This window comes from Populus trichocarpa, chromosome 3 (genome assembly GCF_000002775.5).
Source record: "Populus trichocarpa isolate Nisqually-1 chromosome 3, P.trichocarpa_v4.1, whole genome shotgun sequence".
NCBI lineage: Eukaryota > Viridiplantae > Streptophyta > Magnoliopsida > Malpighiales > Salicaceae > Populus > Populus trichocarpa.
This window is the reverse complement of record NC_037287.2, coordinates 1,677,936-1,936,636: the sequence shown is the minus strand read 5'-3', so window position 1 is coordinate 1,936,636 and position 258,701 is coordinate 1,677,936. Positions and strand designations below refer to the sequence as shown.

At 33.2% G+C, this 258,701-nt stretch overlaps 20 protein-coding genes, 7 long non-coding RNA genes and 1 other non-coding gene across 58 annotated transcripts; 12 read left to right on the top strand and 16 right to left on the bottom strand.

The window, feature by feature from the left end:
• The first annotated feature begins 3,876 nt into the window (after positions 1-3,876).
• LOC18096622 (potassium channel AKT2/3) lies at positions 3,877-10,318 on the top strand. Its single transcript, XM_006385150.3, has 11 exons — positions 3,877-4,266; positions 4,855-5,073; positions 6,122-6,280; positions 6,375-6,432; positions 6,589-6,906; positions 7,169-7,408; positions 8,052-8,369; positions 8,545-8,733; positions 9,149-9,224; positions 9,319-9,900; positions 9,995-10,318. The coding sequence occupies exons 1-11, from the start codon at positions 4,031-4,033 to the stop codon at positions 10,141-10,143; spliced, it is 2,544 nt and encodes an 847-aa protein (XP_006385212.3). The 5' UTR covers positions 3,877-4,030; the 3' UTR covers positions 10,144-10,318.
• Positions 10,319-12,362: 2,044 nt separating this feature from the next.
• On the top strand, positions 12,363-14,003 carry LOC7480763 (uncharacterized). The gene is made up of 2 exons (XM_002304026.3): positions 12,363-13,030; positions 13,152-14,003. The coding sequence occupies exons 1-2, from the start codon at positions 12,662-12,664 to the stop codon at positions 13,791-13,793; spliced, it is 1,011 nt and encodes a 336-aa protein (XP_002304062.2). The 5' UTR covers positions 12,363-12,661; the 3' UTR covers positions 13,794-14,003.
• A 15,244-nt stretch (positions 14,004-29,247) lies between these two features.
• On the top strand, positions 29,248-36,611 carry LOC7480762 (uncharacterized). Of its 2 annotated transcripts, XM_052451212.1 has the most exons (11): positions 29,248-29,712; positions 30,689-30,813; positions 31,207-31,651; positions 31,778-31,893; positions 32,028-32,814; positions 33,155-33,613; positions 33,973-34,161; positions 34,240-34,467; positions 34,928-35,267; positions 35,452-35,641; positions 35,842-36,611. In XM_052451212.1, the coding sequence occupies exons 1-11, from the start codon at positions 29,485-29,487 to the stop codon at positions 36,323-36,325; spliced, it is 3,591 nt and encodes a 1,196-aa protein (XP_052307172.1). In that variant the 5' UTR covers positions 29,248-29,484; the 3' UTR covers positions 36,326-36,611. The 2 variants fall into 2 exon arrangements, with proteins under 2 accessions (XP_052307172.1, XP_052307173.1); XM_052451213.1 differs by lacking the exon at positions 30,689-30,813 and having other exon boundaries at positions 29,564-29,712.
• A 723-nt stretch (positions 36,612-37,334) lies between these two features.
• On the bottom strand, positions 37,335-111,690 carry LOC112326924 (pentatricopeptide repeat-containing protein At2g22410, mitochondrial-like). 11 transcript variants are annotated; one of them, XR_008058774.1, is made up of 4 exons: positions 111,265-111,690; positions 96,252-96,471; positions 48,294-48,331; positions 37,335-37,802 (listed from the first exon to the last, which is right to left on the bottom strand). XR_008058774.1 is itself a non-coding variant. In XM_052451436.1 (3 exons), exons 2-3 carry the CDS (start codon positions 96,438-96,440, stop codon positions 56,901-56,903), a joined length of 498 nt encoding a protein of 165 aa, XP_052307396.1. In that variant the 5' UTR covers positions 96,441-96,471; positions 111,265-111,690; the 3' UTR covers positions 56,729-56,900. The 11 variants fall into 11 exon arrangements, 2 of the variants coding, with proteins under 2 accessions (XP_052307396.1, XP_052307397.1); XR_008058770.1 differs by lacking the exon at positions 96,252-96,471 and having other exon boundaries at positions 48,294-48,551; XR_008058776.1 differs by lacking the exons at positions 96,252-96,471; positions 111,265-111,690 and adding an exon at positions 111,045-111,257.
• On the top strand, positions 37,749-120,802 carry LOC18110600 (uncharacterized). Of its 5 annotated transcripts, XR_008058779.1 has the most exons (13): positions 48,962-49,212; positions 49,332-49,401; positions 52,577-53,263; positions 56,927-57,819; positions 67,450-67,702; positions 67,830-67,898; positions 69,809-70,389; positions 97,148-97,270; positions 112,068-112,137; positions 116,087-117,122; positions 117,238-117,384; positions 117,508-117,577; positions 120,233-120,802. It is a non-coding gene; the product is annotated as an uncharacterized LOC18110600 (long non-coding RNA). The 5 variants fall into 5 exon arrangements; XR_008058782.1 differs by lacking the exons at positions 67,450-67,702; positions 67,830-67,898; positions 97,148-97,270; ... (3 more) ...; positions 117,508-117,577; positions 120,233-120,802 and adding exons at positions 57,946-58,081; positions 58,205-58,274; positions 60,942-61,054; positions 70,513-70,582; positions 73,093-73,880 and having other exon boundaries at positions 48,963-49,212; positions 69,922-70,389; XR_008058780.1 differs by lacking the exons at positions 48,962-49,212; positions 49,332-49,401; positions 52,577-53,263; ... (4 more) ...; positions 117,508-117,577; positions 120,233-120,802 and adding exons at positions 37,806-37,893; positions 70,513-70,582; positions 73,093-73,880 and having other exon boundaries at positions 57,262-57,819.
• LOC7478130 (uncharacterized) lies at positions 38,343-39,151 on the bottom strand. Its single transcript, XM_002303139.4, has one exon. It carries the CDS (start codon positions 38,915-38,917, stop codon positions 38,558-38,560), a length of 360 nt encoding a protein of 119 aa, XP_002303175.2. The 5' UTR covers positions 38,918-39,151; the 3' UTR covers positions 38,343-38,557.
• On the bottom strand, positions 39,595-40,217 carry LOC112326846 (uncharacterized). The gene has a single exon (XR_008058777.1). It is a non-coding gene; the product is annotated as an uncharacterized LOC112326846 (transcript).
• Positions 50,849-51,464, bottom strand: LOC7480761 (uncharacterized). Its single transcript, XM_002303118.4, has one exon. It carries the CDS (start codon positions 51,391-51,393, stop codon positions 51,034-51,036), a length of 360 nt encoding a protein of 119 aa, XP_002303154.4. The 5' UTR covers positions 51,394-51,464; the 3' UTR covers positions 50,849-51,033.
• LOC18096619 (uncharacterized) lies at positions 59,688-60,313 on the bottom strand. The gene has a single exon (XM_024596930.2). It carries the CDS (start codon positions 60,076-60,078, stop codon positions 59,719-59,721), a length of 360 nt encoding a protein of 119 aa, XP_024452698.1. The 5' UTR covers positions 60,079-60,313; the 3' UTR covers positions 59,688-59,718.
• On the bottom strand, positions 62,524-89,998 carry LOC127905098 (uncharacterized). The gene is made up of 2 exons (XR_008058785.1): positions 89,940-89,998; positions 62,524-62,703 (listed from the first exon to the last, which is right to left on the bottom strand). It is a non-coding gene; the product is annotated as an uncharacterized LOC127905098 (long non-coding RNA).
• Positions 68,912-69,317, bottom strand: LOC112326850 (uncharacterized). The gene has a single exon (XM_024596940.2). The coding sequence runs from the start codon at positions 69,269-69,271 to the stop codon at positions 68,912-68,914; it is 360 nt and encodes a 119-aa protein (XP_024452708.1). The 5' UTR covers positions 69,272-69,317.
• On the bottom strand, positions 71,695-72,290 carry LOC18110605 (uncharacterized). Its single transcript, XM_006388858.3, has one exon. The coding sequence runs from the start codon at positions 72,205-72,207 to the stop codon at positions 71,848-71,850; it is 360 nt and encodes a 119-aa protein (XP_006388920.1). The 5' UTR covers positions 72,208-72,290; the 3' UTR covers positions 71,695-71,847.
• On the bottom strand, positions 98,229-114,526 carry LOC112326843 (uncharacterized). Its single transcript, XM_024596932.2, has 2 exons — positions 114,420-114,526; positions 98,229-98,888 (listed from the first exon to the last, which is right to left on the bottom strand). The coding sequence occupies exon 2, from the start codon at positions 98,586-98,588 to the stop codon at positions 98,229-98,231; it is 360 nt and encodes a 119-aa protein (XP_024452700.1). The 5' UTR covers positions 98,589-98,888; positions 114,420-114,526.
• LOC127905097 (uncharacterized) lies at positions 101,812-104,016 on the top strand. The gene is made up of 2 exons (XR_008058784.1): positions 101,812-101,953; positions 103,669-104,016. It is a non-coding gene; the product is annotated as an uncharacterized LOC127905097 (long non-coding RNA).
• Positions 113,668-170,703, bottom strand: LOC112326845 (uncharacterized). Of its 10 annotated transcripts, none has more exons than XM_052451446.1 (4): positions 170,485-170,703; positions 165,099-165,172; positions 153,520-153,606; positions 113,668-113,788 (listed from the first exon to the last, which is right to left on the bottom strand). In XM_052451446.1, the coding sequence occupies exons 1-4, from the start codon at positions 170,651-170,653 to the stop codon at positions 113,759-113,761; spliced, it is 360 nt and encodes a 119-aa protein (XP_052307406.1). In that variant the 5' UTR covers positions 170,654-170,703; the 3' UTR covers positions 113,668-113,758. The 10 variants fall into 10 exon arrangements, with proteins under 10 accessions (XP_052307406.1, XP_052307409.1, XP_052307400.1 ...); XM_052451444.1 differs by lacking the exon at positions 113,668-113,788 and adding an exon at positions 140,311-140,605; XM_052451445.1 differs by lacking the exon at positions 113,668-113,788 and adding an exon at positions 140,612-140,853.
• Positions 115,787-139,126, bottom strand: LOC127905096 (uncharacterized). The gene is made up of 2 exons (XR_008058783.1): positions 138,142-139,126; positions 115,787-116,512 (listed from the first exon to the last, which is right to left on the bottom strand). It is a non-coding gene; the product is annotated as an uncharacterized LOC127905096 (long non-coding RNA).
• Positions 119,010-119,604, bottom strand: LOC112326842 (uncharacterized). The gene has a single exon (XM_052451439.1). It carries the CDS (start codon positions 119,367-119,369, stop codon positions 119,010-119,012), a length of 360 nt encoding a protein of 119 aa, XP_052307399.1. The 5' UTR covers positions 119,370-119,604.
• On the top strand, positions 162,915-166,159 carry LOC112326852 (uncharacterized). Of its 2 annotated transcripts, XM_052451450.1 has the most exons (5): positions 162,915-163,169; positions 163,297-163,366; positions 165,556-165,616; positions 165,704-165,786; positions 165,881-166,159. In XM_052451450.1, the coding sequence occupies exons 2-5, from the start codon at positions 163,313-163,315 to the stop codon at positions 165,983-165,985; spliced, it is 303 nt and encodes a 100-aa protein (XP_052307410.1). In that variant the 5' UTR covers positions 162,915-163,169; positions 163,297-163,312; the 3' UTR covers positions 165,986-166,159. The 2 variants fall into 2 exon arrangements, 1 of the variants encoding a protein (XP_052307410.1); XR_008058778.1 differs by lacking the exons at positions 165,556-165,616; positions 165,704-165,786; positions 165,881-166,159 and adding an exon at positions 163,509-163,574 and having other exon boundaries at positions 162,920-163,169.
• Positions 170,704-171,619: 916 nt separating the features above from the next.
• On the bottom strand, positions 171,620-181,800 carry LOC7480758 (ATP-dependent DNA helicase Q-like 4A). 2 transcript variants are annotated; one of them, XM_002303113.4, is made up of 26 exons: positions 181,612-181,800; positions 181,300-181,369; positions 181,032-181,193; positions 180,657-180,714; positions 179,881-180,303; positions 179,226-179,399; positions 179,011-179,141; positions 178,346-178,709; positions 178,118-178,249; positions 177,753-177,839; positions 177,517-177,644; positions 176,622-176,742; positions 176,383-176,534; positions 176,182-176,317; positions 174,992-175,115; positions 174,848-174,918; positions 174,657-174,725; positions 174,372-174,500; positions 174,110-174,268; positions 173,901-173,981; positions 173,654-173,815; positions 173,473-173,528; positions 172,801-172,933; positions 172,620-172,714; positions 172,417-172,494; positions 171,620-172,327 (listed from the first exon to the last, which is right to left on the bottom strand). In XM_002303113.4, the coding sequence occupies exons 2-26, from the start codon at positions 181,326-181,328 to the stop codon at positions 171,997-171,999; spliced, it is 3,585 nt and encodes a 1,194-aa protein (XP_002303149.3). In that variant the 5' UTR covers positions 181,329-181,369; positions 181,612-181,800; the 3' UTR covers positions 171,620-171,996. The 2 variants fall into 2 exon arrangements, with proteins under 2 accessions (XP_002303149.3, XP_024452695.1); XM_024596927.2 differs by lacking the exons at positions 180,657-180,714; positions 181,032-181,193; positions 181,300-181,369; positions 181,612-181,800 and having other exon boundaries at positions 179,226-179,410; positions 179,881-180,026.
• A 7,552-nt stretch (positions 181,801-189,352) lies between these two features.
• On the top strand, positions 189,353-194,940 carry LOC112326841 (thiamine biosynthetic bifunctional enzyme TH1, chloroplastic). The gene is made up of 8 exons (XM_024596929.2): positions 189,353-189,685; positions 189,753-189,828; positions 189,921-189,996; positions 191,158-191,292; positions 192,384-192,448; positions 192,563-192,690; positions 193,523-193,779; positions 194,210-194,940. The coding sequence occupies exons 1-8, from the start codon at positions 189,368-189,370 to the stop codon at positions 194,748-194,750; spliced, it is 1,596 nt and encodes a 531-aa protein (XP_024452697.2). The 5' UTR covers positions 189,353-189,367; the 3' UTR covers positions 194,751-194,940.
• Positions 194,941-205,785: 10,845 nt separating this feature from the next.
• On the bottom strand, positions 205,786-206,578 carry LOC112326855 (uncharacterized). Its single transcript, XR_002980817.2, has 2 exons — positions 206,498-206,578; positions 205,786-206,149 (listed from the first exon to the last, which is right to left on the bottom strand). It is a non-coding gene; the product is annotated as an uncharacterized LOC112326855 (long non-coding RNA).
• Positions 206,579-211,247: 4,669 nt separating this feature from the next.
• LOC127905087 (putative disease resistance protein RGA1) lies at positions 211,248-217,800 on the top strand. The gene is made up of 3 exons (XM_052451416.1): positions 211,248-211,385; positions 211,934-212,119; positions 214,462-217,800. The coding sequence occupies exons 1-3, from the start codon at positions 211,248-211,250 to the stop codon at positions 217,798-217,800; spliced, it is 3,663 nt and encodes a 1,220-aa protein (XP_052307376.1).
• A 659-nt stretch (positions 217,801-218,459) lies between these two features.
• LOC112326854 (uncharacterized) lies at positions 218,460-222,112 on the bottom strand. Of its 3 annotated transcripts, none has more exons than XR_008058726.1 (4): positions 221,976-222,112; positions 221,289-221,360; positions 220,166-220,712; positions 218,460-219,964 (listed from the first exon to the last, which is right to left on the bottom strand). It is a non-coding gene; the product is annotated as an uncharacterized LOC112326854 (long non-coding RNA). The 3 variants fall into 3 exon arrangements; XR_008058725.1 differs by lacking the exon at positions 221,976-222,112 and adding an exon at positions 221,764-221,941; XR_008058724.1 differs by lacking the exon at positions 221,976-222,112 and having other exon boundaries at positions 221,289-221,752.
• A 185-nt stretch (positions 222,113-222,297) lies between these two features.
• Positions 222,298-224,317, top strand: LOC112326908 (uncharacterized). Of its 2 annotated transcripts, XR_002980921.2 has the most exons (4): positions 222,298-222,646; positions 222,735-222,849; positions 223,401-223,484; positions 223,857-224,317. It is a non-coding gene; the product is annotated as an uncharacterized LOC112326908 (long non-coding RNA). The 2 variants fall into 2 exon arrangements; XR_008058727.1 differs by having other exon boundaries at positions 223,401-224,317.
• A 4,577-nt stretch (positions 224,318-228,894) lies between these two features.
• LOC7461545 (serine/threonine-protein kinase SRK2A) lies at positions 228,895-234,600 on the bottom strand. The gene is made up of 9 exons (XM_002303126.4): positions 234,119-234,600; positions 233,922-233,996; positions 233,745-233,846; positions 233,618-233,671; positions 233,436-233,528; positions 233,243-233,335; positions 231,163-231,267; positions 230,980-231,078; positions 228,895-229,643 (listed from the first exon to the last, which is right to left on the bottom strand). The coding sequence occupies exons 1-9, from the start codon at positions 234,236-234,238 to the stop codon at positions 229,311-229,313; spliced, it is 1,074 nt and encodes a 357-aa protein (XP_002303162.2). The 5' UTR covers positions 234,239-234,600; the 3' UTR covers positions 228,895-229,310.
• A 2,505-nt stretch (positions 234,601-237,105) lies between these two features.
• Positions 237,106-244,326, top strand: LOC7480755 (transmembrane 9 superfamily member 1). The gene is made up of 12 exons (XM_024597335.2): positions 237,106-237,408; positions 238,361-238,556; positions 238,668-238,772; positions 239,103-239,120; positions 239,209-239,306; positions 239,390-239,542; positions 239,714-239,851; positions 240,143-240,309; positions 241,947-242,041; positions 242,124-242,497; positions 243,346-243,619; positions 243,964-244,326. The coding sequence occupies exons 1-12, from the start codon at positions 237,313-237,315 to the stop codon at positions 244,029-244,031; spliced, it is 1,782 nt and encodes a 593-aa protein (XP_024453103.1). The 5' UTR covers positions 237,106-237,312; the 3' UTR covers positions 244,032-244,326.
• A 1,859-nt stretch (positions 244,327-246,185) lies between these two features.
• Positions 246,186-246,969, top strand: LOC7480754 (ferredoxin-A). Its single transcript, XM_002304017.4, has one exon. The coding sequence runs from the start codon at positions 246,316-246,318 to the stop codon at positions 246,763-246,765; it is 450 nt and encodes a 149-aa protein (XP_002304053.1). The 5' UTR covers positions 246,186-246,315; the 3' UTR covers positions 246,766-246,969.
• A 4,779-nt stretch (positions 246,970-251,748) lies between these two features.
• On the top strand, positions 251,749-254,485 carry LOC7480753 (multiple organellar RNA editing factor 1, mitochondrial). Of its 2 annotated transcripts, none has more exons than XM_024598194.2 (5): positions 251,749-252,195; positions 252,275-252,372; positions 252,478-252,543; positions 252,765-253,639; positions 253,772-253,916. In XM_024598194.2, exons 1-5 carry the CDS (start codon positions 251,834-251,836, stop codon positions 253,799-253,801), a joined length of 1,431 nt encoding a protein of 476 aa, XP_024453962.2. In that variant the 5' UTR covers positions 251,749-251,833; the 3' UTR covers positions 253,802-253,916. The 2 variants fall into 2 exon arrangements, with proteins under 2 accessions (XP_024453962.2, XP_006385203.3); XM_006385141.3 differs by lacking the exon at positions 253,772-253,916 and adding an exon at positions 254,023-254,485 and having other exon boundaries at positions 251,750-252,195.
• Positions 254,486-258,701: the final 4,216 nt, after the last annotated feature.

Sequence of the window (258,701 nt, the reverse complement as noted above, 5' to 3'; positions counted from 1 at the left end):
CATATCATTCCAAACAAGCTAATAAGCTATTCTTGGTATATTGCTGTGCCTGCAAAAACAATTGGACAGAGCTAAAAAGGTGAGTTCTTCTTCTAGAATGTTTATATATATATAGAAATGCAATGGTGAATAATGAGAGTTTGAGAATAAAATGTTTGTTTCTTTTATGATTTTAGATTCGAGCCCTATAGTTGCTAGATTCGAGCCCTGTAGTTGCTAATATGATGGTCATTGAAAGCTTACATGGTCATTAACTTCAAGACCTGTAAAATTAATCAAGGTGCACACAAACTGACCCGAACATCTATATTAATATAAAAAAAGTTAATTTGACGAGCTAGAAATATAGTTATGACCTTGCAAAAGATATATTCTAACATAAATAAAACACCAGAAATCTGGAAAAAAATATTTGATTTATCAAACTCAGAACTGAGATGCCAATAATAATTAGAGTCGTCCTCAAAATAATGCAAATTCTATAGTATCCATGACTAAGAGATTGTCGGTGGGTGCTTTTCATTGAAGAAAAACAGGGGAAAGTGGAAAACCGCATTAATTTCAAAGAATAATCATGAAAACCTCGTAGAAATTACCCCAACTGAAATCTCCATCTGGTTTTTAATTCGTGCTCAATTTCCCATTTAGAATCTTAAATTCAAATTCAAGCTTCGTTTCTTTTGCAAAAAACGTTTGGAAAAAAATTATCCACTTTGCTGGATATTTGTGTAAATTATAAGGGATGTTTGAAAATATGATAAGAGTCGTTTTTCAAAGTATTTTTTTATTTGAAAATATATCAAAATAATATTTTTATTATTTTTTATATCAATAAATCAAATCAATCCAATAACATTAAATAAAAAAATTAAATTTTTAGAAACAACCCTTTCAAACGCGTTCTGAAATAGCTCTCTATGTGTTCATTTCCAGGAACCAAGCTTTGTACCCATCATGTAACACAAACTTGCTTGTGGCATTCAAAGCTATGGGGCCAAGCTTCTTTGGCTTTTGTTCTTGGCTGGTTTGCCCTAGATGTGCTTGAAAGTGCATATAATATGACCAAAAGAAAAATCAATGCCTTTTTGTTTGCGTGGATATCATGTTGTTCCCATACATTCTTGTTTTTCACTTGTTGAATTAATTGTACTCGTTATATTATAGTTCATTTTTTAATGAAAAAAACATGGATTTCACTTATATTATATTATTGTTTCTATCATGATTTTCTAAAACACGGCAATTAGATGTAAAATAAACTAAATTATATGATATTAGGTAAGATATCAAGAATAATTTTTTTATTTTTATACGGTAGTTGATTTGAATTTCAATACAAACGGTGATTTCTCAAAACTTGATGGCAATTACAAGTTTAACCTGAATATTACATTAATTTTTATAGGAGTTTATTATCCTTAAAAACAGGTTGTAAGACTTATTTTTACTTCTTGATATTTCAAATTATAATTTTTTTTGGTTTTATTTTGATTATGTGATGTGGGAAATGTTTTTTAAATTTTTTGGAAGGGACTGAAATGAAATTATTGAAACTAAAACTACTGAGTTAAGCTATATTGAAACTACAAGGACCGGAACATAACTTTTGGCTCCCCTCAATGGCTAGCAAATCATCAAACAATTATTCTCACCTCCCAAACAACAGGAAGACATTAAAAAGAATTTTCAAATCCAAATCAAACATAATTTTTTTAGTATTTAATTCTAGAATATATATTCAAGCCTTCGAACATCTAAAATCCATCCATGTTTCGGTCTAAATTTAATACTAATTAATAATAATTTTCTCAACATTGGTGATCAGAAATTAAAGAAATGGGAGTTTCTCTCTTCTTTTTCTTTTTCTTTTTCTTTTTCTTTTTAATTTCTATTTTATATAAAGAAGGGAAAAAAAAGAAGAAAAACTGAAGCCCACAAATCAAATCCTCCAATTTTTTTTTATTAAAGCAGTGTGGTTAAAATTATATTTTATGCTAGTTATAATTTTAAAAATATTCAATTAATCAACATAAATTATAGTTTTATATAAATCTTGTAAAAAAACTCTTTTATAAAAATATATAATTTATAATTTATTTAAAAACAAAATCATGACCGCAAGAATAATTGGGGAATGGAATCCGGGAGTTGTATTGATGAAGAAGAAGAATCCAGATGAAGAGGACGATGAGGTGGGCCATTCATGTGGGCCATCGGAGCAGACAGCACAATAATAGCTTATGTGTCCTTGTTGGGTTGGTGAAAGGAGTTTGTTCCTTGATTGGTTTCCACACGTCATTCACACGGCTTTGTTTGATAATTAACAAATTAATTAGTGTTTTTTTTTTATAAAAAAAAATAAGAGAATAATTCTAGAATTAAACCATATATTCCATAAAGCAAGATAAATATTTCCAATGGTAAGGGTTTGGATGCATGCATGCATGGATGATAACGACAGCATCTTCAACTCAAAAAAGTTATTTTCATGTAATAAAAATTATTAATTATAAAAAATGTATAAATTATTTAGGGTTTTTTTTATAGTTCCGAATCAGTAGATTTAATATAAATTCAAAACTATAAAAAAACCATCATATTCGGATATACACTTTGTATCAATACAACATATTAAAAAGAAATTTATTAACAGAACATTAAATTGTGTATCGCTAAATCACTGCAATTGTGCTAACAAAATAATATTTATTTAAATAATGTTGTTTTTTTATGTTTGTTTTGTTTTAGTTTCGTCCCCTCACAAAATACTCAAATTAATTTAGAGGGTTTAATTTATTAACAAAACATTAAATTGTGTACTGCTAAATCACCAATTGAGCTAACAAAATAATATTTATTTAAATAGTGTTGTTTTTTTTTTATGTTTGTTTTGTTTTTAGTTTTATCCCCTCAATAAAATAAAAAGATTAAATCACAAAATATATATAAATAAATGCTAAAAGATTAGATCACAAAATAGTAACTCAAATTAATTTAGAGGGTTTAATTTATTAACAAAACATTAAATCGTGTATCGCTAAATCACTGCAATCGCACTAACAAAAAAATATTTATTTAAATAGTGTTGGTTTTTTATGTTTGTTTTTATTTTTAATTTCATCCCCTCAATAAATCACTACAATCGTACTAACAAAATAATATTTATTTAAATAGTATTGTTTTTTATGTTTGTTTTTGTTTTTAATTTCATCTCCTTAATAAAATAAAAGATTAAATCACAAAATATATGTAAATAAATGCGAAAAGATTATATTACAAAATAGTGATTCAGATTAATTTAGAGGGTTTAATTTTCCTGTATATTATACCTAGGCTAAAACTAATAAAAAACCATAAGAAATTCCAATTCCAATAATTAAAATAATTATTAATGCTGGACGGACGTCAATGGAAAGTCTTTGTGGCCACAGATTTAATATATTTGCATTAATTCCATGTCACTTGCAAATTAGTAGACAAATTGATGTTGGCGTGCATCATCGAGTTATTAATAATTATCGGAATTAAATTGCAGGGAAAGGCCATAATCATCCTTGCCCACACACGAGGCCAAGTATTTGCACACCCCACAATCTCTACCCATGCTCTTATCTCAAAATGCAATCAATCAATCAATCGATGCATGTGATTCCATTAGGCCTAATTGCCATCCTACACACCCCCATGTTTTCGAGCTGATTGATTGTGTATGTGATAGCGGTTATAATTTAAAATAAATATTTTTTTTAAATATATTAAAATAATATTAAAAAATTAAATTAAAAAAATAATAAAATTTAAACCGCGTTTCCAGACATATCCGTACATTTCCGGAGGCAATACCATGCATATGACAACTACCATTGGACACTAACAATGAGGCAACTCTCATCTCCTTTTAGGCCTACCTTTGCCCTCCCTTGGCTTCAAGCCAACAATGCTTCTCTAATTAATAGTCTCTCTATTCTCCTCTACCTAGACACCATCTTTACATTTATAAGTTAGAGAGGGCTTCATTTGTGGATAGAGAATGGCGGAAACGAAGTTCACTCCATACAATCTTCACCACACCTCTAGCATGAGGAGGAGTTGGAAGCAAGAACATGATTCTGAAACCCCACACCAAGAAGAAGAAGAAGATGACTCTCCTCTATCTCTCTCAAGCTTGTCAAAGATTATTCTTCCTCCTCTGGGTGTTTCCAGCTTTAACCAGAATCCTATAGAGTCCAAGGGGTGGATAATCTCTCCTGTGGACTCAAGATACAGGTAATTATACAAATTACTATATATTTATATATCTCCTATGATGTTGTAGTTTTTTTTATTTTAATCCTGCATGATGATCATACTATATATATATAGAGAGAGAGAGATGAAATGATAAGGTATATATGGTGGTGTCAGAAAAAAAAAAAACAGGGGGAGATGGAGACCTCAGCCAATGTGACAGGACTAGAAAAACATCTCTCGATCGATATTAATTAAAAATAGGTTTATGATATGAACATATATAAACAAAAAATAATCATTTGGCTAACTCCAATTAGTTTGGGATTGAATCATGATGTCATTTGCTTTATTTTATAATATATGCTTCTTGTGATATAAAAGACTTATTAATACGTGGTGGGTAATGAATAATATAGATTATATTTTATAATATTACTTAACTATTTAAGATTTTTGACAGGGTACTGTCGAAACTTTTCTCAAGAAATTCTGTTAATTCAATCTGGGTTTATGTTTTTTATCTTTTTTTTCTAGATTCTGATCCCTTGATCACTCCTCCAGCCTTGTTAGGGCTGCCTAAATGCAGCAAATCTTGATTAATCTCAAGAAATCGTGTGTTTGCAGGTGCTGGGGGACAATTATGGCGGTTTTGGTAGCTTATTCTCTGTGGGTATACCCTTTTGAAGTTGCATTTCTGAACTCCTCGCCGTATAGAGCACTATACATCGCCGACAACGTTGTCGACCTCTTTTTTTCTGTGGACATCGTTCTAACATTCTTCGTTGCTTACATCGACTCAAGAACACAACTACTTGTTCGTGACAGAAGAAAGATTGCTCGGAGGTAATTAATCCTTAATTACCCCGCTGCATGCCAGATTAATCCTTCGTATTTTGAACCCTAAATAAGGAATACTGCATGCATCAAAGGCAAAACTACAAAAACGTTGCGTTTAACACTTGGCTCTTTTCTTTTCCTTTATAATCATACACCACTTTGACTGATCCAAGTTATTAGCCAAAGTTGACAAGGTTTACTCAAGTCAATAAAAATAAAAATAATTAAACATTATTATTTTTTTTTTAAAAAAGAGTCAAGTCGAGTTATCAAATCAATCTATCTAATTTAAATTAAAATCTGATTTAACTCAGTAAATCATCGAATTAATCCATCGAATCAAGCCGAGTGAGATACTGATGTCTTGGTGTCTCTGTTTTGGTATATGGGAAATGAATCAAATGCGAATCAAATGGAGATGAGTCAATAATGGCAGACTCTTCCATGCTTTTGCACCATCACCATAGCCCATAAGGTGCTGCTAGTCCCTTTCTTTAGGCATGGCAGCCTCTTCCACCATCACCAACACCTCTTTAGCTTTTTTTAGTAGACCCCTGGAATGACTCGTGAAAGCGTCCCAACTTTTTTGTTTTTTCTTTCTTCTTTTTCTTGATTTTCTTAATTTTTTAATATATATATATATATATATATATATGACATGCACATTGATATCAATAAGTTTGTTTTTTTTTTAATTTATTAAAAAGTATGATAATGGTGAAACTCAAACTTATAATCGTTTGTTTATTAGCTATATTAAAAAATAAATATAACATATAGTTTTTTTTTGGTTTTTTTTTTATCATGATGTAATTTTTAATTTTTTATAAATTAAAATAAATTAGATTAACCCAAGTGAATTTAGAACAACCAACTTGACCCGAAACTTGTCCGGATTGATATCATGTCTGGCTTAAAAACTTTTACACCCAAAGAATGCTGGCTAGAATTTTCCACCCTTTCTTTTTCTGAATTTAATTTTTTTAAAAAGTGGTTGAATTCTGGAATAGATGTGATGCTAGTGGTGGTGGTGGTGCTTTTGCGTGTGTGACAGGTACCTTTCAACATGGTTTTTGATGGATGTGGCATCCACTGTCCCATTTGAACTACTGGCCTACTTGTTCACAGGCAATGAAAAAGTAGGGCTCTCTTATTCCCTCTTGGGCCTGCTCAGATTTTGGAGACTTCGAAGAGTTAAGCAACTCTTCACTAGGTATAGTATAGGACTCAGCTTCCTTTTTAACTATTGAAGAAAATCCATGTAAATTATCTTTGCATCTAACCTTTTGAATTGGGGGATTTTGCAGACTTGAGAAGGATATCAGATTTAGCTATTTTTGGGTCCGGTGTGCTAGGCTACTATGTGTAAGTGTTATGTATTCCGGATCTTGAATCGGGTCGAACCGAATTTAATAACTATATTAACATAATGTTCCATGTATGAAATGATATAAAATCTGTAATGGGAAAAAATGAAATGTAATAAAGTGTTGTTTTATTTATGTTTTTTTGTTTGTTTAGGTGACACTATTTCTTGTGCACTGTGCTGGTTGCCTCTACTACTTGCTAGCTGACAGATACCCGCACAAAGGGAAGACATGGATAGGTGCTGTGATACCAAATTTCAGAGAGACAAGCCTTCGGATCAGATATATTTCAGCTATGTATTGGTCAATCACCACCATGACTACAGTTGGTTATGGTGATCTCCATGCTCAAAACTCCATGGAAATGATTTTCATCATCTTCTACATGCTCTTCAACCTTGGTCTAACTGCTTATTTGATCGGTAACATGACAAATCTAGTCGTTGAAGGAACTCGACGTACCATGGAATTTGTAAGTGTTCATGTTCACAACTTATTCTTAGTTTTTCTACTCTTCAATTTGTTCTCTAGAATTGTCATTTTACTAGTAAATTTTGCTGCTAAAATCCATGATGACCCATCCTTCAACTACTTCTCAAAACCAAGTTAGTCCCTCGACTCAAAAATTCGATTTTTCACCACCTCTAAAAAAAGATTTCAAGAAAAATATCAATACATGCAGATTTTGCTGTTGTGATGTGCTTAATGAAATTAGTGGCTACGTATTGTTGCAGAGGAACAGCATTGAAGCAGCATCAAATTTTGTGAGCAGAAACCGTTTGCCTCCAAGATTAAAGGATCAGATATTGGCATATATGTGCTTGAGATTCAAGGCTGAGAACTTGAACCAGCATCAATTGATTGAACAGCTACCAAAATCCATCTGCAAAAGCATTTGCCAGCATTTGTTTCTGCCTACAGTGGAGAAGGTCTATCTTTTCAAGGGTATCTCAAGGGAAACACTCTTGCACCTGGTAAGGAACTGTAATCTTTTTTTCCAATGTAATGAGTAGCACTGGATGATTTAGTGCCATGCCTGCATTACTTCACAGTTATCAGATCTTGTCCGGGGTCTGAATAGGGCTGGATTGCAGGTCAGCTATGTCAGTCCATGGATCAATGAGTCAACTCAAATCTATCCAAAAAACAACATAATTTTTATTTACAAAACAAATAGAAGCGAACGTCGTTTAAAAAAGATAAGTAAAAAAAATAAAATGATGTTGTTTTGGTCAAAAACTCTTGGAGTTGACTTTATCAAGTTTCGCTTGGATTTATCCGAGTCAATCATGTCACGTCACGAGTTGATTTATTTATGTCACTTGAATTTGATTGAGTCATCTTTCTAAACGGGTGAATCAAACTCAGCTTGGGTCAGTTTACCAACGGGTCACACGTTTATAACTATGCATTTCTTGTTTGACAACAGCTTCTAGATCTTTAATTCTGTGACCCCTTGATGGCATTTCTTGTTTTCCTAGTCAGAGCTGCATGTGACTTATGTGCCTAACGAGATTGTAGTAATTTCGTCATATAAATATTTAGATTGGTGGGTTTTTTGAGATCAGGACACGATTAGAGATCTAAAATTCCAAACAATGTAACTAAAATAACTAGGTTGCGAAGATCAAAGCTGAGTACATCCCACCAAGAGAAGATGTTGTCATGCAAAATGAAGCTCCAGATGATGTTTACATAATTGTATCAGGAGAGGTTGAGATCATCGAATCCCATCTAGAGAAGGAACGAGTTGTTGGGACTTTGCGCTCTGGGGACATGTTTGGAGAAGTGGGTGCGCTTTGTTGCACACCTCAGAGCCATATATTTCGAACGAGAACACTCTCACAGCTCCTGAGGATCAAAACCACAGCTCTTATAGAAGCAAAGCAGACCAATCAAGACGATTACATAGCTATTATAAAGAACTTTCTTCAGGTTTGTTTTTCATGGATTCGGAGTTAATCGATCCTCTACTCTGATGTTGATTCTTTGAAAGGCTTCATGCTTCGTCTATCTTTTGCCTGACCTGTTATACCATATTTATATCTCTGCTTATGATATCACACGATGGGCTTGGGACTTGATGCTTAAATAATATGTTACACCGCAGCATTGCAAAAGGCTTAAGGATTTGAAGATTGGAGATTTAACTGTTGAGAATGGAGAAGAAGAGGATGATCCAAACATGGCTTTCAACTTGCTACCTACAGCAAGCACAGGCAATGCTGCTTTTCTTGAAGAACTTCTCAAGGCAAAATTGGATCCTGATATTGCAGACTCCAAAGGAAGAACCCCATTGGTATGCTCCTACTTAGCCTAGAAAATTCCCATGTCTTCATTGGTTTTTATCAGAATCTACGTGCTTGTTGAACTCAAATGTCATTATATAATCAGAACATGCATGGGAATTTCCAAACATTTTCTTAAGCATTAACTGGATCTTTCTTCAAGAAGAAATGACATTCCTGGGCCTGTCCATTGGCCTGGTGGATCTTGTTTATTATCATTATCTGAGTATCATCTCCATTTCATTCTTCAACATTGCACTTGTCAAAGGAAATAGATGATGGCCTACTGATTCCCACCTACTGATTCGTCGTCGACTCTCCAAAGATAGTACTGAATGATAATCTAATTTAGAAAAGAAGGGTAGAAGATGCAACAGATGCATGGTTTTTGCTAATTTCTCTGTTCCATGTTTTGTGGTGCAACAGCACATAGCAGCGTCAAAAGGACATGAAGAGTGTGTGGTGGTGCTCCTTAGGCATGGATGCGATATACACCTGAGAGGTAAGTGCACAATTTCATAGCTTCTTGTGGTCCTAGACATCGCTTGATCTTCCTAGGTTTAACGTAGATAACATAACACCGTGATCAATGACAGATATTAATGGTAATACTGCTTTGTGGGAAGCCATATCATCGAAGCATCATTCCATATTTAGGATTCTCTTTCACTATGCTTCCATTTCTGACCCTAACGCCGCGGGTGATCTCTTATGCACCGCTGCAAAACAAAACGATCTGATGGTGATGAAGGAACTACTGAAACAAGGATTAAATGCCGATTCAAAGGATCGCCATGGAAAAACAGCACTCCAGGTAGCCATGGCAGAGAATCATGGGGACATGGTAAACTTGCTAGTAATGAACGGCGCGGAAGTTGCTGAAGCAAACACTCATGACTTCTCTTCCACGAGCCTCAATGAAATGCTTCAAAAGAGAGAGATCGGACACCGAATTACGGTGCCTGATGTCTTGACTGCTAATGAAGTGCTTTTAAAGAGGTGTGAAGGGGAACAAGAATGCACCTCATGCACTGGTAAATCCAAAGGATCATCATCAGATTGTATTAGGGTGAGCATATACAGAGGACATCCCATGGTTAGGAGACAAACTTGCTGTGTGGAAGCTGGGAGATTGATCAAGTTGCCAAATTCCCTAGAGGAGCTAAAGAGCATTGCAGGTATATTGATCTACTCTACACACCCCCAGATCAAGTCCCTTTTGCTAACCTCTTCCTCTTGAGAGTATTTAAAATCGTGTTCTTCCTCCAATAGGTGAAAAGTTTGGATTCGATGCAAGAAATGCCATGGTGACAGATGAAGAAGGTTCAGAGGTTGACTCCATTGAAGTGATTAGAGACAAGGACAAGCTTTACATGGTTGAAGATCCAACTTGCTTAATCCATTTGGATGAAACTAGCTAGTTAAGGTTGCAATCAATACTGATCATCAGGCATACATAATTTTATAGACAAGTGTACTTAGATCGATCTCACATAGTAATTAGCATATATGCAAATGTTTATATATATATATGCTTCGTCTAAGGTCTCTAATGGGTTTAATATTATATCAGATTCAGCCTAACATGTTTTGTAAGTTGTGTTTGCCCTCTTTTCTTCTTAAGAAATAAAATGATAACAAAAACTAGAAAACGTAATCATTTGTTGAGAAAACTCAAGTGATTTTTTTCAAACTAAATAAAAAATAAGAAATACAATAGATATTGTAACTGTTTTTTATTAAAAATAAATAAATCAAAACCATAGTTATTTTAATATTTTATGTTTTTGATAATCTAATTACCATGAAAAAAGTTATATTGTTAACTAATAAAATTTATATTACATGTAAAGTAAAAAATAAATTTACAACATTAGCTAAATATAAAAATATAATCTTAATATTATATATTGTTAAAAAGTGCTTGTATATAAAATAAAAACAAATTATGTTGTTCATGTATTTTTTTATTTGAAAAATAAAAAAGATTGTATTTTTACTTGTATTAAAAAATATTAAAAAAATCTCTAAAAATATGTTTTTCAAACTCGGTAAGTTTTCATTTTTCAACGTGGACCATCCTTGATTCACAAATGACTATTTGTTTTTTTATGGTTGAAACTATATTTGGTGAATTTATTTTTAAAAAAATAGTTTAAAGTTTATGTTTTTAAATTATTTCAATGTACTGATATTAAAAATAATTTAAAAATATATATTATTTTTATGTATTTTTAAATAAAAAATACTTTAAAAAACAATCACTACTACGTTTCTAAATAATACCAAAATCAACCATGCCAATTATAAAAGATATCAATCTTGCATAAATAAATAAAATATTTTAAAAAATAATTACTATGAGCTACAATTACATCTTGGTTTTTGGGAATGGTCCATTCATCATGTCGTGAAGATTGTCTAGGGACATTCAAATATTATATTCCAAGAGGAACATTGATAGCTAAATTTAATGCATAAAATAGAATGCATGTTGGGTCCCAAAGTAAAAGAATCTACGTTGTAGTTCAGCATATATATAAATTTATCCTAAGCTCACCATCCATGGCCGATCTGCTTGTTTAAAATAGTCTATAACTAGAAGAAGACGATGCTCATATATATATATATGTATGGGAACACAAAAGCTTGTAACAAGAGAATTGAAATAGAAAAGCTGAAGAAGACAAAGAGCAGCCACAATCTTAAGAAGAGAAACCAAATCGAAGTAGGAGAATTAATGAGAAAAGGAATTAATCCCAGTCAAAGTTGTAGTCAAACTCTTAATTAGGGCCCATGAAACATAATCTAGCCTCTCATTAATGAGAAAAGGAATTAATCCCAGTCAAAGTAGTAGTCAAACTCTTAATTAGGGCCCATGAAACATAATCTAGCCTCTCATTGAATAAAGAGCTGCAACCTTGTTTATCATACCTTCAATAATACATTAACATGGAGGAGCCTCAATAAAGATTGTTTCATGTTGTTTCATACTTTCATATAAATATATATATTATTTTAATATTTTTTAAAATAAAAATAATTTTAAAAAAATAATCATTATCGAACTTTCAAAAATAATTTTATCAAATCCAAAACTTGACCATTTTAAATCATATCAAACTTGTTATCGTACTTTCAAAAACAATCTTATCAAATCCACAACTTGACCCTTTTAAGTCATATCAAACTATATATATATATATATATCATTTGACTCAAAAGGTCAGGTTACGGGTTTATTAAAAATGTGTTTGGAAGTATAATAATGGTTGCTTTTTAAAATGTTTTTTATTTCAAAACACATCAAAATAATATTTTTTTTATTTTAAAAAAATTATTTTTGACATCAACATATCAAAATAATTTAAAAATAATAATTTTTTTCAAAAAAATTTCCGAAATGTAATGCCAAACATATCCTATTAATTTTAAAATCACAATGTTTAGTGTTTTATATAAAATAATGTTGTTTTCAATAAAAAAAAATTTAATAATATTGTTTTAAATAAAAAAAATTTAAGTTAAGATTCACTTAGGTCTGATGCTACCAACTTTCAAATTAATTCTAAATTAAATTAAATTTTAATTTAATAACTTGTAAAGTTGACCTGTCAAACTACTATTATGAGATATCTATTATTGTATAGCTAGAAATCTCCCCCGGTCATCTCTCTCTCTGTACCTTTTCTGCCAATTAGACAATGATAACAATAGATTCCTAATCATCCCCTCCACTCCATGAGGAAACACACATTATTGCACCCAGCGATAATCCTATTCCAGCTTGTAGAAAGAAGCCTGTACTGTGCTGCTCACAAAAAGCTACTGAAATTCAGTACTTTTATTTCTTTGTTGTCTTCAATCTTGCAATATAAACCAGTTAATCTCCAGCATCTTTTCTTCTCACCACCGTATACCATATATCCTTGAATATTAATGTTTATGGATCCTCCATGCAACCTTGCTCCTGTCAGTGGCTTCTACAGCATGCTTTCAAGAGAACTTGATGACCTCGATCAGAGCTTCCTATCTCACAACTTCATCTCTGTTCAGTTCCTTTCCAAAGTTCTATCCTCTCTCCAATCTTTCCATTCTCAGCTAACCACTCTGGTTCAAGAACTTCACCTTCCCGTAGGAGAAAAGTGGCTTGACGAGTACATGGATGAAAGCTCCAGGCTCTGGGAAGCCTGTCTCGTACTCAAATCAGGTGTTCTAGCTATGGAAAACCATCACTCCTCCGGTGCCAATATAGCTTCCTCTCTCGATGGTTATCGTCACCATTCGAATGCACAAGTTTCACGTCAGGTTAGTCTCTCTGTGTGTGTGTGTGTGTGTGTGTGTCATAAAGGATATATACAAGATGTTTCGAGCTAGCTTGATTAATTACTTACGTATTTAATTATGCATGGTTGTGATAATGGTGTAGGTTATTCGTGCAATCGTAGGTTGTCAAAGGGAAGTTATGGTGCTGGAAGAGGAGAACAAGAGGTTGATGGAAACAAGAGTTGAAGCGTTGTCACTGAAGTTCGAAGGAAATTTTAATACTGTATTAATGATTGAGTCGAGCTGGTTCAATGCATTCAATGGATTTCGAGGTGTTCTACACGCAATGAGGAATGTTAACTCGTTGCTTCTATTGATCTTGCTTGCTGGGCTAGTGTATTGTTGGCCACCTTTTTGGCAAGGGGCAGCTGCGTTTCGGGAGGAGAGGCAGATGACGTTTGGTTCAGCCTTAATGGATTCAATAGCAAGACTGCAGCGAAGAGTGAAAAACGGAATGGATCAAATTGGTGGGCAATCGGCTTCATCAGCTGGTATCATGCTTTATGAGTTCAGGCAGGCAAGAATTGCAATGGAGGAGCTCAAGGCAGAGCTGGAGAGTGGTGGCGCTGTGGAGTGTGAATCAGGCATGGACATCCAAGACAAGGTTGACAGCTTGAAGAGTTGCTTTGGGTTGCTGAGATGTGGGGTAGAGACCATAATTGGACAGCTTGATGATTTCTTTGATGAAATAGTTGAAGGGAGGAAGAAGCTTTTGGGCATGTGCTCTCGTCAGCCCCGCACGTAAGCAAACTACGTCGGTGAAGCAACTTTTAGGTACGAAGGGATTAAAATGATGAAAATCAACAACTGTGTGAATCATTTCTATTGTGGCATTAATTAGGGCAACCTTCTCCTTGCACGTTCCTTTGATTTTCTCTTTTCAAGCCTTTGCTTTATTAATTCGAGTTGTGTTTTTAGTTAAATCAAATAATATAAAATATTATGGTTGGTTCAAGTGGTTTACCTTTTAGTGGATCGTCCCGGTTCGACCGGATTAGTTGGGGTCCGGTAAATTCCTAGATACTGTGGTTTAAATTTGTCAAAAAACCAATTCAACCTAAAAACTTAAATGGTTAGGTGAGGATTTTCTCAAGTGAAAGTCTTTTGGACTTGAAATTCGCACAGATTCACAGCATAGGGATGGTGAGATTTGAACTCGTGACCACTTTGTCATCAAGATTCTGATATCATATCAAAGAATCAATTCAACTTAAAAATTTAAGTTGTTAGGTGAGGTTTCAAGATATAATTTATATTATTTTTTAATAAAATTAAAAAAAAATATATTGATATGATAAAACCTGACAACTAAATTTTGTTTAAATTCAGCTAAATCAACCCTAATAATAAAAAAAAAAATCAAAAACCTTTTCATTTAATACTAAAGTTGGGCTTTCTTCTCTAAGCAGAAACCCGAAACATGATAGTGCCAAGCAAAAACCTCCTCCATCCAGATATGGTCCTTATTCAATCCAACGGTGTAGCTTTGACTTCTATTATCAAATGGCCCAAATTTGACTAGAACTTGGCGTTAAATTTCACACCCTAAATTTTGGTCCTAACTTTAATCAATATGGTCTCATGTGCCGTTTGAAACGAACACGTGTCTCAAAAGGGGAGGTTTCCTTCATTTTTTTTTGTGTTCTTGTCTATAATTGCCGTTTAGATGAGAATGAAACGATAGAAGTGTGTAAAATAAAAATACATAGCAAATACACTAGGCTATTATATATATAAAAAAAAAAACCAAAGAATGTGTTTTACCCCTAGTTTTTAAACCTGGCCCAGTTCAAAGTCCGGGTTCCGGGTTTTGACCGGGTCACCGGGTTTTGACCAGGTCACCGGGTCGGCCGGGTCAATCCATGTTTTAAAAAAAATTCAAAACAACGTCGTTTTAGTAAAAATAAATAAAACAAAAGTCAACGGGTTGCAAACGGGTTTTGCTGGGTCAACCCGTTGGGTGGTCGGGTCACACTGAGTCATGACTTTTTCTATTTTTTCTTCAACTCGGCCCGGTTCCAGTCCCGAGTCGACCGGATCCCGAGTTGACCTGCCGGGACAGGCCAAGTTTCAAAACTATGATTTTACCATAAATTGAAATTGTAAAATAATGTTTTTGTACTCTTTAAAAAATAACTCAATTGCCTGGCTTTGGGTATTATTATTGTTAAGTATAATTACTTAATTGCTCATAAAAGAAAAGAAAAAACTAGGTCTAAAGGCTTTTTTTTTTATTTTACTTTTTCCTACACAGTAAAATAACTTTATTTCTGTTAAAATTAAAATTTTCTTACCTTGCCTCCGGGACTTAGAGCTTGTTTGGCAGTGTGGTAACGGGTGTTTTTCAAATAACTTTTCGTGTCAAAATGCATATCAATGATGTTTTTTCATTTTTAAAAAATTATTTTTGATATCAGCACATCAAAATGATCCAAAATGTATAAATCATATTAAAATTTAGTAAAAAAAAAATTCAAATTTTTTAGAAACACGGGTTGAACCGCGTTCCCAAACACTTCCTTATTCATACTTTCATTTTGGTTTGTTAATGACTATAATGTGGTATGATGGCTTACCTCTCCAGATAGCATGTGTAACATAATTCACAAATTTCACACCGAACCTTTCAAATTTCACAACATCCTTTTATTTTATTTTTCTTTCAAATTTCATCTATGTTTTAGTTTAGTGTTAGTTAGTTTTTTTTTTTAAATTTTCACACCAAACCTTTCAAATTTTACAACATCCCTTTATTATATTTTTCTTTCAAATTTCATCTATATTTTTTTAATTGATATTTTTTATTTGAAATATTTTATAAAATTGAAATTTGTTTTCAATTCCATCCTCCTTAAGTTTTTTAATATGTTAAATTTGATCCTTATTATTTTGATCACTATTTATTTTTATTTGAGATCATTTTTAAAATTGATTATTTTTACGATTTCATCCTCTATTTTCTTAATGCTATTTTTTTTACTTTGATTGATTTTTTAAATTGATATATTTTTTTATTTTACCCTTCAACATTACATCGAGTTTCTTAATTAAGCCTAAGTTTAAAATTTAACGAGTTGCAAATTTGGAAGGTTAGACCAGGTTTAGAAATTCACCTTGGTTTATTTTTTTTAAAAAAAACTCATATTTTTTTAAGTTTTATCATTCATTATTTGATTTAATTGGAGATTGGATTTTTTTTATTATTTTATTTTATTTATATAGGATTTTTTACTAATTCTAAAAATGATTTAGGTTATTTCAGGGTTTTTTTTATTTGTTGTTCTTTATTAAATTTAGATATTTGTAAAAGAAATTTTTTTTAATTGAATATTTCTTTATCATTTTCAGCCTTGAATATTTGGTTGTATAGAATTGAACTCCCTATCTTGTTTTGTTTCGATTTGGATTCCATGAGATAATTACGGTCTCATGTCATGTCATGGATCGCGGATTTTTCAAGTTCACCTAGAAAATCTATAACCCATAAGCCTAATCTAGAGTGGATTTCAATTCAAATAAAAAAAAACGTTAACATGGCTAAACCAGGTGACTCAAGGAGTAGACCTCTCACCGGACCAAATTCAATTCAAATCTGGTTAGGTCAACATTACGGAATTTTTTATTAAAAAAATGAATGAAATAATGTTATTTTGATATAAAAAAACAACAGATTTAAAATTGATTCAATGACATGTTATTAGAAAGCTAGAATAAGAATAACATCTATGATTTTTTTTATTTATTAATTTCAACTTTTTAAAAATAAAATAGATAGTTAACGATTTGCTGAATAGATAACTATTTATGCAAAATTAATACCTAACTATTACCATAGCTGTGATTATAATTATTGATTTTCATAAATTATAGTTGTGACTATAATTATTGATCTCTATTTTGATTATGGTCATGATTAGTGTCTAAAATTGTACGACGGTTAACAATTGTCATCTCTATTTTTGCTCACACGTGGAGGTTAAATATACATTGAGCCAGGTATCTTTTAATGACACTACGCCCCACTTTTCATAAACTGGACGGGCCCACCATCAGCAAAAGCCGCTGCCCACTAGGCCCCACTTTGACTCTGTTTTGGTATGCCTGCATTCCGCGTCTCCTGGCCAGTTAAGCAGGTATGTTTTTTAGGCGGATGGAACCCACAGCTAAACAAATTGGAGCCGTATTTTTCTGTACATATTTCCCACTCTAAATATTTAATTTCACCACTTATATAATATCCGATTATATTTAAGACTGAGTAATTAATTAGTTGGGTAAACTTATACCTCTAGATATCTATTTGAATTTATTCTAAAATAATATTATTTTAAAAAAAATTATTTTTTTTATTAACATGGGTGTCCGGGCGAGCTTGTGCATACCTTGACTAATTTCACGGGCCCTGAAGTTAACGACCATGTAAACCTACAGTGGTCATCATATTAGCAACCACAATATTCGAACTTGAGACCATAGAGGGAGCAAACTCCTTAGTCTCAACTCTTATCACTAGACTACCTATTAGATGGGTAAAAAAAACAATTATTATTAACTTTATTAGATCTCATTCAAATTTATTTAAATCACGAGTTAGTTTGCCCGTCATTTTAATTTAATTAAATCAATTTCTAAACCAGTTTGATAACAAAACTTGGCTCGAGTTTGACTTCAAATCAATAAATCTTTAAACTGTGTTGATAAATATGCATGATGAACACCCATCAAATATTTGACTTTATACCAATTTTTTTTAGATTAATTTTTTAAAAATAAAATCTATATTTAAAAATTAAGTTATATTTTTCATTCATAAATCATAAAACTATAAAAATATAGAGTAAACATCTAAAACTAAAAATTTCTTCATGAATCAAACCAAAGACGTTAAAGATTGTGATCAAGAGATGCGTGACATTACAATAAGAAATAAAATTACAATAATAAAATAAAACATAGGTGTTAAATAACTGAGTGCTGGGCAATTTGGATGGACTCACACTTGCCATTGCATTTGGTTTTAATAAAATAAAATAAAAATTCGTTTTAAACTGTATTTGATTATTTTTTTCAGGTCAAATTGTCATTTGACTTTTTATATTTTTTCAAACTAAACGAAATTTGAACCGCACAAAGAAATGTAAGGATACAAGTGTGTGTGGCTTTTATCGTTACAGGTTTTTTTTTTAAAAAAATAGATTTTTTAAAAATATTTTTAGGTGTGATTTAAAAAAATATATGTATTTAGTTAAAATTGTTATGAATATATTTTTGTTTTCAAAATAAATGAAAAGCAGATTTCCATGAAGAAAAAATATGTTATTTTAGCTTTTATAAAACTAAAGTTTGAAACGCAATTAGAAGCCTGTTTTTTTTTGTTTTAAAAAAATTAAAAAAAATTATATTTTTTTGCTTCAAATTATTTTTGTGTGTTTTTTTATTGTTTTTGTTGAGTTAATAGGTGTTTCAGTTGAAGTTATATTTTCAGTTTTGAATAATCCCTGTTGAATAGGGAAGTCGTTTGTTATTTGACTCTTTCTTCTGTTGATTACCACGTCTTAGTTAGCTTAGACGTGGGCTGCATCGTTGCTTAATATTAGGACTGTAAAGGCTATTTAATAGCCAAAGCTTGTTTCATTCAATAAACTAGTCATTCCCAGATCAAGTGAGCTTTATTATTGCTTGAAATCTTTAATTCATAACAATCTAGTATCAGAGCTCCCACTGGGCCGGAGAGAGAAAAAGTAGCAGACTTTGAGTGACTTGTAAACAAAGAGAGAAACATGATGAGTGAAGAGAAATGGATTTTTGTGCAGCCTTCAATTCCCCGTTTCGATGGTCATTATGATCATTGGAGCATGTTGATGGAGAATCTTCTGAGATCCAAAGAGTATTGGAGCTTAGTGGAGACTAGTTATGCAGAACCAGAAGATGGAGTAACTGTGACAGAGGCACAACAAAAGAGGCTCGATGAGTTGAAGTTGAAGGACTTGAAAGTAAAGAACTATTTATTCCAGGCTATTGATCGAACCATTTTGGAAACCATTCTTCAGAAGGACACTGCGAAGCAGATTTGGGACTCAATGAAGAAGAAGTATGAAGGAAATGCAAGAGTGAAGCGGTCAATTCTTCAAGCTCTTCGCAAAGAGTTTGAAACCTTAGAGATGAAGTCAGGTGAAAAAGTTTCGGTCTACTTCTCAAGAGTGATGTCTGTGGCTAATAAAATGAGGGTGCATGGTGAACAAATGGTAGATGTTACCATTGTGGAGAAAATACTTTGATCCTTAACAGACAAATTTAATTACATTGTTTGTTCTATTGAGGAGTCGAAGGATATTGACAGTTTATCCATTGATGAGTTGCAAAGCTCTCTAATTGTTCACGAGCAGAAGTTTCACAAGCATGATAAAGAAGAACAAGCCTTGAAAGTAACTCATGAGGAGAGATCAGGAGGACGAGGTCGTGGTCAAGGATCATTTAGAGGAAAAAGCAGAGGTAGAGGGCGTCAGTTCTTTGACAAGTCTGTTGTTGAATGTTACAAATGCCACAAGCTCGGACACTTTCAATATGAGTGTCCTAGCTGGGACAAAGAAGCTAATTATGCTGAGCTTGATGAGAAAGTAGAAATGTTGCTAATGTCAGTTGTGGAGGAAAATGAAGTAGGAAGAGAAGACGTGTGGTTTTTGGATTCAGGATGCAGCAATCACATGTGTGGAGACAAAACCTTGTTTAGTAATCTCAATGAAAGTTTCAGGCAAATGGTGAAACTAGGAAATAACATGAAAATGTCAGTGATGGGAAAAGGGAATGTGAAGCTGCAAGTAAGTGAATTTGTACATGTGATTACCGAAGTGTTCTATGTGCCAGAATTGAGGAACAACTTGTTGAGTATTGGTCAGTTGCAAGAAAAATGGTTAACTATCTTCTTTCAACATGGGAAGTGCCAGATTTACCATCCAAAAAAGGGGTTGATTATTCAAACTGAGATGTCAGCAAATAAAATGTTTTTTCTGTTAGCTAAATCTCCACTGGTAAAAGCAACTTGTTTCCATACAACCTCTCAGGATTGGTCTCATTTGTGGCACTGTAGATATGGTCACCTGAGTTATAAAGGCCTTAGAACCCTTCAGTTCAAGAAAATGGTATATGCACTACCACAATTCACTGCTTCCACAACAGTATGTACACACTGCATGGTAGGAAAGCAGCATCGAAATCCTATTCCAAAGAAGAGTAATTGGAGAGCATCACAACAGCTTCAATTGATTCATGCAGACTTGTGTGGACCGATCACTCCTATATCAAATAGCAACAAAAGGTATTTAATATGTTTCATTGATGACTTTAGTCAAAAAATATCGGTCTATTTTTTGGATGAGAAGTCAGAAGCCTTCATCATTTTTAAATACTTCAAGAGTCTTGTTGAGAAAGAAACAGGAAGTTGCATCAAAAGCTTGTGTATAGATCGGGGAAGGGAGTTCACTTCACAAGAATTCAATCAGTTTTGTAAAGAGAATGGCATCAAGAGACAACTGACGGCTGCCTACACCCCACAACAAAACGGAGTGGCAAAAAGGAAGAACATGACAATCATGAATATGGTGCGGAGTATGATTTCAAATAAGAAGATTTCAAAGAGTTTTTGGCCAGAAGCTGTAAATTGGACTGTTTATGTCCTGAATCGAAGTCCTACTCTAGCCTTGAAAAACATGACTCCAGAAGAGGCTTGGAGTGGAATCAAGCCTTCAGTTGAACACTTTCCGGTGTTTGGCTGTGTCTCACATGTCCATGTACCAGATGTCAAGAGAACCAAATTGGAAGACAAGAGCTTCAGTTGCGTACTGCTAGGGGTCAGTAAGGAATCCAAAGCCTATAGGCTTTATGATCATATATAAAAAAGAATTGTGGTGAGCAGGGATGTCAAATTTGAAAAAGATAAGTGCTGGGATTGGGACAAAAGTTATGAAGAATTAATTACAGTCGATTTGGAATGTGGTGACAATGAAGGAGAAGCTGCCATAAGTGACAGTGAAGGGGATAATGATGCAGAAGAAGTGGAGATCGTTCCATCAAGTGCAGAAGAAGTGGAGATCGTTCCATCAAGTAATGTGAATGATATCGTTCCATCAAGCAATATGAATGATATCAACTCATCTAGCTCAAATGAAGGAAGATCTAGAAGAAGGCCGGTCTGGATGGATGATTACGACAGTGAAGATAATTTTTCTAAAGAAGATGCGGCTAATATGGTACTGTTTGCATTTGCTGATCCTGTGCATTTTGAAGAAGCAGTAAAGAGTGAGAGGTGGAAAGCAGCTATGGACTCTGAAATGAAAGCCATCGAGAAAAATAATTCTTGGCTATTGACAGACTTACCTGTTGGAAAGAAAAAGATCGGTGTTAAATGGATCTACAAAACAAAGCTAAAGGAAAATGGAGAGGTGGACAAGCACAAGGCTCGATTGGTAGCAAAAGGCTATGTGCAACAACAAGGAATTGATTACAATGAGGTGTTTGCACCGGTTGCAAGAATGGATACAGTGAGGATGATTATAGCTCTTGTAGCACAAAAAGGATGGACAATCTATCAACTCGATGTAAAATCAGCTTTTCTGCATGGAGAATTAAGTGAAGAAGTGTATGTGGAGCAGCCTAAAGGTTATATACAGCAAGATGATCCTCAGAAAGTCTACAAGTTAAAAAAGCCTTATATGGACTTAAACAAGCTCCACGAGCTTGGTTTAGTCGTATTGAGGCTCATTTCTTTAATGAAGGTTTTGAAAGGTGCCATAATGAACACACTTTGTTCACCAAGACATGCAGAGAAGGTAAAATTCTAATTGTCAGTTTACACGTGGATGATCTTATCTTTACTGGTAATGATGAATTGATGTTTCTTGAGTTTAAAAATTCAATGGTGCGTGAGTTTGATATGACGGATTTGGGGAAGATGAAATATTTCCTTGGAGTTGAGGTGTTACAAGGGCCAGATGGGATTCATATTAGTCAAAGGAAGTATGCGTTAGAAGTATTAAAAAAATTTGGAATGGAGGATTGTAATTCAGTTCACAATCCTATTATTCCAGGTTTTAAGATTTTAAAGGATGAAAGAGGAGTTCAGGTGGATGAGATGTATTTCAAGCAAGTTATGGGGAGCTTAATATATTTGACAGCAACTAGGCCTGATTTGATGTTCATAGTAAGCCTTGTTAGTAGGTACATGGGAAAGCCTACTGAATTACATTTGCAGGCTGTCAAAAGAGCTTTGAGGTATTTAAAAGGAACCATCAGCTATGGGATCTTCTACAAGAAGGGAGGGAGTGAAAGTCTAGTTGGTTATGCTGATAGTGATTATGCAGGTGACTTAGAAGATCAAAAGAGCACGTCAGGTTATGTATTTATGTTAGGTTCTGGAGCTATTGCTTGGTCCTCAAAAAAGCAACCGATTGTTACTCTCTCGACAACAGAGGCAGAGTTTGTGGCTGCTGCCTCTTGCGCCACTCAAGCTATTTGGATGAAGAGAATTTTGGAGAAGTTGAGTCAATCACAGAGTCAGTGTACAACTATATTTTGTGTTAATAGCTCCACAATAAAGTTGTCAAGGAATCCTGTAATGCATAGGCGCAATAAACACATTGATGTACGCTTTCATTTCCTGCGTGATCTCACAAAAGAAGGCACAGTTGAGTTAATTTATTGTGGTACACAGGAGCAGCTGGCAGATGTAATGACCAAGGCACTCAAGCTTGATACTTTTCAGAAACTTCGTGATCAGTTGGGAGTTTGCCAAGTACCAGAAGTAAACTGATTAGTTTAAGGGAGGGAAATGTTGAGTTAATAGGTGTTTCAGTTGAAGTTATATTTTCTGTTTTGAATAATCCCTGTTGAATAGGGAAGTCGTTTGTTATTTGACTCTTTCTTCTGTTGATTACCACGTTTTAGTTAGCTTAGACGTGGGCTGTATCGTTGCTTAATATGAGAACTGTAAAGGCTATTTAACAGCCAAAGCTTGTTTCATTCAATAAACTAGTCATTCCCAGATCAAGTGAGCTTTATTATTGCTTGAAATCTTTAATTCACAACAATTTTGACGTGCTGATATCAAAAATAAATTTTAAAAAATAAAAAATTATTTTGATGTATTTTCAAATGAAAAGCAATTTGAAAAGTAACCGCTACCATAATACCAAACAATACCAAACGGGTTCTATATGTGGAATCGAGTGCAAAAGGCAGAAATTATTTGACTAAGGCTCTATTTGAGATTGTGGTTCAACCATATTTTTGAAGATTTTTTAATTATTTTTTTAACTTGAAATTAATATTTTTGGTGTTTTTGAATTGTTTTGATGTACAAATATAAAAAATAAATAAATAAAATATTATTTTGATATATTTTAGGTAAAAAAAACTTAAAAAATAATCTCTACCACACTCATAAACAGAATTTAACCAAATAATTTTTTACGTGGTTGTGCAAAAAGCAAAACAACTACAAGATTAAACAATTTTTAGATGTTCATTTGATTTTGCAATTAATTTTGCTTTTTAAATTGTTTTTTAAATTTGTTTTTTATTGAAAATATAAAATTAATATTTTTTTAAAAAATTAGATTATTTTTTTATAATGATAAAAAAACAATTATTTTATTTAAAAATTAGTATTAAAGAATATATCACACCACTTTGCAAAACAGACACTACAAATCGGATGAAATTCACGTGCCTTCCCATAATGGCTTGAGTAACCATTTTCTGAAACATGGCATCACGAGAGCTGAGACTATTCTCGGAGGTCTGAATCATAAGTTCGGTGCTGAATCGATTGATAGGCACGTGAGTGTTTATCTGAGGGACTGGGGATTGGCTTACGTACTCGCGAGCGTGAGGGAGGATGCTCCTAGTTCTGCTCGCGTGTGAGGGAAGACGCCTCTATTGAAAGACGTAGCAAAGTCCGGTGAAAGGACGCGTAGCCGTCACGACCAAGCGTCACATCTTCTGCCTTTGCAGCCTCCCAGAATTGTTGAAAATATTAAAATATTATAGAAAATCTTAAATAATAAATCGACAACACTGTCCCTATATTTTATTTAACTAAAGATTTATTATTCCCTACTCCTTCCACCGCTTTTTCAGCTGATTCGCATTCAAGCCATAGTTTTTTTAAGGATTAAAAATTATTCATTTTTTTTTGTTCGAAAATTGTTTAGCTTGTCTTGATTGTTTTCTTGGATTTGAATTTGTCATTACACGTCCAGATCAACAGTTGACAACGTTATCTTCAGGCTGAACTGTTGTAAGAATTGTGTGAGCAACAGGCCGACAGATATTGCTCCCTCCCTTGGTGTGATTCGGTCTACTTCTATTGGTCCTAGGTGTTTCCTGAAAAACAGGTTAAAAAATAAACATGTTTTTAATTTTAAAATATATTAAAATAATATTTTTTTAATTTTTTTATATATTTTGAAATTATTATAATAAATTAATATAAAAAAAAATTTTAAAATAAAAAATATTATTTTAATATATTTTTAACTAAAAAATACTTTAAAAAATTATCGGTATCACAATAATAATCATACTCTTAATCCTCATGCTCTTAATCCTGTAATAAATAGAGGTAAGGATCGATAAATTTTTTTTTTAATATTAAAACAACATATTGAATCGATTCAGATTTACATAGATCAACCTAAGTTAATTTATCAAATTATAAATTCTATGTTTGATAAATTCTAAATATCAATAATTCTTATTTTTATTTTAATAATCTCCTATGAAAAATAACATACAAATTGTTTAGATGTACAACTTAAATCGACCACTTAGAAAAAAACTCAAATTAAATAAAATTATGGAACCCAACTAGAAAAAAAATAAAAAATAACTAGAAAAAAAATTCTGAAACAGATGACCTATTATGAAACAATATCTTTTAATACTAATTTGTATAGTTTTGAAACCCGGCCCGGCCGGTCGACCTGGAACTGGAACCAGGCCGGGTTGATGAAAAAATAGGAAAAGTCATGACTCGGTGTGACCCAACCGACCAGGGGTTGACCCGGTGACCCGGCAAAACCCGGTTGCAACCCGTTGACTTTTTTTATTAAAACGACATCGTTTTGAATTTTTTTAAAAATAGGAATTGACCCGGTCAAAACCCGGAACCCGAGCCTTGGACCGGACTGGCTACCTGGCCGAATTTAAAAACTATGCTAATTTGGACACAACCCGACCTCAACAAGTTGTGGCAAGCTAAATTCATTATAAAATTAGATCTGTAGAAAATGCTGACAAAATTTCACACGTCCAGATCAAGCTTCCCCATTATACGCAAGCCATTCTATGCTTCATGAATCCATTTTCTAATTTGCCAACTGTACAGTTGACAACATTATCTTGAGGCTGAACACAATCTTGCTTGAGCAACAAGCCTACATAAATTAATTTAAGCAGTGGAAATATTGTTTCCTCCCTGGGTGTGATTCGATCTACTTCTATTGGTCCTTGTTTTTAATTGAAAACTTGAACACTATTGCCACAAGTTTCTTCTGTGGGTTCCATGTTAAATATAAAACAGCCTGTTTATTTTTATATTTTAAAAGTATTTATAAAAAAATTATTTTTATTTTTATATTTTAATATATTTTTAAACAAAAAACACTTTAAAATACAACTGCTACCACAATATCAAACATATTCTTAAATCATCTTTTAGAGTGCTAGACTTGGTACAAGGCCAACATCATGAGTTTTAATTAGATTATCAAGTTTTGAATGAATGAATCATTAAATCATCTTAGATCAACTTTTAATTTTTTATAAAATAAATTAATGTTATTTTTGTTAAAAAATAATAGTTAATGAGTTACAATTAATTTTTTACCATGTTGTGTTCTGCCAGGTCAACCCAAGTGCTAACCAAATCACCTAAAATTCCATCTCTTCTTATTTTTTTAAATTTGATCTAATTCCAGTCTCAGGCTAACCTCTCAAGCAAGATATTATTTTAAAACTATGATTCAAACTTGTATTAATTAATGTCGAGGAACACCGAAATTAAGAGTTTTTTTCTTTGGAAACACATTGATATATATATTTTTTTATTTTTTAGAAAAATTTGAAAGATCATAATTTTTTTACCATTTTTGTTGGTTGTTTTAATTTTATTTCATTGAAATTGTTATAGTCCATCACAAGAAAAAAAAACATATTGTAATAAATATAAATATAAATTTAAAACATTTGATTTAAAAAAGTTTCTATATTTTCTCTCTCTTAAGAACTTGCTTGGATTTTTCTTCTTCTTTTGCATACATATGTGGCACAAGCAATATATCAAATTTAAATCCAAGCAGGCATCAATGTTTGGTTTTCTTATTGATCAAAGATGAATTTAGAGAATTTATATTCGAAAACTAAAATAATAAAATTTTAAAAAATATCAAATATATATAAATTTATTTGATTGTTTAAATATTTTATCTTTTCCAACTTGGTATTAATTTTATAATTTTTTTTATCTATATGACAAGAGGGACCCCAAAGTATATTTAAATTGAAAATAATATATATATATATATATATATATATATATATATATATATATATATATATATATATATGTGTGTGTGTGTGTGTGTGTGTGTGTGTGTGTGTGTGTGGGTACACTGAGATTTTAAGGCGTCCACAAATTTTGAACATGAGTTATAGACCACCGTTTTTTATTTTATTTTTTGAGCAGAAGACTAAACTATTCCGAGCAGCAAAAAGAACAGCAGCCATCAGCCATCAGCCATCAGCCATCAGGCATGGGCAGCACCGCATCTTCCACCAAGAAGTGAGTGGCCAACATGCTCTTGTTTGAGTCTTCCAAACAATTTGTTCATTCTGGTCAGCAATAAAGACTGACAGCAACAGCGTGCATTTTACACTTGACTAATATTTTACTGGGAGGATATTATTAATTATTTTGAAACCTGGACCGACTGGCACTTTGCGTTTTTTTTTTAAATCTAGTTAAAATATTGGGTTGATTGTTATTTTTTTATTTTTAATATGTTTTTGTTTAATCTCAAATTATTTAATTTTATTTATTTTTAAATTTGATATTTATTTTTATAATTCCAATTCATTTTATTATGAGTTCTTTTCTTGATTACTTTTTTTTTTTGTAATTTTATCCCTTATTATTTAATTTCATTGAGTTTTTATACCATATTTGATGCTTATTTTTGTTTATTATACTTTTAAAATCCGGTTTGGAAGTCAACCCCTATTATTGATTTTTTATTATGCTAAAAAGTAAAATGATATTATTTTGATAAAAAAATAATGGAGAAAATATTCAATTATGATCCTTTTTTAGTTTTTTTCTTTCTTTGTTTTTCTTTTTTTTAGATTGTTTTTTTTTTCTAGTTTCATCCATTTCTATTTGATTTTGTTTTTTTTTATCATTTTCTTGATTTGTTTTATCTTTTAATTTTGTCCTTCGACATTTTATTTGATTTATTTTTATCTAATTTTAGTTCTCATTCTTTTAATTGCTATTTTTTTTATTCTATTTTTTGATTAAGTTACTCATTATTTTATTTCAGTAGTTTTTATATTATATGTAGTTCTTATTATTTTGATTACTATTCATTTTTCTTTTCGGTTTTTTGATGGTTAAGAATTTTATTCGAGATTATTTTTGGTCTTCTGTATGGTCATTTTGGTCTCATAACTCGATTTAACTTTAATATTTTTTTTAAAATTTAATTTAATCCTTTGACATTAGGCTATTGAGCCTTGAGTTTTTTTTATTTTTTTTTTATTTTTTTTCTTTGAGATTATCCTGAATAGCAAGTTAATCAAGTTAATTCAAGCTAACTCATGTTATCTTGTTTGAATATCTTTTTATATTAAAAAAAATTAATGTAACCTGTAAGAAAAAAAACCTAGTTTACTCTGTTTCCTTCCGAACTAGAACTGAAAAGGCAAGCAAGAATCAAGGAGGTTACTTACTTGCAAAGCCATAAACAGGGGGGTTAGGTTTTGAAAGCAAGTAAAGTATAGGTAAGGAAAAGGTTACAAATTTGACTTTCTTTTAAATAATTGAAAGTGGAAAATAAGTAGGCTGATGCCATCCATCCAATTTTCAACCATCCCATTAATCACTCTATTGAACACAAAAACTCTTAGTTTGTTGCCTTAATTATTTAAGAAAAAAAAATATTTATTAAACTTATTTAGGTGATTTGTTAATTTAAAAAAATTATGGTTTAAAACCTAATGTTTAAAATTTAACTGAAAAAATATTAATTTAATAAAATTTAATTAATATAACTGAATTTTTAGCTATTAATTTTAAAAATATTAATTTAATTAAAATTTAATCTATTGTGATAATGTTTATTTTTAATTTAAAAATATATTAAAATAATTTTTATTTTACTTTTAAAATTAAGTGTGATATTAGCTCATTAAAATAATTTAAAATCATAAAAAATAATTTTAAATAAAAATAAATTTTAAAAATTTATAAAAACGTTTTTTTAACATCAAAACAAATATATTTTTTAGTGTTTAAAATAAAAAAAAATATAATTTTAATAAAACATATTAATCTTTAAAAAGACTTTTGCTTTTTAAAAAGAAATAGTATTATATTGATTGATTTTAATTGCAATGATTATTATGATGGCATTGCACAAAGCACGACGAGTCTATATATCCTTTTCTTATGGAGTTGAATCTCTTAAAAGCATTATTTATCGATAATTACAGATATTATTATTAATTATATTACGAGAGGTTTTTTCTTATTAAATATGCTGTTTAAATTATTATTCTCTTAATGATGTTAATATATTGACATTTAAAATAAATTAAAAAATATTATTTTAATTAAAAATCATTTTTATATATTATATCGGATATACTAAAAAGTGATAATAATTTATCTTATTTCTCCATTCTCTTTAAAAAATAATAAGAATTCCTCTTCACCTCACTCTTTATTTTCCTTGTATTTATTTTTTTATATTATAAATATTATTTAATTACAATTATAAGATATGAGGTTAACCTATAGTTCATAATCTATGTAAAATTAAAAACCGAAGAGAGAGAGAGAGCCGTTGTGATGAGATGACGTGGCAGACAATACTGAGAGGAGATGAGTCAGATGACGAAGATAAGTAAATCTCACACAACACAACATAAACACTTTACACACACGCTTTTTCTTCTCTCTTTCTCTCTAACAGAATTCTTTTAAAAACAATTCAAGAAGGAATCGACGCAGCCTTTCCCTTTGAATTTTCTTGTACATGTATATAAAAAACACCAGAGATTCATCAACAAAGAAAGAAAGTGTTTGTGTGAGAGAGATACGGTATCGTTTTGGTGTCTTCCTCCTCCTCCTCCTCCTCCTGCTGTTGCTTTGGGTGTGAATTATGGATATTGGAGCGGAGTCGTCATCACCGTCGTCGACGTCGCCGGAGACTGGGGTAGTGGGTGGTGGAGTTGTTATTGATTTTCCTGTGAGTGATAAGGTATCGTTCTCGTCTCCGAGGAGAATACCGAAGAACCTTCAAAAAAGACTATTGGAAGCGAAGACTCCTACAACTAGTAGTGTTGAAGAAATCGAAGCTAAACTTCGACACGCTCATCTCCGTCGACAGGTTCTTTATTATTATTATAACTCAACTCTTTCCGTTTCTTTTCAAAGAGAACGAAGATTAATTATCAATTTTTTTAATTGAAATTCCAAAACTAATTTTAAATTTTTTTTTGCTTAAAATCCTATTGATAATTGTTGTTTTTTCCTCTTTTGATTGATTGCCGTAATTTTTACTGTTTTTTTATTTGTTTTTATTTTCGGAATTAATTTTTTCGGTTCTTTCTGGTTATTTTTCAAGTCACGAAGAAGCACTTGGTTATCGTTTTTCTTTTTAATTTTCAATTTAGATTTTTTACTACTGAATTAGAGAAGGAATATTAACAATCGGTGTTGAATGTATATTCTTTTTTGGGTGCCAGAATTCTGAACTAAAGAAAATTTTTTAATAAAATAAAATAAAAAAAGCAATCATCTTTGACTGTTGATTGGTGTCAAGGAATTATTTTTATTTTATTCTGCAATGAAATGAAATAATTTCTTTCTTAGTAACCAAGAATTGTTATGCTTTTCTTGTTTTAGGCACCATGTTTTATTTTATTTCTTTTTTCTGGTTTTTTTTTTGTTGATTTGTGAAAAGTTCATCACTTTTCTATTACAATTTATAGTTTCCTTTTCTTTTATTGGGATTAATATCTTTTATTTCATCAAAATTTGAAGAGGTTTTTATATTGATTTATTTTTTGCCGGTGTTAGGTAGATGGTGGTGGGGATTGCTTTGTTTTCCTGTTGGATTTTTGTTTTTAAGCATATGGGATTTTCTTTCACTTGCTTTATCTAACATGTGTGTTAATTATTTTGGATAATAATCACATCACGCGTTTTTTCTTTTCTTGGAAAAGTTTTTCCTTTTCTTTTTGGTTAATTAATTCATTTTTAGAATATTTTTAGAATAATTTTATATTTTAGAAATTTGATCACACAGCTCATTTCATGGGAATTTATTTTTAACATTATTTTGGCTAATCCTTTGAGTACAGCAATTCTATGAGAAGTTGTCAAGCAAGGCTAGACCAAAGCCAAGAAGCCCCTCACAATGTTCATCTCATGAAGAAGACCTTGCCCAACGCCTTGAAGCAAAGCTTCATGCCGCGGAGCAAAAAAGGTAGTCTTTATTGGTTACTGATTGGGTTCTTGATGTTTAATTGAATAGTTTTTGTATTGAAGCCTGGTGGTTTGAATGCTATCCATGTGACCTTTAAGCATCACCATGCTTTATCATTACTGTCCAAGCTTTACCCTGATTGTGTTGATTCCTCATATACTTCAATGATGGATCATGATGCTGCTTTTTTAGCTATGATTTTTTATTTGTTTTTCTTTTCCACTTATTAAATATCTTGTGAATTTCTCCGTCCTAATCCCCTTTAGGTTTTAACATGGGTTATACACCACATTTTTCTTACAGGTTTTTTACTTATCCGTATTGCTCGTCACTTATTAAAAATGATTATTCTTTTTTCTCGACTGTATCTCACAATTTTTTCTGATATTACAGGTTAAGCATCCTGGAAAAAGCTCAGATGCGCCTGGCTAGGTTGGATGAGTTGCGGCAGGCGGCTAAAACTGGGGTGGAGATGCGTTTTGAGAGAGAAAGGGAGAGGCTTGGAACAAAAGTGGAGTTACGGGTTCAGCAGGCTGAAGCAAATAGAATGCTCATGCTCAAGGCATACAGACAAAGAAGGGCCACGCTTAAGGAGAGAACATCCCAATCATTGTCACGAAGAATGGCTCGGGAAAGTAAGTACAAGGAGCGTGTACGTGCTGCAATTAACCAAAAACGTGCAGCCGCTGAAAAGAAGCGTATGGGATTGCTGGAAGCTGAAAAGAGGAGGGCATGTGCTAGGGTGTTGCAAGTTCAGCGAGTAGCCAGGTCTGTCTCTCACCAACGTGAGATTGAGAGGAGGAGAATGAGGGACAAGCTGGAAGATCGACTGCAAAGGGTACAGATATTGTCTGAACCCAGAAATTAATAATTAATAGCATCTTCCTCATATTCAATTGTAAATTGGTAACCTTTATGTTGCTGTTCATGTCTTTGTTTTCTCATTGAATTTTATGATAACTAGGCAAAGAGACAAAGAGCAGAATATTTGAGGCAGAGAGGACGGCAGCATAGCTCTGTTCGAGTGAACTGGAATAAGATGCACAAGCAGGCTGATCTCCTTTCTAGAAAATTAGCAAGGTATAATCTGCATTTGCTATTTTTTTTTTAAAATTGGTTAATCTGTCAAGTCATTAGCCCTGTGTAAAAACATCTGGCTTGCTCTTCAGTATAAATTTTACCTGAGCAATGTATACTTGCTTACATTTTTTTAGGTGCTGGAGGCAGTTCCTGAGGTCAAGGAGGACTACCATAGACCTGGCAAAAGACTATGATGCCCTGAAAATCAATGAAAACTGTGTGAAGTTGATGCCATTTGAACCGCTTGCTCGTCTGATTGAATCAACAGGTACTCTTCAGACTGTGAAGGCTCTACTTGATCGTGTGGAGAGCCGCTTTAGAGTCTCCATGGCTGTTGCTACTATGGATCATCCCTCCAGCTTGGAAAACATTGATCACCTTCTCAAAAGAGTTGCCACCCCTAAGAAAAGGAGGACTACTCCTAGGTCCTCTATGAGGAGCAGAGATGTAAAACGAGTAGGTACCACCAGGGAGTCTGCCAGAAGTGCTGCTACATTGTCAAGGTATCCAGTGAGAATTGTTCTTTGTGCCTACATGATTTTAGGACATCCAGATGCTGTTTTCAGTGGTCAAGGGCAGCGTGAGATTGCTCTGGCCAAGTCTGCTGAAGATTTCATTCGAGAGTTTGAGTTGTTGATAAGGATTATACTGGATGGGCCCATGCACAGTTCTGATGAGGATTCTGAGTCCATGTCACCAAAACGTTGTACGTTCAGGTCTCAACTTGCAGCTTTTGATAAAGAATGGTGCTCCTACTTGAATTGCTTTGTGGTGTGGAAGGTTAAGGATGCTCAGTCATTGGAGGAGGACTTGGTGAGAGCTGCGTGCCAGCTTGAACTCTCTATGATCCAAAAATGCAAGCTCACCCCAGAAGGGAGTACTGATGCTCTTACTCATGATATGAAAGCCATTCAGAAACAGGTCTTACCATCATCCATGGAAATATAATCTGATACATATGACATGAACAAATCTTGTTAACTCAAGCACATTAAAAATGATTTGAACTTTTCGAAGTAAAATAAAGTTCAGTTTTTGGAGTTTTGCATTCTTGTCATACTTTTGATTAATCACTGTGTTTTCAAGTCTTGAAACAAGCCATAACTGCCTTTGGATTTGGTATTGAAAAGGGGTGTTGCATAATTGAACGAACGACTATCTGAATTTAGATTCATTTTTGTGAAGCCTTTTGATAAGGCATTCTGCCCAATGTGTATTGGTATTTTCATTGGATAATTATCTTTTAATTGTTTCGATACAGGTTACAGAAGATCAAAAACTATTAAGGGAAAAGGTTCAACACCTGAGTGGAGATGCTGGTATTGAGCGTATGGAAATTGCACTATCTGAAACACGATCTAGGTACTTTCAAGCTAAGGAAAATGGAAGTCCAGTAGGGTCTCCAATCATACACTTTCTATCTCCTAGCATGCCCCCATCTTCTCCTTCTGCTACTGGCTCGGCTAATAGAAATAATGTGAGTGATGGTATTGAGAGGCCAAGCCGTGTAGTTCGCTCCTTATTCAGAGAAGATACCTCCTCAGCAAAAGAACCTGCTTCCTCTGCAACCAGCAGCAGCCACTTCGATGGCCAGTCAGGTTCTGCTGTTGGGAAATCAATAACAGAGAATGAATTGATCATAAATGAATTTCTCCATGAGCAACGCCATGGTTTTATGGATAGGTTCAATCTTGCTGACAAAGATGAAAACAGCCTCAAGGTTAGTGCATTAACACAACTATGATCATTAACCAATAATCAATCTATTTGAAGATAATGAAATTACCATAAATATATCTCCATTGATTTCATTACTTATTTTTTATTTAATTATTTTGTTTCCAGTTGCATGCCTTGCCAAGGGAATAATGATAGCTTTATGGAATATGCTGCTTTTTGAAAGTTTGTTAATTTTTTTTTTTGATGTTTTTTGTACCCAGTCCAGATTTCACTGAAAATGCTACCCATAGGCTGTTGATAATAAAACTAAACTACTGTCTCTTAGTTTTCCACCAAGCTGGTTATGAGTTGAGATAGAGTTTAGAAACTAATTTTCCCTTCTTACCTCATTACTTTCAGGAAAAGGTGAGAGAGACAATGGAGGCAGCTTTCTGGGATAGTGTTCTGGAATCCATGAAACAGGATGAGCCCAAGTACGAGTGGGTAGTTCAGCTTGTGGGGGAGGTGAGGGATGAAATTCAGGAGCTGGCTCCTGAGAGCTGGAAACAAGAGATTGTTGAAAGTATCGATCCAGATCTTCTTGCTCAGGTGGGTATCTTTTTCAACTACTACTAATATAGGATCTTGTTTCTGTTGTTATACTAAGTTTCCTTCACTTATTATTAGGTTCTAAGGTCAGGTAACCTGGACGTTGGTTACTGTGGGAAGATTCTAGAGTTCGCATTAGTTACTTTGCAGAAACTCTCCTCTCCAGCCCATGAGGATGAAATGAAGGCCCTGCATCAGAAAATGTTAAAAGAGTTGGCTCAGACTTGTCAAACCGAAGATGAATCGAAGTATTCACATATTGCCACAATGATCAAAGGTCTGCGCTTTGTGCTGCAGCAGATACAGGTGTGCATATTCATGCCTTCTCTTTTGTCTTGCTCTTGGCTCACGAATGTCTATTCTGATTCAACTTTGCGGAACATAATTCTGGTCATTTCAGACAATGAAAATTTTCCTATTTAGCATGTATCTTGTGGATAAAATCTGCTGGAATGTCCATATAAAAGAATATGAGCACCTCTCCACTGCCTGTTTCTGTACTGTATGTGATTTCTTAAGAACTTCCCTGCAGAAACTGGTCATTTAGTTGATTAATAAGCTTTTCTATCCCATTTCATCAAAAGCAAGTTATAGCTCATGTTTGTTAAGTACACTACTAGCTCAAAGGCTAAAAATCAACTGCTTGACATTCATTATATTGTTTTTTTCCTGTTCGCTGCTTGGTGCTTGTTTGGCCATCATTTTCTTTTCTTGCCGAACTTATTAAGCTTTTGAGAGTTATCTGAATGATCTACCTATTCGACAGGCTCTTAAGCAAGAGATTAGTAAAGCACGCATAAGAATGATGGAGCCTTTGTTAACAGGTCCTGCTGCATTGGATTATCTTAGAAAAGCTTTTGCCAACCATTATGGGTCTGATTTGGATGCCTGTAACTCTCTACCACTGACAATGCAGTGGCTTTCATCTGTAAAGAGTAGTGAAGATCAAGAGTGGGAAGAACACAAGAATTCTCTCTTGGCTTTGAAGAGCCATGACAGTTCATCACGGGTTTTTGTACCTCTCACCTCCCTTAGAACTGGTGGAAGCTTTCTGGTCAAAACAAATGAAAGTGTAATTGCTTCTTCTTCTGTTGCTTCTGAGACAGGTATGGGAGCTACTTCTTAAAAACTGTAAAACTTTACACAACATCAAGCTCTTTACAAGGTTGACAGGAATTTATTTGTCATGATGTATGCTTGTTTAGTTGCTTGAAAAAGAAAAGCTTCAGTTATCTTCTATAGTTATTACATTTTTCCCAATGTCCTGATTTAGTTTCCTGTTTCAATCAGATAACCAACAACCAGAACCGGAATGCACTGGTGAAAGAGTTGATTTGTTGGTGAGGCTAGGATTGTTGAAGTTAGTGAGTGGAGTTTCTGGTCTAACAAAAGAAGCTCTGCCTGAAACTTTTATGCTAAACCTGTTACGGTTGAGGGCTGTGCAGGCTCAAATTCAGAAAATCATTGTAATTTCTACCAGGCAAGTGATCCACCTTTGGAATGCCACTTCTTAATTTTCTAATAACTCAATGCTCTTTGGAGACTAGATGGACTGGTTTGAAAGATGCTTTCTCTTCATTATTATTTTCATATTTCCATTGTTTGGGGGTGATTGACATCTTTGCATCTTTATTTGATGCAAGTGGGTTGCTAATTGATCTGAAACTCCACAATTTGCAGCATTCTGGTTTGCCGGCAAATGCTCCTGATGGAGCAAGCAGTAACCAGCAGTGCAGACATGGAAAACATTCTGTTAGAGTGCAGCAATAAACTGTCGGAAGTCCTGGACCGTGTTGATGACGCTGGTATTGAAGAAATAGTTGAAGTAGTTAGTGGGTTGTTGCAAGGCGATGACAAGGTAGTTGATGAGGAGAAGCTTAAGCCAAGAAAGATAGTCATGGCTAGGATGTTAGCAAAGAGCTTGCAGGCTGGGGATCCGATTTTTGAAAAAGTTTCCCGTGCTGTCTATTTGGCTCTAAGAGGAATTGTGCTTGGGGGCAGTGGACCCTGGGGAAGAAAATTAGTAGAAATGGCACTCAGGCAGATTGGAGCTGTCATGCTGACAAAAACAGTGGTGGCAGCTGCTGAAGTATTAGTGGTGGCAGCCACCGTATCCACTGGCATTCACAGGCCATGGTATGTAAATCTGACCGATAACCTGTGATATATTTGTGCATGCCGTAAGAAGAGAATAAATAAATACATGCACACTGTACAGAGAAATGCGTGTAAAGCTTATGATTAATTGCAGTCGTAGATGCCTGTAGATGGTTGTAATTTGAGAATTCTTTGATTTAATGGGAACAAGAAGCTGTAAATAGTATTTAAGATGATATCAAAGATCTGCATGGGAAAGGTATGCTTAGGATGTCTTCCCTGTATATGGATGTATTTGCTTGTAAGAAAACGCTGTCCTACTGCAACTATTTTTCAAGATAGTTTGTTGCTCCGGTGAACCTGTCGCTGGCCACCAGCTTCAGCCCTAGTCAAAGGCTAATTAGTAATGAAGTCTGTCCGGACCTATGGTTAGGTTCTGTTCACATCTCTTATAATTAAAAATAAAATTACTCATAATGTGATGCTATTTTTCAACTGAAAGTAGTTTGAGCCGTAGATATACTTAGATTTTTTTAGAAAAAACAATTTAAAAATAAGGTTTTTTTAATTTGATGATAAAGAATATCTTAGCGATTCATATATAAACAATTTCTTTTCATGTTTTGAAAATATTCTCGACCTTCAGCAGCTAATTAAGCCACCGTGACAAGCTGACAAGACATACACAAATGGAGTATCATCTAGTTTACACCCACCACTTCACATTTGCTAAAAAATGATCAGAGCTTGCTTAGCGTGCTTGATTACAAGGAAATGTGATCAATGGTCTCAGTTTTTTATACGGGCTGTTATTTTAATGATTTTAAACGTTTTTGAAAAAGTTAAAAATTTTCTTTAATTTTTTTTTAAATTAATATATTTTTAGTATTTTTAAATCATTTTGATGTGCTGATATCAAAAATAATTTTTAAAAAATAAAAAAAATATTATTTTAATAATTTTAAAGTAAAAAATACTTTAAAAAATAACTATTGCCATGTATATATATAAAAAAAAACAACACACATCATCATAACTAATACTTTTTTTATAGGCAAGAAATGCTGTACTCAGACTACCACAAATACATCACAATTTTTAGAAGGAAATATACCTTGCCAGAGTAAAGTACCAAAATTCTCAAATCCTGAATATCATCAATGAGAGCACAAGCTAATTTAATTTAACTGTGAAAATCTCATTCTTCTCTGACTGCCGCACCCTTCTCCCAGCTGAATCAGAAATCTATAAATTCCTCTCTACTTCAGCAAGAAGAGACTCCTTTGGGTGGTTACCCAGCAATCATGGCACTCCAGGAAACCACATTCCTCTCCGGCATCTCATTAAACGACATCCTTGCCAGCTCTAGCTCACCGCTTTTAGCATACCCATTAACCATACTCGTCCAAGAGAACACATCTCTAACTCCCATGGTATCAAAGATCCCTCTTGCAGAATCCAAGCAGCCACATTTCACATTCATGGTGATTTACATTTCTAGTTTTACATATTCGTGAAAACTCTTCCCTAATCTCAAACCCCCCCTTCTGCGAGCATGCTGAACGAGCGGCTATCATAGTGACCTCTTCTGGCTCTACATTGCCTTCCACTGACATCGAGTCAAAAAGCTTCCAGGTCTCATCCCAACAGTTACGCTTAGAATACCCATCAGTCATAGACAGAAAATCCATCTCTAGCAGGAATTCCATCAAACAAGTGTCAAGCAAAACCCAACAACCACGCAGCAGATCCTAAAAACGAGCCAACCCATCTTGAAACAACATAGCAGAAGCAAAACCCATCTTTCGAATACCACAATGAACTGATTTCCCTCCTAAAACTCTCAAAAACTGCTCGCACGCTTTGAGCGCAAGAACAAAGCTCCTACAGTCCATTTCGATTTATCTATCCATCAAATCAATGGAAATCTTCATTTTCAGACACTTGAAAAGAGCACAAAATAGAAAAAATAAAAATAAAAAACCAACAAAATTGAAAAACCCGGAAATGTAAAAACATGAAAAAAAAAAACTCTTGGAAACGTAATTTGAGATCAGTACATATATACTATTAGAGACAGAATCTGCTCACATATAATTAATTAAATCCATTATTGCTGAGAATTACATGCACGTAATACATATTCAAGAAACCAAGAACAGCAACATATTTATTTAATTAGGACTCAAACACTCAAACATACATAAATTTACACACAAAAAAACACCAAACTTGGGAAATCCATTCTTCTATGCATATCTGGATATGGCCGAACATCCACGCTCCATGCAAATAATAGCTAGTTAGCTCTTGTCACATCACTCCAATCCTCCTCACCAAACAGCTTGATTCTCCTCTTAGCTTCAATCCTGAACTGTGACCCCAGGTTATGGTCATCCTCACGATGAAGAACAACCATGTCATCAGCTCTCAGTCCATAATCAGCAACAAATTTAAGCCAGCCCTTAGAAAGCACTGGCTTGTCATAATCTTCATTTCTCTTCAGGCAACGAATAACTCGAAGCTCACCAGAGCTATCTTTAACATGCAAATCAACATAATTATTTCCAGCAAAATCTAAATGCTGTAAGCAATGAGCTGGGAGCGAGAACCGAAAACGAACATCAGTATCTCCCAACACTTCGCTGAAGATCTGCATTTTTTTCTCAAGGGTCGTGAAAAAAGAGAGAAATGGTTGCGTTTAAGCTATCTGCAGCTGGATTGATATAGTTTCTTGCAAGGAGCTTGTTAATTTATAACTAGCTAGCTACTGTAGTGAAGACTGGACTGATCGTCGCCGCTTTTGTGATTGCTGGTTGGTTAATAGAGAAGGAGATTAGGGCTTTGTTCTCATTGAAAAGAAAGAAAGGCGACGCACTGATGACCGGAGACTTTGTTCTTATTAGTGACTGTGCATTTACCCAGCCAATAGACACCGGACAGCTGGAGCATGGAGGGAAACATTTACTTCAGTTTATGTGTTTTGGTGAAGTCGTTTAATCGGTCATGAACTCGTGATTTTAACAATTTCACTCAATTTCAACCTGATTTTACTCATTTTTGATTTTTTCAAACGATTCAGCATGTAAAGTATATTTTGACTTGTAAAATCATACAATTTTACGAGTCAAAACATGATTTTAACAACCATGGTTGACACCGTAGGATTTGAAACAATGATGTTTGTTTCTTAGCATCACCAATGATTTAAACCAACAAAATTGAAAAACCTGGAAATGTAAAACTTGAAGGAAAAAAAAAAAAAAAAACTCTTGGAAACGGAATTTGAGATCAGTACATATATACTGTATAACTCATACTATTAGAGACAGAATCTGATCACATATAATTAATTAAATCCATTATTGCTGAGAATTACATGCACGTAATACATATTCAAGAAACTAAGAACAGCAACATATTTGTTTAATTTACACACACAAAAACACCAAACTTAGGAAATTGATTCTTCTATATATATCTGGATCTGGCCGAACATCCACGCTCCATGCAAATAATAGCTAGTTATCTCTTGTCACTTCACCCCAATCCTCCTCACCAAACAGCTTAATTCTCCTCTTAGCTTCAATCATGAACTGTGACCCCAGGTTCTGGTCATCCTCACGATGAAGAACAACCATGTCACCAACTCTCAGTCCATAATCATCAACAAATTTAAGCCAGCCCATAGAAAGCACTGGCTTGTCATAAACTCCATTTCTCTTCAGGCAACGAATAACCCGAAGCTCACCACAGTCCACAGCTATCTTTAACATACAAATCAACAGAATTATTTCCAGCAAAATCTAAATGCTCTAAGCAATGAGTTGGGAACGAGAACCGAACATGGACATCAGTATCTCTCAACACTTTGCTGAAGATCTGCATTTTTTTCTCAAGGGTCGTGAAAAAAGAGAGAAATGGTTATGTTTAAGCTATCTGCTGGATTGATATGGTTTCTTGCAAGCAGCTTGTTAATTTATACTAGCTAGCTACTGTATTCACGGTAGAAAGACATCGAGCGAGAGATTTCGGAAATCTTGTTCATTTGATCGATTTCGCATGGCGTTAGTTAAATCTTGATGGATTATTTGTAGATAGAACAAGAGAAGCGCAGGCTTATGACTACGCTTTTTCAAAGACTAAATTAATGAGTCGGGAGGTACGCTCGTATTGCCTCTCGTGCACCTCGTTCGTTCTAACTTGCGAAAACCAAACACTTGCTGAAGATCTTGCATGCTTGTCTAAGTGTTTAGTGAGCTAGAGCATTTTGGGCAACATGGGCAATGGCCGAGGACCCCATTTTATAAAAAAACTACAAGAATAAATAAGGTTTGTTATCAGTTAATTGTATTTTACCTAGCCCATCCTTCCCATTATTTTTGGCACTTGTGATTTTAGAAAATATTGTTCCTTGATATTGCAGGCATGTGCTCTAAGTCCACCCAAAGTTTGATCAATAAGGTCCACAGAGAGGGAGAGCTACATCCTGCATTTTCTTGAGATTTCTGCGAGGTTTTTGTTCGAATAAGCAACAAGGTGCACGATATTGTTGAAGGGCAAGTCCTTCCATGCCTGTCCAAAATTTGAAGTCATTTCCAATTCTGGGTCCACAATATATTTTTTATAATATAATAATGCTAGAATTACGCTCGATCTCTGCAGCATGCATCGACTAATCGCGTTTGGATTTCGAGTTCGACTGATTTCTGTGTTGTGTGCATGTAGCCCAAAGAATAAATCCAGAGGCTTTGAAAAAATTTGCCACACGGGATCATGTCTGTACGATCGACAGAGAGCGTCAGCACCGTGGGCGTGCAACGACGTTTCTACTCGGAGGCTATGTGATTTCTTTTTCACGAAGGGTTCCTATTAACTAATATTCTAAACTGTGCGGGGGATTTACTGTTTTTCCATACACAAAACACTGTGGATTATAACAATAATTCACAGTGATTCTTCTCCTTTTTTTTTTTTTACTTTTCCTTTTCTTTTTTTTTTTCGTTTTTTTTTTCAAATTTTTTTGTTCAACTTTCTTATTTTTTCTTTTTTTTTCATTTATTTTTTTTAAAAATTATTTTTGTTGATTTTAGCTTTTAAATATTGACATGGTTAAAATTTTTGCTTTGTAATTTTTTTCTTTAAAATACTGTGGATTGTTGTGATGTTTTTCCACTTAGTTTTTCTATTTTATTTCTTTATTTTTCAAAATTATATTTGTCAATTTTTTTTAATATTGAGCTGATTGAGAATTTGGTTTTGTAAATTTTTTCTTGAGATTTCTGCGAGGTTTTTGTTCGAATAAGCAACAAGGTGCACGATATTGTTGAAGGGCAAATCCTTCCATGCCTGTGTATAATTTGAAGTCATTTTCATTTCAAGCTCCACGAATTACGCTCGATCTCCTCAGCATGCAGCGAGTAATCGCGTTTGGATTTCGAGTTCGAATGATTTGAAATGCTCGGAAGCCCAAAGAATAAATGGTGTCTGTGCCATCGACCGAGACCATCAACACTATGGGCGTGCAATGACGTTTTACTCCGAGGATAGATAGTTTAGACACCAAAAAAAAAAAAAACATACTTATCTTGTAATCCGAAATATGTTTGTTCGTTTTATATTTATATTTCAACTTTCTATTTTACAAACAATAATCAGTGCACTAATTAGACGGACAATTACTATCCAATCACAATTAGTTTTACAATTTACACGGCTGAATCTTGAAACACCAACCCAGTTATTGGCCGTCTTAAGCTTCAAACGCAACTGCTGAAACCTTCTAACTCACTCTTGACTTCCATCTGGAAGTGCTTCACCGTTAATGCTATGATCATCCTCTTAAATATTTTATTTTGTTATTTTTTTTATAGTTATCTCCCAACATGGCAGGTGTCACGGGGTAATTTTTCGCTCCGCGAAGAAACCCATGCGGTAGCCTAGTCCCTCGCTAGACTCAGCCTTCCCTCGCCAATCCCACTCGTGTTTGCCTAGTAACTAAGCAAGCGGAATACACAAGTAAGAATAAGAATCAAAGTGCACAACAAGCTTTATAGGAACTCTTTCCCAACCTTTATTGATCTCGTTAACAAAGGAAACTATACACAATTCCTTATGTGTGCTATGCACAAAGATTGCATGTTACACCAAGCTACCTCTAACTAGTGCTCTACATGTTCTTGCATGCCCCTACATGCTGAACATTCCCAACGCATGCTGCTGCATGCCCATACATGCCGCCCCCCTCAACCAAAAGCTACAACAAGTATTTATAGACAAGCATTTACAAGGCACACCCCCCATTCCTACTTTTAAGGAAGTAGTGGGACACTATCTCACCCATGTTCACCCATGAACATAGTGGCCCCATTATCTACCAAGTAGTGAGAAGTTTTCCCCCCCCATGATCTTTAGTGGGTTGAGAGCAACCCCTGGTCAGCCCCTATGATCCCATGATCTTGGATATCCATAACTGCCACTACCCACGTTCTGCATGCCCACCTGGCAGCCCCTGCTGCCAGCTCTTGCTGCGTCATCCGTTGAGTCACTCACATGCCTTGGACAGTCCTTCGTCCAAGTTTCAGATCGTGCCAAGTCGAGCCAACGACTTGCACAAGCTGCTGCGCGCTGCCGAATTCGCATCTGCGTGCAGGCTGCCAATGTCTTCGCTGCCGAATTCCTCGACAGCCCCAGTTCTCGTCAGCCTATCCCCCTGACGAGTTTTCCTGCGTGGCCTGGACAGTCCATCGTCCAACCCATGTTCGTCAACAATCTGCGCTGCCGATTTTCCTTTGACGAACCTACAGCTGCACAAATCTGCGCTGCCGATTTCTGCCCCTGTTGGCATGGCTGCTAGCACCCTCAGGCCCTGTTTTGGACAGCCTGCCGAAGTGTGCATCCCATGCACATTTGACACTGTTACAACAGGTATTTAATGATATTTTTTTTTAATTTATCCTTTGACATTTAGTTATTAAGCCCTTAACTCATTATTTTTCTTTTTTTTATTGAGTTATCTCGATCTCATATTTCGGGTAATAGATTAGTCAAGTTAACCATGATTGCCTCATGTTTTTTCCCCTTTATTTTTTTTTATGAAATTGATTTTTTTAACAATTTCATACATTGTTGTTAAATTATTGGTCATTGAGCTAAGTGATTTTTTCACTTTTTTTATTATTATTTTGGGTTATCCCGAGTACAGGTTAATCAAGTTAACCCGGGTTAGCTTGCATTTTCTTACACGATGTCTTTTTATTTAACTACAGTCTTTTTCGCTAGGTTCTTTTTTTGGAAGTCTAATTTTTTTCATCCTAATCTCATGCCGCGAGTGGCGGGTCAGTCGAGGTAACCCGAGTTGACTTGGTGTTCCCCAATTTTTTTATGACTTTGTTTTTATTTTTTATTTTTATCATTTTGCATTAAATTATTTGCACTGAGCTTTGTTATTTTTTTTTCTTCTCTTTCTATTTCGTTATTTCAAGAGTGGGTTGATCAAGTTAACTAGGGTCATCTTGCATTTTTGTTCACAATGTTTTTTTATTTAACTTAGACCTTTTTTGCCTGGCCCTTTTTAGGAAGTCTGATTTTTTTTTCCATCAATATCTCATGTCGTGTGTGATGGGTTAGTCAAGTTAACCTAGATTGACTAGGATTTTTTCCCTTGAATTTTTTTATGCTTTTTTTTTCAATTTTATCATTTTACATTAAATTATTTGCCCTTGAGCTTTTTTATTTTTTCACTTTTCTTAGTGTTTGGTTATTCCGATAGCAGGTTGGTAAGTTAACTATGATTGACTCAAGTTTTTTTTGACATTTTATCATCAAACTTTGGTTTTTTTTTACTAGGTTGTCATAACCCAATTTTTGAATAAAAAAAATAAATGGATAAAAATATATTTGAGAATGGGGTTAAAACAACACAAATTCGAAGTTCAAGGATGAAATTATCAGATTTGAGAGTAAATTGATCAGAAATTAAAGAATTAATAAGTTTAAAAATTTAATTAAAATTTGGATTAGTTTAATTAAATGAAATCAGAAGAATTAATAAGTTTGTGGACTTAATTAAACTTTGATTTAATTAATTAAATAAATTCAGGGATTTAATTGAAATTAACCCAAGGGCACAATTAGAAATCAATTATTACTGATTAGGATCCCAATTGTTAAGTTTAAACTGTTTAGGGACCAAAGTGAAAAACAGATGCCCAAGGACACAACGACGCCGTTTTGGAAGCATTGTTCATTGTCTCCTTCGTGTCGCGCGGAGGAAGCCGGTTTAACAGTGAAATTCAGCAGATCATGGCCAGGGGAAGATTCAGCAGATCACAGCCACTATGCCCACGATGCCATTCCTGAAGCCACGATCTCTCGCCTCCACGATGCCCGCCATTTCTGGAGGCCGGGACACAAGACCTTCTCTGGCTTTATAAAAGCCAGAGAAAGGCCTCAGCAAGGGAGGGGGGGGGGGGGGAAGAAAAGGGGCAGGAGAGAACGGAGGAAGAAAACTGGGAGGACGAACTTGGGCAAACGAAGAACGAAACAGAGGAGAAAGGGATCAGTCAAAACAAATTCACAGAAAGCCGTGAGCATAAAGAGAGGAGACGACGAGCAGGGGCGGGCTTACAGCGAGAGAGAGACCAAAAACGGAGAGAATTCGGGGGGGAAGGAAACAGAGGAATAAATTCAGACAGAATCACAAGGAAAGCAAAAGGAAAAACGCAAGCAGAAAACACATAGACTAACATCAACTTCACCGTCGTCTTCATCGCCTCCAGCAGATCAGGTAAGCAATCTTTCTCCTCCCGCTTGGCTACATTCTCCACATAATTAGCACATTGCACTGTTCAAGTGAATTTTAATTCACTTGAACAGTGAGCAACACGCGTGAATTAGCTCACGCGTGTTGCTTTGCCCAGCCGGGCTGGCTGGGTCTAGCCCAGCCCATATGGGCTGAGCTGGGCCCAGCCTTAAATAAAAAAAATAAAAAATAAAAAATAATAAAACATATGTGTATGCATGAATAAAAATAACATAAATTTATTTTATTTATTTATTCACTGACGCTAGAGTCAGGAATAAAAATATTAATCTAAATTTATTTTATAGCTACGTAATATTTACTAACGCCAGAGTTAGAAGTATCCGTAGTTGAATATTCACTAATGCCAGAGTCAGGAATATTATAAGCAAATTATAATAGTATAATCTAATAAATATTTAGCAATTTAAGGCAAAACCAGCAATGAGGTCTGCCACAGGCAGGACGTTTAAGGGGTAATAATATCTTTCCTTTTACGTAACTAGTCCCGAACCATAGAATCTCTATATCAATTGACCAGTTAGGGTTCCTAGTAACCTTAATACTAGGTGGTGACTCCTTAAACAATATCGTTCCCCAACAAAGAATAGGATGCCAGAAATCCATTCTTTCCATGAAATATAAAATTTTAAGGCCGCTGCGATGTCCGGTGCGACATAGGTCATCCTTTTGAAATTCTTTTTTTCATCCCAAAGTCATATCATGGGTTGTTGGTTTGTCAAGTTACCCGAGCTGACTCGGGTTTTCTTTTTCAGCATTGTATTTTTTGAAGCTTTTTTTTTTGTTTTTATCTTTGACATTAGGTTATTAGGCCTTGAACTTTCTATTTTTTTTTTTTTACTGATTCTTTCAGTCTCATATCTCAGGCTGTGTTTTAGTTAATTTAACCTGGTTGTCTCAGATTATCATCGCTTGAATATTCTTTTTTAGTGTTTGTAACAGTTTGGTCCGACCCTCGGTGTGGCACGGGCCACATTCTTTCCAATGAACAACACTTAAAATAGTAGCGTTCAAGGAGAGGAACAATGATTTCCCTTCATTAGTTTTTGTTGATAGACTAGATCGTTGACCTGCTTTACGCCTCAGGTCAGATCAATTTTTTTTAGCAAACAAAAGAAACATCCAGACATTGCTAATATTTTTCAAGTAAATATTTTTTAAAACCGCGTGGAGGTTGAGCCGATGTAACCTGATCGACCTGACGGATATAAGTAACCCAAGACAACCTGTAAAAACATTGTTTGATTAACAAAAATTCAAGACAACATCTTTTTTTTAAAAAATAATATTAGAATGACAACATATTGAATCGATTCGGGCTAACACATGTTAATCTGTCAAATCGACGACCTAGATTATAAGACCATGATAACCCTATAAAAATTAAATCAAAACAAATTACAAAGCTCAATTCCCAATCAACTCATTGTTGAAGAATGTAAATGAAAACAATTAATTAAAAAATAACAAAAAATTATCTAGGTTAACCTGCCAAACCTGTAATTCGGGTCATCATATCAAGATAACCTCATGAAAAGTAGACAAAAAAATTACTTGATTTAACCCGGATTAATATGTCGAACCTGCGACGAAGGTCATGATATTGTGATAACCCTATTAAAAGAAAATCAAAATAAATTATGATGCTTAATTTTTAATAAACTCATTATTAAAGGTTGAAAATGAAAAAAAAAATCAATTTAAAAATAGAACACAGTGAAACAACTTGAGTCTACCTAGGTTAACCCGCAAAACACGTGACTCGAGCATAAGACTAGATAACCTCATAGAAAGCAAAACAAAATAAATCATGAAGCCTAATTCACAATCAAACCAATGCCGAATCATGAAATATAAAAAATGCCAATCAAAAAGTTAAAAAAAAAAAACTCAAGTCAGCAGGGTTAACTCGCCAAACCCGCGACTCGAGTCATGAGGCAAAGAGAACCTCATAAAAAACAAACCAAAATAAATTATGAAGTTTAATTCCCAGTCAACTTGATGTTGAATGATTAAATTGAAAAAAAAAGGGTCAATTAAAAAGAGAGAAAACAAACTCGAGGTAACCCGCCAAACCTGCAACACGGGTTATAAGTCCGAGCTAACCACGTATAAAGCAAATCACAATAAATTATGAATCCTAATCTCCAATAAACTAAGTATTGAAGTATGAAATTAGAAAAAAAAAATTCAGGATAATCTCATAGAAAGTAAATAAAAAAAAGACCTGAGTCAACCTGAATTAATCTGTCAAACTCGCGACCAAGGTCATGAGACTGTGATAACTCTGTTAAAAGCAAATAAAAAAATTATGAAACCTAATTTTCAATAATGTCATTGTTAAAGGTTGAAAATAAAGAAAATTAAATTTAAAAATAGGATACAACAAAACAAGAAGAGTTTATCCGGCTTAACCCACGAAACACGTGACCCGAGCATAAGACCAAGATAACCCCATAGAAAGCAAACCAAAATAATTCATGAGGCCTAATTCATAATCAACTAAATGTTGAAGGATGGAATAGAAAAAATTCCAATATAAAAAGTTAATAAAAACTCGAATTAATTAGGTTAACCCGCCAAACCTGCGACTCAAGTAATGAGACCGAGATAATCTTATATCAAGCAAACCAAAATAAATCATGAAACCTAATTTCCAATCAACCTAATGTTGAATGATGAAATTGAAAAAAAATTATCAATTAAAAAAGAAAAATAAAACTAGAGTCAACCCGCTAAACCTGTGACACGGGTTACAAGATCGAGCTAACCACGTATAAAGCAAACCACAATAAATTATAAAACCTAATTTTCAATAAACAAAATATTAAAGTATAAAATTAGAAAAAAATATAGATTTAGAAAACAAAAAACAAAAAAATACTATTGAAATGAATAGTATTTTACAAGGTAGTGCACAATAAAAGCACCACCTCTTTTAGTTTATACTGGATATAACAAAAAAAATTATATATAGACTTTTTCAATACTTTTTGGTATTTAAAAAAATTTCAAGTGAAAATAAAAAAAATTATACATACATATAATAGAAAAGAACTGTAAGTCTTAATAAGTGAAAAAAAACAATAAACGGTCAATGGTATCTAAGATCCCTCTTGCAGAATCCAAGCAGCCACATTTCACATTCATGGTGATTTCCATTTCTAGTCTTACATATTCGTGAAAACTCTTCCCTGATCTCAAACCCCACTTCTGCGAGCAAGCTGAACGAGCGGCTATCATAGTGACCTCTTCGGGCTCTACATTGCCCTCCACTGACATCGAGTCAAAAAGCTTCGAAGTCTCATCCCAACAGTTACGCTTAGAATAACCATCAGTCATAGACAGAAAGTCCATCTCTAGCAGGAATTCCATCAAACAAGTGTCAAGCAAAACCCAAACAACCACGCAGCAGATCATAAAAACGAGCCAACCCATCTTGAAACAACATAGCATAAACAAAACCCATCTTTCGAATACCACAATGAATTGATTTCCCTCCTAAAACTCTCAAAAACTGCTCGCACGCTTTGAGCGCAAGAACAAAGCTCCTACAGTGCATTTCAGCGCCATTCTGAAGCATTTGGCAGAAAAACAAGAAGCCACTATGGCCCATTTTGGCTTCAGAGTAGCCTCTAATCATGGTATTCCAAATATAAGTACTGGGGTTTTGTATCTGCGAAAACAGAAGACGAGCATGATTTATAGCTGCAGTGTGAGAGAGGGCAAAAGGCCAAGGCAAGACAAAGCTTGGGGGTAGATTGGCCAGACTATAAAGGAGAAGGACTTATTTGTACTTGTTCCAAGATTGTGAGTCAAAATAATACCGCTTCTTTTCCTTCAAACGCAATCTCGTCCTACGTTCCAGGTAGTTCCCCATTCTTTTTACCTAATCTCTTAATATATATGAACGGCATCTTTGCTTAAGCCCCTTCAATTATTGCTTTCGAATATTCTCATGGTATTTGCTCTTTGTTTTTGAGGATCCAATTAGGAAGCAAATCATGGAGACTTGGCTGTTGACCTCAACACTCTCGTCTGCATTGACCGCAGCATTGACCTCTTCAATATCTTGGATGTGAACCAGAATTGGAATATTGGGTGTTCTTGTTTTTGATACATGTAAAGAGGTAGGCTAAGCATCTCTTTCAAGATCTCTCTAGCTGCTGCAGCGATGCCAAATCGCTTTCTTTCTTCAAGTTCCTTAGCAGGAGTATTGTATGCCAACCAACTTTGCGTTTTGCTACAGGTTTGGGGCAATTTTGATGCCTTCTGTGAATCCCTCCATCTGGGCTTATCAAAAGAGGAGGAGGAACGAAGTAAGTTTCTCTTCTCAGTTATGTATGATATGGTTTGAGTGCTTCTGTATTGAATTACTCTCAATATCCCTGTTACGTTCTGTGAATTTTAAAGGACTAGACATGTTTCAATTCAATACTGAGCTAGTTTCCTGATGCTTCAAACTTCTTTACAAAAGAAAAATAAAGAAAAGAAAACTGTCCTCTGATGTGAATGAGTAAGCAAACTTCACATAAACTAGGAAGGAAAGGGGAAGTTGGAATCTTGAGTTCACAGGCTAATGGTGGAGTCCATGTTACAATTGCTCTGTTTAAACAAATCCGTTCCAGTTAGTGTTCTGTTTTTTCATGTTTTAGTTTCATAGCGTTTTCACATATCGTTCCAAACTGTTTATAATTTAAAATATTAATTTAAAGCACATAATTTATACAACTAATAAAAATATAATTTAATTAAAAATATTATATAGCTCAATTTTTAATAAACTTATTATTAAATAAAAAGTTGAAAAATAATCAAATCTAAAAAAAAAGAAAGATAAAAGGATAAACTTTCAAAACAAAATTATAAATGCAATTGACAGTTTTGCAAGCCTTTCTAAACTTTTAACATGAGGTATCATAATATGTTAGGAGATTTCTTATAAAATTTTAGCATAATCTAATAATTAGATTGGAAAATATAATTTTATAAATGATATGTTGTTACGATAGGATTATATCTCAATATTGACACCATAGTATTTGAATCCATCGATCTTTGTTTCTTAGCATCACCAATGAGTTAGTTCCCATGATTTCAAAAACTATATATATGGAGTCTCTATGGTTTTAAATCAATGGAAATCTTCATTTTCAGACACTTGAAAAGCGCACAAAATAGCAAAAAATAAAAATAAAAATTAACTTTTTAAATGCATGATAAATAAAATAAATCAAAACAAATTATGCAGTTTAAGTTTTAATAAACCTATTGTTAAATGATAAAATTGAAAAAAACATAAAAAAATAACTTTTAGAAACAAAATTCAGAAAATGTTGCAAGGCATTTCTAAATTTTTAACTTGAAATATCACAATATATCTGGAGACTCATATAATTTCAGCCTGATTCAATAGTTGGATCAACCTGATTCAATAGTTGGATCGAGAAATATAATTGATATGGTAAAACTAGACAATATTTTTTTAAGCAAGATAAAATCCATTCTAGTTTTTTTTATTTTTTAAACTGAAATGAAATATATAACTCATTCCAAATAAAATAGAAAGAGTTGACAACATAGGATTTGAAACAACGATCTTTGTTTCTTAGCATCACCAATGAATTTCCCATGATTTAAACCAACAAAATTGAAAAACCTGGAAATGTAAAAACTTGAAGGAAAAAAAAAAAAAAAAACTCTTGGAAACGGAATTTGAGATCAGTACATATATACTGTATAACTCATACTATTAGAGACAGAATCTGATCACATATAATTAATTAAATCCATTATTGCTGAGAATTACATGCACGTAATACATATTCAAGAAACTAAGAACAGCAACATATTTGTTTAATTTACACACACAAAAACACCAAACTTAGGAAATTGATTCTTATATATATATCTGGATCTGGCCGAACATCCACGCTCCATGCAAATAATAGCTAGTTATCTCTTGTCACTTCACCCCAATCCTCCTCACCAAACAGCTTAATTCTCCTCTTAGCTTCAATCATGAACTGTGACCCCAGGTTCTGGTCATCCTCACGATGAAGAACAACCTTGTCACCAACTCTCAGTCCATAATCATCAACAAATTTAAGCCAGCCCATAGAAAGCACTGGCTTGTCATAAACTCCATTTCTCTTCAGGCAACGAATAACCCGAAGCTCACCACAGCTATCTTTAACATACAAATCAACAGAATTATTTCCAGCAAAATCTAAATGCTCTAAGCAATGAGTTGGGAACGAGAACCGAACATGGACATCAGTATCTCTCAACACTTTGCTGAAGATCTGCATTTTTTTCTCAAGGGTCGTGAAAAAAGAGAGAAATGGTTATGTTTAAGCTATCTGCTGGATTGATATGGTTTCTTGCAAGCAGCTTGTTAATTTATACTAGCTAGCTAGTGTATTCACGGTAGAAAGACATCGAGCGAGAGATTTCGGAAATCTTGTTCATTTGATCGATTTCGCATGGCGTTATTTAAATCTTGATGGATTATTTGTAGATAGAACAAGAGAAACGCAGGCTTATGACTACGCTTTTTCAAAGACTAAATGAGCCAGGAGGTACGCTCGTATTGCCTCTCGTGCACCTCGTTCGTTCTAACTTGCGAAAACCAAACACTTGCTGAAGATCTTGCATGCTTGTCTAAGTGTTTAGTGAGCTAGAGCATTTTGGGCAACATGGGCAATGGCCAAGGACCCCATTTAATAAAAAAACTACAAGAATATATAAATAAGGTTTGTTATCAGTTAATTGTATTTTACCTAGCCCATCCTTCCCATTATTTTTGGCACTTGTGATTTTAGAAAATGTTGTTTCTTGAAATTGACCATTTTATTTTAATAATATTTTATTTATTGAAAAGGATAAAAAAAAATGATGATAAAAAAATAATAATGATGAAAAAAAAAACAAGTAAAATAAAATAAATGAAGAATGAATTAAAATTTGATTTAAGGACAATGATTGGAAGTTTTGGGGTTTAATTAAACTTTGGAATTAATTTAATTAAGCTTGGAATTAATTTAATTAATCCAATTAAGGGTTTAATTGGAGAATTGTTAAGTTTTGAGACTTAATTGAGCTTGGAATTAATTTAATTAATTCAATCAAGGGTTCAATTGGATAATTGATAAGTTTTGAGACTTAATTAAGCTTGGAATTAATTTAATTAATCAATCAAGGGCTTAATTAGAGAATTGATAAGTTTTAGACTTAATTAGACTTAGATTTAATTAAATTAATCAGGGACTTAATTGAAGAAATAGCAAAGTTTGGGGTTAATTGGGGGCACGATGGCAACAGATTAAAGTCCAAGGACTAACTTGTAAAAGGCACCGAAATGCAGGGGAAATTACAGTTCAAACCAGGGGCTTAATTACAACAGTTTCGAAACTTCACGGGTCAAGACGAAAATATCCACCTCATATCCCAAAACGGCGTCGTTTGAAGGAGCGCTGTTCATCTTATTCGCAGGAGCCGTTGCTGGAGTAAAGGGTGGAAGCCGTTTCAAAGTGCTTGGCATTCTCTTGCTATAAAGCCAGAGAAGATGAGAGAGCGCAAGGGGCAAGGAGAAAGCGACGAACGGGAGAAAAAGAAAAAACTGGGGCAGAACCGAGGATAGGAAGAAGAAAACAGAGGAAGAAGAAACTAAAAAAAAAGAAAAGAGAGAAACCAGAGGGAGCTCACGTTCAACCTGCAGAACGTCATGCTTTTATTACCATCTCCTTTGTCCTGAGCGGGGGCAAAAACCGAGGGGATTAGTGAAGAGATAAAAAGGGCAGACTTCGGTTCCCCTGTTTCTGCTCAAAGAAACAGAGGCCGTCCTCCAGCTTTATAAAAGCCAGAGAAGGCCACGGAGGAAAAGGGGGGCCACTGCCCTCTATAGGGCAAACAGACGCAAACAAAAGGAGACGAAAACGAAGAACACAAAGGGAACACATGAGGACGAAGACGCAAACAGGGCACAAACTGGGGAGAAGCAACCGGAGAAAAAGCCAGCGCACCCAGATTCGCCCTGGTCTTCAGAACCCAGAACACGAAGGGAACACAGGAGGACGAAGCCGCAAACAGAGGAACACCAAGAAAAAAAGAGGAGGAGAAAATAGCATCAGCCGGCCAGTCCTCCATCCCCGTCATACTCATCTTCAAGTGCAGCGCCATGTAAGTTGCTCTTTCCCTCCTTGCATTTTAATTCACGCGTGCTTTATGCACCCAACCGGTCACTGGCTTGGGCCAGTGACCGGCTGGGCTGGGCCAGGCCGAGCCCAGCCCTCAAAAAATAGAAAAAACAAAAAAAAACGAAAAAATAAAAAAGTAGAAAAAATAAAAAATAAATAAAAAATGTATATGCATGAATAAAAATAATATAAATTTATTAGTTTATTCACTGACGCCAGAGTCAGGAATAAAAATACCGGTCTAAATTTATATTATTTTTATTCGTTGTATTTTATTTTATTTAGCTAGAAAACTAAAAATATGTGCATGCTTAAAAATAAATTTATTTTTATTTATTTATTCACTAGCGCTAGAGAAGGGAATAAAAAATATTGATCTAATTTATTTTACAGCTACGTAATATTTACCAACGCCATAGTTGGAATTATCCGTAGTTGAATATTCACTAGTGTCAGAGTCAGGAATATTCGAATAAACCATCAGAGCATAAACCAATAAAAATTTAGCACTTTAAGAAAAAACCAGTAATGCAGTCTGCCTCAGGCAGAACGTTTAAGGGGTGATAATATCTTCCCTTTTACGTAACCAATCCCGTACCATAGAATCTCTATTGACCAGTTAGGGTTCCTAGTGACCATAATACTAGGTGGCGACTCTTTAAACAAGACCTTTTTCCCCTAAAAGAACTAGATGCTAGAAATCTATTCTTTATTTTTTCCATAATTTGAGAACCATTTTTAGGGCCGCCGCGATGTCGGGTGTGACATTTATCACTAATTTGTCAAAATAAGTTTTTTGACGGGGGTTTACATATCTTCTCATTTTTTTTATTTTTTTATCCATCTCGTCACGGGTTTCGCCAACGTTACGAGTTTTAAACTAAAAATCATAACCCTCATTTTGATTTCAATAATACCTTTAAATTTATCTATGGAGATTATCTCTCTTACATGACACATTTATTATCTTTCCTACTATTTATTCATTTCTTTCATACCAAATCTCCATTACTCATCAAAACCTCATTACTTTGATCCTATGTTTTATTTTATTTTATTTTATTTTTGTTTATGGGGGTTTACACAAAGATTCCTATAGAAAGCATATAAAAATAGAAAAGAGCCTAATCACTAATAATATTTAGATGAACTTTCTAAACCTGGGCTAATGTCTTAAACTTGAAACCTATGGCTAAATCACAAACTTTCTAATCCTACACCCGGGCAATATAAATAAGCTTAATTCCTAACTAATTTAATATTGAATGATATAACTAGACAAAAAAATCAATTTAGAAAACTAGTTAAAGAAAATTCAACAAAGAAAGACAAATAAAAAGACCTGAGATAAATTGAGTTATTTTAAAAATCAATGAAAATATCAATAGAAAGAAAATAAATAAAAATAACATACCCCGGTCTCCAATTGAGTAAATGTTGAGGATGAAACTGAAACATTAAGAAGCATTAATTAAGAAGCATAGCTTACTATTTATAGAAAAATTTAAAAAACCCTATAAATTAGAAGACATTTCAATTTGCCCCTTGAATAATATCTATATTTTAATTCAGGATAATTTTACATATTAACTTAATCGAGTCCTTTCTTGATTTTTCTAGGTCTAGAAATATAATATTTGTATTAATTGTATTCTAGCCCTTAATTTCTAAAATATATTTTAATCAAGTTATACCTAATTAAATTATCCTAGTTTAATTTATGACTAGTGGTTCTTAATGTGTGTGACCCATTAAGTTCCTAATATGTTGGCCCAAATATAAATTATAATTCTAATTAAATAAATTAAACAATTTAATTTATTATCAATTAAACAATTGATTAATTTATATTTAAAGATCAGGTGCATTGTCTAACAACGTGTCATGATTCCCTAAATATTAGAGAAGTCATTAGTGGTTTGACTTAACCTTTGAGTGACTAGTTTTTCAGTGTAATTAATATCCTTTCATCAATAATGTTCTGATTTAACATTAAAGCATGAAGTATGTCTGCCATATAAAATCATGTTTGTTCTCTATATAATAGTCATTGATCATTGGAATAAGATTTAAAACTCTTTTCAAATCTTATTCCATCTTGGCCAAGGATTTCTCAGTCAATACTATTTGAGAACATATGAAATATTTTCTCTAATTCACATAGGGTAATGAATCCTCCCTTGATCACTCAAATACTTTCATATAGTTCAATGTATACTCAATGTCTACCCTTTTATTACCTCGATTAAGATAACATGTAACGAATCAAAGCAGAACATTATTTATTTAAGATAACTTAGTGATATTAAGTTTAAAGATCACTTACACAACCATCATGTGAGCCTTTCCATAGACATTGGTGATATTTCCATATGAAATTCTCACGCGGGTCAGTTTAGTGTACATGTCTTATAACAGCTGCTTCATTTCATAAAAGAAAGAATATAATATGTATCAGTCTCAATTGCTCTAATAAATGTCTAGTATTTAAGAGAGCATCAACTAGGAACATTTTAGGAACAATGCTTTGATATAATAGGAATCTCATAATTATACTACACTACAACATTTAACAGTTTTATCAACGGAATTTTTCCATCGGCGTGAGATTACCTTTCCGTTGGTGAAAATTTTACCGATTAATTCGCCGATGGAATACGTCCGTCGAAATAATGTTCATCGGTAATTCCATCATCTGTCGTTAATTCTGTCGGTAAAAAAAAAACCAGATGGTTTTACAGACGAAAGATGCGCGTAAAAAAAATACCCGCTTCATTCTGTCGGTATTTCCCCCGGGAAAATTGTTATATAATAAAAAAATACCATATACAATTCTGTCGGTGATTATTTAAAAATATTTTAAAAAAAAAATCTATTTAACAAAACTAGAAAATAATTAAATTAATATAATTTAACACTCCATAATACTCGGAATTGAGTTGCTTGGAAAAAAAAAGAAGAAAATCAACTAAAAATAAAACAACAACAACATTGACCTCATATGAAAAAAAAAATCCTACAAAAACATTCATACAATTATTAAGAACATAAAAATTTATAAAAAAACAAATATAATGAAAAAAAGTAAAAAAAAAGAAGAACAAAGAAAAATCTTATCTTAGTGTAGTTGTGAGTGAAGCTGAGAAGAGAAAAAAAACATATTCATAAAGTATATAAATTAAAAAAAAATTGTACATGTTTTAACTCTTTTTTCAGAATCACTAGGGATTTGTTTGATGAGTTTGCTTCATTTTTATCGGGTACTTAAGCATTGGCCTTTACAATTACAAGTTTATGTGCTTGGAATTCGAGCATTCATTTCATTGAAATGAATGGAACTATGTTGGGTGTTCTTGTTTTTGATACATCATGAGGTGCAGCAAATCGCTTTCTTTCTTCTAGTTCCTTAGCAGGAGTTTTGTATAGCAACCAACTTTCTTCTTCGCGCTTTTCAAAGCAGCAATAATAGGCTTAATAGACTATAAGATATCACAACAAAGTATATAGATGACTTTGCACTGAAATTTTCCATTTGACAAATGATTTCATTCCTGCAAGGAAAGCTGAATAGTCTTCAGCATACACCCATCACACTCAATCCATTGCATAATCATAACTAACTAGCTTCCTTTGGGTGGTTTCCCAGCAATCATGGCACTCCAGGAAACCACATTCCTCTCCGGCATCTCATTAAACGACATCCTTGCCAGCTCTAGCTCACCGCTTTTAGCATACCCATTAACCATGCTCGTCCAAGAGAACACATCTCTAACTCCCATGGTATCAAAGATCCCTCTTGCAGAATCCAAGCAGCCACATTTCACATTCATGGTCACTTGCATTTCTAGTTTTACATATTCGTGAAAACTCTTCCCTGATCTCAAACCCCCCTTCTGCGAGCAAGCTGAACGAGCGGCTATCATAGTGACCTCTTCTGGCTCTACATTACCCTCCACTGACATCGAGTAAAAAAGCTTCCAGGTCTCATCCCAACAGTTACGCTTAGAATACCCATCAGTCATAGACAGAAAATCCATCTCTAGCAGGAATTCCATCAAACAAGTGTCAAGCAAAACCCAAACAACCACGCAGATCATAAAAACGAGCCAACCCATCTTGAAACAACATAGCATAAACAAAACCCATCTTTCGAATACCACAATGAACTGATTTCCCTCCTAAAACTCTCAAAAACTGCGCTTTGAGCGCAAGAACAAAGCTCCTACAGTGCATTTCAGCGCCATTTTGAAGCATTTGGCAGAAAAACAAGAAGCCGCTATGGCCCATTTTGGCTTCAGAGTAGCCTCTAATCATGGTATTCCAAATATAAGTACTGGGGTTTTGTTTCTGCGAAAACAGAAGACGAGCATGATTTATATCTGCAGTGTGAGAGAGGGCAAAAGGCCAAGGCAAGACAAAGCTTGGGGGTAGATTGGCCAGACTATAAAGGAGAAGGACTTATTTGTACTTGTTCCAAGATTGTGAGTCAAAATAATACCGCTTCTTTTCCTTCAAACGCAATCTCGTCCTACGTTCCAGGTAGTTCCCCATTCTTTTTACCTAATCTCTTAATATATATGAACGGCATCTTTGCTTAAGCCCCTTCAATTATTGCTTTCGAATATTCTCATGGTATTTGCTCTTTGTTTTTGAGGATCCAATTAGGAAGCAAATCATGGAGACTTGGCTGTTGACCTCAACACTCTCGTCTGCATTGACCGAAGCATTGACCTCTTCAATATCTTGGATGTGAACCAGGCTTGGAATATTGGGTGTTCTTGTTTTTGATACATTTAAAGAGGTAAGCTAAGCATCTCCTTTAAGATCTCTCTAGCTGCTGCAGCGATGCCAAATCGCTTTCTTTCTTCAAGTTCCTAAGCAGGAGTTTTGTATAGCAACCAACTTTCTTTGCGTTGTGCTCCAGGTTTGGGCCAATTTTGATGCCTTTTGTGAATCTTTCCATCTGGGCTTATCAAACCAGGGGGAGGAAAGAAGTAAGTTTCTCTTCTCAATTATGTATGATATGGTTTCAGTGCTTCTTCATTGAATTACTCTCACTATTCCCATTACATTCTGTGAATTTTAAAGGACTAGACATGTTTCAATTCAATACTGAGCTAGTTTCTTGATGGTTGCTTGCTTGCTTCAAACTTCTTTACAAAAAAAAAAAAAAAAAAAACTTCCTCTTGAGACATCACAAAACCAATCAAACTTCACATAAACTAGGAAGGAAAGGGGAAGTTGGAATCTTGAGTTCACAGGCTAATGGTGGAGTCCATGTTACAATTGCTTTGTTTAAATTAACAAATCCGTTTAGATTAGCGTTCTGTTTTTTCAATTGAAAAAGTTTGAATATATTGTTTGTAGGGTTGTGCTATTTATATGTATAATTCAAAATATTAATTTAATGAAAATGATTTCATCTTAAATTCAAAGTAACTTAAATTTAAATTAAGCAATTCAAATTTTAAATACTAGTAAAAAAGAGTAGAAGTTAAACCGGTATGACTCAATCAATTTGATGAGTCCAAAAACAACTTGAACAATTAGTAAAAATATAGTTTATATTGAAAAAAAATAACATATATTTTTAAAAAATATTGAAACGACAACATATTGAATCAACTCTGGTTAACTTTATAAATCCATGATCTAGGTTATGAGATCATAATAACCCTAAATAAAATAAATCAAAACAAATTATAAAATTTAATTCTCAATAAACCTATTGTTAAATAATGAAATTGAAAAAAAATATCAATATAAAAAAACACACAAAAAAATGATGTTTTAAAATAAAATTAAGAAAATATCATCGACAATCATGCAAGGTCTTTGTAAACCTTGATTGTCTTAAATTTTTAACCTGAGATATAACAATATATCATGAGACTTCTAGTAAAATTTCAACTTGATCCAATATTTAGATTGACAAATATGATTAATGCCGTAAAGTTAAACAATATTTTTTAAAAGAATCAAAAACAAAATTATTTGTCTAGAACGGAACAGGAAAGTAGTCCCAGCCAAAATTTGGTTGGAGTTTATGGAATGAACTGAGATTATAAGTAAGAAGAAATCTGTTCTGCTTTATTATATTTTTTAAACTGAAACGAGATATACCGACTATTCTAGACTTAACGGAGCAAATTAGACAGTCTTGGTGAGTGGTTGTCATGAAAATTGCCAGAAATAAACGTAATTTGTGATCAGCACATGTATAGTATATAACTCAAACTATTAGAGACGGAATCTGATCACATATAATTCAATACATATTCAAGAAACGAAGAACAACAACATATTTATTGTGTTGTTTTCAAACACATACATATCATTCTTCTATATATATATATATATATATATATATATATATATATATATATATATATATATATCTGGATATGGCTGAACATGCAAGCTCCATGCAAATAAAAGCTAGTTAGCTCTTGTCACATCACCCCAAGCCTCCTCACCAAACAGCATGATACTCCTTTTAGCTTCAATCCTGAACTGTGACCCCAGGTTATGGTCATCCTCACGATGAAGAACAACCTTGTCACCAACTCTCAGTCCATAATAAGCAACAAATTTACGCCAGCCCTTAGAAAGCACTGGCTTGTCATAATCTCCATCTCTCTTCAGGCAACGAATAACTCGAAGCTCACCATAGCTATCTTTAACATGCAAATCAACAAGATTATTTCCAGCAAAATCTAGATGCTGCAAGCAATGAGTTGGGAACGATAACCGAAAACGAACATCAGTATCTGTCAACTCTTTGCTGAAGATCTGCATTTTTTTCTCCAGGGTCGTGAAAATAGAGAGAAATGGTTGCGTTTAAGCTATCTGCTGGATTGATAGTTTCTTGCAGTGAGCTTGTGATTTATAATAAATCACAACTAGCTAGCTACTGTATTCACGGTAGAAAGACATCGAGCGAGAGATTTCGGAAATCTTGTTCATTTGATCGATTTCGCATGGCGTTATTTAAATCTTGATGGATTATTTGTAAATAGAACAAGAGAAACGCAGGCTTATGACTACGCTTTTTCAAAGACTAAATGAGTCGGGAGGTACGCTCGTATTGCCTCTCGAGCACCTCGTTCGTTCTAACTTGCGAAAACCAAACACTTGCTGAAGATCTTGCATGCTTGTCTAAGTGTTTAGTGAGCTAGAGCATTTTGGGCAACATGGGCAATGACCCAGGACCCCATTTAATAAAAAAAACTACAAGAATAAATAAGGACAAGGTTTATTTTTCAATTATATTTTATGAAATGAAAATTATTCTTTTTATTACTAGACATACATGAATAATAATAAATTAAAATATATTTCTTAAAAATTATATTTTAAAAGGTTTCATTTATAATTTTATCTAGGATATTCCTATTCATTTTAAGTCTGGGTCATGAACTTGGGATAATGTCCCCTCTTAAGAGACGAGGCTTTCACTCCTCACTTCAATTATCTAGGATCAGTATAATATTGAGCATTAACAAAAATAAATAAATTAATTACATGTTTATGGAGTTATTTTTACAGTGTGTAACTTAAATATGAAAATACATTGCATAAGATTTGTTACCAGTTAATTGTATTTTACCATTATTATTGGCTCTTGTGATTTTAGATAAAGCTGGTTCTTGATCTTGCAGGCATGTGCTCTAAGTCCGCCCAAAGTTTCATCAATAAGGTCCGCAGAGAGGGAGAGCTACATCCTGCATTTTCTTGAGATTTCTGCGAGGTTTTTGTTCGAATAAGCAACAAGGTGCACGATGTTGTTGAAGGGCAAATCCTTCCATGCCTGTCCAAAATTTGAAGTCATTTTCAATTCTGGGTCCACACTATATTTTTTATAATATAATCTCTAGAATTACGCTCGATCTCTGCAGCATGCATCGAGTAATCGCTTTTGGATTTCGAGTTCCACTGATTTGAAATGCTCGGTGTCTGTGTTTGAAAAATTTGCCACACCGGATCACGTCTGTACCATCGACCGAGACCGTCAGCGCTGTGGGCAATGACGTTTCTACTCGGACGAGGCTATACGATTTCTTTTTGACAGGCAGCGGTTTCTTATCCTTGTTCTTTATTAATTTTTCCCAAAGGTTTCCTATTAAGATAGTTTAGACACCAAAAAAATTAAAAAACATACTTATCTTGTAATCCGAAACATGTTTGTTCGTTTTATATTTATATTTGTACTTTCTATTTTAAAACAATAATCAGTGCATTAATTAGTTGGACAATTACTATCCAATCACAATTAGTTTCACAATTTACACGGCTGAATCTTGAAACACCAGCCCAGTTATTGGCCATCTTAAGCTTCAAACGCAACTACTGAAACTTTCTAGCTTCCTCTTGACTTCCATCTTGAAGTGCTTCACCGTTAATGCCATGATCATCCTCTTGAATATTTTATTTTGCTATTTTTTTTTTTATATAGTTGTCTCCCAACATGCTATTAATTTATCTTTTAACATTTAGTTATTAAACCCTTAACTTCATTGTTTCACTCTTTTTTTTTTATTAAGTTATCTCAATCTCATATTTCGGGTAATAGGTTAGTCAAGTTAACCATAATTGCCTCATGTTTTTTCCCCTTTATTTTCACTACCAGAAATTCGCTAACTACCAACGGATTTATCGACGGACTATTTTCCATCGGTATTTTGTATTTATCTCACTAATTAACCCGAAACATGTTTGTTCTTTTATATTTATATTTATATTTGTACTTTCTATTTTAAAACAATAATCAGTGCATTAATTAGACGGACAATTACTATCCAATCACAATTAGTTTCACAATTTACACGGCTGAATCTTGAAACACCAGCCCAGTTATTGGCCATCTTAAGCTTCAAACGCAACTGCTGAAACTTTCTAGCTTCCTCTTGACTTCCATCTTGAAGTGCTTCACCGTTAATGCCATGATCATCCTCTTGAATATTTTATTTTGCTATTTTTTTTTTATAGTTGTCTCCCAACATGCTATTAATTTATCTTTTAACATTTAGTTATTAAACCCTTAACTTCATTGTTTCACTCTTTTTTTTATTAAGTTATCTCAATCTCATATTTTGGGTAATAGGTTAGTCAAGTTAACCATAATTGCCTCATGTTTTTTCCCCTTTATTTTCACTACCAGAAATTCGCTAACTACCAACGGATTTACCGACGGACTATTTTCCATCGGTATTTTGTATTTATCTCACTAATTAACCCGAAACATGTTTGTTCTTTTATATTTATATTTATATTTGTACTTTCTATTTTAAAACAATAATCAGTGCATTAATTAGACGGACAATTACTATCCAATCACAATTAGTTTCACAATTTACACGGCTGAATCTTGAAACACCAGCCCAGTTATTGGCCATCTTAAGCTTCAAACGCAACTGCTGAAACCTTCTAACTCACTCTTGACTTCTATCTGGAAGTGCTTCACCGTTAATGCTATGATCATCCTCTTGAATATTTTACTTTTCTATTTTTTTTATAGTTGTCTCCCAACAAGGCAGGTCTTTATTCAAATTTTTTTAAAAAATGTATCCTTTGATATTTAGTTATTAAACCCTTTATAACTTTATAATTTTACTCTTTTCTTTTTATTGAGTTATCTCAATTTTATATTTTGGATAATAGTTTTACTCTTTTCTTTTTATTGAGTTAACTATAATTACCTCATGTTTTTTTTCCTTGATTTTTTTTATGAATTTATATTTTTTTTTAACAATTTTATACTTTGATGTTAAATTATTGGTCCTTGACCTATGTGATTTTTTCATTTTATTTATTTATTTTGGGTTATCTCGAGTACAGGTTAATCAAGTTAACCCGGGTTAGCATGCATTTTCTTATTCAATGTTTTTTTTATTTAACTTCGGTCTTTTTCGCTAGGTCTTTCTTTGGGAAGTCTATTTTTTTTATCTTGATCTCATGCCGAGAGTGGTGGGTCAGTCGAAGTAACCCGAATTGACTCGGTGTTTTCCCCCCAATTTCTTTATAAATTTGTTTTTATTCTTTTTATTTTTTTATTTTTCGTTAAATTATTTGCCCTAAGCTTTGTTATTTTTTTAATTCTCTTTCTGTTTTGTTATTTCAAGAATGGGTTGATCAAGTTAACTAGGGTCAACTTGTATTTTTGTTCACAATGTGTTTTTATTTAACTTAGGTCTTTTTTGCCTGGCCCTTTTTTGGAGGTCTAGTTTTTTTCCCATCCATATCTCATGTCGTGTGTGATGGGTTAGTAAAGTTAACCCAGGTTGACTTGGATTTTTTTTCCTTGAATTTTTTTATGACTTTTTTTTTCAATTGCATCATTTTACATTAAATTATTTGCCCTTGAAATTTTTTATGTTTTAACTTTTTTTACTGTATGGTTATTCTGATAGTGGCTTGGTAAGTTAACCAGGATTGACTCAAGTTTTTTTGACATTTTTTTTCATCAAACTTTGGTTTTTTTACTAGGTCATCCTTTTGAAATTCTCTTTTTTATCCCAAAATCATATCATGGGTTGTTGGTTTGTCAAGTTACCTGAGCTGACTCAAGTTTTCTTCTTCGGCGTTGTATTTTTTGAAGCTCTTTTTGTTTTTTTTTTAGTTTTTATCTTTGACATTAGGTTATTAGGCTTTGAAATTTCTAATTTTCTTTTTACGGGTTCTTTCGATCTCATATCCTAGGCTATGTTTTAGTTAATTTAACCTGGTTGTCTCAGATGAATATCCTTTTTTAGTGTTGGAAAAAATTTGGTCTAACACTCGATATGGCACGATCCACCTTCTTTCCAATGAGCAACACTTAAATAGTAGCATTCAAGGAAAGGAACAATGATTTCCCTCCATTAGTTTTTGTTGATAGACTAGATCGTTAACCTGATCTATGCCTCGGGTCAGATCAATTTTTTTAGCATACAAAAGAAACATCTGGGCATTGCTAATTTTTTCAAGTAAATATTTTTTAAAACTGTGTGGAGATTGAGCCGATGTGACCTAATCGACCTAATGGATCCATAAGTAACCCTAGTCAACCTGTGAAAACGTTGTTCGAATAACAAAAATTCAAGACAACATTTTTTTTTAAATAATATTAGAATGATAACATATTGAATTGATTCGGGCTAACGCAGGTTAATCTGTCAAATCCATGACCTAGATTATAAAACCATGATAACCCCATAAAAAATAAATCAAAACAAATTACAAAGCTCAATTTCCAATCAACTCATTGTTGAAGAATGTAAATGAAAATAATTAATTAAAAATAAAAAAAATATCTAGGTTAACCTGTTAAACCTGTGATCCGGGTCATCATATCAAGATAACCTCGTGAAAAGTAAATGAAAAAATTACTTGATTTAACATGGATTAATATGTGGAACATGCGATCAAGGTCATGATATTGTGATAACCCCATTAAAAGAAAATCAAAATAAATTATGAAGCCTAATTTTTAATAAACTCATTGTTAAATGTTGAAAATGTAAAAAAAATCAATTGAAAAATAGAACACAGTGAAACAACTTGAGTCTACCGAGGTTAACCCGCAAAACACTTAACCTGAGCATAAGACTGGATAACCTTATAGAAAACAAAAAAATTAAATCATGAAGCCTAATTCACAATCAAACCAATGCCGAATCATGAAATATAAAAAATGCCAATGAAAAAGTTAAAAAAGAACTCAAGTCAACCGGGTCAACTCGCCAAACCCGCAACTCGAGTTATGAGACTGAGAGAACCTCATAAAAAACAAACCAAAATAAATCATGAAGCCTAATTCTCAATCAACTTGATGTTGAATGATTACATTGAAAAAAAAAAGGTCAATTAAAAGAGAGAAAACAAACTCGAGTTAACCCGCCAAACCTGGAATATGGGTTATAAGTCCGAGCTAACCACGTATAAATCAAACCACAATAAATTATGAATCCTAATCTCCAATAAACTAATATTGAAGTATGAAATTAGAAAAAAAATCAAGATAATCTCATAGAAAGTAAATAAAAAAAACATGAGTCAACCTGAATTAATTTATCAAACTCGCGACCAAGGTCAAAAGACTGTGATAACCCTGTTAAAAGCAAAAAAAAAAAAAAATAAAGCCTAATTTTCAATAAGCTCATTGTTAGAGGTTGAAAATGAAGAAAATTAAATTTAAAAATAGGATACAACAAAACAATATGAATTTATCCGGGTTAACCGACAAAACACGTGACCCGAGCATAAGACCAAGATAACCCCATAGAAAGCAAACCAAAATAATTCATGAGACCTAATTCATAATCAACTAAATGTTGAAGGATAAAATAGAAAAAAATCCAATAAAAAAGTCAATAAAAACTCGAGTTAAATAGGTTAACCCGCCAAACCCGCGATTTAAGTAATGAGACCGAGATAACCTTATATAAAGCAAACCAAAATAAATCATGAAACCTGATTCCCAATCAACCTAATGTTGAATGATGAAATTGAAAAAAAAAATTGTCAATTAAAAAAGATAAATAAAACTGGAGTCAACCTGCCAAACCCGTGACACGGGTTACAAGATCGAGCTAATCATGTATAAAGCAAACTACAATAAATTATAAAACCTAATCTCCGATAAATTAAATATTGAAGTATAAAATTAGAAAAAAAATATATATATATATATTTAGAAAAAAAAGACAAATTTTTTTTATTGAAATGAAGAGTATTTTACATGGTAGTGCGCAATAAAAGCACCACCTCTTTTAGTTTATACTAGATATTTAACCTACGTTTCACCGCTGATTAGATTTTTTTTTCTCAACAAAAAAATTAATATATAGACTTTTTCAATACTTTTTTGTATTTAAAAAAATTCTAAGTGAAAATCATATCAAACCTTAACGATTCATTTACAAATAATTTCTTTTCATATTTTGAAAATATTCTCGACCTTCAGCTAGCAACTAATTAAGCCACGGAGACAAGCTGGCAAGACATCCACAAATGTAATATCATCTGGCTTACATCCACCACTTCTCATTTGCTAAAAAATGATCAGAGCTTGCTTAGCGTGCCCATGAGAAGCATAAGCAGCAATCATGGAATTTCAAGAAACAAAATTTTTCGTTTTGATAAATATTTGAGAATTCTTGATGATCTATTATTAATTTTTATTTTTAAATTTGAAATTAATTATATGATGTGTTTAAATGTGTTTAAGTACTTCGGAATTATATGATGTGTTTAAGTACTTCGTGTTTAAATGTGTTTAAATTTTTATTTTTATAATTTGGAATTAATTATATGACCACATTCCTCTCCGGCATCTCATTAAACAATATCCTAGCCAGCTCTAGCTCGCCGCTTTTAGCATACCCATTAACCTTGTTCGTCCAAGAGAACACATCTCTAACTCCCATGGTATCAAAGATCCCTCTTAACCATCTAGGTGGTGGTCCAATTATAAGAGTTTGGGACCAAGAGGTTTGTTCCCTCTGTGGTCTCAGGTTCAAGCCCTGTGGTTGCTCATATGATGGCCACTGGAGGCTTACATGGTCGTTAACTTCAGGGCCCGTGGGATTAGTCGAGATACGCGCAAGCTAGCCCGGACACCCACATTAAACTAAAAAAAAAAAAATTCCCTCTTGCAGAATCCAGGTCTCATCCCAACAGTTACGCTTAGAATACCCATCAGTCATAGACAGAAAGTCCATCTCTTGCAGGAATTCCATCAAACAAGTGTCAAGCAAAACCCAAACAACCACGCAGATCATAAAAACGAGCCAACCCATCTTGAAACAACATAGCATAAACAAAACCCATCTTTCGAATACCACAATGAACTGATTTCCCTCCTAAAACTCTAAAAAACTGCTCGCCGCACGCTTTGAGCGCAAGAACAAAGCTCCTACAGTCCATTTCAGCGCCATTTTGAACCACTTGGCAGAAAAACAAGAAGCCGCTATGGCCCATTTTGGCTTCAGAGTTGCCTCTAATCATGGTATTCCAAATATAAGTGTGAGAGAGGGCAAAAGGCCAAGGCAAGACTAACATGGAAAGAAAGCTTGGGGGCAGATTAGCCAGACTATAAAGGAGAAGGACTTATTTGTACTTGTTCCAAGATTGTGAGTCAAAATAATACCGCTTCTTTTCCTTCAAACGCAATCTCGTCCTCCGTTCCAGGGAATCTTTTTACCTAATATCGTAATATATATGAATGGCATCTTGGCTTAAGCTCCTTCAATTATTGCTTTCGAATATTCTCATGGTATTGCTCTTTGTTTTTGAGGATCCAAATAATAAGCAAATCATGGAGACTTGGCTGTTGACCTCAACACTCTCGTCTGCATTGACCGAAGCATTGACCTCTTCGATATCTTGGATGTGAACCAGGCTTGGAATATTGGGTGTTCTTGTTTTTGATACATGTAAAGAGGTAAGCTAAGCATCTCTTTTAAGATCTCTCTAGCTGCTGCAGCGATGCCAAATCGCTTTCTTTCTTCCAGTTCCTAAGCAGGAGTTTTGTATAGCTACCAACTTAATTTCTTTGCGTTTTGCTCCAGGTTTGGGCCAATTTTGATGCCTTTGTGAATCCCTCCATCTGGGCTTATCAAAAGAGGAGGAGAAAAGGAGTAAGTTTCTCTTCTCAATTTTGATGCCTTTTGTGAATCCCTCCATGTGGACTTATTTTGATTCCCAAACATGGGGTTTTGTTTCAGTGCTTCTTTATTGAATTACTCTCACTATTCCCATTACATTCTGTGAATTTTGAAGGACTGGACATGTTTCAATTCAATACTGAGCTAGTTTCTTGATGGTTGCTTGCCTGCTTGCTTCAAACTTCTTTACAAAAGAAAAAAAAAAAAACTGTCCTCTTGAGACATCACAAAACCAATCCGTAATACCTGTAAAAGTTTTTAAGGACATGTGAATCAGTAAGCAAACTTCACATAAACTAGGAAGGAAAGAGGAAGTTGGACTCTTGAGTTCACAGGCTAATGGTGGAGTCCATGTTACAATTGCTTCAGTCCGGTTTTCGTTCTGTTTTTTTAATTAAAACTAAATGTTTTAGTTTCATAGCGTTTCAACAAATCGTTTTGAGATTGAACTATTCTTTATATATATATATAAAATTCAAAATATTAATTCAACAAATGTTATTTCAACTCGAATCCACATATAACTTCAATTTAAATTTTCTAACTCTAATAAAAAAAAAGTTGCTAAACTAGTATGACCGAATCAATTTGATGAATCTAAATACGATATGTTATTGATGATGATGGATTTGAATCAATCGATCTTTGTTTCATAGCATCACCAATGCATGTGTTAGTTCCCATGATTTAAAGAATTATATTTCTTTTTTATCCATTTCGATTTATTTATCCATCAAATCAATGGAAATCCTCGTTTTCAGACACTTGAAATGCGCACAAAATAGAAAAATTAAAAATAAAAAACCAACAAAATTGAAAAACCTGGAAAAAAAAAACTCTTGGAAACGGAATTCATTCTTCTATTTATTTAATTAGACTGACGCAGATGACATTGATTATGATCACTACAAACACTCAAACATAAACACATACATAAATTCATTCTTCTATATATATCTGGATATGGCCGAACATCCAAATAATAGCTAGTTAGCTCTTGTCACATCACCCCAAGCCTCCTCACCAAGCAGCATGATTCTCCTCTTAGCTTCAATCATGAACTGTGACCCCAGGTTCTGGTCATCCTCACGATGAAGAACAACCTTGTCACCAACTCTCAGTCCATAATCAGCAACAAATTTAAGCCAGCCCATAGAAAGCACTGGCTTGTCATAAACTCCATTTCTCTTCAGGCAACGAATAACTCGAAGCTCACCACATCTATCTTTAACATGCAAATCAACAAGATTATTTCCAGAAAAATCTAAATGCTCTAGGCAATGAGTTGGGAACGAGAACCGAACATGGACATCAGTATCTCTCAACACTTTGCTGAAGATCTGCATTTTTTTCTCAAGGGTCGTGAAAAAAGAGAGAAATGGTTATGTTTAAGCTATCTGCTGGATTGATATGGTTTCTTTCAAGGACCTTGACGTTAATTTATACTAGCTAGCTAGTGTATTCACGGTAGAAAGACATCGAGCGAGAGATTTCGGAAATCTTGTTCATTTGATCGATTTCGCATGGCGTTATTTAAATCTTGATGGATTATTTGTAGATAGAACAAGAGAAGCGCAGTCTTATGACTACGCTTTTTCAAAGACTAAATGAGTCGGGAGGGACGCTCGTATTGCCTCTCGTGCACCTCGTTCGTTCTAACTTGCGAAAACCAAACACTTGCTGAAGATCTTGCATGCTTGTCTAAGTGTTTAGTGAGCTAGAGCATTTTGGGCAACATGGGCAATGGCCAAGGACCCCATTTAATAAAAAAACTACAAGAATAAATAAGGTTTGTTATCAGTTAATTGTATTTTACCTAGCCCATCCTTCCCATTATTTTTGGCACTTGTGATTTTAGAAAATGTTGTTTCTTGATATTGCAGGCATGTGCTCTAAGTCCACCCAAAGTTTCATCAATAAGGTCCACAGAGAGGGAGAGCTACATCCTGCATTTTCTTGAGATTTCTGCGAGGTTTTTGTTCGGATAAGCAACAAGGTGCACGATATTGTTGAAGGGCAAATCCTTCCATGCCTGTCCAAATTTGAAGTCATTTTCAATTCAATCTCCACGATATATTTTTTATAATATAATAATGCTAGAATTACGCTCGATCTCCTCAGCAAGCATCGAGTAATCGCGTTTGGATTTCGAGTTCGACTGATTTGAAATGCTCGGTAGCCCAAATAATAAATGGTGTCTGTGCCATCGACCGAGACCGTCAGCACTATGTCGTAATATATATGAATGGCATCTTGGCTTAAGCTCCTTCAATTATTTCTTTCGAATATTCTCATGGTATTGCTCTTTGTTTTTGAGGATCCAAATAATAAGCAAATCATGGAGACTTGGCTGTTGACCTCAACACTCTCGTCTGCATTGACCGAAGCATTGACCTCTTCGATCTCTTGGATGTGAACCAGGCTTGGAATATTGGGTGTTCTTGTTTTTGATACATGTAAAGAGGTAAGCTAAGCATCTCTTTTAAGATCTCTCTAGCTGCTGCAGCGATGCCAAATCGCTTTTTTTCTTCCAGTTCCTTACCAGGAGTATTGTATAGCAACCAACTTTCTTTGCGTTTTGCTCCAGGTTTGGGCCAATTTTGATGCCTTGTGTGAATCCCTCCATCTGGGCTTATCAAAAGAGGAGGAGGAAAGAAGTAAGTTTCTCTTCTCAGTTATGTATGATATGGTTTCAGTGCTTCTTTATTGAATTACTCTCACTATTCCCATTACGTTCTGTGAATTTTAAAGGACTAGACATGTTTCAATTCAGTACTGAGCTATATATTTTCTTGATGGTTGCTTGCTTGCTTGCTTCAAACTTCTTTACAAAAGAAAAGAAAAAACTGTCCTCTTGAGACATCACAAAACCAATCAAATTTCACATAAACTAGGAAGGAAAGGGGAAGTTGGAATCTTGAGTTCACAGGCTAATGGTGGAGTCCATGTTACAATTGCTCTGTTTAAACAAATCCGTTCCAGTTAGTGTTCTGTTTTTTCATGTTTTAGTTTCATAGCGTTTTCACATATCGTTCCAAACTGTTTATAATTCAAAATATTAATTTAATTAACATAATTTCAACTAAATCTATATATAACCACAATTTAAAAAGTTAGGTTTTCAACCTATTTAATTTGAAGAATTCAAATACAATATAAATAACTAATAAAAATATAATTTGATTAAAAATATTATACAGCTTAATTCTCAATAAATTAATTGTTAAATAAAAGAATTTTAAAAAAATCAAATCTTAAAAAAAAAAGACGAAATGATCACCTTTCAAAACAAAATTACAAAAATGCAATTAGCAGTTTTGTAAGGCTTTTCCAAACTTTTAACATGAGATATCATAATATGTTAGGAGATTTCTTGTAAAATTTCAGTCTGGTCTAATAGTTGAATTGAAAAATATAATTGATATAGAGTTTTATAAATACAGAGTTTCTAGAAATCTCCAAAATGTCATCAAAGTTTTAGAAACATAATTTGATAGATGATATGTTATATCTCAATATTGACACCATAGGATTTGAATCAATCGATCTTTGTTTCTTAGCATCACCAATGAGTTAGTTCCCATGATTTCAAAAACTATATATATGGAGTCTAAATGGTTTTAAATCAATGGAAATCTTCATTTTCAGACACTTGAAAAGCGCACAAAATTGAAAAAAAAAACCTACAAAGTTGAAAAACCTGGAACAGTACGTAAAAACCTGAAGAAGAAAAAAAACATAACTCTTGGAAACGTAATTTGAGATCAGTACATATATTAATGATGGGAATTACATGCACGTAATACATATTCAAGAAACCAAGAACAGCAACATATTTATTTAATCAGACTGATGCTAAGAACATTGATTATCACTACAAACACTCAAACACAAACAGATTGACGCTCCATGCAAATAACAGCTAGTTAGCTCTTGTCACATCACCCCAAACCTCCTCACTAAACAGATTGATTCTCCTCTTAGCTTCAATCCTGAACTGTGACCCCAGGTTCTGGTCATCCTCACGATGAAGAACAACCTTGTCACCAACTCTCAGTCCATAATCAGCAACAAATTTAAGCCAGCCCTTAGAAAGCACTGGCTTGTCATAATCTTCTTTTCTCTTCAGGCAACGAATAACTCGAAGCTCACCAGAGCTATCTTTAACATGCAAATCAACAGAATTATTTCCAGCAAAATCTAAATGCTGCAAGCAATGAGTTGGGAACGAGAACCGAACACGGACATCAGTATCTCTCAACACTTTGCTGAAGATCTGCATTTTTTTCTCAAGGGTCGTGAAAAAAGAGAGAAATGGTTATGTTTAAGCTATCTGCTGGATTGATATGGTTTCTTTCAAGGACCTTGACGTTAATTTATTCTAGCTAGCTACTGTATTCACGGTAGAAAGACATCGAGCGAGAGATTTCGGAAATCTTGTTCATTTGATCGATTTCGCATGGCGTTATTTAAATCTTGATGGATTATTTGTAGATAGAACAAGAGAAACGCAGGCTTATGACTACGCTTTTTCAAAGACTAAATGAGCCAGGAGGTACGCTCGTATTGCCTCTCGTGCACCTCGTTCGTTCTAACTTGCGAAAACCAAACACTTGCTGAAGATCTTGCATGCTTGGTCTAAGTGTTTAGTGAGCTAGAGCATATTGGGCAACTTGGACAATGGCCAAGGACCCCATTTAATAAAAAACTACAAGAATAAATAAGGTTTATTTTTCAATTATATTTTATGAAATGAAAATTGTTCTTTTTATTATTAGACATACATGAAGAATAATAAATTAAAATATATTTCTTAAAAGTTATATTTTAAAAGGTTTCATTTATAATTTTATCTAGGATCCCTATTCATTTTAAGTCTGGGTCATAAGCTTGGGATAATGTCCCCTCTTAAGAGACGAGGCTTTCACTCCTCACTTCAATTATCTAGGATCAGTATAATATTGAGCATTAACAAAAAAAAAAATTAATTACATGTTTATGTAGTTAATATTCATGCTCAATAATTTTTACAGTGGGTAAGTTAATTAAATATAAAAATGGAGATTTATATAATACATTGCATAAGATTTGTTATCAGTTAATTGTATTTTACCATTATTTTATTGGCTCTTGTGATTTTAGATAAAGCTGGTTCTTGATCTTGCAGGCATATGCTCTAAGTCCGCCCAAAGTTTCATCAATAAGGTCCGCAGAGAGGGAGAGCTACATCCTGCTTTTTCTTGATATTTCTGCGAGGTTTTTGTTCGAATAAGCAACAAGATGCACGATGTTGTTGAAGGGCAAATCCTTCCATGCCTGTCCAAAATTTGAAGTCATTTTCAATTCAAGGTCCACAATATATTTTTTTATAATATAATAATGCTAGAATTACGCTCGATCTCTGCAGCATGCATCGAGTAATCGCTTTTGGATTTCGAGTTCCGCTGATTTGAAATGCTCGGTGTCTGTGTTGCATACATGTAATCCAAAGATTTTTGCGAGGTTTGAAAAATTTGCCACACCGGATCACGTCTGTACCATCAACCGAGACCGTCAGCGCTGTGGGCAATGACGTTTCTACTCGGAGGAGGCTATACGATTTCTTTTTGACAGGCAGCGGTTTCTTATCCTTGTTCTTTACGCTCGATCTCCTCAGCATGCATCGAGTAATCGCGTTTGGATTTGGAGTTCGACTGATTTGAAATGCTCGGTAGCCCAAAGAATAAATGGTGTCTGTGCCATCAACCGAGACCGTCAGCACAATGGAAGTGCTTCACCGTTAATGCTATGATGATCCTCTTGCATATTTTATTTTGTTATTTTTTTTATAGTTATCTCCATTACTTGAAGATTATATTGAAATTTTTTTAAAAAATTTATCCTTTGACATTTAGTTATTAAACCCTTAACTTTATTGTTTTACTCTTTTTTTTTTATTGAGTTATCTCACTTTCATATTTTGGGTAATAGGTTAATCAAGTTAACTTTAATTGCCTCATGTTTTTTTTCCTTGATTTTTTTTTTATGAATTTACATTTTTTTTTAACAATTTTATACTTTGGTGTTAAATTATTGGTGCTTGACCTATGTGATTTTTTCATTTTATTTATTTATTTTGGGTTATCCCGAGTACAGGTTAATCAAGTTAACCAGGGTTAGCATGTATTTTCTTACTCAATGTTTTTTTATTTAACTTCGATCTTTTTCGCTAAGTCTTTCTTTGGGAAGTCTATTTTTTTATCCTGATCTCATGCCACGAGTGGCGGGTCAGTCGAAGTAAATTGAGTTGACTCGGTGTTTTCCCCCCAATTTCTTTATAAATTTGTTTTTATTTTTTTATTTTGCGTTAAATTATTTTCCCTAAGCTTTGTTATTTTGTTTTATTCTCTTTTTGTTTTGTTATTTCAAGAATGGATTGATCAGGTTAACTAGGGTCAACTTGCATTTTTGTTCACAGTGTTTTTTTATTTAACTTAGGCTTTTCTTGCCTGGCTCTTTTTTGGAGGTCTAGTTTTTTTTCCATCCATATCTCATGTCGTGTGTGATGAGTTAGTCAAGTTAACTTAAGTTGACTTGGATTTTTTTACCTTGAATTTTTTTATGACTTTTTTTTTCAATTTCTTCATTTTACATTCAATTATTTGCCCTTGAATTTTTTTATGTTTTAACTTTTTTTTACTGTATGGTTATTCTGATAGCGGGTTGGTAAGTTAAGCAGAATTGACCCAAGTTTTTTTTTACATTTTTTTTCATCAAACTTTGATTTTTTTTACTAGGTCATCCTTTTGAAATTCTCTTTTTTATCCCAAAATCATATCATGGGTTGTTAGTTTGTCAAGTTACCTGAGCTGACTCAAGTTTTCTTCTTCGGCGTTGTATTTTTTGAAGCTCTTTTTTTTTTTTTTAATCTTTGACATTAGGTTATTAGGCTTTGAACTTTCTAATTTTCTTTTTACGGGTTCTTTTGATCTCATATCCCAGACTATGTTTTAGTTAATTTTACCTGATTGTCTCAAATGAATATCCTTTTTTAGTGTTGGAAAAGTTTGGTCCAACCCTCGGTGTGGCACGATCCACCTTCTTTCCAATGAGCAACACTTAAATAGTAGTGTTCAAGGAGAGGAACAATGATTTCCCTCCATTAGTTTTTGTTGATAGACTAGATCATTAACCTGCTCTATGCCTCAGGTCAGATCAATTTTTTTAGCATACAAAAGAAACATCCAGGTATCGCTAATATTTTTCAAGTAAATATTTTTTAAAACTGTGTGGAGATTGAGCCGATGTGACCTAATTGACCTGATGGATCTATAAGTAACCCTAGAAACCTGTAAAAACATTGTTCGATTAACAAAAATTCAAGACAATATTTTTTAAAAAATAATATTAGAATGATAACATATTGAATGGATTCGAGCTAACGCAGGTTAATATGTCAAATTCTTGACCTAGATTATAAGACAATGATAACCCCATAAAAAATAAATCAAAACAAATTACAAAGCTCAATTTCCAATCAACTCATTGTTGAAGAATGTAAATGAAAATAATTAATTAAAAAATAACAAAAAAATATTTAGGTTAACCTGCCAAACCTGTGATCCGGGTCATCATATCAAGATAACCTCATAAAAAGTAGATGAAAAAATTACTTGATTTAACATGGATTAATATTTGGAACCTGCGATCAAAGTCATGATATTGTGATAACCCCATTAAAAAAAATCAAAATAAATTATGAAGCCTAATTTTTAATAAACTCATTGTTAAATGTTAAAAATGTAAAAAAAATCAATTTAAAAATAGAACACAATGAAACAACTTGAGTCTACTGATGTTAACCTGCAAAACACGTGACCTGAGCATAAGACTGGATAACCTCATAGAAAATAAAACAAAATAAATCATGAAGCCTAATTCACAATCAAACCAATGCTGAATCATGAAATATAAAAAATGCCAATGAAAAATTCAAAAAAGAACTCAAGTCAACTAGGTCAACTCGTCAAACCCGCAACTCGAGTTATAAGACTGAGAGAACCTCATAAAAAATAAACCAAAATAAATTATGAAGTCTAATTCCCATTCAACTTGATGTTGAATGATTACATTGAAAAAAATGGTCAATTAAAAGAGAGAAAACAAACTCGAGTTAACCCGCCAAACCTGTAACATGGGTTATAAGTCCGAGTTAACCACGTATAAATCAAACCACAATAAATTATGAATCCTAATCTCCAATAAACTAAATATTGAAGTATGAAATTAGAAAAAAAATCAGGATAATCTCATAGAAAGTAAATAAAAAGAACATGAGTCAACCTGAATTAATCTGTCAAACTCGTGACCAAGTTCAAGAGACTATGATAACCCTGTTAAAAGCAAATAAAAAAAATTATGAAGCCTAATTTTCAATAAGCTCATTGTTAGAGGTTGAAAATGAAGAAAATTAAATTTAAAAATAGGATACAACAAAACAATATGAGTTTATCCGGGTTAACCCACAAAACACGTGACGCGAGCATAAGACCGAGATAACCCCATAGAAAGCAAACCAACATAATTCATGAGGCCTAATTCATACCAAATGTTGAAGGATGAAAAAGAAAAAAAATCCAATAAAAAAAGTCAATAAAAACTCGAGTTAAATAGGTTAACCCGCCAAACCCGCGACTTAAGTAATGAGGCCGAGATAACCTTATATAAAACAAACCAAAATAAATCATGAAACCTGATTCCCAATCAACCTAATGTTGAATGATGAAATTGAAAAAAAAATTGTCGATTAAAAAAGATAAATAAAACTAGAGTCCACCCGCCAAACCCGTGACACGGGTTACAAGATCGAGCTAACCATGTATAAATCAAACCACAATAAATTTTAAAACCTAATCTCTAATAAAATAAATATTGAAGTATAAAATTAGAAAATATATATATATATATATATATATATATATATATATATATATATATATATAGAAAAAAATGCTATTGAAATGAAGAGTATTTTACAAGATAGTGCACAATAAAAGCACCACCTCTTTTAGTTTATACTAGTTATTTAACCTACGTTTAACCGCTGATTAGATATTTGTTTCCCAACAAATTAAAAAATTTATTTATAGACTTTTTCAATACTTTTTTGTATTTAAAAAAATTGTACGTAAAAATAAAAAAATTATATATACATATCAAACCTTAATGATTAATATATAAATATTTCTTTTGATATTTTGAAAATATTCTTGACCTTCAGCTAGCAACTAATTAAGCCACCGTGACAAGCTGGCAAGACATCCACAAATGTAATATCATCAGGCTTGCTAAAAAATGATCAGAGCTTGCTTAGCGTGCCCATGAGAAGCATAAGTAGCAATCATGGAATTTCAAGAAACAAAATTTTTCGTTTTGATAAATATTTGAGAATTCTTGATGATCTATTATTAATTTTTATTTTTAAATTTGGAATTAATTATATGATGTGTTTATGTACTTTGGAAACCCATATAGTGCTTATTTGTAAGAAATTGGTAGAAGATTGTGGTTTACAAACTTTTTGAATAAATGTGAACAATCTTTATAAAATGTGTCTTTAAGAATAATGTTTATGATATATGATGTGTGCATGCAGTGTGTGCAAATGATGTATTTGATGTGTGAACATGAGACATGCAAATTATGTATTTGTTGTGATTTACCATCATATATTTTTGAAACTATGTATTTGTTGTGAACACCGATGTGTTTAAATGTGTTTAAATGTGTTTAAATACTTTGAAAACCCATATAGTGCTTCTTTGTAAGAAATTGGTTGAAGATTGTGGTTTACAAACTTTTTGAATAAATGTGAACAATCTTTATAAAATGTGTCTTTAATAATAATATTTATGATATATGTGTGCCTGTGTATGAATTGTGATATATGCATTTTGGTATCATTTGGTTGGGGTGAATTGATGTGTGCATGCAGTGTGTGCAAATGATGAATTTGATGTGTGAGCATGAGACATGCAAATGATGTATTTGTTGTGATTTACCATTATATATTTTTGAAACTTTATACCAATTATGTGAATTGTTGTACTTGAGGAATAATGTGATAGATTATGCATTAGTATAAAAATACATAAATAAATAATTGTATGTGTGTTTGAATATATTGTTCTTGGATATATTTATATTAATTAGTCACTAAGTTGTTAAAACTCATTCTTTTACACAATTATTTTTATTGTAGGCATATTTTTTTAAAAGCAAGGAAAAGTTGGATATTTACTAAAAGACAGTTTGTGGTTAGTTTGCCCTTGTATTTCTTGGAGAGTTTGTCTTGTATTTTTCATGTTTAATTGAATAAAGATATGATCTAAACTCTGTAATTACTATGGATTGAGAGTGTGTTTTGAAATGGTTGTACAAAGTTATACATAATTTCTATAAAAGTATACATGAGTACATACATATGTTTGATGCAATTGTATTGTTTAGCCATTTAAATCTTCTTTGTTTAGAAGATGTTCTAGCTTGACAAGTTTGAGGGTTAACATGGTCATAGTAGTCCTTATATATTTTTTTATTATGTGACAGTCACGTTTTGATTTTGGATTGTGACACATGGCATTTACTAAAGTTAACAATCTTAAGCACAACTGGTAATCATGTATAACCCCAATAACAAATTTATACAAAAACATTAAATAAAAAAATTATAATAACATATACAATAATAATTCAATTAACAAAAAAGATTACGAAAGACATAAGAAGTATGACAAAATATAATTAAGAAGAATGAGGCTATAAATACCCCATTTCTTCCTCCTTGAACCGACAACAAAAATACAAAGAAAAGGGGGGAGAATTTTAGATTTTTCCATCAAAACTTTGAGAAAGACACACCAAAGCCTAGCAAAATTTTATAAGTTTTAGATAAGTTGGAAGGGAAAAACATCATTTGACAAGAGAATTTATAAGGAACAGGTGTAGAAATTGTGAGGAGGAAAGGAGTAGGGCCAACTGCATGCAAGGAGGAAGGGGTTGGAAGTTTTCAGCCAATTGAAAAGTGAAAGTCAGATTATCCTTAAGTAAGAAGTCTTAAATTCAATTTTTCAAATTAGGGGTTTTGAACACAAGTTGGGGGAAATGCAAAATAATTTAGAATTGGATCAATTAGAGTGTTGTAGGTTACCTTGGATGTGAAATTATGTGAGAACAACAAAGAAAAATCAATGGGTAAAGGATCCAATTTTAAGAATTAATTATATTTAAGAATTAATTTGAACCTAATTGAAGGATTAATTAGGTGGGACGTAATTATAATTTCAATGAGTCAAATTATTTTTATTAGAGGCTTAATTGGTGAAAAGTTAAGTTTGGGAGCCCAATTTTGGCTTAATTGAGAAGATTGAAATTTTAGGAGATAAAATATAATTTTTATCAAATCAATTGATTGAAATTAAGGGTAAAATTGCAAGAATATCAAAGTTTTGAGGTTCATTAAGGGCTAAATTGAAGAAATTCACAGTCAAAGACCATTTTGTAAATGACATCGAGCTATGGCAACCCAATTGATTGAAATCAGGAATGAAATTGAAGAGAACTGAAAGTTTAATGCTTAATTGAAGGCTAAATTGAAGAAATTCACAGCAAGTACCATTTTGCAAAAGACATCGAACTTTAGGGACCCAATCGGCTAAAATCAGGGATGAAATTGAAAAAATTTAAAATTTTAATGGTCAATTAGGGGTCAAATTGCATAAATTCAAGACCAATGACCAAAATCAAAAAGGCGTTGAAATCCAAGGTTGAAATTGAAGTTCGTTAGGGTCAAAATTAAGCAAAATTGAAAATTTGAAGCCAATCAGGGGTGTAATTGAGAGACAGAAAAAATCAAAAGAGTAAAATGCACTTTGCCAAAACAACACCATTTTAAGCAAACTCTTCATCTTCTTCTTCAAGTTTTCAGCCAAAAACGCTACCTAAGATGCTATATTCTTAAGACATTTAATGCTTCGTTTCTCCATTAAATTGGACAAAACTTACATGAAAATGATCACCTAACATCTAACTACACCCTAATGTGGTCTGTTTTGGCTGAATGACACCAGAAAGGCTGTGATACCACCTCAAATGGCCAACCCGATTAGCCATTTTCCTGTAACAAATTTGATAGCCAATGATAGCTACTTTGAGTTAACGGTTGGGATGTTTTCATGTTGAATCAAGGGCCTAGATTTGGCACTGGTAGAGACGAAACGTCCCTCTTCTATCACATTTGTTAGGCTGATATCGGCCTAGTTGATTGAGCCAGGCCCAACCCATATATTTAACAATAATAATATAATATTATTATAAAAAAAATTCAAAAGTCCTTTAAAACAACTTGTGATTTTCTCACATGTTTTTTTTTTAATCATTTTTGCATAATATTGAGTTGCATTTTGACACTATAAAATACATATCCGGCATTAAAATATCTTGTTTTCCCCGAAACATTTCTTAAAAAAAATTAATAATTAAAAAAAATCTCAAAACTGTTAAATTAATTTCCTCTTTCCAAAAATCAAAAACAAAAACAAAATTTCATGTATACGATCAGATTCTAAAAAGTTTTCCAAGCATGTTTTTATATTAAAAAAATTTGCATCTTTCTCATGTTTTAAAAAGAAAAAAAATGGATATCATAACCAGTTTATTATTATCCGTTAGGATTTGGTCAAAATATCATAAACCCTTCACCAATTATTTTGTTCATTTAATATAAGGGTTTAGATGTAGACTTTAATATTTGAGGATGTAAAACTACACAATAGAGTATATGCATATATATTAAAAAATACAAAGTGCAAAACAAATGCGATGCTAAAATTTAGACTTTAAAATAATTAGAATTGAACCCAATGAGGTAGAAACTTTCACGAAGAGAGATCTGCTTTAGATCTTAGAAGAAGACCAACAAATAAAAACTTGACTTAGAAAAATAGTCAAAGAACAATGTAGTTTACCTTAAGTAGGGTGTACCGGTGGTGATGCGTCTTCTCCTTGCACAACCAGTCCCTTACTTTTAACTTTCGCATACCATAAATTTCCTAGTAACCTTAATACTAGGTAACAACTCCTAAACCTTAATCATAATTTTATGATTAAACCCAAAACTCTTTCCTTTCCCAACAATATACCTCTCAAAAGGCTCACATAGGATAACATCTTAAAGTGTGCTAGTCCCAACATCACCCTCACGACAATATTAATAAAACAAGTCCCCCACAAGGGTTGGATATCATTTAATCTTTCTTCAATATCCTTTTATATTCAAATGGCACAAAGAAACAAGGTTGTGTGCTTAAGTGACAAGTCTTAAAAATTTAAATTCAAAGTTTTATTCCTTAAAAATAAATATAATGAAGTGTATTTTCTTTAAGGTTTACAAGACCTATAAATAAAACAGAAGAACCCTACTGCTACTAGAAAACATCTAAATATTTAAAAGCATAAGTGAAATTAAAATATAATAAAAAAAAACAAAAAAAAACATAAGAGAAGTATCAAAATCAGCACAAACAACTACTTCTAACCATCATAGTCATCATAACAAATTTTAGATTGGTTATTAACATATCATAAATTTAAAATAGCATAAGCCACAACATATTCATATACTTAATTATGAGAAAAAAAAAAGAGCTATTTGTCATCCACAAATATAATTACCAAGGAAGTCAATTAGAAAATGTAGAATGAAGAAACACATCCTCCTTAACAAGATGAAAAAAAATAAGTTTAAAAAAGTTGAGTTTAGAAAGAAAAAAAAAAGGATCTTATTTGAATCTACCGAAGACTAGTACAAAATTCTTCAGAACTGAAAGTACCGAGAGTTGACCACAAGTTCATATACAATATATAAAATAAATTGCGATATGAATTAATTTTTTTATCTGTAACATTGTTAATCCATTATTAATATGAGTTTCAAAGATCTACTTACAAAAAAAAGTGTCATACTTCCCAACGGACTACATGTTTGCCTTCCCCCAAGGAAAGACTTGATTCATGCTGAAAGGAAAGCTATTGTAATTTGTAGCACTTATAACCTCTCGACCATCAACCTTTCGAATTTGAGAAAAGAAATTTGTTGCTTTGATGCAATTGTCCTCTTAAAGATACAAATGTCATGTTTGAGAAACAGAAAATTATGAGTATTTAGATAGATAATGATTTGTCCAACAAAGATGATAACATGAGATCTGATCAAACTTAAATTTTTCTTAGTTATTTCTATAACCACTTTATCATTCATTAGACCAATGGATCTCCAGGTTCAAAATATATTGTTTGGGTCGATTTTATTATTTTTTTTAATTTTTTTATTTATTGTTTTATTTTAAATTTTATATTAATTTTCTTTATGCTTTTATATTTTGATTTGTTTCCTGTTAGAAACATGGTTTTCTAATCTATTTAAATGTCTTGTATATATGTTAAGGAAACATACATTATTAGATTTATTTTTAAAATTAAACTGCAAATTTAAGGTTTACCTCTACAGTTTTTGTACATTAAAAAACACGTGTTTTTTTATATTTATTTATTGTTTTTCTAAGCTGAGGGTTCTTAAGGAAACCAGGAAGTGCAGGAATAGGAGGCGTTCTGAGAGACCGAAAGGGTCGTTTCTTGTGCGTTTTCTCTTGCGTGATTGAGGACATGGATTCCAATGAGACTGAAGCTTGCCCCATTAAGAAAGCATTAGAGATTAGTGTTCCCTCATCGTTGGCAAGTCAGCTTAATTGGGCTGTGGAATCAGATTCGGTTAGCAGCCAGGCCATGGACGATGCTGCGTCTCTTAATTTAATTCTGTTTCCATTAATGGCAACTCTGAGAACAGTGGCCTTTCTTCACGTTTCGAGAGAGGGAAGTTGTGGCATGCCATTAGCAAAGCAGAGCTTGATTTCATAGCTAGCTTGACTATTACCTGTCCTGTTTATTCCCTTAATCTCTTTCCGCTGTTTCAGCCACTCACTTGATGGCTATTTTCTAAAGCTTCCTTTTGAGTTAACGAACAAGGAAACAGCAAATTAAAGAGATTACAACCAAGCAATGAAGTCTCATGTAAGATTAACACTATTTTTGGCTAGTTGGTCTACTGCATGGTTAGCCTCTCTGTGTGAGTGAGCGTTTAAGAATTGTTTCCCTCAACTGTCTTCTTAACAATATATTGAAGCTCATAAAAGGTCTCAAGTTTCCAGGATCTTAATCTTGGGCTTTGTATATCGCCAGCAACTCTGCCTCACCGGAATCAATGAAGCCAGCAGTGCAGGAGAAATAACTCATGAACGCACCACCAATCCCAGCTGGTCCTGGTGGAATGCTCACTTACATGGCTTGTTGGGAAAGACTCTTAGTTATTTTTGTTAGCTTCAATATTATGTTCTTTCGATTCAAAGCTCATAGGGCACGAGAGGCACACATACATTAAGAAGAAAAGGAAAGAAACTTGGAAACCAAACAAGATACCAAGTGTACAATAATATGCATGATATTGATTACTTGGAAACCAACAGTACCTATAAGGACTCTTTTCGTGCCAACAGCTTATATGTCAAACTCTTCAAAGACCATATAGGGGAAGATGCTCGACATCGACCCAAACATCTTGCCCCATCAAGACCATCACTTTTCGTTGAGCTCTAACCGTGTACCTCCTGAGCATGTCATTAGCTTCATTTCTCTCCATGAAGAAGACAACCCTGTCTTCGGGGACAAGGCCTTTCTGCTCTACAAAACGGTGCCAAGAAGAGCGTAGAAGAACGGGTTTTGGGTATGCTCCAGTCATACGTGTTGAGAGACAAAACCTCCATGCATTATCAGTAGCATCGACTGCTTCAAAATTCAACATATGGGCTCCTTCAGGAATTGGAAAAGCCTCAAGGACATGGGTTGGAATTGAAAGAGTATGGCTTATATGGGTTGGTTTTAGTTTCTTCGAGAAGAGATGTACTTGTGCCATTCCTTCTCAGGAGATACAAGAGTTTCTGTGAAGAGAGAAGGGCTAGTGTTGAAGCAGAGATTGGCTCTGTTACCTCAAAATCTAAATGGAACCTTTAGGTAGGGGATATATAGAGATAGTGAAGAGATTTGCCCACAAGAAACCTATATACTACATATTTGCCCCTGTCACTGCCCATGACACATGTACATGTCCTTTGTTTTTAGTGAGGTAATTTTTTCAAATGTGAACCGTCCTGTTTTATTTTAATGAACGATGGGATATTTATCCAATATTCCAGTCGTTGATATTTGTTTCCAAGTTCCAACGACTGTAGGTGAAGATGTGATATATAGAGATAGTGAAGATGGGATTTATGGAAAAAAAAAAAAAGGTTTAACCAATCATTAGAGTGTAATTATTCCTAGCTAATAAATTTGGAATTGAAATCATTTTATATTATCTTTATCTCAGTCATTAATTAATAATAAACATATGGTATGCGATTATTATTATCATTAATTAAACAAAAAGATGAAAATTTATAGTTATCATTACGTACAGTCGTTGAATTGGCCAAAATAATTAAATGAGGGAGTTGCTGTTGTCTTTTTCATCGAATCTAAATTTTTGTTTACTATAATAATTTCTTCAGATGAAAACAAGCACTTAGTGCATTATATTTCGGTAAAGAAGTACATGTGGTTCGAAAGCTTTTAGAAGACATGGATGGTAAGTACTTGGATAAAAGAGAAAGCATGTGCAAGAATTCCAGAGTGTAATTTCATGTGCAAGAATTCGTAGGTTCAGAAAATATATACAATAGCGTTCCCTTCATCGCAGACAAGGTGTTCCCTTCATCGCAGACTGCCTAAAAGTCAAAAAGAAGAAAAACAAAGATGATGAAATGATGTGCAAGCACTTATATTTCGGTAAAGAAGTACATGGAAACAAAGATGATCAAAAGTTTTAGGCCGCCTTTGGAAGCATGGTATGGTAGAAGTTGTTTTTTAAAGTAATTTTTGCTTGAAAATATATTAAGATAATATTTTTTTTATTTTTAAAAAATTATTTTTAACATCAATACATCAAAATGATATGAAAACACTAAAAAAGTATTAATTTCAAATAAAAAAATTAAAAAAAAATAATTTATTTTAAAAATACTTTTAAAACACAAAAACAAAACAGGTTTTAGAAAACATGATGGTAAGTACTTGGATAAAAAAGAAAGCATGTGCAAGAATTCCAAGTGTAATTTCATGTGTTTTCTACTTGTAAATGGAGTTTGTTCTTGTGAGGCTGAAACAAGCAATTCCAAGCATAAGTGATTGGAGTGAAAGATGACGATGAGAGCACTTTTGTTGTCTTACGTGCCTGTTTGCTCATCTTAACAAACAAATCAACCAATCAAAAACAACGAAACAGTATCTTTTGAGGTGGGCAGGGAAGGGCAGGGAAGGGGTGTTCCTTGTTTTGTTATGCGAGATTTCCAGGCTTAGTGGGGTTTGAGTGTGACGAGTAATTTGGTCAAAGGAATCAAAAGGCTGCATTGACATGCTGTTTATATATATATATATATTGATGTCTGTGAATGTGACCCATTTTCTCATTCTCTGTTTGTTTCTTGGAGTGGAGGCCCCACTCCCCTAAAAGTACAATCCTTAAATTAAAGGCTTGTCTTAAACACATACTAAGTCAATCAACTACAAAAATTTAGAAACATAGCTACAAAAATGGGATTTTTGTAGCAGATGGTGTTTTTTCCCGCCATTACAGTATAGGTGAAGATGGGATATAGAGATAATGAAAACGGGATTTGAGGGGAGAAAAAAGAGTTTAACCAATCATTAGAATGTAATTATTCCTAATAAATTTGGGATTTAAATCATTTTATATTATCTTTATCTCAGTCATTACTAATAAACATATGGTATGCGATTATTATGGTTAAAAGGTTAAACAAAAAGATGAAAATTTAGGAACATAGCTCCAAAAACTGTAATTTAACCCTAATTTAATTTAAACACAAAACCTGACAATATGAAATTAAATTAAATTATTTAAAAAATCTTTTAAAGGGAAACCAACTTAAAAATCGTTAAATTGTCAGGATATTTCCAAATTACATGCCTAACATTGGGTCAAACCCACAAGCAACCTGGAGACCACACAACAGCCGGGGGGGGGGGGGGGGGGTGGCGCTTTTTAAATGATTGTAACAAGAGAGATTTTTCCAAAAGGAGGTTGCTAAATCTCTTTCTTCTTTATCATCATTTAATATTGTAAAATTGAGGAACATGCTAAAAGGGAAGACCTTAATTAGTTGATGAACAATGCTAAGATTAAAAACCACTTCAGGATAATTTGTATCAATTCTACATTCATGTTCTTAAAGCTAAAAACGTACTTTCATCGATTTTTAAGGCTTTTAATCTATTTTTTTAATAAAAAAAATTGTGCTATTTTTAGACAAAAATATACCATTTCCATGCATATATAGTAAATCTGAGTTTCAATTGTTAACTATTGCTGTTTTACTTGAGTAGTAGTTTCTTCTAGAAAAGGATCCTAGCTGATGCTATATTTTGGGATTGTAGAATGCTTTGAGGACAACCTCTATACACCTCCATTCAAATAAATGGAAGCAGATTCACTACAAGATTTCACAATACATTTTAAATTACTTACAGATATATTTTATTGGTAAATTCGTTGCTATTTAACAAATTTCTGATAATGATTTTCATGGAAAAGAGCACAATTACCATCTTTATTTATTATTATTTTAGAAGCAATAATATATAGTCTTGCAAAATTTCAACATTTTTGTTTACTATAATTTCAAAATTTCAACATTCGACAAAATATGATTTAATATGCAAAATTTCAACCTCTATACACCTCCATTCAAATAAATTTTTGTTTACTATAATTTTCTTCAGATGAAAACAAGCACTTGGTGCATTATATTTCGGTAAAGAAGACATGGATGGTAAGTACTTGGATAAAAAAGAAAGCATGTGCAAGAATTCCAGAGTGTAATTTCATGTGCAAGAATTCGTAGGTTCAGAAAATATATACAATAGCGTTCCCTTCATCGCAGACAAGGTGTTCCCTTCATCGCAGGCAGGCTAAAAGTCAAAAAGAAGAAAAACAAGATGATGAAAATGATGTGCAACATACGTGGAATCATACACCAATCAGAAAATATATACAATAGTATTTTGCATATTAAATCATATTTTGTCGAATTTGGATATTAAATTTATCCACATGCTTTGTGAAATCACCATTCAAATTAATACTAGTGTATATACAAGAAAATATTTTGAGACCAATTAATATATAATAATAATAATAATAATTGTCTTGAAATTCAAGAGATTGTCATCTAATTTTAAAAAGTATAGGGAATAAAATGAATGTTTCATCGAATCTTTCAACTCACCCACAATGCTCCTTGAAAGTTTTATTTCAGTCCTTTAACTTTTAATTGAATCTTCTCTCCTAAGAAAATATACAATTAGGGGTTAATAGGGGTAATAATAAACATATGGTATGCGATTATTATGGTTAAAAGGTTAAACAAAAAAGATGAAAATTTAGGCACAAAAATAATTTAAACACAAAATAACTGCATAGATGTCATAGATGGTATGATGTCATATATGTCTTTTTCAAACGACTTATCTATTGTATTCCTTCCTTTAAAAAAATGAAGGGGTGTGTTTGGTTTAAGAACACTAGTGAGGGAAAATGAAGTTTTGTTTGTTTAGATATATTGACGGAAAATTATGAGCGAAATTCTGTCCATTTTTTGTATTACTTTAATTTTCTCTTTTATAAAACAAGGAAAATCAAAATTTTCTGTATAAAAAAAGAAAGTTAAGGGATTTATTTTCCTCTCCTTTATTTTCTATTTCTAGTTTTAGCTTTCAAACAAAGAAAAGTGGTTTAATTTATATATATATATATATATATATAATATTACTCTTCTTTCCATTCATTTCTCACAAAACTTACATGCTATAATCTAAGAAGTTAAATCTCTAATGGTACAAGAACACTATATGTTTTTGTTCTGGAAATCTTACTCTTTACTAAGTCTAGAGAATAATCATTACACTACAAGGAGTGATTATGAACAAATAATATCATGTGTGACAAAGTTTTTCAATTGATATATTCATCATCATCATACTATATATATAAGTAAATATAAAAAAGTGTGGGTTTTTTTTTTTTTTTTACTGAGAAGCATTTTTCACACACTCACAAAATATTATGAACCTATTGTTTATTTTTAATAATTTATTTTGGTTCTCAAAGTCTTAGTTTAGGCAATTAGATCTTGATTAAATGCCAATTGCTTTTGATTTTTTAGGTAAAGGTGAAATTAGAATAAAGGGAACCAAAATTTTTCGTTTCGATAAATATTTGAGAATTATTGATGATCTATTATTAATTTTTATTTTTAAATTTGGAATTAATTATATGATGTGTTTAAATGTGTTTAAGTACTTTGGAAACCCATATAGTGCTTCTTTGTAAGAAATTGGTTGAAGATTGTGGTTTACGAACTTTTTGAATAAATGTGAACAATCTTTATAAAATGTGTCTTTAAGAATAATGTTTATGATATATGTGTGCATGTATATGAATTGTGAATTGATGTGTGCATGCAGTGTGTGCAAATGATGTATTTGATGTGTGAACATGAGACATGCAAATGATGTATTTGTTGTGATTTACCATCATATATTTTTGAAACTTTATACCAATTATTGGAATTATTGTACTTGAGGAATAATGTGATAGATTATGTATTAGTATAAAAATACATAAATAATATAATAATGCTAGAATTACGCTCGATCTCCTCAGCATGCAAAAAATATATTTATCTTGTAATCCGGAACATGTTTGTTCATTTTATATTTATATTTCAACTTTCTATTTTACAAACAATAATTAGTGCATTAATTAGACGGACAATTACTATCCAATCACAATTAGTTTTACAATTTACACGGATGAATCTTGAAACACCAGCCCCGTTATTGGCCGTCTTAGAGTATCTTTGGTATTGCGGTAGCTGTTGTGATTGTGATTTGAAAAAAATTGTTTTATAAAAAGTACTTTTAGTTGAGGTTGGTTTGAAAACATAGGTGTTTGGTTAAAACTGTGGTTAAAATTGAGGTTGAACAAAAAGTAGTTTAATGTGTTTGGTTAATAATGCTTTTGAAATTGAGGTTATAAAATAATTATATATATATATATATATATATATATATATATATATATATATATGGTTTTTAATTTAAATATTGAGATTTAACTACTGCTATTACATCATCAAATAAATAATATTTTATATAAAATTTTTATTATTGTTCCATTAAATTATCTACAATTTCTTTATGTATAAAATACTTTCGACAAGTACTACAATAATTAATTAATGTTAAACATTAATTTTTTAAATAAAACACAATTAAAAAAAATATTTTATTTTATTTTACTGGGTCGGATAGGTTGGTAGTTATGTTTTAAAATATATTAATATAATATTTTTTTATTTTATAAAATTTATTTTTGATATTAATATATAACAATTTAATTTAATTTTTATTTTTAAAAATAGCAAAATAATTATAATTTAACCATAATCCAAACATGGCCATAATCATCATTTATAAGAAGAAAGCTAGTGATGGCTTGGCATTGGCATAAATTATTTTATCCGGTCTAGCATCCCATGCATTTTCTGTTAGTTTTAATTTCTTACCATGTAGAGCCCGCAGAGAATGAAAACTTAATTATTTATAGAAACAAGCGGGACGCATGTGAAAGCAGCCTTTCGCGGCTTCTTCCAATCCTGCGTTGCAAACGTAGAAAATAATGGGGCCCATGAATAGTAATTAATGGTTTTTTCTTTACCAAACGTTTGGCTCCTGCGTTCTGCTTTAAATGCAACCTCCACCGCGTAAAAAAACAGCCTCTTAAGCTTCAAACGCAACTGCTGAAACCTTCTAACTCCCTCTTGACTTCCATCTGGAAGTGCTTCACCGTTAATGCTATGATCATCCTCTTAAATATTTTATTTTGTTATTTTTTTTATAGTTATCTCCCAACATGGCAGGTCTTCAATGATTTTTTTTTAAATTTATCCTTTAATATTTAGTTATTAAACCCTTAACTCATTGTTTTTATCCCTTTTTTTATCGAGTTATCTCGATCTCATATTTCGAGTAATAGATTAGTCAAGTTAACCATGATTGCCTCATGTTTTTTCCCCTTTATTTTTTTTATGAAATTGATTTTTTTTTAACAATTTCATACATTGTTGTTAAATTATTGGTCCTTGACCTATGTGATTTTTTCACTTTTTTTATTATTTTGGGTTATCCCGAGTATAGGTTAATCAAGTTAACCCGGGTTAACTTGCATTTTCTTACACTTTGTCTTTTTATTTAACTTCGGTCTTTTTTGCTAGGTTCTTTTTTTGGAAATCTAATTTTCTTAATCCTAATCTCATGCCGCGAGTGGCGGGTCAGTCAAGGTAACCCGAGTTGACTCGGTGTTCCTCAATTTTTTATGACTTTGTTTTTATTTTTTTATTTTTATCATTTTGTATTAAATTATTTGCACTGAGCTTTGTTATTTTTTTGCTTCTCTTTCTATTTTGTTATTTCAAGAGTGGGTTGATCAAGTTAACTAGGGTCATCTTGCATTTTTGTTCATAATGTTTTTTTTATTTAACTTAGATCTTTTTTGCATGACCATGTGTGTGATGGGTTAGTCAAGTTAACCTACATTGACTAGGATTTTTTTCTCTTGAATTTTTTTATGACCTTTTTTTTTCAATTTTATCATTTTACATTAAATTATTTGCCCTTGAGCTTTTTTATTTTTTCACTTTTCTTAGTGTTTGGTTATTCCGATAGCAGGTTGGGAAGTTAATTATGATTGACTCAAGTTTTTTTTTTTGATATTTTATCATCAAACTTTGGTTTTTTTTTACTAGGTTGTCATAACCTAATTTTTTAATAAAAAAAATGAATGGATAAAAATATATTTGAGAAGGGGGTTAAAACAACACAAATTCGAAGTTCAGGGATGAAATTATCAGATTTGAGAGTAAATTGGTCAGAAATTGAAGAATTAATAAGTTTGGAAATTTAATTAAAATTTGAATTAGTTAAATTAAATGAAATCAGAAGAATTAATAAGTTTGTGGACTTAATTAAACTTTGATTTAATTAAATAAATTCAGGGATTTAATTGAAATTAACCCAAGGGCACAATTAGAAATCAATTATTACTGATTAGGATCCCAATTGTTAAGTTTAAACTGTTTAGGGACCAAAGTGAAAAACAGATGCCCAAGGACCCTGAAATATAAAATTTTAAGGGCGCCGCGATGTCCGGTGCGACATTGGTCATCCTTTTGAAATTCTTTTTTTCATCCCGAAATCATATCATGGGTTGTTGGTTTGTCAAGTTACCCGAGCTGACTCGGGTTTTCTTTTTCGGCATTGTATTTTTTGAAGATTTTTTTTTTTGTTTTCATATTTGACATTAGATTATTAGGCCTTGAACTTTCTATTTTTTTTCTTTTTACTGATTCTTTCAATCTCATATCTCAGGCTGTGTTTTAGTTAATTTAACCTGATTGTCTCAGATTATCATCGCTTGAATATTCTTTTTTAGTGTTTGTAAAAGTTTGGTCCGACCCTCGGTGTGGCACGGGCCACATTCTTTCCAATGAACAACACTTAAATAGTAGCGTTCAAGGAGAGGAATAATGATTTCCCTCCATTAGTTTTTGTTGATAGACTAGATCGTTGACCTGCTCTACGCCTCGGGTCAGATCAATTTTTTTTAGCAAACAAAAGAAACATCCAGACATTACTAATATTTTTCAAGTAAATATTTTTTAAAACCGCTTGGAAGTTGAGCCGATGTGACCTGATCGACCTAAGTAACCCTAGACAACCTGTAAAAATGTTGTTTGATTAACAAAAATTCAAGACAACATCTTTTTTTAAAAAAATAATATTAGAATGACAACATATTGAATCGATTCGGGCTAACACATGTTAATCTGTCAAATCCACGACCTAGATTATAAGATCATGATAACCCTATAAAAAGTAAATCAAAATAAATTACAAAGCTCAATTCCCAATCAACTCATTGTTGAAGAATGTAAATGAAAACAATTAATTAAAAAATAACAAAAACTTATCTAGGTTAACCTGCCAAACCTGTGATTCGGGTCATCATATCAAGATAACTTCATGAAAAGTAGACAAAAAAAATTACTTGATTTAACCCGGATTAATATGTCAAACCTGCGACGAAGGTCATGATATTGTGATAACCCTATTAAAAGAAAATCAAAATAAATTATAAAGCTTAATTTTTAATAAACTCATTGTTAAAGGTTGAAAATGAAAAAAAAAATCAATTTAAAAATAGAACACAGTGAAACAACTTGAATCTACCTGGGTTAACCCGCAAAACACGTGACCCGAGCATAAGACTAGACAACCTCATAGAAAGCAAAAAAAAATAAATCATGAAGCCTAATTCACAATCAAACCAATGGTGAATCATGAAATATAAAAAAATACCAATGAAAAAGTTAAAAAAAACTCAAGTCAACAAGGTTAACTCGCCAAACCCGCGACTCGAGTCATGAGGCCGAGAGAACCTCATAAAAAACAAACTAAAATAAATCATGAAGTTTAATTCCCAGTCAACTTGATGTTGAATGATTAAATTGAAAAAAAAAATGGTCAATTAAAAAGAGAGAAAACAAACTCGAGGTAACCCGCCAAACCTGCAACACGGGTTATAAGTCCGAGCTAACCACGTATAAAGTAAATCACAATAAATTATGAATCCTAATCTCCAATAAACTAAGTATTGAAGTATGAAATTAGAAAAAAAAAATTCAGGATAATCTCATAGAAAGTAAATAAAAAAAAGACTTAAGTCAACATGAATTAATCTGTTAAACTCGCGACTAAGGTCATGAGACTGTGATAACCCTGTTAAAAGCAAATACAAAAATAATATTATGAAGCCTAATTTTCAATAAGCTCATTGTTAAAGGTTGAAAATAAAGAAAATTAAATTGAAAAATAGGATACAACAAAACAATAAGAGTTTATCCGGGTTAGCCCACGAAACACGTGACCCGAGCACAAGACCGAGATAACCTCATAGAAAGTAAACCAAAATAATTCATGAGGCCTAATTCATAATCAACTAAATGTGAAGGATGAAATAGAAAAAATTCCAATAAAAAAAGTCAATAAAAACTCGAATTAACAAAGTTAGCCCGTCAAACCTGCGACTCAAGTAATGAGACCGAGATAATCTTATATCAAGCAAATTAAAATAAATCATGAAACCTAATTTCCAATCAACCTAATGTTGAATGATGAAATTGAAAAAAAAAATTGTCAATTAAAAAAGACAAATAAAATTGGAGTCAACCCGCCAAGCCCGTGACACGGGTTACAAGATCGAGCTAACCACGTATAAAGCAAACCACAATAAATCATAAAACCTAATTTCCAATAAACAAAATATTGAAGTATAAAATTATAAAAAATATATATATTTAGAAAAAAAAAGACAAAAAAATGCTATTGAAATGAATAGTATTTTACAAGATAGTGTACAATAAAAGCACCACCTCTTTTAGTTTATACTAAATAACAAAAAAAAATTATATATAGACTTTTTCAATACTTTTTTGTATTTAAAAAAATTCCAAGTTAAAATAAAAAAAAAATTATACATACATACAATCGAAACAATGAGAACTGTATGTCTTAATACGAGAAAACAAAACCATAAACGATGACTAAAAATAAATACTGAAAAACTCGAGAGACAAGTGTAGATTAAAATATTTAATTTTGCAAGACGTGACATTTACGCGGCTGTGTTTACTAAATTTTTTAATTAAAATAATTGTTTTATTCAATTAAACGATAATAAAAATAGACACACATATTAAATTAATTGAATAAAATAAAAGGTAAAAAATAATATTCAAGGTTGCACATATTAGAAATATTATTTGAAAATAAATATCTTTTTATTTTCAAAATTAAAGTTCATGTATATGAAAGATTAAAAAATATAGATTCATAAGAAATACCTCCTAAAATATTAAATGCATAATTAAAATATAATTGTCATTTCAAATAAGCTTTCTGAAAAGCATAAAAGAGAGAAAGAATATTAATCTAAATAAAAATAAAAATAAAAATAAAAATAAGATTAATTTAAATATATATATATATATATATATATTTTTTCCTAAACAAAAAAAAAAATTGAACAATGTCGTCCATAGTAAAACTTGAGGGGTGAACCCGGACCATGAGCTCAACCAGGTTTAATATTTTTTTCCCCTTAAATTTATAGTAAACATAAAAAAAAGTAAACAATGTCGTCCACGGTAAAATATAAAGGGGTGAATAATGCAACTGCACAATGTTCACCTCACACATTTTCCCTTTAAATTTATAGCAAAACCTTAAAAAAACAAAACTAGTGTCGTCCATAATAAAATGTGAGGGGGTGAGCAGTGCATCTGCATATCGTTCACCCCATACGCTTTAGTTTATTTAGGGTAAACCCAGACTATGAATTCAACTAGGTTTAATATTCCCCCCCTTAAATTTATAGCAAACCTAAAAAAAAAGTGAACAATGTCGTCTACGGTAAAACATGAGAAATGGTTTAGCTAAAGATATAGCGGCAACAACAGCAGAGCTGGCGACATGAGAGATGGCAGCAGCTGAGTTCTCAACAACAACATTGTTTAGGGCAACAACGTTGTCGGCAGTAGTGTTCTCGTCCATCTTACTAAAATATCCTTAAGATTGGTGTAAAAACTAGATACATCGAACATAAACAAACTATAACTTGAGGCATGTATATACACTGTCTTTAAGGATATTTCCTCAACACAAGGCTATCCTCCAAGATCCAACAAGTTCCTCGTCTAAAGATAAGGTTTACGAAAACAACAACCAAGATAGAAAGGAAATACTAACAAGCCTTGCTAACACAGAAAAATAATACCACGGTTTTTTTAGCACCTTGTAAGAGCACATGGTATTTATAGAGTGCTAACATGTTTGCCTTAGGTTATGTTGATTGTCAAACCCAAGTATTTTGGATATGACATGTTCACCAGATCCATATTACCTTGGGCCTGACATGATAGCCAAACGCAAGTATTTTGAATCTGGCATGTTCGCCAGACTCATATTTCTTTGGGTCTAGCATGATTGTCAAACCTAAAGGTCTTGTGCCTATCGAGGTCGCTATACCTATATCAGGGTTCACTATATAAACACTTGATAAAAACCTTTTGAAATAGTATCCATTATTTACAACAGAAACAAAGTAAAGAAGGAATGAGTAACCAGGGACACACCGGAGCTTTGTTTTTTACACATCTGGTACCGTTAGAAAGATCTTGACGATACAATTCAGTCACATCTTGGAAGTCCACCAAACGAGGTTGTAATTAGTTAGGTGTTTTGTTTAGGGTTAATTTAGGGTTAATTACAACCTTGTTTGGTGTTATTCCAGGTGTAATTAGAATCATCTCGCTTTGAGATCTTTCTAAATATAAAGGAGGTGTCGAAAACAAAGCCTCAATATGTCCTCTTGTGATCCGTTCTTTATTTCCTTTTTCTTATTTTCAATTTCTTTCTTGATTATTAAATCTTGAATCTCATTTTTTAGCTATTGAATTTTCATAAAATTTTGAGTTGATTTATATTTAAAACAAGAACAAACCTTAATGATTCATATATAAATAATTTCTTTTCGTGTATTGAAAATATTCAGCAACTAATTAAGCCATGTAACAAATGATTCCATTCCTGTAAAAAAAGCTGAATAGTGTTCAGCATACCCAATCCATTGCATAAAAAGATTCTAGAACCTCTAAGTAACATAGCAATGAATAAAATGGTGATCAATGGTCTCAATTTCCGTATAACTAATAATTTTTCTGTAGGCAAGAAATCCCTTAATACTCAAACTACCCTGCAACAACAACCACATAATCATCTTAATTTTAGGAGCAAATATACTTTGCCAGAGTAAAGTACCAAAATTCTTAGATGCTGGATGCCAAATATCATCAATGAGAGCACAACCTGATTTAACTGTGAAAATCTCATTCATGGTGATTTACATTTCTAGTTTTACATATTCGTGAAAACTCTTCCCTAATCTCAAACCCCCCCCCCCCCCTTCTGCGAGCACGCTGAACGAGCGGCTATCATAGTGACCTCTTCTGGCTCTACATTGCCTTCCACTGACATCGAGTCAAAAAGCTTCCATGTCTCATCCCAACAGTTACGCTTAGAATACCCATCAGTCATAGACAGAAAGTCCATCTCTAGCGGGAATTCCATCAAACAAGTGTCAAGCAAAACCCAAACAACCACGCAGCAGATCCTAAAAACGAGCCAACCCATCTTGAAACAACATAGCAGAAACAAAACCCACCTTTCGAATACCACAATGAACTGATTTCCCTCCTAAAACTCTCAAAAACTGCTCGCCGCACGCTTTGAGCGCAAGAACAAAGCTCCTACAGCCCATTTCAGCGCCATTTTGAACCACTTGGCAGAAAAACAAGAAGCCGCTATGGCCCATTTTGGCTTCAGAGTAGCCTCTAATCATGGTATTCCAAATATAAGTACTGGGGTTTTGTATCTGCGAAAACAGAAGACGAGCATGATTTATCTCTGCAGTGTGAGAGAGGGCAAAAGGCCAAGGCAAGACTAACATGGAAAGAAAGCTTGGGGGTAGATTAGCCAGACTATAAAGGAGAAGGACTTATTTGTACTTGTTCCAAGATTTTGAGTCAAAATAATACCGCTTCTTTTCCTTCAAACGCAATCTCGTCCTACGTTCCAGGTAGTTCCCCATTCTTTTTACCTAATCTCTTAATATATATGAACGGCATCTTTGCTTAAGCCCCTTCAATTATTGCTTTCGAATATTCTCATGGTATTTGCTCTTTGTTTTTGAGGATCCAATTAGTAAGCAAATCATGGAGACTTGGCTGTTGACCTCAACACTCTCGTCTGCATTGACCGCAGCATTGACCTCTTCAATATCTTGGTTGTGAACCAGAATTGGAATATTGGGTGTTCTTGTTTTTGATACATGTAAAGAGGTAGGCTAAGCATCTCTTTCAAGATCTCTCTAGCTGCTGCAGCGATGCCAAATCGCTTTCTTTCTTCAAGTTCCTTAGCAGGAGTATTGTATACCAACCAACTTTCTTTGCGTTTTGCTACAGGTTTGGGGCAATTATGATGCCTTCTGTGAATCCCTCCATCTGGGCTTATCAAAAGAGGAGGAGGAACGAAGTAAGTTTCTCTTCTCAGTTATGTATGATATGGTTTGAGTGCTTCTTTATTGAATTACTCTCAATATCCCTGTTACGTTCTGTGAATTTTAAAGGACTAGACATGTTTCAAGTCAATACCGAGCTAGTTTCTTGATGCTTCAAACTTCTTTACAAAAGAAAAGTAAAGAAAAGAAAACTGTCCTCTGATGTGAATGAGTAAGCAAACTTCACATAAACTAGGAAGGAAAGGGGAAGTTGGAATCTTGAGTTCACAGGCTAATGGTGGAGTCCATGTTACAATTGCTCTGTTTAAACAAATCCGTTCCAGTTAGTGTTCTGTTTTTTCATGTTTTAGTTTCATAGCGTTTTCACATATCGTTCCAAACTGTTTATAATTCAAAATATTAATTTAATTAACATAATTTCAACTAAATCTATATATAACCACAATTTAAAAAGTTAGGTTTTAACCGGTAAAAATACAATATAAATAACTAATAAAAATATAATTTGACTAAAAATATTATACAGCTTAATTATCAATAAACTAATTGTTAAATAAAAAATTTTAAAAAATCAAATCTAAAAAAAAAAAACTGAAAGGATCACCTTTCAAAACAAAATTATGAAAATGCAATTAGCAGTTTTGTAAGGCTTTTCTAAATTTTTAATCTAAGATATCATAATATGTTAGGAGATTTTTTATAAAATTTCAGTCTAATCTAATAATTGGATTGGAAAATATAATTGATGCAGAGTTTTATAAATACAGAGTTTCCATAAATCTCCAAAATGTCATCAAAGTTTTAGAAACATAATTTTATAGATGATACGTTATATCTCAATATTGACACCATAGGATTTGAATCAATCGATCTTTGTTTCTTAGCATCACCCCAAATAATAGTTAGTTAGCTCTTGTCACATCACCCCAAACCTCCTCACCAAACAGATTGATTCTCCTCTTAGCTTCAATCCTGAACTGTGACCCCAGGTTCTGGTCATCCTCACGATGAAGAACAACCTTGTCACCAACTCTCAGTCCATAATCAGCAACAAATTTAAGCCAGCCCTTAGAAAGCACTGGCTTGTCATAATCTTCTTTTCTCTTCAGGCAACGAATAACTCGAAGCTCACCAGAGCTATCTTTAACATGTAAATCAACAGAATTATTTCCAGCAAAATCTAAATGCTGCAAGCAATGAGTTGGGAACGAGAACCGAACACGGACATCAGTATCTCTCAACACTTTGCTGAAGATCTGCATTTTTTTCTCAAGGGTCGTGAAAAAAGAGAGAAATGGTTATGTTTAAGCTATCTGCTGGATTGATATGGTTTCTTGCAAGGAGCTTGTTAATTAATTTATACTAGCTAGCTAGTGTATTCACGGTAGAAAGACATCGAGCGAGAGATTTCGGAAATCTTGTTCATTTGATCGATTTCGCATGGCGTTATTTAAATCTTGATGGATTATTTGTAGATAGAACAAGAGAAACGCAGGCTTATGACTACGCTTTTTCAAAGACTAAATGAGCCAGGAGGTACGCTCGTATTGCCTCTCGTGCACCTCGTTCGTTCTAACTTGCGAAAACCAACTTGGGATAATGTCCCCTCTTAAGAGACGAGGCTTTCACTCCTCACTTCAATTATCTAGGATCAGTATAGTATTGAGCATTAACAAAAAAAAAATAATAATTACATGTTTATGTAGTTATTATTCATGCTCAATAATTTTTACAGTGGGTAAGTTAAATATAAAAATGGAGATTTATATAATACATTGCATAAGATTTGTTATCAGTTAATTGTATTTTACCATTATTATATTGGTTCTTGATCTTGCAGGCATGTTCTCTAAGTCCGCCCAAAGTTTCATCAATAAGGTCCGCAGAGAGGGAGAGCTACATCCTGCATTTTCTTGAGATTTCTGCGAGGTTTTTGTTCGAATAAGCAACAAGATGCACGATATTGTTGAAGGGCAAGTCCTTCCATGCGTGTCCAAAATTTGAAGTCATTTTCAATTCAAGGTCCACAATATATTTTTTTTATAATATAATAATGCTAGAATTACGCTCGATCTCTGCAGCATGCATCGAGTAATCGCTTTTGGATTTCGAGTTCCACTGATTTGAAATGCTCGCTGTCTGTGTTGCATACATGTACGTAATCCAAAGATTTTTGCGAGGTTTGAAAAATTTGCCACACCGGATCACGTCTGTACCATCGACCGAGACCGTCAGCGTTGTGGGCAATGACGTTTCTACTCGGAGGAGGCTATACAATTTCTTTTTGACAGGCAGCGGTTTCTTATCCTTGTTCTTTACGCTCGATCTCCTCAGCATGCAGCGAGTAATCGCGTTTGGATTTCGAGTTCGACTGATTTGAAATGCTCGGAAGCCCAAAGAATAAATGGTGTCTGTGCCATCGACCGAGACCGTCAGCACTATGGGCGTGCAATGACGTTTTACTCCGAGGATAGATAGTTTAGACACCAAAAAAAAAAAAAACATACTTATCTTGTAATCCGTAACATGTTTGTTCGTTTTATATTTATATTTTAACTTTCTATTTTACAAACAATAATATAATCAGTGCATTAATTATACGGACAATTACTATCCAATCACAATTAGTTTTACAATTTACACGGATGGATCTTGAAACACCAGCCCAGTTATTGGCCGTCTTAAGCTTCAAACGCAACTTATCTTGTAATGCTATGATCATCCTCTTGAATATTTTATTTTTGTTATTTTTTTTATAGTTATCTCCCAACATGGCAGGTCTTCAATGATTTTTTTTTAATTTAACCTTTAATATTTAGTTATTAAGCCCTTAACTCATTGTTTTTATCCTTTTTTTATCGAGTTATCTTGATCTTATATTTCGAGTAATAGATTAGTCAAGTTAACCATGATTGCCTCATGTTTTTTCTCCTTTATTTTTTTTATGAAATTGATTTTTTTTAACAATTTCATACATTGTTGTTAAATTATTGGTCCTTGATCTATGTGATTTTTTTCACTTTTTTTATTATTTTGGGTTATCCCGAGTACATGTTAATCAAGTTAACTCGGATTAGCTTGCATTTTCTTACACGATGTCTTTTTATTTAACTTCAGTCTTTTTATTTAACTTCGGTCTTTTTTGCTAGGTTCTTTTTTTGAAAGTCTAATTTTCTTCATCCTAATCTCATGCCGCGAGTGGCGGGTCAGTCGAGGTAACCCGAGTTGACTCGGTGTTCCTCAATTTTTTTATGACTTTGTTTTTATTTTTTTATTTTTATCATTTTGTATTAAATTATTTGCACTGAGCTTTGTTATTTTTTTGCTTCTCTTTCTATTTTGTTATTTCAAGAGTGGGTTGATCAAGTTAACTAGGGTCATCTTGCATTTTTGTTCATAATGTTTTTTTATTTAACTTAGATCTTTTTTGCTTGACCATGTGTGTGATGGGTTAGTCAAGTTAACCTACATTGACTAGGATTTTTTTCCCTTGAATTTTTTTATGACATTTTTTTTTCAATTTTATCATTTTACATTAAATTATTTGCCCTTGAGCTTTTTTATTTTTTCACTTTTCTTAGTGTTTGGTTATTCCTATAGCAGGTTGGGAAGTTAACTATGATTGACTCAAGTTTTTTTTTGATATTTTATCATCAAACTTTGGTTTTTTTTTACTAGGTTGTCATAACCTAATTTTTGAATAAAAAAAATGAATGGATAAAAATATATTTAAGAATGGGGTTAAAACAACACAAATTCGAAGTTCAGGGATGAAATTATCAGATTTGAGAGTAAATTGGTCAGAAATTGAAGAATTAATAAGTTTGGAAATTTAATTAAAATTTGAATTAGTTTAATTAAATGAAATCAGAAGAATTAATAAGTTTGTGGACTTAATTAAACTTTGATTTAATTAAATAAATTCAGGGATTTAATTGAAATTAACCCAAGGGCACAATTAGAAATCAATTATTACTGATTAGGATCCCAATTGTTAAGTTTAAACTGTTTAGGGACCAAAGTGAAAAACAGATGCCCAAGGACACAACGACGCCGTTTTGGAAGCATTGTTCATTGTCTTCTTCGTTTCGCGCGGAGGAAGCCGGTTTAACAGTGAAATTCAGCAGATCATGGCCAGGGGAAGATTCAGCAGATCACAGCCACGATGCCCACGATGCCATTCCTGAAGCCACGATCTCTCGCCTCCACGATGCCCGCCATTTCTGGAGGCCGGGACACAAGACCTTCTCTGGCTTTATAAAAGCCAGAGAAAGGCCTCAGCAAGGGAGGGGGGAAAAAAGAAAAGGGGCAGGAGAGAACGGAGGAGGAAAACTGGGAGGACGAACTTGGGCAAACGAAGAACGAAACAGAGGAGAAAGGGATCAGTCAAAACAAATTCACAGAAAGCCGTGAGCATAAAGAGAGGAGACGACGAGCGGGGGGGGGGGGGGGGGGGGGGGGGGCTTACAGCGAGAGAGAGACCAAAAACGGAGAGAATTCGGGGTGGAAGGAAACAGAGGAATAAATTCAGACAGAATCACAAGGAAAGCAAAAGGAAAAACGCAAGCAGAAAACACATAGACTAACATCAACTTCACCGTCGTCTTCATCGCCTCCAGCAGATCAGGTAAGCAATCTTTCTCCTCCAGCTTTGCTACATTCTCCAAATAATTAGCACATTGCACTGTTCAAGTGAATTTTAATTCACTTGAACAGTGAGCAACACGCGTGAATTAGCTCACGCGTGTTGCTTTTCCCAGCTGGGCTGGCTGGGGGGCCAGCCTCAAATAAAAAATATAAAAAAATAAAAAAATAAAAAATATATGTATGCATGAATAAAAATAACATAATTTTTTTTTATTCACTGATGCTAGAGTCAGGAATAAAAATATTGATCTAAATTTATTTTATAGCTATGTAATATTTACCAACGCTAGAGTTGGAAGTATCCGTAATTGAATATTCACTGATTCCAGAGTCAGGAATATTATAAGCAAATTATAATATTATAATCTAATAAATATTTAGCAATTTAAGGCAAAACCAGCAATGAGGTCTGCCACAGGTAGGACGTTTAAGGGGTGATAACATCTTTTCTTTTACGTAACCAGTCCCAAACTATAAAATCTCTGTTGACCAGTTAGGGTTCCTAGTAACCATAATACTAGGTAGCGACTCCTTAAACAATATCGTTTCCCAACTAAGAATAGGATGCCAGAAATCCATTCTTTCCATGAAATATAAAATTTTAAAGCCGCCGCGATGTCCGGTAGGACATAGGTCATCCTTTTGAAATTCTTTTTTTCAACCTGAAATCATATCATGGTTTGTTGGTTTGTCAAGTTACCCAAGCTGACTCGGGTTTTCTTTTTCGGCAAACAATTTTTTTCAAGCTTTTTTTTTGTTTTCATCTTTGACATTAGGTTATTTGGCCTTAAACTTTCTAAGTTTTCTTTTCTTTTTACTGATTCTTTCAGTCTCATATCTCAGGCTGTGTTTTAGTTAATTTAACCTGATTGTCTCAGATTATCATCGCTTGAATATTCTTTTTTAGTGTTTGTAAAAGTTTGGTCCGACCCTCGGTGTGGCATGAGCCACATTCTTTCCAATGAACAACACTTAAATAGTAGCGTTCAAGGAGAGGAATAATGATTTCCCTCCATTAGTTTTTGTTGACAGACTAGATCGTTGACTTGTTCTACGCCTCGGGTCAGATCAATTTTTTTTAGCAAACAAAAAAAACATCCAGACATTACTAATATTTTTCAAGTAAATATTTTTTAAAACCGCTTGGAGGTTGAGCTGATGTGACCTGATCGACCTGATGGATATAAGTAACCCTAGACAACCTGTAAAAATATTGTTTGATTAACAAAAATTCAAGACACCATCTTTTTTTAAAAAATAATATTAGAATGACAACATATTGAATCGATTCGGGCTAACACATGTTAATCTGTCAAATCCACGATCTAGATTATAAGACCATGATAACCCTATAAAAAATAAATCAAAATAAATTACAAAGCTGAATTCCCAATTAACTCATTGTTGAAGAATGTAAATGAAAACAATTAATTAAAAAATAACAAAAAATTATCTAGGTTAACCTGTCAAAATATAATCTGTGGGTCATTTTCAATTCCTGACAAAAAAAAAAAAATAACAAAAATTAATTCCTCACAAAAAATTATTCAAAATTTGAAGTCATTTTCAATTCCTGGGTCCACACTATATTTTTTATAATATAATCTCTAGAATTACGCTCGATCTCTGCAGCAAGCATCGAGTAATCGCTTTTGGATTTTGAGTTCGACTGATTTCTGTGTTGTGTGCATGTAGCCCCAAGAATAAATCAAGAGGCTTTGAAAAACATTTGCCACACGGGATCATATTTGAAATGTGGGCGTGTAATGACGTTTCTACTCGGAGGAGGCTATGTGATATCTTTTTGATAGGCAGCGGTTTCTTTTCTTTGTTCTTTATTATTGTAGAGGAAATCTCTCTGTTTTAATTTGAGAAATCTCATTTAGATTTTTTTTAGTGGGTTAAGATGTATCTAATTTATCCATAATTCAAAATAATTTTATTAAAATAATATAAGGTATAAAATCCAAATTTTATTTAATTAAAAACAATTTTAATTAAATTATAATCATATTATGAAAAATAATTCTATAATTAATTTAATTTGGATTTCAATTAAAATAAAATCAAAATTTTATTTGAGGGGTTAAAAAAAGCATAAAAAGGAGGGTAAAAAGGTATTTTATATTAAAATAAACCGTATGGACATAACACAAAAGGGAAGGGGTGAAGAGGTAAAATACCCCAAAACCCTAAAACTATCTCTATCTCCTCTTCTTCTTCCATGTGTCACCGGTAGGGCACTTTACCCTTGTTGCCCACGTGCTTTTACAACCCTAAAACATTTCAATTTTTTCCTTGAATAATATCCATATACTAATTCAGGATAATTTTTAAAATTAACTTAATCGAGTCCTTTCTTGATTTTTCTAAGTCTAGAAATATAATATTTGTATTAATTATATTCTAGTCCTTAATTTCCAAAATATATTTAATTACATCATACCTAATTAAATTATACCACTTTAATTTTTTACTATTAGTTCTTAATGTGTGTGACCCATTAGGTTCCTAATATGTCTGATATATGCTAAGATGTTATTGTGTTTTCTAATTGTTGGTGATAAGGTTTAAGAAAAGTCCTCCTTAGTAAGGAGATCCTTATCTTTTTAGGAAAAACCTAACAATTCTAACATGAACAAAAGAAGAACGAACTCTTATTTAATATTATGAATACGTCATACATATAAATTTGTAATCCCAAATATTAAAAAATATATTATTTTTTTTGTATTTTTTGAAATAATGGCTTGCTCTCATGCATTTAATAAACAGGTTATTAAAACAAAAAATACATGCTAATACATATTTTTTTTTTAATTTTTGTTGTATGAAAATATAATATGAAAATTTCTATATTTTTTAGAAGCTTGGTCGCATGTATGAAAATAAGATAGTTTTTTATATAATTTAAAAAAACATTTTGGAAAAAACTGGTATTTGAATACCAGATTTGTATCAGTATAAAAATACAATCCAATATTAATCAAAATTGATAGAATATTCTACAAGAAAATCACAAATTGTTTTGAAAGGATTTTTGAATTTTTTTGTTTAATATATAATATTATATTATAATAATATATATTGGGATGGGTTGGCCCAAATATATGGGCTGAGCCCATCCTTGCTGGGCCGAGATCGGCTCAAAATAAATTAGGTCGAGGTTGGTCCAAAGGTGTTAGGTCAGCATCGGCCTAGAAGAGTGTTAGGCTGGTGTCAGCCCAAATGTATTTTTCTTTTCTTTTTTGGACTAGGTCCAATGACATGCATGCATCCTTACCTGGTTTAAAATATAGGTCCCTCTCTTTTTGATGTTCCATTGTCATAGACTATCTTTGTTTGATATCCAAAGCCTTTTTTATTCTTCTGATTAACAGGCTCATTTGTGTGCTAGCCCTTTACTCAAATGTATGTGTAGTGTCCATCCTAGGCCGTCCACGATGATTACTGCTTTCATTGTTTATCAAGCATGACCATGCCCCCAAGTGTAATGTTGTTGGGTTCATCATGAAGGAGCTTAACCAATCATTCATCTTATGAATTCTCTCAAAAAAATTTCTTTGATTAGTTGTGTGTGTCTTGCCAACACCCATCATAAATTGTTAATTATCCACAAACTTGCCTTGAGTTGAAATAATACTCTTTAAGTATATATTATCATGGAACCATCAAGGAACTATCAAGTCATCCAAACATGCATCTCATAGCATGCTGTAAAAGGTTCTTTGTTGTATGCTTAGTGTTCTTTTCAATGGATTTCTCTCAGCTAATCTAATTAGATTATGAAAAGAAATGCATTGGCATTATCAATGATGTTCATTTTATCACTCATATTCATGCGGTGAAGTGCACCTTGAGCTTCAAAATAGATGGTCGCACAGTCAGCCTTGGTGGTATGCATCCTTATGATGTTTATTTAATTTCAATTGTGTAATAACATCTGCCAGGATTCGTAGCCATGTTTCAGAGGGTAAACCCAGATGAAGATGTCATTCAAGTGCAGCATTGCTCTCAAATGCTATTGGAGTTTACTGAATCATGGATTGTCTTTGAACAATATCATCTTTAGTTGATCTGAACATGCTCGTTCTTCTATCTATCATCAAGAGGTTTTTGTTAGTGCCAGAAGCTAAACATAACTTTGATGGACTTCGATAACTCATCATTTGATTCTTTCTTTGCCCCCATCTGATCTGAATATTGTTTAATTTCCTTTCTATGGTCCAATGTATTGTCCTTAAATGCTCAACTTTTCAAGGATGATCAAGAAGTGACAATGTCATTTTTGTCAAGGATTTTGCAAACTTGATTGATGTTATTCTTGTTTGACAATCTTTCTTTTTCTAGAATCAACTCTCACATGTCAAAGATCATGTCTTTTCAAGTCTAATTGTTGAAATGAAATCAAATAGATGTAAGTGTTTTAAATGAAATCAAAGAGATGAAATCAAAGAGATGTAAGTGTTTTTTTTTAAGTATTTTGAAAATCAAACTTCTTTGGTTAAAGACCAAACACATGCCATTCAATATATGCAGTCATTTAATTGTCTTGTATTTTGAAAACAGAAATTGACTCGTTGTAAGATTAAAATGACTTTTTCTATGTTTTTTTGTGTCAATTTTAATTTTTGTTCTTAGGTAAATCATTTGATGGAATACCAACGATTAAGAAATCGCTAAAAATGAAAAATCCCTAGACTGAAGGGGCATCCAAGAAAACTTTAAAGAAAGTTATGTGAAAGCCAAAAAAATGAAAATTACCTGCATTTAAAAGCAAGTTAAGGCTAAAGTTAGGAAAAATTCATATCGACTCTAGAAAGGGCAAAAAAGGTTTTTAATTGAGGAAGGGCACAACAAATGCCAAAAGTCGATGTCGAGGGCGAGAGTTCAAAAAAAAAGGGAAGGAAAAGAAAAGAAACAAAAAAAAAGAAAAATATATTAAACCATGAACATGTCTTTGGTATCTGTAATAAAACCTCCCACGTCTTCAAAATGTTTAGATTGGTTAAAATAGTTGGATTTGCTTTATGGCCCCTGTTAAGAGAATTTTGATCGTTTAGGTAAACATAGTTATATGTCATTCTACTACAAAGATAGTGAAATATAAATAAGGAAATGACGAGAATCTTGACCTTTCTTTTGAATTGAAATTTAAGACAAAAGATTATCATGGAGATAAGAAATAGGCAATAGCTTTGGTATTCTCTTTAAGTTTAAGATTGACAATGAAAAGAGTTGTATGATGATATGTCAACATTTGACCTTAATTAATAACACCGAAAGTTTTTTAATGATAAAAAATCTTGTTAAGAGTAGGGCATAATTATTGCTTGATTATGATGGAGTTTCCTATCCAGTTTTAGGAAACAAGATTTATTGATGAAATATATGGCATGTCAGTCTCTTGTACAAAGACAACAAGAAAAGGAGAGTTAATAAATAATTGATGGTGATCTTAGGTCTTGAAAACCCTCAAACACTTTTGAGCCTATGAATTTCCTTTTCTTTCTTAGTTATGAACCATAAGCCTGCATTACGTGCTTTTAAAAGCCTTTTTTATTCAAGTGAGCGATTTGAACCGATACATGGTGCTCTCAAAACTTCAAGAGCTTTTCCATAAAAGTCATAGCTTCATGAACTAAGTTACCGGTTATTATACATACTGATAAAATAGATACTCAAGAGAGATAAATTTTCAACAGGACCTCGAATCTTTACTCAAAACCTCTTACTAGTTGAAATCCATAGAAGGTCACCTCGTCACGTACCATCAAATATCATACCTAAAATCAGATATTAAAATTAACACAAAAAACTATAAGAAAACTATTTTAATCATACAATAGGCCAATTTTTGTTTTTAAAATACAAGGCAATTAAATGATTGCATGTGTTAAGTGGCGTGTGTTGGGTCTTTAACCAAATAAGCTTGATTTTCAAAAATACTTTCAACGTTGACATCTCTCTAATTTCATTTCAAAATATACATGATCTTTGAAAGGAACGAGTTGATTCTAGAACAAGAAAAAATTCTGGAACAAAAAAATCATGGATTGAGTTTGCAAAGTCCTAAATGAAAATGACATCAACATTTCTCAACACTCCTTGAACAGTTGACCGGTCAAGGGCAATATGGCGGATCCTAGAAGGGAATGTAAACAATATTCATATTAGTTGGAGAGCAAATAAACATAATCAAATAATGATTCAATGAAATCCATCGAAATTATATTTAGCATCTGGCAATAACAAACACCTCTTTTTTATAGACAGAAGAATGAACACATTCAGATCAACTAAGAGCAATGTTGCTCAAAGACAATCTATGATTGAGTGAACTCCAGCGGCAGTTGAGAGTAACGATGCACTTAATAGGCATATTCATGTCTGAAATCTTGGTTTACCCTCTGAAGTATGGTTATGACACCTCAAAGATGTTGATCGCATGGGTGCATTTGGATAACTACATGCCATAAAGATTGACTGTAAAATAATCTGTTTAAAAGCCCATTGATTCAAGTGGCATCTCGCCACATGAATGTGGCTGATAAAAAGGAATATCAGTGATGATGACAATGCATTTCTTTCCATAATTTGATTAGATGGATTGAGAGGAATTTATAGAGAAGAACATTGAGCATACATCGATGAGCTTTTATGCATGTCTAGATGACTTAACAGTTCCATAAAGTTTGATATGCTTGAAGAGTATGGTTCAACTGAAGGCAATATCGTGGCTGATTAACAATCTAAGATAAGGTTAACACTATAAAACCTTTTAATGATTTGTTGGCAGGATGCCACCTTTTAATGATTTGTTGGGAGGATGCACCTTTTAATGATTTTGTTGATGTTAGAATGATTATTTCAAACATCTTTATGATGAATCAAACAACACCACACCTGGGGGCAAGGTCAGGCTTGATGAACAACGAGAGTAGTAATCAGCGTAAACAGCCTGGGATGGACATTGCACTTGCATTTGAGTAGAGGGCTGATATACGGAAGACTCGGACGAGCTAGTGAATTAAAGAAAAAACTAAGAAGGCTTTAGATAGAAAAACTTTTACCCAATTTTTGATAATTTTTTGAAAAAAACCAAAATAGCAAAAAAAAAAAAAACAATAAAAATCCCAAAAAAAAAATGTTTTTGACGTTTTTGCGTCACCTGCAACGTCTTTTTCGTAAGCGTATAGTTGTTAGGGTTCTTTTTAAGTCAATGTTGAAGTTACTCTTTTTCAAAAAATTCAAAATACAAAAAATAAGAAAAATCAAAATTTGCAAGGAACCAAATATGAAAAGAAAGAAGTTGAGGGACCAATTTATTTTTTAGGTTGCTTGGTCATCAAGTTTGCTTGGGGACCAAGCAATTAAAAATAACAAACTTTTTTACCTATAAATAGGTGATGGTTACACACTTAAAAAGGGCAGAAATTAGGGGAACTAAAAAAACCTAACCTTTTTTTTAGCCTAGCCGCCACCCTTCCCATTTTTTCTTTCTATCTTCTTCCTCCCGAGTCAACCCTACAAACCATGGACCCCTTTAATTCTCTACCCATGGGCCTCCATCTACATAACATCCACCATTCTCCCTAACCACAACATTCACCCTCACTTCCTTTTCTTTCTCCTTCATGCCATCAACACCGGCACCCAAAACTCCAACCCACACACAAGAAAAACAAACCTTAACCTCTAGAGTCGTTCCTTGTCCAGACCCACCATCAAATCTCCGACCTTTTAGAACCATCTGTTCCCATCATCTCCTTCATCATCGCCGACCAACACCCCATTCTTCTGGCCTTGAGACCATTACTAGCCTATTAGGCCACACACCATCTCCTCCAGCAGACTCACTTCTAAACGCCCACAGCCCCCTCACTTCCTTCTCTGTTGCCAAGACAACCATAGTTGTCGTCTCTATTTTTGACAAATTTCAAGAAAAGTAAAATTGAAATTTTGCCCGAGGACGTGCAAAAGATAAGTATGGGGGAATTTGATAAGAGAAAAATACACATGTTTTTTTTTTCCTTTTACACTATGCTTCTTGATGTATTCTCATGTAAAACTTTATTGTACAAATATTTCAATATTCTTAGTTGTTCTCTTCTCTCCATCGTATAGGTTTTAACTTTTTTTTCATAACCACTAGGATTTTTTTGATGAGTTTGCTTCATTTTTGTCGGGTACTTAAGCATTGCCCTTTACAATTACAATTTTGTGTGCTTGGAATTCGAACCAACATTGAAATGAATGGAACTATGTTGCACCCTTTGCACGACAAACACAAATCGACAAGGTAATTTCACTTGTTCTTTGCTCTTACTTTTTGATAGAGAATGGTGGTTTAACAAGCTGCTTGTGACTATAATGCATGATTTATCTTAGTTAATTAGATGTTGCTAATCATATTAAAGCAATGCACTCATGTTTTTATGTGAAGAGAAGTAACGTTATAAGAAATTATAGCAACCATGCTTGATGTTTAGAGTTTTGTTGTTTAAATATGATTTTTATGTATCGATTTATATTCATATTAATAAAGAATTCACAAGCCCATTACTAGGAATTATGCATTGTGTATATTTGGACTCGAACCTAAAAGCTTATGCTTGCTTATTCATGTGCACATCAATTGAGATACCTTTATTGTTTATACATGTATTTTGACTTTTAGTAACTCATGAGGAACTTCAAACATTCCATTTGGCTAAATATATAAAGTGAATATATATTGATTATAGATGCATGAAGATTTGTGTTTTTGTATAGTATAAGGTTTTTGTATAGTATTGGTGTAGGTCTCTATGCTGGTAAAATTATTTACTTCATTTCTTAACAATACCTCTTGAAATCTCTAGATTCTTCAGGCAATTTGTTGTTTCTATCCATATCTCTAACTCCCATGGTATCGAAGATCCCTCTTGCAGAATCCAAGCAGCCACATTTCACATACATAGTGATTTACATTTCTAGTTTTACATATTCGTGAAAACTCTTCCCTAATCTCAAACCCCCCCCCCCCCCCCCTTCTGCGAGCACGCTGAACGAGCGGCTATCATAGTGACCTCTTCTGGCTCTACATTGCCTTCCACTGACATCGAGTCAAAAAGCTTCCATGTCTCATCCCAACAGTTACGCTTAGAATACCCATCAGTCATAGACAGAAAGTCCATCTCTAGCGGGAATTCCATCAAACAAGTGTCAAGCAAAACCCAAACAACCACGCAGCAGATCCTAAAAACGAGCCAACCCATGTTGAAACAACATAGCAGAAACAAAACCCACCTTTCGAATACCACAATGAACTGATTTCCCTCCTAAAACTCTCAAAAACTGCTCGCCGCACGCTTTGAGCGCAAGAACAAAGCTCCTACAGTCCATTTCAGCGCCATTTTGAACCACTTGGCAGAAAAACAAGAAGCCGCTATGGCCCATTTTGGCTTCAGAGTAGCCTCTAATCATGGTATTCCAAATATAAGTACTGGGGTTTTGTATCTGCGAAAACAGAAGACGAGCATGATTTATCTCTGCAGTGTGAGAGAGGGCAAAAGGCCAAGGCAAGACTAACATGGAAAGAAAGCTTGGGGGTAGATTAGCCAGACTATAAAGGAGAAGGACTTATTTGTACTTGTTCCAAGATTTTGAGTCAAAATAATACCGCTTCTTTTCCTTCAAACGCAATCTCGTCCTACGTTCCGGGTAGTTCCCCATTCTTTTTACCTAATCTCTTAATATATATGAATGGCATCTTTGCTTAAGCTCCTTCAATTATTGCTTTCGAATATTCTCATGGTATTTGCTCTTTGTTTTTGAGGATCCAATTAGTAAGCAAATCATGGAGACTTGGCTGTTGACCTCAACACTCTCGTCTGCATTGACCGCAGCATTGACCTCTTCAATATCTTGGATGTGAACCAGAATTGGAATATTGGGTGTTCTTGTTTTTGATACATGTAAAGAGGTAAGCTAAGCATCTCTTTTAAGATCTCTCTAGCTGCTGCAGCGATGCCAAATCGCTTTCTTTTTTCCAGTTCCTAAGCAGGAGTTTTGTATAGCTACCAACTTAATTTCTTTGCGTTTTGCTCCAGGTTTGGGCCAATTTTGATGCCTTCTGTGAATCCCTCCATCTGGGCTTACCAAAAGAGGAGGAGGAACGCAGTAAGTTTCTCTTCTCAATTTTGATGCCTTTTGTGAATCCCTCCATCTGGACTTATTTTGATTCCCAAACATGGGGTTTTGTTTCAGTGCTTCTTTATTGAATTACTCTCACTATTCCCATTACATTCTGTGAATTTTGAAGGACTGGACATGTTTCAATTCAATACTGAGCTAGTTTCTTGATGGTTGCTTGCCTGCTTGCTTCAAATTTCTTTACAAAAGAAAAAAAAAAAAAACTGTCCTCTTGAGACATCACAAAACCAATCCGTAATACCTCTAAAAGTTTTTAAGGACATGTGAATCAGTAAGCAAACTTCACATAAACTAGGAAGGAAAGAGGAAGTTGGACTCTTGAGTTCACAGGCTAATGGTGGAGTCCATGTTACAATTGCTTCAGTCCGGTTTTCGTTCTGTTTTTTCAATTAAAACTAAATGTTTTAGTTTCATAGTGTGTCAACAAATCGTTTTGAGATTGAACTATTCTTTTATATATATATATATATATATATATATATATATATATATATATATATATAATTCAAAATATTAATTCAACAAATGTTATTTCAACTCGAATCCACATGTAACCTCAATTTAAATTTTCTAACACTAATAATTTTTTTTTTGTTAAACTAGTATGACGGAATCAATTTGATGAATCTAAATACAACCTGGACAATTAATAAGAATATAATTTGACTAAAAAAAAATTCAAGATAATATATTTTTTTAAAAAATATTGAGATGACAACATATTAGATCGACCCGGGTCAACCTAAGTTAACTTTTCAAATCCTTAATTCAGATAATGAGACCATAATAACCTCAAACAAAGCTCATCAAAATAAATTATACAGTTCAATTCTCAATAAATCTATTGTTAAAAACTAAAATTAAAAAAAATCAATTTAAAAGAGACACAAAAAGATGACCTTTCAAAATAAAATTATAAAAATGCTATTGGCAATTTTGTAAGGCCTTTCCAAACTTTAATTTAACTGGAGAAATTATAATATGTGAGGAGATTACTTGTAAAATTTCAGTCTCATCTAATGATCAAAATGATCAAATTAAAAGATATGATTAATATTGTAAAACTAGACAATATTTTTTTTTAAAAAAAAAAACTATTACCCCTCTTTTAATTTTTAGATATCTCATTTTATTTTATCGGTTGAAAGTTTTATAAATACCAGAGTTTCCAAAAATCTCCAAAATGTCATCAAAGTTTTAGAAACTTAATTTTATTACGATATTGATGGATTTGAATCAATCGATCTTTGTTTCATAGCATCACCAATGCATGTGTTAGTTCCCATGATTTAAAGAACTATATTTCTTTTTTATCCATTTCGATTTATTTATCCATCAAATCAATGGAAATCCTTGTTTTCAGACACTTGAAATGCGCACAAAATAGAAAAAATAAAAATAAAAAACCAACAAAATTGAAAAACGTGGAAAAAAAAAACTCTTGGAAACGGAATTCATTCTTCTATTTATTTAATTCGACTGACGCAGATAACATTGATTATGATCACTACAAACACTCAAACATAAACACATACATAAATTCATTCTTCTATATATATCTGGATATGGCCGAACATCCAAATAATAGCTAGTTAGCTCTTGTCACATCACCCCAAGCCTCCTCACCAAGCAGCATGATTCTCCTCTTAGCTTCAATCATGAACTGGGACCCCAGGTTCTGGTCATCCTCACGATGAAGAACAACCTTGTCACCAACTCTCAGTCCATAATCAGCAACAAATTTAAGCCAGCCCATAGAAAGCACTGGCTTGTCATAAACTCCATTTCTCTTCAGGCAACGAATGACTCGAAGCTCACCACAGCCATCTTTAACATACAAATCAACATAATTATTTCCAGCAAAATCTAAATGCTCTAAGCAATGAGTTGGGAACGAGAACCGAACATGGACATCAGTATCTCTCAACACTTTGCTGAAGATCTGCATTTTTTTCTCAAGGGTCGTGAAAAAAGAGAGAAATGGTTATGTTTAAGCTATCTGCTGGATTGATATGGTTTCTTGCAAGGAGCTTGACGTTAATTTATACTAGCTAGCTAGTGTACATTCACGGTAGAAAGACATCGAGCGAGAGATTTCGGAAATCTTGTTCATTTGATCGATTTCGCATGGCGTTATTTAAATCTTGATGGATTATTTGTAGATAGAACAAGAGAAACGCAGGCTTATGACTACGCTTTTTCAAAGACTAAATGAGTCGGGAGGTACGCTCGTATTGCCTCTCGTGCACCTCGTTCGTTCTAACTTGCGAAAACCAAACACTTGCTGAAGATCTTGCATGCTTGTCTAAGTGTTTAGTGAGCTAGAGCATTTTGGGCAACATGGGCAATGGCCAAGGACCCCATTTAATAAAAAAACTACAAGAATAAAACTACAAGAATAAATAAAGATGCGCATAAAAAAAATACCCGCTTTATTCTGTCGGTATTTCCCTCGGGAAAATTGTCATATAATAAAAAAATACCATATACAATTCTGTCGGTAATTATTTAAAAATATATTTTTTAAAAATCTATTTAACAAAACTAGAAAATAATTAAATTAATATAATTTAACACTCCATAATACTCGGAATTGAGTTACTTGGAAAAAAGAAGAAGAAAATCAACTAAAAATAAAACAACAACAACATTGATCTCATATGAAGAAAAAAAAATTCTACAAGAACATTCATACAATTATTAAGAACATAAAAAATTATAAAAAAAAAACAAATATAATGAATAAAAGTAAAAAAAAGAAGAACAAAGAAAAATCTTATCTTAGTGTAGTTGTGAGTGAAGCTGAGAAGAGAAAAAAAAAATTCATAAAGTATATAAATTAAAAAAAAAATTGTACATGTTCTAACTTTTTTTTCAGAACCACTAGGGATTTGTTTGATGAGTTTGCTTCATTTTTGTCGGGTACTTAAACATTGGCCTTTACAATTACAAGTTTATGTGCTTGGAATTCGAGCCATCATTGAAATGAATGGAACTATGTTGGGTGTTCTTGTTTTTGATACATCATGAGGTGCACCAAATCGCTTTCTTTCTTCTAGTTTCTTAACAGGAGTTTTGTATAGCAACCAACTTTCTTCTTCGTGTTTTTCAAAGACGCAATAGTAGGCTTAATTATATCTCAATGACACCATAAGAACAGCAACATATATATGAAATTGGGTGTTCTTGTTTAAGATTAGATGTTACTAATCTTATTAAAGCAATGCACTAATGTTTTTATGTGAATTATAGCAATCATGCTTTGTTTTTAGAGTTTGCTTGTTTAAGTATATTCATATTAATAAGGAATTCACAAGCTCATTACTAAGAACTATGCATTGTGTATATTTGGACTCGAACCTAAAAGTTTATGCTTGCTTATTCATGTGCACATCAATTGAGCTACCTTTATACATGTATTTTGACTTTTAGTAACTCATGAGGAACCTCATGAGGAACTTCAAGCATTCCATTAATTATAGTTTATGCATAAAGATTTGTGTTTTTGAATAGTATAAGGTTTTATTTTTTATGATCGGTGTAGGTTATGTTATAGCAATAATCTTAACTAATAATTTTTCTATAGGCAAGAAATCCCCTCGTACTCAAATTACCCTTTAACAAAAACCACAGAAACATCTCAATTTTAGAAGAAAATATACCTTGCCAGAATAAAGTCCCAAAATTCTCAGATACTGAATGCCGAGTATCATTGATGAGAGCACAAGCTGATTTAACTATAAAAATCTCATTCTTCTCAAACTACCACACCCTTCTCTACTTCAGCAAGAAGAGACTCCAAACGCTGACACTCCCTTTTTTCAGCTTCATGTATGACCCCACATTTAGCATACATGTCAATGAACGCGTTCGCTATGATCACACTGGTTCGTTGTGTTTTGTAACAATGATGCAGTTTCAATGGATTCACTGACCAAATTCCAAGCAATCCAATTGAACACAAGCAGAGAGCACACGAACTAATGTTCACCATTGGAACAAACACAGGCTCCAGCATGTTACAAACCATTCTAAAGCTTCCTATGGGTGGTTACCCAGCAATCATGGCACTCCAGGAAACCACATTCCTCTCCGGCATCTCATTAAACGACATCCTTGCCAGCTCTAGCTCACCGCTTTTAGCATACCCATTAACCATGCTCGTCCAAGAGAACACATCTCTAACTCCCATGGTATCAAAGATCCCTCTTGCAGAATCCAAGCAGCCACATTTCACATTCATGGTGACTTGCATTTCTAGTTTTACATATTCGTGAAAACTCTTCCCTAATCTCAAACCCCCCTTCTGCGAGCAAGCTGAACGAGCGGCTATCATAGTGACCTCTTCTGGCTCTACATTACCCTCCACTGACATCGAGTAAAAAAGCTTCCAAGTCTCATCCCAACAGTTACGCTTAGAATACCCATCAGTCATAGACAGAAAGTCCATCTCTAGTAGGAATTCCATCAAACAAGTGTCAAGCAAAACCCAAACAACCACGCAGATCATAAAAACGAGCCAACCCATCTTGAAACAACATAGCATAAACAAAACCCATCTTTCGAATACCACAATGAACTGATTTTCCTCCTAAAACTCTCAAAAACTGTGCTTTGAGCGCAAGAACAAAGCTCCTACAGTCCATTTCTGCGCCATTTTGAAGCATTTGGCAGAAAAACAAGAAGCCACTATGGCCCATTTTGGCTTCAGAGTAGCCTCTAATCATGGTATTCCAAATATAAGTACTGGGGTTTTGTATCTGTGAAAACAGAAGACGAGCATGATTTATATCTGCAGTGTGAGAGAAGGCAAAAGGCCAAGGCAAGACAAAGCTTGGGGGTAGATTAGCCAGACTATAAAGGAGAAGGACTTATTTGTACTTGTTCCAAGATTTTGAGTCAAAATAATACCGCTTCTTTTCCTTCAAACGCAATCTCGTCCTTCGTTCCAGGTAGTTCCCCATTCTTTTTACCTAATCTCTTAATATATATGAATGGCATCTTTGCTTAAGCTCCTTCAATTATTTCTTTCGAATATTCTCATGGTATTTGCTCTTTGTTTTTGAGGATCCAATTAATAAGCAAATCATGGAGACTTGGCTGTTGACCTCAACACTCTCGTCTGCATTGACCGAAGCATTGACCTCTTCAATATCTTGGATGTGAACCAGGCTTGGAATATTGGGTGTTCTTGTTTTTGATACATTTAAAGAGGTAAGCTAAGCATCTCCTTTAAGATCTCTCTAGCTGCTGCAGCGATGCCAAATCGCTTTCTTTCTTCAAGTTCCTAAGCAGGAGTTTTGTATAGCAACCAACTTTCTTTGCGTTGTGCTCCAGGTTTGGGCCAATTTTGATGCCTTTTGTGAATCTTTCCATCTGGGCTTATCAAACCAGGGGGAGGAAAGAAGTAAGTTTCTCTTCTCAATTATGTATGATATGGTTTCAGTGCTTCTTCATTGAATTACTCTCACTATTCCCATTACATTCTGTGAATTTTGAAGGACTAGACATGTTTCAATTCAATACTGAGCTAGTTTCTTGATGGTTGCTTGCTTGCTTCAAACTTCTTTACAAAAAAAAAAAAACTTCCTCTTGAGACATCACAAAACCAATCAAACTTCACATAAACTAGGAAGGAAAGGGGAAGTTGGAATCTTGAGTTCACAGGCTAATGGTGGAGTCCATGTTACAATTGCTTTGTTTAAACAAATCCGTTTAGATTAGCGTTCTGTTTTTTCAATTGAAAAAGTTTGAATATATTGTTTGTAGGGTTGTACTATTTATATGTATAATTCAAAATATTAATTTAATGAACATGATTTCATCTTAAATTCAAAGTAACTTAAATTTAAATTAAGCAATTCAAATTTTAAATACTAGTAAAAAAGAGTAGAAGTTAAACCGGTATAACTCAACCAATTTAATGAGTCCAAAAACAACTTGGATAACTAGTAAAAATATAGTTTATATTAAAAAAAATTAAAGATAACATATATTTTAAAAAAATATTGAAACGACAACATATTGGATCAACCCAGGTCAACTCTGGTTAACTTTATAAATCTATGATCCGGGTTATGAGATCATAATAACCCTAAATAAAACAAATCAAAACAAATTATAAAATTTAATTCTCAATAAACGTATTGTTAAATAATGAAATTGAAAAAAAAATATCAATATAAAAAAACACACAAAAAGATGATGTTTTAAAATAAAATTATGAAAATATCATCGACAATCATGCAAGGTCTTTTTAAACCTTGATTGCCCTAAATTTTTAACCTGAGATATAACAATATATCATAAGACTTCTAGTAAAATTTCAACTTGATGCAATATTTAGATTGACAAATATGATTAATACCGTAAAGTTAAACAATATTTTTTAAAAAAATCAAAAACAAAATTATTTGTCTAGAACGGAACAGGAAAGTAGTCCCAGCCAAAATTTGGTTGGAGTTTATGGAATGAACTGAGATTATAAGTAAGAAGAAATCTGTTCTGCTTTATTATATTTTTTAAACTGAAACGAGATATACCGACTATTCTAGATTTAACGGAGCAAATTAGACAGTCTTGGTGAGTGGTTGTCATGAAAATTGCCAGAAATAAACGTAATTTGTGATCAGCACATGTATAGTATATAACTCAAACTATTAGAGACGGAATCTGATCACATATAATTCAATATATATTCAAGAAACGAAGAACAACAACATATTTATTGTGTTGTTTTCAAACACATACATATCATTCTTCTATATATATATATATATATATATATATATAGATATATCTGGATATGGCTGAACATGCAAGCTCCATGCAAATAAAAGCTAGTTAGCTCTTGTCACATCACCCCAAGCCTCCTCACCAAACAGCATGATACTCCTTTTAGCTTCAATCCTGAACTGTGACCCCAGGTTATGGTCATCCTCACGATGAAGAACAACCTTGTCACCAACTCTCAGTCCATAATAAGCAACAAATTTACGCCAGCCCTTAGAAAGCACTGGCTTGTCATAATCTCCATCTCTCTTCAGGCAACGAATAACTCGAAGCTCACCATAGCTATCTTTAACATGCAAATCAACAAGATTATTTCCAGCAAAATCTAGATGCTGCAAGCAATGAGTTGGGAACGATAACCGAAAACGAACATCAGTATCTGTCAACTCTTTGCTGAAGATCTGCATTTTTTTCTCCAGGGTCGTGAAAATAGAGAGAAATGGTTGCGTTTAAGCTATCTGCTGGATTGATAGTTTCTTGCAGTGAGCTTGTGATTTATAATAAATCACAACTAGCTAGCTACTGTATTCACGGTAGAAAGACATCGAGCGAGAGATTTCGGAAATCTTGTTCATTTGATCGATTTCGCATGGCGTTATTTAAATCTTGATGGATTATTTGTAAATAGAACAAGAGAAACGCAGGCTTATGACTACGCTTTTTCAAAGACTAAATGAGTCGGGAGGTACGCTCGTATTGCCTCTCGAGCACCTCGTTCGTTCTAACTTGCGAAAACCAAACACTTGCTGAAGATCTTGCATGCTTGTCTAAGTGTTTAGTGAGCTAGAGCATTTTGGGCAACATGGGCAATGACCCAGGACCCCATTTAATAAAAAAAACTACAAGAATAAATAAGGACAAGGTTTATTTTTCAATTATATTTTATGAAATGAAAATTATTCTTTTTATTACTAGACATACATGAATAATAATAAATTAAAATATATTTCTTAAAAATTATATTTTAAAAGGTTTCATTTATAATTTTATCTAGGATATTCCTATTCATTTTAAGTCTGGGTCATGAACTTGGGATAATGTCCCCTCTTAAGAGACGAGGCTTTCACTCCTCACTTCAATTATCTAGGATCAGTATAATATTGAGCATTAACAAAAATAAATAAATTAATTACATGTTTATGGAGTTATTTTTACAGTGTGTAACTTAAATATGAAAATACATTGCATAAGATTTGTTACCAGTTAATTGTATTTTACCATTATTATTGGCTCTTGTGATTTTAGATAAAGCTGGTTCTTGATCTTGCAGGCATGTGCTCTAAGTCCGCCCAAAGTTTCATCAATAAGGTCCGCAGAGAGGGAGAGCTACATCCTGCATTTTCTTGAGATTTCTGCGAGGTTTTTGTTCGAATAAGCAACAAGGTGCACGATGTTGTTGAAGGGCAAATCCTTCCATGCCTGTCCAAAATTTGAAGTCATTTTCAATTCTGGGTCCACACTATATTTTTTATAATATAATCTCTAGAATTACGCTCGATCTCTGCAGCATGCATCGAGTAATCGCTTTTGGATTTCGAGTTCCACTGATTTGAAATGCTCGGTGTCTGTGTTTGAAAAATTTGCCACACCGGATCACGTCTGTACCATCGACCGAGACCGTCAGCGCTGTGGGCAATGACGTTTCTACTCGGACGAGGCTATACGATTTCTTTTTGACAGGCAGCGGTTTCTTATCCTTGTTCTTTATTAATTTTTCCCAAAGGTTTCCTATTAAGATAGTTTAGACACCAAAAAAATTAAAAAACATACTTATCTTGTAATCCGAAACATGTTTGTTCGTTTTATATTTATATTTGTACTTTCTATTTTAAAACAATAATCAGTGCATTAATTAGATGGACAATTACTATCCAATCACAATTAGTTTCACAATTTACACGGCTGAATCTTGAAACACCAGCCCAGTTATTGGCCATCTTAAGCTTCAAACGCAACTGCTGAAACTTTCTAGCTTCCTCTTGACTTCCATCTTGAAGTGCTTCACGGTTAATGCCATGATCATCCTCTTGAATATTTTATTTTGCTATTTTTTTTTTTATAGTTGTCTCCCAACATGCTATTAATTTATCTTTTAACATTTAGTTATTAAACCCTTAACTTCATTGTTTCACTCTTTTTTTTTTTATTAAGTTATCTCAATCTCATATTTCGGGTAATAGGTTAGTCCAGTTAACCATAATTGCCTCATGTTTTTTCCCCTTTATTTTCACTACCAGAAATTCGCTAACTACCAACGGATTTACTGACGGACTATTTTCCATCGGTATTTTGTATTTATCTCACTAATTAACCCGAAACATGTTTGTTCTTTTATATTTATATTTATATTTGTACTTTCTATTTTAAAACAATAATCAGTGCATTAATTAGATGGACAATTACTATCCAATCACAATTAGTTTCACAATTTACACGGCTGAATCTTGAAACACCAGCCCAGTTATTGGCCATCTTAAGCTTCAAACGCAACTGCTGAAACTTTCTAGCTTCCTCTTGACTTCCATCTTGAAGTGCTTCACCGTTAATGCCATGATCATCCTCTTGAATATTTTATTTTGCTATTTTTTTTTTTTTATAGTTGTCTCCCAACATGCTATTAATTTATCTTTTAACATTTAGTTATTAAACCCTTAACTTCATTGTTTCACTCTTTTTTTTTTATTAAGTTATCTCAATCTCATATTTCGGGTAATAGGTTAGTCAAGTTAACCATAATTGCCTCATGTTTTTTCCCCTTTATTTTCACTACCAGAAATTCGCTAACTACCAACGGATTTACCGACGGACTATTTTCCATCGGTATTTTGTATTTATCTCACTAATTAACCCGAAACATGTTTGTTCTTTTATATTTATATTTATATTTGTACTTTCTATTTTAAAACAATAATCAGTGCATTAATTAGACGGACAATTACTATCCAATCACAATTAGTTTCACAATTTACACGGCTGAATCTTGAAACACCAGCCCAGTTATTGGCCATCTTAAGCTTCAAACGCAACTGCTGAAACCTTCTAACTCACTCTTGACTTCTATCTGGAAGTGCTTCACCGTTAATGCTATGATCATCCTCTTGAATATTTTACTTTTCTATTTTTTTTTTATAGTTGACCAGCCCAGTTATATAATTTTGTATTTAATTTTTTCCTTAATATTTTAATTGTTAATTTTTTTTCTTGATTTATTTTATTTTTTTAATTTATCCCTTATTATTTTATTTTATTTATTTATTAAATTTTATCCCTCAATATTTTAGATGGTTGACAATTTTGCTTTATGATTTTTTCATGTTTACCTTTTATAGAGTAACCCCAGTTTTATAATCCGAGTATTGAATTTCAAAGATTAATTCGATTTGACCTTAGTTTTTTTTAGATTATTTTTTTAAAATTAATTTTTTTTCAATTTTTTTATTTAACATTACCTTATCAGACCTTGAATTTCATGATTTTTTTTTCCTTTCATTTTCATGAGGTTATCCTAATTTCATATCCTGAGTTATGAGTTAGTCAAGTTAATATAGGTTGATTTAGAGTTATGTATTATAATCTTATTTAAAAATAATGACATAACTAAATAAACTATATATAAAAATTAGCCCAGTTATAACTGATTTAGCCCAGTTATAATATAAAAATTATATATAAACTTTTTCAATACTTTTTTGTATTTAAAAAAATTGTACGTGAAAATAAAAAAAATTATACATATCAAACCTTAATGATTCATATATAAATAATTTCTTTTCATATTTTGAAAATATTCTCAACCTTCAGCAAATAATTAAGCCACCGTGACAAGCTGGCAAGACATCCACAAACGTAATATCATCTGGCTTACATCCACCACTTCTCATTTGCTAAAAAATGATCAGAGCTTGCTTAGCGTGCCCATGAGAAGCATAAGCAGCAATCATGGAATTTCAAGAAACAAAATTTTTCGTTTCGATAAATATTTGAGAATTATTGATGATCTATTATTAATTTTTATTTTTAAATTTGGAATTAATTATATGATGTGTTTAAATGTGCACTACAAGATTTAACAGTTTTACCGACGGAATTTTTCCGTCGGTGTAAGACACATATTCCATCGGTAATTATATTACCGATGGAATCAAAGACGGAAATGATCCGTCGGTGAATCGTTCGTCGGTAATAGAATTACCAACGGATTTAATGACGGAATAGACGCGTCGGTAATAATTTTTTTACTACCGACGGAATTACCGAGGGATTTACTCTCTGGAAAATACCGACGGAATTTTTCGTCGGTAATTCCGTTGGTAATTATTGAAAAACATTTTAAAAAAATTATTTTATAAAATTATAAAATAATTAAATTAACATAAATTAACACTGTATAATATATACTCAAAATGCTTGGAAAAAAGAATAAGAAAATCAATTCAAACAAATTTGCAACAAATAAATAAAATAAAAAAATAAATTCAACTAAAAAATTAATTCATATGAAAAAAAATGAAGTTGCAATTGCTAAAAATTTAAAAATCCTATAAATAAATCTACTAAAAATTGATCTCATATGAAAAAAAAAATGTCACAACAACATTTATACAATTATTAAGAACAAAAACAATTAAAAATAAAATAAAAAACAAATATAGTGAAAAAAATCATGAAAAAAGAAGAAAAAAGAAAAATCTTACCTTAATGTAGTTGCAAGTAAAGCTAAGGAGAGAAAAAATTTCATTAAGCATATTAATGAAAAAAAAAAACTAAGAGGATAAAAAAAGAAAGAAGAAGAAGACATACCCAAGCATGGAGGAAAAGAGAAGGAGATGAGGAGAGAAAAGAAGAGAAAGAAATAGATAAGAAATGATGTTTTTTACATAAAGTGAAGAAGAAGAAGAAGACATACCTTAAAGATGTTTTTTACATATAGTAAAGAAGAAGAAGAACAAGAAGAAGAAGAACAAGAAGAAACGGGTCGGTCTCTTGTGAAATAAGGGCATTCAGGTTTTTTATTGGGACGCTTTACCGACGGATTTACCGACGGATAATTAAATATTAATATTTTTTAATTATTCCGTCGGTAATTCCATCGGTAATATTTAATTTAAATTTTCAATTTCGTATAAATTTTTCAGAAACCGCCAAAAAATTACCGATGATTTTTCAATCCGTCGGTGATTCCGTCTGTAATATTTAAATGAAAATTTTAAATTAATTGAATTTTTTCAGAAAACCGCCAAATAACACCGACGACTTTTCAATCCGTCGGTGATTTACTCTCTGGAAAATACCGACGGAATTTTTCGTCGGTAATTCCGTCGGTAATTATTGAAAAACATTTAAAAAAAATTTATTTTATAAAATTATAAAATAATTAAATTAACATAAATTAACACTGTATAATATATACTCAAAATGCTTGGAAAAAAGAATAAGAAAATCAATTCAAACAAATTTGCAACAAATAAATAAAATAAAAAAATAAATTCAACTAAAAAATTAATTCATATGAAAAAAATGAAGTTGCAATTGCTATAAATTTAAAAATCCTATAAATAAATCTACTAAAAATTGATCTCATATGAAAAAAAAAATCTCACAACAACATTTATACAATTATTAAGAACAAAAACAATTAAAAATAAAATAAAAACAAATATAGTGGAAAAAATCATGAAAAAAGAAGAAAAAAGAAAAATCTTACCTTAATGTAGTTGCAAGTAAAGCTAAGGAGAGAAAAAATTTCATTAAGCATATTAATGAAAAAAAAAACTAAGAGGATAAAAAAAGAAAGAAGAAGAAGACATACCCAAGCATGGAGGAAAAGAGAAGGAGATAAGGAGAGAAAAGAAGAGAAAGAAATAGATAAGAAATGATGTTTTTTACATAAAGTGAAGAAGAAGAAGAAGACATACCTTAAAGATGTTTTTTACATATAGTAAAGAAGAAGAAGAACAAGAAGAAGAAGAACAAGAAGAAACGGGTCGGTCTCTTGTGAAATAAGGGCATTCAGGCTTTTTATTGGGACGCTTTACCGACGGATTTACCGACGGATAATTAAATATTAATATTTTTTAATTATGCCGTCGGTTATTCCATCGGTAATATTTAATTTAAATTTTCAATTTCGTATAAATTTTTCAGAAACCGCCAAAAAATTACCGATGATTTTTCAATCCGTCGGTGATTCCGTCTGTAATATTTAAATGAAAATTTTAAATTAATTGAATTTTTTCAGAAAACCGCCAAATAACACCGACGACTTTTCAATCCGTCGGTGATTTACTCTCTGGAAAATACCGACGGAATTTTCCATCGGTGATTCCCTTTGTAATTAACATGATGAACAGTGTTCATAATTTACCGACGGAATTTGTTCCGTCGGTAATTCCATCAGTAAATCCGTTGGTAAAAATGACACGTCATTATTTTTTTTTTGCTTTGTTTTAATTTTTTTTCCCACGGTAATTCCCTCGGTATTTCCGTTTGTATTTATCAATTTTCTGGTAGTGGTGTTTAAGTACTTTGGAAACCAATATAGTGCTTCTTTGTAAGAAATTGGTAGAAGATTGTGGTTTACAAACTTTTTGAATAAATGTGAACAATCTTTATAAAATGTGTCTTTAAGAATAATGTTTATGATATATGTGTGCATGTATATGAATTGTGAATTGATGTGTGCATGCAGTGTGTGCAAATGATGTATTTGATGTGTGAACATGAGACATGCAAATGATGTATTTGTTGTGATTTACCATCATATATTTTTGAAACTTTATACTAATTATTGGAATTGTTGTACTTGAGGAATAATGTGATAGATTATGCATTAGTATAAAAATAAATAAATAAATCATTGTGTGTGTGTTTGAATATATTGTTCTTGGATATATTTATATTAATTAGTCACTAAGTTGTTAAAACTCATTCTTTTACACAATTATTTTTATTGTAGGCATATTTATTTTAAAGCAAGGAAAAGTTGGATATTTACTAAAAGTTAGTTTGTGGTTAGTTTGCCCTTGTATTTCTTGGAGAGTTTGTCTTGTATTTTTCATGTTGTAATTGTATAAAGTTATACATAATTTCTAAAAGTATACATGAGTACATACATATGTTTGATGCAATTGTATTGTTTAGTCATTTAAATCTTCTTTGTTTAGAAGTTATTTTTCATGTTGTATTGTTTATAATTTAAATGAGTCAAATTATTTTTATTAGGGGCTTAATTGGTGAAAAGTTAAGTTTGGGAGCCCAATTTTGGCTTAATTGAGAATGAAATTTTAGGAGACGAAATTTAATTTTTATCAAATCAATTGATTGAAATTAAGGGTAAAATTGCAAGAATATCAAAGTTTTGAGGTTCATTAAGAGCTAAATTGAAGAAATTCACAGTCAAAGATCATTTTGTAAATGACATCGAACTATGGCAACCCAATTGATTGAAATCAGGAATGAAATTGAAGAGAACTGAAAGTTTAATGCTTAATTGAAGGCTAAATTGAAGAAATTCACAGCAAGTACCATTTTGCAAAAGACATCGAACTCTAGGGATCCAATCGGCTGAAATCAGGGATGAAATTGAAAAAATTTAAAAGTTTAATGGTCAATTAGGGGTCAAATTGCATAAATTCAAGACCAATGACCAAAATCAATAAGGCGTTGAAATCCAAGATTGAAATTGAAGTTCGTTAGGGTCAAAATTAAGCAAAATTGAAAATTTAAAGCCAATCAGGGGTGTAATTGAGAGACAGAAAAAATCAAAAGAGTAAAATGCACTTTGCCAAAACAACACCGTTTTGAGCAAACTCTTCATCTTCTTCTTCAAGTTTTCAGCAAAAAACGCTACTTAGGATGCTACATTCTCAAGACATTTAATGCTTTGTTTCTCTATTAAATTGGACAAAACTTACATGAAAATGATCACCTAACATCTAACTACACCCTAATGTGGTCTGTTTTGGCTGAATGACACCAGAAAGGCTGTGACACCACCCCAAAATGGCCAACCCGATTAGCCATTTTCCTGCAACAAATTTGATAGCCAATGATAGCTACTTTGAATTAACGGTTGGGATGCTTCCGTGTTGATTCAAGGGCCTAGATTTGGCACTAGTAGAGACGAAACGTCCCTCTTCCTTCAAATTTGTTAGGCTGATATCAACCTAGTTGATTGGGCCAGGCCCAACCCATATATTTAATAATAATAATATAATATTATTATTAAAAAAATTCAAAAGTCCTTTAAAACAAATTGTGATTTTCTCACATGTTTTTTTTTATATCATTTTTGCATAATATTGAGTTGCATTTTGACACTATAAAATACATATCTGGCATTAAAATATCTTGTATTCCCCGAAACATTTCTTAAAAAAAAATTAAAAATTAAAAAAATCTCAAAACTATTAAATTAATTTCCTCTTTCCAAAAAACAAAAACAAAAACAAAATTTCATGTATACGACCAGATTCTAAAAAGTTTTCCAAGCATGTTTTTATATATAAAAAAAAAATTGCATCTTTCTCATATTTTAAAAAGAAAAAAAATGGATATCATAACCAGTTTATTATTACCCGTTAGGATTTGGCCAAAATATCATAAACCCTTCACCAATTATTTTGTTCATTTTATATAAGGGTTTAGATGTAGACTTTAATATTTGAGGATGTAAAACTACACAATAGAGTACATGCATATATATTAAAAATACAAAGTGCAAAACAAATGCGATGCTAAAATTTAGACTTTAAAATAATTAGAATTGAACCCAATGAGGTAGAAACTCTCACGAAGAGAGATCTGTCTTAGACCTTAGAAGAAGACTAACAGATAGGAACTTGACTTAGAAAAATAATCAAACAACAAAGTAGCTTACCTTAAGTAGGGTGTACTAATGGTGATGTGTTTTCCCTTTACACAACCAGTCCCTTACTTAAACTTTCGCATGCCATAAATTTCCTAGTAACCTTAATACTAGACAGCAACTTTTAAACCAGCTTAATCACAATTTTATGATTAAACCCAAAACTCTTTCCTTTCCCAACAACATACCTCTCAAGAGGCTCACATAGGATAACATCTTAAAGTGTGCTAGTCCCGATGTCACCCTCACGACAATATCAATAAAACAAGTCCCCCACAAGGGTTGGATAACATTTAATATTTCTTCAATATCCTTTTATATTCAAATGGCACGAAGAAACAAGGTTATGCGCTTAAGTGACAAGTCTTAAAAATTTAAATTGAAAGTTTTATTTTCTGAAAATCAATAGGTTTACAAAACTTATAAATAAAACGGAAGAACCCTACCTCTACTAGAAAACATCTAAATATCTAAAAGCATAAGTGAAATTAAAATATAATAAAAAAAACAAAAAAAAATACATAAGAGAAGTGTCAAAATCAGCACAGACAACAACTTCTAACCATCATAATCATCCTAACAAAGTTTAGATTGGTTATTAACATATTAGAAATTAAAAATAGCATAAGCCACAACATATTCATATACTTAATTATGAGGAAAAAAAAAGCTATTTTTCATCCACAAATATAATTACCAAGGAAGTCAATTAGAAAATGTAGAATGAAGAAACACATCCTCCTTAACAAGATGAAAAAAATAGGTTTAAAAAAGTTGAGTTTAGAAAAAAGAAAAAATAAAAAAGGAGACCAGTACAAAATTCTTCACAACTGAAAGTACCGAGAGGTGACCACAAGTTCATATACAATATACAAAATAAATTGCCATATGAATTAATTTTTTTTAATCTGTAACATTGTTAATCCATTATTAATATGAGTTTCAAAGATCTACTTATAAAAAAAAGTGTCATATTTCTCAATGGACTACATGTTTGCCTTCCCCCAAGGCTTAATGAGATCTGATCGAACTTAAATTTTTCTTAGTGATTTCTATAACTAGGTATTAGGAAGCCACTTTATCATAATAGATCTCCACATGTTAGGTTCAAAATATATTGTTTGGGTTAATTTTATTATTATTTTTAATTTTTTTATTTATTGTTTTATTTTGAATTTTATATTAATTTTCTTTATGCTTTTATATTTTGATTTGTTTCCTATTAGAAACATGATTTTCTAATCTATTTAAATGTCTTTTATATATGTTAAGGAAACATACATTATTAGATTTATTTTTAAAATTAAACTGCAAATTTAAGGTTTACCTCTACAGTTTTTGTACATTAAAAAACACGTGTTTTTTTATATTTATTTATTGTTTTTCTAAGCTGAGGGTCCTTAGGGAAACCAGGAAGTGCAGGAATAGGAGGCGTTCTGAGAGACCCATAGGGTCGTTTCTTGTGCGTTTTCTCTTGCGTGATTGAGGACATGGATTCAAATGAGACTGAAGTTTGCCCCATTAAGAAAGCATTAGAGATTAGTGTTCCCTCATCGTTGGCAAGTCAGCTTAATTGGGCTGTGGAATCAGATTCGGTTAGCAGCCAGGCCATGGACGATGCTGTGTCTCTTAATTTAATTCTATTTCCATTAACGGCAACTCTGAGAACAGTGGTCTTTCTTCACGTTTTGAGGAATGTTGCGGCATGTCATTAGCAAAGCAGAACTTGATTTCATAGCTAGCTTGACTATTACCTGTTCTGTGTTTTTTCCTGAATTTTTTTCCTGAAGTTGTTGGCTAGTTGGTCTACTGCATGGTTAGCCCCTCTGTGTGAGTGAGTGTAAAAATTGTTTCCCTCAACTGTCTTCTTAACAATATTTTGAAGCTAATAAAAGGTCTCAAGTTTCCAGGATCTTAAGCTTGGGCTTTGTATACCGCCAGCAACTCTGCCTCACCGGAATCAATGAAGCCAGCAGTGCAGGAGAAATAACTCATGAACGCACCACCAATCCCAGCTGGTCCTGGTGGAATGCTCACTTACATGGCTTGTTGGAAAAGACTCTTAGTTATTTTTATTAGCTTCAATATTATGTTCTTTCGATTCAAAGCTCATAGGGCACGAGAGGCACACATACATTAAGAAGAAAAGGAAAGAAACTTGGAAATCAAGCAAGATACCAAGTGTACAATAATATGCATGATATTGATTACTTGGAAACCAAAAGTAGCTATAAGGCTAGATTAACAAATTAAGTACCAGTGGAGTGGAAAAGACTGTTTTCGTGCCAACAGCTTATATGTCAAACTCTTCAAAGACCATATAGGGGAAGATCCTCGACATCGACCCAAACATCTTGCCCCATCAAGGTCATCACTTTTCGTTGAGCTCTAACCGTGTACCTCCTGATCATGTCATTAGCTTCATCTCTCTCCATGAAGAAGACAACCCTGTCTTCGGGAGCAAGGCCTTTCTGCTCTACAAAACGATGCCAAGAAGAGCGTAGAAGAACGGGTTTTGGGTAAGCTCCAGTCATACGGGTTGAGAGACAAAACCTCCATGCATGATCAGTAGCATCGTCTGCTTCAAAATTCATCATATGGGCTCCTTCAGGAATTGGAAAAGCCTCAAGGGCATGGGTTGGAATTGAAAGAGCATGGCTTATGTGGGATGGTTTTAGTTTCTTCTTGAAGAGATGTACTGGTTCCATTCTTTTTCAGGAGAGACAAGAGTTTCTGTGAAGAGAGAAGGCTAGTGTTGGAGCAGAGATTAGCTCTATTACCTTATAATGTAAATGGAACCTATAGGCAGTGGATATATAGAGATAGTGAAGATGGGATTGGGCAGCATGAGCATGGCCAGTAAATGTTAACTCACAACTCCAGAACACTAGCGTGAGCACTTGCGCCGTTGTCCAGCGTGAGAATATGTACTGTCTCTCTTTCTCTGTTGTTTCTTAGAGTATTTACTGGTTATTAATTTTTCTGTTACTTATTCTCTTCTCCAGAACGGGTGTTTCGTATCAATCTAAGTCACTGGACATGGGTTGGAAATGAAAGATTATGGCTTATATGGGTTGGTTTTAGTTTCTTCGAGAAGAGATGAACTTGTGCCATTCCTTCTCAGGAGATACAATAGTTTCTGTGAAGAGAGAAGGGCTAGAGTTGGAGCAGAGATTAGCTCTATTACCTCAAAATCTAAATGGAACCTTTAGGTAGGGGATTGGGGATATATAGAGATAGTGAAGAGATTTGCCCACAAGAAACCTATATACTACATATGTGCCACTGTCATAGCCCATGACACATGTCCTTTGTTTTTACCATGACTCATTCTTTTTTTGATTGACTTGGGTTGTTCCATTGATTCTGATTCTCATTGTCTTTCTTTGTTTCTAAGATTGGTAGCTGAGATATTATGAAAATATGAAAATGATGGCTGTCTACAAGTCAAAAAGAAGAAATGAAAATGATGGCTGTCTTCGACCAATTGACCTGTTTTTCAATTAAAACATAATAATAATAATAATAATAATAATAAAATTCGGTTAACATAAAAATCTCATTAAATCCTGAATTATTGGTTTTTAGGAGTTGAGCATCTTTTAACCTATATTAATTACTACTGCTACTGTTTTCAATTAAAGCAAAATTTAAACATTTTCATACATCATTTTTTTATATTTGTAAAATGTTTTGCCCGTATTTGATCCTATACTATTTTTTTTTATAATGATAGTGTCAATCTACTCTTTATTTTGTTTTGTTATATTCTTCAATTATAACATGGTTAGTTTCGTTTTAAAATCCAACTTCAATCCATAGAAATTAAATTAAACTTGGTTAGTTTGCATTTTTGACATAACACAGAAAATACAAAATAAACTCGGATCGTAAAAACAAATCGTAAAATCATAAGAAATTTTTTTTCATACATAGTTCAAGCACCTTAAAATACATGGTTCAAATAAAAATTCATATATAATTCAAGCACTTTAAAATATATCATTCAAATAAAAATTCATATATAAAGAACTCACAAAACTAAATCAAAGATCACAATTTATATACATGTGTCTATCGAAACTGTTGTTCTAAGCTATCCTGTGATCTTCTTTGAATTATTGCTCCAGATTTATTTTATGAGTCTAAGTTGTATATGCTCATTCGAGTGAGATCAGGCAAGAGGAACCTCTCTAGGTTTTTATTTTTTTAGATTAAAAATCTTAATTCTTATATTCTAAAAAATACAAGCTAACAAGCACAATATTTTTTTTTTTTGGATTCGAGGAAACTCTACTCCCGGAAAGCGTATTTTGTGGGCCCAAGTGAGCGAGTAAAACCCCGGTTGTCTCAAGCTCTTACAAGAGGTGCATGTTCTGACTCGAACTCAAGACCTGCTGTGCAGATCTCAAGCCCTTTGCCATCACGCTACGCCCCTTGAGGGCTAACAAGCACAATATTGATCAAACATAACAGTGAAAGTTATTTTATTTGTCTAATACTTAAAATTAAAAGTTTTTTTATCCTCTTCTTTTAAAGAGAAAGATCATTTTAGTTAGTATATTAAATAATTATATAATTAAATCCTTGCTTGTCAAAGATGTTTAACTAAAACAACATGACATTAGCAGGATTTTTCTTTTTTTCTGGAATTAACTTTTCTTACCACGATACGTAGATATATCATATTAAGATATATTGCTTGATAATGTGAAGTCTATTATTTTTTTTAAAAAAAATTTATTTAAAGATATATAAAAATATTTTTTTATTTTTTAAAAAAAATTTACATCAAACCAATCTAAAATATTTTAAAAAATATACTTTGAAACAAAAAAAATAAAATTAAAAAGCATATGTGGGCGTACAAATTACCATTAAAAAAATGGTTTCTTACACATGCATTTTTCAACTAGATGAATACTATTATTCATAAATATTGATTGCGAAAATGAGTAACAATGACAGAAACCATTTTTTGTTCTAGATGAATACCTTATTCTTAGGGAATTTATTTAGAGGTGGAGGTTGAAGTTTGGGTGTGAACCCACTAAAAAAACTACAAAAAACAAGAAATATTAGTTTTTATGTATAATTAAATTATACCCAACTACAACCTTAACTACATAAACTAAAACAAACACTAAAAAAAGATCACGTTTACTAATGATGGTCAATGACGTTACGGTTCAACTAGCCTCGAGGTTTTCCAAAGAAGACTAGTGTCCCTTGCCTCATGAATGGGAGGGGGCACTGGCCAGCTGGCTGGTGATAGACAAATGGTAATTTCACAACAAGATGAGAAATCAAGGGCCATATGGTAAACTGACCTATTATTTGAACAAGAATATTTCACAACAAGATTATAACACCTTGTTGTTGTTATGCAGTATATCTCGGAACAAGAATATTAACACTATGGACGATGGGATATTTATTATTTTAATTCCAAACGTACGTTGACTTGGTACAAGAATTGCATTTGTCTTTTTGTGTTTTTCTCAACCACCAAAACACATTCTCAAATATTTTTAAAAAATATATTAAAATAATTTTATTTTATTTTTTAAAACATCAAAAATATATTAATTTAAAATAAAAAATTATAAATTATAAATCTTTTTTAAAAACGCTTCCAAGGAAGCGTAATTTCAAACACCACCTTAGTTAGGGACCGTTTGGCATTACGTTTGTAACTGCGTTTCATCAAATTTTAAATTTTTTTTTTTTGCTAAAATTGAGTGCGGTTTGTACTTTTTGGATCGTTTTGATGTGCTGATATCAAAAATGATTTTTAAAAAATAAAAAAAATCATTAACATGTATTTCGGCATGAAAAGCTATTTGAAAAGCAACCGCTACTACACTGCCAAACACACTCTTAATCAACTTTAAAAATTTAGAAACATAGCTAAAAAATAGGATTTTTGCAGCAGATGGTGTTTTTTACCGCCTTCACAGTGAGTGGCGGAGCCACATAGCAAATTAAAGAGCAATTGCCCCTTAATTTTTTTTTTTTATTGTTTTGAATTGTTTTCGAATAATAGATATTGATTTGATTGTTTTAAATTAATTAACGGTTATATTATTTTTAATCGAATTGGTTATGGTATGGAATTAAATTTTTTCACAAGATGAACAAGCAAACATTCCAATTGTTGTCAGTGAGTAAAGATTGATATTTGCAAAATTAAATGTTGGTTTTTTTTTTAAAAAAAGAAAAAAACTATTTTTTTGTTTTTAAAAATGATTTATCATGATAAATTTAAACTATCAATGCTGATCGATATCTATGCATTATGTACAGCATGTTACATGGTAATAGGTGTGAAATGAATTTTATATGAAAGATTTAAAATTATTATATAATTTAACTGAATTTTGTTATTATAAAACTTAAAGAGAATAATTATCATTTAATATTGTGTAAATTTGAGGAACATGAAGACCTTAGTTGATGAACAATGCTAAGATTAAAAACCACTTCAGGATAATTTGTATCAATTCGATCTACCTTCATATTCTTAAAGCAAAGGATAATTTGTTTCTTCTAGAAAAGGATCCTAGCTGATGCTATATTTTGGAATGTAGAATGCTTTGAGGACATAAGAATCTCATGGAAAAGGGTCCCGAATAAACCAAGTATTTGTTTACCTACGAGCAACTCCGAATCCATGAAGATAAGAGTCCCTCCACACCCACCTCCATTCAAATAAATGGAAGCAGATAATTTCATGGAAAAGGGCACAATTACCATCTTTATATATTTATTATCATTTTAGCAATAATAGTTTCGCTTATTAAATCATATTTTGTGGAATTTGGATATTGAATTTATCCACACGCTTTGTGAAATCACCATTCAAATTAATACTAGTGCATGCAAGAAGAAAATATTTTGAGACCAACTGATCTGTTTTTCAATTAAAACATTATAATAATAATAATAAATCCAGTTAACATATATAAGAATCTCATTATTAAATCCTGAATTTTAGAAGTTGAGCACCTTTTACCCTATATTTATTATTATTAATAATAAAATCCAGTAGTTAACATAAGAATGATAGATAGGGCAAAATTTCAACATTAAAAGAAAAGCTTAATCTTTTGAGGTGGGCAGGGAATGATAGGACCAATGTTGTAAGAATGTTACTGCCTTTCTTCCCTCCTTCCCTTAAACCAGGAGGAACTGGGAGGAGGATGAGTTGCTACTAATGTTTGGTTTGGTGTCTCTCTTTTTTCTTCGACCACTTCACATGTTTTGTTCTTAAATACTTGGTTGTTTTTTTCCAGGCTTGGTGGGGCTTGAGTTTTCTAAAGGCTCACGTTGACATCGTTTTATAAGTTAATATTTAATTATTTGAGATCTTTCATAATTCTAAAAAAAAGTGAGATTTTTTATATTAGAAGGGGTTGCTTTCTAAAGTTTTCTTTGTCAAATTCTATATATAAAATGAAAAAACTTTCAAGTACGGTGATGATTGCAAGTTGGTGATGTTTGGTTAGGTGTCTCTCTTTTTTCTGCGGCCACTTCTCATGTTTTGTTCAAATGTTTGGGAATGCGGTGCAAACCGGCGTTTTCAAAAAATGAAAAAAAAGAAATTTTTTACTAAAATTTAATATGATTTGTACGTTTTGAATTGTTTTGATATGCTGATGTTAAAAATAATTTTTTTTAAAAAAAAAAATCATTGGCATATATTTCGACACAAAAAGTTATTTGAAAAGCAACTGCTATCATACTACCAAGCACCCTAAAATGATATAAGGACCATGAAAACATCATTGGTTGTTTTTTTCCATGCTTGGTGGGGCTTCAGTTTTTTAAAGGCTCACGTTGACGTCGTCTTATGCTGGTTGCCGGCGATGAAAAGGTTTTTGATTGAACAAGGACCATGAAAGATTCTTTAGAAAGCCACTCCTATTAGTGTTCTAATATAAAAAATCTCGCTTTTTTTTTAGAATTATGAAAGATCTCAAATAATTAAATATTAACTTATAAAACCTCTTGTTCATTGATAGATATAAAATTTTTAATCCATAGACATAATTTTTATTATATAACTCTTAAATGATGTATGAATATATAATTTACATTAAGCTTTTAACACATAATTATTTAATTTTTAATTAATATCTTGTTAAATAACCATTTCAATTAAGAAATTAAAATTATTAGGCGTGATGTAATATATAATTTATATTATTTTTTAATATAGATTTCAAATCTTGTCTCAACCTCTATGAAGGCTCTTAGAGAGTATTTGGAAGTGTGGTAGTGGTTGTTTTTTAAAGTATTTTTCATTCCAAAATACATTAAAATAATTTTTTTATTTTTTAAAAATAATTTTTGATATCAATACATCAAAATGATCTGAAAACATCAAAAACATATTAATTTAAAGTAAAAAAAATAGAAAAAAATGAAATTTTTCAAAAACACTTTTCATATCCAAACATTGCCTAACCGCTTTACCATCTTCATTTAAATTAAACCTAATTTTCAATCCTGCATGTATGCTTTATTAGAGGCAAACCTTCATTTGAGGTCCATGTAGTTTTTTATCATGATAAATTTTATTAAATAAAATATTTTCTACTTATCAAACAAAGTTAACTAAGGTGATCTTATAAAAAAAAACTACATAATTTAATTTAGATAATTATTTAAAAATAATTAATTTAATATATTATTTATTTATAAATTCATTAAATCAAGGATACTCTACAAATCTCCATGCCCGAATAAATCAAGTATTTCTTTACCTACCAGCAACTCCGAATCCTTGAAGATAAGAGTCCCTCTATACCCACCTCCATTCAAATAAATGGAAGCAGATTTGAATGGAAAAGGGCACAATTAACATCTTTATTTATTATCATTTTAGCGTTATAAGTTCGAGCTGACCATATATAAAACAAACCAAAATAAATTATGAATCCTAATCTTTAATAAACTAAATATTGAAATATGAAATTAGAAAAAAAAATCAGAATAATCTCATAGAAAAAAAAAAAAGACCCGAGTTAACTCAAATTAATCTATCAAACTCGCGACCAGGATCATGAGACTTTGATAACCCCGTTAAAAGCAAATAAAAACAAATTATGAAGTCTAATTTTTAATAAACTCATTATTAAATGTTGAAAATAAAGAAAATTCAATTTAAAAATAGGATAAAAGAAAACAATATGAGTTTATCTGAGTTAACCCACAAAACACGTGACCCGAGCATAAGATCGAGATAACCTCATAAAAAGCAAACTAAAATAATTCATAGAACCTAATTCATAATCAACCAAATGTTGAAAAAATAAAATAGAAAAAAATTCCAATAAAAAAAAGTCAATAAAAACTCGAGTCAACTAAGTTAACCCGCCAAACCCGCGACTCAAGTAATGAGACCAAGATAACCTTATAAAAGCAAATCAAAATAAATCATGAAACCTAATTCCCAATCAACCTAATGTTGAATAATTAAATTGAAAAAAAAAATTGTTAGTTTAAAAGATAAATAAAACTGGAGTCAACCCGCCAAATCCGTGACACGGGTTACAAGATCGAGGTAACCATGTATAAAGCAAACCACAATAAATTATAAAACCTTATCTCCAATAAACTAAATATTGAAGTATAAAATTAGAAAAAAATACATATTTAGAAAAAAAAAGACAAAAAATGCTATTGAAATGAATAATATTTTACAAGGTAGTAAATAATAAAAACACCATATCTCTTTTAGGTTATACTAGATATTGGACTTATATTTCACCGCTAGTTTACATCACCTCTCATTTGCTAAAAAATGATCAGAGCTTGCTTAGCGTGCCCATGAGAAGCATAAGCGGCAATCATGGAATTTCAAGAAACAAAATTTGTCGTTTGCATATCATTTGAAACGTTTTCAGCTTCATGTTTATATATATATATATATATATATATATATATATATATATATATAGTTATCGAGGGAGATATTATTAAGATTTAACCAATGCTTTTAAAAAAATAAAAAAAACTAACTATAAGAAAAACTTATATTGAAAAAAGCGAAGAAACAACAAAAAAATGCTAATCTTGAGCATTAGACCATTTCAACGTACAATCTGAATATCTCGCTAAATTAATATCTATACAAGTAAAATTCTGAATTCTAACACGAAGCTACTGAGCTAAACAATAAAAGGTTAAATCATAAATCATAAATTCATGGTGATTTACATTTCTAGTTTTACATATTCGTGAAAACTCTTCCCTAATCTCAAACCCCCCTTCTGCGAGCATGCTGAACGAGCGGCTATCATAGTGACCTCTTCTGGCTCTACATTGCCCTCCACTGACATCGAGTCAAAAAGCTTCCAGTCTCATCCCAACAGTTACGCTTAGAATACCCATCAGTCATAGACAGAAACTCCATCTCTTGCAGGAATTCCATCAAACAAGTGTCAAGCAAAACCCATACAACCACGCAGATCATAAAAAGGAGCCAACCCATCTTGAAACAACATAGCATAAACAAAACCCATCTTTCGAATACCACAATGAACTGATTTCCCTCCTAAAACTCTCAAAAACTGCTCGCACGCTTTGAGCGCAAGAACAAAGCTCCTACAGTCCATTTCAGCGCCATTCTGAAGCATTTGGCAGAAAAACAAGAAGCCACTATGGCCCATTTTGGCTTCAGAGTAGCCTCTAATCATGGTATTCCAAATATAAGTGCTGGGGTTTTGAATCTGCGAAAACAGAAGACGAGCATGATTTATACCAGCAGTGTGAGAGAGGGCAAAAGGCCAAGGCAAGACAAAGCTTGGGGGCAGATTAGCCAGACTATAAAGGAGAAGGACTTATTTGTACTTGTTCCAAGATTGTGAGTCAAAATAATACCGCTTCTTTTCCTTCAAACGCAATCTCGTCCACCGTTCCAGGGAATCTTTTTACCTAATATCGTAATATATATGAATGGCATCTTGGCTTAAGCTCCTTCAATTATTGCTTTCGAATATTCTCATGGTATTGCTCTTTGTTTTTGAGGATCCAAATAATAAGCAAATCATGGAGACTTGGCTGTTGACCTCAACTCTCTCGTCTGCATTGACCGAAGCATTGACCTCTTCGATCTCTTGGATGTGAACCAGGCTTGGAATATTGGGTGTTCTTGTTTTTGATACATGTAAAGAGGTAAGCTAAGCATCTCTTTTAAGATCTCTCTAGCTGCTGCAGCGATGCCAAATCGCTTTCTTTCTTCGAGTTCCTTACCAGGAGTATTGTATAGCAACCAACTTTCTTTGCGTTTTGCTCCAGGTTTGGGCCAATTTTGATGCCTTGTGTGAATCCCTCCATCTGGGCTTATCAAAAGAGGAGGAGGAAAGGAGTAAGTTTCTCTTCTCAGTTATGTATGATATGGTTTCAGTGCTTCTTTATTGAATTACTCTCACTATCCCTGTTACGTTCTGTGAATTTTGAAGGACTAGACATGTTTCAATTCAATACTGAGCTGGTTTCTTGATGGTTGCTTGCTTCAAACTTCTTTACAAAAGGAAAAAAAAAAAAAAAAAAAACTGTCCTCTTGAGACATCACAAAACCAATCCGTAATACCTCTAAAAGTTTTTACGGACATGTGAATGAGTAAGCAAACTTCACATAAACTAATGGTGGAGTCCATGTTACAATTGCTTTGCTTGAACAAATCCGTTACAGTTAGTGTTCTGTTTTTTCAATTGATATGAAATATTTTAGATTCACAGCATTTCAACAAATCCGTACAAATCAACAAATCTAATTTCAACTCAAATCAACAGATAATCTCAATTCAAATTCCAAACACTAATAAAAAAAGTGGAGTTTAACAGTATGACCCAATCAATTTTGATAAATCCAAAAATAATTTAGACGACTAATAAAAATATAGTTTCACAAAAAAAAATTAAGATGTCATATTTTTTTAAAAAAAATTTAAAAATATTGAGACGACAACATATTAGATCGACCCGGGTCAACCTGGATTAACTTTTCAAATCCATGACCCGGGTCATAAGACTATAATAACCTCAAATAAAACAAATTATATAGTTCAATTCTTAATAAATCTATTGTTAAATAATAAAATTGAAAAAAATCCAATCTAAAAAAAACACAAAAAGATGATCTTTGAAAACAAAATTCTAAAAATGTTGCAAGTCCTTTCTAAACTTTTAACTTGAACACTCCCGTATAATTTCAGTCTAATTCAATGATCGGATTTGAGAGATATAATTAATATTGTAAAAGTAGACAATATTTTTTTAAACAAGATAAAATATGTTTCAGTTTGTTCTGTTTTTTAAACTAAAATGAAATATACGAGTCGTTACAAACAAAACAGAAAAGAGTTGACACCATAGGATTTGAAACAGTGATCTTTGTTTCTTAGCATCACAATGAATTTCCCATGATTTAAACCCACAAAATTGAAAAACCTGGAAAAACAAACTCTTGGAAACGTAAATTGAGATCAGTACATATATACTATACAACTCATACTATAAGAGACAGAATCTGATCATATATAATTAATTAAATCCATTATTGCTAAGAATTACATGCGCGTAATACATATTCAAGAAACTAAGAACAGCAACATATTTATTTAATTAGACTGACGCAGATCACATTAATTATGATCACAACAAACACTCGAACATAAACACATACATAAATTCATTCTTCTATATATATCTGGATATGGCCTAACATCCAAATAATAGCTAGTTAGCTCTTGTCACATCACCCCAAGCCTCCTCACCAAGCAGCATGATTCTCCTCTTAGCTTCAATCATGAACTGTGACCCCAGGTTCTGGTCATCCTCACGATGAAGAACAACCTTGTCACCAACTCTCAGTCCATAATCAGCAACAAATTTAAGCCAGATCACAACAAACACTCGAACATAAACACATACATAAATTCATTCTTCTATATATATCTGGATATGGCCTAACATCCAAATAATAGCTAGTTAGCTCTTGTCACATCACCCCAAGCCTCCTCACCAAGCAGCATGATTCTCCTCTTAGCTTCAATCATGAACTGTGACCCCAGGTTCTGGTCATCCTCACGATGAAGAACAACCTTGTCACCAACTCTCAGTCCATAATCAGCAACAAATTTAAGCCAGCCCATAGAAAGCACTGGCTTGTCATAAACTCCATTTCTCTTCAGGCAACGAATAACTCGAAGCTCACCACAGCTATCTTTAACATACAAATCAACATAATTATTTCCAGCAAAATCTAAATGCTCTAAGCAATGAGTTGGGAACGAGAACCGAACATGGACATCAGTATCTCTCAACACTTTGCTGAAGATCTGCATTTTTTTCTCAAGGTTCGTGAAAAAAGAGAGAAATGGTTATGTTTAAGCTATCTGCTGGATTGATATGGTTTCTTGCAAGGAGCTTGACGTTAATTTATACTAGCTAGCTAGTGTACATTCACGGTAGAAAGACATCGAGCGAGAGATTTCGGAAATCTTGTTCATTTGATCGATTTCGCATGGCGTTATTTAAATCTTGATGGATTATTTGTAGATAGAACAAGAGAAACGCAGGCTTATGACTACGCTTTTTCAAAGACTAAATGAGTCGGGAGGTACGCTTGTATTGCCTCTCGTGCACCTCGTTCGTTCTAACTTGCGAAAACCAAACACTTGCTGAAGATCTTGCATGCTTGTCTAAGTGTTTAGTGAGCTAGAGCATTTTGGGCAACTTGGGCAATGGCCAAGGACCCCATTTAATAAAAAAACTACAAGAATAAATAAGGTTTGTTATCAGTTAATTGTATTTTACCTAGCCCATCCTTCCCATTATTTTTGGCACTTGTGATTTTAGAAAATGTTGTTTCTTGATAATGTCGGTTCTAGTCCATCCTATTGGCTCTTGTGATTTTAGAAAATTAATGTTGTTTCTTGATATTGCAGGCATGTGCTCTAAGTCCACCCAAAGTTTCATCAATAAGGTCCACAGAGAGGGAGAGCTACATCCTGCATTTTCTTGAGATTTCTGCGAGGTTTTTGTTCGAATAAGCAACAAGGTGCACGATATTGTTGAAGGGCAAATCCTTCCATGCCTGCCCATAATTTGAAGTCATTTTCAATTCAAGCTCCACGATATATTTTTTATAATATAATAATGCTAGAATTACGCTCGATCTCCTCAGCATGCAGCGAGTAATCGCGTTTGGATTTCGAGTTCGACTGATTTGAAATGCTCGGAAGCCCAAAGAATAAATGGTGTCTGTGCCATCGACCGAGACCGTCAGCACTATGGGCGTGCAATGACGTTTTACTCCGAGCATAGATAGTTTAGACACCAAAAAAAAAACATACTTATCTTGTAATCCGGAACATGTTTGTTCGTTTTATATTTATATTTCAACTTTCTATTTTACAAACAATAATCAGTGCATTAATTAGACGGACAATTACTATCCAATCACAATTATATAGTTTTGCAATTTACACGGCTGAATCTTGAAACACCAGCCCAGTTATTGGCCGTCTTAAGCTTCAAACGCAACTGCTGAAACCTTCTAACTCACTCTTGACTTTCCATCTGGAAGTGCTTCACCGTTAATGCTATGATCATCCTCTTGAATATTTTATTTTGTTATTTTTTTTTATAGTTATCTCCCAACATGGCAGGTCTTCAATGATTTTTATTTTTAATTTATTCTTTGACATTTAGTTATTAAGCCCTTAACTCATTGTTTTTCTCCTTTTTTTTATTGAGTTATCTCGATCTCATATTTCGAGTAATAGATTAGTCAAGTTAACCATGATTGCCTTATGTTTTTTCCCCTTTATTTTTTTTTTATGAAATTGATTTTTTTTTTAACAATTTCATATATTGTTGTTAAATTATTGGTCATTGAGCTAAGTGATTTTTTCACTTTTTTTATTATTTTGGGTTATCCCGAGTACAGGTTAATCAAGTTAACCCGGGTTAGCTTGCATTTTCTTACACGATGTCTTTTTATTTAACTTCGGTCTTTTTTGCTAGGTTCTTTTTTTGGAAGTCTAATTTTCTTCATCCTAATCTCATGCCGCGAGTGGCCCGTCAGTCGAGATAACCCGAGTTGACTCGGTGTTCCCCAATTTTTTTATGACTTTGTTTTTATTTTTTATTTTTATCATTTTGCATTAAATTATTTGCACTTAGCTTTGTTATTTTTTTTCTTCTCTTTCTATTTTGTTATTTCAAGAGTGGGTTGATCAAGTTAACTAGGGTCATCTTGCATTTTTGTTCACAATGTTTTTTTATTTAACTTAGACCTTTTTTGCCTGGCCCTTTTTTGGAGGTCTGATTTTTTCCCCCCATCAATATCTCATGTCGTGTGTGATGAGTTAGTCAAGTTAACCTAGATTGATTAGGATTTTTTTCCCTTGAATTTCCGCAAGTGGCGGGTCAGTCGAGGTAACCCAAGTTGACTCGGTGTTCCCCAATTTTTTTATGACTTTGTTTTTATTTTTTAATTTTATCATTTTGCATTATATTATTTGCACCAAGCTTTGTTATTTTTTTGCTTCTCTTTCTATTTCGTTATTTCAAGAGTGGGTTGATCAAGTTCACTAGGGTCAACTTACATTTTTGTTCACAATGTTTTTTTATTTAACTTAGATCTTTTTTGCCTGACCATGTTGTGTGTGATGGGTTAGTCAAGTTAACCTAGATTGACTAGGATTTTTTTCCCTTGAATTTTTTTTTGACTCTTTTTTTTTCAATTTTATCATTTTACATTAAATTATTTGCCCTTGAGCTTTTTTATTTTTTCACTTTTCTTAGTGTTTGGTTATTCCGATAGCAGGTTGGTAAGTTAACTATGATTGACTCAAGTTTTTTTTTAATATTTTATCATCAAACTTTGGTTTTTCTTTACTAGATTGTCATAACCCAATTTTTGAATAAATAATAAAAAAAATGAATGGATAAAAATATATTTGAGAATGGGGTTAAACAACACAAATTCAAAGTTTAGGGATGAAATTATCAGATTTGAGAGTAAATTGGTCAGAAATTGAAGAATTAATAAGTTTGAAAATTTAATTAAAATTTAGATTAGTTTAATTAAATGAAATCAGAAGAATTAATAAGTTTGTGGACTTAATTAAACTTTGATTTAATTAAATAAATTCAGGGATTTAATTGAAATTAACCCAAGGGCACAATTAGAAATCAATTATTAATTTATTACTGATTAGGATCCCAATTGTTAAGTTTAAACTGTTTAGGGACCAAAGTGAAAAACAGATGCCCAAGGACACAACGACGCCGTTTTGGAAGCATTGTTCATTGTCTCCTTCGTTACGCGCGGAGGAAGCCGGTTTAACAGTGAAATTCAGCAGATCATGGCCAGGGGAAGATTCAGCAGATCACAGCCACGATGCCCACGATGCCATTCCTGAAGCCACGATCTCTCGCCTCCACGATGCCCGCCATTTCTGGAGGCCGGGACACAAGACCTTCTCTGGCTTTATAAAAGCAAGAGAAAGGCCTCAGCAAGGGAGGGGGGGAAAAAAGAAAAGGGGCAGGAGAGAACGGAGGAAGAAAACTGGGAGGACGAACTTGGGCAAACGAAGAACGAAACAGAGGAGAAAGGGATCAGTCAAAACAAATTCACAGAAAGCCGTGAGCATAAAGAGAGGAGACGACGAGCAGGGGGGGGCTTACAGCGAGAGAGAGACCAAAAACGGAGAGAATTCGGGGTGGAAGGAAACAGAGGAATAAATTCAGACAGAATCACAAGGAAAGCAAAAGGAAAAACGCAAGCAGAAAACACATAGACTAAGATCAACTTCACCGTCGTCTTCATCGCCTCCAGCAGATCAGGTAAGCAATCTTTCTCCTCCCGCTTTGCTACATTCTCCAAATAATTAGCACATTGCACTGTTCAAGTGAATTTTAATTCACTTGAACAGTGAGCAACACGCGTGAATTAGCTCACGCGTGTTGCTTTGCCCAGCCGGGCTGGCTGGGTCTAGCCCAGCCCATATGGGCTGAGCTGGGCCCAGCCTTAAATAAAAAAAATAAAAAATAAAAAATAATAAAACATATGTGTATGCATGAATAAAAATAACATAAATTTATTTTATTTATTTATTCACTGACGCTAGAGTCAGGAATAAAAATATTGATCTAAATTTATTTTATAGCTACGTAATATTTATCAATGCTAGAGTTGGAAGTATCCGTAGTTGAATATTCACTGATGCCAGAGTCAGGAATATTATAAGCAAATTATAATATTATAATCTAATAAATATTTAGCAATTTAAGGCAAAACCAGCAATGAGGTCTGCCACAGGCAGGACGTTTAAGGGGTGATAATATCTTTTCTTTTACGTAACCAATCCCGAACTATAGCATCTCTGTTGACCAGTTAGGGTTCTTAGTAACCATAATACTAGGTAGCGACTCCTTAAACAATATCGTTCCCCAACAAAGAATAGGATGCCAGAAATCCATTCTTTCCATGAAATATAAAATTTTAAGGCCGCCGCGATGTCCAGTGCGACATAGGTCATCCTTTTGAAATTCTTTTTTTCATCCCAAAATCATATCATGGGTTGTTGGTTTGTCAAGTTACCCGAGCTGACTCGGGTTTTCTTTTTCGGCATTGTATTTTTTGAAGCTTTTTTTTTGTTTTCATCTTTGACATTAGGTTATTAGGCCTTGAACTTTCTAATTTTTTTTTCTTTTTACGGATTCTTTCAGTCTCATATCTCAGGCTGTGTTTTAGTTAATTTAACCTGGTTGTCTCAGATTATCATCGCTTGAATATTCTTTTTTAGTGTTTGTAAAAGTTTGGTCCGACCCTCGATGTGGCACGAGCCACATTCTTTCCAATGAACAACACTTAAATAGTAGCGTTCAAGGAGAGGAATAATGATTTCCCTCCATTAGTTTTTGTTGATAGACTAGATCGTTGACCTGCTCTACGCCTCGGGTCAGATAAATTTTTTTTAGCAAACAAAAGAAACATCCAGACATTACTAATATTTTTCAAGTAAATATTTTTTAAAACCGCGTGGAGGTTGAGCCGATGTGACCTGATCGACCTGATGGATATAAGTAACCCTAGACAACCTGTAAAAATGTTGTTTGATTAACAAAAATTCAAGACATCTTTTTTTTTTAAATAATATTAGAATGACAACATATTGAATCGATTCGGGCTAACACATGTTAATCTGTCAAATCCACGACCTAGATTATAAGACCATAATAACCCTATAAAAAGTAAATCAAAATAAATTACAAAGCTCAATTCTCAATCAACTCATTGTTGAAGAATGTAAATGAAAACAATTAATTAAAAAATAACAAAAAATTATCTAGGTTAACCTGTCAAACCTGTGATTCAGGTCATCATATCAAGATAACTTCATGAAAAGTAGACAAAAAAATTACTTGATTTAACCCGGATTAATATGTCGAACCTGCGACGAAGGTCATGATATTGTGATAACCCTATTAAAAGAAAATCAAAATAAATTATGAAGTTTAATTTTTAATAAACTCATTGTTAAAGGTTGAAAATGAAAAAAAAATCAATTTAAAAATAGAACACAGTGAAACAACTTGAATCTACCTGGGTTAACCCGCAAAACACGTGACCCGAGCATAAGACTAGATAACCTCATAGAAAGCAAAACAAAATAAATCATGAAGCCTAATTCACAATCAAACCAATGCCGAATCATGAAATATAAAAAATGCCAATGAAAAAGTTAAAAAAAACTCAAGTCAACAGGGTTAACTCGCCAAACCCGCGACTCGAGTCATGAGGCCGAGACAACCTCATAAAAAACAAACCAAAATAAATCATTAAGTCTAATTCCCAGTCAACTTGATGTTGAATGATTAAATTGAAAAAAAATGGTCAATTAAAAAGAGAGAAAACAAACTCGAGGTAACCCGCCAAACCTGCAACACGGGTTATAAGTCCGAGCTAACCACGTATAAAGCAAATCACAATAAATTATGAATCCTAATCTCCAATAAACTAAGTATTGAAGTATGAAATTAAAAAAAATAAAAAAATTCAGGATAATCTCATAGAAAGTAAATAAAAAAAAGACCTGAGTCAACCTGAATTAATCTGTCAAACTCACGACCAAGGTCATGAGACTGTGATAACCCTGTTAAAAGCAAATAAAAAAAATATTATGAAGCTTAATTTTCAATAAGCTCATTGTTAAAGGTTGAAAATAAAGAAAATTAAATTGAAAAATAGGATACAACAAAACAATAAGAGTTTATCCGGGTTAACCCACGAAACACGTGACCCGAGCACAAGACCGAGATAACCTCATAGAAAGCAAAACAAAATAATTCATGAGGCCTAATTCATAATCAAATAAATGTAAAGGATGAAATAGAAAAAATTCCAATAAAAAAAGTCAATAAAAACTCGAATTAACAAAGTTAGCCCGTCAAACCCGCGACTCAAGTAATAAGACCGAGATAATCTTATATCAAGAAAAATAAAATAAATCATGAAACCTAATTTCCAATCAACCTAATGTTGAATGTTGAAATTGAAAAAAAATTGTCAATTAAAAAAGACAAATAAAATTGTAGTCAACCCGCCAAACCCGTGACACGGGTTACAAGATCGAGCTAACCACGTATAAAGCAAACCACAATAAATCATAAAACCTAATTTCCAATAAAAAAAATATTGAAGTATAAAATTAGAAAAAAATATATATATTTAGAAAAAAAAGACAAAAAAATGCTATTGAAATCAGTGTTTTAAAACCCGGCCCGGCCCGGTGGGTCGACCCGGGACCCGGCCGACCCGGGTCTGTGGCCGGGCCGGGTCTACGCAAAAACAGGCTGGGAATTGGCCCGTCCAGACCCGGCCGACCCGGAGGGTCTACCCGGGACCCGTCCGGCCCGGGCAAACCCGGCTGAGACCCGGGCTTATTTTCATTCTTTTTTTCTCTCTTCTTCTGCTGGTTGTTTCTTTGGAGGTTAGCTCATTAATTGCTCCTCTGTAACGGAACCAGGTTGCCTCTTCTGTGTCTTTTGACAGAACTGAAGCCACTTCCCAGGAATCAACCTCCGATTGCAGAAGTCTATTGTTAATATTCCATGTAAACTCCACACCAATCCTCGCAGGCCATAACTCAGCCTTGAAAGCGCTATAAATGCCAATACTTGCTCATAAGCCAGCAAGAAAGTGACCATGAGTATCTCTAAGCAAGCCCCCTGCACCCTCACATCCATGATCAGCCCCGGCAAACACGCCCCCCCCTCCCCGCCCCCAAACCCAAAAGAGAGAGAGATCGATCTTGAAACTACGAAGACTTGAGAAGAACAAGAAGAGGACTGACTCCCTTGATCAAACAAAGATAGATTTGTTTCCTTTAGAGAAAGTTGTTTTCTTTTTGTTTCATTACCGCCACCACAATCATCATCAGTCATGAAGAGATCACTTGGCAGCTCTGATTCCCTTGGTGCTTTGATGCCCATCTGCAGGTTCTTGCGTAGACCCCATCAACTTGATTCTCATCTTCTTAATGCTACTAGCTAATTAGCTCAGACATGGAAAAAAAAATGTGATGAGAAAGCTCGACTTCCTATTCTATTTTACTGTGAATTTTTTTTTTTGGTTGACCCGGGTCAACCCATCTGACCCGTGACCCGATCACTGGACTGGGTCAATGACCGGGTCGGTTTTTAAAACTATGATTGAAATGAATAGTATTTTACAAGATAGTGCACAATAAAAGCACCACCTCTTTTAGTTTATACTAGATAACAAAAAAAATTATATATAGACTTTTTCAATACTTTTTTGTATTTAAAAAAATTCCAAGTGAAAATAAAAAAAAAATTATACATACATACAATCGAAATAATGAGAACTGTATGTCTTAATAAGTGAAAAAAAACCATAAACGATGACTAAAAATAAATACTGAAAAACTCGAGAGACAAGTGTAGATTAAAATATTTAATTTTGCAAGACGTGACATTTACGCGGCTGTGTTTACTAAATTTGTTAATTAAAATAATTATTTTATTCAATTAAACGATAATAAAAATAGACACACACATTAAATTAATTGAATAAAATAAAAGGTAAAAAATAATATGCAAGGTTGCACATATTAGAAATATTATTTGAAAATAAATATCTTTCTATTTTAAAAATTAAAGTTCATGTATATAAAAGATTAAAAAAATATAGATTCATAAGAAATACCTCCTAAAATATTAAATGCATAATTAAAATATAATTGTCATTTCAAATAAGCTTTCTAAAAAGCATAAAAGAGAGAAAGAATATTAATCTAAATAAAAATAAAAATAAAAATAAGATTAATTTAAAAAAATAGAAACAAAAAAAAAGAAAATATTTTTTCCTAAACAAAAAAAAAATTGAACAATGTCGTCCATAGTAAAACTTGAGGGGTGAACCCGGACCATGAGCTCAACCAGGTTTAATATTTTTTTCCCCTTAAATTTATAGTAAACATAAAAAAAGTAAACAATGTCGTCCACGGTAAAACATAAAGGGGTGAATAATGCAACTGTACGATGTTCACCTCACACATTTTCCCTTTAAATTTATAGCAAAACCTTAAAAAAACAAAACTAGTGTCGTCCATAATAAAACGTGAGGGGGTGAGCAGTGCATCTGCATATCGTTCACCCCATATGCTTTAGTTTATTTAGGGTAAACCCAAACCATGAATTCAACTAGGTTTAATATTTCCCCCCTTAAATTTATAGCAAACCTAAAAAAAAAAGTGAACAATGTCGTCTATGGTAAAACATGAGAAATGGTTTAGCTAAAGATATAGCGGCAACAACAGCAGAGCTGGCGACATGAGAGATGATAGCAGCTGAGTTCTCAACAACAACATTGTTTAGGGCAACAACGTTGTCGGCAGTAGTGTTCTCGTCCATGTTACTAAAATATCCTTAAGATTGGTGTAAAAACTAGATACATCGAACATAAACAAACTATAACTTGAGGCGTGTACATACACTGTCCTTAAGGATATTTCCTTAACACAAGGCTATCCTCCAAGATCCAACAAGTTCCTCGTCTAAAGATAAGGGTTGCGAAAACAACAACCAAGATAGAAAGGAAATACCAACAAGCCTTGCAAACACAGCAAAATAATACCATGGTTTTTTTAGCACCTTGTAAGAGCGCATGGTATTTATAGAGTGCTAATATGTTTGCCTTGGGTTAGGTTGATTGTCAAACCCAAGTATTTTGGATCTGGCATGTTCGCCAGATCCATATTACGTTGGGCCTGACATGATAGCCAAACGCAAATATTTTGAATCTGGCATGTTTGCCAGACTCATATTTCTTTGGGTCTAGCATGATTGTCAAACTTAAAGGTCATATGCCTATCGAGGTCGCTATACCTATATCAGAGTTCACTATATAAACACTAGCTAAAAACCTTTTGAAATAGTATCCATTATTTACAATAGAAACAAAGTAAAGAAGGAATGAGTAACCGGGGACACACCAGAGCTTTGTTTTTTACACATCTGGTACCGTTAGAAAGATCTTGACGATACGATTCAGTCACACCTTGGAAGTCCACCAAACGAGGTTGTAATTAGTTAGGTGTTTTGTTTGGGGTTAATTACGACCTTGTTTGGTGTTATTCCAGGTGTAATTAGAATCATCTCGCTTTGAGATCTTTCTAAATATAAAGGAGGTGTCGAAAACAGAGCCTCAATATGTCCTGTTGTGATCCGTTCTTTATTTCCTTTTTCTTATTTTCAATTTCTTTCTTGATTATTAAATCTTGAATCTCATTTTTTAGCTATTGAATTTTCATAAAATTTTGAGTTGATTTATATTTAAAACAAGAACAAACCTTAATGATTCATATATAAATAATTTCTTTTCATGTTTTGAAAATACTCTCAACCTTCAGCAACTAATTAAGCCATGTAACAAATGATTCCATTCCTGTAAAAAAAGCTGAATAGTGTTCAGCATACCCAATCCATTGCATAAAAAGATTCTAGAACCTCTAAGTAACATAGCAATGAATAAAAAGGTGATCAATGGTCTCAATTTCCGTATAACTAATAATTTTTCTGTAGGCAAGAAATCCCTTAATACTCAAACTACCACATAATCATCTTAATTTTAGGAGCAAATATACTTTGCCAAATATCATCAATGAGAGCACAACCTGATTTAACTGTGAAAATCTCATTCATGGTGATTTACATTTCTAGTTTTACATATTCGTGAAAACTCTTCCCTAATCTCAAACCCCCCTTCTGCGAGCAAGCTGAACGAGCGGCTATCATAGTGAGCTCTTCTGGCTCTACATTGCCCTCCACTGACATCGAGTCAAAAAGCTTCCAGGTCTCATCCCAACAGTTACGCTTAGAATACCCATCAGTCAGAGACAGAAAATCCATCTCTAGCAGGAATTCCATCAAACAAGTGTCAAGCCAAACCCAAACAACCACGCAGATCATAAAAATGAGCCAACCCATCTTGAAACAACATAGCATAAACAAAACCCATCTTTCGAATACCACAATGAACTGATTTCCCTCCTAAAACTCTCAAAAACTGCTCGCACGCTTTGAGCGCAAGAACAAAGCTCCTACAGTCCATTTCAGCGCCATTCTGAAGCATTTGGCAGAAAAACAAGAAGCCACTATAGCCCATTTTGGCTTCAGAGTAGCCTCTAATCATGGTATTCCAAATATAAGTGCTGGGGTTTGGTATCTGCGAAAACAGAAGACGAGCATGATTTATACCTGCAGTGTGAGAGAGGGCAAAAGGCCAAGGCAAGACAAAGCTTGGGGGTAGATTAGCCAGACTATAAAGGAGAAGGACTTATTTGTACTTGTTTCAAGATTGTGAGTCAAAATAATACCGCTTCTTTTCCTTCAAAAGCAATCTCGTCCTACGTTCCAGGTAGTTCCCCATTCTTTTTACCTAATCTCTTAATATATATGAACGGCATCTTTGCTTAAGCCCCTTCAATTATTGCTTTCGAATATTCTCATGGTATTTGCTCTTTGTTTTTGAGGATCCAATTAGTAAGCAAATCATGGAGACTTGGCTGTTGACCTCAACACTCTCGTCTGCATTGACCGCAGCATTGACCTCTTCAATATCTTGGATGCGAACCTGAATTGGAATATTGGGTGTTCTTGTTTTTGGTACATGTAAAGAGGTAGGCTACGCATCTCTTTCAAGATCTCTCTAGCTGCTGCAGCGATGCCAAATCGCTTTCTTTCTTCAAGTTTCTTAGCAGGAGTATTGTATACCAACAAACTTTCTTTGCGTTTTGTTACAGGTTTGGGGCAATTTTGATGCCTTCTGTGAATCCCTCCATCTGGGCTTACCAAAAGAGGAGGAGGAACGAAGTAAGTTTCTCTTCTCAGTTATGTATGATATGGTTTGAGTGCTTCTGTATTGAATTACTCTCACTATCTCTGTTACGTTCTGTGAATTTTAAAGGACTAGACATGTTTCAACTCAATACTGAGCTAGTTTCTTGATGCTTCAAACTTCTTTACAAAAGAAGAGAAAACTGTCCTCTGATGTGAATGAGTAAGCAAACTTCACATAAACTAGGAAGGAAAGGGGAAGTTGGAATCTTGAGTTCACAGGCTAATGGTGGAGTCCATGTTACAATTGCTCTGTTTAAACAAATCCGTTCCAGTTAGTGTTCTGTTTTTTCATGTTTTAGTTTCATAGCGTTTTCACATATCGTTCCAAACTGTTTATAATTCAAAATATTAATTTAATTAACATAATTTCAACTAAATCTATATATAACCACAATTTAAAAAGTTAGGTTTTCACCGGTATGACCTAATTAATTTGAAGAATTCAAATACAATATATACAACTAATAAAAATATAATTTGACTAAAAATATTATACAGCGTAATTCTCAATAAACTAATTGTTAAATAAAAGAATTTTAAAAAATCAAATCTAAAAAAAAAATATAGGATCACCTTTCAAAACAAAATTATGAAAATGCAATTAACAGTTTTGCAAGGCTTTTCTAAACTTTTAACCTAAGATATCACAATATGTTAGGAGATTTCTTGTAAAATTTTAGTCTGGTCTAATAGTTGGATTGAAAAATATAATTGATAAAGAGTTTTATAAATACAGAAATCTCCAAAATGTCATCAAAGTTTTAGAAACATAATTTTATAGATGATATGTTATATCTCAATATTGACACCATAGGATTTGAATCAATCGATCTTCGTTTCTTAGCATCACCAATGAGTTAGTTCCCATGATTTCAAAAACTATATATATGGAGTCTAAATGGTTTTAAATCAATGGAAATCTTCATTTTCAGACACTTGAAAAGCGCACAAAATTGAAAAAAAAAACAAAAAACCTACAAAGTTGAAAAACCTGGAAAAGTACGTAAAAACCTGAAGAAGAAAAAAAAACATAACTCTTGGAAACGTAATTTGAGATCAGTACATATATTAATGATGGGAATTACAAGCACGTAATACATATTCAAGAAACCAAGAACAGCAACATATTTATTTAATTAGACTGATGCTAAGAACATTGATTATCACTACAAACACTCAAACACAGACAGATTGACGATCCATGCAATTAACAGCTAGTTAGCTCTTGTCACATCACCCCAAACCTCCTCACCAAACAGATTGATTCTCCTCTTAGCTTCAATCCTGAACTGTGACCCCAGGTTCTGGTCATCCTCACGATGAAGAACAACCTTGTCACCAACTCTCAGTCCATAATCAGCAACAAATTTAAGCCAGCCCTTAGAAAGCACTGGCTTGTCATAATCTTCTTTTCTCTTCAGGCAACGAATTACTCGAAGCTCACCAGAGCTATCTTTAACATGCAAATCAACAGAATTATTTCCAGCAAAATCTAAATGCTGCAAGCAATGAGTTGGGAACGAGAACCGAACACGGACATCAGTATCTCTCAACACTTTGCTGAAGATCTGCATTTTTTTCTCAAGGGTCGTGAAAAAAGAGAGAAATGGTTATGTTTAAGCTATCTGCTGGATTGATATGGTTTCTTGCAAGGAGCTTGTTAATTAATTTATACTAGCTAGCTACTGTATTCACGGTAGAAAGACATCGAGCGAGAGATTTCTGAAATCTTGTTCATTTGATCGATTTCGCATGGCGTTATTTAAATCTTGATGGATTATTTGTAGATAGAACAAGAGAAACGCAGGCTTATGACTACGCTTTTTCAAAGACTAAATGAGCCAGGAGGTACGCTCGTATTGCCTCTCGTGCACCTCGTTCGTTCTAACTTGCGAAAAGCAAACACTTGCTGAAGATCTTGCATGCTTGTCTAAGTGTTTAGTGAGCTAGAGCATTTTGGGCAACTTGGACAATGGCCAAGGACCCCATTTAATAAAAAACTACAAGAATAAATAAGGTTTATTTTTCAATTATATTTTATGAAATGAAAATTGTTCTTTTTATTATTAGACATACATGAAGAATAATAAATTAAAATATATTTCTTAAAAATTATATTTTAAAAGGTTTCATTTATAATTTTATCTAGGTTCCCTATTCATTTTAAGTCTGGGTCATAAACTTGGGATAATGTCCCCTCTTAAGAGACGAGGCTTTCACTCCTCACTTCAATTATCTAGGATCAGTATAATATTGAGCATTAACAAAAAAAAATTAATTACATGTTTATGTAGTTATTATTCATGCTCAATAATTTTTACAGTGGGTAAGTTAAATATAAAAATGGAGATTTATATAATACATTGCATAAGATTTGTTATCAGTTAATTGTATTTTACCATTATTATATTGGCTCTTGTGATTTTAGATAAAGCTGGTTCTTGATCTTGCAGGCATGTTCTCTAAGTCCGCCCAAAGTTTCATCAATAAGGTCCGCAGAGAGGGAGAGCTACATCCTGCATTTTCTTGAGATTTCTGCGAGGTTTTTGTTCGAATAAGCAACAAGATGCACGATATTGTTGAAGGGCAAATCCTTCCATGCCTGTCCAAAATTTGAAGTCATTTTCAATTCCTGGGTCCACACTATATTTTTTATAATATAATCTCTAGAATTACGCTCGATCTCTGCAGCATGCATCGAGTGATCGCTTTTGGATTTCGAGTTCGACTGATTTCTGTGTTGTGTGCATGTAGCCCAAAGAATAAATCCAGAGGCTTTGAAAAAATTTGCCACACGGGATCATATTTGAACTGTGGGCGTGCAATGACGTTTCTACTCGGAGGAGGCTATGTGATATCTTTTTGACAGGCAGCGGTTTCTTTTCTTTGTTCTTTATTATTGTAGAGGAAATCTCTCTTTTTTAATTTGAGAAATCTCATTTAGATTTTTTTTAGTGGGTTAAGATGTATCTAATTTATCCATAAATCAAAATAATTTAATTAAAATAATATAAGGTATAAAATCCAAATTTTATTTAATTAAAAACAATTTTAATTAAATTATAATCATATTATGAAAAATAATTATATAATTAATTTAATTTGGGTTTCAATTAAAATAAAATCAAAATTTTATTTGAGGGGTTAAAAAAAGCATAAAGAGGAGGGTAAAAGGGTATTTTATATTAAAATAAACCGTATGGTCATAACACAAAAGGGAAGGGGTAAAAAGGTAAAATACCCCAAAACCCTAAAACTATCTCTATCTCCCCTTCTTCTTCCATATGTCGCCGGTAGGGCACTTTACCCTTGTTGCCCACGTGCTTTTAAAACCCTAAAACATTTCAATTTTTTCCTTGAATAATATCCATATATTAATTCAGGATAATTTTTAAAATTAACTTAATCGAGTCCTTTCTTGATTTTTCTAAGTCTAGAAATATAATATTTGTATTAATTATATTCTAGTCCTTAATTTCTAAAATATATTTAATTACGTCATACCTAATTAAATTATACCACTTTAATTTTTTACTATTAGTTCTTAATGTGTGTGACCCATTAGGTTCCTAATATGTATGATATATGCTAAGATGTTATTGCATGTGTTTTCTAATTGTTGGTGATAAGGTTTAAGAAAAGTCCTCCTTAGTAAAGAGATCCTTATCTTTTTAGAAAAAACCTAACAATTCTAACATGAACAAAAGAAGAACGAACTCTTATTTAATATTATGAATACGTCTTACATATAAATTTGTAATCCCAAATATTAAAAAAACAAAATAGTTTTTTTTGTATTTTTTGAAATATTGGCTTGCTCTCATGCATTTAATAAACAGGTTATTAAAACAAAAAATGCATGTTAATACATATTTTTTTAATTTTTGTTGTATGAAAATATAATATGAAAATTTCTATATTTTTTAGAAGCTTGGTCGCATGTATGAAAAAAAGATAGTTTTTTATATAATTTTAAAAAAAAAACATTTTGGAAAAAACAGGTATTTGAATACCAGATTTGTATCTTTATAGTATAAAAATACAATCCAATATTAATCAAAATTGATAGAATATTCTACAAGAAAATCACAAATTGTTTTGAAAGGATTTTTGAATTTTTTTTGTTTAATATATAATATTATATTATAATAATATATATTGGGATGGGTTGGCCCAAATATATGGGCTGAGCCCATCCTTGCTGGGCCGAGATCGGCTCAAAAGAAATTAGGTCGAGGTTGGTCCAAAGGTGTTAGGCCAGCATCGGCCTAGAAGAGTGTTGGGTTGGTGTCGGCCCAAATTTATTTTTCTTTTCTTTTTTGGACTAGGTCAGATGACATGCATGCATCCTTACCTGGTTTAAAATATAGGTCCCTCCCTTTTTGATGTTTCATTGTCATAGGCTGCCTTTGTTTGATATCCAAAGCCTTTTTTATTCTTCTGATTGACAGGCTCATTTGTGTGCTAGCCCTTTACTTAAATGTAAGTGTAGTGTTCATCCTAGGCTGTCCACGATGATTACTGCTTTCATTGTTTATCAAGCATGACCATGCCCCCAAGTGTAATGTTGTTGGGTTCATCATGAAGGAGCTTAACCAATCATTCATCTTATGAATTCTCTCAAAAAAATTTCTTTGATTAGTTGTGTGTGTCTTGCCAACACCCATCATAAATTGTTAATTAGCCACAAACTTGCCTTCAGTTGAAACAATACTCTTTAAGTATATGTTATCATGGAACCGTCAAGGAACTATCAAGTCATCCAAGCATGCATCTCATAGGATGCGGTAAAAGGCTCTTTGTTGTATGCTTAGTGTTCTTTTCAATGGATTTCTCTCAGCTAATCTAATTAGATTATGAAAAGAAATGCATTGGCATTATCAATGATGTTCATTTTATCACTCATATTCATGCGGTGAAGTGCACCTTGAGCTTCAAAACAGATTGTCCCACGGTTAGCCTTGGTGGTATGCATCCTTATGATATTTATTTAATTTCAATTGTGCAATAACATCTGCCAGGATTCGTAGCCATGTTTCAGAGGGTAAACCCAGATAAAGATGTCTTTCATGTGCAGCGTTGCTCTCAAATGCTATTAGAGTTTACTAAATTTTGGATTGTCTTTGAACAATATCATCCTTAGTTGATCTGAACATGCTCGTTCTTCTATCTATCATCAAGAGGTTTTTGTCAGTGCCAGAAGCTAAACATAACTTTAATGGACTTCGATAACTTATCATTTGATTATTTCTTTGCTCCCAGCTGATCTAAATATTGTTTAATTTCCTTTCCATGGTCCAATGTATTGCCCTTAAATGCTCAACTTTTCAAGGATGATCAAGAAGTGACAGTGTCATTTTTGTCCAGGATTTTGCAAACTTGATTGATGTTCTTCTTGTTTGACAATCTTTCTTTTTCTGGAATCAACTCTCACATGTCAAAGATCATGTCTTTTCAAGTCTAATTGTTGAAATGAAATCAAAGAGATGTAAGTGTTTTTTTAAGTATTTTGAAAATCAAACTTCTTTGGTCAAAGACCAAACACATGCCATTCAATATATGCAGTCATTTGATTGTCTTCTATTTTGAAAACATAAATTGACTCATTGTAAGATTAAAATGGCTTTTTCTATGGTTCTTTGTGTCAATTTCAATTTTTGATTTTAGGTAAATCATTTGATGGAATACCAAAGATTAAGAAATCGCTAAAAATGAAAAAGCCCTAGACTGAAGGGGTATCCAAGAAAACTTTAAGAAAAGTTATGTGAAAGCCAAAAAAATAAAAATCACCTGCATTTAAAAGCAAGTTAAGGCTAAAGGTAGGAAAAATTCATATCGACTCTAGAAAGAGCAAAAAAGGTTTCTAATTGAGGAAGGGCACAACAAATGCCAAAAGTCGATGTCGAGGGCGAGGGCGAGGGCAAGAGTTCAAAAAAAAAGGGAAGGAAAAGAAAAGAAATAAAAAAAAAAGAAAAATATATTAAACCATGAACATGTCTTTGATATCTGTAATAAAACCTCTCACGTCTTCAAAATGTTTAGATTGGTTAAAATAGTTGGATTTGCTTTATGGCCCCTGTTAAGAGAATTTTGATCGTTTAGGTAAACATGGTTATATGTCATTCTACTACAAAGATGGTGAAATATAAATAAGGAAATGACGAGAATCTTAACCTTTCTTTTGAATTGAAATTTGAGACAAAAGATTATCATGGAGATAAGAAATGGGCAATGGCTTTGGTATTCTCTTTAAGTTTAAGATTGACAATGAAAAGAGTGGTATGATGATATGTCAACATTTGACCTTAATTAATAACACCGAAAGTTTTTGAATGATCAAAAATCTTGTTAAGAGTAGGGCATGATTATTGCTTGATTATGATGGAGTTTCCTATCCACTTTTAGGAAACAAGATTTATTGATGAAATATATGGCATGTCACTCTCTTCTACAAAGACAACAAGAGAAAGAGATTTAATAAATAATTGATGGTGATCCTAGGTCTTGAAAACCCTCAAACACTTTTGAACCTATGAATTTCCCTTTCTTTCTTAGTTATAAACCATAAGCCTGCATTACGTGCTTTTAAAAGCCTTTTTTTAATCAAGTAAGCGATTTGAACCGATAAATGGCGCTCTCAAAACTTCAAGAGCTTTTCCATAAAAGTCATAGCTTCATGAACTAAGTTACCGGTTATTATACATACTGATAAAATAGATACTCAAGAGAGATAAATTTTCAACAGAACCTCAAATCTTTACTCAAAACCTCTTACTAGTTGAAATCCACAGAAGGTCACCTCGTCACGTACCATCAAATATCATACCCAAAATCAGATATTAAAATTGACACAAAAAACTATAAAAAAACTATTTTAATCTTACAATGGGCCAATTTTTGTTTTTAAAATACAAGACAACCAAATGATTGCATGTGTTAAGTGGTGTGTGTTGGGTTTTTTACCAAATAAGCTTGATTTTCAAAAATACTTTCAACGTTGACATCTCTTTAATTTAATTTCAAAATATACATGATCTTTGAAAGGAACGAGTTGATTCTAGAACAAGAAAAAATTCTTGAACAAAAAAATCATGGATTGAGTTTGCAAAGTCCTAAACAAAAATGACATCAATATTTCTCAACAATCCTTGAACAGTTGACCGGTCAAGGGCAATACGACGGATCTTAAAAGGGAATGTAAACAATATTCAGATTAGTTCGAGAGTAAATAAACATAATCAAATAATGATTCAATGAAATCCATTGAAATTATGTTTAGCATCTGGCAATAACAAACGCCTCTTTTTTATAGACAAAAGAACGAACACATTCAAATCAACTAAGAGCAATGTTGCTCAAAGACAATCTATGATTGAGTGAACTCCAGCGACAGTTGAGAATAACGATGCACTTAATAGGCATATTTATGTCTGAAATCTTGGTTTACCCTCTGAAGTATGGTTATGACACCTGAAAGATGTTGATTGCATGGGTGCATTTGGATAACTACATGCCATAAAGACTGACTGTAAAATAATCTGTTTTGAAGCCCATTGATTCAAGTGGCATCTCGCCATATGAATGTGGGTGATAAAAGGGAATATCAGTGATGATGACAATGCATTTCTTTCAATAATCTGATTGAACGGATTGAGATGAATTTATAGAGAAGAACATTGAGCATACATCGATGAGCTTTTATGCATGTCTAAATGACTTAACAGTTCCATAAAGTTTGATATGCTTGAAGAGTATGGTTCAACTGAAGGCAACATCATGGCTGATTAACAATCTAAGATAAGGGTAACACTATAAAACCTTTTAATAATTTGTTGGCAGGTTGCCACCTTTTAATGATTTGTTGATGTTAGAATGATTATTTCAAACATCTTTATGATGAATCAAACAACACCACACCTGGGGGCAAGGTCAGGCTTGATGAACAACGAGAGTAGTAAACAGCCCAGGATGGACATTGCACTTGCATTTGAGTAGAAGGCTGACATACGGAAGACTCGGACGAGCTAGTGAATTAAAGAAAAAAACTAAGAAGGCTTTAGATAGAAAATGTTTTACCCAATTTTTGATAATTTTTTGAAAAAAAACCAAAATAGCAAAAAAAAACAATAAAAATCCCAAAAAAATTATGTTTTTGACGTTTTTGCGTCACCTGCAACGTCTTTTTCGTACGCGTACAGTTGTTAGGGTTCTTTTTAAGTCAATGTTGAAGTTACTCTTTTTCAAAAAATTCAAAATACAAAAAATAAGAAAAATCAAAATTTGCAAGGAACCAAATATGAAAAGAAAGAAGTTGAGGGACCAATTTGTTTTTTAGGTTGCTTGCTCATCAAGTTTGCTTGGGGACCAAGCAATTAAAAATAACAAACTTTTTTACCTATAAATAGGTAATGGTTACACATTTAAAGGGGGCAGAAATTACAGGAACTGAAAAAACCTAACTTTTTTTTTAGCCTAGCCGCCGCCCTTCCCATTTTTTCTTTCTTTCTTCTTCCTCCCGAGTCAACCCTACAAACCGTGGACCCCTTTAATTCTCTACCCACGGGCCTCCATCTACATAACATCCACCATTCTCCCTAACCACAACATTCACCCTCACTTCCTTTTCTTTCTCCTTCACACCATCAACATTGGCACCCAAAACTCCAACCCACACACAAGAAAAACAAACCTTAACCTCTAGAGTCGTTCCTTGTCCAGACCCACCATCAAATCTCTGGCCTTTCAGAACCATCCATTCCCATCATCTCTTTCATCGTCGCCGACCAACATCCCATTCTTCTGGCCTTGAGACCATTACTAGCCTATCATGCCACACACCATCTCCTCCACCAAACTCACTTCTAAACGCCCATAGCCCCCCTCACTTCCATCTTTGTTGCCTAAACAACCACAGCTGTCGTCTCTATTTTTGACAAATTTCAAGAAAAGTAAAATTGAAATTTTGCCCGAGGACGTGCAAAAGATAAGTGTGGGAGAATTTGATAAGAGAAAAATACATATGTTTTTTTTCCTTTTACACTATGTTTTTTAATGTATTCTAATGTAAAACTTTATTGTACAAATATTTCTGTATTCTTAGTTGTTCTCTTCTCACCATCTTATAGGTTTTAACTCTTTTGGATTTGTTTGATGAGTTTGCTTCATTTTTACCGGGTACTTAAGCATTGCCCTTTACAATTACAATTTTGTGTGCTTGGAATTTGAACCAACATTGAAATGAATGGAACTATGTTGCACCCTTTGCACGACAAACACAAATCAACAAGGTAATTTCACTTGTTCTTTGCTCTTACTGTTTGATAGAGAATGGTGGTTTAACAAATCATGCATTATACTTTTTGACTATAATGCATGATTTATCTTAGTTAATTAGATGTTGCTAATCATATTAAAGCAATGCACTCATGTTTTTATGTGAAGAGATGTAACTTTATAAGAAATTATAGCTACCATGCTTGGTGTTTAGAGTTTTGTTGTTTAAGTATGATTTATATTCATATTAATAAAGAATTCACAAGCCCATTACTAGGAATTATGCATTGTGTATATTTGGACTCGAACCTAAAAGCTTATGCTTGCTTATTCATGTGCACATCAATTGAGCTACCTTTATTGTTTATACATGTATTTTGACTTTTAGTAACTCATGAGGAACTTCAAACATTCTAAAGCTTCCTTTGGGTGGTTACCCAGCAATCATGGCACTCCAGGAAACCACATTCCTCTCCGGCATCTCATTAAACGACATCCTTGCCAGCTCTAGCTCACCGCTTTTAGCATACCCATTAACCATTCTCGTCCAAGAGAACACATCTCTAACTCCCATGGTATCAAAGATCCCTCTTGCAGAATCCAAGCAGCCACATTTCACATTCATGGTGATTTCCATTTCTAGTTTTACATATTCGTGAAAACTCTTCCCTAATCTCAAACCCCCCCTTCTGCGAGCACGCTGAACGAGCGGCTATCATAGTGACCTCTTCTGGCTCTACATTGCCTTCCACTGACATCGAGTCAAAAAGCTTCCAGTTCTCATCCCAACAGTTACGCTTAGAATACCCATCAGTCATAGACACAAAGTCCATCTCTAGAGGGAATTCCATCAAACAAGTGTCAAGCAAAACCCAAACAACCACGCAGCAGATCCTAAAAACGAGCCAACCCATCTTGAAACAACATAGCATAAACAAAACCCATCTTTCGAATACCACAATGAACTGATTTCCCTCCTAAAACTCTCAAAAACTGCTCGCCGCACGCTTTGAGCGCAAGAACAAAGCTCCTACAGTGCATTTCAGCGCCATTTTGAACCACTTGGCAGAAAAACAAGAAGCCGCTATGGCCCATTTTGGCTTCAGAGTAGCCTCTAATCATGGTATTCCAAATATAAGTACTGGGGTTTTGTATCTGCGAAAACAGAAGACGAGCATGATTTATCTCTGCAGTGTGAGAGAGGGCAAAAGGCCAAGGCAAGACTAACATGGAAAGAAAGCTTGGGGTAAGATTAGCCAGACTATAAAGGAGAAGGACTTATTTGTACTTGTTCCAAGATTGTGAGTCAAAATAATACCGCTTCTTTTCCTTCAAACGCAATCTCGTCCTACGTTCCAGGTAGTTCCCCATTCTTTTTACCTAATCTCTTAATATATATGAACGGCATCTTTGCTTAAGCCCCTTCAATTATTGCTTTCGAATATTCTCATGGTATTTGCTCTTTGTTTTTGAGGATCCAATTAATAAGCAAATCATGGAGACTTGGCTGTTGACCTCAACACTCTCGTCTGCATTGACCGAAGCATTGACCTCTTCAATCTCTTGGATGTGAACCAGGCTTGGAATATTGGGTGTTCTTGTTTTTGATACATGTAAAGAGGTAAGCTAAGCATCTCTTTTAAGATCTCTCTAGCTGCTGCAGCGATGCCAAATCGCTTTCTTTCTTCCGGTTCCTAAGCAGGAGTTTTGTATAGCTACCAACTTAATTTCTTTGCGTTTTGCTCCAGGTTTGGGCCAATTTTGATGCCTTCTGTGAATCCCTCCATCTGGGCTTACCAAAAGAGGAGGAGGAACGCAGTAAGTTTCTCTTCTCAATTTTGATGCCTTTTGTGAATCCCTCCATCTGGACTTATTTTGATTCCCAAACATGGGGTTTTGTTTCAGTGCTTCTTTATTGAATTACTCTCACTATTCCCATTACATTCTGTGAATTTTGAAGGACTGGACATGTTTCAATTCAATACTGAGCTAGTTTCTTGATGGTTGCTTGCCTGCTTGCTTCAAATTTCTTTACAAAAGAAAAAAAAAAAAAAACTGTCCTCTTGAGACATCACAAAACCAATCCGTAATACCTCTAAAAGTTTTTAAGGACATGTGAATCAGTAAGCAAACTTCACATAAACTAGGAAGGAAAGAGGAAGATGGACTCTTGAGTTCACAGGCTAATGGTGGAGTCCATGTTACAATTGCTTCAGTCCGGTTTTCGTTCTGTTTTTTCAATTAAAACTAAATGTTTTAGTTTCATAGTGTGTCAACAAATCGTTTTGAGATTGAACTATTCTTTTATATATATATATATATATATATATATATATATATATATATAATTCAAAATATTAATTCAACAAATGTTATTTCAACTCGAATCCACATATAACCTTAATTTAAATTTTCTAACTCTAATAAAAAAAAAAGTTGTTAAACTAGTATGACCGAATCAATTTGATGAATCTAAATACAACCTGGACAATTAATAAGAATATAATTTGACTAAAAAAATTCAAGATAATATATTTTTTAAAAAAATATTGAAATGACAACATATTAGATCAACCTGGGTCAACCTAAGTTAACTTTTCAAATCCTTAATTCGGATCATGAGACTATAATAACCTCAAACAAAGCTCATCAAAATAAATTATGCAGTTCAATTCTCAATAAACCTATTGTTAAAAAATAAAATTAAAAAAAATCAATTTAAAAGAGACACAAAAAGATGACCTTTCAAAATAAAATTATAAAAATGTTATTGGCAATTTTGTAAGGCCTTTCCAAACTTTAATTTAACTGGAGAAATTATAATATGTGAGGAGACTACTTGTAAAATTTTAGTCTCATCTAATGATCAAAATGATCAAATTAAAAGATATGATTAATATTGTAAAACTAAAAAATATTTTTTAAAAAAAAAAACTATTACCCCTCTTTTAATTTTTAGATATCCCATTTTATTTTATCGGTTGAAAGTTTTATAAATACAGAGTTTCCAAAAATCTCCAAAATGTCATCAAAGTTTTAGAAACATAATTTTATTACGGTATGTTATTGATGGATTTGAATCAATCGATCTTTGTTTCATAGCATCACCAATGCATGTGTTAGTTCCCATGATTTAAAGAACTATATTTCTTTTTTATCCATTTCGATTTATTTATCCATCAAATCAATGGAAATCCTTGTTTTCAGACACTTGAAATGCGCACAAAATAGAAAAAATAAAAATAAAAAACCAACAAAATTGAAAAACCTGGAAAAAAAAAAACTCTTGGAAACGGAATTCATTCTTCTATTTATTTAATTCGACTGACGCAGATAACATTGATTATGATCACTACAAACACTCAAACATAAACACATACATAAATTCATTCTTCTATATATATCTGGATATGGCCGAACATCCAAATAATAGCTAGTTAGCTCTTGTCACATCACCCCAAGCCTCCTCACCAAGCAGCATGATTCTCCTCTTAGCTTCAATCATGAACTGGGACCCCAGGTTCTGGTCATCCTCACGATGAAGAACAACCTTGTCACCAACTCTCAGTCCATAATCAGCAACAAATTTAAGCCAGCCCATAGAAAGCACTGGCTTGTCATAAACTCCATTTCTCTTCAGGCAACGAATGACTCGAAGCTCACCACAGCCATCTTTAACATACAAATCAACAGAATTATTTCCAGCAAAATCTAAATGCTGCAAGCAATGAGTTGGGAACGAGAACCGAACACGGACATCAGTATCTCTCAACACTTTGCTGAAGATCTGCATTTTTTTCTCAAGGGGTCGTGAAAAAAGAGAGAAATGGTTATGTTTAAGCTATCTGCTGGATTGATATGGTTTCTTGCAAGGAGCTTGTTAGTTAATTTATACTAGCTAGCTAGTGTATTCACGGTAGAAAGACATCGAGCGAGAGATTTCGGAAATCTTGTTCATTTGATCGATTTCGCATGGCGTTAGTTAAATCTTGATGGATTATTTGTAGATAGAACAAGAGAATGGCAGGCTTATGACTACGCTTTTTCAAAGACTAAATGAGTCGGGAGGTACGCTCGTATTGCCTCTCGTGCACCTCGTTCGTTCTAACTTGCGAAAACCAAACACTTGCTGAAGATCTTGCATGCTTGTCTAAGTGTTTAGTGAGCTAGAGCATTTTGGGCAACATAGGCAATGGCCAAGGACCCCATTTAATAAAAAAACTACAAGAATAAATAAGGTTTGTTATCAGTTAATTGTATTTTACCTAGCCCATCCTTCCCATTATTTTTGGCACTTGTGATTTTAGAAAATGTTGTTTCTTGATATTGCAGGCATGTGCTCTAAGTCCACCCAAAGTTTCATCAATAAGGTCCACAGAGAGGGAGAGCTACATCCTGCATTTTCTTGAGATTTCTGCGAGGTTTTTGCTCGAATAAGCAACAAGGTGCACGATATTGTTGAAGGGCAAATCCTTTCATGCCTGTCCATAATTTGAAGTCATTTTCAATTCAAGCTCCACGATATATTTTTTATAATATAATAATGCTAGAATTACGCTCGATCTCCTCAGCATGCATCGAGTAATCGCGTTTGGGAGCCCAAAGAATAAATGGTGTCTGTGCCATCGACCGAGACCGTCAGCACTATGGGCGTGCGATGACGTTTTACTCCGAGGATAGATAGTTTAGACACCAAAAAAAAAAAAAACATACTTATCTTGTAATCCGAAACATGTTTGTTCGTTTTATATTTATATTTCAACTTTCTATTTTAAAAACAATAATCAGTGCATTAATTAGACGGACAATTACTATCCAATCACAATTAGTTTTACAATTTACACGGTTGAATCTTGAAACACCAGCCCAGTTATTGGCCATCTTAAGCTTCAAACGCAACTGCTGAAACCTTCTAGCTTCCTCTTGACTTCCATCTTGAAGTGCTTCACCGTTAATGCCATGATCATCCTCTTGAATATTTTATTTTGCTATTTTTTTATAGTTGTCTCCCAACAAGGCAGGTCTTTATTCAATTTTAAAAAAAAAATTATCCTTTGAAATTTAGTTATTAAACCCTTTATGACTTTATAGTTTTACTCTTTTCTTTTTATTGAGTTATCTCGATTTCATATTTCGGGTAAAACTATAAGAAAACTATTTTAATCTTACAATGGATCAATTTTTGTTTTTAAAATACAAGACAATCAAATGAGTGCATGTGTTAAGTGGTGTGTACTGTTGGGTCTTTGACCAAAGAAACTTGATTTTCAAAAATACTTTCAACGTTGACATCTGTCTAATTTCATTTCAAAATATACATGATCTTTGAAAGGAACGAGTTGATTCTAGAACAAGAAAAAATTCTCGAACAAAGAAATCATGGATCGAGTTTGCAAAGTCCTAAACGAAAATGACATCAACATTTCTCAACACTCCTTGAACAGTTGGCCGGTCGGGGGCAATACGGCGGATCCTAGAAGGGAATGTAAATAATATTTAGATTAGTTGGAGAGCAAATAAACATAATCAAATAATGATTCGATGAAATCCATCGAAATTATGTTTAGCATCTGGCAATAACAAACGCCTCTTTTTTATAGACAAAAGAACGAACACATTCAGATCAACTAAGAGCACTGTTGCTCAAAGACAATCTATGATCGAGTGAACTCCAGCGGCAGTTAAGAGTAACGATGCACTTAAAAGGCATATTCATGTCTGAAATCTTGGTTTACCCTCTGAAGTATGGTTATGACACCTGAAAAATGTTGATCGCATGAGTGCATTTGGATAACTACATGCCACAAAGACTGATTGTAAAATAATCTGTTTTGAAGCCCATTGATTCAAGTGGCATCTCGCCACATGAATGTGGGTGATAAAAGGGAATATCAGTGATGATGACAATGCATTTCTTTCCATAATCTGTTTAGACGGATTGAGAGGAAGTTATAGAGAAGAATATTGAGCATACATCGACGAGCTTTTATGCATGTCTAGATGACTTAACAGTTCCATAAAGTTTGATATGCTTGAAGAGTATGGTTCAACTGAAGGCAACATCATGGTTGATTACCAATCTAAGATGAGGCTAACACTAGAAAACCTTTTAATGATTTGTTGGCAGGATGCACACAACCAATCAGACAGTTCTTGAAAGAATCAAAGAAGCAGAATGATTATTTCAAACTTCTTTATGATAATCAAACAACACCACACCTGGGGGCAAGGTCAGGCTTGATGAACAACGAGAGTAGTAATTAGCATAGACAGCCTGGGATGGGCACTGCACTTGCGTTTGAGTAGAAGGCTAATATACGAAAGACTCGGACGAGCTAGTGAATTACAGGAAAAAAAAAACTAAGAAGGCTTTAGATAGAAAATGTTTTACCCAATTTTGAAAAAAACCAAAAATAGCAAAAAAAAAAAAAAACAATAAAAATCCCAAAAAATATATATGTTTTTGACGTCTTTGCGTCACATGCAGCGTCTTTTTCCTACGCGTTCAGTTGTCAAGGTTCTTTTTAAGTCATTGTTGAAGTTACTCTTTTTCAAAAAATTCAAAATACAAAAAATCAAAAAAATCAAAATTTGCAAGGAACCAAATATGAAAAGAAAGAAGTTGAGGGACCAATTTGTTTTTTAGGTTGCTTGGTCATCAAGTTCGCTTGGGGACCAAGAAATTAAAAATAACAAACTTTTTTACCTATAAATAGGAGATGGTTACACACTAAGGGGGCAGAAATTAGAGGAACTAAATAAAAACCTAACCTTTTTTTAGCCTAGCCGCCGTCCTTCCTATTTTTTTCTTTCTTTCTTCTTCCTCCCGAGTCAACCCTACAAACCGTGGACCCCTTTAATTCTCTACCCACGAGCCTCCATCTACACAACATCCACCATTCTCCCTAACCATAACATTCACCCTCACTTCCTTTTCTTCCTCCTTCACGCCATCAACACTGGCACCCAAAACTCCAACCCACACACAAGAAAAACAAACCTTAACCTCTAGAGTCGTTCCTTGTCCAGACCCACCATCAAATCTCCAGCCTTTCAAAACCATCTGTTCCCATCATCTCCTTCATCGTCGTCAACCAACACCCCATTCTTCTAGCCTTGAGACCATTACTAGCCTATCAAGCCACACACCATCTCCTCCACCAGACTCACTTCTAGACGCCCACAGCCCCCTCACTTCCTTCTTTGTTTCCAAGACAATCATAGTTGTCATCTCTATTTTTGACATTGAAAAAGTAAAATTGAAATCTTGCCCGAGGACGTGCAAAAGATAAGTATAGGGGAATTTGATAAGAGAAAAATACACATATGTTTTTTTCCTTTTACATTATGCTTCTTAATGTATTCTCATGTAAAACTTTATTGTACAAATATTTCAATATTCTAAGTTGTTCTCTTCTCCCCATCTTATAGGTTTTAACTCTTTTTTCAGAACCACTAGGATTTGTTTGATGAGTTTGCTTCATTTTTTCCGGGTACTTAAGCATTGCCCTTTGCACGACAAACACAAATCGACAAGGTAATTTAACGTGGTCTTTGCTCTTACTTTTTGATAGAGAATGGTGGTTTAAGAAGCTGCTTGTGACTATAATGCATGATTTATCTTAGTTAATTAGATGTTGCTAATCATATTAAAGCAATGCACTCATGTTTTTATGTGAAGAGATGTAACTTTATAAGAAATTATAGCAACCATGCTTGGTGTTTAGAGTTTTGTTGTTTAAGTATAATTTTTATGTATCGATTTATATTCATATTAAAAAAGAATTCACAAGCCCATTACTAGGAATTATGCATTGTGTATATTTGGACTCGAACCTAAAAGCTTATGTTTGCTTATTCATGTGCATATCAACTTAGCTACCTCTATTGTTTATACATATATTTTGATTTATAATGAATCATAAGGAGCTTCAAATATTCTATTTAGCTAAATACGTACTAAAAGTGAATATATATTGATTATAGATGCATAAAGATTTGTGTTTTTGAATAGTATAAGGTTTTACTTTTTATAATTGGTGTAGGTTATGTTATTGATAAATCAAAATGAAGAAAACTAAATTCTAAGCATCATGGTATATTTCCTTCGATGATTCATACTACTTCATGGATTGTTTTGAAACTTTTGTGTACTGCAGGTAATCTGTTTTCCTTCAAGCTTTTATTTAGTTTTAATGTATTTATTATGCTTCAAGTTTATGTTTAAGTAGTTTTTATAATGGATCTAGTCAGATCAATGATCAAAGTCTCAATTTTTTTTTTCTTTAAAAATATTTGCATCACTTGAGCATATGTTTTAATCATGTTATTGACCTCTTCAATATCTTGGATGTGAACCAGGCTTGGAATATTGGGTGGTCTTGTTTTTGATACATGTAAAGAGTTAAGATCTCTCTAGCTGCTGCTGCTGCAGCAATGGCAAATCGCTTCTTTCTTCTAGTTCCTTAGCAGGAGTTTTGTATAGCAACCAACTTTCTTCTTCGCGTTTTTCAAAGCAGCAATAATAGGCTTAATTATATCTCGATGACACCTTAAGAACAGAGTCTGATCACATATAATTAAATACATATTCAAGAAACTAAGAACAGCAACATATTTATTTAATTAGACTCAAACACTCGAACATACATAAATTTACACACAAAAAAACACCAAACTTAGGAAATTCATTCTTCTATATATATCTGGATATGGCCGAACATCCACGCTCCATGCAAATAATAGCTAGTTAGCTCTTGTCACTTCACCCCAATCCTCCTCACCAAACAGCTTGATACTCCTCTTAGCTTCAATCCTGAACTGTGACCCCAGGTTATGGTCATCCTCACGATGAACAACAACCTTGTCACCAACTCTCAGTCCATAATCAGCAACAAATTTAAGCCAGCCCGTAGAAAGCTCTGGCTTGTCATAACCTCCATTTCTCTTCCGGCAACGAATAACTCGAAGCTCACCACAGCTATCTTTAACATGCAAATCAACAGAATTATTTCCAGCAAAATCTAAATGCTGCAAGCAATGAGTTGGGAACGAGAACCGAAAACGAACATCAGTATCTGTCAACACTTTGCTGAAGATCTGCATTTTTTTCTCAAGGGTCGTGAAAAAAGAGAGAAATGTTTATGTTTAAGCTATCTGCTGGATTGATATCGTTTATTGCAGTGAGCTTGTTCATTTATAATAAATCAAAACTAGCTAGCTAGTGTATTCACGGTAGAAAGACATCGGGCGAGAGATTTCGAAAATCTTGTTCATTTGATCGATTTCGCATGGCGTTTTTTAAATCTTGATGGATTATTTGTAGATAGAACAAGAGAAACGCAGGCTTATGACTACGCTTTTTCGAAGACTAAGTGAGTCGGGCGGTACGCTCGTATTGCCTCTCGAGCACCTCGTTCGTTCTAACTTGCGAAAACCAAACACTTTGGTAAAATTCGGTTCTTGATCTTGCAGGCATGTGCTCTAAGTCCACCGAAAGTTTCATCAATAAGGTCCACAAAGAGGGAGAGCTACATCCTGCATTTTCTTGAGATTTCTGCGAGGTTTTTGTTCGCATAAGCAACAAGGTGCACGATATTGTTGGAGGGCAAGTGCTTCCATGCCTGTTAAGTCATTTTCAATTCAAGGTCAACAGTATATTTTTTATAATATAATAATGGTAGAATTACGCTCGATCTCTGCAGCATGCATCGAGTAATCGCTTTTGGATTTCGAGTTCCACTGATTTGAAATGCTTCGGTGTCGGTGTGTATAAATGTAGCCTAAAGAATAAATTAAAAGGGTTTTGAAGAAATTTGCCACACGGGATCATGTCTGTACTATCGACCGAGACCGTCAGCACTGTGGGCGTGCAACGACGTTTCGACTTGGAGGAGGCTATGTGATTTCTTTTTCACGGGCTGCGGGTTTTTATCCCTTAATTTTTCCCAAAGGGCTCCTATTGATATTAGAATGGATAGATAGTTTAGAAAGAAAATAAAAAACATATTTATCCCTTAATCACATTTTTTTTTTATATTTTGTAATTATCTCGCTAATTAACCCGAAACATGTTTGTTCTTTTATATTTATATTTATATTTGTACTTTCTATTTTAAAACAATAATCAGTGCATTAATTAGACGGACAATTACTATCCAATCACAATTAGTTTCACAATTTACACGGCTGAATCTTGAAACACCAGCCCAGTTATTGGCCATCTTAAGCTTCAAACGCAACTGCTGAAACCTTCTAACTCACTCTTGACTTCTATCTGGAAGTGCTTATGATCATCCTCTTGAAAGAGTTAAAGAGTTAAGACTAATGATCATCCTCTTGCAAGGAATTTTCTTGACACATATTTTGGTTAGAATTTGGCACCTTCTTGCCTGGATTTTACCATGATGACAGCACTCTCCCAGAAAAATCCTCTTCATCCTTTACTTCTAAGCATCAGCTTCCAGATCATGATAGGAATCTTTGAAATCCAGGTCATCGTCTAGGAACTGGTTGCAGCTAACTGGCTCCATAGAATTATGAACCTCGGAACCTTTGTTCTGCCTCGTCACTGTCCTTTTCTTTGACCGACCAGTGCTTTTGGTGAATTCATCTTCTTCTTCCATGTTCCCATTCAGAGCCTTACTTGCATCTCTTCTCCTCTTTATTGAATCACTACTTTCATTGCTACCGCTACTATTTCTGTCTCCCTTATTGTATTCCCTAATGGTAGATTCAATGGTTTCAAGCACTCGATCTCCATACTTACTGACCTTGGCCCTGAATATTGGGAAAATGTCCTTTCAGCCCTGAATAACAGAAAGAATGCCTGCCAAATAATCACCACACAGCCTAAAATCAAAACTTACTTTCCGATGCCATTGATCTCCAGGAGTTCTTCCTTCGTTCTGGGAATTCTTTTGCTCATGTGCTGCAGCGTGGCATTACTACACGGAAACAAGGGGGCGTATCAGGAAAAATATTCCAATAGATGGCTCCAAATTCAGCATGATTGATTTCAATATATATTGTACAGGAACAGAGATTGAAAAGGAAAAACCTGAAAGCTCACCCAAATATGTGGTACGCCATAACACCATCTCCAGCTTCTTTCAGAAGAGCAGTTCGAAGCATTCGCAGAGCAGAAAATAGTTTTGCCGACAGGTTCTGTCATGTTAAAAGTTTAATAGATGGTCAGGGATCTCATCAATCATGATGAATGAAGAGAACAAAAACCCAAGACATAAGCATACCAAGTCCACTTCAGATTGAGGTTGGGCAGGACTACCAGCTTGCGGAGGACTTAACTTCCCAGACATGAGTGAGCCTTTGGCTGGAGTAGCCTCAGATTTGCCCTGTTTTGAAGCTTTTACAGAGGAAGGGAATCTACAAGGTGCATGAGATACCAGAATCAGCATCCTACCTGTTCATTTCAGCTATGAAAAACAGAAAGGTTAAATGATGATGGTTTGTCCAGAGGATCATAATATGTGAGGCTAAGCAAAGCACAAGGCTAAGCTTGCTGGCTTCATCCAACTCTCGGTCTCCATATTTTAGTCAAAGCCACCCTCGCTAATGCCATATGTAAATTGTAAATTTTATAACCAGTCGCTCCAAAGTTAAACATCTGGACCAACCATCACAAAACTTACTCGGCAAGATTTCTGACAGCTTCATCTGAATTTCTTTGCAAAAACATGTGTTTTGCATAGGTTTTGCCCAATGAAAGGGTATGGTTTAGACCAAACAATCCAACCCAAATGAACTAAGACCTGGTGTCGGTTCTATTTTCTCTTATGCTCAATATCCACATGCTTCTTCAGAGAATAATCAAGTTATATAGTTATAGTTGGCATTTGGCAATAAAACACTGGCATAAGTCTAATGAAACATGTACTCAAAAGAAGCATGCTGAAAGGCTGCACCTTAAAACAATCCTTTGCCCGCCAGAGCATAGTTTGTGTGCCTTGGATTCATTCACCTGAAAGAAATTAAAATGAGAAATCAAAAAACATTTAACATGAGAAATTAAACAATGAGAATGGTAGAGTCGCTCTCTCTATCACAATGAGTTAAGCACTATAGAATTTGAAAAACCACAAGCACCTTTAACACTGACGATACAGATCCGTAAAAGTCACTTTTCTTAACATCCTCTGCAAGAAAATCCTCAATAACAAGATGACGCAATATACGGGAAGCTTCACCCTTGGCTAGGTGTTTTCCAGCTCCATGAAGGCTCAAGTTCTCATGTCTGTGTCTCTTGACCTGGTTCAGACAGCAACACCATGAAGTTATGCAAGGACATGACATCTAAATAAGATGGGCATTTCTTTTTGTTCTCAGGACATACAAATTGGCTTAAGGAACCCCTGTAGACTTCTAAAATGTGAGATGATGAAAAATGCTGCCCAGTTAACTTGACCAGCTCAACCTAGAAAAGACAAAATACAAATTTTAAAGAATAAGGAAGCGAGAAATGCACTATGCCAGCATAAAATAATAGCAACTACTTTCAAGTAGGCACAATGAAAATAACAAAAGAAACAAACGGTTTCAAACCAATTGCTTTGCACTCTCAGTGACGTCCCTCTCCACTAGAGTTTTGATCTTAGAGCAATTATCACATGTATTCCCACAGTTTCCAGCATCAAACTTTTCTCCAAAATGCAGAAGTTGTAAGAGACGTCTGCAATCGACATCATTTTCAGAATAACTGACCTGAAGCAGGAGTAGTCATATTTTAGAATGTAATGAGCTAGAAAACAGATGGATATACTAACAGCAGCCACAATACAACAGCAAAAAGTTTCATAACAGTTACCATTCGCAGGAGATTTTCAGTGTTTTTTTCCAGTATCCTATCTGAACTTTTCATATTATTGCGACCACATCCAGCTGTCCAGGGACTTTGCTCTGCTTGTCCTTGTATAATCATGTGCTTGACTCGTATCTAGAAAGGATGAGAAAATAGATAAATAATTGAATCAAAGATAACAATGAACAGGAAAGGTCAATAAATCGTCTTTATCATGACAACATGGCAAAAAGAAAAAAAAAAAGTCCACAAGAAATGAGAAGATACATGAATTCTGTGACATTAGCTTACATAGTCGCTGTAACTGTAATACAACACACAGGATGAGCGTTGACCGTCTCTGCCAGCACGACCACACTCCTGGAAAATTTGGTGATATCGTTACTAGCTTGTGGTCATCAAGTAACCAAATACTTGTACCTCAATTCTGAACAATCAACAGTTGTAATGTGAACACCTTTAAAAGGTAAGGATATGATTACCTGATGATAACCTTCAATCGATTTTGGAAGAGAATGATGAATCACAAAGCGGACATCTGGTTTGTTGATGCCTGCAAAAACACACCAGTTAGTGCATGGTGTTCTCGGTTAATCAAGGCAGTGATCAGGAACAATAAATTATACCCATTCCAAATGCCACTGTAGCACAGATGATGTTAATTTCATCTTTGCTCCACTGCTTCTGAACAAAGGAACGTTGTGCAGCATCCATATTACCATGGTAAAATGCTGTTTTATGCCCACATTCCTGTACATCAAAGCATTAACTTGAGCAAACATAAACTAAAAGGGTGGGAATGGAATGTCAATTTCACCTTCACATCAATATCAGATTTTCTTTTACAGTTTGATCACATTCCACAATACCCTAAAGAAACAACACAGTACAAGATCAATGGGGTAACTTAAAAGCTTCTCTAATGCACTTAGAGAACATACTTCAGATGAAGATAAATAAATTTCAGACAAAGAAAAGAAGGTGATCATGGTAGCTAATCCTAAATTTTGGCTACTCCAACATAATTCATGGACATGCATGGTGTAAATGTCTATAATTTGTTGCATGAGAAACTAATTTGTGTACCTAGATAATTAATGATGATTTGTTTTGATTACCTTGAAAACATATTTTAAATGGCATTACCATTCACCAGACTTTCAATTATTTAAACTTTTACAAACATTGATTTCCCTTTAACATATATACTTGTTTCATAGATCAACACATTTATATAAGGTCTAAATTTTGCTCTTCCAAATACAAGCAGTTGGTCCAAAATGTGAAAGGCTCACATTTGGTAATTGCAGGATCAAAGATTAACTACAGCCTTCTATGTACAATAATAAAGACCCCAAATTAACTATGACCTGCAATGTACTGATCCATGTAGTCAGCCACAACTAGCTTGGGTCTAAGGCTCACTTTGATTGAGTTGAGCTGTATTGTATAATGTCTTGCACATTTTGGTAACAACCAAGTCTTCTTTTAGTGTTCACAATTATCACAGCTTAGATAGCCAAACTTTGGAATGCAGCTATTGACACAAGACTATAACTGCTATGTTCCTCAGTTCAACAAAGTCTTGGTTTGAAATTCATTTTGATTAAGATGCAATGCAATTGTAGGACAACAAAAGCACACTCGTCAAGTACTTGTGGACAAGTATAACCAGCCTTAATAACCACCAAAACCAATATCGATGCAAGCACAAAAATATATTTCAAGCTGCTCACTAAGAAATAAAGAGTTTTCCAATTGATTTACAAATGATAAATCTTTGTAATACAATAAAAACACTAAATGGAAAACCAACCTGCAGTTTTTCAGCAACTTTTTCGCAGTCCATTCTTGAAAGACAGTAAATAATTCCACATTCATCAAAATGATTTTCTTTGATGAACTTGTCGATGTCTTCCAAGCACTTTTTTGTCTTGGGAATTACAGAATACCTGTCATGTTCACTATGAGTAAAGATATAAAATGCAGTGGCAGTTCATTTTAATTCAATACTAACCATAAGTTGGGGCGATTAAAGCTTTGCCGGAAAACAATGCAGTCCACAAGACCAAGAGCTTGCACAACATCTTCTTTTACACTGGCTGTTGCAGTAGCAGTCAAAGCTAACACTGGAGTTTTCTCAAATTTCTTCTTCAAGATACCAAGTTCCTGGATATTTTACAAAATAGATTATAGCATAAGACAGAAGCGCTGTGAGTCGAAATACAAATTGGAATATGATTTAAAGGCCACAACCTTGTAATCCGGTCTAAAATCATGCCCCCACTGACTCACACAGTGTGCTTCATCAATAACAATCCTAGCAAGCAATCCACGACCATTTAAGCTCTCCAAGTTCCGCAAAAGAACATCACTTCTGCAATCAGAACAGGTAGGTTTCAAAGTATTTAGAACTGCATAAAAATATCAGCTCTCCAGGATCACATTATAATACGAGTTAATAGATCACCCATTTTGACCAATCTGATTATCAATCTTTCCCAATGAATAGATGAAAGCATATTACCAATCTTACCTTTCTTTCATTGACCATGCAATTGAAAATAATTTTTTTGCTCAAAGCAATAATTTATGTTATCTATCATCATCCAGGATGTTAAAACAGTTAAGCCTATGCTTAGAGGGCAAGCAAAGCATAGTCAGGAGATGTGAGAGTTTAAAGATTGACTAATAAGGGAATCCCTCGAACAAGGAAAAAGGAAATGCACAGAGGCTTTCAAGATTAGTTTGAAGAACGTAATCCAACTGTTGAGTAGGGATACAAACCACGAGTTGAGGGCAGACTTTAAACGACAGGAAACATGTCACAAATATTATACTCAATTGCATGCAGAATTAACAAGTACACTGAATTCCAAAAAAAAAAATGAGCTGATAGCCTACTAAATTTTAAACCTTTCCCAACAAATTTTTTCCACCATTACAAAACATACTGCAACAAATTGGATTAGCGGTACACAAGGTCGACAGCACCATGCCACCATCCCATAAGTTCCACCAGAGAAACTATTTTGCATACCAGAAAACATGAAACCAATTCTTAAGATGCCCTAAGCTTCAAATTTATAATTAGAAGGCAATATCAATTGATAATTTTTGCTAGAATACTGGTAATGTAGATGACACTCACTTAGCAACTTTCTCTGGCGTGACATATAACAACCTGTATTTACAATAATCAGAACAAAGTTCCCTTAGGATCTCCTGTTGTTCAGTCCACTCCATGTTGGCACTCAGGTAAGCAGCAGGAATATTTGCCTATAGCGCAAACCAATAGGTAAGAAAAATGCATGCCACTAAATGAGCAGTTTGCAGTAACCAAAAGAAAATAAATGCTTGACTAAATTAGTAAGATAGCAAGCATACCTGCAAAAGGTGCATTATTTGATCTTGGATCAGCGACACGAGTGGAGAAATTACTAAGGTTATTCCAGGACAAACTAGAGCAGGAAGCTGAGTGAATCATTTAAAAAAAAAAAAAAAGAGGGAGTCCCATTGTTAAAACTGTGAACCAAGAAAAGTTTAATTTCCCAGTATCAACAAAAATTCAAAGATAAAGAAAATTTATCCAAGCTGGTATCCTAGCATCAATTCAACTGCAAAATATTGTCAGAGATATGACTCTGGAAGTTAAGCAGACTGCCACAAATGGAAACAGCAAAATAATGGAAATTAAATGAAACTAAAGCTGTGTCTAGCAGAATTGGACTTTATTAGAGCTATATGATTACCTGATATGTCAGACTTTTTCCACCTCCAGTTGGCATTAAAACAAAGACATCATACCCACTCATTGTAGCATTGATGACCTCTCTTTGATTGGGGCGAAACGAGTGGTTTCCAAACACTTTTTTGTTATTGGCCTAGCAGCAAACCAAGCAAGCAGTAATATAGTATGTAATGAAACTAGTGATTGATAAATTCTAAGAAATGGGTAAAACTCTAGAGCAAAAGAGCACCTCCAGCTTTTTTGTCCATGGGAAATTTGTGCTGCTCCACTTTGGATCATTTGAGCCTTCGATATAATTAACTTCAACAAAGCTTGGAATGTAAGGTTCTCTCTCTAAAGGAACAGAAGAAACACCAAAGCTATCAATGGAAGAGAATGAAACTGAGGGTGCATTCCACTTTTCATATTCATTCAGGTCATTTCGTAGATGAACCTGGGCATCAAATCTCATGGGATCTATTTTGCATGCAGCAGATTGAGGTGTTTCATACTGCAAATTTCGAACCAATGTGGATGCAGAAAAGTGTGACTTCTGTCTTTCCTCATCACGAAGATATTTTTCAAGTTGCTGAATTTGCTTATTGAGCTGTAACCTGTTTATGAAAACACAAATAGACATGCATAAGAGAGCAAATCTAACAATCATTCAAGCTTATCTCCCAAGAAAAGGAGCTGAGAGTGTTTTACAAAATGCAAAAAGACAATGGAGCATATTTGTCATGTCTATCATACTATATTTCCTTCCATGTATTCCCAGAATTCCTCTGCCATACTCTTATTCTATTTTTCCTGTGAACTTTGGTTCACCTTTTGTGGCTCCATTGAACCAAAAAAACCCATGCATCAAAAGGTAGTATGATATCATGGGAGAAGAAAAGGGAGAAGAAGCGCAACCTATCTTGGCGAAGCTTATCTATCTGCGCTTGACTCAGTTCAGCAGCATTGTCAAGCAGATCATTTGATACTGCAATCAGCATATCCTTCATTTCTTGTAAATGTTTGGCAGCCTCTGGGCAAAGTCCTAGCTGTAATGATTTAGGAGTCAGGCAGATCAAGATGAGAACAGAATAGAACAGCGCAAATGAACAGTGCATATATAATGCCCAAACCTTGAATCCATGACTGCAGTTTGAACACAACTCAGGTGGCACAGAAATCTCCTCTGGCCTTATAAAACTATTTTGATCTGCAGTTGGAGTTATGGGCGGAAACTTAGAAATTGCTGGTTGTGGTGTGCAAGTAGCTTGGTAGTGCTCCATAACAATTTGGTCCACATCTATACTCTGCCACCAAGCTAACATGTGAGATAGATTAATGCAGAGAGATTAACACTCATCAGTATATAAAATATGACAACAAAATTCAGATGGATAAAACTGTGGAACTCGTTCGCGGTCTAATTTACACAAAGCAAATAGAACCAAAGAATTAGCCTGATTTAGTATAAAAGCTCAATCATTTTCGACAAAAGTGATCAGCAAAACAATATTCAAAAATTCAATAACTTAGCTCTCTTCATTATGGTATCTGTGAGGTGAAATTATGAATTTAAAGTAGCTGAACTTGATGCAATTGTTAATGCATTTTGATGAGAACTCATTGTCATGGTACTATGTCGAGTAGTCTTTGTTTACTCATTCTAAAACTGAGAGTTCTAGGATAGAGAATTTCAGCCTAGCAACCTAACTTGATTCACGGTTACTCTTCATGCTGGACAAGTTTCAATTTGGTTAGCAGAGCTAAGAGACACCGAGTATCAATTACCTCGATCAGGTCATCATCATCAATGTAATCAGCTGAAGTTTCCACAAACTCTTTTGTTTGACAAGTTTGCACAGTGTGATTGACGAACGAACCAGCTAAAACATTAGACTGGTTGGTGTTGACCCCTGATGATGCTTTAATATCACTTGGCCACCCTTGATTGTTTCCAGATTGCACATGGCTAGCATTGTCTGCTGGGATAACATTGCCCATATGCTTTGCAGCTTCACTGTTCTTTCCACTCAAGTTTTTCTGTGCATACACACCTTCAGAATATTTGCTAATATTACTTGAGCTTTGGAAGGTAGGTCTTTGCCCTACATTGCCCGACAAGTCTTCACTGACATTCTTTACTGGACCAGTTTGACCAGGTCTAATGTAGTTCCTGGAAGAAATCTGAAGAGTGGACAGAGCATGCCAAGCCTGCAAAATGATTTTCCACACAAAAACTAATGCAAACTGAGATTTTCCCTGAACTGCTCATACCAGTTAAGATATTAAATGTTTGCTACGTAAACTTTTAAGTAAAACATGAGGTTAGAGTTTGTGTTCACTCGATGCATGTAGCTTACAAGGCAGGTCCTCACTTCTCAAAAAGCAGAGATCAATTTTTCATGCCAGTTGACAGGACTGCATTGCAAAGTGCTCCCAAAATAGACCAGTCAGGGTTGGAGCAACCATGAGGAGATTTAAATGGGACAGTGCCAATTGTAATAGCATGAACAGTAAACACCGACACACCAGCCAAAAAAAAAACTCACAATGCACATTTTTACCTTTTCAACTTGTGAACTCTGCAGTCTTTGAGGATTCTGGACATCACAGAAGCTTAACCTAAATGACACAAATAAAAAATTAGCTACACAGATGAATAGCTTAGCACAACAAATTCGCCAATACCCTTCCGCCAGTGACAGTTAATCAAAGGATACGCTGCTTAAAAAATTATACAATAACAAGTTTTAAATTCTACAGCTCCGTGATAATATTCAAATTCAAAACAACAGAAACGAACGCCAAGGCACAGTGAAGAAGGGATTACGATTTTAAACAAAGAAATCGGAGATCTACATAATTCATTAATCATATGCGAATATGATATCAACATTATAAAGAAAAACACGGAACAAATGTGTAAAGCAATATTATACCTCATGGACATTGGTTTTTGCGATTCAAGCGAGTAAAGGAAATTCGCACTCAAAAATTTCCTTCTAGAGGAAATATTATCAAGTGCATTGGCATGTTGCAACCAATTCACTTTAGGTTGCTTCTCATCTTCACATTTCCGACCTTCGCTTAAATTATTTACTCTGCCACATAAATATATGTAAAAAAATAAAAATAAATAAATAACATCAAAGAAATGTGAATCGAGATAAATTATAAGAAAAAAGAACGTAGAAAACAGCAAATTACTTTTTCTTCACATGTTTTTCGATCGCCATCACTCCGATCTATCTGGTAATTGTCTCTCAGCTCTGAAACCCTAGCATTATAGAGAATAAAAAAATTATTTCGAAATGGAAAATTGTCAGGTGCAAAAAATTTGATTTTCTTTTTTTTGTACTTCGAATTTCAAACAATTTGTTTTCTCTTTCGAAATAAATTACACAGCGGATAGTATAGCATCATTTTTTTGTGGTTCGAAATGCTAAAACACGGCGTTTCTCGAAAATGAAAAACCTAACAGCAGTAGCATAGGCGAGTGTATGAGAAAAAAGATCTTACTTTGGATCATTGAAAGAGAGAAGCGAGAAGGAAGGAATGATCGAGGAGTATTGGGTAATCGGAGGTGACGGTGAGTTCCAGAGTGAACGAGAGAGAGTGAGAGCGAGCGCGCTCTTCAAAAGTACAGGGCGCTGCGGCAGGGCGGGATATTTTTGTTTTTGATTTTTGTTTTTCCCCCTGTTTTTTTTCCTATGAATGTGGGCTTCCAGCAAAAATTAACAATACTATAAAAGGCGTGGGAAAGTACTTAGCTTTCCAACGCCTTTTGCTTTCATTATTCCACACGCCTTTTGTTTTCATTATACTAATATGTTTTTTTTTTTTACATGTTTTTTTTTTTTATTTTTAAAAAAAAATTATATTTTTTTTAAATTATTTTTACTGATTTTTTTTAATATTAAACTGGTTAAGAATTTAACACTGTCATTTAAAAAAAACATTGTGAATTGCTACAATGTTTCCCTGTATGATTTTTTTTTTATGATTTTTTTTTCAAAATAGTCATTTTCGGTTTTTTTTTCATATTGAGCTGGTTGAGAATTTAGCTTTGTAGTTTTTTTATAAAAAAATATTGTAGATTACTACAATATTTTCCCCACATGGTTTTTCTTTTGGTACAATATTTCTCCACATGTTTTTTTTTAAATTATCTTTGTTGAATTTATTTATTTTAATATTTAGATGGTTGAGAATTTAGTTTTAGTTTTCCCCACATGTTTTTTTCTTTATTTTTTTTATTTTTATTTTTGCTTTTTTGTTTTTTTCCTAAAATTATCTTCTTTTTTTGTTTTTTGTGTTTTTTCAGAATTATTTTTGTCAATTTTATTTTTTTAATATTAAACTGGTTGAGAATTTAGCTCTGTAGTTTTTTCTTAAAAACACTGTTGATTGCTACAGTGTTTCCCCATGTGGTTTTTTTTCTTTTTTCTTTGTTTTTTTTTTCCAGAATTGTCTTTGTCAATTTTAGTTTTTTTTTCATATTGAGCTGGTTGATAATTTAGATTTGTAGTTTTTTTCTTGAAAAAAAACATTGTAGATTGCTACAGTGTTTTCCCACATGATTTTTTCTTGCTACAGTGTTTCCCCACATGTCTTTTTATCGATTTTTTTTCCAAAATTATTTTTGTCGAATTTATTTTTTTCATACTAAACTGGTTGAAAATTTAGCTTTGTAGCTTTTTTTCTTTAAAACACCGTTGATTGCTACAATTTTTCCCCACGTGATTTTTTTTGTTATGATTTTTTTCAAAATTATCTTTATCAATTTTATTATTTTTAATATTGAGCTGGTTGAAATTACAACTGTAGATTTCCTCATGAAATACTATAGATTGCTACAGTGTTTCCCGGTGTGGTTTTTTTTCCTTTTGTTTTTTTTTTGTGATATTTTCCAAAATTATATTTGTTGATCTTATTTTTTTAATATTGAGTTGGTTGATAATTACAATTGTATATTTCCTCACAAAACACTATAGATTGTTGCAGTGTTTCCCTACATTATTTTTTTTCCTTTTGTTTTTTTATGATTTTTTTTCAAAATTATTTGTCTATTTTGTTTTTTTAATATTCAGCTGGTTGAGAATTTAGCTTTGTAGTTTAATTTTTCTTGAAAACATTGTGGATTGCAATAGTGTTTCTCCATATAATTTTTAAAAAAAAATATACAATTTTTTTTACAAATCCATAACAAAGCACAAGCATGTTATAAGCCCCCAGCAACACGCGGCAACTAGTTATAATTCTAAGGAGTGAAGTTGTGTCTAGTCGTTGTACATAAGATAAAGGTGTTGTTTGGTTATATATATATATATATATATATATATATAAAAGACAGAAATAGTGAAAATAAAAATATATAAAATTACAAGTGTCTCAGAAAAAAAATTATTTTATATTTTTATTTTTATTTTTTCAATTAATCACATTTTATTTTTTTTATCTTTGTATCTTCTATCTTAAAATAGCAATTAAACACTAACAAGACAAGTGGTTGTTTATATATTGTATTTGGTTGATATATGACAAAAAAAAATTACATATAAAAAGTACTTTTTATTGTCATTAAACTTACTATGTTTGAAACAGTAAATAAAAATTATTATTATTATTATAGTTTAAAATGAATATTAAATTTTTTTAACTAACTTAAAAATAATATTTTTTTACTAATCAGAATCATCTTAAAAAAGAATTTGTAATCATAGAAATACAATTCATTTCTAAAAAATAATATAATTAAATTGTGATTTGTTCAATTATTAAATCATTTTTTTAGATATACTTAATAGTAAAATAAATAATTAACTAAGCATGTATCAGTATATCAATGTTGAAATATATATATATATAATACAGACATGCGGTTAGGTCTGGATTGGGTCTCGGGTTAAATTTGACAATATTGATATCATACTCTTTGCTTGTCGGGTAAAGTAACTATAAATAAACTCATTTATTTTGGATCAGGTCAATACCCATCATATTCAAATTAAACTAGTTAGGTGGCTCGCACTATGCCGCGGGTTTATTTTTTATTTTCATAAAAAAAAATATCATATGTTTATGTTATGAATGACTGACTTGTCAAATTATAGATGGAACGATGGATGATACTTTACTGTTAAAAAAAATGGTAAATTGTGTTTATGTTATGGATTATTGAAGGAATAAATAAAAGAAAAAAATTGATGAAGAACTAATCCTTGTGAAGGATGGAGGCAAATATCGTATCGTTTAGGACGTGAGAATAGAAGTTTATTAACCATGGTAGGTGTTATATGTGTGTGTGTGTGTGTGATGTATTTTGAATTAATTGATGAATTGTAATTTATACAATTTGAGAATCGTGTATGATGCACATGGAGGATGTCAAAGAAATTATAACTAATAATGTAAATATGTTGTATTGAGGTTTTGTGTTGTTGTTGGCATGATAAGAAATTAGTGGTACTTATAACAATGTAATAAAATGCCAATAACAGTGATGGATAATGAAATTTAGCCTTAATTATGGTGGCCAAATGAGATTAGGTTGATGATTTAAATAGATTGATGTATGTATGGTATTCATGTTATTTGAAAATGGATCGGATATGAATATTGCGAAAATAATGGTAGGTTCCATGACAAGGGGAGATTTTACTGAAAATCTAAAGAAATATTGGAATGTGCCAAAATAAGCATAAAAAATATGTAAGTTGAATATATTTATAAACCAAAATTGGACCGAAAACATGACGAGTTTGACGATTTATGTGGAAAAGCCATAATAGGCATAATAGATATTAGGATTGAAATTGATATAAATAAATAAAAAGTGAGAGCGAGAGAAATCACATGGTGGATATTATAACGAATTAGATGTGCTCGTGAGATAAAACAAGACACAAAATGAAAATGTTGAATGATTCCACGAATGATGAATAGAGACGTAATAATGGAAGGTTCAATGAGAATCTCAAAGAACTATGACTGCACATCGTTGAATATATATTTAATTACTTGTGCATGTATTGTGTGATTTTCTTTACATGCTGTATTTTATTCTTATTATATTTAATCTATATATTATGAAATTGCAAGTCCTTCAGATTCACACCAGGAGTAGTGTTTTAGGTCTAATCTCCTTTTGTATGATTAAATAAAAAGATGAAAATTAATGTATTTTGTCTTTAAGAAACTAAATGACTTAATATGTAATAATACTCCTTTTACATTAATTGTCGGGACATAAAAATATACTATTTTATATTTGTAATCTTAATGTTTGTTTACTTCCAATTATTATGAATTATGTGTGTTCCAATTATTATTAATTATGTGTGTTAATGGGAAAGAAATGAACATGTGAAATGTTATGCATATACAATGAATGATATGTTGTTGAGGTTCTACATGATTATGATATGATTGAGAAATGAGTATAATTGTACATGATGATTGTCGACAACTAGGGACCTCCAAGTATAAGGAAAACTGTGCCAAAATTTTGACTGAAATTTCGGCAAGTCTTAGATAAGTTTGATGGAAGAAAAAAAAATACCTATGTTTTTTAAGTTACGGCTCAAAGTTCTTTTACGAATGTATTAAATTACGGGGTGTTACACTTAATTCACAGTTAACCCAATGTTGAATGATTAAATTGAAAAAAAAAATTATCAATTAAAAAAAGAGAAAAAAAAACTCGAGTTAGCCTACCAAACTCGCAACACTGGTTATGAGTCCGAGCTAATAACATATAAAGCAAACCATAATATATTATAAATCCTAATCTCCAATAAACTAAATGTTGAAGTATAAAATTAGAAAATTTTTTATAGATTTAGAAAAAAGAAAATTAAGATAATCTTATAGAAAGTAAATAAAAAAAGAGATCAGTCAACTCGAATAATCTATCAAACCCGTGACCAAGGTCATGAGACTGTGATAACTATGTTAAAAGAAAATCAAAACAAATTATGAATCCCAATTTTCAATAAACCCATTGTTAAATGTTGAAAATAAATAAATAAAAAATAATCTAAAAATATGATATAATAAAACGATATGAATTTACCTGGGTTAACCCACAAAACACGTGACTCAAGCATAAGACTAAGATAACCTCATAGAAAGCAAACCAAAATAATTTATGAAGCTTAATTTTCAATAAATCAAAACAAATTATGAAGCATAAGACCGAGATAGCCTAAAAGAAAATCAAAACAAATTATGAATCCCAATTTTCAATAAACCCATTGTTAAATTTTGAAAATAAATAAAAAGTCAATCTAAAAATAGGATACAATAAAACGATATGTGTTTACCCGGGTTTACCCACAAAACACATGACTCAAGCATAAGACCGAGATAACCTCATAGAAAGCAAACCCAAAATAATTTATGAAGCCTAATTTATAATCAACCAAATGTTGAAGGATGAAATAGAAAAAATGTTAGTAAAAAAAAGACAATAAAAACTCGAGTCAACTAGGTTAACTCATTAAACCCGTAACTCAGGTAACGAGACTGAGATAACTTCATGGAAAACAGACCAAAATAAATCATGAAACATAATTCCCAATCAACCTAATGTTAAATGATGGAATTGAAAAAAAAATTGTTCATTAACAAAAGATATAAAAAAAACACGAGTCAGCCCGTCAAATCTGTGGTATGAGTTACAAGATCGAGCTAACCATGTATAAAGCAAACCAAAATAAATTATGAAACCTAATCTCCAATAAACTAAATATTAAAGTATGAAATTAGAAAAAAAAATAGATCTAGACAAAAAAGACAAAAAAAAAGCTATTGAAATGAATAGTATTTTACAAGGTAGTGTATAATAGAAGCACATTTTTAGTTTATACTAGATTTGTGACCCGCGTTTCATCGCGGGTTAGATATTTTTTTTCTCAATAAAAAAAACTATTTTTAGACTTTTTCAATATGTTTTTGTAATTAAAAAAATTCTAAGTGAAAATTAAAAAATTTATACATACATGTAATTAAAAAAAACTGAGAACTATGTGTGTTAATAAGTGAAAAAAAAAATATAAACGATGACTAAAAATAAAAACTGGTAAAATCGAGAGACAAATTTAGATTAAGATATTTAATTTTGCAAGACGTGATGTTTACGCGGTTGTGTTTGCTAAATTTGTTAATTAAAATAATGTTTTTATTCAATCAAATGATAATAAAAATAGACATACACATTAAATTAACTGAATAAAATATAAGGAAAAAAATAATATGCAAGATTGCACATATTATAAATATTATTTGAAAATAAATTTCTTTTTATTTTAAAAAATAAAGTTTATCTATACAAAAAATTTTAAAAAATATAGATTAATCGAAAAAACCTCATAAAATATTTTTTAAAAAATAATCATCATTTCAAATAAGCTTTTTAAATAGCATAAAATAGAGAAGGAATACTAATCTAAATATAAATAAAATTAAGATTAAGATTAATTTTAAAAAAATGTAAACAAAAAAATGAAAATATTTTTCCCAAACAAAAAAAAGTGAACAGTATCATCCACAATAAAACTTGTGGGGTGAACTTGGAACATGAGCTCAACCAAGTTTAATATTTTTTTCCCTTTTAATTTATAGCAAACATAAAAAAATAAACAATGTCGTCTATGGTAAAACATGAAGGGATGAACAATGCAGCTGCACGATATTCACTTCACACATTTTCTCCTTAAATTTATAGCAAAACTTAAAAAAAAACAATTACTAGTGTCTTCCACAGTAAAATGTGAGAGGGGTGAACATTACGTCTGCACAATATTCATCCCATACGCTTTAGTTTATTTAGGGTGAACCTGGACCATAAACTTAGCCGAGTTTAATATTTTTCTCCCTTAAATTTATAGCAGACCTAATAAAAAATGAACAATGTCGTTTACGGTTAAACATGAGGAGGTGAACAGTGCAACTACACAATATTCACTTCATATATTTTTCTCTTAAATTTATTATAAAAAAAAGCAGGAAAACAGTGTGACTGTACAATATTCAATTCACACACTTTAAATTATAAATAATAAGTAATATATATATATATATATGTATATATATATATATATATATGTAACATAACATAACATAATAATAATAATAATAATAATAATAATAAATAATATAAGAGAAAATGGAAAAACATTGTCAACTTGCACAATATTGTTTTTCACACTGTTTAGATTATAAGTGCACTGCATGCAATTAAATTTGTTCTGGGCACTAATAATTTATTTTTATGATAAATATTAATACGCATAAAGATAATAATTAAATTAAAACAATAGCTAAAACTTTTTTGAAAAGCATTTTGAATCTAAATTATTGTTCACTACAATAAAATAATGTAATGATATTTTTATTTTTTTCGCCCAAAAAACTCAACACAAACTTATAATGATATTATGAAGTCTTTTCACATTGTTATTGTCATATAAAGTAGTGACAAGCAAGTATTCTCCCACCTTAATTATATCATTGATAACAAAAAAAATTAAATCTTTTATATAAAATATTTTTATATTTTCATAATGATTTTTTGATTATTCTAATTTAAATTGAGGGATAATTTATATTTAACTTAATATAAAAAATATAATAAATGCTTGAAAAATTTGTTTGAAAATCTTATAATTTATTTTGTTTTACACTTTATCTCTATTATTTTAAAAGCTATATTAGTCAACTTATTTTTTAAATTTAAATAAAAGATAAATATACTATAAACAATCAAAATTCACTATAAAAAACAGTCAATCAAAATCTAATTTATTTATTCCATCTTCTCTCTACAACACAATCCCCTACTCTTTTGGCAAAAAGCTATAATTTGAATTTGCCAAGATGACCCTAGTTTTCCCAAAAGTATAATTTGAACCCTTCAAGTTACAACAAACATCATTTCTCTCTCTCTCTCTCTCTCTTTTTGTGAGTTTTGATTCAAAATTTGACTGGTAATTTTTATTTTATATTTTTATCATATTATATTTTTATTTACCAAACCTATATTCTCAAATTGCTACCAGAAAAGGCAGGTAATTTGGTGGTCCATTATTATAATCAAAGACCTAAACGCAACAGAAATGATCTTGAAGGACTGAAGTGAAAACATTTACAAACATCTAACGTCGATATTCCTTTTTTCCTCTTTCTAGAGACCCGCGTTGCATAACCGGGCCGGGTTGAGCCCGCCCAAGTAACATTATATATTATATTCGATAAGTGGTGGTCGCGTCATGAAATGGCCTACGGTGGAGTCATCTTCTCCAATTCCTTCTCCTTCTACCAAAAACGCATAGTTATGAGCTCAAGAATGCAAGAGAAAAACGGCGGTGCTTCAGTCCCGCACGTCTTGAGTGTAGCCGGCTCTGATTCCGGTGCCGGCGCCGGAATCCAAGCCGACCTCAAGGCTTGTTCCGCACGCGGAGTTTATTGTTCTACAGTGATAACTTCCGTTACTGCACAAAACACCGTTGGAGTTCAGGCAGTACACGCTGTGCCGGAGGATTTTGTTGCCCAGCAGTTGAAGTCAGTGCTTTCAGATATGCAAGTTGATGTCGTAAGTTCTTAACATTTCAATTGGTCCTTCAAATTTGCTTTTGATTGATTGCGATTTCGTTTTTTAGGTTAAAACAGGGATGCTGCCTTCTGTTGGGGTAGTTAAGGTTCTTCTTCAGAGTCTCACTGAGTTTTCGGTTCGAGGTAAAGAAAAAGGGAAAAATTTCGAATTATTTCGAATGATTTAATTTGTGATTTTACTGAGTTTAATGACGTAATAATTAAATTAAAGGCAGCTTTGGTTGTTGATCCTGTCATGGTTTCTACCAGTGGAGACGTGCTTGCTGGCCCTTCCATTCTTTCCACTTTTCGGTAAGTTGCTGTAGTTTTTGTTTTTAACAGTCGTTATTTGGTTTTTCTTCTTGTTGATTATTTTTCTAGTGGGAAAATTAGTTAACAATCACTCCATTTTGAGAGATTATGAGAGTTTTATTGTGGATGCTGAGCCATTGTTACACCGGGACAGCGGTGGTGGTGAGTGTAAGCAATAGGAAATGGAGTCTGTCGAGCAATTTTGCTGTTATTAATCTGTGAAGATGGGAAATTTGAATCATATTGAATTACAACTTATTCGTGGTGGAAAACGTTGAACAATTTGAGACTCATGCTTATAGAAAGAAGAATTATTTTCAGTCAAGTAGTATCACGTGCCTTCTCTCAAGCTGTGAGCTTTTTATAAGCTGTTAAGAGCATCAACAGCCAGCTAGTTAATGAACCGCTATCAATCTAGTAGAAATTGTGTCAAAGTAAAGTATTTTTATCTCAATACATCACTAACGGTGAAGTTGACATTTCTTAATAAAATATTCAAAAATTGCAGCTGCAATAGTTAGAAATCTGCCGCACAGTATTTTTTGGTTTCTTTCATTTCCAAGAGCCACAATTTTCTACAACCAAATCTACCTTCCAGGTTCCAAGTTCTTCTCATATTTGCATTGCTGAGTGGTGCTCCATTAACTTCTCTGCAGCCAGCCAACTTCAGCAAGTGTAGGCTATCTCTGCCTGATTTCATTGATTATTTTGTTGGCAAAATCTAAGTCCACTTCACTGTTTGTCTAAATATGTTGCCTTGCACCTTTTAACATCTGTACTTTCACCTTTGTTTTATCAATGTCTAGAACAATACAAAAATCAGATCATGTCTTAAGTTATCCATACTGGGACCTGGTTATATCATGTCTTGTGCCCTGCTGAAGGCTATTGAGGGCAATCCTCTAAGGATGGAGCACTTGGCTAACTGAACAAGTATTTATGGGTGGAATTGCCTTCTTAAGGAGCTGTAGATGAGGCATAGGAATGGCTGGCAATTTCATCCTAGATGAGCAACCTTTTCCATATAGACCTTGTACGGGCGCTGGCCATCACCAACTTATTGAGAGTTGCTTTGTTTTTTTTTTTTTTCATTTTTTTTGCCCTGTGAACTTTTATGTTGGATATTTGCAATAATTTCAAATTTCTGGTTCTTGAATGTAGAGAGGAGCTCCTTCCCATGGCCAACATAGTAACCCCAAATATAAAAGAGGCATCTGCTCTACTTGGTGGTATACGCCTTGAAACAGTTGCTGACATGCGCAACGCAGCTGAGCTGTTGCATGCACTGGGTCCACGGTTAGTTCATGGAATTTGATTTTGTCCTTCACTTGCTTAGGGAAACTAACATTATAAAACTATTCAGTACTTTTATCTCTTTAAGTCCATGAAATGGCTCACTTTAGGAGTTCTGCTATTGAAAAGGTGGTAAGTTTACCTCTTGTTCAAATTGCAGCATTTTCTATTTGACAGCATAAGATTTAGAAAGTCATTACACCCTCAAAGGTGAGAAAATGCTACAAGCAAGGCATGAGCTTTTTCAATGTCTTGGATCTTATTGTCAAGAACACAAGGAACTGTTTAAAGAACAATGTGTTTCCGGGGTTATCTGTCAAGTTAAGAGACAAAATTGTAGCTGTTTCAACTTGCAAGTACAATCATCTAATAGCTAGATTATGGAAAGTATTATGTGACATTCATGTGCAGGTCCTCTGTGGTTGGTTAGTTCTTTGTTGTCATTGGTTATCAGAATGGTCTTTGTTGTTTCAAATAAGCTGAAGAGAATAATGTGGCATCTATAGCACTCATGATTATGAGTTATGTGCCAGTTATGGGATTCTTGATGCAGAAACCAAGACACTTAAAGTTAATATGTCCTTTTACTCTGTGAAGATAGGGGAAAACTTAATGTGATAGCTCACATGGCTCCCACCTGGAAACTGCCTAGAGCATTTGTTTTGTTTTTGCTTTTTTCTAATATCTGGAAACTGTCATGCAAGTTGTTAAAGCTGCTCTAACAGCTTGAATAACAACTCTTCGCATTGGGCATCAGTCATTTTGCCCTTGTAAGTTCTCCCATGCATGTAATCATGGTGCTGAATCACTATGATGCCAAGCATGATGTAGCACAGCGCTTGAGGTTGAAATATTAAGGGTTATTCTACCATGTCAACATGGTGCTGTCCCATGTTTTCTTACAACAAATTGAACTCAAATATTTAATCTGTTGCTTTTCTGATGTTAATAAGTGTTTTCAGTGTTGTCTATGGCACTGGATTTAGTCTTGGAGAAAATCTATTACAAAATGGGTTTAACACGAGGAATAGAATAGATCCAGTACTCTGAGCTTAGAGAGTTGCATGATTACAGTTGTTAATTTTGTTTTCCAGAAATGTGCTTGTCAAAGGTGGTGATCTCCCTGATTCTTTGGATGCTGTTGATATCTTCTTTAATGGTGAGCTTAAATTTTACTAAACTTGTTAAATAATAATGCTATTCCTTATATTTTGTCTGTGATCATGAGTAATGTTCATTTTAAAGCCAGTCTAACACTAGGAAGTTTTTGCAGGTGAACACTTCTATGAGCTGCGCTCATCTCGCATAAAAACTCGCAATACTCATGGTACTGGCTGCACTTTGGCTTCATGTATAGCAGCTGAGCTGGCAAAAGGTTCTCCAATGCTCACAGCTGTTAGGGTAACTAAAAAGCATTTGTACTTTTGATTCATAGCCAACTTCAAATACTTAGTGATTCAGGAGTATCATGACTGGTTGTACAGTCAAGATTGAGTTCATAATGAGCTAAAACATCAATTTATGTATTTATTTAAATTCACCAAGCCTTATCAGTAAATACAAGATAGGATATGCCTATGGAACCCAAATTGAGTTGATTAAGCCTGCTTTTTATATATTGTTCAGATGTTTTATTGGATGTTAAGAATGATGCTATCCTTTTATCATTCGCCCTAGAGAGAGAGCTATGATGGTCCATGGGTCATTTAGGCTAAATCATCCAAAACTATCCTGAACTTTGAGTTAAATTGAACTTAGTCCTTGAACTTCAATTTTTCAATTTGAGTACCATGAACTATTTTTTGGTAAAAAATGCCTAGGTTTCTGTCCCCCTGTTAACCTTTTTCTCTCTCAAATAACGTGTTTTCATGAAAGGTGTCATGTTTATAGACTTTTATTTGTGGTTTACCTAAAAAACAATAGTTCAAGGTTCTCAAATAAAAAAAAAATTAAAGCTCATGGGTTAAGTTTCAGTTTGACCCAAAGTTTAGGGTAATTTTGGATAATTTAGCAGGCCATTTATTTTGACTTGTAATTTACAGCTGCATGCCTGGAGTGTTCTCTCTCTCTCTCTCTCTCTATAGACTTTTATTTGTGTTCTCTCTCTCTCTCTTTATAGACTTTTATTTGTGTTCCCCCCCCCCCGCCCCTCCATTTTAATTTCCTTCTTTTAATTTTCTTTCTCGTCTTTTGTTTTGTGTACCAGCATTCTTATATACCCTAATTGCGGCAGGTGGCTAAGCGCTATGTTGAGACAGCCTTGGAATATAGCAAAGACATTTTGATTGGAAATGGGATTCAAGGCCCCTTTGACCACCTACTAAGGCTTAAGAGTGGTTCTCACAGCTTCCATAGAAAAGATGCATTCAATCCAAGTGACTTGTTTCTGTATGCAGTTACAGATTCTGGGATGAATAAAAAGTGGGGACGGTCCACGGTAGATGCTGTTGCAGCAGCCATACAAGGAGGGGCTACCATTGTTCAATTGAGGTTTGACTGTTTGATGTTATGCTTTTTTAATTCACTTTGAAGCAGCTAATTGTTACTTTAAAAAAATATAGACATTCAGTGCTCTGCATATTCTTAGTTGTCTCATGCATTTCTCTATCATAATTTTGCTGATTATATTTCTTGAACTTCCATGAACGTGATCATCATAATGGATCTCTAGTTTGAAGTGTCTAAAGCAATTTTTTGGTCATAATGGAGTGTCTAAAGCAATGTTTTGGTCTGTACTATCACCCTTTTGCAATTGAATAGGCGCTGTCCTACAGTGACTTTTAATACGTTGAAGAGGTTGCTTTGCAGAAAAATATAGGTTGCCATGAATACGAGTAGAGTTTTGCTTATAGCTTGATCTCTGCATGGATGCATAATTTGCAATTGCATAGGAATATAATTCTGTAAATTTTCTTCACAGGGACAAGGATGCTGGAACAAAGGATTTTTTGGAAACAGCAAAATCGTGTCTTGCAGTCTGTCGTTCCCATGGAGTTCCGCTATTGATAAATGACTGTGTTGATGTAGCCCTTGCAAGTGATGCTGATGGGGTACATGTCGGCCAGTCTGACATGCCTGCTACCGTGGCCCGCACTCTTCTGGGTCCAGAGAAAATAATCGGTGTATCATGCAAGACAATAGAGCAAGCTCAGCAAGCATGGATTGGCGGTGCGGACTACATTGGTTGTGGTGGAGTATATTCAACCAATACCAAGGCAAACAATCCCACTATCGGTTTGGATGGATTAAAAACTGTTTGTTCGGCTTCTAAGCTACCTGTGGTTGCAATTGGTGGGATTAATGATTCGAATGCAGGCACTGTGATGGAGATGGGGGTGCCAAATCTGAAAGGTGTCGCCGTTGTTTCAGCTCTATTCGATAGGGAAAATGTTTTGGCAGAGACCAAGAAGTTGCATGCGTTATTAATGGAGGCATCATCATCATCATCAAAGATACAATAAATTCCAGGCATGGACCAGTCTTTGTTGGTAAGGCCTTTCTGTTTTTCGACGTAGCATCTTTGGATAAATTCTTGTTTTGCTCAGTTGCCGTAATATGTACAATAACCGTATAAATAAATGTTCAAGTGACCTTGAGTTTCTTTATAAATAAGATTTTAAACTCGGAGCTTCGTTAAAAAAATAGTACAAAATTTTTTCTTTAATTTTTTTCATAAAAACATAAACATCAAATATTTTAGGCTAAGATATATTTGACATACTTATAAAAACTTGGTCACCTGCTAACTTGCTAATTAATTTGAATCAAAGTTTTATTTTAATTAAAACATGTTATTTTATTATTATTTTTTTAAATCTTGAAATGATATTATTTTAATAAAAAAAATGAAGAGTAAGATATGATAGAGGATAGATTTCTATCTCTATTAAAAGATAAAATTAATTAAATATAACGTCTAGATTAAAGAATTTTACTGGTTTACATGAATAAAAATCTATCCAATATTGGAACTAGTGTTAAATAAATATAAGCTCACACTGTTGGGAAAGATTACTATAGCTACAAACTTATTTACATTATTTATTGAAATAGTAATGATATCTTTGCTTCTCTAATCAAAAAATTTATAACTAGGGACTTTAAAGTATTTTCACGGGTCTCTTCCGGTTTTAAGAGTGAAATACTCTTAAAAGTAAAAATCTCTATAATATCATTAAGGGGCTACTTCTAAAATGTTCTTTTTTTTAATATTATCATGTAAGATCAAAGATAATTTCATCTTTGATTATATATATATATATAAAATTAAAAGTTGCTTAAAATATTATTGGAAGTTAAAAAATTCAAACTAGAGTCATGGGGTTTTTCCATCTTTTTCCAAAGATTTTTTGTTATTATCATGTTAAAACATGAACAATTTAGTATTTAGCTAAATAAAAAGAACAAGAAAAAAAGGATAGTAGCTTGTGATGCACTTATAAGTACGTGGGAGACGCCTATACTTTTTGGACGGTGCTCGTGGTGTCTGCCAACATCTAAAAATACCATTCTGTTTGGTTTTTGGAAGCATCATCATCTTTTTTTTGTTGGTGCAACGCATGTTTCTCTTTCTCTCTCTCCTCCCCCAAAACAAGCTCTCTTGGTTTTTAATATTTCAACTTCAGTTTTTATTTTTTTTATTTCTAATTATTAATCTTGATTCTTTCATATAAGTTTTATTTGTTTTTAATTTTATTCTCCAATCACAATTGATCAAATATTAGATTTTCTTATTCCATCCTTATTCTTTGGATTTTTTTTCCTCGGTATTTTTGTAAAAGTTCTATTGGTTTTTAATTTCAATTTTTAATTCAAATTAATAATATTATGTTTTTTAATTTGGTCCTTATCGTTTTGATTTTTAATTTTTTCTTGGCCCTTTTGTAAGAGCTATTTTTTTTTTTCAATTTTACCTTTTAATCAAACCATTGTTTTTGTTTTTTATGTCTTTTGATTATCATTCTTTTGATTTTTTTGTCCTTTAACTAAATTTATTTTTATTTTTAATTTCATCATTCAATCAAATATATAATTTATTTTTCAATTTTGATCATTAATTTTTTAATTGTTTTTTTAATCCTTTAGTATAACAAAAATTCTAATAACCCGGGTTTCAGATTTGAAAAGTTAATATATATTTTTTTTAAAAAAAGCTTATTTTTTTTTATCGAGTTATTCTACTCTTATAATTTAGACTACAAGTTTGACAAGATATTTCAAATTGGCTCGGTCTTAATTTACATGGTTATAAATTTATTATGTTAACTTAGATTAACTAATATTAATATTTTTTTACTCCATTTTAACACTTGAATATTTTTTTTTAAATAATCTGATCCTGTGGTGAAACAAGACTAGTCTGGAGTCTTGACCTAAAATACTTGATACTTATACAAGGAATGTTATTCAACAAATATTTTTGGAGGTATAATAATATTCCTTTCAAACACATCCCACCTGTGACCTAACTAACATGTCAAAGTTTAGATATAATTAAATGTATAAAAGGTACTCATGTTTGTCTCTCTTGTGTATGCCATTGAATCTATTTTATTTTATTTTTTGTTAAAATTTAATTTTTATTTATTTTAATGATTTTAAAATGCTGATATAAAAAATAATTTTTTTTTAAAAATATTTTAATACATTTATAAATAAAAAATATTTTAAAAAATATCATGTTTTAGACACCGTGGTTAATATTATTGTCTTTGCCAAATTGACATGTGCTTGATCAATTGAACGATTTATGTGAGTTTAAATGCTCTTAATTTGTAAAATTTCAATAAATTGAAAAAAAAATCATAAAGTGTATATAGTAATTTTACCATCATCTCATTATAATAAAGTGAGAAATGAAACTATATCTTCTGCTTAAGTCAATTACAACACCATGTAACCACATAACATGAGGCACTTCAAAGCGGGTCGCATTTGGAAGCTATATTTGAGGTCAATATAACAACGGTCTAGTTAGAATAAGATGCAAGCATCTAATATTTATTTATAGCTCCAAGAAGAATTTGATCCATTATGAAAATAACAGCCAAATAATATAAGCCAATTGATAATATGAATCATATGTCATAGATATAAAACCCAATCCTGGGATCAACTAAGAACAAGATTTGAGTCACAAATTGAAAGAATCAACCCAAGTTGACCCCCAAATTTATTTTAATAAAGGATAAAAACAATATTGTTTTGAGCAACAGATTGAAAGTTGGGTCCCGGATCAACCCGAGTTTATTTTTCAACATAAAGACAAACTTTCAACTCTTGATATTACTCGAAAAAATGATCCCAATATCGAGTCTTAAGTCAACCTAGCAGGCTAATCTAGATTTTTTTTCAACTAGGATGTACATGATGCACAAGTCAAATGACTTGAACAAAAGGAGTGATCCAAATCAAATATTAAATTAAGAAGCTAAAAAATAAATACAAATCATGATATCCAATATCATGTAGCCAGGAGCTATTTTTATTTTTTTTATTACATTTATGTCAATGATTCTTTTATAAGAAAATTAATAATTTAAATTTTATAAAAAAGTAATTTGTTGGTATAATTTATTTTTCTCAACAAAAAAATTATAACTTTTTTATAACAATGTACTTAGTTTAATAGAAACCAAGGTGATTAGAATTAATATCCAATAAACGAATAAAACCGAAAAACAATAAAAAAAAAGCAACTTAATGCTATCCTCTTTTTTTTTTGACAATTTATTTATCAAAATGTTTATTTATTGAAGCAAAAAATTAATAGAATCATAGAAATAATTTTTTTAAAAAACATATTCCGTGAATATATTAAAAAACGTAAGAATAATATACTAAAACTTTTTTTTTATTTAATCATATAATAATTTTTAAAGAAAATGTGTAAAAATCTAAAAAAAAAAATTTCATAAAAAACTAAAGAAATCACAAAGGATTGCACAAAAAAACTCAACAATGTTTTTAAAATACTATAATATATTATTTTTAATATGTTTTAAGTTATTTATTTTAATTAAAAAAAAGAATAACATAATAGACCATGGGCTTAAATGACCTAACACACCTAACCCATTTAAAAAAATAGCTATGCACGTGGCCTGTAAGACTATATCCATGTACCTAGCCTGTTTTTTTAGGTAAAAGAAGCAAATGAACGATATGTTATCCATTTATTTTTTTGGTTTTTTTGTTGTACAATGCACACCTATTTTTTTTATAAATAAAATAGAAAGCATAAAATGTTGTCTAAATTGCCTTGAAAGGTGGTTAAAAAATTATTTATTTTTTAACTTAGTTTCACATAAAAAAAACCTAACAAGCATCATTATAATGTCAATTAATCAATATCTCAACTCAAAACACTATTAAAATTATTTAAAAACATAAAATCAAACTAAAAAAAATAATCTCCCAACCCCGACCTCCCTTTTCAAGCAAGATAATAGACTAAAAGCACCTTCAAGAAATTTTTCTTATCTAATGGAACCTGTTGACACCAAGATCTAGTTTTTTTGTTGTCGGAATGTAATCAACCGATAATTTTCTCTCTCCATCATTTTATGACGAGTTTTCCTCACCTTTCTTAAACTTAGGAATTGAAAAATGAACTTGTAGACTACAATGAAAATTCCAAAAACAAAAAGGATTGAAATGGATGAAGAAGGAATTTTATATTTTGGTAATTGCTCTTTTAATTGTCTTTCTTTCACAATTTCAAACCATCTCATGAGCTTATACTAAAAAGGGATTCAGTAAAAAAAGACTAAAACTGAAGAAAAAAAAGAGTTACGGTAACCACCAAACTTAGTTCGGTTAGTATATTTAGTAATAGTAATATGTACATGATACTTAAGGAGACATCCTTACCAAGCCCATAATTTGTCACACTAATCATATTAACCCTTTCAAACAAAAACCATAATTTGTATAAATATCTCTGATAGGTATTTCAGAACTCCTCCTAATTCAAGGATCTAAACAACTAGACGTCCTTCCTGCTCAACACAGTTGAATTCAAAGTTTATGACTCCGATGATGACTCTAATTTCAATAATTTCACACCCATCCTAACCGGTAAGCTAGGATTCACAAACATTTATTCAGGACCAGCTCACTGACACACAGTTTTACACAAAGCTTCAAAGGATCCTATAAATATTCAAAGGATGAGGTTAAGACCGTGAATGTGCAAGGAAGAGAGGATGGATCTTAACTCACATGAAACTCCCCACGTGCTTGTGCCTCCTTAACTCTCTTCTCATACTCATCTTCCACGTTATTGATTTTTTCTTCATGTCACCATCTTCTTCTCCTTCCCAGCCAAAGCCTCCAATAGATCTGGATACTAGTGGGGGAATTTTTTCCTCTTCCATGATCTTCATGATTTCTTCAACACTTTGAAGAGAAAAGGTGGGATTTTCTCTCCTGTAGTACATGGCCTGAGCTGCTTCTGTCAGTTCCCTTGGCAAGTTCTTCAAGAACCATGGATGGCTCTTAATTTCTTTAATGGTGATCCTCTATAAGAACACGTATGGTTTAGAAACGTAGATACTCAGTTTCGGCAGTCATTACAAAGAAAGTGATAAAAACAGAACATGAAATGATAACGATGGATGATCAAAGGCTGTGAGCTACTATGTTGCATTTGCACATCCTGAAGGAAGTCATGGAATGGTTATTCATAAAGAAGCAGAGAAGTAGAGATAATTTCCTTTGATAATTATTCAGTATTCTTGTTACTGTTTAAATACAGGTTTGCATGAGCTACAAATTACCTAGTTTGTTACATTAGCTAAGGATAAAGGATAAGAAACTATTTTGAATTATTGTTGTCGGTTTACAAGCTGAAGTAGTCAACTTGTATTGAGTGGATTGTGGATATTCTTTACACGCCCCCGCAAGATGGTGCTCCCATCGGAGATACCAATCTTGGATAATAAAAAGGAGAGTCATTGTCTGGATAAAGGCTTTCTTAAAGCATCGGCCAGCTGATCAGCAGTAGCAACATGGGAGACACGTAGAGAACCGTGAGCCACTTTGTCACGAACAAAGTGAAAATCAATAGCAATATGCTTCATGCGAGAGTGAAACACTGGGTTGGCACAAACATAATTAGCACCAATGTTATCACAATATATAACCGGGGTGCATGGGAGAGGAAATTGGAGTTCTGTCAGGAGAGATTGAACCCATGCAAGTTCTGCAGCTGTGGTAGCAATAGCCCGTTACTCAGCTTCTGTGGAAGACCGTGCAACAGACCTTTGTTTTCGGGAACTCCATGAGATTGGATTGTTGCCAAGAAAGATTACATAAGCAGTGGTTGAAGTTCGATCATCTAAATTCCCAGCCCAATCAGCATCAGATAACGCATGCAATGAAGGATTACGATGCCTGCGAAGATGTAGATCGTGAAAGATGGTGCCTTTAAGATATCGTAGTAGACATTTAGTGGCAATCCAGTGGGATTTGGTAGGGCAATGCATGAATTGAGAGAGCTTGTTGACAGTGAAAGATATATCTGGCCGAGTGAGATTTAGGTATTGCAGTGCCCCAATGACACTCCTATATTTAGTGGCATTTGCAGGAGGTGAACCATCTTTAAGAACAAGGGAGCTTGTGGTAGTGAGAGGAGTGCCAACCTTTTGAGCACCTTCCATGCGGGTGCGAACTAAGAGATCACAAATATATTTGTGCTGTGAGAGAAACAGACCTGAGGAGGTGGGAAGCACTTCAATACTAAGGAAGTAATGTAGTGAGCCGAGATCTTTGACTGAGAATTTTGTTGATATAGCTGCAATGAATCTAGCAATGGAAGAAGGATCACTGCAGTGACAACTAAATCATCAACGTATACCAGAAAATCGATGAGCTGTGCATTGTGATTATATATAAATAAAGAAGGATCAGAAACTACATTGGTAGAGGGGTTGCCTGATTCACCAGTCTTTCCTCCAGACTCATCAGTAGGGTTAAAAGGTCGTAATTGCACGGATCAAGCAAGTTCAAATTGAAGTAACATAAAACCTATTAGCCCAAAAGCTCCGTGGAGAGCTACAAAAGTCCACAAGCCACCTGTAAAACCATAAGATAGCAGAAAAGAGCGAAGCTCATGATACCAAGCCTGTGGGGCTTGTCTGAGACCATAAAGGTCTTTACGAAGCTGGCAGACATGAGTGGGAAATTATGAATCAGTAAAACCTGGAGGCTGAGACATAAACATTGCTTCAGACAGTGTACCATGAAGAAATGCGTTATTGATATCTAGTTGGCGAAGTGGCTAGTTATTGGCAACAGCAAGGCTAAGAACAATTCGGATTGTTGTGGGCTTGATGACAGGACTGAAAGTTTCTTTATAATCAATGCCCGGTTGCTGGTGAAAACCTTTTGCAACTAAACGTGCTTTGTAACGATCAACTGCGCCATCTGAGTTGCGTTTGATTCTGAAAACCCATTTACAACCAACCAAGTTTGTGGATGAAGAGGGTGGGACAAGATCCCACGTGCCATTATGTAGTAAGGCATTGAATTCATCCGACATGACAGTTTGCCATTTTGGGTCACGAAGAGCCTGTGAAGCAGAGGAGGGTTCTTCTATGTCAGGGAGGTTATATCTGGTGGTGGCATTAAGGTGACGGTTTGGTCTAAAAAAGCCATTTTAGGAGCGAGTTTGGTTGAGGTGTGAAGATGAGGTATTGATTGGATTGGATATGTTCGTAGGAAGTGGAGATGGGAGGATATTAGAAGGAACCATTGTGGCAGTAGCTTCAGTGCCCAAAGAAGATGATATGGATGGAGATCGTGGAGCTGTGCATGAGACTGGGGTTGGTGATCGCAATGGTTAGTGTTGCATGAAGCCAGTGATGAGTGGGACAATGATGGGAGATAAGTCATCCGATAGATGTGAAGAATTGATAATGGAAGGGGATTGTTGGGTAGAGGAGAGGGATGGAAAGACGGATTCATCAAAGACCACATGACGGGTTAGAAAAATATGATTTTTTAAGGGATCAAAACATTTGTAAGCACTTTGGGTGAGGGAATAGCCTAGGAAAATACAGGGATGGGAACATGGTTCAAGTTTGTGATTGTTGTAGGGACGTAACCAAGGAAAACATAAACAACCAAAAACACGGAGTTTGGAGTAGTTTGGAACTTCACCAAAAAAAGCGTGAAAGGGGGAACGATTATTTAGAATAGGTGTGGGAAGATGATTTATAAGGTAGGTGGCAGTTTGGAAGGCATGAGACCAAAACTTAAGAGGAAAATTAGACTGGTGAAGAAGAGTTAGACCGGTTTCAACGATATGGCGATGACGACGTTCGACAATGCCATTATGTTGAGGTGTATGAGGTGGCGTCATGAGATGAGAGATGCCAAATTTTGCTAAAAAAGGTTTGAGTTTTTGAATCTCACCCCCACCGTCTGAATAAATGGAATTATTTTGGTTTTGAAGTAATTTTCCACAAGATTTTTGAAGGTTGGAAAAATAGTGAACACATTAGATTTGTATTTAATGGGATAAAGCCAAATGTATTTAGTGAAATGATCCACAAAAATAACAAAATATTTGTTTTGATCAATGGATTCAACAGAGGCAGGACCCCAGACATCAGTGTAAATGATTTCAAGAGGACTATGACTTGTAAGAGACGACATTGTAAATGGAAGCTTGTGACTTTTATTACATTGGCGAGATGAGCACAATGTTGAACACATATTTTTTGATGTGACAGGTAAAGAAAAATTCTTGAGAAGAGATTGAATTGTGCGAGAAGAGGGATGACCGAGCTGTTTATGCTACTCATTTACTGATGTTTTGACACCAATCATAGCAGACGGTTGCACATGTACAGTTAAAGGCCATTCATAAATATCATTCTTATTCGGGCATTGAAGAAGAGTCTGCCTCATGCGTAGGTCCTTCACAGAAAAATGAGAGGGAAAGAATTCAATGGAAGTTAGATGTTGTTTGCAAAATTAAGAAACAGACACCAGATTTTTTTGAATTGAAGGAACACATAGAACATTAGAGAGAGTGAAGGGAGAAAGTGTAGTGGAACCAGAATGAGAGATACGCAAACCTGTACCATCACCAATGAGTATTGAATCAGGACCATCATAGGATGAGTGAAAGGAAAGGTTGTGAAGATAAGAGGTGACATGATTTGTGGCAGCAGAATCCAGGAGCCAAGGTTGTCTAGGGGCAGTGTTTGTGGTGGTGCAGTGAGCAACAGGTGAGGGACCGGGAAGACCCTTTGTAAGTAGACATTGCTTTGCACTATGACCTTGTTGGTCACAGAATTGACAAACACCTCTGTAGCCATGTCGTTGATAGTTGTTACGATTGGATTGTCAGGGAGAAGCCTGCTGAGGAGAAGAAGACTGACGAGGAGTTGACCATGAGGTTTGAGAATGAAAGTGATGTGGAAAAACAACTTTGCGATTAGATGACCAAAAGGTGACATTCTTATATCTAACAACTTGTGGTCAAAAGGTGACATGGATCGAGCCCACCAACCACCCTATCAATCCTCTCCCACATTTCCTACGAACACATCCTTATCGCACAAGACGCATTCCGGCAAAGAAAATACATCAATGGCTCTAAAAATTTCCAGCTCAAAAGCTAGTGCCTAATGCCTAGGTAAGAAAAGGCAGTCAAAAGCATTACCATTTTCATAAAAGGAAAACTCTTCTGTGAAAACATACCTTAATATGGGGTCTGCAAAAACTGGAGTTAGAAGGTGAGAGTTTGAGCTTCAAAGAATGGGAGAACTTGTTCAAGTGTTTAAGCCTTGGCATCCCATTGATATAAAGTTTCAAAGGAGAATACATGCAGCAGCAGGAGGGGATGCCCCGTAAGAAAACATGTGGAAAGGAGCCTGGGGGATCTTAACATGTTAGTTTTGGCTTATAAAGAGGAACACAATCACTCCAAAATTGCATCTCAATCTCCCAACATGATGCTTCGTATTTAACAACCAAATCAAACCATAGGACAACAGTATTTTCCAAGCTAGAACTCTTTGCACTAGCAGAGTAAGTTTCTTCTACTCAATGTTCCCTTAAAAAAAGATCCCATGATTTTTAACTTCTAGGTTATTGCTTCTTCTTCATCAATGTCTAATTGTATATATGCTCTCTCAAGATTTTATAATAGAGGCTCATTTGCTTTATGCACGACTGAATTTTTCAAGTCTGGTTTTCCAATATCTTTCACCTCAAAAGAAACAATAATTTAACCAGGATTTTTGTCATATGCTTATCAAAATTACATAAACAAAGATCACAACAAAAGCACATGTGCTGCACAACAGGCTGGAAAATTCAAGGAAAATAACAAAAAAAAATGAAAAAGAGGAGAATAAAGGCCTCTTAAAAAATCTAATTATAGGGCCCGAGATCGCTAACAAAGTACCAACATAAACAACACCTTGCAGTCATAAATCTAGTGATGAATAGGACACTGAGCCAGCAAAATAATACGAAATGTTGGATAAAAAACAAAAAGGGTATAAGAGTGCATGCACATTGTATAAGAGAAAACAACTGCGGCAGCAAAAAAAACACAAAAAGAACTGCTTCCGGGGTAAAAATAGAGGCTGGGAGCATAACAACTATGTAGAAGTAAACTTAAAAGAAAGATGGATGCGGATTGAGCAAAGGAGGGGTACTTAAAGTAACAACTATGAGAAGCTAAGAACATGTATAAGCGAAAGAAAAAAAGTGAGATGTACTGTCAGATCCTTGAAAAAAGACCAAGAAGCTGATCCTAGCAGAGTTGACAGCAAAACAATAAGGCAAGTGATAGATGTTCGACAATAAAAATTAGAAAACAAAGGTAAAGGAAGAGGAAAGACGAGTAGAACAAAAGAAAAGAAAACAACATTAAACTAAAGAAAAGTCAGCAATCATATAGGAAGATGGATGGACGCAAGAAAAAGACTCTGGAGAACATCAACAAACTTCTCAGGCGCAGGAGGAAAAGGGCGCAGTGCGTGGGAAAGAACCAATGTAGTTGTCCAGCTGGAACTTCTGCAAATGAGAAGGGCGAGAAAATCCATTTAAAAACAACACAAATGTAGACATAAAAGTTGAAAGATAATCCAAAAGGCACAGATCCAAAAAAAAGACAGCAGCCAAATTTGAAACTAGATCAACACAAGCTCACCAAAACCACAGGTGAAGCCATTCTAATGAAAAGCTCTAAGAGAAGCAACCAAGAACCCACCACTGTCAACTACAGAAACAGGGGAAAGGCAGAGAAAGATAAGAAAAAGAAGCAAAGGCCTGCAAATGAAAAACCTGCAAAGAAGGGGACAACTAGATCAATTGAATAACAACACCATCACAAAACTAGCAATATTTAAATAGATCGAAAAGCCAACGAATAAAAAGAAAGACAACAACCACGAAAGAAAGATGGAAAGATGGACATAGACCTTTTTTCCAAGGATCGATTGAAATGAAAATTGATGAGAAAGAAAACCAAAATAATACGCTGCATTCTTTCGCTTCAATGTATAAATAATTTAGTTCTTGAATAACAACAGCCAAACACCAAACATTTGGCGACTGACTTAAACATAGAACTGTAGACAACTAGAGAGAATGAGGGAGAGGGAACCAAGAGAGGTGGTACATATATGACTCCAACTGACTCCAAGTCAAGATTTGCTAGAAAGTAGTAAACACATCAACGTAGACCAAAATCTTTAGCATCAGCATGTGATGCGACCCCTTCATGTACAAATGGTCACTTTCTTCTCATATTTAATGCCACAATGCATACACCTCAGCCTTGTCAGAAGCTACAAAGACAAGAATCTCCAGAAGTGAAACCACTTTCTATTTCCTGTCCAAACAAATGAAATAAATCAATTTATTAAGACATCAATCATGTGTAATCACTTTTCATATAAGAAGCATATATATTGAGAACAATATGCTTAAAAAATTCATAATTTGAGCCAATAAAAAAATGTGGCAAAATCAATATAATATGCCTAGCCAAGCAAGCTATTATATGGCCAGTTCTCTTTTTTAAAGAAATTTTTTCAGCACCCAGCCAGCCACAACCAAGAGCAACAAACTTGAAGTCTAGAACATCCACAAAGGAAGAACATGACAAAACAACTCATGAATGCACTAATCTTTAAAGAAAAAAAAATAGTTGCAAAAGGACCTCAATTATTGATCTTACCAGCAAAATAAAACCACATAAGCTCACCCAACAAAGTTGGAAACGCAGGAGAAGAGGCCCCACACAAAAAACCTAGCAAACAAAACAATAAAAAAAAACGAAGAAAAAACACCAAATAGGGATTGCAAGAGCAAAAAATAACCAAAAGGTAAAACAGATGCAGAGCAAATAGATCAAAACAACCAATATAGCCACCGCCCAAAAACATTCAACAAAGATTAGCAAAACCAATTTTCACAGCCATACAATCAAAATAAAAAATTAGCAATGAACAGAGATTGCCAAGAGAAAAAAAAATAAAGAACCAAAACCAAGAATAAACACCATAGAGAAAACAACCAAAAAACAATGCAAGAAAGAAACTGAGAGAGCACACAACCATATTTTTCAGGGGGGAAAAACAACTAATCATTTATCCGTTACTCTTTTAAAGAACAAAATTAGACAACTTGACACGATGAGAAAGAAGCTAATCAGGGCAGTAGCTATGATAGCCATAGCAAACATGGCAGCCCATCCTAAAACGAAGTGAAATGGAGTGGTAAGGGTGTGTGGGAAATTAATAAAAAAAGCAAATAAAATGAAACTGAAAATAAAGCTTTACCAAACCTGGCTGCATGAAGACCATACCTAGCCACTAACCCATAAAGAAGATGGAATGGCCAGGCCCTAGGAAACCAGTCCCAGATGAATAGGACGCTCAATCAGCTCTTCCCCCGACACAAATTATAATATGAATAACTTGTCAAATTGAAGCGTTTTTCATGGGCAATCATTACAGTGCACCAATCCAGGAATAACTAACCTGCAAATCAGAGAAAAAAACAGCCACATCAGCAATGAGATGTCTCAAAAAAGCAAACCGAAAACTCAATAAAAAAAGAAAGAGGAGAAGGGCTGAGAAGCTGCGTTAACCTTGCGCGCCAGAAGGCCAAAAAGAAGCCATCCTGCAACATGAAAAGAGCTCTGTCCCTGGTGCCTTCGATCTAGAATTAACAGAGAAGCGCGGGAAAAACGGGTTAAGACTTAAGCTTAAGCCAGCCAGGGAAAAAAAATATTGCAACAAAGGAGAAGATGAGCTGAGCCCGAAATGCAATAGCTCCAGCCCAGCCCATGCAAGGGGAAACCAAACTGACACATACGCCCTAGCTTAAATGAGAAGGGAGATGACCCCCAAACAAAGTCTCTGACCGACGCTCATCAATAGCAGCTGAGCAGAAACGAGGTTGTTGGCAAGCGTTCTGATGAACAATTAATTATATCTTGTACAGTGAAATCAACGAATCTTTTTATGTAATTCCTCCTGGTTTAGGCCGTTTGTCCTTTCTCAATACCCTCTTATTGAGTGGAAACCTTTTGAGAGGGCAGATTCTTCCTAGCCTAGGAAACTTTGAAAAGCTCCAGCAATTTAGTTAAGAAAGAATTTCATTATCAGGTCTGATCCCAGCCACTTTCCAGAATCTCCTTAGTCTGCAATATCTTGATTTGAGTTCCAATTTACTATCTGGGTTGATTCCATATGTTCTGGGGCACTTTCAAAACCTGTCCCAAAACCAGTTGTCAGGGCTGTTGCCAATTTCATTGTTCAGCTTGGTCAAAGAACCATGATTGAAAATCCCAAAATAAAGCTGAGAACACAAAACTATAAACACCCAGAAACAGAGTTTGTTCAAAAATCAACCGGGATACTCAATTTCTTCAAAAAAATCAAAGAACCCATAATTTTAAAACCCAATATCAATTCAAGCACACAAAAATAGATAAACCCAGAAATTGATTTAAAAAAATCAAACAAATCATAACTACTTAGAGATTTTAAGAATGAGAATAAAAGGAGAAGTGTTGCGTGTCTGATTGAGTGGGAACCAATCTGGATAACATCCAGAGGTGCCTTAGTGATGGAAATGGCTGGTAGCCAAGTTCCAGTCATGGTGTTTACAGGTTAGTGAGCAGATGGAAGAAGAAGAGAGAGATAGAAGCAGAATTCCACGAATTCAGCTCAACATTCATTCATTATGTTAATTATTATCCTTCTCCAATTCTGTTACAGATCTTATATATGAAGATAACTTTCTATATTCTTGCTATTGGCCATACGTGGCATCTTTTCTTAACAAACCCTGCACTAATAAAACTCTTGTATAGCTATAACTAAATCATAATGGTCATATTGTCTAAGGTTCATTTGATTTGAAAACAACCTTATGTCCAGTGCAATTCTTTCCTCCCCTCGAATCAAACTTGACTTGTGACAAGAAGGAAATTTCAGTTATGACAGTTGTAAAATGACGCCAATGGTTGGTTTAGGTTTTGGTATGAGAGGGAAATCATTTTGACATGGAAAGATGACTTGGATTTCCTATTCACCATTGGATTTTTCTCATGGTTTTATATCAATAGCTTAGATTTAATCTCATTTTTGGCTTGCCGTCCAAGAAACCCTCGCAAAGTACATGGAAATGGAACCCCAAAACCTAGAGGTATTTATGATAATTAATTAGTATTTAGTAGTTTTATAAACCATATTTTTATCTTTTACAATTGACTATTTTATCAAGTTTGTAAGTAATTTAGTCATTTCCTTACATTGCAGTTATAGCGTGTCTATTTGGGTAGATTCCATTACACCTAAAGTTTAAGTTTTTTTAAAGATTCATATAGAAATTGATACAATTTTAATACAAAGACTTGTCCAGAAAAATTATTATCAAACTCCAATTTTAATGGCAAGGTGCGCCAACACTGTAAATTGAAGGGACAATTTAAACTCTCATCAATCAAAGTTGAAAATTCATACCTAAACTCTCATCAATCAAAGTTGATGCAAGATTCAAATCAAGCTGAAAATTCATACCTAAACTCTCATCAATCAAAGAAGATGGAATGGGCCATCGAAACCAAATCCAGTTGAAGAGGCAAGCACGTTCGTCTAGCACCCATCCCAACAAAACAGAACCCTAAACATCCTGCACAACTTGCTAAGATGGGAGCGTCTTTCATGGGCAGCGATCCCAGAGCATCAATCAAGCGAGGAAGACTAGTGAATCAAACCTAGAATTCATCCAATCAGCACCCACCCCTAGAAACAGCAAGCCGAAATAGCAGCCAGGGATGGCAGTAAAAAAAAAGTTAGCAAGGCGCGCCAACACTGTAAATTGAAAGGACAAAGAGATGCACTCCCATTGGTGGCTTCAATTGAGAGAGAAGGGCAGGGCGGGAAACCACGTGAAGAGAGGCAGAGTGAAAGGCAGATGCAAAATGAGTTGATGAGTCGAACACAATAGGTAGCAGGCCCAAGCAAAAGAAACAAATAGCCCAAGAATAAAAACAATCATGCTTCCAGACCAAAGCCCACCAACATCACCCAAACAGATGGAAAAAAAAAGCCATTTTAGTCCCTAATTTTTTTTAGATAGATATTAGGTGACCAATCCCTTAAATTTTTAAAAAATATATGTTAGTACTTAACTTCATTTTTCTCTTTTTTTTTCAATTCTTTTTTGGTGAGAGGAGAGAGAGGAAGCCGTCGAATTCCAATTTAGAGAGAAAAAGTGATCGTTTGAAAAGATTTCAGCTATCAAACAGTCTTGACCATTAAAAGGTTCTTTATGATGAGGGAAGTTATGACTAGGTGTTTGTTTACCTTGAAAACACCAACAAAAATAGATCTGAGCTTCGAAATATTTTGTTTGGTGGATTTCAGGTTTTGGGTTGTTTTTTGACGGCCGTTCAAGAAGGTCTATAGGGTGCTTTCTAAGAGTTTTGAGTAAAAAATGGATATAAATTGAATTTTTGGGTAAAAATAACAAAGGACCCTGATTTTCCAACCGCCACAGTGACCGGATTCTAGGTTGTGTAAACGATGCGTTGTTTGCTGATGCAGACGTCTTTTTTTTTTGAAATGCTTAGAGTGGATGACACGTCTACTCGCCCCATTAAACTTAAAAAAATAAAGGTCTGTGCTTACGCTTGGCCTTGCAGGCCCGCATGCGGGCCATTGTTTTATTGGGTCAAGTGTTAGGCTTGACCTAATTTATTTATTTTTAATTTTTTTAAAAAAAATAATGCATTATTTGATATGTATTTTTTCAAATAAATCTTGGGTTTGTGTTTTAATTAGATTGTGATTATTTTTAAATGATATATAGATAACTTTCAAGAAATCACACCATGTTTTCAGGAGAAGTGGCAGGAAATTATTCAAATATGTTTCAAAATGAAGCTCAGATGCCACTATTCGATATCTAGTTGAATCATTTTGATTAAGATACACAGAAGGTTGCCTGCTTATAGTATCTGTATGGGGAAAACAAATTCTGATTTGCTGAGAATGATAGAGCCAGTTTGATCCTAATAGTAATTTTATTCAAGTCTAAATTGCAGCGTTGATGTGATCTGAGCAAGGCATTATAGTCTCTCTATTAAGTTTTTCTCCACCGATATAAGATTTGCATGCACAGGAAGAAAATAGCAACTTAATTAGTTGTAGTAAATTCAACAGCCTCTACAAACTCATTCCAACCTCGAAGTCGATTTTAATTCATCCAAAAAGTTTTAGAAACTTCAACAAGTCTTGAAAACTATACTGTAATTCCAGGTCTTTATTTCTTTTCTGGACCCTTTCATGGATGTCACCATCATTAATAGACTCCTCTCTCTAGAAGTCTTCATCTCTCTTTTGTATTATATCAACCATTATATGTAGAGATATAAATGATCCAAAAATCACGTAAATTTCTTGTTTTACACCATGGATCTGATGAGGACCCAGGTGGAGCAGAAATCAGCAGAAAAGAATCGGCAGCAACAGAAATTCCTGGCAGCAGATGTGTGCATGAGTCCTTGTAAGGGTGGATATGCAGCTGCTATAAGTCGGCAACCAGATGGAGTTTTCCAGTGATAATTGGACAGGGAGAAAGAAGAAGAATTCTACAAGCAACAGGAGAAGAGAAGTCCATAAATAAGAGACTTTATATGGGGGCAGAGATAGATCTTTGAGTTAAGGTGCTGATATTGCAGGCAGATGCTAAATAGAACAACAACAAAATAAATAAATTAAAAAAGAATTAAACCTAGACTACAACCTTACAAGTTCAAAGTGCTACATATTCTTGCACACAAATAATGATGGGAAGGCGTTCATCCATGACAGAATCAAATCTAGACTGGAGAATGAACTATTTGTTGATCATAATAAATCATAGGGTGGTCAGGATGCAGTCACTAATAAAATTCTATTGCTTCCAGGAAAGTAACACAGAATGATTAATTTTTTTAAATAATATATAACGATGTCGTATGACTAGATTGATTGTTTCTATGAGTTTTCTCTCCCTCCTGCGTTATGATATACGTCTTGCTTAGTTTACATGAAAAATATGTAGTAAATACAAACTCTGGTAAAAGAAAAAAATAGCTACATTGATATTCTTACAGCGGCAGCAGCAGCAAGAAGTTTCAAGCTTTGCACCGAGGCTTGTGGCCAGCGGTCCTGGCAGGGTTTCCCTGCTTCTGCTTCCTGAGTTCAAGCCTCAGCGTGCACGCCTGTCACCCCCGTGGTGTCTTCCCTGTCTACTGGGCTTGCAGGGTGTTCAGTGGGTCCGGAGATTAGTCGTGGTACGCGTAAGCTAGCCCGGACACTCCGAGTTATAAAAAAAAAAAAGAAGAAGTTTCAAGCTTTAAATTCATTTATATAAATCAACAATTCAAAAAAGAAATTACTAATTAAGAGTTTAAACTAAATTCACATAAATTTGATGAGAAATCAAGTTTTGTTATGAAATGTAAATCATTATCTAACATTAAAAGAATAATATTTTTTCTATTCAAGCTCATACTATTCTTTTTTCTAAACTTAAAAAATAATTGAGCATGAAGTTTTTTTTGGCAATATCATTAAATTCAATTAAACAATTTAATTTTGAAACTTATCGACCCGGTTTCTTGCCTAACTCAAATTTCAAATTAAACTAATTATTTAATTTAATAAGTTCAAAAATAATTTAAATAACCCGTAGAAATATGATATAATTTTAAAAAAAACTTTACCTATGAAACAATGGTGTTATGTATGATTGATTGTTTTATTTAGGTATTTTGATGTGAGCTTATGAATTAATTACTTAGTTTATTTTCTTTTTAAGATTCTCTAATATATCTTCTAGCGATTTGAAAGGTAAGGTAATCTTAATATAAAAAACAATTGAAGAGATATTACTGATGTGAAACCAGAACAAGATAAGAAGGTAGATAATAGTCAACTTAAACACCGGAGTCTAAAAGTAAGTATTTCCGGCTGTTAATATCTTGATTCGAGATTTTTGTGGTAAATTGGGACTGGGATCCACTCCCCTAAACTCTATTATTTTCTTCATCGTAAAAATATCAATCCTAGAAAGCAACCGGCCGGCCAACTGCTTCCTTTCATCAGAATACGTTACCTCAAAAAAAAAAAACAAAAACAAAAAAAAAAAAGACTTCGGCAGAGAGTAGACACAAGGTAATTTAAAAAAATGAAGGACCTGAGCAATCGGTGAGTTCACAAAAACGAGACATTTAAGTCTGTATGTTTCTGTTTTTTAAAAGTATTTTAAAAAAAATTAAATTTTTTTTATTTACTTTAAATTAATATATTTTTATTATTATTAAATTATTTTAATATACTGATGTAAAAAATAATTTTAAAAAAATAAAAAATATATATTTTAATAAAATATTTATTTAAAAAACAACCACCACATTACCACCTGTGACCAGCCAATCTAGACAAAGTCATCATTAGGTCTTGAAAATTCTGAATGGTGGTTTATAAAGTCATCATTAGGCAACGGGGCATCTCGCAGGATCACAAGGCAAACACTTCTGTAAACTATTGAGGGAATAGACTTATATAAGCACGTGGAAATGGATAATGAGGTTAAGGACTGGTGCATATGAACAAGTAGTGAATGTATGCCTTCATACTCCACCAATACCAAATCATATGACAAATCTCATCACATTGATTGAAAAAGTCCAATCCTAGAAAGCAACTGGCCGGCCAACGGCTTCCTTGTGAGCTCTCGTGTACAACTTATAAATCTCATCACATTTATATATATGCATTAAGAAATTATTAAAATATATGCTCACACCATTTTCTTGTGAGCTCTCGTGTACTAGAAAGAGTAATTAAGGAAATTCAATATACATAGATTAATAAGTTGCTTAATCTTTCAGTCTGTCCTACGTTTAATATGAACATTTTAGAGGAACTGATCTTCTCTCAGTTTTCTGATGGATCGAGGGAGGTGGCTGGCTACATATGCAGACGACGAAAGGTCTAGCAATATCCTTCTGGAGGTGGGATCTCTCATTTTCATCCCGCCTTCTAAATAGAGAGACCAAATAAGAAAGTGGAGTCTTAGAAAGGTCTTGTTTCATGGCGTAGGTGGGAACATTCATGATGTTCTGTAGCTAAAACTGTAGTGAGAAATTTACAAAAAATGTAAAAGGAAAAATCTGCAAAAAGTCGTACTAAATACAATATGCCGACAGAGGCGTGTGTGGAATTTTATTAGCCATGGCATGACAAATTGACAGTGGTGGTTCGTGGAAGATGCTGCCAACAGCCACCAATCAATTAGTATAGGGAGGAAGGGACCCTCATGCAACTTTCTCTGCTTTAATGTTCAATGCATTCCAAAATATTATAGAAGAAAAAGGAGTTAATCTTGTGTGTTTCTCATTTCCTACCAGAGCTTTTGCAGCTGGCCTTCCAATCCCCAAGCAAGTCCATTCCTTTCAGTAGCCATGGGTCATTTTCTTCGCCTTTGCATGACTAATTTGACAGCAGTGGTTCGTGGAAGATGCTGCCTCTGCCATCAATCAATTAGTACAGGGAGGGAGGGACCTCTGCTTTCAAGTTGAACGCATCTCATCATTCCAAAACACTCTTCATTTCATCTCTATTTCACAACTTTCAGACCATTCTTCTCTCTCTTTTCCTCAATCTTTCTTCTCTGATTTCCCAAAGAAAACAAGAGAATATGGCAGCAGAGCTTTTTCTTACGTTTGCCATGGAGGAGACTTTGACAAGGGTCAGTTCCATAGCTGCTGAAGGGATCAGACTTGCCTGGGGATTGGAGGGACAGCTGCAAAAGCTCAACCAGTCCTTGACCATGATCCAAGCTGTGCTCCAAGATGCAGCCAGAAGGCCAGTAACAGACAAGTCTGCGAAGCTTTGGCTGGAGAAGCTACAAGATGTAGCTTACGATGCTGAAGATGTTCTAGACGAGTTTGCTTATGAGATTCTCCGAAAAGACCAAAAGAAGGGAAAGGTACGTGACTGCTTTTCACTGCACAACCCTGTTGCATTCCGTCTGAATATGGGTCAAAAAGTTAAGGAGATCAATGGATCAATGGATGAGATTCAGAAACTTGCAATTGGCTTTGGGCTGGGAATCGCATCTCAACATGTAGAGAGTGCTCCTGAAGTTATCCGGGATATAGAGCGAGAGACAGATTCCTTGCTTGAAAGCTCAGAAGTTGTAGTAGGAAGGGAGGATGATGTCTCTAAAGTTGTGAAATTGCTGATTGGCTCGACTGATCAACAAGTTCTATCTGTTGTCCCTATAGTGGGGATGGGTGGCCTCGGAAAGACTACTATAGCAAAAAAAATTTGTGAAGTAGTGAGGGAGAAAAAGCTTTTTGATGTAACAATATGGGTTTGCGTTTCTAATGATTTTAGTAAAGGGAGGATTTTAGGAGAGATGTTGCAAGATGTTGATGGAACTATGTTGAACAATCTAAATGCAGTTATGAAAAAACTTAAGGAAAAGCTGGAAAAGAAGACATTTTTTCTTGTACTTGATGATGTGTGGGAAGGCCATGATAAGTGGAATGATTTGAAGGAGCAACTGTTAAAAATCAACAATAAGAATGGGAATGCTGTTGTTGTAACAACGCGCATTAAGGAAGTAGCGGACACGATGAAGACTTCTCCAGGGAGTCAGCACGAGCCAGGGCAACTTTCAGATGATCAATCTTGGTCCATTATCAAGCAAAAGGTGAGCAGGGGTGGACGAGAAACAATAGCTTCGGACTTGGAGTCTATTGGAAAAGATATTGCAAAGAAATGTGGAGGGATTCCATTACTTGCTAAAGTTTTGGGAGGAACTCTTCACGGAAAGCAGGCACAGGAGTGGAAGTCAATTCTAAACAGTAGAATTTGGGATTATCAGGATGGAAATAAAGTTTTGCGCATATTGAGACTCAGTTTTGATTACTTGTCATTGCCATCACTGAAAAAATGTTTTTCATACTGTTCCATTTTTCCTAAAGATTTTAAAATCGGAAGGGAAGAGCTAATTCAACTTTGGATGGCTGAAGGTTTTCTCAGGCCATCAAATGGGAGGATGGAAGATGAAGGCAACAAGTATTTCAATGACTTGCATGCAAATTCCTTTTTCCAAGATGTTGAAAGGAATGCGTATGAGATCGTAACAAGTTGCAAGATGCATGATTTTGTGCATGATCTTGCATTACAGGTCTCAAAATCAGAAACGTTAAATCTGGAGGCGGGTTCGGCTGTAGATGGTGCATCTCATATTCGTCATCTCAATCTCATTTCTTGTGGGGATGTCGAGTCAATATTTCCAGCGGATGATGCTAGAAAATTGCATACTGTTTTCTCAATGGTTGATGTATTCAATGGGTCTTGGAAATTCAAAAGTTTGAGAACTATCAAATTGCGAGGGCCTAATATCACAGAGTTACCCGATTCAATTTGGAAGCTGAGGCATTTGAGATATCTTGATGTCTCGCGTACCAGTATCAGAGCATTGCCGGAATCCATCACCAAGCTCTACCATTTGGAAACATTAAGATTCACTGATTGCAAGTCACTAGAAAAGCTTCCCAAGAAAATGAGAAATTTAGTCAGCTTGAGACATCTTCATTTTGATGATCCAAAGCTAGTGCCAGCTGAGGTGAGACTCTTAACACGCCTTCAAACTCTGCCTTTTTTTGTTGTGGGTCAAAATCATATGGTTGAAGAGCTGGGATGTTTGAATGAACTAAGAGGAGAATTGCAGATATGCAAGCTTGAGCAAGTGAGAGACAGAGAAGAAGCTGAGAAGGCAAAACTGCGTGGAAAAAGAATGAACAAATTGGTGCTTAAATGGAGCCTTGAAGGTAACCGCAATGTTAACAACGAGTATGTGCTAGAAGGCCTGCAGCCTCACGTAGACATAAGAAGCTTGACAATTGAGGGTTATGGAGGTGAATATTTCCCATCATGGATGTCTACATTGCCACTCAATAATCTGACGGTGCTGAGAATGAAAGACTGCAGCAAGTGCAGACAACTCCCAGCACTTGGATGTCTTCCTCGCCTTAAGATTCTAGAGATGAGTGGAATGCGTAATGTGAAATGTATAGGCAATGAGTTCTATAGTAGCAGTGGCGGTGCAGCAGTACTGTTTCCAGCACTAAAAGAACTCACTTTGGAGGATATGGATGGTCTTGAAGAATGGATAGTACCAGGTAGAGAAGGTGATCAAGTATTTCCTTGTCTTGAAAAGTTGAGTATTTGGAGTTGTGGCAAGTTGAAAAGCATTCCGATATGTCGTCTTTCATCTCTTGTACAATTTAGAATTGAAAGATGTGAGGAACTGGGATATTTATGTGGTGAGTTTCATGGCTTCGCGTCTCTTCAGATTTTAAGGATAGTGAATTGTTCAAAGCTGGCATCCATTCCAAGCGTACAACACTGCACAGCTCTGGTGGAATTGAGTATACAACAGTGCAGTGAGTTGATCTCAATTCCTGGTGATTTTCGAGAATTGAAATATTCTTTGAAGAGATTGATTGTTTATGGGTGTAAATTGGGAGCTCTTCCAAGCGGACTACAATGTTGCGCATCTCTAAGGAAATTGCGGATAAGGAATTGTAGAGAGCTTATCCATATCAGTGATTTACAAGAACTGTCTTCGCTTCAAGGATTAACCATTTCATCATGTGAGAAGCTCATCAATATTGATTGGCATGGTTTACGACAATTACGTTCTCTTGTTGAATTAGAAATCAGTATGTGTCCCTGTTTGAGAGATATCCCAGAGGATGATTGGTTAGGCAGCCTCACCCAACTGAAGGAATTGAGCATCGGTGGTTGTTTCTCAGAGGAGATGGAGGCTTTTCCTGCAGGATTTTTAAACTCAATCCAACACCTCAACTTGAGTGGGTCCCTTCAAAAACTACAGATATGGGGGTGGGATAAACTGAAGAGTGTACCCCCATCAACTTCAACACCTCACTGCCCTTGAGAAATTATCTATAAGGGATTTCAAGGGAGAGGAATTTGAGGAAGCTTTGCCAGAATGGTTGGCCAACCTTTCTTCTCTTCGACGTCTTGAGATTGCGAATTGCAAGAATCTCAAGTATCTGCCAAGCTCAGCAGCCATTCAACGCCTCTCCAAATTAAAGAAATTTCAGATTTGGTGGGGATGTCCACATCTCTCAGAAAATTGTAGAAAGGAGAACGGCTCTGAGTGGCCCAAGATTTCTCATATCCCAACAATCATAATAGAGCATACACGTGTACAAATAAGTTGGGATTTAAATATTTTTTTTTATTTACTTTGCATGCAGAGGATTTTTTCTATTATAACCTAAATTTGATTCCGTACACTATCACATGGCATTATTAGCTTTTACTATTCCAACATTTTTTCAAACATTTTTTCAAATTATATATTGGTAATATATTATCTAACTCCAACCATTTTGAATTTTAGCGTTGTTTATCTTTCAATGACTAACACCATGTTAGCTATTTTAACTGTTGTAGGAACCTCCAGGACGAGACGCCATGGAATCGTTATTTGAAGCTTATGCAGACTAGTGGTAATTTATTAGGATAAATGTGTGACGCACAGTTTTCTGTGGTCTTTATTGGAATGTGGATCCTCAGGTCAAGAAACACACTTCAGCTTCTATCTGTAGAATAAACCTTACAACGCAAGAATTTGGTTTAAACCTTCTTATTGAGCTCAAAACAGAAAATAGTTTTGAAGAAAAATGCTGGTTCCAAAAAAGAACTTGAGGAATGAACAATCAAACTCACCAAAATGCACAAAGAAACTTGAATCGGCAGGGATGGCTAACTGATACGATATCACAATTCACAATTTCAAGAACTAAGGCTTTATAACTACACTACTTGAAAAAGAAGCACAAGTATTACAAGGATGATCCCAGTCGTCATGGTAATGCTGTGGTAGAATGCCAAAGACCTGCTCAAAGTGGATGCAACGCTCAGCATAATGACACCCAAGATTAAGAATATCAGAAGATACAAGAAAATTGCAGAACAATAGCAAAACAAATTGCTAACATAAAAATGAAGTACCAAAAACTTGACTTGTTACTCCTGAAAACAACAGGTAGAACAGAAATGGTAAAACCAGCCCTCTTCAATCGACAGCTCAAGGGTTTCTGAGGATACACCAGCCATTCTTATATCTAACAACTTGTGGTCAAAAGGTCACATGGATCGAACCCATGTAGAAAGGAGCCTGGAGGATCCTAGCATGTTAGTTGTGGCTTATAAAGGGGAACACAATCACTCCAAAATTGCATCTCAATCTCCCAACATGATGCTTCGTATTTAACAACCAAATCAAACCATAGGACAACAGTATTTTCCAAGCTAGAACTCTTTGCACCAGCAAAGTAAGTTTCTTCTTCTGCTCAATGTTCCCTTCAAAAAAGATCTCATGATTTTTAACTTATACGTTATTGCTTCTTCTTCATCAATGTCTAATTGTATATATGCTCAGATTTTCTAATAGAGGCTCATTCGCTTCATGCACAACTGAATTTTTCAACTTCGGTTTTCCAATATCTTTCACCTCAAAAGAAAAAATCATTTAACCAGGATTTTGTCATATGCCTTATCAAATTTACATAAACAAAGATCACAACAAAAGCATATGTGATGCACAACAGGCTGGAAAATTCAACGAAAATAACAAAAAAAATGAAAAAGAGAAGAATAAAGGCCTCTTAAAAAAACCTAATTATAGGGCCCGAGATCGCTAACAGAGCACCAACATAAACAGCACCTTGCAAAGTCATAAATCTACTGATGAATAGGATGCTAAGCAAGCAAAATGAAACGAAATGTTGGATAAAAAAAGAGGTAAAACAGTGCGTGCACAATGTATAAGAGAAAATAACTGCGGCAGCAAAAAAACACAAAAGGAACTGCTTCCGGGGTAAAAATGGAGGCTGGAAGCATAACAACTGTGTAGAAGCAAACTTAAAAGAAAGGTGGATACAGATTGAGTAAAGGTGGGGGAGCGGTACTTAAAATAACAACTATGAAAAGCTAAGAACATGTATAAGCGAAAGAAAAAAAAGTGAGATGTACCATCAGATCCTTGAAAGAAGGCCAAGAAGCTGATTGAGGAGAGAATGGGCGTGATCCTAGCAGAGTTGACAGCAAAACAATAAGGCAAGTGATAGATGTTCGACAATAAAAATTAGAAAACAAAGGTAAGGGAAGAGGAAAGAAGAGTAGAATAAAAGAAAAGAAAACAACACTATACTAAAGAAAAGTCAGCAATCATATAACTGTAGACAACTAGAGAGAATAAGGGAGAGGGAACCAAGAGAGGTGGTACATACATGACTCCGACTGACTCCAAGTCAAAATTTGCTAGAAATTAGTAAACACATCAACGTAGACCAAAATCTTCAGCATCAGCATGTGATGTGACCCCTTCGTGTACAATTAGTCACTTTCTTCTTATATTTAATGCCACAACGCATACACCTCAGCCTTGTCAAAAACTACAAAGACAAGAATCTCCAGAAGGAAGCATATGCCACTTTCTATTTCCTGTCCAAACAAACTAGAACCGGTTTGAGTAAAATATATGGAAGATGAATGTGCATTTGAGAAAACATAAGCTGCACAAAATGCAATATTCCAACCCAGTTCACAATAGACCCGACTCAACAATCTCCCTACCCTAGTAAAGGGGGAAAAAAGAATAAAAACACAGTTACCAAATCAACAAAGAAAAGCAAAAAATGAAAGCAAAGGGGCTAGAAAGACCAGACAACCACGTCCATGGGACATGAACACCATGACAACAGTATAAAACAGATCTTGATAAATCAAGCTGTTAATATATCAGAGATATACAACAGAACAGAAGAACAGCAGCACCTGCAAAGAGCACCGAGTAAGAGTGAGAAAGAAGCACAATGAAGTCTGTTAACATCAAAGAGAAAACCCAGAAAAGAAAAGGGAAACCATAGCTAAAAGAAACATCAAGCAACCGATAGGTTTTATCAAAAGAGAAAAGAGCAACAAGTTGTCATAACAAATGAACTAAAAGCGACAGCTGCTTGATATTTTTTTTGCAGCCAAGACTAATTCTTAACTGCTCGCATGCTTCCCTACCAAGGAACATAAACTGATTAGCATAGGCCCATGCTCCAAAGTTGGAAATGCAGGACCAAAAGTTCCTCACAACCAACCAAAAAAAGGACCAGAGGATCCACAAGATACAGAATCACGCTTGAATGCCTAAATAAAATCTGACATCTCTGTAACCAACCATAAGTCCATTCATGACCATGATTCTAAAACACCAACACACATCTAAGTTTCAAAAAACCAAATACTAAACGTTTAGCAACCAATGAATTCTTTAAACTACTTCGTACATCATCCTTTATGAAATATGTAACCTTGGAAGTGTTGAAACATCTAGTAAAGGACCTCAATGGTTAGCCTTACCAGCAAAATAAAACCACATAAGCTCACCCAACACAGCTGGAAACGCAGGAGAAGAGGCCCCACACGGCATACCTAGTAAACAAAATCCAAAACCAAAAAAAACCAATGTATAAGATGTCAAATCTTCTGGTTAACCTATCAAAATAATAAAAAAAAAAAACCCAAAGAAAAAACACCAAATAGGGATTGTAAGAGAAAAAAATAATCAAAAGCTAAAACAGATGCAGAGCAAATAGATCAAAACAACCGATACAGCCGCCCAAAAACATTCAACAAAGACTTAGCAAAATCAATTTTCACAGCCATACTCACAATCGAAATAAAAAATTAACAATGACCAGAGATTGCCAAGAGAAAAAAAAATAAAGAACCAAAACCAAGAACAACATAGAGAAAACAATCAAAAAACAAATGCAAGAAAGAAACCAAGAGAGCACACAACCATGCTTTTCAGGAAAAAAAAAATACAACTAACCATCCGTTACTCTATTAAAGAACAAAATCAGAAAACTTGACACGATGGTAAAGAAGCTAATTAGGGCAGTAGCTATGATAGCCAAAGTAAACATGGCAGCCCATCCTAAAACGAAGTGAAAATAAATGGTAAAGGTGTGTGGGAAATAAATAAAAAAAGCAAATCAAATGAAACTGAAAATATGCTGCAAGTTAGAGAAAAAAAAGGTGAACCTTAAGGATATAACAATGGAAGAGAAAGATAGGTAGGAAGGAGAACGGTGGTTACACTCTTAGAATTTGTTAGAGGAGATGGAAAGGAGGAAGAACGAGAGGATTAGGGAGAGAATCTTGGAAAATGTCTGTCATTCATTTTTCATGCCTTTCTGTTCCAATGATCAGGGAATATAAAGACAAACTCTACTTTCCTATTGCCAGAGTGACACTCCACACCTGGCCATTCTTTCCAACTTATTCTTATTTAAAAAGGCTACACCTGGCCATTCTTTCCAACTTATTCTTATTTAAAAAGGCTGCACAAAACGCAATCGTTTCGTTCAGTTTGGGAACGCGGTGTAAATCGAATTCTTAAAAATTTTAAATTTTTTTTTTTGTTAAAATTTAATATGATTTGTATGTTTTGGATCGTTTTGATGTGTTGATATCAAAAATAATTTTAAAAAATAAAAAAACATCATTAACATGCATTTCAGCATGAAAAGTTATTTGAAAAGCAACCGCTACCACACTGCCAAACATATCGATCCCACTTCCCTCTATGTTTTGTTTTCTTCTTTTTTTGTTTCCAGCTATGACAATGCATACCATAACCTTGTCCTCAAGGTGAAATTCAGGAAACCTCAAGCACAATTCATCAGCATATTCCCAGGTTGTTTCTGTCAAGGGTAAGTTCTTCCATAAAACCAAGAACGGAATAGCTGCAGCATTCCCTCTTTTGACCATTCTTCTATCGATAATTTTTTGTGGTTGCAGAAGAGATCTATTTGTAGGAGTAGGAAGATCAGAGTGGAATAGTGGATAGTCTGATTGCCTACATGCTTCTTCAGCTGAGAAACATGAAAGACAAGATGGATTGCTGTTGTTGCAGGTAATTTTAATTCATAAGCAACTATTCCAATCTTCTTAATAACTGGATAAGGACCATAGTACTTTGCTGCTAATTTATGAGAAGTTCGATTGTGAATGGATTTTTATCAATATGGTTGCAGCTTGACATAAACTAAATCTCCCATGTAGAAAACTCTTTCACTTCTTTTCCTATTTGCTTGCTGGGCCATTCTATTTTGAGAATGCAGCAGATTATCCTTAATTAACTTTAGCATATCCTCCCTTTGAGTTAAGTTGAAAAGCATTATGATATGTCGTCTTTCATCTTTTGTACAATTTGAAATTGACGGATGTGATGAACTGAGATATTTGTCTGGTGAATTTCATGGCTTCAAGTCTCTTAAAAGTTTAAGGATATGGAATTGTTCAAAGCTGGCATCCATTCCAAGCTTACAACACTGCACAACTCTGGTGGGATTGAAAATAATTTGTCTGCTGAATTTCATGGCTTCATTCTGCATTTTGTAGTTTAGCGTTGTTTATTTTTCCAAAACTAACACAAGTTAGCTATTTTAACTATCATATGTGCAGTCGTATCTCAAAGACTCGGACCTCGAAGACTGAAGGAAGCCATTGAATGGTTATTTGAAGCTTATGCAGAATAGTGTTTGTCAGGTTGGTTGGTGGATAAATGAGTGACTTGCACCATTTTCTTGTATTTTTATGAGATAGGTATATTTGTCAAAATGTAAGAAAATGAATGGAGCTAGTAGCTTATCATATAGATAGAAGAGCTTAATATAGATATGGATGTGAATTCGATTTTTACGAGGTTATATATACATGTTGATGGTGTTCTTGGGCAGGAAGAGAATTTCAAAGCTGAATTTTGTAATTGTAGAAAGAACAATATTATTCTTGCTGAATAGATGATTATGCTGATGGACTCCAAATTTCTGAAGAATTATTGTACCTTTTGTCTTGTAAATCTACCTTCATCTTACATAATATGTTGCTATTAATTCATGGTTATCTTCTTGCAATTAGGAAAGCTTTATAAATAGTGGCATCTTGTTCCTTATCTCAGCCCGCCCATTGGATTATCGGATCAGATTCAACAAGCGATGTTCCATGGCTTGAGAAGAACAGGGAAAGCAGGTCGTGGAGAATGCAGAACATCTTCAACTCCATCAGCAAGTTAAAAAGGGTAACAAAAATTTGGCGACAGGTACAGTAGTTAAAATAGAGCCAGGTAGAGGTCAGATCCTGGAAGGCAAAACAAAAATTATAGACTGTTATCAACCATGATTTTAACATCTTTAAAGCGACCCCTTCGTCTACAAATGATCACTTCCTTCTCATACTTAATGCCACAACACATACACCTCAGCCTTGTCAGAAGCTACAAACATGTGTAATCACTTTTCATATCGGAAGCATATATATTGAGAACAATATGCTTAAAAGATTTGTAATTCGAGCCAATAAGTGGAGAAATTTATAAAATATACCTAGCAAAACAAGCTATTATATGGCCAGTTCTCTTTTTTTAAAGTGCAATGGAAGAATGGAGCCTGCTGGAAAACAGGGAGAACCAGATTGAGTAAGATACATGGAAGATGAATGTGCATTTGAGAAAACATAAGCTGCTCTGAAAGCAATATTACAACTCAGTTCACAATAGACCCAACTCAACAATCTCCCCACCATAGAAAAAAGCAAAAAAAACAGTTACCAAATCAATTAAAGATAAGTGACTGCCTTGAGTTGATCTCAATTCCTGGTGATTTTCGAGGATTGAAATATTCTTTGAAGAGATATATTTTAGTCTTAGATGTATTTACAGTACTTATAAAAACTTGGTATGATCGGATAACTTGCTAATTTAGAGTTTTACTGGAGCAGAAGTTTATTTTGAATCAAATTTTTATTTTAACTAAAACATGTTATTTTATTATTATTTTTTTAAATCTTGAAATTATATTATTTTGATATAAAAAAAAGGTTGACTTAATAGACCAAGAAAGAATAATATATGATAGAGGAGAGATTTCTATCTCTATCAAAAGATAAAATTAATTAAATATAACGTCTAGATTAAGGAACTAGTGTTAAATAAATATATTGAAAGAAGCTAACACTGTTGGGAAAGATTACTATAGCTACAAACTTTTTACATTATTCATTGAAATAGTAATGATTTCTTTGCTTCTCCAATCAAAAAATTTATAACTATCTATTAGCGACTTTAAAGTATTTTCACGGGGTGCAGAGTCATTTTCAAATTGTTTAGAGTCACTTATGTCTCTTCCCCATTTTAAAAGAACATTAAAGGAGTGAAATACTCTTAAAAGTAAAAAATCTCAATAATACCATTAAGGGGCTACTTCTAAAATGTTTTTTTTTTTAATATTATCATGGAAGATGAGAGATAATTTCATCTTTTATATATATATATATATATATATATATATATATATATATATATATATATATATATATATATAAAACATAATAAAATGATTAAAATATTATTGGAAGTCAAACTGGAATCATGTGTTTTTTCATCTTTTTCTAAAGATTTTTTTGTTATTACCATGTTCTGTCAATTTAGTATTTAGCTAAATAAAAAGATTTAAAAAAAAATAGTAGTTTGTAATGCACTTAGAGGCATGTGAAAATGTGGAAGGCGCCTAAATTTTTTGGGCGGTGCTCGCAGCGTCTGCCAGCATCTAAAATTACCATTTTATTGTGTTTTATGAAGTATCATCGTCTCTTTTTTTTATTGGTGCAACGCATCTCTTTAGTGGTGGTCTAGTTTGTCAACGTTGCACTTCTCTCTCTCTCTCTCTCTCTCTCTCAAAAAAAAAAAAAAAAAAGCTCTCTTGGTTGTTAATATTTCAAGTTCAGTTTTTATTTTTTGATTTCTAATTTTTGGTTTTGATCCTTTTATAGAAGTGTTATTTGTCTTTAATTTTATTCTTCAATCACAATTTATCAAATATTAGATTTTCCAATTCCATCCTTATTCTTTGGATTTTTTTTCCTCAGTTTTTTTTGTAAAAGTTCCATTGGTTTTTAATTTCAACTTTTAATTCAGATTGATAATATTATGTTTTTTAATTCGGTCCTTATCATATTGATTTTTAATTTTTTCTTAGCCTTTTTGTAAGAGTTATTATTCTTTTCAATTTCACCTTTTAATCAAACCAATTTTTTTTTTGTTTTTTATGTCAATTTTAATTATTATTCTTTTTATTTTTTTGTCTTTTAACTAAATTTATTTTTAATTTTAATTTTCCACTTCAATCAAATATAAAATCTATTTTTCAATTTTGATCATCATTTTTTTAATCCTTTAGTATAATAAAAATTCTAATAACTCAGGTTTCAGGTTTGGAAAGTTAATATATATATATTTTTTAAAAAGAGTTTATCTTTTTTTTATCGAGTTATTCTACTCTCATGATTTGGGTTACATGTTTAACGAGATATTTTAAATTAACTCAGTTCTAATTATCGTGATTATAAATTTTTTATGTTAACTTAGGTTAACCAATATTAATATTTTTTTTACTCCATTTTAACACTTGAATATTGTTTTTTTAAATAATCTGATTCTGCGGTGAAAGAAGACTGATCTTGATCTAAAATACTTGATATTTATACAAGGAATGTTATTCAACAAATATTTTTGAGACATAATAATATTCCTTTCAAAGACATCCCACCCGTGACCCAACTAACATGTCAAAGTTTAGATATAATTAAATGTATAAAAGGTACCCATGTTTATCTCTCTTGTGTATGTCATTGAAGCTATTTAATTTTTCATTAACTTTTTATTTTTATTTATTTTAAATTAATTTTTTAATAGTTTTGAATTATTTTAATATGTTGATATAAAAAATAAATTTTAAAAATAAAAAAATATTATTTTAATACATTTAAAAATAAAAAACACATTAAAAAATAATTTTTACCACGTAGTTTATATTATTGGCTTGTGAAATTGACACGTGCTTGACCAATTGAAGGATTTATGTGAGTTTAGATGCTTTTAATTGGTAAAATTTCAATAAATTGAAAAAATAATCATAAAGTGTATATACTATTTTTACCATCATCTCATTATAATAAAGTGAGAAATGAAACTATATGCTCTGCTTGAGTCAATTACAGCACCATGTAACCACATAACATGAGGCACTTCAAAGCGGGTCGCATTTGGAAGCTATATTTGAGGTCAATATGACAACGGTCTAGTTAGAATGAGATGCAAGCATCTAATATTTATTTATAGCTCCAGGAAGAATTTGATCCATTATAAAAATAACAGTCAAAAAAATATAAGCCAATTGATAATGTGAATTATATATATCACAGATATAAAACCCAATTCCGGGAAAGACTAATTACATGATATGGATCACAAATCAGAAGAATCAATCTGATTGACTTCAAATTTATTTTAACAAATAATAACAACAATATTATTTTAAGCAACAAATTAAAAGTTAGGTCGCAAATCGACCCGAGTTTATCTTTCAACATAAAAACAAACTTTCAACTCTTAGTGTTACCAAAAAAAAATAATTCCAAGATGGTGTTTCAAGTCAACCTAATAGGTCAATTTAGATTTTTTAACTAGGACATATATGATGCACAAATCAAATAACGACCAAAAGGAATGACCCAAATAAAATATTAAATTAAGAAGCTAAAAGTCATGATATCCAATTATTATTATTTTTTATTACATTTATGTCAATGATTTTTTTATAAGAAAATTAATAATTTAAATTTTATAGAAAAGTAATTTGTTAGTATAATTTATTTTTCCCAATAAAAAAATATAACTTTTTTATAACAATGTACTTAATTTAATAGAAACCAAGGTGATTAGAATTAATATCCAATAAACTCTAAAATAACCGAAAAACAAAAAAAAAAGGCAACTTAATGCTATCTTTTTTCTTTTTGACAATTTATTTATCAAAATGTTTATTTATTGAAGCAAAAAATTAATAGAATCATAAAAATAAAATTTAATAAAAAAATTTGATTGTTTCATTGTTATTCCGTGAATATATTAAAAAATATAAGAATAATATACTAAAACTTTTTTTTATTTAATCATATAATAATTTAAAAAAATGTGTAAAAAATCTAAAAAACAAAATTTCATGAAAAACCAAAGAAATCACAAAGGATTGCACAAAAAGCTCAACAATCTTTTCAAAATACTATAATATATTATTTTTAGTATGTTTTGAAGTTATTTATTTTAATTGAAAAAAAAAATAACATAATAAACCATGGACTTAAATGACCCAACGCACCTGATTCATTTAAAAAAATGGCCATTGGGCTACAAGACTATATTCATGTACCTAGCTTTTTTTTTTTCTTTTTTTTTTTGTGTAAAAGATGCGAATGAGCAATAAGTTACCCATTTATTTTTTTGGTTTTTTTGTGTATACTGTACACCCATTTTAAAAAAAATAAAATAAAAACAGAAAATGTTGTCCAATGGTTAAAAAATTGACTTGGGATTTTTCTAATGATAAAATTTATTTTTTAACTTATTTTTGCATAAAAAAACCTAATAAGCATTGTTATAATATCAATAAATCAATCTCTCAACTCAAAACACTATTAAAATTATTAAAAAATATAAAATCAAATTAAAAAAAATATCTCTCAACCCCGACCTCACTTTTCAAGCAAGATAATAGACTAAAAACACCTCCAAGAAATTTTTCTTATCTAATAGAACATATTTACACCAAAATCTAGCTTTTTTGTTATTGAAATATAATCAATCGATCATTTTCTCTCTCCTTCGTCATTTTATGACAAGTTTCCCTCACCTTTCCTAAACTCAGGAAAATAAACTTGAAAACTACAATGAAAATTCCAAAAACAAAAAGAATTGAAATGGATGAAGAAGGAATTTTATATTTTGGTAATCAATCTTTTAATTTTGTCTTTCTTTCACAATTTCAAACCATCTCATGAGCTTATACTAAAGAAAAGGGGATTCAGTTAAAAAACACAAACTGAAGAGAAAAAAAAGTTACGGTAACCACCAAACTTAGTTCTTTTAGTATATTTAGTAAAAGTAATGTACATGATACTTAAGGAGACATCCTTACAAAGCCCATAATTTGTCACACTAATCATATTAACCCTTTCAAACAAAAACCATAATTTGTATAAATAACTCTGATAGGTATTTCAGAACCTCCTCCTAATTCAAGGATCTAAACAGCTAGACGTCCTTCCTGCTCAACACAGTTGAATTCAAAGTTTATGACTCCGATGATGACTCTAATTTCAATAATTTCACACCCATCCTAACCGGTAAGCTAGGATTCACAAACATATATTCAGGACCAGCTCACTGACACACAGTTTTACACAAAGCTTCAAAGGATCCTATAAATATCCAAAGGATGAGGTTAAGACCGTGAATGTGCAAGGAAGAGAGGATGGATCTTAACTCACATGAAACTCCCCACTTGCTTGTGCCTCCTTAACTCTCTTCTCATACTCATCCTCCCCGTTATCGATTTTTTCTTCATGAGCCTCTGCATCATCTTCCTTCATGTCACCATCTTCTTCTCCTTCCCAGCCAAAGCCTCCAATAGATCTGGATACCGGTGGGGGAATTTTTGCCTCTTCCACGATCTTCATGATTTCTTCAACACTTTGAAGAGAAAAGGTGGGATTTTCTCTCCTGTAGTACATGGCCTGAGCTGCTTCTGTCAGTTCCCTTGGCAAGTTCTTCAAGAACCATGGATGGCTCTTAATTTCTTTAATGGTGATCCTCTGTAAGAACACGCATGGTTTAGAAATGTAGATGCTCAGTTACGGCAGTCATTACAAAGAAAGTGATAAAAACAGAACATGAAATGATAATGATGGATGATCAAAGGCTGTGAGCTACTATGTTGCATTTGCACATCCTGAAGGAAACCATCACTGATGTAGACATCACTTCAGACACATGTTGAGAAACAAGAACACACATGATCTACGGACTATAAATAAACCATAAAAGCATTATTTTTACAATTTTCTGCATCCCCGATAGAAAGAGAGCTGAGGCCTCAAGAATGGCTTTAAATTAACTCTATCAATAAACAAATTCAATCATTGTTTTCTAAAGATTTTCTACACCCTTAGCTTTCAATAGGGGGGGACAATTTTTTCTCATAGTGCTTAATGGACATCCACAAGCTTGCACAGACAAGAACTCAGGGGTTCAATGGACCCTGAATCATTCATGAACAAGCTTATTTTCTCTCTTCACAAAATGATGCATACTCAATATCCTTTTATCATATCAACCGAACAATCATTCATTCCTTTTCCTTGATTATTTACTTATTTTGGGGTCCATTAGTTTCTCTCATTCTGAGTGTGTGTGGAATACATTTCAAGTTTCTTGAGACAACACATAGTGACTTTACAACTATTGAACAGGTACCAGCATAAAAACAAACTATGACCTGAAACAATTCTATACATGTGCTATGAGGGTTCTTGATATGTTCAAAAGAACATGCATCCAAATTCCCTAGTAAAACAATTGGCATGTATTAAATTTATTCATAAGATCCAATAATAAAAGTTGCACTCCAAATTACTAGCTGAAGTTTGGACTGATAAATCTAATAGCATGCAAGTACCCATGGCACACTATATGACAAAAGGAAAAATAAAAGCATCAACAAGCACTGAAAGAAGAATCCCTAGTTCAGTCTTCCTGGTCTCCGATACAAAATTCTAACAAAAAAGAAAAGCAGAAAAGCCAAAGATTGACAAATTTAAAACTACTACAGGGGTGATGAGAAGAAATAGCATCAATAACAACAATTATGCAGCAGAATTAGATGGTAAGTGGACATGTTATAGAGGGTGAAACAAGATTAAAAGTACCACATCTAAACAGCAAAGAATGCAACAAAAAGTAGGCTTATATCAAAATACTCTATCAGAACAGCAATACACGAAAAGGAAATCCAAAGAAATACTAATTTCCCAATATAATACTTATGATGTGTAACTCAATGAAAGGACATCTACCAACGCATAGCAGTGCAATGTTTCCTTCGTAATATAAGTTGATTGTTATTCTTAGACAAGGTTTGTTCATGCATACCCGGGACGGATTTGCAACAAATATGTGAGAGAGGAGATGTCTGCAATCTTGAGATATGTGGACATAGTCAGGGATCTTGTATTGAACTGCCATTATCCTCTGCAGATAAACAATAAAAAATCCATGGACAGTGAAAAATAAAGGATAATTTGAATAGAAGAGAGATGCAAAGGAATATAATACATTGATTGTTTTCCTGAAATTCTTTGGGTCCTCATGATCTTCGAACGGATATGCTCCCACCAGCATAACATACAGAGTCACCCCACAAGACCAGACATCCGCCAACTGGACAAGCAGAAATGAAAATTATAACAAACCTGCGAAGTGAGACATATTCATGTCCGCTAAGAAGACCTTCTAAATATTCAGATCTTAAATCTGCATGTCTTGGTTCTTTCCAGGTCACGGATGAAGTTTAAGCACGTTTATTTACTACATATCACATGCAAACATGTAATATTTAACTGAAGAAGGAAAACAAAGTTCTGATTGACATGGACAATTTTTTTCTGAGTCTTCATCGTTTATACAATACTGAAGCTTGCCTTTCACAATGGTCGACAACTAAAAGTAAAAATGAAATTGAAATAAGACAGAGAAGAGAAAAAATGACAGAAGTACAACTTCAACTAGAAACCTGAAAGACGCAAGAGAAACACAGCGGTGTATGCTATTCTGACAAGCCATAGGGATGATAACTATAGCCTTGCAGCATAGGTCATAGAGTATTAGCAAGCAAAATCCAGCTTTGGGTTCTAAATGGAAAGGGTTGACTACGGACGTAGAGCAGTTAGGGTCCTTTTCCTTTTACATTTAAGATTGGGATTTCACAATCTGTTTGGGGATTTTTAAGGCTGTCATTGGAGGTAAATTGTTGGCAATTACAAAATATCAAGCCATCTTAACGACCAAGTTGAAATTTCCTTGAGATTGGTTCACCTAAAATACTCAGACATTTAATACAGAATAAATCAGACTCTTAGGCCAGTTTATTGCTCCTGAAACCACAGGTTGGGGGTCAGGTTTTTAAGGTTTTTCTTCACTTCTTTTCACCTGTACCTGTGAGTATTCAGTTTCAGACAATATGTGTATATAGAAGAAATCACAGAAAACCATCTAAAGATTAGATCTGCCAGTTGCAGCCTTAATCTCAATTTCATTTGGTTCACAGTCTACTTGCAACTGTCAGTGTTTGGCTCTTTTGATGAACTAACAAACAAATAAGCCATAGATCTGCCAGTTGTAGCCTTAATCTCAATTTCATCTGGTTCACAGTCTTCTTGCAACTGTCAGTGTTTGGCTCTTTTGATGAACTAACAAACAAATACCCATCTGAACTCAACTATGGCTAGAAACCGAAACATTGGCAAGTGGCTGAAACAAGTTTCATTGAGAACTGATAGCTCAAGTCTCTAAAGCTTAAATCTAAACATGATTAAGTTCAAATTTACAACCTGAGGAGCAGCTGGTTTACCATATAACAAAGTACAAAGAGAGGAGTGTAAACCAATCATGATGTTCTCTGTAGGAAAGCTGCTTATTTAAATCATAACTTTCAGATGGTGATACCACACACACACACACACACACACACACACAAATATCCTGATGATAAATGATATGAAGTTCCAAATAAGTGAATCCATTCAAATGTCCATGAAATTCTTCTCTGCTTGAACCCTAAACAGCAATCCTTTATACAAAGTCTAAATTCCTGAGCAAAATATGCAGCTTCAAAAAGTCAACTCCATCCAACTCAGATATATGTTTTTTTCCCTAAGGGCATAACACAGAACGACAATGTTTCATTCAAAACATGAAAACCTCGAATCATTAACATGCAAATTTGTCCTGTTGATATTGCAAAGAAAACAATTGAAGCAAAGCAAAAAGAAATGCAACTGTAATGGTCTTGAGCATTCCTGAGGATGACATGATCAAACATTAATGTGAACAAACAGCTAATTTTTTATGATATATGCTTGTGTGCAAACTATCAGCAGGTGCAGAGAAGGCATTTCAGGATAAAATCTTCTCCAATTCACCGACTACAATCTAATATGCCTGTTGTCACTTAAATCAAAGTAAAAGTTCAAACAAATATAGAAGCTGTTCAACCCATGATCTCAGATTATTGTTCTTTCCTGGTTTGGGTGTTAGTGCTTTAATAGGTGAAGGCGAACTAGCAGTGGTGTTGTATCAAAGAAGTTGTCCGTACTTAAGAGGAAAACAAATACATGAAGACTAATCCAAGTCTTACCTTGCCATCATATTCTCTCCGAGAAAGAACCTCCGGAGCAATATAAGCCGGAGTACCAACTGTAGATTTGGGTCTCGAATGCAGCAAAGACGACTACACAAATAACATGGATAAGAAGATAAAAATTTCACAAACACCACAAATAAACCAAAACAAAAACATAAAATGGTAACAATTGGCTTTCTCAAACCACCTTAGAATAACCAAAATCACATATTTTCAACTGCGGTGCTGGGCTTCCATCCAACAACGTATTTTCCAGCTTCAAATCTCTATGGCATATTTGCTGCCAATCATTAAAATTAAAGTAAATAACCAACCAAAACTCTATCAGCAACCGAAACCTCTAAATAAATTATAATACTTTGCTTTTACCATAGAGTGGCAGTAACTAACTCCAGAAATAAGCTGCTGAAAAAAATACCTCGCCTGAAAATAAATAAAAAATCAAACTTATTCAGCATTTTTTTATTTAATAACAAAAAAAAAAAAAAAAAAAAACCTCGTCTTCGCTGAATCGTCCAGCATTGCAAATCCGCTCGAACAGCTCTCCTCCAGCAGCATACTCCATCACGATAGCAAGATGAGTTGGCGTCAACACCACCTGCAAAAAAAATAAAAAATCCTTGAACAAAAAGCACCGAAATAAAATTTTAAAAAAATATATTTAAAAAAAAACCTCTCTAAACCGAATTATGTTGGGATGGCGAAGCGATTTGTGATTGATAATCTCTCTTGCCACATTCTCATCAATCTAATCACCAAAATCAAATCTCAATTAGGCCGCAGCTAACATTACACTTACACTCTAATTGTTATTAAAAATAAAATAAAATAAAATAAATGTTTTTATTTATTTGATTTCGTTTTACTTACCTTGCGGCCACGCTCGATGTATTTCATGGCAACCAGTTCTCTGGTTTGCTTGTGCCTCATCAGCCTTGCCACTCCAAAATTACCAGATCCTATGTCTTTCACCAGCTCGTAATTCTCCATTTCCTTTTTCTTTTCTTTTTTCCTTAATTTTCTGCTATTAATTGTTTGATAATTATAAAAACCCTAAAAATTCAACTCAATTAATTATACCTTCAGTTCTTACAGAAACTAAAACTATACACTACGGAGGAAGAGAGCGAGAGAGAGCGGGGCGGCGGCGGGGGCGGCGGCGGAGATTTGAAGGAAAGTAAATAATCTGAGGGTGAAATTTGAAAGAAACTTAAATTGAAAGAGGAGAATAAATAGTACGAGGAATCTGTAAACTGCGTAGCTCCTTTTTGCTTTTTTTGGTGTGTTCAGTGAGAGAGAGAGGGAACGTGTATTTGGAAATGGAATATCTCTCTGTGTCCACTCACTGTTGTGGTCGTTTTTTTTTACCTGTTTAGAGAATTTTTTCGAGTGTGAGACGTGTTTATTTGAAATTATGATAATAATAATAGTTTAAAGTATTTTTTATTTAAAAAAATATTAAAATAAAAAAAATATATATTGATATCAATATATTAAAATAGTATAAAAAAAAATATTTTAAGTAAAAAAATTTAAAATTTACAAGAATATAGTTTGTATTACATTCTAAAACATTCCTTTAGCGTGAGAAATTATTTGTTTTTACTTTTAAATATTATATATATATATATCATGTTGGAAAATTATTATTGGTACTATATACATAAGTGTTTGTACTGTGGACCACATTATAGATGTTCAGGAGACCATAGAGTGTTATTTCTTTTATTTTTTATTTTAAAAGTTGTTGGCACGTGATGGGTGAAGGCATGACCACCTGACCCAAGACTATTGGATCTGACTTAGTCGTCAGACCCAAGGCTATTGAAAAAAATATTTATGATACTTCAAGAGTATTTTAAATTTTTTTATAAAAAATAAAAAAACAGTTATAAAAAATTTAATTAATATTTTTGTTTATAATACTTCAAGAGTAGTTTAAATAACCCAGGACTATTGAAAAAAATTATTTAGGATATTTTAAGAGTAGTTTAAAGGTTTTTTATTAAAAAATTAGATTTATATGTCAATACTAGTTAGTTGGTCAAATCAAAAATTAGTTTAAAGGTTTTAATTTGACCTTTATATGTTACTAGCTTTTAGCCCGTGTTTCACCGGTGTTGGCTAAAAGACTAATATTTGCATAAAAAAATATGAACGTTGTTTATTTTTAAAGCATGCGAATAAATATTTGGAATGAGAATTAAAAACACAATCGATGTATCATACAAAATTAATTGACCACTATAAATGGTAATAAATAAAAAAATTTGATGTGATCGTTTATACCTGGCGAACCAAAAGCAAATTGGTTGGCCTATTCATATGGTGATTTTGTTAAAAAAAAAATTCACACAATTGTCGTTTTAACCTTGCTTGATCATAGTTAAAAAGTGATACAACAAGATACCAAGAGATTTAATAAAAATAATAATAAGAGAGTGAAATGATAAGACTACATATTATATTGATCTGGGTTAATATCTGAAATCTACAATCTGAGTAATGGATACGATCACAATGAGTTAGCCTGATTAAATAATTTATCTCTCTTTCTTTCCTTTCTTTTTTCTCTTCATGGCTAGGCCTTGAACAGGACTTAATTGACCGCATATTGAATTTAATATATAAGTAAATTTAAGAGTTATAGAAGAATTGTAAATGATATTTAAAAAATATATCATACGGTCAACTTGAATTAACCGGTAAAATTTACAATATAGGCTATGGACATTATCTCAACTTGGCATAATTTTTTAAGCTAAATGACAAAAAAAAAGATAAAATTGCATTTTTTTTATTTCAAGCTCAAGTAAAAAATTAATGATAATAAAATGTTAAATTGCACTTTTAAAAAAACCATTAAAGGAAAAAAAATGCACTAAAAAACAACATATAAAATAGGGTAGATTCATCTCCCCCCTAAAAACCTATTTTAACCAAACAACATTTTAAAAACACTCTCAAAACACCTATAAATCAGTTTATCATCCTAAAAAACCCCAAAAACGATTTTAAAACATAAAATCAAATAGGGTTAGATTTTTCTTCCATGACCTTGATCTATTTTTTTTATATATAATGTTAAGATTTCAAAAAACCACCATAAAACTAATTTCTTTGAATGGAACATGTGGACACTAAGATAAACCAATTTTATGGTCGGAATATGAAAAAATAATGACTTTTTCTCTATGCTAAATTTCAACAAAACCTTTTATCTCCTTAAAAACCAGGGACTTGAAAATTATAAAAAATAAAGTTTTGTATCGAAATTGAATTTAGAAAAACACAAGAAACATGATAGATCTAATTGTTAAATTTGGAGGACTAAACTATACCTTTTGCACCAACTTTAAACACACACCTATTTTTAGCACCTTTTCTATGTTAATCCTCTTTTATTCAATTTTGTTCATAGACAACAAATACAATTGGCTATTAACTTTGCAAATAAAGGACTCTATTGATGAAAACAAAAGTTAAGGAGACAAAACAAAAAAAAATAAAAAATACCACTCCACTCTTCAATGCATTATGAGCGTGTGAAAACTCTTCTGTTTTAGTTTATTTTTTATTATTATAAACTGTAAAATAAGCTTTATGCATTTATAATTTTTTTGAATAAAAAAACTAAAATAATTATTTTTATGGATTGAAATAAAAACCCTGCAACGTAGCTTAGACAATTAATCAAGTTATTGACTATAATTCTACAGAATGGATGGCGTATAAGAAAAGAAAATATATACACTTATTATATATATTCATTCATATTGCTTTGGACATAAATAATTAAATAAATCGTTTACTTACCAATGAAAAAGCGTGTAACAAGTCAGTCGCAAATATTAAATCCCGAGCTCCTTGCCTTACATTCCTGTCTCTTCACTCCCCCCCGCTTTCTCTCTACCTGAAAGGAAAAAAAAAAGAAAAAGAAAAATTCAGAGCTAAGCGAGAGAATTCATCTGTTTTTGAAAAAAGATTTACGAGAAAAAATCGATCTGATTCGACTTGACTGATCGAATCTGGACCATCAGATCCCACCGTCACCCTCGATCGCCATGTCCTCAGCAACCACTGCTCGATCCCTTCCTCTCCTCGCCTTCATTTCCCTCCTTATCCTCTCTCCCGCTCTCGCCTTCGACGCAGATCACAGGGTAAACGGAAGATTTGATAGCTCAAACCCTATTTGCTCTGTTTTGTTTCGTTTTGACTCAGGTGTACTGAGTCAGTCGTAACTCGCAGATCTCGTTATTCAGGTTTTATGTGTCTCGTTCCCGAATTTGACTCAGATCTGTTAGTTTTTGCGTCGTTTTCGTGTGAAAGGTGCTTAGATTATTGAATTATTGAAAAATTGGATCTGATTATGACCTGATCTTTTTTGGATTATATTTTAGGGAATTATTTGGCTGGTTTTTCATTAGGAAACAATTTTTGTAACTTATTTAGATTTGATACCTAAAAACATTAACGTAACAATGGGTTTAAATGTTAGGTTGATTGGTGTTCATGGATCGAGTTTTGATTTCGCAAATGGCAGTTTATGCATTACATTGTGAAAGGTGCTTCGTGTGTATAGTGTTTGTTGGTGAGATTTGATGTGGAAATTCACTCTGGGTTCAATATGTTATGTTTTATGGATAGGATGAACTTAGTTAGGAGCCATCGAGTTTGGATTTGTTGAGGAAAGATTTTGGGAACAAATGTTAGCTGTAGTGGACTTGTGACTTGGAATGCTGAAGTGGTTTGCATCTTTTGTTTGCTTTAAAACTTTTGTTTTCATATATGTTTGCGGGGAATGAGAATAATTGACTATGCATGATTTTGGATGATGAGAGAATACTGGAAAGAGTGACTGGCCATATAGAGAGGGACAGACATTCCATTTTCGGTAGTAAACTGACGTTTCTTCTCTTAATCTTTTAATAATAAGATGTGATTTCTGACTTGGTGTGAGCTAACTTGGCTCAATCTTTTCTCATATGATCCGGGGTCAAAATGATTTTCCTGATGGTTTTATTTAAATGAAATGAATTCTTTAGTCAACCACTTACTATGCTTTTAATTTACCCCCCAATTGCAATTTTGTTTTTTAAATTATGTCTGCAGTATGGACAAGAGGAACCCGTTAAACTATGGGTAAATAAAGTGGGTCCTTATAACAATCCACAAGAGACATACAATTATTACAGCCTTCCATTTTGCCATCCATCTGGTGATGTTGCTACACACAAATGGGGTGGCCTCGGTGAGGTCCTTGGTGGCAATGAGCTTATTGATAGCCAGATTGACATAAAGTTTGGGAGTATGTAAATTCTTTTCTTGCACATTAACTTGTCTGGTGGAATGTGTCCAGAAATTTTTTGTTGCATTTATTTGACACCTATTTTTTTCCCCATATTTTTGTTTTTAACAGAGAATGTGGACAAAGGTGTCACTTGTCAGCTTGAGCTTGATGAAGCAAAGGTCAAACAATTCAAGGATGCAATTGAGAACAATTATTGGCTTGAATTCTTTGTGGGTATGTTTTGAGCTGTATTCTCAGATGTGTTCCTGATGTGGGTGAAAGCATTGGGTGTGTATTTTTATTCTATATCAGTGTGTTTAGGCTTCTGTTAATTTAATGCTCACAATTCCTCTACTCTGCCTGTGCATCCTTCCCTCCGCTTCCCTCTACTATTCAAGGATGCAATTGAGAACAATTATTGTTTTTTTTTTTTTGAGGTTTATGTGATCTTTTGAACTATATCATTGGACTAAATTTCTTTTGCATGTCGGAATGCTCACCGTTTACTTTTCTGGCCTCTTTTCTCATGGTTCATGATCTTTGGGATTCTGATTGCAAGTTCAGATGATCTGCCATTATGGGGTATGTACTTGCAGGACTTGTATTGTTGTACTTTTCTCTCAACGTGACTGGATAGTTTATTCTTGTATTTATCCTTATTATATTTTAGGGTTTGTTGGTGAATTGCGTCCTGATAAGAATGGTGAAAATGGCAAGCATTTCCTTTTCACGCACAAGAGCATTACTATCCAATATAATAAAGATCAGGTTTATGGATCCTGAACTTCCATATGACTTTCTATTAATGTCTTTATTTTTTTTTATCAATGTTAAAGCATCTTTGCTTGCAGATTATTCACGTCAATCTCACACAAGAAAATGCAAAGCCCCTTGAATCTGGGAGAATTTTGGACTTGACATACTCTGTCAAATGGAGTTTGACTAATGTCAGTTTTGCACGTCGCTTTGATGTTTATTTGGACTACCCCTTCTTTGAGCATCAGGTAAAAAGTGATGTTGGTTCAGTTTTGTGCTTCCAATTGTTTGCTATTCTTGATTTAAAAAGTATCATTAGTTCTACAAAAGCATTTTGATTATTTGTTGGATCATTGGCTGTTTAATTGTAATTTGTTTAACACTTACTTATTTTGCTGTAAATGCATTTGAAAGTGCAGATCCATTGGTTTTCCATCTTCAATTCATTCATGATGGTTATCTTTCTCACCGGTTTAGTGTCAATGATTTTGATGCGGACTCTTAGAAATGACTATGCAAAATATGCTCGGGAAGATGATGACCTTGTGGAATCTCTGGTAATGCTTCTCTATATTCTAATTTAATGGGTATTATTATTGTTATTGTTTATTTGACGGGTTTACTGAGAATATTTTTTTTTTCATTATTATTGTTATTGTTTATTTTGATAGGTTTCCTGAGAATAATTTTTATCTTTGGCTTTTTTTTTTAAAGACTGAATTCTAGTAGATTCTTCATTGTCAGATTGCTGTTTTTTTTTTTCATCAATATATTTTTTCCTCATGTAAGTAACTGCAATAGAACTGTAACTTGTGAAATTGTGCAAATTATCCTGACATTTTTCTCAGGAAAGAGATGTTAGTGAGGAGACTGGTTGGAAACTTGTTCATGGAGATGTTTTCCGGCCACCTCGCAGTATGGTTCTTCTCTCAGCTGTTGTTGGAACAGGTGCTCAGCTAGCGTTGCTTGTGCTTCTTGTCATCTTGATGGCAATTGTTGGAACGTTGTATGTCGGGTATGTTGAGATTTTACTCTGAAACACATGGATTAACCTTTGTCAACTTAGATAGTCTCTATTATCGTATACAAATTATCATATTTATATGTTTTATACTTTATCATTGATAGTTAATTAGCAAGCAGGTAAATTTGATATTTGACCTTACAATCTATAGTGGTTATCATCTCTTTGGATTATGTTGCTGGGATGCTTAGTGGTTGCAATTTCCTGGAAGTTCCCTTGAATTTATCCTCTTGTTATACCCTGCAGTCTTTTTTAACATGGTATCCAATTAAGATTTGTATACAAGTTGTCTTGCAAGCTACATGTTAAAACAACTGCCAAGGATTTGTTGACTTCAATTTTATTCCCCGTGTGGAATCAATATGCCCTCCTTTCATCTTCTTAGGATGTCTACAATCTGCCATTATGTACTTGTTAGATCTTTTTTCTGTTTGATTCAAACAACTTTAATTCAAACAACCTTAACATTTCCCTTCCTCTTTTTCCCATTGAACAAACCACCAAACCAAAACAAACAGAAATCTCCAAGGGGCATGCATCTCTTTGCAGGTAATCTTTACCCAACGGATCCATGTAGCGTACCTGTACTCCTTTCCTCTATTTTATTCAACCACCCCCTACTTGTTATCCCAAGACTATGATATTCTCCTGGACTAAACTTTATCAGCAGGGAGATCTGAGGGAAGGGTTAGCTGTGGAGATTGAGAATCCCTTTGACTGTGCTCTTGTCAATGACAGGATTGCAAAATAGTGGTGCATGAATTTGTAAAAGATGTATTCATGGCCATAAATGATATTCTGCTGTCATTGATGTTTGAGATGTTGACATCACCTTCATACGCCATGGTGTCAGTGGGTTAGGAACCATGGATTCAGTGCAATTGGTGGTGCAAGTTTGGTGTTCTTTAATTGGCATAAAGAAATTAATGAGTGGATTAGCATTTGAGAATTCTCTTGGCAACGATTTTGGATGAGTCAACTTTGGATTCTTGGAATACTTTGGCTGTGTGCTGGGATTGAGTTCAATATACATTTACAAATACAGACACAGAATTGGATTCATTTGGTTAATGCAATTTCAGGCTCTGCTGTTTCATTGACTGGAATTAATGCCTCATTAGTTAACAACAAATTTAGTTTTATCGTGCTTCCTCATTTTTCGTCATGGTGTACCCGTTACTGAAATTGAGAGGCATGTACTTGTGTTTTGAGCTTTTCAAATATAACTTCAATCTTCTTTGATAATGAATCATGCATATTGGTTTTGAATGGTTGCGTTCATCTTTAAATGATTCTATCATGGATTTATGGTGATGTTGAATTTGTTTGGATTTGGATGTGGTTGGCTGCTGAAAATGCTGTCCAAGTGGATAAAAGGGAAAGGATATGCTGGACATTTGTGAAAGAACTTTTAATCTGAAGAGTGATTTGATCTGTCTATTAACTTGATGATATTGTAAATTATCCTATTTACTTTGGTCTTTGGTTGGAGACTGAATGTCTTGAAACTATTATGTAAACTGTAACCAGTGAATTGTTTTTTGGGGGGTTCTTTTTGCTGTAATTTTTCCTTCCCTTTCAATCATTTGTCTTGTGTGGTAAAGTTTGATGGTATTTTTGTGTTGCAGGAGAGGAGCTATTGTCACGACATTCATAACATGCTATGCTCTCACATCATTCATTGCTGGTTATGTGAGTGGAGGGATGTACTCTCGCCATGGAGGTACGTATCTTCATCCATCAGTCAGCTGATTTTTCTGTTTTCTGTCTTCATCATTTGCTTATGGTTCTATTGTGGTTAACAGGCAAAAATTGGATCAAGTCGATGATTCTCACCGCTTGTCTCTTTCCATTTATGTGCTTTGGGGTTGGGTTCATCCTGAACACAATTGCCATTTTCTATGGATCTTTAGCAGCCATTCCCTTTGGCACCATTGTGGTAGTTTTTGTAATATGGGCTTTTATTTCCTTCCCTCTGGCTCTTCTTGGCACTGTTGTTGGAAGAAATTGGAGTGGTGCTCCAAACAATCCATGTCGTGTGAAAACCATTCCCCGTCCAATTCCTGAGAAGAAATGGTACCTCACACCATCTGTGGTTTCGATGATGGGAGGACTTTTGCCCTTTGGCAGCATATTCATTGAGATGTACTTTGTCTTCACATCCTTCTGGAATTACAAGGTGAAATTTTTTGTTTTATTGTTGATTGGCACAAGTAAAAATATCTCAATCTCATGTATAATGATTGTTTCTCGATACCCTTAATTTTAACTCTGTGTTTTTGTGGTGCAAATTTTGTATCAGCTCGAGGGCATAAAACTGTCATCTAAAAGTGTATGACAGTAGTTTGATACTCACCTGATTTCAAGCAAGTTTGATTCTAGAAAAACCTTGTTGCCTAATGACTTATCTTGAGTTCTGTTTCTTAAGGGCACGGACATGCTTGTCTATGTTTGACCAAATCTTTTTAAACGAATGAAGAACTGCAACGGAATTCTTTTCCTACCCAGAAAAAGCATGCTGCAAATATGTTATATACTGAAAAGTTTTCCCGGGTACCCCCTATTCTAGTTTTTTATTGCCTTTTAACTGATTGGAAGGCATGTTTAGATTGGTTTTACGTATATTAAAATATTTCTGATCACTTAATTTTTTTTTTGTTTTCATGGATGAGAACGCAAAAAACAAATGATGATACAAATTAAGCTATGTTTTTCCTTCACAGCTCACTAACCTTGCTTCTGATCACTTAATTTTTGATCACTTAATTTTTTTTTTGTTTTCATGGATGAGAACCCGAAAAACAAATGATGATACAAATTAAGCTATGTTTTTCCTTGACAGCTCACTAACCTTGCTTCTGATCACTTAATTTTTGATCATTTGTTTTATGTATATTAAAATATTTCTGATCACTTAATTTTTTTTTTGTTTTCATGGATGAGAACCCAAAAAACAAATGATGATACAAATTAAGCTATGTTTTTCCTTGACAGCTCACTAACCTTGCTTCTGCTGCTGGTTGACAGGTCTACTATGTGTACGGGTTTATGCTGCTTGTTTTCCTGATTCTCATTATTGTAACAGTTTGCGTGACAATTGTGGGAACATATTTCTTGCTTAATGCTGAGAACTATCACTGGCAGTGGACTTCATTCTTCTCTGCTGCCTCAACAGCTGTTTATGTGTACTTGTACTCAATATATTACTTCTATGTGAAGACTAAGATGTCGGGCTTCTTCCAGACAAGCTTCTATTTTGGATACACTTTGATGTTCTGTCTTGGATTGGGAATTCTCTGTGGTGAGTTTTGTATTTTTGTTGTTTATACTGCACAATGCCCTAGTTGCTATCGCCTTTGTGTTGACTGAATTAATGTCCATTCTCATTAAATCCTCCTTGTTTCTCATGGGAAACAGATTATACTTGTTGGTAGTTTTGACCTCTAGTAAATTCGTGATGAGGCCCCTGATACAATCATTTGCTGGTTGATAGCAAATACCAGCAATTTTTGTAGTAATTGATGCAATTTGCAACTGAATTGGCCATGAATCAGGGATCAAGATCAAGGATGTCCTTATCGTTGTACCCTTTTTTTGGTTCTTTCTCATAATGATTGATATGATTATTATTTTTTTCATGCGCAGGAGCTGTTGGTTATTTAGGCTCAAATTTGTTTGTGAGGAGGATCTACAAGAACATAAAATGCGACTAGAACTTCAGCGAGGAAATGTAGACCTCAAAGTGCTTCCTCAGAGCTTGTTCTTATTGTTGAGACAATGATTTTTGAGATGAAGCCTCTGGTCATGTATGGGGAACTCAACAATGCACAGATATAACAGGGTTTTGGGATGGGGGATATATTCTTCGTTCTCTGGAAAAAAGGAAGCCTTGAGATGTTTTTTGGTTATCTTCCCCGGCTGTAAGTGAAGGTCTTAATTTAGAATTAAGAGATTGTTTTTGTAATCTGTGAAGCTAGAAAAATATATCAAACGCCTTTCATTTTGTTATACGCTTTCTCATGGAAGTAGGTACACTACACGAAGGACTGATACCCATTTTCCTTTCTTTTTTTTTGTTGAATTTGTTCTTATTATTTACTGATCTTGGGAAGAATCGTCATGTTCAGGTTCTGGAAATTCTTTCTGCGCTGCTTATAAACTATCTATGCTATTTTTGCAGTTCTCTGGAAACTTTTATTGAACAGTACTTCGCATCTCGGCAGGGCCAGTTTTCTGGTTTCCTCTAAACATGAATTGAGCCCTTTGAATGCGCATTCATAATTTTCGAAACCAGGATGGCCTGCCTTAGGGTTTGTATTTGTCCAACTTTGTAGCCTTGGGATTTTGAATTATGCTCTGCCTGTTTTTACCAAGTGTGTTTTTGTAGTTATAGTTTACAAAATAGTAGGTTAAAAAACAAAAACTATAATTGATCTTAACCCATGTTTAAAAGAGAGTTTTTAAAACTATTATTGTACATGTACTAAAAGAAAATATTTTTTCACTGTAGAAATGATGTAATTTTTATTTTTTTCACGATAGTGATAGCGAATATGTAGTTTTATTAGTTTCTTAGAAAAAGAAAATTTCTTCTTGTTTTTTTGTTCTTTAGATTTGGCTTGTATATCACTCTCTATATATGTTTTATTTATTATTATTTTTTTGTTATTTTTATTTTTTTATAATTTTTTAGTTGTTTTTATTACACTTTTTCTTGAAAGAAAAATATTATTATTTATTCTTCATACTCAGAATACTTATTACTCTATACTTTATTTATTTATACTATTTTTTTTTATCTTTGTTTTTTTGTAATTTTTTTTATTTGTTTTTCTTATCTTTTTTTTTTTGAAAAATTATTAAACAAAAAACTGTAGGAAAATGGTTTAACCTTTTTTAATTTCAACTTTGTCTTATTTTTTTATTATATTAAAAATTAATTTGAGATTTTAAATGTTTACATTAAAACATATATTTTACTCTTTTTTATTATATTTAAGTATTAATATTTTATTATATTTAAGTATCAATATTTTTATTCAGTTATATTTTTTTTCTTGACATTGTAATATCTGCACACTTGTTCTTTTTGCGGTAGAAAAAATATTGGATCCGCAGGCGAGTGGAACTTTTTTTTTTTGGCGCAAAATTGAAATTCTTTTTATTTATAATTGAGAATCTTTTTTTGTTAACAATATATTTGAAAAAACTTATATTTATTTTTTATAAAAATAATTATTTTACCCGCGGTGCAGTTGAAATAAACTAGGTAGTTAGCAAATGGGACTGAACATGTGATGGAGAGATAAAACGAAGGTTGAATTACAAAAACAAACTGGAGGTACACGTATGCAATTTATTTGTCAACGTGTTATGCGGTTAATGTCCTGGAGTCCATCGTGTCGGTTCGCAAAAGTCATATAAGGTTGTCGTCATTAGGGTGAAGATTTTCGTTTTTATTAAAAAAATAATTAAACTAATTTTTTTTAAAAAAATTAAAATTAGTTCAAACTGATTGGTTTTAGTTTGATTTAGTTTTCTAGAACAAAAACCAATTCAAACTGGTTTGACTTGGTTTTTTTGATTTGACTCGATTTCGGTTCAATTTTTTTAGTTTCAGATTTATAAAATTAAAACCGAATTAAAACCGAACTGGTTGATTTTTTTAAAATTATAATTAGTTTTTTATATAATTTAATTTTTTTAGTTATTTTTCTTCAATTTTCTTAATTTAATCGATTTTTTAATTTTTTACTCATCCTATCGTTAGATCCTTTTAACACCATGAAAGATAACGCAAGCCACAGAAGGTTGCCATGTGGCAGATAGGGTTCTTTTCCATGCTACTTCACCTCTCATTCCTAGCCACACCATTTCCACGAGCCTCCGACTGCCTTTGGACTCCCACATTCAGAGAGAGAGAGAGAGAGAGAGAGAGAGAGAGAGAGAGAGACTTTTTATCCGAAAGCCTTGTCTGTAAGACTGGATTGAAGAAGAATGGCAACCGCAGCAGCCCTCAGTACCAGCGCCATGGTTAGCACCTCGTTTGCTAAACAAAAGCCAGTAACAAGCCTACGGGCTCTTCCCGCCGTGGGGGAGGCGCTTTTTGGCTTAAAAGCCAGTCGAGGAGGACGTGCTAAAGCAATGGCAGCGCACAAGGTGAAGCTCATCACTCCTGACGGTGAGGAGGAGTTTGATTGCCCCACCAACGTCTACATCCTCGACCATGCTGAGGAGGCGCATGGAATGGACCTCCCATACTCATGCAGGGCTGGAGCTTGCTCTTCATGTGCTGGCAAGGTTGTGCAAGGGACTGTGGATCAGTCTGATGGTAGCTTCCTTGATGAAGACCAGATAGCGGAAGGTTGGGTTCTCACTTGTGTTGCTTATCCTACGTCTGATGTTGTCATTGAGACACACAAAGAGGAAGAGTTTAGTGCTTTTTAATCATAACTACTTAGATCTCTTTTTGTTTGTGTCGGGATCAGGCCGTGTGTTCGAGAGGGAGATATCTATGATCATTGCTAATCTTTCTTGTTGTTGAGTTTCTTCAAGTTTTTCTTCTTTCATTTTGTAGTCTCGAATGAAACTGTTGTAACTTGATAAATCTTATATGCATTCGAACTATGCCTGAAATTGATTTTTACAGTATATTTCGGAATTTATGTTTTACTTTTGGATGTTCTTGTTGATGTCAAAACCACTGTTTGTTAAACTCGTTTCAGGTCCACGTGAGACAGCCGACCAAACCCTATTCTAGGTTGAGTTTCAAATCAATCCATACAGGAGTAGTTGATTCGACGTCATTTAATTAATTTGATTGATAAACTTTTGATACAATTTACCTAATCAAAATTTGATTTTCTATTTATGTTCAAATCAATATAATTTCAATCTTTATTTTTTAAAAAAAAATCTTAAAACAAAGTTGTTTTTGATTGATTCAAGTCGATTAAAGTAGTTAACCTGCTCATCAGGTGATCTTAGCCTTGGATTAGGAGATAGGTTTAACTGAATTTAATAACTTTGATAAAAAAAAACAGAAAAGAAAAAATTAAATTGTATTTTTTCCTATCCAAATGATATTTTTGTGAAATCACTTATATTATACTAATTTACATGTTATTATTATGTTGCATGTTGGATCAATTTTTTAAACTATTTAATATTATTATTAAAACCTGATCTAGTTGGTCAACTTTAAAATCTCCTGAACTAACTTCTTATCTAGTTTAATTTTTGTTTAGTGGGAGTTCCTCAAACCTTATCCTGCCGACTTGGCCAATCCAAAAACAAACCTACTAACTTGTTAAAAATGTCCGAGTTTGAGGAAAAAAAAGATGAAATTGACAAAAAAAATCTCTCGACACGACCCCTTACCTAGCCCATATTTTAAATTAAATAATATAGGGGTTCTCATAATGTGATCCGGTCAACTTAACTTGTTTAAAAACAACTTGAATGACTGTTAAAAATAAAATCTAAGGAAGAAATTGAGGGAAAAAAAGAAGAAGAAATAAAAAGAAAAAAGAAGAGAAATGAAAGAAAATTAAACCATGTGAGAGTTGCTTTACCATAATCTAGTTGACTTGGTCAATTTAAAGGTAACCCGATCGACATATAAGAAAACGTTAGAAGATGAAATTGATAGAAAAAAACTTATTTCACCTAACTTCTTATCAAGACTAGGTTTAAAATTAAATTGTTTGAGAGTTACCCCAATATAATTTAGTTGACTTGGTCAATTTAAAAGTAACCTGAATGACTGTTCATAAAAAACCAAGGATGAAATAAATTAAAAAAATTAAAAAGAGAAAAATGAGTTGAATTGAAAATAAACAATTTACTATTCATATAAATAATAGAGCTTCACAAAGAATCCCAGTTCAGTTTATTTAACGTAGAAGGTAATTATCAAACAATTATTTTACTTAATATAAAAAACAAGGGAGGAGTTTAGACATGCAGTAGCTTTTAAGCTTAACTTGGGATAAATTTATGATTTTTACTTTCATGACTTCAAATAAATATAATTTCGATTAAATTTAATCTATTTCTAATATATTGAATTACGTGAATGGAATACCACAGCATGATTGGGGAAACTACAAGCTCTTTAAACTAAACTCCAGTGCCCTGCTCAAGGAACCTTACAAAATATATAGCATGATAACCTTGATAAATCAATACTAAATAAATTAGTAATATCGATTAAATAATATTTTTATTCAGTCTTTTCTTAGATTTAAAGGTTAAATAATATCTCAATTAATTAATAAATTTTTGTTGTTATGAAAATATTAATTTATAAAAAATTAACTGCAATAGATTCAGTAAAGGAAAGAAAACTAGTTGGGTTAGTCCTCCATGCATCTTTCAAACGCCGTCTCTTTCCTGGAAAGAGACAGACAAACACATCATAAGTCTAAATCAGAGTGCAAGAATGGATCTCACAACTGTCATTATGTTGAATTAGTTTATGTAACATGAACTACTGAACTAAATGGTAGATCTTGCCAATTCATGCAAGAAAAATAATTGCCAAAAACAAGGAAAAACATCACAATTTTACATAGTCAAAACATATAGAAAGCAAAGGAAAATTACCATCCAAATAAGAAATGAGATGCGCGGTGGAAAACAAAGGTGGATTGCTGCCTCATCACCATAATTTTAAAATCCGATAAGAAAATCGATATATGATAAGATGTAAGTCAAAGAATAAGAGAATCAACTCGGATTGATTTGATTTTTTTTCAAAAAAAATCAATTGATTTTTTACTAGATTTTATCCTAGGTTATCTAAATCGTAGGTCAACATGGTTTTCTGATTGAGTTATCCAAATTAATCATTCTTTTATTTTTTTAAACTCGAACTGATTCAGATCTCGAATCAACCCACAAATTAATTTAAGTTTTATAACTAGGCTCATCATCATTAAAATAAAGATTCTTTAACTTTTCTAGCTTTAATTTCTTTAGATATAGGATCCAAATAAATCCTATGACCAACTTTTAATTAGTTGCCAAATATATTTAGGTTGGTGTTTTTTGCATGAACCAGATTAATTGTTAGTTTAATATGTCATGTAATCAATCGGTTTATTATATATAATATTATATATATATATATATATATATATATATATTATTTATAAAGACTTAATTTATTTTTAATGTTCAAATTAATAAATCTAATATTTGATTTATGAATCTAGAGTAAAGATAAAGTCCATGGGGAAAAAATACTTTGCAAATAAAGTTATAAAATTATTATAATTATGAGATTCTTATTGCATCGAAACATTGTTCCTAAAATGTTATTGCTTGATGCACTCTTAAATATTAGACATTTATCAGAGTCGTAGAGACTAGTACATATCATGTTATTTTCTTATGAAATGAAGCAGTTGTTCTCATGAGCTGGGGTATAAGAAATACCTAGAACTAATATATAGATACTTATCAAGAGACATGTACAATGAAATAACCCATATGAGAATTTCATATGAAGAGATCACATGTATCAATGGAAAGGCTCACCTTAGATTTAAGATCCCTAAGTTATCTTATATAGATAATGTTGTACTTTGATTCTGTTACATGTTATTTTAATTGAGGTAATGAAGGGGCATATATTGAGTATAACATGAACCAAGTGAAAGTACTTAAGTGATCATGAGATGATTCATTACTGTAGGTGAATTAGAAAAAATATTCTATTTATTCTCAAATAGTATTGACTGATAAATCTTTGGTCAGGGTAGAATGAGATTTGAAAAGAATTTCAAATCTTATTCAAACGATAAATGACTATTATATAGAGAACAAACATGATTTAACATGACAAATATACTTTATGCTTTAATGTTAAATCAAAACATTATTGATGAAAGGATGTTAATTACAATGAGAAACTGGTCACTAAAATGTTAAGTTAAATCACTAATCACTTTTCTAATATTTGGAGAATCATGACATGTCGCTAGACAATGCACTTGATCTTCAAATATAAATTAATTAATTGTTAAATTGATAATAAATTAAATTGTTTAATTTATTTAATTATATTTAATTAGAATTATAATTTATATTTGAACCAATATATCGATGCATTTGATCTTCAAATATAAATTAATTACTTGTTAAATTGATAATAAATTAAATTATTTAATTCTATTTAATTATAATTATAATTTATATTTGGACCAACATATTAGAAACCTAATAAGATACACATATTAAGAACCATTAGTCAGAAATTAAACCGAGATAATTTAATTAAGTATGACTTGATTAAAATATATTTTTAAAATTAAGGACTATAATATAATTAATATAGAAATTATATTTTTAGACCTATAAAAATCATACTTATAATTATAATTTATATTTGGACCAACATATTATAAACCTAATAAGATACACATATTAAGAACCATTAGTCATAAATTAAACTGAGATAATTTAATTAAGTATGACTTGATTAAAATATATTTTTAAAATTAAGGAGTAGAATATAATTAATATAGAAATTATATTTTTAGACCTAGAAAAACTAAGTAAGGACTTGATTAGGTTAATTTCTAAAATTATCCTAAATTAATACATGAATATTATTCAAGGGGCAAATTGATATTTTATCAATTTATAGGGTTTCTCATATTTTTTTATAAATAGTAAGCTATCCCTCTTATTTTTTTAGTGGTTGTTTGTTAGATTTACGTAAGTCACAAGATAAAAAGTTAACACTTTGGGTATGACAATCTCTCTCTTCTAAATAAAAATTTAAGAGATTTTTTATTGTGGTTCATATGAATTATCATTGGAAGTTGTACAATTGAATGACTTGTGGTTTACAACAATTCAAACTTTAAATATTTATTTAAAGTAAAAAAAATCAGATCTTCAGGTAATAAATTCTTAAACAACTCTAGATTTGTCTAACGGGATCCTAGAAACTCCCGAATAATTTTATTTTATTATTCATGTTGCATGTATAATATTCGGGAATCCAACATTAATAACATAATTCAATAATCTTAAGGCCTTTTTTAAATGAGAAATATTTTTTTAACAAGTTTTAACTTAAATATTTCTTTTATAATATTTAAAGAGAGAAACAAGAGAGTAAAGTTTTTTTTTTTAAGTTGAGTGAAGATATTTATATTATTTTTAATGATTCTCAAATTTAATTCTTTTTTATTATTTATCTATTTTTTAAAAAAAGTGGGACTAGTATGTATTTCTTCTTTAAAGTGGGACTAGTATGTAACTCATACGACATCTTAATGGAGGGATCACATTATAAAAACATCTTAAGTTAAGGAACTACATAAATCCAAGAAATAATAGAGGTACTACATTAAGAAAATTCTCAAAGTAGAGGGACTAAATAATGCAATTAATCCTGAAAAACAGCTGCTCAGGTACTAGAGCGGGAGGGTGAGTGTCTTACCAAAAAGAAAAGAAATTCCTAAACCCGCTCTAAAACCCTAGCACTCACGATTACGCCATGGCGCTCCGCCTCCTCCGCCTCCGTCGAACCCTAACTCCACTCTCTTCCACACTGCAACGTCCTTTCTCCATTCCTGTACCAATCGCACCACCAGCCGCACAGTCCCCCACAATCATTTCCCGATCGCGGGTTTTCACAGGAACCAGGGTGTCGATGATGTCAACGACGACGGCGAGACCAGAGAAAAAGTACAAGCTTTACGAGGACGGAGACGAAATCACTGAGGACACAATTCTGTTCCCAGGCTGCGATTACAATCACTGGCTCATCACCGTTGATTTCCCCAAAGATCCCAAACCCTCTCCTGAAGAAATGGTCGCTACTTATGAACGAATCTGTGCCCAAGGACTCAACATCAGGTTATTATTTATTTATTGATTTATTTATTTTTAGCTTGAAATCTATATATAATTAATGCTGTTGTGATGTTTTTTGAAGTATTGAGGAGGCGAAGAAGAAGATTTATGCTTGTAGCACAACTACTTATCAAGGGTTTCAGGCTTTGATGTCTGAACAGGAGTCAGAAAAGTTTAAAGGTCGGGTTTTGTCAGTCGGTTTGTCTCTGTTTTTAGCATTCTTAGTTTGTGCATTGTTATTGTCTGGAATGCTTGCTGACTTGTTATGTATGATGGTTTAAACAGATGTTCCTGGGGTTGTTTTTGTACTACCTGATTCGTATATTGATCCAGTGAACAAGGAATACGGAGGTCAGGTTTTTCTCCTTGTGATTAAAATTTGTTTGTTCTGTTCAGTAGTTAAATTTGTATTTGGGTTATTGCGTGATATATTTAGGGTTTTTGTTTTACTTGTTTAAGCTAGTATTAGTCCTTTAACTTTGGTAGTTTTGGTTATTGCACAAGTTAGTTAAAATGCAGAATGATTTGGTTTGTTAGGATGGTGATTTAAACTGATGTAATCTGCTTTGCAGGAGACAAGTATGAAAATGGAGTGATTACTCCGAGACCACCCCCAGTTCATAGAGGGGGAGAAAGACGGTATGAGCGGAATAGAAGTCCACCTAGATTTAACCAGCAAGGAGGTCCAATGCCAAATCATCAAGGGCCGCCACCCCAGCACGGTCAACAAGGGCACATGCAAGGAGGTGGTAGTAACTATGGTCCTCAACAAAATTACCCACCACAGCAAAACCGTGGTCCTCCAGGGCCAGGCGGTAGTATGCCGATGATCAATAGGGATCATGCCCCTGGAGGGAGGAACACAAATCAAGGACAGCAAGGAAATCTTTATCCCCCAGCACAGCAAGCTTACAACCCAGGACAGCATGGAAACCATTATCCCCCAGGACAGCAAGGTTACAACCAAGGACAGCAGGGGAATCTTTATCCCCCGGGACAGCAAGGTTACAACCAAGGACAGCATGGAAATCATTATGCCCCAGATCAAAGGAGCTTCCTGCAAGGAGATCCCAGGGATCATGGATCTCCTGGGCAAAGAGATTATAGGGGAGGTGACAGGAATTATTCTCCCACCCATGCTGGAAACTATGGGCAAGGTGGAAATACTGGCATTGGACAACGTCACCTAGGTGATGGTCAGAAGTCTGCACAAATTGAGCAGATGAGCACTCAGGGAGAGCAAGGGAACTACGCACCAACAGGGCAACCGGGGTGGTCAGACCAAGTAAGGCAACCCCCTGTTAGAAACTATGGGCAAGGTGGAAATACTGGCTATGGACAACATAACCCAGGTGATGGTCTGAGGTCCGCACAAATGGAGCAGAGGAGCACGCAAGAAGAGCAAGGGAACTATGCACCACCAGGGAAACCAGGGTGGTCAGACCAAGTAAGGCACTCCCCCATTAAGTAATTAACTAGAACCTCTTTTTAGTTTTTAGATTATACCTGGGTGGTGAGATGGAGGAAGAATGATTTACAGAGCCTTACATACTTGTATGACGTGTAGGTTTGTTTTCAGGTTGATAGATTAAAACGTCATCTTGTGTAACTAGGTTAGCTGGTGACTGGTTACAAGTTAGATGACAGGAAAGTTTCATCAAGAGTCTTGTGATTGCTGTCACGCAATTACCAACTGATCTATCGTGGGAAACTGGATACTGCTGAAATGCGAGGAGAAGTTGAACACTATATCAACTTTAAGAAAGAGCTAGCTCCTTTTTGCCATTTACCATATCATCTTGTTTCACTCATCCTTATTGGGTTGTGCAGGGAGGATATTGAGAAGACTCTGATGGTTCTTTGAGGTGGAAGAGAGAATGGAAATCACCTTCGTCTTTCAATTTTCATTGTCACGAGTCAGCAGGAAATAAACATTCGATGTCTGTTTTGGTAAATAGTCTTGTGTTTGTTGTTGCCTATATGAGACTAGGAAAGTAGGAATGCGTCTGTTTTTTTATTGGACTGCTCGAACTTTTCTATGAGGTTGCCAGGTTATGCATGTCTTCATACAATCTGTCTGTCAACTTTTTTTCCTCAATTTCAATGGGAATGATCTTATAGGAAAAAAAAAAAAAAACAGTCTGGGGTTTTTTTTAGGGTGCATGCATTGCTCTGTAATGTCACCATACCATACGTTTAGTTACTAGAAAGCAAGTATTCTGTATTCAGCTGACTTTTTGAGCTCCTAGGAAATAAAATGTTGATGCTACTTTAAGTTTCTAGTAGAAAACAAGTTCGGCTGCTTTTACAATTGATTCTGGCAGCTATGTCTCTTGACAATTTGTTTACATAAAATTCAGTTTGGAGAAGTCAGTTTCCCTATGTGGTAATGAATATCATGAGGTGGGGCGGCAAAGTTATTATAAAACAAATTGAAAAATATACGAATCATAGAAAGAGTATTAATATTAATTAAAAACTAAAGTGGAAAGTTGATCTTCATTGTAGCAAAAGATATTGATAAATGTACATGGAAATATTTGGATTAGTGACATGGATAAATTCTTATTTTCTTATTTAATTGTATGGAAATAAAAATGGATATTCATAGAAAAAACAATGATTTAAATTTTGAAAAAAGTTAACAAATCTTTTTTTTTATTAGAAACATGGTTTATTAAATAAAAAAAATGAAGGCAATTAAAATAAAAATTAGAAAAAAAATAATTCTATTGAATTTAAATAAGGAGTAAAAAATGTGCCTTTCTAATCAAAACTCTCTTTTTACAAATTATTTCTTCTTTTTTAGAAATATTGTTTTTTTAATAAAAAAATATCATAATTAAAAAAAAACTTCAATAAAAAAACACAAAAAATCATAAATTGATAAAAAAAAATAAAAAAAATGAATAAAAACATTTAAAAATTTACAATAAAAAAATAAAACAAATATCTTATTGCATTAGATGTTCATGAGGGATTTTCTTTTAAAAAAATGAATCATATTAAGTTCATATATAACTATTAAAAAAGTAATGGTTAGTTTTACCTTGAAAACAATGGTGTAATTGAAAAAATATGAATAATTTTATCTAAAGTGTATCATATTATATAAAAAAACCTTATAAGCTCAAAATGATAAAGCTATTTTTTAATTAAAAAAAGAGAGAAAAAGGGTAGACATCCCGTGTGTCTAGCCCAAAATAATAAAGTCCAGGCACGCTTCAAGCTTAGGGGTGGAAGGCCAGGTTTGTACGCTTGATTTATTTTTTTTTAATAAAAAAGATAGACATGTAGCCCATTCCTGCATAATTTTTTAAATAGCATCAACCACATTCTTCTCATGTCAATTGTATACAACATTTTGTGACCATTAAAGCTTATTCTTGTGGTGAAAAAAATTAAAATTTAAGTTTTTAGATCTTAAAAGATTAATGCCTTGTTTATTTTCAGGAATTCATTTTTCTGAAAACTATTTTCCTCACTTTTCTATGTTTGGTAAACATTTGGAAAGTTGGTCAAGGAAAATAAATTCCGGTCAAAGGAAAAGGTAATGTTTTATGGCATGAAAGTGTTTTTCTTTTCTTATCCTAAGGAAAACACTTTCCCTTGTTTACAAAAAAACATAACATCGTGTGTTCATAATACAAATCCCTAACTCTCTTTCTCTCAAATCTCTTTACAGAACAATTGAAGCATTTTTATCAGCTCTTCTTTCAGGTTATTTTTTTTCTCAAATGTCTATTTATTATTTGTCTTATGTTTTCATCTTTTTGTTTAATCTGTAGTTATAATAATGATATAAATCTTGTGATATAATTTGCTGCATTTTTTTCACGGTTTATCTTGTTTAATTTGCTGCAATCCATGCTCTGTATTTTTTCCAAAAACCAAACAAAACATCAAAACCATTCAAACACAGCAAACCCTAACCCATGCTCTGTATTTTTTCGAGAAACCAAACAAAACATCAAAACCATTAATAGGTTTTATTTATGAAAAATTTCACAAGGTTATATCTCTATAATATTATATGACATATATAGTTATATTTTATAAAATAAACTATATATGAATATATGATATAATAAAAAAATTCATCATTACACTTTTTAGATTTTATTCTTTTATTGTAAGTGATTAAATATTTATATTTAATATTTTTCATATATTAGATATATTTGAAAAAAAAATTAATTCATTAAAAAATTATTTTTCAGTTCATTTTTCATAACATAACCAAACACTGGAAAATATTTTCCAGTTCATTTTCCATAACACTACCAAACATCGAAAAATAATTCACTTTTCAGGAATTCACTTTCTAAGAAAACCACTTTCCAAAAAAAACTATTTTCCAGCAAACAAACAGGGTCTAAATCTCAATTATTTTTCTCCAAAAACATAGAAAAACCATCATATATACTTCCATGACTATTTTTAATTTCAAAACACATTTTAATTTGACAAAAAAACTCAAAATCAAATCATATTAATTTTTTTTAGCTTGAAACTATATTCATTGAGTTCACCTTTTAAAGATGAATATAAAGACATCAAAATCATAGTTTTTAGTGGCCAAAATTTGACAATTCAAGAGCTTTCCTCATTTTTTTTCTATAAATTTTTTCTCTTTTGTAGACTTTGAAAAATAAACTGAAAGACCAAAACATAAAACCAAAGAATAGAGACTATGAATTGCTCTGTAATGTCCGGGGTTTGTTTTTAGGGTGCATGCATTGCTCTGTAATGTCACCCTACCATACGTTTAGTTACTAGAAAGCAAGCATTCTGTATTCAGCTGACTTTTTGAGCTCCTAGGAAATAAAATGTTGATGCTCCTTTAAGTTTCTAGTAGAAAACAAGTTCGGTTGCTTTTACAATTGATTCTGACAGCTATGTCTCTTGACAATTTGTTTACAGAAAATTCAGTTGGAGAAGTCAGTTTCCCTATGTGGTAATGAATATCATGAGGTGGGGCGGCAAAGTTATTATAAAACAAATTGAAAAATATATGAATCATAGAAAGAGTTATTAATATTAATTAAAAACTAAAGTGGAAAGTTGATCTTAAAATGGATAAATTATTATTTTCTTATTTAATTGTATGGAAATAAAAATGGATATTCATAGAAATAACAATGATTTAAATTTTGAAAAAAGTTAACAAATCTTTTTTTTTATTAGAAACATGGTTTATTAAATAAAAAAAATGAAGGCAATTAAAATAAAAATTAGAAAAAAAATTCTATTGAATTTAAATGAGTAAAAAATGTGCCTTTCTAATCAAAACTCTCTTTTTACAATTTTTTTCTTCTTTTTTAGAAATATTGTTTTTTAATAAAAAATTATCATAATTGAAAAAACTTCAATAAAAAAACACAAAAAATCATAAATTGATAAAAAAATAATATAAAAATGAATAAAAAACATTTAAAAAATTACAATAAAAAATAAAACAAATATCTTATTGCATTAGATGTTCATGAGGGATTTTCTTTTAAAAAAATGAATCATATTAAGTTCATATATAACTATTAAAAAAGTAATGGTTAGTTTTACCTCGAAAACAATGGTGTAATTGAAAAAATATAAATAATTTTATCTAAAGTGTATCATATTATATAAAAAAACCTTATAAGCTCAAAATGATAAAGCTATTTTTTAATAAAAAAAAAAAGAGAGAAAGGGTAGACATCCCGTGTGTCTAGCCCAAAATAATAAAGTCCAGGCACGCTTCAAGCTTAGGGTGGAAGGCCAGGTTTGTACGCTTGATTTATTTTTTTTTAATAAAAAAGATAGACATGTAGCCCATTCCTGCATAATTTTTTAAATAGCATCAACCACATTCTTCTCATGTCAATTGTATACAACATTTTGTGACCATTAAAGCTTATTCTTGTGGTGAAAAAAATTAAAGTTTAAGTTTTTAGATCTTAAAAGATTAATGCCTTGTTTGTTTTTAGGAATTTATTTTTCTGAAAACTAATTTCCTCACTTTTCTATGTTTGGTAAACATTTGGAAAGTTGGTCAAGGAAAATGAATTCCGGTCAAAGGAAAAAGTAATGTTTTATGGCAGGAAAGTGTTTTTTTTTTTCTTATCCTAAAAAAAACACTTTCTCTTGTTTACAAAAAAACATAACATAGTGTGTTCAGAATATAAATCCATAACTCTCTTTCTCTCAAATCTCTTTACAGAACAATTGAAGCATTTCTATCAGCTCTTTTTTCAGGTGATTTTTTTTCTCAAATGTCTATTTATTATTTGTCTTATGTTTTCATCTTTTTGTTTAATCTGTAGTTATAATAATGACATAAATCTTGTGATATAATTTGCTGTGTTTTTTTCACGGTTTATCTTGTTTAATTTGCTGCAACCCATGCTCTGTATTTTTTCCAAAAACCAAACAAAACATCAAAACTATTAATAAGTTTTATTTATGAAAAATTTCACAAGGTTATATCTCTATAATATTATATGACATATATAGTTATATTTTATAAAATA

Coding starts and splice junctions, on each gene's coding strand:
- LOC18096619 (XM_024596930.2), bottom strand. CDS start 60,078: ATGCAGATCTTCAGCAAAGAGTTGACAGATACTGATGTTCGTTTTCGG.
- LOC112326924 (XM_052451436.1), bottom strand. CDS start 96,440: ATGGGTTGGCTCGTTTTTAGGATCTGCTGCGTGGTTGTTTGGGTTTTG. Junction 57,210..96,251: donor GCAATGTAGAGCCAGAAGAG/GTCACTATGATA, acceptor GAGCCAGAAGAG/GTCACTATGATAGCCGCTCG.
- LOC112326842 (XM_052451439.1), bottom strand. CDS start 119,369: ATGCAGATCTTCAGCAAAGAGTTGACAGATACTGATGTTCGTTTTCGG.
- LOC112326850 (XM_024596940.2), bottom strand. CDS start 69,271: ATGCAGATCTTCAGCAAAGTGTTGAGAGATACTGATGTCCATGTTCGG.
- LOC7480763 (XM_002304026.3), top strand. CDS start 12,662: ATGTTTATGGATCCTCCATGCAACCTTGCTCCTGTCAGTGGCTTCTAC. Junction 13,031..13,151: donor ATGCACAAGTTTCACGTCAG/GTTAGTCTCTCT, acceptor ATAATGGTGTAG/GTTATTCGTGCAATCGTAGG.
- LOC112326845 (XM_052451449.1), bottom strand. CDS start 170,653: ATGCAGATCTTCAGCAAAGTGTTGACAGATACTGATGTTCGTTTTCGG. Junction 153,607..170,410: donor GACTGAGAGTTGGTGACAAG/GTTGTTGTTCAT, acceptor GTTGGTGACAAG/GTTGTTCTTCATCGTGAGGA. Junction 113,789..153,519: donor TCAATCTGTTTGGTGAGGAG/GTTTGGGGTGAT, acceptor CTTGGTGAGGAG/GCTTGGGGTGATGTGACAAG.
- LOC7480758 (XM_002303113.4), bottom strand. CDS start 181,328: ATGGCGATCGAAAAACATGTGAAGAAAAA. Junction 176,535..176,621: donor ATTTTAGACCGGATTACAAG/GTTGTGGCCTTT, acceptor TAAAATATCCAG/GAACTTGGTATCTTGAAGAA. Junction 175,116..176,181: donor AAGTTGCTGAAAAACTGCAG/GTTGGTTTTCCA, acceptor TTTGATGTACAG/GAATGTGGGCATAAAACAGC.
- LOC127905087 (XM_052451416.1), top strand. CDS start 211,248: ATGGATCTGATGAGGACCCAGGTGGAGCAGAAATCAGCAGAAAAGAAT. Junction 211,386..211,933: donor TAAGTCGGCAACCAGATGGA/GTTTTCCAGTGA, acceptor ATATTCTTACAG/CGGCAGCAGCAGCAAGAAGT. Junction 212,120..214,461: donor GGAGATTAGTCGTGGTACGC/GTAAGCTAGCCC, acceptor CACAACTTTCAG/ACCATTCTTCTCTCTCTTTT.
- LOC112326852 (XM_052451450.1), top strand. CDS start 163,313: ATGCCTTCTGTGAATCCCTCCATCTGGGCTTACCAAAAGAGGAGGAGG. Junction 165,617..165,703: donor AAGACTAAATGAGTCGGGAG/GTACGCTCGTAT, acceptor TGCTTGTCTAAG/TGTTTAGTGAGCTAGAGCAT. Junction 165,787..165,880: donor AAACTACAAGAATAAATAAG/GTTTGTTATCAG, acceptor TTGATATTGCAG/GCATGTGCTCTAAGTCCACC.
- LOC7480753 (XM_024598194.2), top strand. CDS start 251,834: ATGGCGCTCCGCCTCCTCCGCCTCCGTCGAACCCTAACTCCACTCTCT. Junction 252,196..252,274: donor GCCCAAGGACTCAACATCAG/GTTATTATTTAT, acceptor TGTTTTTTGAAG/TATTGAGGAGGCGAAGAAGA. Junction 252,544..252,764: donor AGTGAACAAGGAATACGGAG/GTCAGGTTTTTC, acceptor TCTGCTTTGCAG/GAGACAAGTATGAAAATGGA.
- LOC7480761 (XM_002303118.4), bottom strand. CDS start 51,393: ATGCAGATCTTCAGCAAAGTGTTGAGAGATACTGATGTCCATGTTCGG.
- LOC7461545 (XM_002303126.4), bottom strand. CDS start 234,238: ATGGAGAATTACGAGCTGGTGAAAGACATAGGATCTGGTAATTTTGGA. Junction 233,672..233,744: donor GACGATTCAGCGAAGACGAG/GTTTTTTTTTTT, acceptor ATTTATTTTCAG/GCGAGGTATTTTTTTCAGCA. Junction 233,529..233,617: donor TTAGTTACTGCCACTCTATG/GTAAAAGCAAAG, acceptor AATGATTGGCAG/CAAATATGCCATAGAGATTT.
- LOC112326841 (XM_024596929.2), top strand. CDS start 189,368: ATGGCCTACGGTGGAGTCATCTTCTCCAATTCCTTCTCCTTCTACCAA. Junction 192,449..192,562: donor TGTTGATATCTTCTTTAATG/GTGAGCTTAAAT, acceptor AAGTTTTTGCAG/GTGAACACTTCTATGAGCTG. Junction 192,691..193,522: donor CAATGCTCACAGCTGTTAGG/GTAACTAAAAAG, acceptor TAATTGCGGCAG/GTGGCTAAGCGCTATGTTGA.
- LOC7478130 (XM_002303139.4), bottom strand. CDS start 38,917: ATGCAGATCTTCAGCGAAGTGTTGGGAGATACTGATGTTCGTTTTCGG.
- LOC18110605 (XM_006388858.3), bottom strand. CDS start 72,207: ATGCAGATCTTCAGCAAAGTGTTGAGAGATACTGATGTCCGTGTTCGG.
- LOC7480762 (XM_052451212.1), top strand. CDS start 29,485: ATGGATATTGGAGCGGAGTCGTCATCACCGTCGTCGACGTCGCCGGAG. Junction 33,614..33,972: donor AAGATGAAAACAGCCTCAAG/GTTAGTGCATTA, acceptor CATTACTTTCAG/GAAAAGGTGAGAGAGACAAT. Junction 35,642..35,841: donor ATCATTGTAATTTCTACCAG/GCAAGTGATCCA, acceptor CACAATTTGCAG/CATTCTGGTTTGCCGGCAAA.
- LOC7480755 (XM_024597335.2), top strand. CDS start 237,313: ATGTCCTCAGCAACCACTGCTCGATCCCTTCCTCTCCTCGCCTTCATT. Junction 239,307..239,389: donor TCCAATATAATAAAGATCAG/GTTTATGGATCC, acceptor CTTTGCTTGCAG/ATTATTCACGTCAATCTCAC. Junction 242,498..243,345: donor CATCCTTCTGGAATTACAAG/GTGAAATTTTTT, acceptor GCTGGTTGACAG/GTCTACTATGTGTACGGGTT.
- LOC18096622 (XM_006385150.3), top strand. CDS start 4,031: ATGGCGGAAACGAAGTTCACTCCATACAATCTTCACCACACCTCTAGC. Junction 7,409..8,051: donor GGGAAACACTCTTGCACCTG/GTAAGGAACTGT, acceptor TAAAATAACTAG/GTTGCGAAGATCAAAGCTGA. Junction 8,370..8,544: donor TTATAAAGAACTTTCTTCAG/GTTTGTTTTTCA, acceptor GTTACACCGCAG/CATTGCAAAAGGCTTAAGGA.
- LOC112326843 (XM_024596932.2), bottom strand. CDS start 98,588: ATGCAGATCTTCAGCAAAGTGTTGAGAGATACTGATGTCCGTGTTCGG.
- LOC7480754 (XM_002304017.4), top strand. CDS start 246,316: ATGGCAACCGCAGCAGCCCTCAGTACCAGCGCCATGGTTAGCACCTCG.